This window comes from Diabrotica undecimpunctata, chromosome 1, assembly GCF_040954645.1.
Source record: "Diabrotica undecimpunctata isolate CICGRU chromosome 1, icDiaUnde3, whole genome shotgun sequence".
Classification (NCBI taxonomy): Eukaryota; Metazoa; Arthropoda; class Insecta; order Coleoptera; family Chrysomelidae; genus Diabrotica; species Diabrotica undecimpunctata.
Window position 1 is genome coordinate 139,728,307 of NC_092803.1, and position 228,605 is coordinate 139,956,911.

The 228,605-nt window shown below is 32.6% G+C and overlaps 8 protein-coding genes and 1 long non-coding RNA gene across 14 annotated transcripts; 7 read left to right on the forward strand and 2 right to left on the reverse strand.

Annotated features, from left to right (window-relative positions):
- Positions 1-3,102: 3,102 nt before the first annotated feature.
- Prp3 (pre-mRNA processing factor 3) lies at positions 3,103-58,455 on the forward strand. Its single transcript, XM_072520103.1, has 6 exons — positions 3,103-3,829; positions 12,243-12,472; positions 15,688-15,931; positions 24,091-24,426; positions 27,697-27,868; positions 56,547-58,455. The coding sequence occupies exons 1-6, from the start codon at positions 3,211-3,213 to the stop codon at positions 56,794-56,796; spliced, it is 1,851 nt and encodes a 616-aa protein (XP_072376204.1). The 5' UTR covers positions 3,103-3,210; the 3' UTR covers positions 56,797-58,455.
- A 4,110-nt stretch (positions 58,456-62,565) lies between these two features.
- Positions 62,566-64,894, forward strand: LOC140440420 (uncharacterized). Its single transcript, XR_011950839.1, has 3 exons — positions 62,566-63,579; positions 63,656-64,513; positions 64,666-64,894. It is a non-coding gene; the product is annotated as an uncharacterized lncRNA (long non-coding RNA).
- An 8,112-nt stretch (positions 64,895-73,006) lies between these two features.
- Positions 73,007-106,176, forward strand: LOC140432288 (uncharacterized). 2 transcript variants are annotated; one of them, XM_072520105.1, is made up of 4 exons: positions 73,007-73,258; positions 73,598-73,793; positions 73,850-73,975; positions 102,008-106,176. In XM_072520105.1, the coding sequence occupies exons 2-4, from the start codon at positions 73,691-73,693 to the stop codon at positions 103,327-103,329; spliced, it is 1,551 nt and encodes a 516-aa protein (XP_072376206.1). In that variant the 5' UTR covers positions 73,007-73,258; positions 73,598-73,690; the 3' UTR covers positions 103,330-106,176. The 2 variants fall into 2 exon arrangements, with proteins under 2 accessions (XP_072376206.1, XP_072376205.1); XM_072520104.1 differs by lacking the exon at positions 102,008-106,176 and adding an exon at positions 86,630-88,926.
- Positions 88,994-91,354, forward strand: LOC140432289 (uncharacterized). The gene has a single exon (XM_072520107.1). It carries the CDS (start codon positions 88,994-88,996, stop codon positions 91,256-91,258), a length of 2,265 nt encoding a protein of 754 aa, XP_072376208.1. The 3' UTR covers positions 91,259-91,354.
- On the forward strand, positions 92,615-97,094 carry LOC140442459 (uncharacterized). Its single transcript, XM_072533531.1, has 3 exons — positions 92,615-93,095; positions 93,135-95,566; positions 96,828-97,094. The coding sequence occupies exons 1-3, from the start codon at positions 92,840-92,842 to the stop codon at positions 97,092-97,094; spliced, it is 2,955 nt and encodes a 984-aa protein (XP_072389632.1). The 5' UTR covers positions 92,615-92,839.
- A 5,597-nt stretch (positions 106,177-111,773) lies between the features above and the next one.
- On the forward strand, positions 111,774-115,517 carry LOC140435505 (uncharacterized). The gene has a single exon (XM_072524245.1). The coding sequence runs from the start codon at positions 111,774-111,776 to the stop codon at positions 115,515-115,517; it is 3,744 nt and encodes a 1,247-aa protein (XP_072380346.1).
- A 232-nt stretch (positions 115,518-115,749) lies between these two features.
- LOC140435513 (uncharacterized) lies at positions 115,750-116,604 on the forward strand. Its single transcript, XM_072524256.1, has one exon. It carries the CDS (start codon positions 115,750-115,752, stop codon positions 116,602-116,604), a length of 855 nt encoding a protein of 284 aa, XP_072380357.1.
- A 6,552-nt stretch (positions 116,605-123,156) lies between these two features.
- LOC140432290 (protein SERAC1) lies at positions 123,157-227,326 on the reverse strand. Of its 5 annotated transcripts, none has more exons than XM_072520109.1 (10): positions 227,102-227,326; positions 185,626-185,720; positions 153,420-153,529; positions 150,324-150,517; positions 137,680-137,871; positions 136,598-136,937; positions 133,894-134,021; positions 132,000-132,152; positions 125,042-125,188; positions 123,157-123,572 (listed from the first exon to the last, which is right to left on the reverse strand). In XM_072520109.1, exons 3-10 carry the CDS (start codon positions 153,515-153,517, stop codon positions 123,427-123,429), a joined length of 1,398 nt encoding a protein of 465 aa, XP_072376210.1. In that variant the 5' UTR covers positions 153,518-153,529; positions 185,626-185,720; positions 227,102-227,326; the 3' UTR covers positions 123,157-123,426. The 5 variants fall into 5 exon arrangements, with proteins under 5 accessions (XP_072376210.1, XP_072376209.1, XP_072376211.1 ...); XM_072520108.1 differs by lacking the exon at positions 227,102-227,326 and adding an exon at positions 185,884-186,082; XM_072520110.1 differs by lacking the exon at positions 185,626-185,720.
- LOC140435524 (protein FAM200C-like) lies at positions 213,679-215,076 on the reverse strand. The gene is made up of 3 exons (XM_072524267.1): positions 214,963-215,076; positions 214,687-214,921; positions 213,679-214,247 (listed from the first exon to the last, which is right to left on the reverse strand). Exons 1-3 carry the CDS (start codon positions 215,074-215,076, stop codon positions 213,679-213,681), a joined length of 918 nt encoding a protein of 305 aa, XP_072380368.1.
- Positions 227,327-228,605: the final 1,279 nt, after the last annotated feature.

Consider the following 228,605-nt stretch of genomic DNA (forward strand, 5'->3'; position numbering starts at 1 on the left):
AACGATTTCTACTTAGCGAAACCGAATTCAAATCTTAACCACTGTGTTTCCTAAAATTTGCGAAACAAACAGCTGGATGAATTACTCGGCAAGGGAATCTAAAATTGCATTCCACAAGCCGTTCATCCTAGTCAAAATTCGTAGTGAATTCAGTTTCTCGTACTTCCAACGAAGTAAATAACAAAACAGAATGACGGTATTAGATTTTTGTTTTGATACAGTGCAGCAACAACCGTTGATACGTATTTCCACCTTCTTAAGTCTCTTCAGAACGGTATAGTCACTGCTCTGAACCAAAACAAAAATCTTCCCCGTCCTAGACAATAGTTATTAAAATAACTATATACGGACGTAACTTGCCGAGTAATTCATCCAGCTGTTTGTTTCGCAAATTTTAGGAAACACAGTGGTTAAGATTTGAATTCGGTTTCGCTAAGTAGAAATCGTTTGATTTCTCTTTTTGTTTTTAGATGGCGTAGTTACGTCCGTATATAGTTATTTTAATAACTATTGTCTAGGACGGGGAAGATTTTTGTTTTGGTTCAGAGCAGTGACTATACCGTTCTGAAGAGACTTAAGAAGGTCGAAATACGTATCAACGGTTGTTGCTGCACTGTATCAAAACAAAAATCTAATACCGTCATTCTGTTTTGTTATTTACTTCGTTGGAAGTACGAGAAACTGAATTCACTACGAATTTTGACTAGGATGAACGGCTTGTGGAATGCAATTTTAGATTCCCTTGCCGAGTAATTCATCCAGCTGTTTGTTTCGCAAATTTTAGGAAACACAGTGGTTAAGATTTGAATTCGGTTTCGCTAAGTAGAAATCGTTTGATTTCTCTTTTTGTTTATATATATATATATATATATATATATATATATATATATATATATATATATATATATATATATATATATATATATATATATATATATATATTAATATAAAATTAGTATTTCTTGGGTGTAGGTTCAATAAGTAATAATAAATTTGGTACTAGATTTTATTGTCCATTGAAATTAACGTCTCAGCCTTGCCTTTGTCAAGATTCTAAAATGTATAGGATTAGGAACAAAAAGTTATTCTAAAATATATAAAAAACGTACCAAAACGTAAAACGGGACACTGACATTAATATATTGACTGAAGTAAAATTGATATATAATTTGATATAATTTGATAATTGGTATATAATTATTTTTATATGGGCGTATCGTTGGTGTTTTCGAAAAAGGTAAAGTGGAGATATGTTATGACTTTAAGAGTTTTTTCGGGTGTTATATTTATTATTATTTAAATCAGATTAAAATATATTTTATTTAGGTTCTGTGTATCTTTTCTGTCATTGATTGCGTTGGTATTTCTTTTTATTTCTATTGATTCGTATATCTCCCTCTTCTTTTTGTTTTGTTCGGTTTTTAAAATGTTGATGTTTTCGAAGTCAAATTTAAGCTTTTTCTCATTTTTATGTTTTGTGAGCGCAGTGACGTTGATCTTATCATATTTGTGAGAACAAATTCTGGATTGAAGCAGTTGACTGGCTTGCCCGATATAGACATCTTCACGGTTAATACATGGTATCTCGTAAATAATATTCTATCGATTAAATCCTATCATTTGAAGTACTGTGCGTCACAATTGGGTCAATAAAATCGAAGATATGTAATTAAGGCCCTTTTGACTTGTCCCTGTATTTGATTTCTGGGTCATTGGACTAATAGAAGCGAAAATTCATTTACATTACTAAGGCCCTTTTAACGCGTTGCTGTATTTGAGTTTTCTGTCTCATTGTATTCTGTTGGTTAAATCCTATCATTTTAGGTACTGTACGTCACGATTGGACTAATAGGACCAAAAATACATAACTAAGGCCATTTTGGCATGCATATATATATATATATATATATATATATATATATATATATATATATATATATATATATATATATATATATATATATATATATATATATATATATGGAAGTAACTCAGGTATAGAAAGGAAAAGTCTGAAGTGATTTGGACATCTATAAATGTAAGCCTCGTAAAGTATTTAGAGAAAATAGACGTAAAAGAGAAAGAAATATTGTCCTGAAGTATACACAGGAGGGAGGAGCACAGGAATTTGGAGGAAGACAACGCTCAAGACAGGCAAAGATGGCATTACAGTAACCTCAAAACCAGAAGACACAAAGGCACAAGAAGCAGAGGACGACCACGAAGGAAATGGATTGATGATGTGTAAGAAGACCTACAGATTTTAAGGGTCAAAAGATGGAGGGAAGTTGCCAGGAATCGACAGGAGTGGCGACTTATTTGTGAGCAGGCCAAGATCCACAACGGATTGTCGAGCCACTTATGATGATGATGACATTGGTTGAAATATGATTGAAATATGGTAGTTCATTTTTCTTTCCTAGATGGCGCCGTTAGTTTACTGGATTTACAGTGTGAACTGTCACTGTCATCATAGCCTTTTATATAGATAGGTATAGAGGGTATAGTAAGAAAACAAGATGTCAGGTCAGGATCATACTTTATATTTACTTGGATTTTATGCAAAAGTTTATTATTTTAAAAATTTAATGACTGACTATAGATGACAATTAATTGGATCCCCGTCGCATGCGATGGGCAAAGTTACTAGTATTAAATAAAAATTGGACTACTGTTACTAAGTATTAAATAAAATTTCTGAGAAAATAATATACTTGTGTTTTGACTTCAATATAAAGCATTGACATTAAAAGAAAACGCAAAATCAGAGAATCCCAATCCCAGGGACTTAATTCACGACGTCGGTTAAGGGTTAAACTACTTCTAGGGTAAATATTGCCAACCACTTAATTTTTTTATTGTATTTGAATTTTACGAATACGAGCGGGCAGTGAAAAATATGCATGCATTTATAATTTCTAGTTTTAGTTGTACTACGAATGAAAAATATCTAATGTTAATATATTCAGAAAAACGAAAATATTTTACGTCCTGGATGGGGTGATTTTATTTTTATATCCCCAGTTATTCAGATCACCACACAAAGAGTAAGGTGGATGAGTTCCACTATTTATACAACCATAAAACAAAACGAAGAACTGACAGATGTCAAAAAATAACCTAAATTTTTACGTTTACGAAACGTTTTTGTTATTTGTTGGTATTTTAAGGGTGATTTTGTAACAATTTTATTTTTTAAAAACCGTAGAAATGTCTTATCTATCAAGAAGAGATTTAGATGACCTGAAGCCCTCAATAGAAAAAGCTGTATATAAACTTTTAGGAAGCAGTGATTCCTCAGTGCTTAGGACAGCTACAGATTGTGTATCTAGTGGTTATGACAAGAAAAAGATAAGTGATAAACTCGGAGTTTATTTGGATAGTAAAAAGGCTAATAAGCTAGCTGATAAAATTGCAGATTTAGTGGATGATTTCAAAAGTTCCCATAGATCCAAAAAAAGATCTCATGAAGATGATAGAGACAGAGATTCAAAGCGTTCGAAAAATGGTTCTAGATATGAGAGTAAGGAGCCTGATCGACCAAAATCCAAACCGACAGAAAATTCTAAAAGGGAACTACCACCTCCCAGTAAAAATAATATTAGCATAGGAAACCTCAGTATTCCTACACCTAGTATATATGGTATACCTGTAGGGCTGTTGAATAGAGGAGATGCTGATAAAGCTAGGAAGATAGCGCAGCTCCATGCACAGATTAAGAACAAACTTTCCTCTGGAATTTTGCCCAATATTATTCAAATACCAATAATGCCAAATAAACCAGCTCCCTTAATATTAGATGAAGATGGAAGGACTGTAGATAAATCAGGTAAAGATTTTTAATACTTATCTGCTAAAATTTCTTTATCATTGTATTTAAAATTTAGAATGCTGTTATGGGTATGACAATTAGCAAAAATATTAGGTCCAACATAAACATAGGCCTTGCAACACATAGATAGATAAGTTAAATGCTATAGATTATTCCTAACAATACTATCAGATTAAAATAACTACAGTAGAAAAAAATTAGAAATTTTAGAAATAGTCCAGAAACTTTATAAAAATTAATTATACATGTTTTAGAATGAAAATTTACTATAATTAAGTAAATCATAATGGAGATACTACATCAACTATAATATCCACTTTTAAAAGGTTTGATCTGTTGTGGTGTTTTGGTAGGGGCTGCAAATTCATTCTTTACATTCCTTCTTCTTTAAGTTCTGCTCCTGTCAAAGATTCGAAATCATTCTTGCAATTATAATTTTCTCTCTCCTGCTGTCACCCACAATGTAGCTTCGTAAACTTGGAAAAATTTAAATTATATCATTCATAGAAGTGCTGGATAGCCTACAATTTTGACGAAATGCTCCTGATGATGCTCTGAAAGCGAAAGTACTTGGGTAAGATTTAATAAAAAAATTGAGCTCAATATCTGCCTTTTATTTGATTAATGTTCAATTATAATTTTGTTTGTTATGCGCCTGAATAATTTAATTGAACTGCATTGAAACCATTCACTGAGATTGCGTAGCCATTAGATTTTATATCTTCCTAGGCTTCTTCTGCCTTTAATTTTGCCCTGCATTAGATTCCTTAATAGTTCGTATTTTTCGCCTCTTGTGATGTGCCCAAGTATTCAAACTTTCTGATTTTTATGGAATTTAAAACTTTGCATTGTTTTCCCAGTTGTTCGAGAACTTGTGCATTTGTTTTGCGAACACTCCATAATATTTTTTAGAATATGCCGGTAGCACCACATTTCGAATGCTTCCAGGTTTTTACTGTCCACAGAGTTTGCATAGCCACGAGATTTTATGTCTTCCTACATTTCTTCTTTCTTTGATTTTGCCCTGCATTATATTCCTTAATAGTTCATACTTTTCGCCTCTCATGATGTTCCCCAAGTATTTCAACTTCCTGATTTTTATAGAATTTAAAACTTTGCATTTTTTTTTCCCAGTTAGTCGAGAACTTGTGCATTTGTTTTGTGATGCATCCATGATATCTCCAGAAATATACCACTAACACTGCATTTCGAATGCCTCCAGGTTGTTAATATTAGATTGTTTCAGTATCCAGGCCTCAACCCCATACAAAAGGGTGGAGTAACATCGAAGCATTCTTATTTTAAGCATTAAGCAATATCCTCCTTAGGGAGGATAAACTCAAAAAGGATAATGATTTATTGTTTGATGGAAAATGTTTTCTATATTATTGGTACCAATTATTCATAATAAGAGATTCATTATTGTTCAAAGCTGGTAAGCATTTATTTGAACACACAGGAGCTGAAACGGGGGTTCCAGCAAATGCAGAGTTGGACTAATTCACAGAAAAAATTATTTATAGTTATATAGTTATAGTATAGGTAAAGTTTTGCAAACTTCCTATTACATTTTATCCAGACTGTGGACTGGCTGAGCTGTTTATAACAGTTAAAACAAATTAGGTGTGTTTAAAAGCTGGTTTTTTATCATTATCTACTAAATTTTAAAATATTTAAATATTTACAAAAATACTTATATTTACCATGTATTAGTACCATGCAAATACAAAATTTTTAAAGAATTTGTAAAAACTATTATGGTAATGCTTTGTGGTAATAACTTTATTTGATTGAGCTTTTGCTGTGCAACAACCAGAAGAATCTACTCAACCATAATTTGGAATGTCATGGGTGTCAAACCATGTCTCATCAAAATAAATAATTTTTCTTTCACTTTCTCTGTATTCATGAATTTGAACTAAGAATTCCATCCTTCAGCTCATGGCATTTATCAATCTTTCTTATTTGAAAGAAATTTGTGAAATTTATAAATTTTATTAAATAATGAGTTAAAAATAATCAACAAAAAGGGTTACAATTCAGTTATATTTTTTTAACGCAAAAGGATTAACACACTATTTGTTTTAATTATCACAATCAAATCATTTCATTATATAAAATCAGTGTTACCTGAAAAAATATATTCTAAGTAGCTGATGCAACAAGCAATTAAAGTATAAGCAATTATACCTACTTTAAATCCCCACCTGGACTCTTTAAACTGATATCTCTTGTTGACGGAATTTCACACCTCAGAACAATAGCACTCTGCTGAGGTGAATATTCATGACTCTCTTAGATAGCTTGTTTTACTGTACAGGGTAAGATTCCCTGGTGCTTAATGTATGCTGGTGATGTAGTGTTAGTAGGAAAGACTGAAAGGGATTTAGAACAAAAACTGAAACAGTGTAGACAAGCTTGTAAGGAAACAGGTATAAAACTTAATATTTAATCCAGAAACATAGTATTTGGAATCTTCATTTTAAGATTCAGTTACTGCAAATAAAATGATTACTTTGGATGGTGGAATAATTATGAAAAGTAATAGTTTGAACTAGAATAAAAAATAAAATGGAGAAATAGATTGAGATGCATGCAGTAGAATTAGGGGATATTAGAAATGGAAAGTAGTGAGTGGTGCATTATATGACAGTAGTATTTCAATGAAACTGAAAGGAAATTTTGATAAAACTAACATGACACCAGCTATAATATACGAAACTGAACATGGACAGTTAAAAAGAAAGAGTAACCACAAATTTATGTGGCAGAATGAGAAAGCATAGGTTAAGATGGTTTGGGCATGTTCCATATTGAGACATTGATCACCCAATATGAAGAAGTGCTGATTTGCAAGTTCCTAGAAGAATAAGAGAGAAAGATCAAAGAAAGCCTGGTAGGAGAAGATTAAGCAGGACAGCAAAGATGAGTGATATGAGTATGACCAAGGATAGAAACTGACAGAGAAATGTATGCATCAATAAATAGGTCATTACATACTTTCTTTATAAGTTTCCTGTTTAGATGTTTTTTAATAGTCTATGTTTTATCTTTTATGCATATTATAAAATTATTACAAAACTTCCATTAGAGAGATCACTATAAAAACATAGTTACTTAAAAAATAATGATTATCAAAAAATTAGCCAGGGCATATATATATATATATATATATATATATATATATATATATATATATATATATATATATATATATATATATATATATATATATATATATATATATATATATATATATATATATATATATATATATATATATATATATATATATATATATATATATATATATATATATATAGCAACCTGATTGTTATAAAGTAATTGTTGAAGCTTCCTTTTAAAGAACAACATGGACACTTCCATCCCATTCTTCTTTATGTGCCATCTCTGTGATGGAGGTTGGCAATCATCATGGCTATTCTGATCTTAGATGCTGCTGCTCTGAATAGTTTGATTGATGTGCATCCTTACCATTCCCTCAAGTTATGCAACTGTGAGATTCTTCTCCTTCCTATACTTCTCTTGCCCTGGATTTTCCCTTGTATAAATAATTGAAGTAGGTTGTATCTTTCATTACGCATAACATGCCCCAGGTATTGCAGCTTTCGTGTCTTGATGGTTTCCAATATTTTCATCCTTTTGTTGGCTTTTCTCATGACTTTGTTGTTTGTTACATGCTCAGTCCATGATATTTTCAGGATTCTTCTATACACCCACAATTCAAATGCTTCCAACTTTTTGGTAGTCGACGCGTTAAGTGTCCATGCTTCTATCCCTTAAAGCAGAGTGGAGAAAATATAACACCTTGCCAGCCTAACTCTCAAGTCTAATTTCAGTTCTCTTGCACAAAGTACCTTTCTCATTTTATTGAAGTTTGTCTGTGCTTTCTCTATTCGAACTTTGATTTCTTTGGATTAATTGTTTGTGTGATTGGGTCTTCCTCTTTTCCGTTGACCTATAGGTTAGGGATGGTGGTTTTTGACAAAACACCGGTTTTCGGTTATACTTACCGGTTTTTTTTTGCTTACAGTTTAACCTGGCGGTTATAACTGGCCAAAAAAACCGGTTTTTGCAAAAACCGGTTTTCGGTTTTTTTAATCCAATAGGTTACAAGTTTGCTTGTGTATTTATAAAATAAAATAAAATGTGAATTATAGTTTTGTTTGGAATAATTACTTGAGAATAATAATTATGATTGGGATCCAAAATAATACCGAACCTAATCCTAACCACGCCTAAAAACCTAATAACCGGTTTTTACTTTAAAAATAAAAAACCGGTTATAACCGGGACAAAAAAACAACCGATAAAACCGGTTATTGCGGAGTAAAAAAACCGGTTTTCGCTTAAAACCGGTAGGTTTTTCCCATCCCTACTATAGGTTGCCATTCTACTACTTTTTTGTGGAGTCTTGTTGCTGGCATCCGTTGAACATGCTCATACCATCTTAATTGTTTCTTCTCTATATCTTGAGTTATATTTCCTTCTATTCCCATTCGTTGTTTTATTACATCATTTCTGATTCGGTCTCGTCTGGAAATACCTAAAGATCTTCTCATTGCATCCATCTCTACTGCTTCTATTCGCTTTTTGTTCTTTTCACTAATTCTCCATGTTTCAGCGTCATAAAGAAGTGTAGTTTTAATCATGGTCTCATATATATTAAATTTTCTTCCTTTCGTTATCTCTTTACTCCACAGTATACCATTGAGACATCCTAAGACTTTCTTTGCTTGAGTGATTCGTTTTTCTATTTCCCGTGTATCAGTTCCTGTATTGTCGAAGGCAACACCCAAGTAGTCATAGCTCTGACAGCAGGAAATATGTTGTCCGTTTTCGAGGTCTATGTTATCTGACTCGTTTCCAATACAAAGAGATTTGGTTTTTGTTGTATTGACATTCATTCCCCAGTCGTTATATTCTTCTATCAGTTTTCTAAGCATGTACTGCAGTCGTTATATTCTTCTATCAGTTTTCTAAGCATGTACTGCATGTCTTCCCTGTCGGTCGCTACCACTACCTGGTCATCAGCAAACTGGAGTGTATATATACACTCATTGCTAAGCTCTATACCCATCCTATGCACCTTTCTTTTCCATCTTTCCAATGCCGCTGCAACATATATCTTGAATAAGGTTGGTGAGATACAGCATCCCTGTCGCAAGCCTTTTGTAACCAGGAATTCTTCCGTTAGATATTTTCCTGTTTTTATCTGTGCCTTTGGGTTTTTGATATCCTCATAAATTTTTCTTGATGTTATTAATATACTCAGTTTGCTATTCCCAGTCCGAACTGTCTAGTGAATTTAGTAAATATTTTTTTGTGAAGTTAGTTACTTTTTGACAGACTAAAAGTGGCTGGAAATTACTATACAACCAAGCACACATACTCATAGCCAATATTAATAGTAAACAAACTAAATAGTAAGTAAAATAGAACTTTGCGAATTACCGACAATCAATATTTATTTATCTGCATCATATAATAAATAGTTATGTTAAATTATAACAACTGAAATATATTTTTTAAATATATACTACCCAAAATTTTATGGGTGTAGTATACACTTCCAATATTTAGAATAATTCTTCTTTTTTCAAAGAAAGAAGTATGCAATAGTAGTATACTTGAGCTATTTATACTGAGAAGTAGGAATTGTTGTGTTGTAGGTTTCCGACAATGAATCTGTCAAAATATGCCCGAGCTAAGCGAATGGAGTATAATCCAGATTCTTCTGCATACTCAAATATCTTTTTCTGTAGCTTTTGGAGGTCTTGGAGGTTGTCTGGTATTATGATAGTATTGTCCGCATATCTAATGTTGTTAATTGGTTGTCCATTGACCTTTATTCCTGCTGTTTTTTCCTTAAGAGCTTTTTTCATAATTTCTTCAGTATGCAGACTATGCATTGAATAGTAGTGGTGACAATACACACTCCTGTCGCACTTCTCTTTTAATTTCAAACTCTTTTGATGTGTGTTCATTAATGTGTATGTGTGCCTGCTGTTTATAATATAGATTTTTATAATTCGAAGATCATTGTATTGTAATTGTTTTGCTTTGCGGACGTCCATTAGCTCTTTGTGGCGCACTTTATCGAAAGCCTTGCTGTAATCTATGAAACAGACATACATATCTTGGTTGACATCCAAGCATCTCTGGATTAGTACGTTGAATGCAAAGACAGCTTCACAGGTACCTACGCCTCTATGGAATCCAAATTGGGGTCCTTCAATATCCATATTAAGTATTTGGGAAATGCGTTTATGGATGATCTTTAAAAACGTGTGACACATCAGGCTTATGGTGCGGTGGTCGGTGCATTCTCTAGCATTTTTCTTTTTTGGGAGACAAATAAATGTTGAGGTCAACCATGCAAATTTTGCAATGGATTGTATATTTTATTTTATTATGTTGTATTCTGTGATATTGACGATTTATCTAATTTTAGTAAATTTTAATTGGTATTGTTATTGTTATTACTTATTTTTTTTTATTTTTCTAAGCTTTGTCCATAAAATTGTACAATTTTCAGTGACAATAAAGCATATTTCTATTCTATTCATTGGGTATGTCACCCCACTGATAAATTTCATTAAAGAGTTTTAAGAGGACATCCATGTACTCATTTTCTATTATTTTAAGGATATAATAGGCAGTTGATCTGGCCCCGGGTTTTTTCCGTTTTTGGTGTTCTTTAGTGCATACAATATTTCTTCCTTTGTAATTTCTATACTTGTTTCTCTGTCCTCGAAAGATATGTCTTGTAGGTTTCCTCTTTCGTTGTCGAAGAGCTCTTCCATATATTCTTTCCATCGTTTTAGCTTTTGAGTTGTGTTGTGGTTTCTTTTTTGCAGCCCTACCATTTCTTTAACCTTTTTATGTAGGTTTAATAGGTCGTATTTGTTCTGAAGATCTTCTATTTCTTTACATTTTTCCTCATAGTAAGTTTGTTTTGCCTCTCTTATCATTTTTCTGATTTCATTGTTAATGATTTTGTGATTGTGACTGTCTTTGTTCTTGGCTTCTCTTCTTTGGTCCATCCTGCCGAGTATTTCGTCGGTCATCCAGTTGTCTCTCTTTCTTATCGGTTCTTTTAATATCCCTTTGGATGGAACGAGGAGGTAGTTTTTAATTTTTCCGATTGTTGGTTTATCTCGTAGTTGTTAGTATCTATTTATCTAAGTTTTTGTATATTTTCTGTTGAAGTTTGTTTTTTATATCAGCTTCTTTCAGTTTTTTAACCTCTAATTTTGGAGTTCTTTGGGGATATCTAATACATTTAAGCTTAAGCGTGACATTAGCGATTAGTGGGTTTGTTTTAACTGATTTGATGGTGTTACCATACATATCTCTCTTTAATCATTATATAATTGATTTGGTTTCTTACCACTTTTATCTGCTGGTGAGCGCCATGTATATAACCGTCTCATAGGTAATTTAAAGAACGTGTTTGTGATTATTAGACTTTGTTCTTGGCAGAATTGTATTAGACGATCTCCTCTATCGTTACGTTCCCCTAGCCCTTGATCTCCCATTATTGTTCCAGCTCTTCCCTTGCCGACTTTTGCATTGAAATCGCCCATAACTACCGTGATTTCCCTGTTCTTTGTCATTTTCAGTGCATCTTCAATTTGTTGGTAGAATGTTTCTACTTCATCTTCTGTCGCATCCTTCGTTGGCGCATACACTTGGATCAAATTTAGTTTTGTGTGTGATGTCCTTATTTGTAGTAGCATCACTCTTTCTGAGATTGGGATAAAACCCTCTATTGACTTTTGACATTCAAAAAGTTGATACATGCTTGTGACGTTTCATGTACCTATTTTTGCTTTTGATAATTTTAGTTTGTCTTGTTTCAATGTTTGACAAGGGTTTCGCTTTGGTTACTTTCACTTAGTTAAGCCTGCAGACCAATTTACTTCTTTGACCAGCAATTATTTTCATTGATGCAGTTCTAATGTGATTTTTATTTTGGAAGTTTCATACATGGAATGAGCATTGAATAGCCATAATATAAGAACTAGAATCTGAGGGAGTACTTTGTGTTGCTTTACACAATATTAGTGTAAGATAATTGAGTTTATTGTCTATTTATAAATATTTTATGCAATTAGTTTTTTATAGAGCCTCTTAAGGGCACCCATAGCTCAGCAACCAACATACTGGCCTACTATTTCAGAAAAAAAAGTTTGATTCTTGGCAGCAACAAGAGCATTTTCATTTCTGTAAATGATAACTAGCCAATATTATTATTATTACCATAGAACCTCTTTATCACATGCAACTGAAAGATTCTGTTAGGATTCTCTATTAAATATTTTAAATAGTTCAGTTTCGTATTTATTGTTTAACAGTTTAGAATCTATTAGTACATATTTTTTAGGGAAAACTATTCAGCTTACTCATGTGGCACCCACTTTGAAGGCTAACATGAGAGCTATGAAAAAGGATCATTTTAAAGGATCTGGTCTAGAGCGTCATAATGAAGACAACAGTGAAACAAAATTTATTGACCCTAGGATTGGTATTAAGCCAGCTACGAGAAGTAAAAGGGCTTTGAGGTTCCATGAACCTGGAAAATTTCAACAACTGGCTGAAAGATTAAGGATGAAGGTAAGTTTCAATCTGTGTTAATATATCTTCTTATAGTGCCTATATAATCCAGATATTGGCATTCATCATCAATATTTTACTTAATTTGCCACATACGAGGGTTGCCTTTTTAGTTTTTCATATAGCAATAATAACAAAAAATATATGGTTTTAAAGTACTTTATTGCTTTTCAAAATATGTCTTATCAAGATAAATACATTTTGCATATGTTCAAACCAATTGCTTAGCTACTAATTAAGTTATTCCAGTCTTCAGTTGGCACCTGCAGAATCGCTGGTGCTGGGTAGTGTGAGCACTTGCATTGTCCTGATTTAAGACATAGCTTTGTAGGAGTTTCGTGATAACTTCTGATAAACAAACTGTTACATACCAATAAGAATTAACCGTTCTTTGATGTTCTAAGGCAATTGTTGCCACATGAGCAGATTTTGATACAAAAGTTGCGATTATTTTCTTTGACACACTTCGAGAACAGATTACTTTTGTTGGTTTTTCCTCATCGTGAAACACCCGCACAGCAGATTGACGTTTATTTTCCGGTTCTTAGGAATAAATTTAACAGTCATTGTCACTAACAATACTATAAACGTTTTTTTAGCTTCATGTTGAACCGTTCCAATGTTTTTTGACACCAATTGACGCAAATCGCTTTTTGTTCTTCTGTGAGAAAATGAGGAATCCAACGGGAAACCAACTTCGTAACACCCAGTTCTTCATGTAGGATCCTTTGGATCGAGGTCTGTGAAATGCCCAAAGATGCCTCTATCTCCCGGCGTCCCGTGTAGCATGTTACACGGCGACCATCCTTAATTGGATTACGAACCGCATCAATGTTTTCCTATGTAACTGCTGTTTTGGGTGGACCTGGCCTGAATTCGTCCCTGAGACTGGAGCGACCACGTTGAAATTCGCAATACCAGCATGATATAGTTGACTGGTCTGATGTATTATTCCCAAGCACAGAAACCATTTCAGCGAGGCATTGCTGTTAAGATAATCGTCTCCAAAAATTGTAAAAAATTATTGCTCGAAAATGTTCTGGGCTACGATCCGTTTTTCGACCGGCTTGCTAATTTCAAAAATTCACTGTATCTACACGACTCGTATCGCAATGAAACTCTCGGTTTCTGTCAACAAAAGATTGATGTTACATTTGTGTCAAAAGGTGGCGCCCCCTAAGCGTCTATATGCAAAATTAAAAAAAAACAAACCTTGTAGTAAGTATTTCTGCTAATTCTCAGGTTTTTGTAGTCTATTCAGATTCTATATCATTCTATTTTGATTTCGGTTGGTTAATTGCAGTAAGAATTTCTGCTAATTCTCAGGTCTTAGGAGTCTATTCAGATTCAATATCAGAGCATTATGGAACCTAAATTGTGTTCTTGTTAATTGTTCCTTGCTTTTTGTATTATATTCTTTTGTGTATGACCTTTAAAATGTTTTAAGTAAATCGCTCATTAGGCTTCTATAATCTTCAATTTTTTTTGCAGTGAGTTTTTTTTTTGAAGATTTATAAAAGCTGATTCTAATTTTCTAGAAATTTTCCCTGGAGTATATATAGTGTTAAAGATATTTGTCAGCCATTTTATGCAATTGTCATGTGAAAATTATCAGAGCCGTTTGCTTTACCGTCTTTATAACTTTTACTAGCATACTTTACTTCCTCAATTGTAAATGGTATTCCAGTTTATTAATATAGCAGTTTTTATTTTTTATTTTTAATTTGTTTATTGTTATACATTTGTATATAGCACGCATAATTAGTGCAAAAAGAACAATACGATGTTGTTCTGCTAACAGAGAGAGACCGAATATAGTATGAAATTAGTACCGACATACTAGCTTGTTTTTAACACCCATTAGATTGAATTCTAGTTTTGTCAAAATGACATTCAGTTTTGATAACGGAAACGTCAAATATACGTTTATTTTTTCATTAGTAATAATTTTACCTACGACTAAGCTATGTCATCGTAACCACCATGCCTTCTACGCTTTACATTAGGTAGTTGGACTAACGTCATTAGGCATGTACCTTGAGTTTCAGCTGATTGTTCATAAAATTCAGGAAAAAGCCTTAATTTCGACTCGAATAGTAGGGTTTTGAAATTTACACTTACAGCTAACCTACAAAACAGGAACTTCGCAAAATAATAATAAACACGAATCGTTAACTTACCGTTTCACTTGGTTCCTTTATCGCAGGCTGCAAATATTTTTGTGCGTTATACTCTTTTCCGCTATTTTAAATTTTCTTTTGTTCTAGTACTATCGGTGCCCCTTTTTCTTCTTGCTATATTAGCATTATTTTTATTAGTATTGTCTTCAATCACTCGGTAATGTTAAAATCACAATTTTTTTTTGGGCACTTAGCGTGTTTTTTTCTTATGGTCTTCAATTATCTGGAATAATTAGTTCAACTTATAAATATATTCGATGTAAATCGTGCTTCTTCAATTTCTCTCGCCCTGACTTTTATTTAGTCCCAATTTTAGAGATCTGTGTCCATAAAACGTTTTAGGTTGAACCTTGCTTATTCTCATGCTGCCTATCCATTATGAACGTCAGACACTAATCACACCTTTACAAAATATTTGTATGTAGTGAACACATTTTTAAAACAAGAATAAATAATTTTTTAAAAATCAACTATCAACTTCTTATTTTGACATTGTTGAATGAAAGTTAAGTTCTATAAGAGAAGCACTCACTCATAATTGTTTTTATATAGGTGCTGGTTTAGTTTTAATATGAAAATAAGTTATATGTAAATTTATCAATTAATGTAAATACTATGTGTGTATGCAATCAAATTACGGTACCTGTGAGGTTGATGGATACTTCTTCTTCTTCCTCAGTGCACTGGGCGATTCGGGAACAAAATCTTCTCACAATGTCACGTGGTCAGGGTACTAGTCATACAAATACTGGAGTGTTTAGCGCGACGATTTATACAGGACTATCTCTAAACTAAGATTGAAATATATGCGTGTCGTCCCGTCGCTTGCTCCCTTAAGACTAGGGGGGGCTGTACAGGTCCGTATTAATTTACGATAACAAGACATACACACACGTTAAGTAAAGAATTAAAATATAAAAATAAAATAATAAAAATTATTAATAAAAACTGAGAATATGTGGAGGGACGTAACAATTGTAGATAATTAAATTCTAGATATATTTGTTATAATCATTTATAACTTAATTTTTGTAGGCACAATTGGAAAAGCTTCAAAATGAAATCTCCCAAATAGCGAAAAAAACTGGAATATCATCTGCTACAAAACTAGCTTTAATAGCAAAATCGGAAGGAATTAGCGAAGAAATTCCACAAATGGAATGGTGGGATTCAGTTATACTTATAGATAATTTGGATACTATGGACGGTGATCAAATCGCCATTAAGGATTCTATTATTAATACTTTGGTTGAACATCCTACGCAAATGAGATGTCCAAGTAAGTAGCTGTATATTTTCTTTCCCCATTATTATTAGACAAATTGGTTGGTGTTTATTTCTAGCTAGTAATTGATTAAAAGCAATCTTTTTTAACATCTTTTTGAACAGCAAGGGGTTTTAAAGATTGAACTCTGTAATGAAAATATTTTCATTTATTTGCTACTTCCGGTTATACCGGAAATTGCTTATAACTTCGTTTTTTTTTAATGGGACACCCTTTATATTTCTTAATTTTAGAAATATTCATGTTATTCTGAACATTTTTTGATAATACTTCCCTATACCTACTGTAAACCGTTTTTGAGTTAAAATGGTTTTTATATGAAAATTACACTTTTCTGTCATGTATAATAAAGTTCAATATCCTCTAATGTAATTTGAATAAAAGTTTAAATTCCTTAGGAACTTATTAATCACATACAGCTTTATCGTTTACAGTGTAAAGTTGCCTTTTCATTATAGAGGGTGCTGTCAAAATTCGCATAAAACCGGCATTATAAATTTTAGTTTAATTAAATTAATTAAAAACCCAATTAGTTTTTTCAATTGGGACATCCTATATGCGATTCAATATTTTAGAAGAATACGTTTCTCACTATCGATCTGTATTAGTATTGTCTATACCTGTTTCTTGTAGTTTTCAAATAAATTAACTTTATACATTTTTGTCACAAAAAATTTATCAAGTAGCCTATGGAATATCTGACAAATGTTAATGTTTAATAGTAACCTTGTTGTATGCAGTTGGGTGACAGTAATAATAATAATTTGCCTAATTTTCTTGATAAAATAATAATGGCTTATTTAGGATATACAAATGACGATTTTTTAAAATTAATTATAATTTACTCTATTTACTCTAAATGTAACAGAATAGTATCCGGAACTTGCTGTGTTTTTGCTGAGATATCTTTTTTTGGTTGGGCCTAGAAACCTCGACCAAATCATAAAACGTTTGTTGAACAACTGTTCCCAGTTTGGTCAGAATATTTGTAAAATTAAAAAATCTACAGGGCGTTCCATTAACAAAACGAAGTTATAAACAACTTCCGGTATAATCGGAAGATCTCCTATATGTGTTGGAGCGGCTGTTTCAGTTGGTGCGTATATATTTAATAATGTTAATTAACTTTTTTCCATTTTTAATTTCAGTGTTGCAATCCTTTCATTCATTGGGTTGAATTTAATTATGTTGACTGTGAATTTTTGATTTGGGAAAAACCTTATTCCATTCTTGCTTAGCCTGTCCACTATATATAAATAAAAATTCTACTTTTGCGATTTTCCCTTTTTTTATCTACTCGTATTACCATTGTATCTACATTATACATCTACATTGTATATATATATATATATATATATATATATATATATATATATACATACACACACATATATATATATATATATATATATATATATATATATATATATATATATATATATATATATACTCATGGACAAAAATATCGAATATTTTGGAATTTTCAAATTTTTGTTTTTTCAAAATAAATTCTGGTCAAGCAAGTCGTTTATTGTAAAATAGAGTTTATTTCAACAATGTTTAATGAAAAATTTTAAGTTTTTATGCGGAGAAAATTGTGAAAAAAATAAATGTTTAGTATTAGGTAAATAAGGTTATTTTACTCTAAACTTAAATGATAATTTAAATTGCTTAAACAACTGGTTTAAACTGAAAGAAGTGCATGATCAGTAACGAGTATTCCCCCCTGTAGCTCTTATTACTGCTTGCATATTTCTCAGCATGCTTGCAAGTAAATTTTGGACATATCCTTGGGAAATTGCATTTCATTTATCTTGTGCAGCAAGCCGAAGCTGCTCTATCGTATTTGGAACGGGATTTCTTTGTCGCATGCTGCCTTTTAGGGGATCCCACATGTGCTCTATTGAATTTAAATCCGGACATGTAATTACTCACTATGGCAGCGGCATGTGGTCGGGCATTATCGTGCATTAACGTGAATCTTTCATATCCAATGTAACCAACATATAACAAAACATGATCTTGCAGGATATTTTAAACGTAAGAATCACCAGTCATCCATCTAATCACTTCCACAAGTGCGGTACGTACCTCCCAACTAATACCTTCCTAAAGAATTATGCCATCAACTCCAAAACTAATGGTCTGGGCGAGACTGCAGCTGGCGAATCGTTCTCCAACTCTTCTGTAGACGTAGTTTTGACCATCTGGCTCCCATAATAGTATTCTGGTCTCATCAGTGAAAAGAACGTTTTTCCAGTTGTCGGTATTCCACTAAATATGTGTTCTTGCAAATTTCAAACGACGAGCTTTATGATTTTGGAGAAGACGTGGAACTTTGGCGGGGCGTCTGGGCTTTAAGTTTGCTTCTTTTGATCTTCGTCTAACTGTTTGCGAACTCACATTAACTTGTCTAACATTTAATAGCTCATTTCTGGGGTGCATCGATGTCAATGAATGATTTCGTGTAGAATTAAGAACCAAAAATCGGTCATCAGATGCGGTTGTGCACCTTGGGCGTCCTTGACCAGGCCTTCGTTCAAAATTTCCTGTTTCGCGGTACCTTTTTAGAGTATTTGAAACTATAGATTCAGTTCTGCTGAGACGTCGTGCGATACCTTTTTGTGCATATCCTTCGTCGTACAAGATTACAATATGTGCTACTTGGACTTCATCGCAGTGCCGAATTGGTGGGATACGTGTTTTAAAGTTAGTTAAATCAAAACAATATTTAATTAAACTTAATAAATTAAACTAAAAATAACCGAATTAGTATGATTTTTCCTTTACGTGAGGAAGGATTTTTATGATAAAATGTACGAATGGCATTAACCACTGAATAAACGTCAAAATAAACATCAAAATATTTCAAACCAGTTGAGTACATTAACCTACTATATGAGTATTATCAGTAATCTAAAATTATTTTGAAGTAATAGTGACTGCAACAAAAAAAATTGGAAAATTCCAAAATATTCGATATTTTTGTCCATGAGTTTATATATATGGTTTCAGTTGTTTTCCGGGTTTGACTCCGCGTTAAATATTTTTGGTTTTTACAAAAACCATTTTTTTGGCGACGTTTCGGCAAGGACACACTTGCCATTGTCAAGTCAGATTAGTTCTGCTTCGTCTTGATATTCCAGGCGAACTGATCAGTTCGCATGTATTCGTATATATATATATATATATATATATATATATATATATATATATATATATATATATATATATATATATATATAAGCTCTCTTACTACTTCTGTCTTTCCAATCCTTAATAACAACTTAGGATTCCATGTTGTTATTTTCAATGTACCTTTGTTTCCTATGTATTTTTCCTTTTTTGGTCTCTGGTCATTAGACGCTGTTATTTTTCGTTGTATTTTCCTTGTGATCAACACCAAAACTAATCTTGTCCGTATTCTTTGCCAAATTCGTTACTGCTGACTGAGTTCTCTTTATGTTTGTTTCTAGCTTTTTGGATCCGTATTCTACTGTATCGAGTCTTCCCGTATTTGCTAAGTTTCTGTCCTTTCTGACTCTACATGCATACTGTCCCATCTGATATTAATTTCTTGTATTCTATCTTCACCCGTATGTCTTTGGATTTAACAATTTCTGCTTAGTCTTTATTTACACTTATTTATTTTACATTATCAACAGTATTATAACTTATTTACACGTAATTAATTTAATATATATATATATATATATATATATATATATATATATATATATATCATCATCATCATGTGCAGCTTTATCAACCGTTTCCAATTACGGTGCAGCCTCCCTTATTTCAATGTTATTCTATGTTCTTATTATTATTCGACGATGTCTTAGTTATACGTTGTTCTAATAATTTGCGCTCATTTGCGCCCATATTTTTCTATCTTGTGCTATTCGAGACCACGTTGTTCCTGTTAATTTTCTAATATCATAATCCCATCTGAGATTCGGGCGCCCCTTTGGTCTCTTAGCGTTCCTGGGGTACCACATAGTTGTTCTAGTGGTCCATCTGTTATCTGTTCTTCTTGCCATATGTCCTGCCCATTGCCATTTCAGGGATTTTATTCTTTGGATTACATCAGTCACCTGGGTTTGCCTCCGTATCCATTCAATTCTTTTACGATCCCTCTTTGTTATCCCTAGCATATATCTTTCCATTGCTCTTTGAGTTACTTGGAGTTTCGACGTTATTTCTCTCTTTAATATCCAAGTTTCACATCCATATGTCAAGACGGGTAATATGCATTGATCAAATACTCTCTTCTTGAGGTATAGTGGCATTTTGGACTTGAAGACTATGGAATTTCGTCCGAATGCTGACCACGCTTGTTTTATTCGTCTGTTGATTTCCGGAAGTAGTGATCCCGATTTATGTATGAGCTGTCCCAGGTATATGTATTCATCTACTACTTCTAGCGAGGTTTCATTAATTTTTATTTCCACGTTGGCGATCAGATCATTGCACATTATTTTAGTCTTTGCTAGGTTCATTTTTAGGCCTACCTCATTGCTGGCTGTATTAAGGTCATTAATTTGCAGTTGTAATTCTTCAGGACTTCTAGCAATTAGAATGATGTCATCAGCGAATCTAAGATGGTTTAGGTATTCTCCATCTATACATAGACCTTGGTTGTTCCAGTCTAATTTCCGGAAGATATTTTCTAAGGTTGCAGTGAAGAGCTTAGGGGATATGGTGTCTCCTTGTTGGACTCCTTTCTGAGTGGGAAATTCTGGGGTATTTTCATATATGCTTACTCTAGCTGTGGCCTCTTTGTATATATTTGCTAGCGTTTCGACATATGGTTTATCTACTCCTTGGTCGACAAGAGCTTCTATGACTGCTCTTGGGTATACGGAGTCAAATGCCTTCTCGAAGTCTATGAATGCTAGCGCCAGTGGTAGATCATATTCTTTTGTTCTGCTCATTACTTCCCTTAATGTTTGAATATGATCCATTGTGCTGAAGCCACTTCTAAAGCCTGCTTGCTCTCGGGGTTGTGCAGCGTCAAGTGTGTTCTGTATTCTGTTGTTAATGATTTTGGTGAATACCTTGTATATCACAGGTAGCAAGCTGATCGGTCTATAATTTCTAATGTCTTCCTTGCTACCTTTCTTGTGAATAAGGATTATGTTGGCTGAATTCCACTTTTTTGGAATATGTCTCGATTTTAGGCAGTCTGTGTATATTTTTGCTAGGATTTTCCAAGTTGTTTTACCAGCAATCTTTAGAAGTTCGGCTGTAACACCGTCATTACCAGCTGCCTTGCCGTTCTTCATGCTCTTAAGAGCTGCTTCTACCTCATCCACGAGAACATCTGGTACATCTTCTTGAACCGCAATTTCTTCTTCGCCTATTTCTTGTGCTTCCGGAGCTTTATATAGACCCTCGTAGAATTCGGTTACATGTTTTATTATTTCATTCCTATTTGTGATCCTTCCGTTGTTGTTTCCCAATGCTATTATTTGCTTTCTACCGATTGCCAACTTACTCTTGGTTTTCCTATAGCTCTTACGGTTTTCGATTGTATTTTGTACAAGTCGTTCATTGTAGGTTTTTATATCTTCTGCGATCTTTTTCCGTATTACTTTGCACAGTTCGGTATATTCAATTCTATTAATATTGGAGTTAATTTTCATTTCTCTTCGTTGTTTCAGGAGAGCTGTTGTTTCATCTGAAAGTTTTCTATTGCTGTTGTGTGTTTGTGATCCTCCAACTTCTTTGGCGCAATTTAAGATTGTTTCCATTAAGTGTGTGCTATTCGTTGGGTCTTGTAATTTTTCTTGAATTAAATTTTGATAGCGTTCCGAGTTGTTGCTTAGGTTAGTGATATTTACCCCTGCAGTTGGTTTCTGGAGTAATTTCATTCTTTGTAGTTTAGTGTTTAGAACGACCCGAGATCTAATTAGTCTGTGATCGCTACCTGTTCGGAATTTGTTGAGCACACTTACATCCTTTATGGTTTTCAGCTTATTAGTTAGCATGAAATCTATTTCGTTCTTGGTAGTTGCATTGGGAGCTAACCATGTCCATTTCCTATTGAGGTTCTTCTTAAAATAGGTATTGGCGATTGAGAGGTTCTAGTAATGTGCGTATTGAACCAGTCTCTCTCCCCTTTCATTTCTTTCTCCAATGCCAAAGTTGCCGACACATTGTTCTTGATTTGATTGTTTACCCACTTTGGCATTAAAGTCCCCGACTAGATACTTAAATTGGCTTTTGTTCTTGTTAAGCACCTCAGTTATTTCATTGTAGAATTCCTCTATTTCCTCATCGGAGTGGGATATGGTTGGTGCATATACTTGCACAATTTGGATGGTGTATCTTCTGGATAGTCTTAGACTTAGACTAGCTACTCTGTCTGAGGTGCTTGCTATGTCGACTATTCTATCCTTCCATTTCTTATTAATTAGGAACCCCACTCCACTTGTTCGTCCATTTTTTGTTCCTTTGTGATAGAGGATGTTGCCCGATTCAAGTTCTATTAACTCTTCGTCCTTTCGTCTTACTTCGCTTATTCCGATGACATCCCATTTAATATTGACTGCTTCATTTTCTAACTCTATGAGTCTTGCCTGGTTCGCTAACGACCTGCAGTTATAGGTCGCTACGTATAGTGTTGTTGATCTGGCTGGGTAGTGGTTTAGACTCCGCAGATTCTTAGCACCCTCTGCCCTCCTGATTGGTTCCCGAGAACTACCCATCTCGGGGTCAGTTGGGCCTACGGAGAATGAGGGCCGTGGCTTTCTTTTTCCTTTATTCATAAGGGGTTGCGAGGCATACCTTACCACGCTGCCTCAGGTCGGGTTGGTAAGGGGCAAGTGTTGTCGTACAATGGCTTTTGCCAGTAACCATTGAGTTATATTATATTAATTAGATTTATAGTTCCATCGTTGATTATAATCAGTTTCCCAGACATCGAGGGGAGCATTATCTAAAAAATTGAATGTTTCACATTTTTCATCAAAATTATCATCATTGTTGTTGTATTTTGGATCAAAAGTCGTATTATTCATAAAAACTGTAACAAAATGAGATTTTCTGTTGCTATTTTATCCATTTACTTAACCAAATTTCAAATTTTAATATATATGAGATCTTAACGGAATTTTTCATATATTGTCATTTTGACAGTTTTGTTATATAAATAATCAACTGGATGCATTTTCATAAAAAAGGTACTTTGGGGTATCGTAAACAAACCCACAAACTGACACATATACAAAACGTGATTAAAATGTTCATAAGTAATTGTCAAAAACACTTTAATCCCGGTTCTTATCTTACCGTTGATAATTAGTGTCATTGCGTGATATGTTTTCGACGTGGGAATAATTTCGTCTTCACTTAAATCAGTTGTATTGGAAATAAATTATTTAAACAGATTAGCAATAAAGTTTGTTGCACTACTAATTTCTACATCTGATATACAAACTAAAAGTCACAATGACATTTTTTTTTTATTATTTTATTTATATATATATATATATATATATATATATATATATATATATATATATATATATATATATATATATATATATATATATATGTATATCAAAGGTATTCAACTAGTGAATTCAGAGGTTTAATCGGTCATTCAGGTTGGCAAATAAAAAAAGAAGTCAACTACTTCATTAGTTTATCGAAGACGTTTCGCTTTATATTTCTAAAGCTTCATCAGTTCTAACTCAATATGTAGTATATTATCGATGTTATATAATATGTACTGTAAACTTTACTCAACATTTAAAACTAACTTAACAAAAAAACAAAAAACACACAAACTCTGCAGATAATAATGTTCACATTCGACGATACGAAGATTTAAAAATTTTCAAACGGACATTTGGCTTCATTTAGAGATGGTTTTCCAATGAAGACAAACAAAGCACTGGTGGAGTGGTGGATTATTCTTAATTTTTTAATTCTCTTATTTCTCTAATTTATTGCTTAAACCAGTTAGTTCTTATTTCAATCCCGCATCCCCCATTCTTAGTTCCTTTATTTCTTAACCATATCTATCTTGTCCATAATCAGAACATTATTCGCTTCAGTGATGTACTTGGATACATGGGATTGTCAAATTATTGTTGTAAGATTACTATATTTATCTATAACCAGTTTTTATTTATTTTTTCTAGCTGATCCAATAAAACCTGTATATATGCCCGTGTTCCTTACGAAAAAAGAAAGAAAAAAGCTTCGACGTCAAAACCGGCGAGAGATGTGGAAAGAAGAGCAAGAGAAGATTCGGTTAGGTCTGGAACCTCCTCCGGAGCCTAAGCTACGTATATCAAATCTGATGAGAGCTTTGGGTACAGAAGCAGTACAGGATCCTACCAAAATCGAAGCACACGTTAGAGAGCAGATGGCGAAACGGCAGAAGGCTCACGAAGATGCCAATGCCGCTAGGAAATTGACGAGTGATCAGAAACGCGATAAAAAAATTAAAAAAATCAAGGAAGATACATCTCTAGGTAAGCAGAATACTTTGAGAGTTTTATTTTTTTATTAGAGTACTACATAAAATGATTTAAAAGAAAATTTCGTGTATGTAGAACATTTGTCCATATTTGTTTAAATGTATGCTTTGTGAAAATTTTAATTACACTCGAGCAACATTGCTGTAACGTTATATTTTAATATTTGTCGAGGAAAAGATCAAATCCAGTAAAAATTTATACTTTGCGCCTTTAAGATGCCTTCAAACTCTTTTATGGTTTGTGGTACTTCGAGCCGGATCATTTAATTTGCCAACAGTAAATAAAGACGGGATCTCTTTTCATTTGGGATGTTTCTAGTATTTGAAATTTCTGGATGAGTCCACTCAGCACTGGGCACACTTTGTGCAGTTATGTAATGAGTAATAAGTTGGATCCCGTTTCTGAAAGTGAGTGGGTGTTAAACCTTCATCTGCTACTATGTTATGTTGATCAGTTATCAGAGTTTTTAGAAAGGAAAGTTGGCATTTAATGATAAAGTTAAAAGTATTACTCAAATATCAGGAATAATAAATATGTATATAAAGGGAAAACATAAAAATTAGTTATGGGAGAAATTAAGAAACGTACTAATTTATAGTTCCTTACAAGTACTATCCTTGAGTTTTGGCAACAAATATGAGGCATTTGAAATATGCTTAAAAAGCGCTGAATTTAAACTTTCACATTTCAAAGTATCTCACGTCACGGGAAATTCCTCCACGAAGACGGCATTGGGTGTAATGTGTAGCTGAAGTTGTGTAGTTTCGAAAGACGTACTTGTATAATTGAAAAAAAAAACGTTGTAGACCGTTTGTAATGTGAATGTTTAAATTCCTCGTTTTTTAGTCATATTGCAAATGCCTTGCATTTGTTGCCAATGCATTTGTTTGGTTTTGAAGATTACGCTCTAAAAATGAAAATTTAAAAGGGACCGATCACTGAAATTGATAAATTTTATTCAATCTCACGAGAATAATAAAAAATGGTAAATATCGCGCAACGTTTATTTATTTACCACCTTTATAAAAACTGACTTCATTTGCGGCAAAATACAAAAATTGCTTACAAAAACTACTCTCTTAGCCTTTAAAACGCATTTTGATTTTTGTCAATAGGGTGCTCTGATCAAAAGATATTGAATTTTTACCGTCGAGTTGATGCACGAGAGAACAACAGAGTAGAGTTGAGTTCTATGCACCAGAGAACAACAGTGATACCACCACAAGGAAAAACTTCTATGAACACCTTCAGACTGTAATAAACGAGACCCCAAATGATGAATATATAATCATTATGGGTGATTTTAACGCCCGTGTTGGCAATGATATAGTTTTAGGAATAAAACAGCGATATAATGAAAATATCAGAAATGAAAACGGAGACCTTCTGACGGACCTCTGCAGCACGAACGAAATACGTATTACGAATACATTTTTCCCTCGCAAAGAACAATACAAATACACTTTTGAAAGCAGTAGAGGACACAGATCTATGATAGACTATATTCTGTCAAATAGAGAATTACACACCTCTCAAATCTTGGATGTAAGAGCACTGACATCAGGATAAATAGGAAGCGATCATAAATTGGTATTGTGCAAAATTCGAATGAAAACACTTATATGGGATAACAAAACACCAGAATACACCACAAAGATAAAAGTCAAAAGCTACAGAATAACTCGACAAGCAGAAACACATATATCACAGAAAGTGATGGAGTCGAAGAAAGCTGAGCAAAAATTAAGTCTAATATCTTAGCCTTGGCCAAGAAAGTTCTTGGTGAAAGAAATTTTTTACATAAAAAAGCACTCCACGTATCTAACGTACTTTATATAATTGAAATCGGTTTATTTAGACGGCTTCGGGAATGTTTTAAAATTATAAAGAATTTTTAGGCTTATAAACAAGTAGAATATCTCGGTATGTAATTATTATTAACCTAAATTAAAACGGCATTGGAAAAAAACTTGGCAAGGCGCTTCTTTTAAAAGAAAAAAGTTGAATTATCCGCAGTGGTTCCTGAGATACAACCAGTCAATGCGGTCAATGTTAACCAGCATTTGTGACGAAGTTAAAAACAGTAGGACGGTAATCTTTGAACCATTACCTTCTTCTTCTGGAGCTCTTTCTGGATAAAAATTTTCATATCTTTAAGATATTCATAACATGTTTTATGACTTGAAAAAAAGAAGCTCCGAAAGAAAATGGTAATGGATCAACTATTGTTTATAACTTCGTTGTAAATGCTAGTCAACTTTGACAGATTGTATCTCAGGAACCACTGCTCTCAATTTAACTTTTTTCTTTTAAAAGAAAAGTATTGTTGAGTCTTTTCCAAAGCCGTTTTCTGAATTTAACTTGAACTAATAGTTACCCAGATATTTGTTTTTAAGCTAAAAGCTTGTTTATAATTTTAAAACATTCCTGTGGCCGCCCAAATAATACAATTTTAATACTACATATAAAGTTCGTTAGATAGGTGGAGTGCTTTTTTATATGTAAAAAATTTGCCAAAATTTTATATGGTTTAGTTTTTCTTGTGCAAGAAAAAGTATTTCGTTTAAAAAAAATTAGATTGCAAAGTTAATATTATTTTATTATAAATAGTGTTTTATTGTGTTATAAAGATTTTTTACGCGTTTGTGAAGGTCCTAAGTGCAATCTAAGTGTTTGAAAATTATTAAATAAGGAAAGGCGTGTTTTCCCCCTGTTTTGTATTTATTGCTATTTTGCAGGAAGGGTAACAAATTAAAACATTTTTAACAAGTCGTATTTTATAGGCAATTTAATTATCGCTCAAAATGAATCGTTTTAAAGTTATAAGCAAAGAAAGTAGAAAAAAACTAGGTTTTTAATAAGTTTTAATTTTTTTTTATCAATATTCCCGACCTATTTGAGAGGGAAGATAAGTCAATTATTATTACTGAAGTTATCACACAACTTTTTCTGCAAAAATCCGAATGCCACCTCTCACATCCAAATGTAGTCATTTTTTTCACAGATCCGCCTTGGTCTAATACTTATTTTAACGTTCATCTGTATGTATTTTGAAAATAGTAAAATTAATCAGTAGAAGGGGCGAAAAAGCTACTAACTCTGCTGTATGGGAGATATACAATGCGTTGGATTATCATTGCATTAGCGAAGCATCCTGAATAATGAATGATTTTCGACATGTTATTCCTTTTTCTTTTGACTGGTATAATATAATTCTAACACACCTTACGTCACACAAAAATACTTAGTTTTTTAATATTTCAGGTGTAAATGTATCAGTCTACAGAATTCGTGATTTACAAGGACTAGCATCAAAGAAATTTAAAGTAGAAACGAATGCCAAGCAGCTTTTTATGACAGGATGTGTTGTTATGTATCCAGATTGTTGCGTGGTGGTTGTTGAAGGAGGACCAAAACAACAAAAGAAGTATAAAAGGTAGATATCTGTCTCTAGTTTATTATTATTAATGTTAACTTGATTTCTTTAGTATTATTAGTATAAGTCATACATTTTGTTCGTTTGAAGTTAATTTTAGGTAGATGTTTAATGTTAAATTAGAAAATAAGCTGTCACGTGATAAAATTTAATCGGAGGCTTTCATGTCCAGAGTCAGAATTCACTAATCATCTTTCAAATTTGAATCGTGTCTTTTTGGACGATCCGTATGTGGGTCCATCTCAACATTTCGTTACCTTAATAGGTAGCTCCTTCAGGAGAAGGGGAAGGTAGTTGATCACGGTAACTCAAGTATTCAATTCTCGGAATACATAATTACTCGGAATGGGCTACTTCTCATGTTTCATCTGAAATCCAACTCCGTACTGTACGCCTCAACACGCCAACGGACACAACGCGCGGGCACAGCAAGCCTCACCACCCGAAGAGACATCTAAACAACCCATTCTGTTGCAGAACGGTTTCGTTAGATATAGCAAATAACAAAAGTTACAACTTTGTCTCAGGAGAAATCCGTTATATATCCCAATGATAACCGAGAGAATGAACTCTCGAAACAGGAGTTTCACGCTTAAAATCATCCAAGGCTAAAATTCCAGAGTACAAAACGTCTTAAAAACCACCTGTGCGCTTCGGAAAAATATAAGTCCTTTAACCCAAGAGAAAAAATCTTTAGCTTTATTTACCATACTACAAAATTCTTCATCTTTTATCTTCTTGTTAGGCAATTCTGCCTGTTTCTGTCTCTTGCTATCTTGACTACCCTATCGTCAGTCGTTCTGTCTATATAATCGTTCTATTCTCTCTTCCTTTTCAGCATCCACTTGCCTATATCTTTCACATTGCATGCTGTTCTGATTCCGTCACTTGTTTTTCAAAAATGGTGATAAATTTCTTGACTAGTACTGATAAATTGGGACTGACGCATACAAAAACGGTACCCCACACATAAAAACATACCTAAGTCCAAGGATTAAGTACAGAACCAAGATTTGCTTTCTGTGATTGTGGCGACTGTTCAATTTTTTACATGCGAAAAATCATGTCATTTTTCGCCCTATTAATTACTATCATTCTACCACAATTTTACAATTATTACTCTAGTCCAACCCTTGTAATACTTTCTACTCCCACTTCAACCCCCCTCGATTAGAAATACAGACAGTTGTGAGATAGCAAACGAAAAGGACTCTCTCTTGCCTGGTGACTATCGCTAGCAACAGACGTATTGTCTCTACTGTTGACTGCCGCTAGCAACAGACATTCTCTCCTTACGTAAAGTAAACTACAGACTGTCCCTTCTCGTAAACACATTCTCGCACTTTCCCACCACACATACATAGAAGTTTACATCCTTAAAACCATTCGGGGCGAAAACTTCAGACCCCAACACCTCCACACAACTCTCTGCTCATTTTTCGGTAATGTATTCGTCAACCATTCCAAAAAAAAACTTCAATACCTTTCCACTAAATTGCTGAGCTCTAACAGGAACTCTCTGACGAATACATTGATATACTGAATGAAATTACACTTTTTTATAAAAAAGGAATTCATAAACTAATAATAAAACAAAATCTAAAAAGAACGATTTCTCATATGTCCTGTACTCTGTGTTCATTCTACCTCATCCGCAAAGCACCAGTGGCAAGCAAACCAATGCACACAAGGACCTACACGAATCTACCAAAAAATGAAGAGGGAAAAAATGCCTTAACGGGGTACGAGCAACAAAAACAACAGTCATTCCAGAATGAAGACAGTGATGATTATGTTTTAATGGATTCGCGTTTCATCTCTGGATACTTTGATTTATTTGAGTTACTGTTCGTGAATCCCTCGCCGGGTTGTTGATTATCGGCTCCCAATCAAGTTAGTAAAAAATTAGTAAAAAAATTTAAAGTATATAGACAGGTTTGACAGTTGAAATGTGTAGTACGAGATATTACAAAAATACTCTCACCCAGGGATTCATCATTCTTTAAGTGGAAATATTTTAAAATAACGTCATAACTTCAACCTCATTATTTTGCTTACAACTTAAAGACTTGTCTATTTAGAGATTTGACGTCAACAGACAACTTTTTCAGAAAAATAAGATACATAACTAGTGTAGAACTTGAACTTGAGGATCTTATCGTGTTTGAATTGTGTACAAAAGATGGGCCAGACCCGTTGAATAGTTTTTTCGAAATTTAATTTGACTCAATGGATCTCAGTAATCCTGGACCTATTTTCTTCGTTAAGACGTAAGTTAAAAAATTACATTTATACACACAAAATGATTTAATAATAAATAGCACTTTTTAAGCTTATAAACATTTACAATAATCCCGTAGAATTTAGTTCAAATTAAATGGCAAAAACGTATTCGGAAAGCTGGTTAAAAACACATCTTTTAGAAAAAAAAAGAGGTCCTGCGACCCTTAGGAGAAAAGATAACCCCTTTTTTAATCACCGTTACGTTAATTAATAATTAATAATAAAACATTAAGGACTGAAATTAACCAGTGTTTTATAAGAAAAGTTAAAAGTTTTTAACAAAATTTTTAGCAAACAAAATTATTAAAAATTGTTTAAACAGGAGTGTTGTATACAAAGAGTACTTTGCGTTTCGATTAGAGTAAAAGGAGTGAGGGTAGCAGACTGGAGGGCAAGCCGCGCTCTTCAAAAAATCCGACACAGTTTCAAAATAGAGCGCTCGGGAAAAATGAGATTTGTCGGGATATACTGGACTAAATCTGTTCTTTCGTTTTTTACACTAAGGTAAAACGTTAAAATAATAACATTTATCGTATATTTACTGAAAAATTGTCCAAAACACAGCACCTAATGACTGCGGGATGTACAAATATTTTCTTAAATCACCTTTTTATTGTTTTTACGACGAATTTTTAAAACGAAGCTTCTATACTGGCGTTGTATTACTTTTTTCTCTATAGTTACATCAAAGAATATAGACGCATATATTAACGTCTACATTATGTCTAATATTACCGTCTAAATTGTAACGCCATGTTACCAATCCAACGGTAACTATACCATCTAAATTGTAAATTAGACATAATGTAAACTAATTTTTAAAGGGTTTTTACCCCCATATTTAGTGGCTACATCCATGTATTAACTTGACACTGATGATGGAATACTTATTCCGAAAACGTTTTGTCAATTTAACATAGCCCAACTGGGTTTTTTATATACCTTTTTATAAAGGATTTTATTCAAAAAAATTTTTTAGCAAGAAAAATGAACTGCAATTAATCATTGGCTATTATACAAATGCCTACCATCTGACTTAGTGTAGAGAGTATATTCCTTATCATCCTGGTGTGAGATAACTGCTACCTTCTCGCTTGGTTCCTGCTGAGTAATATTAACTTGCCTATTATTACAAATTAATTAACATTATTAATATTGTTATAAGCAAATTAATATTAGCTAAGAGGTTTTTAAACTATCGACTGTTCTTACCTTTAAAACGTTTATAATTTCTCATATTTTATCTTACTTTTTTTATTTTTTAATAACTCATAACATTTATTTTAACAAACGTCGGTAGTATCATCAGGTTCAACATAAATATATAATGAAAAGAATATTATTTAGTTGAATATACTATGTGTAATTAAACATTAAGTTAACATTTGGCTTCATTTTTAAAACCAATAATTTATTCATTCGTTCATATATGAATAAAAAATCAGTTATGAAGATTTTAGTAAATGTTATAAATTTATAGCTAAAATTTATTTTAATTTTAATTAATGTCATCAGTTTATTTTCAATTCAGTATAAATCAATTTAAGACTATATTTTAATAATTTTACCAATATTTATTCATTGTTAAAATTATATTTTACTAGTAGTTGTTATTTTAAAATAAGATTAAATAGTACTCATACAGCGTAAAAACTTTTAAATAGACTAGTCATTAAAAGTTACTGTTAAATATTTCAAAAATAATTCAGGAAAGCTTTTTGTTGTTATTAAAAGATTATGGATGAAATTAAAGTTTGGAAGTTTTGGCGAAATGGAAAATTTCAAAATTTAGTAAAAAGTTTCATTGAATACTTTTTTGAATAGGACATTTGTTGAACGAAATAATTTCGTAAATAGTCTAAAAGTGTTTAATAAAAAGTCCTTAGAAGATAAAATTTTTGGTTGAATATATTTTGAAAATTTTTTAAAATGTTTCGTAAATTTTTGGTCAGGAAAACGGTATAATAAAAGTTACGTGACGGTTTTTCATAGTGTTGAAACAAAAGTCGGTCAGATAGCCAAGTGGGCTGGGCGACCGGTTCTCATTCGCTTCACTGCGAGTGGTTCAATGGATGTGAGTTCGATCCCCGGCTCGGTGTACAGAAAACAAAAAGGCTAACGCAGCAGTTTAAAATTCTAGATGAATCTGCGGCTTAGCCTAGAATATGCTGGTCTCTGATCGGCCTATGGTGGAGCAGTACGGCAAGAGGTAAGGGCTTGCGGCTCAGTGATACTCCTCCATAGATCCCTACCAGAAGGGCGTGGCGCCTAAATACCGGTATATATATATATATATATATATTATTGTGATATTTCAAGTCTTTCAAAAAATTTTTTTTTGATTAATTAAAATTATTTAAATGATATGATTATTACTCTATCACAATTTTAATTCTTTTATCTCAGGGTTAAATTCGTGCTTCAATATCTATGCTATTACATGTGAAAGATAAGGTCCAGAGAATACCGGAATAATAAAAAACACATATGCTCTAACACTATATATTGAAATAAAAATAATGAAATAATTTACACTCAAAAGTTTTCAATAAACAAATCTCATATAAGGATTCTCAAAATTTTGTTCTCCTTACGTGAACAATCAAAAATTAATGGTACAAACAATATTAATTGAAATCTCAAAATCCCAAACTATTCTAACTCTCCTCATCCAAATATTTATATCCTTTCTAAATTACGTGTAAAAATTGTGTTATCAATAAAAGAAAAAACTGCAGAAAACAAAAATATCTCTCTCTGATGATGAGTGGTCCAAATCCTTGTTCCTTGTTGACTGTATTATCTCCTCTCAACCGCTCCCTATGTAATCAGCAATCTTACAACAGATTGTTGCAAGTATATCGTCCTTAATGATCTCCTTCAAAAGCACAAATCATTTAAATTATGATAGCCTTTCTCCTCTCGATACACTGAATCTCTCGTTGGCCCGAGTGATAAAATGACTCTTGGAATATCTTCTCTTTACGATAAACTGAATCTCTCGTTGGCCTGAACAGTGACTCTTGGAATATAAGTAGAAAAATATGACTTACAATATTTGGCTGCTATAGCTTCTGTCAGATACACTAACTCCACAAAAACTCACTAACATTCAACACTACTGCTTGCTACTTCTTCGGAATCGCCAGAGAACAAACAATGTTCTTCTCAAAGACTTGGAAACCAACTGCCTATATTTTCTCTCTCCTCAATCTAGCTAAACTTTCCTTATCCCACCTTTTTCAATCTCCGCCAATCAAAACTCGTCACAATTCCCCATTTTTTCATTTCGATAACAAACAAATTTTTACCTATAATTATAAAATTTCCTAAAACTTATTTACAAATATTATTTTCTATAATTCTTAAAACTAACAAAAACCTCTTTCTAAAATATCTTCTATTGTCTTTAATCACTGCACTAATGTATTTGTAAAAACCCGTTTCAATTTGTCTTTTGTTTCACTTAAACTTATGCGGGTCAACTGAAGTATTACAAAGAAATAATTTATGTAAAGCTTACTTTTTGTTTAGTACAGATAATCCAAGAATTTAATAACTTTCCTTCTTAGAAATGTTTGTTGGTTATACTTTCTGAATTATTTTAATTTTTTGTTGAACTTTGAAATATTTTAAACAAACCAATATTTTCTTGATTTTACATATCATAACAAATCCCCGCCATTTGATCTGCCGAAAACTCTTTGTTAAATTTTAAAATGACAAAAGTTTTCCAGGATCAAATCATTTCACTATGTTATTAAAATCTATTCATGATATTGATAGATGTCGTGAATGTTAAAAATACCCCGTATATTTCCGGTCTCTATGTGCGCTAATTCATAACTATTCACCCCATTTTCCGTATTGACCCTATATGGACCTTCAAATATCGGCATCAATTTAGCACAAACACCATTTTGTAAATTCGACACCCTCAGTGCCTTCACTAAGACTTTATCTCCTTTCTGGAATTTGATCGGCCTTCTTCTTCGGGTTCTCTCTTGTCTTTGGAGATATTTCTCTCCACTTCGTCTCAATCTTCTTTGAACCAACTCGATCACTTCTTCGTATTGTCTGGGGGCGGTGTCTTCCCACGGTCTTGTAGGCATTGTTCCTTTCATTATATATAAAGGCGTCTCTTTGGTAACCGTATTTGGAGCACAATTCAAATAGGTCTCGATCTCAAACACTTTTCTGTCCCAATGTCGATGATGTTCTTCCGCGGCAATTCGTAGAAATTTTGTGACTTCTTGTATAAAACGCTCCGATGGGTTGCTCTGTGGATGACGGATGCTTATAAATTTTGTATCGATGCCCCTCTCTCTTAATTCCCTTTTAAAACGTTCGTTCCTAAAATATGTCGCATTGTCCAATAAAATATTGTCTGGTCTTCCCACCGTTTCTACAAAATTGTCTATTTTCCTAAGTATTTCAATTCCTTTTGTGGTTCTGCATGCGTACAATTTAACATATTTTGAGAAAAGATCCACCATAACTAATATGTGTTTATTCCGTTGAGTTGTTGGTATCAAATCGCTCAACATATCAATAGCAACAATATCCAGTTTCCTCCGAGCTACGACGTTTTTTGTGACGTTTTCATTTTTAAAGTTCCTACTTTTACACTTTTGGCATGTCACACAATTTCGAGTCACCTCTTTGGCTATTGTATAGTCCTGTCGACAAATGTAGTTCTCCCTGAACATAAGCCACACCTTTCTACTTCCAATATGTCCGTTGTCACAGTGTAACTTTAAAAAAACTTCTTTTGCCATTTGCTCCGTGATTACATAGAGTTCTTTACCATCGACCCTCTTAAAATATAGGTTATTTTCTTGTTCAGCCCTTTGCTTTTCTCTTTCATTCAATTCTTCCTGATTTTCCCTGATTTTGGCCAAAGAAAATAAGCCTGCTTCTTCTCTCATTATGTTCATGCCTACGTGGAGAGTTTTGTGATCCTCTTTGCGGAATTGTTCATCTCTCGTCAATGCATCAGCCAAAATATTGTCCGTTCCTTTGATATATTTAAATTCAAAATCATATTCTTGGAGTAAAAGAATGCCCCTATGAATTCTATTATTTACCAACCTATTTTTCATTATGTGTACCAACGCTGCATGGTCCGTTTCAATGGTGAATCTTGCCCCAAGTAGGTAAAAACGTAATTTGTTTACACAAAATAACACACTGGCAAACTCTAATTCAGTAACGCTGTATTTTCTCTCATACGTTTTGGTTACACGGGAAACAAAACATATTGGCACCTCTATATCGTCTTGTATCTGTGATAACACCCCTGCAAATTTTTTTATGGAAGCATCGGTCCTGAGAATGAAAGGTTGCTCATATCTTGGGTGGTGCACTCTTACAGCTGTGGAAAAAGCTCCTTTTAAATTTTTGAAAGCGATTTCTTGTTCCGTTCCCCATTTCCATCTGACATTTTTCTTAAGTAATGCTATTAGCGGTATTTCTTTTGTACTGAGGTCTGGTATCAGCTTTTTGAAATAGTTTACCATTCCTAAAAATCCCCGTAAAGTTTTTAAATTGGTTGGCCTAGGGTAGTTGTTTATGACTTCGACTCTATCTTCTGCAAGACTAATCCCTTTTGTGTCTAATTTGAATCCTAAATACAATACCTCTTTTTGGAAAAACTGACACTTTTGAATATTTAATTTTAATCCGGCTTGATCAAGTTCTTCGAGAACAGTATGAATATGTCGTAGATGGCTTGTTATATCCAGTGAGAAAATTAATAAATCATCTATGTAATGTACAACAAATTCTCCATGCCTATTTAAAATTGTGTGTAATGCGCGAACCAAAGCAGCGCATGCACTTTGTAGTCCAAATGGTACTACCCTAAATCGGTACACCACTCCGTCGATAGAAAAAGCGGTATAATTTCGACACTTTTCTGCCAAAGGTATTAACCAAAAACTGTGTTTCAAATCGATTTTGGAGAAAATGTGTGATCCTGTGATTCGTCCAAAAATAGCTTCTATGTTCAAAGGCGCTTCGTATTGCGCGATTGTGTGCGAATTAATGTTTCTTGCATCTAAACATAATCGCAAATCACCATTTGATTTTTTTACGCATACTATCGGGTTGATATATGGAGAGTCACATCTTTCGATCACCTTGTCTTTGATCATATTTTCAATTTCCTGTCCGACGCTTTGCCTGTATTTATACGGGATTGGATATGTTTTCGATTTAAAATTTTCTAAGTTTTTAACTTTAAAAGAATGTTCATAATTTTTAGCCACTCGGCTTTCTTCATTAATAAGATCTCCATAATTTTCTAAAATCTTCTCTATTTCCTTCTCCATGTTTTCTCCACATATTATTTTTCTTTCATCCTCAGTTTGTTCACATGTGTTCACTGTCCGTATTACTTCTTCACAAAATTCTGGATTCTCGTCCATAATTGCCATTTCTTCTCTGTCCTCTTCCGTTATTTCTTCTTCTATTTTTTCTTTATCTTTAATTTCTATCTGGTATTCCGAGCACCATGTTTCGGCTCCTTCCATTTTTCTGCTTATAACTTCCTTCTTTTCCTGCTTTCTTTTCGAACTCTTCTTCTTTTTTTTTATTCTCTTTTCCTCTTCGGATTGATTTTTTTCTTGAGCTTTCGATTTATCCTCTACCGTCATATTGATTTCTTTATGTTTTTCTTGTCCATTTATCCTTTCAGAAAATTTTCTCCTATCTGTTTCCTTTTCTTCTTCTATGTTGTCTGGTTCTGCTCTGATTTCCAGTTGATTTTCCGAAAAATTGATGGTGATATGTTTTTCACTCAATTCATCAATTCCCGCTATCATATCATGATTTAGATCTTCGATTACCACACATTGCATAATATAGAATTTGTCTCCCACTCTGATCCGTACTCCTAAACCTTCGTTTACTGTCGTCAATTTTTTATTATTTGCACCCACTAAAGCAACCCTCGGAATCTTATACACAAATCTGTCCATATTTAATTCTTTTACTAGTTTTTTATTGATTAACGAAATTTCCGATCCAGAATCAATCAGAATTTTAATCGCTTTATGTTTTATAAATGCATCTAAAAAAATTAGACTGGAATTAGAATTTTGTTTTTCGATTCCCGCCAACTGTATAAACTCTCTCGGGTGACAAAATATACCGGAGAGTTTTTTACTTTTGTTTAGTGGATGCCTTATTGAAAATCCTGTCTGGATTCATTGAATACTTCTTCTTCCTCCTTTTCTATTGCCACATGATTCATCTCTCTTCTGTTTTGTCGTTGGAATCTCTGATTATTTCTATCGTCCCTTTGTTCGTTCGTATTCCTATTCGGAGGATTTTGTGCATCTCTATTCCTGTTGTGATTTTCATTTGTTCTATTTTGTGTATCATTCCGGTTATCGTAATTTTGTTGTCTATTGTAATTATTGTAATTTCTCGGCCTATATTCGTTTGTTGATCTGGGATGTCGGTTTCTCTGGTCATAATTTGATGAATACCTTCTTTCCGGTCCATTATATTGGTCATGTTGTCTTCTATTTCTCATTTCTTTTCTTTTTGCTTCTTTTAATTGAAGGAATTGGCACAAACTATCAATATCTTGATAATTTCTCAAAATCACGTGGTCTTCCAACGTTTCCTCAAAATGTCTGCTGATCATTTCTACCAGCTGTTCGGTAGAATATTTGTATTCTAGATATTTTGAATTGTTATATATCTGCAAAGCATATCTTTCTTCAGATGTTCCCATTTTTTCGTGATATTTTCCATTCTGTAGCTCTTGGTTGATTTCTCTCTGTTTATTTTTCCCCCAGAAATAGTTGAGAAATTTATTTTCAAAATCTGTCCAATTTTCAAACTCATCTTCCTTGCTTTCATACCATAACGCTGCTCCTTCTTTCAAATGGTTTCTAATTGTTTCTTTGCAATCGTCAAAATATCTATTATGTTGTAATTTGGTTTTCAAATTTTTAACAAACGGTACTGGGTGTGTTTTCCGAATATCCCCGCCAAATTGTATTTTCGCCTCGCTTGTTCCATGGATGATAACTTCTTTTCTCTCTACCCCTCTTAGTTCAATTTCTGCCATTTGTTTTTCATTTTGCTTTAATCTTCTTTCTATTTCCTTTCTGTCTTCTTGTAGCGCCATTTCAAATTTTTCTTCTAACTGTTCTAATTCCTTTTTCTGGACAGTCTTACTATCTTTCATTTTAGTTTCTATTTCTTCTCTCTGCATCTCTAGTTCCTTTCTCTGGCAATTTTGTATCTCCTTCATTGTATTTTGGATATCTTTAATCTCTGTCTCTTGTTTTGCATTCTTTATGGTTATTTCTTCTATCTGTTGTATCAGTTCTTTCTTTATCCCCTCAACACATCCTTTAATTTCTTGTTCATAGTTTTCCAAACGCTTCTCTATATTCCTGTTATTTAGTTCTATTGCTTGCCTTGTTTCCCGTTGGTTTTCTTCCATTGTTTGTTTCGTTTCAATTTGGTTTTTTTCCATTTTTAGTGATGTTTCTTGTTGATTTCTATCCATTTTATCCATTTTCTTTGATGTTTCATTTTGGTTTTTCTCTATTGTTTGTTTTGTTTCTGCCATTGTTTGTGACTGGAGTTGCATTAGTTGTAATATTTTATCTATTCCTGATAGTTCTTTTCTCTCCTCAACTATTGTCACATTTCCTTCATTATCCGATACTTCTTCCAAAATTGTTTCATCTTCTCTGTTATCCTCCTTCCTTTCCTGCATTTTACTTTGTCTCCTTGTGACAGACATGTTGTTACTTTTTGTTATTGTTTTTGTCCCCGCCAAATGTGAAATTTTACAACACTCTATATGTTTCAGAACACGACAATATTTCTCCCCAAATGTATTAAATTTTCACGACAAATATCAAATATGCAATCAGTAAAATTCAAATAATTCAAAATAAATATCAAATGTACGATTGGTAAAGAAAATAAAATCAAATAATTCAATAGCAGTAAATATCCACTAACTACGATCAAACAATAAATCAAATTTATATTCCCTGGAAAAATTGTCAAAATACTTTCAAATTCAAATTCCCTCAATGTTATATGTTTTTATCTCTGGATCACCTGTACTTATTCCAGATCTCTTTCCCTTCCTTCAAATGTAAAGCTGCGATATTTTCAAGCCCCACGTTTTGGAAGCCAGTTATTGTGATATTTCAAGTCTTGGTGCGCCAAGCAATAATTAGCTAATTAATTTTTTTGATTAATTAAAATTATTTAAATGATATGATTATTACTCTATCACAATTTTAATTCTTTTATCTCAGGGTTAAATTCGTGCTTCAATATCTATGCTATTACATGTGAAAGATAAGGTCCAGAGAATACCGGAATAATAAAAAACACATATGATCTAACACTATATATTGAAATAAAAATAATGAAATAATTTACACTCAAAAGTTTTCAATAAACAAATCTCATATAAGGATTCTCAAAATTTTGTTCTCCTTACGTGAACAATCAAAAATTAATGGTACAAACAATATTAATTGAAATCTCAAAATCCCAAACTATTCTAACTCTCCTCATCCAAATATTTATATCCTTTCTAAATTACGTGTAAAAATTGTGTTATCAATAAAAGAAAAAACTGCAGAAAACAAAAATATCTCTCTCTGATGATGAGTGGTCCAAATCCTTGTTCCTTGTTGACTGTATTATCTCCTCTCAACCGCTCCCTATGTAATCAGCAATCTTACAACAGATTGTTGCAAGTATATCGTCCTTAATGATCTCCTTCAAAAGCACAAATCATTTAAATTATGATAGCCTTTCTCCTCTCGATACACTGAATCTCTCGTTGGCCCGAGTGATAAAATGACTCTTGGAATATCTTCTCTTTACGATAAACTGAATCTCTCGTTGGCCTGAACAGTGACTCTTGGAATATAAGTAGAAAAATATGACTTACAATATTTGGCTGCTATAGCTTCTGTCAGATACACTAACTCCACAAAAACTCACTAACATTCAACACTACTGCTTGCTACTTCTTCGGAATCGCCAGAGAACAAACAATGTTCTTCTCAAAGACTTGGAAACCAACTGCCTATATTTTCTCTCTCCTCAATCTAGCTAAACTTTCCTTATCCCACCTTTTTCAATCTCCGCCAATCAAAACTCGTCACAATTCCCCATTTTTTCATTTCGATAACAAACAAATTTTTACCTATAATTATAAAATTTCCTAAAACTTATTTACAAATATTATTTTCTATAATTCTTAAAACTAACAAAAACCTCTTTCTAAAATATCTTCTATTGTCTTTAATCACTGCACTAATGTATTTGTAAAAACCCGTTTCAATTTGTCTTTTGTTTCACTTAAACTTATGCGGGTCAACTGAAGTATTACAAAGAAATAATTTATGTAAAGCTTACTTTTTGTTTAGTACAGATAATCCAAGAATTTAATAACTTTCCTTCTTAGAAATGTTTGTTGGTTATACTTTCTGAATTATTTTAATTTTTTGTTGAACTTTGAAATATTTTAAACAAACCAATATTTTCTTGATTTTACATATCATAACAATATATATATATATATATATATATATATATATATATATATATATATATATATATATATATATATATATTGATACGATTAGGGTTTATAGAAAATAATTTATAAGTTATATACTACATAATATTAGATATTTGGTTGTTTTAAATAAGTTATATACTAGAGAATTTAATAAAAATTATTTATGTGAGGGTATTTTTAAGAAATTATCATATAATAATTGTAAAAAGTTGTATTTTAATGTTGTAAATATATTTAAGTGAGCCATGTGCATAGGCAACCAAAAATACTCTCGAAGTGACAGATAGAAATTAAGAATTATAAGGAATATAAAGTGGGGTTATAATAATAATGTTAGTTTAAAATGTTTAATTTATATATATTTAATGATTTAAGTGTTTATTCTGATCTGAAAAGCCTAAATGTCAACAAAATTATCAATGGAACATTAACGAATTCTCCAGAGTGCAGAGTGTGACCATTGTTTACGGTCGAACATTCTGGAATAATGATTATGTCGGTGGATGGAACAGATATTTTTTCGAGAACATCCATATCGAAGAAATAGAACGAGATCGAACATGGTTTCTTACCAGATGATTCTGGAATATCCAAAAAGATATAAATACCCGTGATTTGGATTCAAAGGGGAGTTTTTAGTCAGAAGTCAGGCCAGTTTATTATGAAAGTTAGTAGAAGATAGACACAATTAATTAGTGAAGTCAATTGTTCACAGTTTTAGTAAGTCAGTCAAGCAGTTTAATAAGAAATATGAAAGTTAGTTGGAGATAGTCCAATTGTTTAATATAGTGAGTTAAATGAAGATTAAAAATTATGCATATATTTAATGCACATTTATAATTATACACAAATAATTATTGAAGATTACAAAAGTATATTAGAAGAATATTGGATGGACATTGGAAGGAATTAAAATTATATTATGATTGGAGATTAGTATAAATCAACTTATAATAATTGGATATTGGTATATTGAAAAGAAGAATAAATATAAATGGTGTTTGCTGGTTTGCTTGGTGGTGTATAAATGCTGGTGAAGAAAACTATATCTTAAATTGGTAGAAGCTGATAATTGAAAAAAGTAATTTCACAAAAACAAGGATAACCGAAGTACGAAGACATTCAGTGGTGATTAGAATATATATAGTGGAAAACAGTTCATTTAGGCATTCAGTGAAAGAAAGGTACAAAATTTTGTTAATATAATTTAGTTAGTGTCATAACAATTTGGCACCCAACGTGGTGGCTCTCTATTTAAAAGAATTAGTTTGGGAAGATAAGTGCTCTCATATAATTAAATTAATTATCAGTAGAAAGAAAAAATTATAGATTTTATTTTTAATTATATTTGAACAAGTAAAGTCTCAAAATGTCTCAAGGAAAGAAAGGTACAAGAAGCAAAAAGAATGAAGAAGATGTGGAAGTAGAAACACAACCTATACAAGAGGAGAGTTTAGTTCAAGTTCCACAAGATACTGCAGAAATGAATCCAGAAAGAGAGGAAAATGTCAATATGGCAGCTTTGATGTCATTAATGATGCAGATGAACAAGACAATGGAAGAGAATTCAAAAGAAATCAAAGAAGACATGAAAAAAATGGAACAGAAAATGGAAGAGAATACGAAAAAAATGGAAGAGAATTCAAAAGAAATCAAAGAAGACATAAAAAAATTGGAAGAGAATTCAAAAGAAGTCAAAGAAGACATGAAAAAAATGGAACAGAAATTGGAAGAGAATTATAGAAAATTAGAAAAGAAAATAGAAGATAATAATAATAAAATTGTAAAACAAATGGATAAAAAACTTGAAGCTGCAGAGAAAAAAGTAGCAAATGAAATAAAAAGTATACGGAATGACTACAAGAAAAGGATAGACAATGAGAGGACAGAAGTAAAGAGGATTATTCAAGATAATAAGATAGATATAGAACAGAAAATAGAGTTACAGAAATGTAACTTAGAAGTAAAAATTAACAAAGACAGGAGAAACACAGAAGAAAAATTAGACGATATACAACAAAATATCCAAATAAATTGTAATCAAACAAGAAATGTGGAACAGAGAATAGATGATATTTCACAAATGAGAGACATAGGGAGACCTTACTTAAATTTAACAAATGAGACTGGGATTAAATTCTCTGGTAATATAAAAAATTTGCATCCTAGAGTATACATAAATAGTTTAAAACATAAATTAAGATTTGTGAATAATATTAATAATATTAAAGATTATATTAGAATGACATTAAATGACAATGCAGCAACTTGGTTTGCTAGTATTGAGAATGATTTAGATAATTTTCAAACATTTGAAAATAAATTTTTAAATTATTATTGGGGTGAATTAGAGCAAGCCAAGTTTAGAGAAATTCTATATTTTGGAAAGTATAATCAAAATTTAAAATCAAATATGGTAGATTATGCATTGAAATTGATAACAGTTGCAAAATATTTAGAACCACCACTTAGAGAGGATGAAACAGTCTTAAATGTATCTAGACATTTTGATGCTGATGTTGTGCAAACCGTAACTGTACAAAATATTCAAACAATAGATAGTTTTATTAATTTTATTCAAAGAATACAAAGAGGCAATATGACAAGTAATAATAACAACAGAAAAAACAATAATAACTTTCAATATAATAAAAATGATAATCAACAATATAGACAATCATATAATAGATATGGTAATAATTTACAAAATTTTAATAATAATAACAGTAATTATAATAGACAACATTTTAATAACAGTACTAATAATAATAGAAGAAATACAGAGCGACCTAACTATAACAGACAGGTAAATTGTGTTCGTAGGAATAGGAGCTGCGAAGACAGGGAACGAAATCGTACAAGGCAAGAAAATGTGAGTAGAAGTCATAGTAGGGAAAGACATAGTACATCAGATCCAAGTGGTCAGATACAATCTGACAATTCTAATAATCAAAATTTTGTGCAGTAAACTTTCTGAATTACAAGTTAGGCCATTGCTATTATGAAAAACCTTCTGAATTTATTTCTTTAGATGAAGATAAAATTATTGAATCTATTAATTTAATTTATATAAATGCTTTGGCCAAAAATAAAATGATTAAGATTATGATAGATACTGGTTCAGAAAGTACTTTAGTCTCGGAGAATTTTATTTTTAATACATTAAAATTATCAGATATAATAAAGATTCCAAAAATTAAAATTGTTGGTGCAAATAATAAGAAGTTGGGTGAAATTGATAAACTAGCCAATTTTAAAATTAATATTCTTAATAAAGAAATTAATATGCAAGGATTTATTGTCAAGGATTTATGTGTTGATATATTAATGGGAAATGATGAATTGGAAAAGAAGAAAGTAAAGATAGATTTTGAAAAAAAAAATGGTAACTTTGGAAGGGCAAATAATTAAATTTATGCAGAAAGATGAGGTGGAAGAAGGAATAAGAGTTGATAGGATATTATTAAAAGAAAATAATGATGTTTATGAAGAAGAAATGTCTTCTGATGATAGGGAAATGTCCCAAAAGAATGTAAAGAATAATGGTAGTGAATATTTAAGGAATGGAAATTTTAAGCAGATGGATGCCTACGAGGCGGAGTGCGTAAAATTGGAAGCAAGGAATAATGAGTACATATTGAAGAATAATGTGATTTGTAAAGAAGAAGATATGATGAAAGTTTTAAATTGCCCTGAAGAATATAAATCAATAGTCATTTCCATATTGCAGCAACACAAGGGACTTGTCAATAAAGAAAATAGAATTGCACAAAATTATATCCATAGTATAAAAGTTAAAGAAGAAAAAGATTTTAAAACAAAATCATACCCAATACCATATAAATACAGAGAAGAAGTAAACAAAACAATTAATAATATGTTAGAAGATGGGATCATTGAGAAGGCAGACACACGTTTTATTAACCCCATAGTAGTAGTACGAAAAAGATCAGGTGAAATCAGGTTATGTTTGGATGCAAGGAATATTAACAAGATTACTGAAAAGCAATTTGAAGGACCAATGAGTATAGATGGAATATTAGGAAGAATTACAGGAATGTCATTTTTCACTAAAATCGATTTACAGCATAGTTTCTGGTTAATACCTCTAGAAAGAAAAAGTAGACAGTATACAGAATTTCAGATAGATGGAGTAGTATATCAATTCAAAGTAGTACCATTTGGACTTCAATCATCTTGCAGTGCTCTATGTAGATGTCTTCATGATATTTTGGATCAATATGAACATTTTGTAATTCACTACATTGATGATATATTAATTTTTTCTAAGACGGCTGAAGATCATGAGAAACACCTAAAAATTATAATAAATAGATTAGACAAAGTTGGACTAAAAATAAATCAAGAAAAATGTACAATTTTTCAAAAAGTAATGATATATCTAGGTTATAAACTTAACACTAACAGCTTACTGATATATCCATTTTATTCAATAGACTTGATTTGTTAAATAGATGGTAGATTTCATTATTTTGAATCAATTTGACATCATATTTATTGTCTGATACATATGGAAATTATTTTGTACCCTAAAAATCATAATTTGGGGTTAGATACAAAATTGATTCTATAAATAAATGTCTTTCTAATATAATAAAGTGAAAAAACTTACCAATTTATATTGATGAAAGTTATTTTGAATGGAAATAATTCCTAGATTTTGTCTATAAATAAACAGAACACCATATCGATTATATTTTTAATTAAGGTTATATTTTATTCTCTGATATCGCATCCATTGCCCCATTTGACATGACAGTTTGACCATAGAATAGCCGAACTGTGCTCCGTTGTTCTCTGCTTTGACATAGACAGCGAACAGGGATGTATTTAACACATTTTAAATAATAAAAAAAAATTGAATTATTAATTTATTAAATTTAATAAGGTATGAGAAAATTAATATTTAAAAAAATAATAAGTAAATTATTTATTTTAAATATTATTTTGGGGTATTGATACGATTAGGGTTTATAGAAAATAATTTATAAGTTATATACTACATAATATTAGATATTTGGTTGTTTTAAATAAGTTATATACTAGAGAATTTAATAAAAATTATTTATGTGAGGGTATTTTTAAGAAATTATCATATAATAATTGTAAAAAGTTGTATTTTAATGTTGTAAATATATTTAAGTGAGCCATGTGCATAGGCAACCAAAAATACTCTCGAAGTGACAGATAGAAATTAAGAATTATAAGGAATATAAAGTGGGGTTATAATAATAATGTTAGTTTAAAATGTTTAATTTATATATATATTTAATGATTTAAGTGTTTATTCTGATCTGAAAAGCCTAAATGTCAACAAAATTATCAATGGAACATTAACGAATTCTCCAGAGTGCAGAGTGTGACCATTGTTTACGGTCGAACATTCTGGAATAATGATTATGTCGGTGGATGGAACAGATATTTTTTCGAGAACATCCATATCGAAGAAATAGAACGAGATCGAACATGGTTTCTTACCAGATGATTCTGGAATATCCAAAAAGATATAAATACCCGTGATTTGGATTCAAAGGGGAGTTTTTAGTCAGAAGTCAGGCCAGTTTATTATGAAAGTTAGTAGAAGATAGACACAATTAATTAGTGAAGTCAATTGTTCACAGTTTTAGTAAGTCAGTCAAACAGTTTAATAAGAAATATGAAAGTTAGTTGGAGATAGTCCAATTGTTTAATATAGTGAGTTAAATGAAGATTAAAAATTATGCATATATTTAATGCACATTTATAATTATACACAAATAATTATTGAAGATTATAAAAGTATATTAGAAGAATATTGGATGGACATTGGAAGGAATTAAAATTATATTATGATTGGAGATTAGTATAAATCAACTTATAATAATTGGATATTGGTATATTGAAAAGAAGAATAAATATAAATGGTGTTTGCTGGTTTGCTTGGTGGTGTATAAATGCTGGTGAAGAAAACTATATCTTAAATTGGTAGAAGCTGATAATTGAAAAAAGTAATTTCACAAAAACAAGGATAACCGAAGTACGAAGACATTTAGTGGTGATTAGAATATATATAGTGGAAAACAGTTCATTTAGGCATTCAGTGAAAGAAAGGTACAAAATTTTGTTAATATAATTTAGTTAGTGTCATAACAATTTGGCACCCAACGTGGTGGCTCTCTATTTAAAAGAATTAGTTTGGGAAGATAAGTGCTCTCATATAATTAAATTAATTATCAGTAGAAAGAAAAAATTATAGATTTTATTTTTAATTATATTTGAACAAGTAAAGTCTCAAAATGTCTCAAGGAAAGAAAGGTACAAGAAGCAAAAAGAATGAAGAAGATGTGGAAGTAGAAACACAACCTATACAAGAGGAGAGTTTAGTTCAAGTTCCACAAGATACTGCAGAAATGAATCCAGAAAGAGAGGAAAATGTCAATATGGCAGCTTTGATGTCATTAATGATGCAGATGAACAAGACAATGGAAGAGAATTCAAAAGAAATCAAAGAAGACATGAAAAAAATGGAACAGAAAATGGAAGAGAATACGAAAAAAATGGAAGAGAATTCAAAAGAAATCAAAGAAGACATAAAAAAATTGGAAGAGAATTCAAAAGAAGTCAAAGAAGACATGAAAAAAATGGAACAGAAATTGGAAGAGAATTATAGAAAATTAGAAAAGAAAATAGAAGATAATAATAATAAAATTGTAAAACAAATGGATAAAAAACTTGAAGCTGCAGAGAAAAAAGTAGCAAATGAAATAAAAAGTATACGGAATGACTACAAGAAAAGGATAGACAATGAGAGGACAGAAGTAAAGAGGATTATTCAAGATAATAAGATAGATATAGAACAGAAAATAGAGTTACAGAAATGTAACTTAGAAGTAAAAATTAACAAAGACAGGAGAAACACAGAAGAAAAATTAGACGATATACAACAAAATATCCAAATAAATTGTAATCAAACAAGAAATGTGGAACAGAGAATAGATGATATTTCACAAATGAGAGACATAGGGAGACCTTACTTAAATTTAACAAATGAGACTGGGATTAAATTCTCTGGTAATATAAAAAATTTGCATCCTAGAGTATACATAAATAGTTTAAAACATAAATTAAGATTTGTGAATAATATTAATGATATTAAAGATTATATTAGAATGACATTAAATGACAATGCAGCAACTTGGTTTGCTAGTATTGAGAATGATTTAGATAATTTTCAAACATTTGAAAATAAATTTTTAAATTATTATTGGGGTGAATTAGAGCAAGCCAAGTTTAGAGAAATTCTATATTTTGGAAAGTATAATCAAAATTTAAAATCAAATATGGTAGATTATGCATTGAAATTGATAACAGTTGCAAAATATTTAGAACCACCACTTAGAGAGGATGAAACAGTCTTAAATGTATCTAGACATTTTGATGCTGATGTTGTGCAAACCGTAACTGTACAAAATATTCAAACAATAGATAGTTTTATTAATTTTATTCAAAGAATACAAAGAGGCAATATGACAAGTAATAATAACAACAGAAAAAACAATAATAACTTTCAATATAATAAAAATGATAATCAACAATATAGACAATCATATAATAGATATGGTAATAATTTACAAAATTTTAATAATAATAACAGTAATTATAATAGACAACATTTTAATAACAGTACTAATAATAATAGAAGAAATACAGAGCGACCTAACTATAACAGACAGGTAAATTGTGTTCGAAGGAATAGGAGCTGCGAAGACAGGGAACGAAATCGTACAAGGCAAGAAAATGTGAGTAGAAGTCATAGTAGGGAAAGACATAGTACATCAGATCCAAGTGGTCAGATACAATCTGACAATTCTAATAATCAAAATTTTGTGCAGTAAACTTTCTGAATTACAAGTTAGGCCATTGCTATTATGAAAAACCTTCTGAATTTATTTCTTTAGATGAAGATAAAATTATTGAATCTATTAATTTAATTTATATAAATGCTTTGGCCAAAAATAAAATGATTAAGATTATGATAGATACTGGTTCAGAAAGTACTTTAGTCTCGGAGAATTTTATTTTTAATACATTAAAATTATCAGATATAATAAAGATTCCACAAATTAAAATTGTTGGTGCAAATAATAAGAAGTTGGGTGAAATTGATAAACTAGCCAATTTTAAAATTAATATTCTTAATAAAGAAATTAATATGCAAGGATTTATTGTCAAGGATTTATGTGTTGATATATTAATGGGAAATGATGAATTGGAAAAGAAGAAAGTAAAGATAGATTTTGAAAAAAAAAATGGTAACTTTGGAAGGGCAAATAATTAAATTTATGCAGAAAGATGAGGTGGAAGAAGGAATAAGAGTTGATAGGATATTATTAAAAGAAAATAATGATGTTTATGAAGAAGAAATGTATTCTGATGATAGGGAAATGTCCCAAAAGAATGTAAAGAATAATGGTAGTGAATATTTAAGGAATGGAAATTTTAAGCAGATGGATGCCTACGAGGCGGAGTGCGTAAAATTGGAAGCAAGGAATAATGAGTACATATTGAAGAATAATGTGATTTGTAAAGAAGAAGATATGATGAAAGTTTTAAATTGCCCTGAAGAATATAAATCAATAGTCATTTCCATATTGCAGCAACACAAGGGACTTGTCAATAAAGAAAATAGAATTGCACAAAATTATATCCATAGTATAAAAGTTAAAGAAGAAAAAGATTTTAAAACAAAATCATACCCAATACCATATAAATACAGAGAAGAAGTAAACACAACAATTAATAATATGTTAGAAGATGGGATCATTGAGAAGGCAGACACACGTTTTATTAACCCCATAGTAGTAGTACGAAAAAGATCAGGTGAAATCAGGTTATGTTTGGATGCAAGGAATATTAACAAGATTATTGAAAAGCAATTTGAAGGACCAATGAGTATAGATGGAATATTAGGAAGAATTACAGGAATGTCATTTTTCACTAAAATCGATTTACAGCATAGTTTCTGGTTAATACTTCTAGAAAGAAAAAGTAGACAGTATACAGAATTTCAGATAGATGGAGTAGTATATCAATTCAAAGTAGTACCATTTGGACTTCAATCATCTTGCAGTGCTCTATGTAGATGTCTTCATGATATTTTGGATCAATATGAACATTTTGTAATTCACTACATTGATGATATATTAATTTTTTCTAAAACGGCTGAAGATCATGAGAAACACCTAAAAATTATAATAAATAGATTAGACAAAGTTGGACTAAAAATAAATCAAGAAAAATGTACAATTTTTCAAAAAGTAATGATATATCTAGGTTATAAACTTAACACTAACAGCTTACTGATATATCCATTTTATTCAATAGACTTGATTTGTTAAATAGATGGTAGATTTCATTATTTTGAATCAATTTGACATCATATTTATTGTCTGATACATATGGAAATTATTTTGTACCCTAAAAATCATAATTTGGGGTTAGATACAAAATTGATTCTATAAATAAATGTCTTTCTAATATAATAAAGTGAAAAAACTTACCAATTTATATTGATGAAAGTTATTTTGAATGGAAATAATTCCTAGATTTTGTCTATAAATAAACAGAACACCATATCGATTATATTTTTAATTAAGGTTATATTTTATTCTCTGATATCGCATCCATTGCCCCATTTGACATGACAGTTTGACCATAGAATAGCCGAACTGTGCTCCGTTGTTCTCTGCTTTGACATAGACAGCGAACAGGGATGTATTTAACACATTTTAAATAATAAAAAAAAATTGAATTATTAATTTATTAAATTTAATAAGGTATGAGAAAATTAATATTTAAAAAAATAATAAGTAAATTATTTATTTTAAATATTATTTTGGGGTATTGATACGATTAGGGTTTATAGAAAATAATTTATAAGTTATATACTACATAATATTAGATATTTGGTTGTTTTAAATAAGTTATATACTAGAGAATTTAATAAAAATTATTTATGTGAGGGTATTTTTAAGAAATTATCATATAATAATTGTAAAAAGTTGTATTTTAATGTTGTAAATATATTTAAGTGAGCCATGTGCATAGGCAACCAAAAATACTCTCGAAGTGACAGATAGAAATTAAGAGTTATAAGGAATATAAAGTGGGGTTATAATAATAATGTTAGTTTAAAATGTTTAATTTATATATATTTAATGATTTAAGTGTTTATTCTGATCTGAAAAGCCTAAATGTCAACAAAATTATCAATGGAACATTAACGAATTCTCCAGAGTGCAGAGTGTGACCATTGTTTACGGTCGAACATTCTGGAATAATGATTATGTCGGTGGATGGAACAGATATTTTTTCGAGAACATCCATATCGAAGAAATAGAACGAGATCGAACATGGTTTCTTACCAGATGATTCTGGAATATCCAAAAAGATATAAATACCCGTGATTTGGATTCAAAGGGGAGTTTTTAGTCAGAAGTCAGGCCAGTTTATTATGAAAGTTAGTAGAAGATAGACACAATTAATTAGTGAAGTCAATTGTTCACAGTTTTAGTAAGTCAGTCAAGCAGTTTAATAAGAAATATGAAAGTTAGTTGGAGATAGTCCAATTGTTTAATATAGTGAGTTAAATGAAGATTAAAAATTATGCATATATTTAATGCACATTTATAATTATACACAAATAATTATTGAAGATTATAAAAGTATATTAGAAGAATATTGGATGGACATTGGAAGGAATTAAAATTATATTATGATTGGAGATTAGTATAAATCAACTTATAATAATTGGATATTGGTATATTGAAAAGAAGAATAAATATAAATGGTGTTTGCTGGTTTGCTTGGTGGTGTATAAATGCTGGTGAAGAAAACTATATCTTAAATTGGTAGAAGCTGATAATTGAAAAAAGTAATTTCACAAAAACAAGGATAACCGAAGTACGAAGACATTCAGTGGTGATTAGAATATATATAGTGGAAAACAGTTCATTTAGGCATTCAGTGAAAGAAAGGTACAAAATTTTGTTAATATAATTTAGTTAGTGTTATAACAATTTCAATTTTGAAGATAGTTTGTTTAAATTTAACATTGTCTATAGAATTTAATTAGTTTTATAAGAACATCAATTTAAAGATAGTTTATTTTAAATTTACATTGGCTAGGTTAGATATATATGTGTGTTTCATAATAGTTATAATAAAGATAGTTTAAAAAAGTACTTACAAGCTAATTCTTTGAGAACCGCGATAAAAACCCTATATATTATATTATTAAAAATACTCATTGCTCATCATTCAAACAAACAACACATCATAACAATATATATATATATATATATATATATATATATATATATATATATATATATATATATATATATATATATATATATGAAAGGAGAATAAAGTTATAATACTAACCCGATGTCTGAAGAAAGTAACATATTGGTACAAAGCGATTTGAAACCTTACTTGAAACAAGAAATAATTCCAAAATGGAAACAAACTTGGAACAACACTCCATCAAGGCTATACGAAGTCAACAAAACATCCACATCTTTGGAAACCGAAAATAAAAGACAGAAGGAGAGCAAGTGATACTTACCCGTCTCCGTATCGGCCATACACGACTTACTCACGGCTATTTATTACAGCGCATAAATAAACCAGTGTGTGAAATGTGCAACAGTGTTCTAACGATAAAACATTTTTTAATACAGTGTCCCAAATATAGGGAGAAGTAGCGTCCCTAGAAGAAACTACAGATACCCAAAAAATATTTTCTTATCTTAAAGACTGTCAACTACTTTAAAAATCTAAAACATACATTGTAATACACATACATATTATTATTGTAAACTTATGTATATACAATAATTGTATCAACTGTCACATTAATCTAAATACGCTAATGACCCTGCGTGGTTGATGCAAGGTTAGCAGATGAAAAAAGAAATTAAAAAAAATTCACAAGGAATCTAAGTTCCTGTAGTTGGCTGTATACCATCAATCACAAAAGTTTATTTAAAATCCTTTATAAAAGGTATATAATTTAAAAACCCAATCAGGCTATATCACAAAACGTTTTCGGAATCCATGTTCCATCATCAGTGCACTAAATATGTGGGTAAAAACCCGTTAAAAATTGTGTGTTTAAATTTAGTTTACATTACATGGTATTAAATATTATGATGTTAAAGTTACCAGTGGATATGGTAACATGGCGACGTATGACTCAACGTGAAGTTGCTGGTCCTGAGACGATGTGTCTACGAGGACCTGATGAGTTGCTTTCATCAGCCCGATATAGCCCGATTGGGTTTTTAAATTATATACCTTTTATAAAGGATTTTTACTAAAAAATTTTTTTAATATTTGTAATATGATATATTTAATAATGAGTATATGGAAAAATTTATTATAAATGACAATCTAATACTGTTTATAAATAATATTTATTTAATTTAATTATATTTTAAATAAAAAAAATAACAATAACAGGCGCCTTAAGCTGCTTTGCTTTGGATAATTTTGCAATGAAAATACGATAAATGTTATTATTTTAACGTTGTACACCAATTTGAAAGAAGAAATAGCAAATTTAGTCCAGTAGAACCCCAGATATATATTTTTTTTCCGAGCGCTCTATTTTGAAACCCTGTTATATTTTTTGGAGAGTGCGGCTGGTCCTTCATTTGGCGACCCCCACTCCTTTTACTCTAGTCGGAAGCAAAGTATTCTTTGTCTACAACATTGCTGTTTAAACAAATTTCAATAATTTTGTTTATTAAAATTTTAGACTTTTCTCATAAAAGATTGGTTAATTTCAGCCCTTAATATTGTTAACGTAACAGTGATTTAAAAAAAAAGGGGGCTTTACTGGCTCCTAAGGGTCGTAGGACCTGTTTCTTATCTAAAAGTTTTTTAAAAACCGGTTAATTTTTATAAGCTTGAAAAGTGTTATTTATTAATAAATAACGAAGGAAATAAGCCCCAGTTTATTGAGATCCGTTCAGTCAAATTATCTCAGCCTTAGAAATTCCTTAGAAATTCAAAAAATCTTATATACAAAAATAATTTCGTAAAAACGATTCAACCGATTTGACTCATCTTTTGCACACAGTTCAAATACGATAAGACACATCAAGTTCATGTACATTTAAACAAATTTTAATAAACAATAAAATAATTGGTAAACATTAGTCAAAAACAGCGATTTTGTTTTTCATTTTGCAATAACTTTTTTTTATTAACCGATTTTAATTTAGCATGTCTCATTTTGTGTCTATTTTTTTTTCTGTTATCTGTTAACGTTAAATCTCGTTATGAGCAAAATAATGAGTCTGGAGTTTTGATAGTTCATTTAAAAATAGTTTTAAATTAACTAAAAAATGTATGAATCGCTAGATAAGAGGGTTTTTGTACTATCTCATACTAAATATTTCAACTGAAACACGTCTATACAGGGTGTTTCAAAAAGGTATGTCATAAATTAAACCACGCATTCAGGGGACAAAAATAAATTGATTGAATCCAACTTACCTTAGTACAAAAGTGTACACAAAAAAAGTTAAAGCTCTTTGAAGTTACAAAATAAAAATTGTTTTTTTGCATTTTCTTCTAAACTACTTGACATTTTGTAATAAAAATGGACACGTTACTTTCTTGTTCTGAAAGCATTTTTCATAAAAAAGAAAGAACAAAATCTAAGCGCACAGAAATTTAAAGGTGTGTGTGCAGCCCTAAATCCCCCCAAAGTTTTGAATACGTTCAAATCAAATGAATTTTGTGGCATCATTAGTTTAACACATTATTTTTAAAAGTTTTTGCCTCATCACTTTTTTCAAAAAACATGAGTTTTATTGAGTTACGGCCCTTTTCATTACCCTTTAAAAAATTACGTGCAACTAAATAAATGCCTTAAATGAATTAACAAGTACAAAAAATGTCTATAACCTCTATAAATATGATATTACAATAAATGTTCAAAATGACCCCCATTTTCTTCACTACGCATTCGGTATTGTTTTAATAAGGAAAACCGAATGCGCTGAAAAATCATATTTTTCTGACGAAATTGATCAATTATTCTAACGCTCAATTGTTGTTCGTCCTCTATTGTTACAGAATACACTTTCTCTTTCATAAACCCCCAAAAGCAAAAGTCCATGGGGTTAAGATCTGGACTTCTGGGTGGCCAAGAAATAGGTGCGTCACGATCCCTTCCAATCCACCGACCAGATACTGCCTGCAAAGGTATTCCCGGACTTAATTACTGTAATGCGGTGGAGCGCCATCTTGTAGAAACCACATATTTTGCCTTATTGCAATATTCACTTCTTCCAAATACTCTTGCGAATCGTTTGCCAAGAACTGCAAATAATTATCACCATTTAAATTGTTGGGAAGAAATACTGGGCCTATTAGATTGTTATCCACAATTCCTGCGCAAACATTAACTTTGAAAGTCCTTTGGTGATGAGTCGTCGGCCCAAATGTGCTCGTTATGATAGTTTGTTATTCCACTTCTACTGAAGGTAACCTCGTCGGTAAAAAAAATATTTCTAATAAAATTATTATAACATTTCGAGTGTTTTCCATTAACAACCAATCGCAAAATCCAATCCTTTTAGGATAATCTTCAACCAATAACTCTTGAACCGTTGTTAAGTAATAGGGTTTAAGCAGCTGATCCTTCAAACGCCTCCAAACCCTTACGTGAGAAACATTTAGTTGAGCAGCTATTACCCTTGTACTTGTTCCAGGGACTTCTTCAATGATTTCTAAAATGTCTTCATAAGTTGCATCCATTATTGGACGGCCACTATTGCCAGCAACTTGCGCTTGGAATGTATCCGTTTCCCGTAAACGACGATCAGTGGTCAGAAATAATCGTCTATCGGGTGTATTTTGATTGGGGTATTTTACTGCATAACGCCTTGCGGCTGCTGCACTATTTTCTTGACATCCACCTACGATATTCCCGATAGTTTATTGAAATCATTATTTAATCTGATCCAACTTACCCAAAGTTAAATGCATAACTGCCATTTCCTGAAATGTGTAGGCCATTGTAATATCAAAATTTTTAATATTAATCTTATTCACACAATAAATGATAGCTCCAAATTATTGACTATTATTGATGGAACTGTTTGTAATTATTGTATCCGTAGAAACTAATTGTAATTTTATGGCCAACTAGGAAAAAACTAGTTTTTCAAAAAAGTGATGAGACAAAAAGGTTTTAAAATAATGTGTTAAACTAATGATGCCACAAAATTCATTTGATTTGCACGTACTCAAAAGTTTGGGGGGATTTAGGGCTGCACACCCCCCTTAAAATTTTTCTGTGCGCTTAGATTTTGTTGTTTCTTTTGTATGAAAAATGTTTTCAGAACAAGAAAGTAACGTGTCCATTTTTATTACAAACTGTCAAGTAGTTTAGGAGATAATGCAAAAAAACAATTTTTATTTTGTAGCTTCAAAGGGCTGTAACTTTTTTTGCGTCCACTTTTGTACTAAGGTAAGTTGGATTCAATCAATTTATTTTTGTTCCCGGAATGCGTGATTTAATTTATGACATACCTTTTTGAAACACCCTGTATAGGTGTGTCGAGTAAAAAACTAACTTAATTGACCTAACAGGTATGTTGAGTACTCGAGTTACCATGGCCGATAATGACGGATAGTTAATTCTGACTCTGGATATTGCATCGGACTCTGCATTGGACACCTCCGATTTCATAGCCAGATCTAATAAATAGTAATTCTAGTGCTTAATTTCAGGTTGATGTTAAACCGAATCAAGTGGGAGGAAGATTTAGTGAAAGACCCGGACGGTAAAGAAATACCTAACAAGTGTAATCTAGTATGGGAAGGTACTGCTAAACAAAGAAATTTTGGAGAACTTAAATTTAAAGTGTGTCCTATGGAAAAAATGGCAAGAGAACATTTTAAAAAACATAAAGTGGAACACTACTGGGATTTGGCGTACAGCGGAGCGGTACTAGAACAATCTAACGATGTTATAGAATAGACTATTATTTTTAAATACAAGATAGAGATGAAATTTTATTATTTACTAATTACGGAAAGTAAAAGTATCAATTTCTACAAAAACAATGTGGTAATACTTATAGACTACAGTCCATCAACCTAAGGAATTGAAGAAAAAACGGCGGGCTGGAAATAACTTCGAGTATAACTTAAAAATATTGTGACAGGCAAATTGTTATTGTCAAAAAATTTTAAAACTCTCGCATTTTCCTTTGGGACGCTGTGTAAAACATCAATTTGACAATAATAAAAAATAGTATGATCAGTGTTAATATTTTTACGTTTGATTGGAAGATAATTTAGTGAAAAAACGAGGAAATTGTTGACAGACAAAAATGTTGGTTCATTAAGCGGACACCCGTAATATATTAGTTTCCCGTTTTTTACTTAAAAATATAATGCTACAGTCTGTCCCAAACCCTTCTTTCAGTGCATCACTAATTTTGACGTCATATAGGATTTTAAGAATGTCGAGAATTATTGCATGACATTTTAGTTAAATCTGACAGTTGCAGGATCGAAATGGGTTAAATGTGAAAAGGTTATTTTTGTTTTAAATATAGAATAAAAACTTTAACAATTCAAAATTGTCTTTTAATTTACATATTAAAGGTCCCGTTCTGTATATAAATTTTTATTGTGCATTATATTGGAAGGGCAGTTTGTCATAATTCCTATTCTATACATTCCAAGGAAAGTGCTTAATTAGCTAAGATTTACCATCTCCAATAATTCAAGTTTCATCATGGTTGTTGAAACACGTATATGCCTTCCTTTTAACCATTCTACTAAAGAGTGTTTAGTCCAACTTGAATTTGGTATTTTTGGTATGAAGAGTAACATGTTGGCCTAAAATAAACAAAAAACAATTTAAAAACGCTATTGATATTTCAGTAGGTTATGGCAAACTATATTTTGATACAAACCTTCAGTAAACATTCTGTATACACGAGTTCTAATAACATGTTCATAGTTATTGGTTAATGAACGGCAGAAGCTGGTAATAAAGTTGTTCCAGCCTCCTTTTCTTCTTCTTGATGTGCCTATCCGTTACGAATGTTGGCGATCATCATGGCAATCTTTATCTTATCTGCAGCAGCGCGGAAAAGCTGCACAGATGTTGTATTAAACCAGATTCTGAGGTTCTTTAACCAAGATGTTCTTCTTCTTCCTGGACCTCGTTTTCCAAATATTTTTCCTTGCAGGATGGCTTGAAGGAGAGTATATCTGGATTCATTTCGCATAATATGTCCGAAGAACTGTAACTTTCGAGATTTGATGGTGGTCAGTACTTCTCGATTCTTATTCATTCTTCTGAGGACCTCGGTCCCGTGGACTCGGTCAGTCAACGGGATCTTAAGCATTCTCCGATATAGCCACATCTCAAATGCTTCCAGTTTTCTGCACATATCTTCGTTCAAGGTCCACGAACACCATAAAAAAGGACAGAGAAGACGTAGCATTGCAGCATTCTTACTTTTGTATGAAGAGAGGTTGTGACTCTTGAAGAAGGCCCCCATCCGATTGAAGGTGGATCTAGCTTTTCCGATGCGTGCTCTAATCTTCTGGCTGTTGGTTCATTCTTCATTTATTATGGTGCCGAGGTAGTTGTAGTGCGTCACTCTTTCTACAGGGGATTGGTTGACGTAGAGTTGACCTTCTGTTATTCTTTTCTTGCTAATTATCATAAGCTTTGTCTTCTTAACGTTTATATTGAGTCCATATTGTTGACTGTAATACGTGATTTTGTTCATAAGAACTTGTAGGTCTTCTAAGTTGTCCTCAAATACTATGGTGTCATCTGCATATCTGATGTTGTTTAGCCGGCAACCATTTAGTAGAATACCTTTTTCAGTTTCGTGCAAAGCTTCGATAAATATTCTTTCAGAGTACAGATTGAAGATTAGAGGAGATAAAATACAGCCTTGCCTCACTCCACGCATGATTTTCACATAGTCAGTGTGTTCACCTTCAACTCTGAGATTTGCTGTCTGATTCCAGTAGAGACTTCTAATTATTTTCAGATCTTGGTTGTTAGTTCCTGTTTCTTTTAGTATTTGCATCATCTTGGCGTGCTGTCGATCAAACGCTTTCTCGTAATCAACCAGACATACGTATACGTCGCAGTTGACGTCTCTGCATCTCTGGAAGACTTGTACTGAGAACAAAGCGTCTCTAGTACCAACAGCATTTGTGAACCCGAACTGGTTGGGTGAAATTTGACTTTCACACAGCTTGTAGATTCTCTTATGAATTATCTTTAGGAACAATTTTAGGAGATGACTCATGAGGCTTATAGTACGGTAATCTTCGCATTTTTTGGCTCCTGGTTTTTTTGGAAGTGCAATAAACTCAGATTTTAGCCATTCTGTTGGTATTTCTCCAGAGTTGTATATGTTGTTGAATATCTTTACGATTATTGCTATTGATTCGTTGTCCATTACTTTGAGTAGTTCTGCTTGTATATTATCAGGGCCTGCCGCTTTGCCATCCTTTAACTGTGTAATTGCGGAGTAAACTTCCAGCTGTAATATTCTTGGTCCATCATTTACCTCTTCTTCTAGCTCAAAGGTGTTATATCTTTGGTCTTCAAATAGTTTTTCTAGATATTTTTTTAACGTTCTTATTTTACTCTGTTTGTCTAAGATGATGTTTCCGTCAGAATCAGTTATATTTCCTTCTGCCTTCGTCTTAGTCCCCCTGTGAGTTCTTTAACTTTCTTATGTACATTGTGACTATCGTACTTTGACTTCAGAGTCTCAATTTCTTCGCATATTTCCCTGGCTTCTTTTTCTTTCGCTTCTCTGATTTTCGTTCTTATTTTCCTTTATTCCTTTTCTAATTGAAAATAATTTAATAATTTTAGTATTAGTCTTTGTTCATTCTCGGTATATCCCGGCATATTTAAAATATTTTTATGACAATAAATACAATATTAAATTTTCACTGTAGGATGTCTCAAAATACTAACCTGGAATGGCAATTATCATTTTATCAGTTGACATTATGAAAGTACTGTATAAATTATATTTATGCGCATCATTGATTGGATATCTATTTAGCGTATTCTAAACTCTAACCAATTATAAATCCGTAAGTAGAATTTGCTTTAATATGCAAATACCCGTGGATGATACATAATTTTCTAAGTTCTATGTATAATAATCACAGACTCGCGTTTTTTCTGTCACTTCTAGCTTAGTGCGTTAGAGAGAATTCGATCAACTATGACGCACTGAAAGAAGGGTTTGGGACGGACTATATTCATAAGTTGATTGACTGCAGAGTATTAGTTATTTAATCAGAAAATATTGAAAAAGTAAAATAATTAATTTAGTAAATTACAAGTGGACCTTAATTGGATCATATGATAATTAAAAATACATTGTTCTTAAAAAACATTTTTATGGCAATTTAATTTTATCAGACATTTATTTGCGAAAAAACTGTAAAATTATAAAATAAATTATTTTCTCCGATTTTTTTTGTTTGTTTAAAAACGCTTTTTATTTTTAATATCAAATTGGTAATTGGAGCCAGAAATTTATGTGCTGAATTATCATAAACTAGTGATTTTGCCCGTCACCATGCGACGGGGGATCCAATCAATTGCATCTACAATCACTCTACTTAATTTTTTTGTCTTTTGTACTTGCATGATAAGGCCGGTCTTTTCACCTCCAGAAAACTATTGTCCTATCTGACAGATAGTTATCTGAAGCATATACCATTTTTCAAAGTAAAAACGTTGCACGGCATAATTTATATAAAGTGACGTCACTTATATTTAAAATTTCCAGAACGTCAACCTTAGAGTTCAAATTTTCCTAACACAGCTAATAATACGAAACCCATACGGAACTACTCGATCTTTTATAGGCGTCAACATGGTATAGTAATCAGAAAAATGTAATCACTATTATATTGGGAATTTTAGAATTATATTGATTAAATAACCAAAAATATTTGTTAATTAATAATATAAATTTTATGAAATAACTCTTTAAGTCTAATATTCCACAAAATAATAATTTTAATTAAATAGATTAGACAATTGTACGCAACTGATACGGGAATACTTCAAATTTTAATGACAGTTCAGCGTGTGGCAAAATTGTATAAAGTGTTGCCGCTTTTTGAGAGTAAGAATTTTGTTTATGTTTTGATTTCTTACACAATTTGATCATAATATATTATATATTTATAACTTGTATTTATAAATACATATTAAATTTAGATTAATAGCTTCAAAAACTAATTATCGTTGTGTATTGTGATTGTGCTATGCCAAAACAACTAAATAGTCTGTAGAAAGCTGATAAGCTTTCATATAAGATAGATTATTTTGAACAAGAAATAATGGCGGGACGTTTTTACTATTAATGCTCTAAAAGAGGTAAAATTTTAGGTTTAAAAAGGTTTAAAATTTAGAATATATAATTTAGTATTAAAATGTTGTCTTATGTATTTTAGTGTGTTGCAGTAGTCTTAAAACTAAGTGTATTTACTGTTAATATAACAGTTTGATAAATAGTTGACATTTTAAAAATTCCTCACTTACCAACTTTTCTGATGTTTTGGCAACGCTGTAGGGTTTTGACGTCGTAAATCTTGAATGACGTGCAATCATTTTTATATGAAAAATTCTATAGACATTTATTTATAAAATAAAATGTACCCGCCTTTTCACGTCAAATTATGTTGCGGATACTTATCTGTAAGATAAATGTAAAATGATTTCGGAACACACCAATATTTAATTAATTGTCAAAGAAATCACTGAAATGTTTTAATATCTCTTTTGATTATAAAATTTGTGGTGACAGAAATAAAGAAAAATTTAATAACGAATAAAAAATAATACATGGTTAAAGACTCTTCTCAGGTTTTTCCATAACACTAAAATATTAATAAAAACACTGATGTAAGGTTAGCTCAAACATTTTCAACTTCAAAAAGTTCAGTAATGTCTTCATTTATCAATTTATCTTCAAAATTGTCTTAATTTTGATCTCCCGCTAGGTTATACTCATAGAATGTTGCTGTAGATTAGAACAGTTGAATCTCTTCAACCTTACAGCCACTTCCACTGGATGACATAGTACCTAAACCTTCTCTTCCATACCTAAAAAGTTATGTTCCATATCTGGTTATAATATGAAATTCATTATAGAAATTGGATTGTTTAGTGGACTTCTTAAAAGTGGCTTTACTTTATAATTAGAATCTCCGTGTAAAAACACATTTCTATTATCTCCATTTAAATTTCATATCCAAGAAATGTCACGAAATTGTCAAAATTTAAAATCAATATTCCGTATATTATATGGAAGATTTCTTGAAAGTTTTGAAAATTTGCTACTACACTCTGGATATTTTTTATACTTACTTTGATTCTTTTTTATATATAATTGAATGTATTTTATAATTATTAAAAGAATCTGATAACCTAAGTACTATGTGCATATTTTTTATTTTGAAATCCGATACTACTATTATTGAATCAATAGCATCAATATCTCTTGAAAAAGGTTAATTAATTCTTTTTTAATTATCAAGATTATGAAAATATTGAATCCCTAAACTAAGTAAATAAAAATATGTATACACCTACATTTATAATCATTTATTAACAACTATTTACAATATTTTCTCAGAATAAGATCACTGTCGGTTTACTTAATCTTAACCTTTTAAAAGTCTTTATCATTACAAAAATTAAAATGTTCAATTCTGCATCAAATATTATATTCTCGCATTAAGTTTATTAACATTAAACATCATACTCTCCGATTTCATTAAATCTTTTAATATTCATGTATCTAATCTACACTAAAGAACAATATTTAGGTTATATTTTTAATTTCGCGATAACCTACAACATATTAACGAACTATAATAACACAATTTATTTTCCAGATAACTTTTTATTCAGTACTTTATTTGGCAAATAAATATTTTATATTTATATGTTATTAATAATAACTAAATGTTTCGTTTCAAAAACAAAATATGATTGAAATGTCAAATGGTGGTAGTTCAGATTTCTTTCCTAGATGGCGTCGTTAGTTTACTGGATAAACAGTGTGACCTGTCATCATAGCCTTTTATATGGATAGATAAGATTTAGTTATTGTGGAAACTAGTGAGATAACGTCTTCTGTTTAATCGCCATTGAGATTTCTCTGTTATTTAACTCATCTCCGCTTTATTATTATGCACTATGGAACATACACAACCCTGAATGCACTAGATTACTGCAGTATTGACCATATTAATTCCCAAAGTATTTCAAATGTCAATTATTAATGAGCAGACTCAGGCTGAAAACCTAGAACGACCTAAACGTACTAGGAAAGAAGACTAGCTGCAGTATGCTATTTAAACCAGGCACCACGCCAACTGGTGGTCAATTCGCAAAACAACCTATGGACCATTAGTTTATTGTTATTCTATTTGCGTTGATACGTAATTTTTGGTATCTTGCTTGTTTTAAGATATCTTTTCTTTAAATAAACACAAAGTCATTAATCACTACTGTTGTGTTCCAAATTATTTCTTGTGGGCGAAGAAAAACCCGGAAATTAGCTTTCATACGTTTCCTGTCGTGGGAAAATATTGGGTGACTGTGGAAACTAAGCTGGGAAACAAAGAATTAGTGGATCGACGCTAAGTTTGGGTAAAGAATTTACGAATTGGAAAAAAGGTTTCCCCTCACATGAGAGTCTGTTCTCCACACTCTCGGAGGACTAATTTCAGAAAGGTATGTAATAATTCAGTTTTATGCGTTAGGTTGTTTTATATTTTGATTTCCTATTACACATTTTTTTTTATTTTAGATCGAATAAAAAGGCGTATTTATTAGAATCTTCCATTGTAATCTGAACCTACAGCAGGAACCTCAGGAAGAAAATAACGGGCTCAAAAAAGCCAGCAAGGAAAAACTTCAAAATCTTCATGTTCAGGTGAATGTGAAGATGTTGATGATTCAGGTATTTCAGCTGCCAAAGACTTGATGCTTTTAATGAATGGAGGTCATACCTCTGATAAAGTGGTTCCTTGTTCCACCTGTGATGCACTAGTACAAGTTAATATGCCAAAAGTTGTGACTGTCTATGGTATGAACTATAGGTACTGACGAAAAATTGAAAAACTTCACAGTTATAAACAATATGGAAATATTCAATTCTGTAGTAACTGTATTTGAAAAGTATCATAAAGACCAAAAAGTGTACAGGTTTAATTGTAGACAAATATAGTGAAGCTGAAGACGTTTTTATCCTACGTTACATTAGCTTCTTTGTTTAATACTACCCCGCTAAGCTGAATGAATCCTAACTGACAAAATCGCTGGATGGTAGCGAAAAGCATTATTTATCTTCCCTTCAAAGCTGAGCTGTCCTATCTGTCATTAAATAGCTGTTCTAAAGTGATGCTTGTTGTCCTAAGTTCAAACTAAAACCTGATTACTAAACATTACGTCCTATCTGATCTGTACAAACCTGGAGTGTCCTCTTGTAACAGATTGGACAGTCAGTATTGCAATATGTAATGCTACCCAAAATTTAGCACGAACTGAAAGGCCCAGATGGAACATATTCAGCATGGCACCTTAAAACAACATAACCTAAAAATCGAATGTGTTTGTTTCCGTTAATGTCAGTTTTTAGTATAGGAAATTTGATTTATACCTCGAAGTAAGTAGGTCACTAAATGTTTTATTATTAATCATTAATAATTAATCATATTTATTAATGATAGTTAATAAATAAAATAGGTAATATTTAATAGTTAATAATAATAGTTGAGTTAATTAATAATAGTTAATAATTATTATTTATTGTTTCAGATAATAGTACCTCCATTACTGTTTTAAGTGCCTCTTATATTTAATTCCGTTTTTATTTTCATTACATTAAACTGTGCTGGAGCTGGAACTTTCTGTAAATTTAACTGCAAAATCTTCAACATACAAAACTCGCTTAAACAGTTTAATAATATAATCCGTAAATGGTTTAGCCCTTTTTAGTGTTTATGAAATTGACTGATGATTGCAGTGGTTAGGTTAGTCAACAATTATTTAGTATCCTATTAAAAGTGTATAAAGTATTGTTTTGTTTTATTCTATTATTACCACCAACGCTTCCACCAGCTGTGACCGTCAAATGGTTAATCTTGTCTTAAATAGAGAATTAAGAGAACGCCTACATGCAAATAAAAAGCTTGTGAATACAAAAAATGTTAACAATGATCCCGACTACGATCCAAAGCAAGACGGTTTCTGTAGCGAGTCCTCGTCTACAGAAGAAGGATGTATCAGTGATGAAAATAACGACTGCCTGTCCCACGTTCCAGCTATATCTGATAATGAAAGTTTAGTCCAAGAAGATGCGTCTATTTATCAATTACTCAAGTCTATGGTTGACTACATGGTCACATCGTCCATAACATTGCTGAAAACAATTACGCTAAGATGTACACCGATAAGGGAACAATTAGAAAGAGAACAAAAATTGAAACAGAACTTGCTGAGAGAAAGAAGCAGAAATTATCATCTGTCGCTAATGACCACAAAATAAAAAATCCTGTAATAAAAACACCTGCATGCTGAAGTTTTCAGAAGTAATCAATGAAGCGAGACGAGATGTTAACAAACAGTATTGGAAACTTAACAAGCAAGCTCAACGTTTGTTTGTGCACGGTATTATTAAACAACTAAACAAAAGAAAAAATACTGTTGGAACTTATTCGCGTCGTAAGAATTCGTACAAATATTATTTACGGGATGCTAACGGATTAGATATGCAAGTATGTAAAACTTTTTTCCTTGCCAGGTTAGGCTATGACAAAAGTAATGATCGTTTTTTGAAAAATATTAGGAACTGACAATAATCAATCGACCACATCAGTAATACATACTGGAACCACACAGGATGCGTTCGAACAGAGAACGGAAACACCAAGTACATCAACATAGAACGAGGAGTGCGCCAAGGGTGCATTTTATCCCCCCTATTATTTAATGTATATGCCGAACATATAATTCTCTTCTTCTGATGCTGATAAGCTTCTCTTGAAGATCGCCGTGAAGGTGCCAGAGCCAATGGAATCATTATTAACAATATAAGATATGACGATGACACCGTAGTATTAGCAGAAACAGAAGACCAACTAAAAATATTGATGAACATATTATCACAAGAAGGTCACAGGCTGGGTTTGGACATTAACTTTTCCAAAGCCAAAATTCTGGTATTCCACAAAATCCGCCATGAACAAGTTATACGCACATACAAATAAATGGTATCACCCGTCAAAAGCTTTATATACCTGGGCAGAGAACTAAATATTCAACTAGACCACTCAAAAGAAATTAGAAGGCGCATTGAAATAGCAAGATCTGGTTTCATGAATATGCGTAAAATGCTCTGTAATCCCAAGCTATCAGCCTCAATAAGATTGAGAACACTAAAGTGTTATGTGTGGTCTCTAGGACTATATGGCTGTGAGACCTGGACATTAAAACAGTATGACGTCAACAAATTAAATTCATTTGAAATGTGGATGTACCACCGAATGCTAAGAATAAGCTGGACCAGCAGAACTACGAATGAAGAAGTACTGAGAGCAATGAACACACGTCCTCATCTGGTCAATACTATCAAAATTAGAAAGACGTCATATTTAGGACACACAATGCGCCATAGGGAATTTCAGCAGCTCCAGGTAATATTAGAAGGCAAGATTGAAGGTAAAAGGGGCATAGTACGGAAGAAAAAATCTTGGCTACGAAATATCAGAGATTGGACCCACACAAGAGGAAATGAATTAACTCATCAAGCCCAGAACAGAGAGAAATTTGCCATATTGATCGCCAACCTCAACAGAGAAGGAGGAGGATAATAATAATGCTATTGTTTCCAAACAAGACTAACGAAGGCACCGACCAGCTCTGAATTTTATTGACAAATAACCGATCGTTGAACATATAAAGTCTTTCGACCTACCGTATCTCATTATCGTCGGGAGCATGCTGCCAATCGTTTATACTTACCATCGGATATTTCAATTACAATGATGTACAATGTCTACAAAATAAAGAATCCTGATTGTTAGGGTAGTTATGAGCTCTATTGTCAGAAAATTGCAAAACTCAACATATCGTTTGCACAAATTGGCTGCGAAGAGTGCTCCCAGTGTGCATAATATCTCAAACCCTCGGTCATTTGATCAATAATTTACTGGTAGTGTGTGGCAGCTTCATCGTTTATGCTCCATTCTCCACTTATAAATTCGAATTTATGAGCAAATTAAATGATTCCTTGGAGAATGTGGTAGGCCAAAAATGGGATAGCAGATCGATCCATTTGGTCATAGTAGAGAGATGGCCTCCATATTTGCTCAATTGGGTTTCGACGGTTTTTTATTGGGCAGAATCGATTACCAAGAGAAGGATTTTAGATTGTCGACAAAACCTGCCGAAGTAGTTTGGAGATCTAGCCAAAATTTAGGAGAAAAAAGTAACATATTTACTGGATCCATGTTCAACGTTTATTCACCGCCCAGAGGCTTCTGTTTTGATTTGTTATGTTCAGACGAGCCAATTATCGACGACAAAAAAACGGGTGTGGCAGTCCATTGGGACTGCCGGTAGAAGTTATACTTCTATACACGCGTTCGTCGTTACAAATTTATATGGGAGTCAATCTGCACAATCGTTACATATGTAATGCTATAGCTAAGAGAGGGCAGAAAGAGAAAAAGAATTAGGTATACAGGTATATGGTGCTTGGTTTGCTGTATATAAACATTTGACCTGTAATAGGAGTATAGTAAATAAATGAAGGATTGAATCAATATTTTAATATAAATATATATTTTTATTTTCATATATGTATAAAAGGAGTTGAATGCAAAAAAAAATTTTTACACATACTTACTCTGCAGTAAAATTCATTGTTAATTTTGTTAATAATATAAAAATACAATACAATACACTGCCACATAATTCAATATTATAATACAATACAAATTAAAATGCAATATTCATAAGTATTTAAAAATGAAAATATACATAACTTACGCATATGTTTAATTTATGATGATAATAATATTAATAAAAAAATAATAGTATTAATAAATATTAAATATGTTTACAAAAGGAACATTTTTATTCTCAAAAGAGAAAGAGAGATAGAATATATCTTCTGTCTCACTCTTACCTACATCTTACATAATATGTAATGATTTTGCCGATATTAATATACTCAATATATATGAATACACACAAATTTCCAACGTCGAACGCGCATATAGAAGTACAATCAAAAACGAAATAAGACCAACAACTCGGATTATGTTGTAAATTTTCATTTTATTTTAAAATTTAGCATTTTTGCGTATATTACATGTATTTAAAAAAAACGTGGGATATTTAAATATTTCAAAAATAAAAAGGGAATTCATATTGGGATTCGAACTCACATACACCAGCGTATGAACCAAACACGTAAAATATTTGCCAATTAGACATGACACAAACGTATTTCAAAATTGACAGTTCTCGGTCATGCAGTGATTTATTGAGATTATTATTTTGAAATACAAAAAATAATTATGAACATTTAATAAATAATACAAAACATATTACATAAATAATAATATTAATAAATATTATATATATATATATATATATATATATATATATATATACTATTAAATATATATACAAAAGGAACATTTTTATTCTCGAGAGATGAAGAGAGAGAAAATATATCTTCTGTCTCTCTCTTACTCATTATCTTACATATGTAATGATTTCACCGATTCACTCCCGTAGAAATTTCTAACGTGGAGCGCGCGTATAAAAGTATAACTTCAAAAAGTCCAGATTACAACGTTGATGAAAGGAAATAATAGAACTCCCATTGTCAGTTCTTATACAAGCACCACCAGTAGGTTCGACCTGAACTGGATCTTCTGGAATTTGAAAATCTGCTACAGAAACACTTTTTCCAGGCTCCAGAGAAACTTTTACATGTTTTTTGCGAGGTGCAGTTGCTTAAATAAATAAAGACTAATTAAGGCCCTGGATGTATCAAGCTTTTAAACATATGCTGTACAAGAGTTACTCTAATCGCTTCTTAATTACTGAATAACTTAGAAGAAAGTATTTGCAGTTGATATCAACCAAAATTGTAAATTCCTTACACATTATGGCAGTAATTAGCACCACAAGAACATAAATAAATAACATTTTACATTTGGCAGTTAGTAGAAATTACCGGAATTATTTTAAACTTTGAAACAAATGTTTATTTAATGCATTTATTATACTACTGCTACTAATAAAAGTTGATAAGTTACTATAAGAAAACAATAATGTATAGTATTACCTATGTAAAATTTGTAAATTACATAAAATTGTACGTGAGGACTTGATGAGAACTCCTGGTTTATTTCGTTTATTTTGAAAGACAGGCAATAGAGAACGCCATTGCTCACTGCATAAAACTGACAACGTCTTGGCGAAATTCCCATAAGGTATCATTGCATATCTTATCCTGTACAGACTAGTGAGTTTGAGACAAAGTATAGTATCAGTTTGCAACAAAGGTCAATGAAATACGCTATGAGCACGTGTACTTGGTTGTATAGTAATTTCCAGTCGCTTGTATTCTGTCAAAAAGTAACTAACTTCACAAAAAAATATTACTAAATTCACTATACAGTTAGGACTGGGTTAGCGAACCGACATAAATATTTGCTGTGTTTGTTATAGTACATCAGCATGAAAACAAAGAAAAAAATATATAATACCATGACAAGAAGTATCCTCACTTATGGGTGTGAAAATTGGACAATAAATAAGAAAACCAAAAACAAAATAAGAGTAACAGAGATGGAATTCCTAAGGAGAAGCTGCAGAGTAACAAGAAGAGATAGAATAAATAACATGGAGATTAAGAGGAGAATGGGAATGAACTCCGACATAATAGACTACATCGAACAGAAGAGGTTGACCTGGTACGGACATGTCAGAAGAGCAGACCAAAATCGGTGGAAAAATAGAATAACAGAGTGGAGCCCGATAGGAAGAAGAAAGAGAGGCAGACCCCGAAGATCTTTCAGAGATGAAGTGGACGAAGCAATGAGTAGAAGAAACCTACAGGAAGGGGACTGGCTAAACAGGAAAAATTGGAGAAAACGGTTGAGTGAAGGAATACAGTGAAAACTGTGGAAATCCTTGTATATATATATATATATATATATATATATATATATATATATATATATATATAGTAGACTCCCTCTATAACGAGAACTGAAATGACAGACTAATTACCTCGTTATAAGCGGATCTCGTTATATCCAACAACAATAATATCAAAGAATATAGACGCTTATAATATTGTGCATACATATGAATATGTAGTTTTCTAAAACATTAACTTTCTGTAGTGAAGCCATTCGGAGCAATATAAGATGCTAATAAATATTGTTTGAATGGCGTTTTTAAAACAAAGTTGTTTACTTTTATTGTCAATGAAATGCATTAAAACAAAAAAGAGTTGTTTACTTTTACTGTCAATGATATACGTTAAAACAAAAAATCTGTATTCTGTAAATATGTATAAAGCGTATAAAGTTATTTTGTCATTTTTGACTGCTTTAAATTGTCCAGTATTCTATCTATCATATTTTCTAAAGATGTGAAACAGTTTTATGCTTCTTCATTTGCGTTTTGTCCTTGGATAAAGTTTGTGACAACCTTTAAAACACGTGTGAATGGTCAACCCAATACAATGACACTTGTGAATCATAAATTTTACATTTCCGACTAAGAATCATAAATTGTAAGAAGTTTATTGCGGGCGGCCCGCAGTTAAAAAGGGTATTTATTTATAGCTACGACCGGGCCAAAACGTAAAAAACACGTTTTTCAATCTTATTTTTTCTCGTTATAAGCAAATTTACCTCGCTATAAAGGGTTATAGTTCAATAGAAATTTCACGGGACATCTAATGTACCTCGTTATAAGCGAAACCTCGTAATAACCGTGTTCGTTATAAAGGGAGTATACTGTATATATATATATATATATATATATATATATATATATATATATATATATATATATATATATATATATATATATATATATATATATATATATATATATATATATATATATATATATATATATATATATATATATATATATATATGTTATAGTAACATGTATTTGCTTTCTTAAATCCTCTTTGCATATTGAAGTATACTTATTTTGAAAGATAAGGTCCATTCACTTAGCTCGGGCATATTTTGACAGATTCATTGTCGGAAACCTACAACACAACAATTCCTACTTCTCAGTATTAATAGCTCAAGTATCCTACTATTGCAGACTTCTTTCTTTGAAAAAAGAAGAATTATTCTAAATAGTGAAAGTGTATACTAAACTCATCAAATTTTGGGTAGTATATATTTAAAAATTATATTTTAGTCGTTATAATGGGAACGACTGTGGAATTTATTTTTTCAATATATATATATATATATATATATATATATATATATATATATATATATATATATATATATATATATATATATATATATATATATATATATATTTATATATATATATATTATTATTATATATATTATATATATATATATATATATATATATATATATATATATATATATATATATATATATATATATTTGTACACTAAATAAGTTTATTATTTTCTAAAATATACATAATATGGTTTATGGTGCAGATAATTAAATATTGATTGTCGGTAATTTGTAAAGTTCTATTTTATTTAAGTTTGTTTACTTTGGCTATGAGTACGTCAGCACCATAGATAAAATTACACCTAGATTGGTAACAGGATAGCCAAGGTCAAATCATGTTCGGATTAGGCGCCCATTCGTTTGATTGGTGGTGGTGGTGCTGCTAGTCTCGTTTCTGCGCGGAGGGAGTGTGCTGTGATCTATAATGCTTGGTTGTATCAAAAAATATAGACGCTAAGCGTCTATATTCTTTGGTTGTATAGACGCTTATAGAAGAATTGTTCACTGTTATTTTTGAAAGTTAGCAAAAAGTGGGACATAGATAAGGAAAAGTGGGACGAGTGGAACGCACGTGTTGCACGTGGTACCACTAAGGAGCGGTCATGTCAGCTGTGGCTCTACCATTGCTTCTAAAATATGAAAGAGTGGGGCAATAAATGCAACTTTAGATATTTTTATATGTAGATGCCGCGTGGTCGTAGAATAGGATTAAATTTTTGCGTTTTATAAAATTTTTTAAAGAAAATAATATTATTTTACCTTTTAATAAATTAATCTTTTTAGAAAAATTATTATGATTCAAAGTTTTAATTGAAATATGTACAAATCTTAAGTATAAATCAGTTTAAGACTATTTTGTAATAATTTCACCAATATTCATTCATTGTGAAAATTATGTTTTAGATACTACTAGTTGTTATTTTAAAACAAGATTAAATAGTACCCATACAGCGTAAAAACTTTCACATATAGGTACTATTCATTAAAATGTACTGTTAAAGTTTATTTTGTTATTTCAAAAATAAATCAGGAATGCTTTTTGTTGTTATTAAAAATTTTTAGATGAAATGGAAGTTTTGGCGAAATGGAAAATTTCATAATTTAGTAAAAAGTTTCATTGAATTTTTTTAAATTGAAATTTTTTAAAAATGTTTCGTTAATTTCTGGGCAGAAAAACAGTATAATAAAAAGTTATGTGACGGTTTCTCGTTGTGTTGGAACAAACCAATTTTTAATTCAAAGTTATACATTTAAAAAAATAAATACTTTGAATATTGTAAATATCATACATTTTTAAGTTTTAAAATTAAAAATTTAACAATTTAATATATTGACAATAAAGATTTTATTGTGAAAAAACAAAAAAAAGTCAACAAAAAAAAAGTTTGCAAATCAATGGCATCGAAATTTGTTTCGGCGTAGATGCAAGTTACCCGTTCGTACTCCTTTCCCACTTCCCCCTAACTACATATTTCATTATGAAATTTTCATGATAGTTTTAAGCCGACGGCCACGGCACCACGCTGTGGGTTTATGCAGCCACCCTCTTAAACCGTAACCAAATCGCCCATTTGAACTGCTCTTCTATAAGCGTCTATATTCTTTGGTAATGGACCGTGGAAGTGATGACGTAGATTTTATTGACATCTGTCAGTTTCACTTTCCAAACAAACCTTGTTTAGTGTGGATAATTTGTATTTTTCGTTATTTTTTCATTTTTTTTTACAGAATATTTCCGCTTTTTGCAATATCTAAGTATTCTAATAGTTACGACAACAATTTTACAAGGTTGTGTAAATAATAAAGCATGTTGTTTTATAAAAATAGCAATAAAATGCATGTATCAATAAAGTAAGGTTAGAATGTCTTTAATTTAAATTTTTAAACTATATTTCATAGAAATAGAACACTGAATTATGATGGTATTATCGTAAAAAACACTATACTTAAAAAAAAGCAGCAGAGGAAGCAAAATGTTAACTTTATAGAATTTAAAAAGTCTTGAGATTGGGCATTTCAACTTTTGTTTGGAAAGTAATTGACAGTTGTGACGTCACACTTCCACCAAAGAATATAGACGCTTCTTCTAGTCTGTCAAAATATAACTACTTCGCAAAAAAACAATTACTAAATTCACTAGACAGTTCGGACAGAGAACAACCCAAAACCCAACACATGTGTCTCTGTTATTCTAGGGTTCGGACAGTTAGTAGTTGACATTATTGGCAAGAAAATTAATTTGTTTTGAATAATTGTTGGAATAATTTTATTTAATATATTTATTAGCTATGGATTTTAAAATTGAAATTAAGAAAGAATTTGTTGAATATACAGATAGTCAGATATGCACATCAATAGATCTTGGAGATTTGAAGAATGAACCTGTGGAAGGTAAGAGAGGTAACAAAAATTAGTTTTAAACAGTTTGATATAATGGTATTTTTTAGCTGCGGAAGAGAAAGTAAAAATTAAGGAAGAGTTTGTTGAATGTGTCCAAAGGAATATAGAGGATCAGCTATCCACATCCATAGATTTTGGAGAATTCAAAAATGATACAGATGAAGATAATTCAGGTGAGAATAAAAATAAGTACATACACAATGTGATATACCTAATCACTTAAATCTTTGTAAGTCAAGTGACATAATATCAATGTTTTTAGAGAAATGAACAATGTTCTTAAAGACTTATTTTTTTCTTTTCTTATTACACATAAGTCCTCAGTTTTACATGTTTCATAATGTTTCTCTTGATATTTTGTACTTGGTTCATTTCATCATACTTAAGTAATTTTCAATTAGGCTATTATTATTTGCTTTGTTGTCTACTATGTACCCTTTTTGTCATCTGTTAGTAGGTACTTTTAATTTGACATTTACATTCTTTTCTGTCTTTCTATGTCATTAGATATAATAGTGTTTATCATGATACTATGACCAAAGAATATAGACGCTTATTAAGCGTCTATATTCTTTGCTATGACTAACAAGATAGGATCGTCCCGTAGCACAAAATCGGTCGTGTTCGCGCATGCCGTCATTGGAGAGCAGAATTTGAATTCTTGTTAAAGTTAAATGGGATTTTTATGCATTCTGTGATAAAATTATTCAATTAGCAAAATAATAATATTAAATAAAGGTTTAATAATTACAGTAATCGTACACAAAAGGATATCTCCAAACTATTTATTAAAGATTATTTATTGACACATACAAAAAATTGACATTACGAACGTGCAAGTCTCCAATTACGTCACGACTTATGCGCAATATCTTATCTTCTTAATCATAGTATCATGAGTGTTTATTGCAAGGACAGTATACTAGCACATTCTCATACATTGTAGATCAGTTCCAAGTTAGCAGAATATGAGAATAGACTACATATCAGTACACTATCCTCCTTATAAAAAACATACCTATTAATCAGTTGTTGTTAATTTGTGAGCCAATTTTCCAATTAAAAAGGAGAAATCAAATGTTGTGCTAGAGTATTAGCAATACATTATAATATAATTATTATATCTTTTAGATTTGACATACTTAAAGTTTGTTCGCCTAACAGAAAAGTAGAATATAAGAGGTTCTGAAGAAGTATCTACTTGTTACAAAATCACTTATACTGTAACTGATTATATACAAAAGCGTATCAAAAGTAACAAGTAATGGCAATCTACACCTCTAAAAAAAGATGCTTAATTTGCAGTTTTAACAGATATGGATTCAGTAATCCTTACGAATCACATTTATGTCTGTTGAATTTAATTATATAAATATAATTTTTACTTTTAATAGCTCTATGTATGTGTGTTGGTATAATTATAGTGTTGGTTTATAATTATAGTGTTATTTAAATAAACTTAGAACTGTGAAAATTTTTAAGGTATTTGCTGTTTTCTATCAACGTAAGTAAGTAAATTTAATATTATTTTGACTCTATTATAATAATTATCTATTATGATGATAAAAGGGTTGCAAGTGTGAGTCCATAATTGAACAGATATATTAAAAAGGTCAATCCATACTCACAATCTAATATTTACTTTCAAAGTGTTACAGAAGTGATCGGTTTTGAAGCTTACAATATTTGCCTCATCCTCAGGCCCAGCAAAGAGTTTGTTTTGTTAAAAAATAATAATATAGATATCACCAATAAGAAGTTTTCTGCTTACATCCAGGGTACTGTCTGTCTTCATCTTTTCCTTATGACACTATCATTGTAGTGAGGTGATATCTTGATCATTATATATGTATGTAAATAGAAGGTCTTACAAGGTAAAAACCTTTAGGTTTTTACCTTGTAAGAACTCGTGACAAAAACAACAAAAAAAAAGGACATCATAGTGCATAATATGTGATTTTCCATCTTCAAACTCTTTGCTATGCCTGAGGATAAGGCAATTATTGTAAGCCTCAAAATCAGTGGCTTCTGTAACACCTTGAAAATAAATACTAGATTGTGAGTATTGACCTTTTTAATATATCTGTTCAATTATCTATTATTTTATTAGAATATTAGCCTGTAAATAATACTTTGCAGGTTTGTATATACAGTCACTAAAACAAATTAATATGTCGAACACGGATTCTGCCGATGAACTAGTAAACATACCTTTAACTATCCTCAAAAAGAGATCGAAAAAAGGCCATTTAGGCATAGATGTTAAAGAAATAATTGTAAACGTGTATAAGCATGAGTTACAAGAAAATCCGGCTTTAATGTTGTCCGCTGTTGAGAAAAGAATAGCTGATAAATTTGGAGTATCGGATAGTTCTGTGTTTAAAGTTATTAGAGAATATAAAACTACACACACATTAGTTGCACCAAAAAAATGTACCACTCGTAAAGGCAAACTCGAATCTGTAGATGATTTTGACAAGGTAGCGATAAGAAGAATAGTGCATCAATTCTTTTTTAGAAATGAAATTCCCACGATAGATAGAGTTCTATCTATCAACAGGTCAACGACGACCCCAATCTACCTGATTTCAAATGTACTACTTTTTACAAGCTTTTGAAAAAAACTTTAATTCAAATTTGTAAAACGTGACAGGAACAGTATTCTTACGGACAGAGATGACCTTGTAATCTGGAGAAGAGAATTTTTAAGGCAGATAAAAGATCATAGGAATGACAATCATAAAATATATTATTTAGATAAGACATGGATTAACGCCGTACATAATAAATCAAAAACATGGATTGATAAGTCAGTCACCTCATCAAGACAAGCATTTTTGGATGCATTCTTGACAGGTCTGAAAAATCCATCAGGTAATATTTTTTGTTGAACATTGAAATGGATAAATAATATTTGAATTTTTAGGTAAAGGAAAGCGACTGAATATTTTTCACATAGGCAGTGAAGACGGATTTGTGCCTGACACTCTATGGAGTTTTGAATCAAAGAAAAGTGGAGATTACCATGAGGAAATGGATGGAAAAGGTTTTGAGAGTTGGTTTGAAAAAATGTTACCCAAATTGGCAACAAATTCTGTGATTGTAATGGACAATGCGTTGTATCATTCCAGAAAATCTAAAAAGATCCCCACCACATCTTCTAGAAAAGCGGATATCCAAGAATGGCTAAATCTAAAAAAGCAACCTCTTTGACGACTCACTTCTCAAAGTGCAACTTTTAGCACTTTTTAATCAACATAAAAAACAGTATGATAAATACATCATCGACGAAATGGCAAAAAGTCAAAATAAAATTGTTTTAAGATTGCCACCATGTCACTGTGAGTTGAATCCCATAGAAGTTTGCTGACATGAAAAATTTATTTGATGTAGCTCTATCCACCATAACTCCGCAAAAATGGAAAAATTGTGTACAGCATGTTATCCTAAAGGTAGAACCAAAAATGTGGGAGTTAGATATTTTAGTAAAATCCAGAGTAGATTTAATTATAATAAACCCTGATGATGATAGTACATCTAGCTCATCAGAATAATATTTTGCACTAAGTTTAAGTATTTGTGGATTAGGCCTACCGGGGCACATAAAAAAACGCACCATTACCACTCTACCTCTATGGTGGTGTGGAAATGAGTCCTCTTCTTCTTGATGTGTCTACCTGTGACAAATGTTGGCGATCATCATGGCAATCTTCACCTTATCTCCCACAGCGCGGAAAAGCTGCATACATGTTGTGTTGAACCAGGTTCTGAGGTTCTTCAACAAGGATGTTCTTCTTCCTGGACCTCGTTTTCCAGATATTTTTCCTAGCAGGATGGCTTGTAGAAGGGCATATCTGGATTCATTTCGCATAATGTGTCCAAAGTATTGTAACTTTCGAGATTTGATGGTGGTCAGTACCTCTTGGTTCTTTTTCATTCTTCTGAGGACCTCCTCATTGGTGACTCCAATATAATATAATCATTACTGATAACATTATTACTTATTTCCAAATATTGGTCTTAAAGCGTAAAATGTATAAAAACAACTTTCTATTTTTAGCCTTTTGATTAATACCACAATTAACTAATGATGTGTGAATGACAGTTTTCAAAAAGTAATATTTAAGTATACTTCTTTGGAAGATTAATCATTGATTACTATTATTTTAACAGTACTCCTAAAAATTATAAATTAATTCATTTTAAATTCAGATGTTATAGACTGCTAGAATCTTAATACAACCCTGTACGATTATATAAACATCAGGTTTCACGTGTTGTGTGTATGTATTTGTTGACACGCTACTTTTTTGTTAAGTGAATTTAGTATAATTATATATATTTTCCTGATATATTGTATTCTTGTCATGAGCTTCTAAACATTTGGAGATGCCAGTATTGATTCTAGACTATCCAACACATGGCTGTCTTGTCTATCTTGCCCAGGCCTGCTTGCCTTATAAGAGATAGTATAGTTTATTTGATGACTCTATCTCCCCTACAAATATCTGTTTAACCTGATATTAGAAGCAATAATAAGGAGGACAAACTTCTTAAACAAAAACATTATTACAGGTCAACTTCAAGAAATAGCATAATGCAGATGATATAGTCGTCATAGCAAAGACAAAGATGAAACTTATATATGCAATTGAGAAGATAGATAAGAAAGCAAAGAAAATAGGGCTAGTGATAAACCAGCACAAAACAAAATACATGACGATAGGGAAGCTCAGCAAAACAACTCAGAAATATCTCATAACATAGAGCCACAAATTTGAAACTGAATCCACCTTTAGCTACTTGAGAGTAGGGAAAACTTCAAAACATAGAATAGAGGAAAGAATTTTGAAATGAAAAAAAAACATATGGAATGAATAGAAACCTGCTAAGAAGTAAGACTCACAGTAAAAGAACAAAGGTGAACCTATGTAAGACCTGTTGTTACATAGGTAAATGCTACCATTATGAAAAACTTGTGAGCCTTCATACTATTGATATGTATCCCAGTTCTAACCTAGCCTGTAGTATCATATATAATTGTTTGTACAGAAGAATTTCATTTCTCTTCTGTAGAAATATGGAATTTCATATGGACTTTGCAATTTATATGACTATTATCCATTTGATTTTATCCTGATTGATCACTTCTTTGGCTGCACCCCACTTTTCCTCAGAACCCCACCCCTCTAGTCCAGTGTGTTGCCTAGTGTCTAGCGGTATCAGTTTTGACTGTTCTACCTAACTCAAGGACAGAGGCAAAAGCTCAATATTTTGGAATAGAAAATGAGTCTGAGACTGGATCAGTTATGTTTTTATTTCTAGAGTCTGAACCGGCACATATTTCTGCACTGTATCTTTTTTCCTTTGCTTCATTTTTCATGTTTGTTCCCATAAGTTGAGAAAAAATGTCAACATTTGGTACACGAGAGTGTACTCTTATGTTAAGGATATAATCCTCCAGAGTTCTTCAGCTCTATAAGTTATCACTTAAGGCAACACTTTTTTCCTTGTATCTATGCATTAGTAGCATAAATCTCATTATAGCTGTAGATATATGTGTAGGTCATATTCCTCATTTTTTTATAACACTGCTGTAATCTTCATCACAAATGTAAAATCTGTATTCCTGTATGGCTATGAAACATAGAAGATATCAACATCCATAGTACCCAATTCTAAGTTATTAAAGTTTGTTTCACGAAAAATGGTTGAGTGCTTAATGGTTACCTGAGTTGATCCTATTGTGTATACAAGAGTCTCTCAATAAACTACCGAAGTACACAGGGTCGCACTTCAGAAAGTTTGTTATTTAATATTATATTTCATTGGTAGCTGTGTAATACACGATTATAAAAATTTATTAAATTATTTCATATGGTATTTTCAGGTTGTTCAAGTGAATATACTTGATAATTGAACAATTTTTAACATGAAGAAAGTAGTTTTTTTGTTCTACGTGAATAATTGTAGTATATGGATCTATATTCAGAAAGGTACTTTCCTTCACACTTTTTACAGGCTTAGGACTGTCAGCAAAAAACTGGCGTGTTTGAAAGTTTTTGCTCTTCCTAATCGGATATCGTTAAAAATCTACAGTAATACTAGTTCTATTTACAGTATATACATACAAACGAATACATAATGTACAAAAATAGATGAATTAAAAAAAATATAGAAAAATATATACAAGTTAATATTTACAAAAAAAATACCCAAAATAACCAAAATATATTTATGAATTCCTAAATACCTAATTCTGTTTCGCTGTCGCTATCCTCTTCAAGAATAATAACAATTGGTTTAATTATGTGATTCAAAGTAACATATGAATTTTCTATGTTCATTACATGGCGTACTGAATTTTTCCAACTTTCTGGGGAGATATCATCAACATATTTCCTTAGTAATTCGACTACACTACCACTTAAAGTCGGAGAAACATTTTGTGACCTAACATTTGACTTTAGTTGGTGCCACATATGCTCTATGGGATGAAATAAACAATAGTAAGGCGGAAGCCGTAACACTGTATGTCCCATGTCCTCGGCCAATGCGTCACAAACATATACTTTTTTAATAGAAAATGATTTTAACACTTCTAACAGTTCATTTTTTAAATAACTTTCTTCAAAATATATATCGTTTTGTAACAGGTAGTTTTGAATTTAAATTTTCGTGTTATTTGCACTTGGAGACTTATGTAATTGACGACTTTGGTAACTTGCATTGTCCATTACTATCACACTATTTTGAGGAAGGTTAGGTATAAGACAATTCTTAAACCGTTGCTCAAAAAGCTCTGCCGTTGTATCCTCATGGTAGTCCACGCAGAAGTCTTTAATGTTCTTTGCAGAAAGCCATAAGGCATTTGGGACCCAACCATTTTCTGATCCTGCATGTAAAATTGTTATTCTTTTCCCTTTGTTTGGTGGAGCTTTTGTTTGACACCTGTTGGAAGAATCGGACCATCCTTTGGATGGTGTTTCATGAGGGTCAAACCATGTCTCGTCAAGATAAATTATTGGTCGATCTTCTGTACGGTACTTTCTTATGGAAGTTATATATTCAGTACGCCACTTTTGTAAACGATGGGACTCCATAAGCACTTGCCTTTTGTCAATTGTACGATATCTGAAGCCCATTTTAGACAAAATCCTCCAAAGACTAATGCGGCTACAGTTTATTTGTGTCATCATTAGTAAGCTGTTGTTTTAAAGCATCTAATGTAGGTATCCGTTGCTCTTCGTACATTGTGTAAATTTTTCGTCTTATTAAGTCCTTATCACTTTCGTCAATACATTTGGTAGAACTGGCATCCTTACGCTTCCTTCTTGACTTAATGGGATTTGATGTAATTCTTTTCACTGTGGGTAGAGGTATTTTTGTTAAATCAGATATTTCACATTGATAGTGAAACTCACTGTTAAAATGTTTACAACTTTATGAAATAAAATGTATTCTAATCGTTTTTATAATTTTATACGATTTTTTAATCGTTTTTATATTACCAGGAATTTATTATACAAACAAGATAACGATACTCCACAGTAGCTTCAATTTTACCTGAATACTTACCTGCTCAACTAATGTTGACTAAGCTGGGTACTTGCGGTCGGGTTTTATTGCAATCATTAAGCACTCAACCATTTTTCGTGAAATAAACTATACCAATAGAGCATTATGAAAATTCTTTATATATTTTGGCTTAATCAAATCTTGAATAAAAATTTATGGATCCAAACCAACGAAGGAAATGTCATAACACTTTTAACATCACATTTATTTACATTCTGTAATAATGATTACAATAAGTAAATTGTTTAGTTAAATTTCAAGAGACTTGCAGGAGACTGTCCAGTGACAATAAACTATTAAATCATAATTTTAGTAGCAACATTATCTTTGACTCTCTCATAAATGTGTATAATAAATTAAAAAATTTTTGAAAATTTTAAAATGTAAAAACTTGTTGGTAGATTGCTTAGTGTCTGGCGCTTTAGCTTTATATTTGCCTGGGGCCTCATAAAGTTCTTCTCTAACTTGTTGATGCGGTTTTGCAGTTGTATATCATATTTTTGGGAGTAGCTGGCAATTTCTTCTTTGACAGTCTTCATTTGAAGATCGCTATTAAAGTATTCATTCGGCATGTACCACGGTGCATTTGGGATAATGTGGAAGGTAATTGAATGGAATCTCTCCAGGATGTTGATATTAGATTTTGACGCAGATCCCCACAGTTGGATTCCGTAGCCCCATATTGGCTTTATCACTGACTCATATACTAGAATTTTATTATACAAATTCAGTTGTGACCTTTTTTTATTAGCCAGTACATTTTACTGAGTTTCAGACCCAACTGTTTTCTCTTCGTGAATATTTTTGGTACTTCCACGCTAATCTTTTTTATAGAAATTTTGCGTCATCCTTTTGTTGTAGTACTTGATTATTTAATGAGACCGTTGGGCATGTAACTTTTCGCTTACTGAACATACTTACTTTACTTTACTTTACTTAATCAGTAGACCCATTTGTACCTTTCGGTGTTGGGCCGTTTACAATACAATTCATTAAATTACAATATTTGACAGTCTTCTGAGGTGTCCTAGCAAAAACTTCAATATTTTGGATATGTTATGCAGGGAAATAAGTGTCAATTTCTGCAAAACTTAATCCAGGGAAAAATTGTACAGGGAAGAATATATCTTGGCTGTGAAATAGAAGAGTTCCATGAAAATCAATCACTATACTGTTGATGCTAATGATTGGAATGTTTTTCTTAAAAAATCATATCTTTTTCTAGAATGTCAGTACCTGGCGTTTTAGTATTTTTTTTACCCTGTAGTTTCTGCATAAACAAATTTATATAGTTTAATTTTTATCAGATCAGAATGAAAATTGAACGTGCATGCACTATAGAATAACAAATAAGTGCAAACCTTGAAGAAACAACAATAAAAATTTATATTTGTAAATGTAAAATTTGTTTTAAGCCATTTAACCAGGCAGATTCTTTGAAACGACATATAGAAACGCACACTACAGAAAAGCTTCACGAATGTGCAGTTAAGCAGTTTGTTCATATGCCTTACGTGTGAAATTTGTTTAAAGCAGTTTTCTAACAAAAGTCCTTTGAATAGACGTGAAAAAGCATACTGGAGAAAAGCTTTACAAGTGTAAAATTTGTTTATAGTTGTTTTCTCGCAAATTTCATTTGAATACACATTTGAGATTGCACACTGGAGAAAAACCTTACAAATGTTGAAGGGGTGCCGGTTTTCAACGCCCCTTCAGGGATAGTCTTGAATGATATCAGTGTCTCTTTCAGCGGTTTGCACTTGCTGTAAGTCCAATGTTTCGCTACCCTTAGAGTGCTCAGTAGAGAAACTTAGATGGACTCTTAAAATGTGCTGTAATCTGGCCTGTTGAATAGGTTGATACAATAAAATAAAACACTTGCTTTTTTAGCTAGAACTGTAATGATCGGCCGATCTTAGGTCAAAAAGGCGGAGAGTAACATTTTCTACGAAACAAGTCAATTCACATTGTGATAAGGAATTTATTTGTGTATCAGAGGGCGCGGAAATATATTTATTAGTTATGAAATAGAATTATGTGGTTGGAGATTATAGTTCTCCAACAAATGTGAAAGACATTTGAAAGTGCACACTGAAGAAAAACTTTACAAATGTTAAATTTGTTTTAAGTGGTTCACGCAGAAAAAGTTATTTTCTTCTATTACTATGGAATTAAGTAGTTTGAAAAGGTTTCTAATAGCATTTTGTGATGCTAACCCTTAAAGTGTAAAATATGTTTTCAACAATTTTCCAAACATTTGAAATTACACATTTGATAAACTTAAATGCAACAAAGATTAATTTTTGGTTTTCTACAATGGAGATTTTTATGAAATAGAGGAGCTTTTTAATAATCTAGAAAAATTAAATTTGGTCAAATTTTTCGAAGTCAGAAAGTAATTCTAGATTTGCACTACTATAAATATACTCACAGACAAAAAAATTGAATATTTCTCCATGCTGTTTTTTTTTTCGATGAACATTTGAAAAATATGCTAATTATATAAAATCACGATTTTTTTCGAAAAGTTACCAAGCTAAGATTTTGATAAGAATTGATTCCTGTTTTCTGTACTCCGGCAGTTATTTATGTATGTTCTCTGTTCAGTGTTACATATGCCGCAGTAAGGTGTATTTTGTGAATTTTTCACGTCGTTGCCTTCTTTCCAGTAGTTAAGGCACTTGTCTCCACCTTTTTTTCCCTACATGTATTTATCGTGTGAACTAAAAAAATCTAACAGTAAATTTATTTCAGCTATTTTACTGAGTGGTATGATTTTTATGTTGTAACATGAATCTGTTAAAGTATTCTTAACATCGGTGAATAGGACATGCCGTATATCTATAGTCCGTCTTACGTTTTATATTCAGTATAAGCTCTTATTAACTATATGCCACTTTTACTATTTTTTGCATTTTTAATTGTTTCTATCCTTATCTATCGTTGCGTTGTTGTCAATTCCATTTTCTGTCAAACGTCTCAATCGGTTGTCATATATCGATACTCGTAACTCCATTTTTTTTTTCAAATATGACTTTATTATTCCAAAGTGTTCAAAAATTATTCTCTTTCAGTCTAAGAAACCATCTGTGTTAGCCGATTGTGTTAACTTTATAACGACTATTATAGAAAAGCTCTTTTATCTAGTATCTATTAATTTGAATTAACAACCCTGGTAACTCCATCAGGTTCTGAGGCGCTCTACCGTATATTTCTTATTAACTAAGTATCAATGTATAGTTTCATAGTAATTCTAGCTGTTAATAAACTTATTAAGGGGGTAGTTCAATGAGTAGCATTAAACTAAACTAACAATTTTACAATCATTTGAGTAGATGGCAGCACGTTTATTGTATTCTAATATTTTAATTTTTCCGAAATTTAATTCTCTGAACAGCGACGTTGTTTATCAGCGATTCTAAGTACTGGAATTTCGGATTGGATCATTCTATATAATTTTTGTATCGTGTTGTTGTTGCTGTTTTGATTTTGAGTGTTGTTTTTTTAGGTTTATAAACATTTTAAATATTGTATACCAGTCTTGTTTCCTAATATTGATTGACTGATGAAGAGCTAATGTAATATAAACTAAATTTTACTAATCTCTCTAATCAATAATAAATACGTTTTTATAATAATGTATGTACCTAAGGGTATATTTTAACTAATAGATACAGAACGTTCATTCATTTGAAAATATTTTAATTGTATTTGAACAAAATTCGGACGGCAATTTTTAATTCTTTACCTGCTTAAAAATATATATTTCAAACTGATAAAGAAATTTGCAATTGTTTGAAATACAAGTAAATAATGCTCAAAAAACAATATTTCTAAGAAATCTAAAATATGTAAGTCAGTTGAAAAGCGGAAAAAAATATGTAGCTTCACTACAATAACAATTTTATTCATATCAAATGTCAACAGGGGAAATTTTTTTCTCAGAAAATTTCACATTTTCATCTCATTTCTAATTATTCATACTCATACTCAGGTAAATTTCAATAATTTTTTTCACTTACGGAATTATTTAAACGTACTGACAAAAATTAATCGATGATTATATAATATTGTTTTATCTATAAAAATTAGTTTGCCATAAATAGAATAACACTGGAATTGTTTTTATATAAGACCCACGTGACATGTTAGAGCTTATGTAATATATGTATTATGTAAAAACTAGTATAATCTCGCAGTAAACATTTTTGGTCTTGTTCGTTTATATAACTTCACGGTGCCAGGGATAAAAATCATATAATTGTATTGTTAATTGTTATTGTGACACTTTGACGTTATACAGTCATGATCAAAGATTATTCCATGGTTACTGCATAACCACAAAACACGTTGTCAATTGTTTTGCAGACTTTTCTTAAAATCGGCAAACGGGCATCTGTCGCCATTTAATACATCCCTGCTATAGTACCTTCTATTAAATGACACGTGAACTTATTTTCCCATGTATTAAGTAACAGCCGAATTAATTTCTCACTACCAAAATGACAACTTGTTACGGTAATATCAACAAAATCTCTAGTTTGCAGATTTTAATCGTAATTTTATCTTTAGGTACAGTTAATTTAAAAATTAGGGCAGTATGGATAATGAACGTTTGATTAAAATAAAGCTTTTTTGATACTTAATCATTTTACGTAGTTACTGTGTACCTAAGTTCAAAAATTGTTACACAATACCAAATTTTAGGTAGGTTACCAAGTAAGTTATGACATGGATTCATTTAAGTACAGATATGAAAAATTTACTGCTTTCTTTGGAAATTTTAACTAGATATCATTAAAATAGAAATAAAAATAAAATAGAAAGTTTACAATTTACGTACATAATCATAAGTTGAAGATTTGCTTTGAAATAATGACGACAACTGTAGCTAAAAAGTATATAAATTTTAACATTGTGACATACCACCTTAACATGAATAAAAAATGACTTGAATTTTTTAAACGTGGAATTACTGAGAGTTTCGTTCTGCATTTTGTACGGCTAGCGAAGTATAGCAATATCCTTTTCCTCTTTCAATTAGGGTAAATTCTTGATATCACTATATTGCTGATGCTAGTCATTGGACTGTTTTGCTTTAAAAAAAGTCATTGAATGTCAGTACCTGGCGTTTTAGTAGGTTTCAGTTTTATTTATTAGGATATTCATTCTTACTTAATTTTATTTATTTTTGTTTTACCCTTTAATGTCTGCATAAACAAATTTTTATAGTTTCATTTTTATTTTAGGTTTTTCTCAGAACAGAATCGAAACCATCAAAACTGAAGTTGCATGCACTACAAAAGGACAAATGAGTGCAAACATTGAAAAAACAACATTAAAAAATTCTATTTGTAAATGTAAAATTTGTTTTAAGCAATTTAATCAGGCAGATTCTTGGAAACGACATATAAAAACGCACACTGGAGACAAGCTTTACATTAAAGCTTGTTTTAAGCAATTTACTTATAAAAGTTGTCTGGATGAACATGCGAAAGTTCACACCGGAGCAAAGCGTTACAAGTGCGAAATATGTTTTAAGCAGTTTACTGGAGCACACCATTTGACGAGACATTTGAGAGTGCACACTGAAGGAAAGACTCACAAGTGTGAAATTTGTTTTAAGCATTTTACTCGAACACATGATTTGAAAAGTCATTTGAAAGTACACAATGGAGAAAAGTCTCACAAGTGTGAAATTTGCTTTAAGCCATTTAGTAGCAAAATTAATTTGAAAAAGCATTTGTTGTTTCACGCCGAAGAAAAGCCTTACAAGTGTGAATTTTGTTTTAAGCAGTTCACTCAAAAAAGTTCTTTGGTTGACCATACGAAAATTCACACAGGAGAAAAGCCTCACAAGTGTGAAATTTGTTTTAAGCAGTTCACTCAAAAAGGTTCTTTGGTTTACCATACGAAAATTCACACTGGAGAAAAGCCTTACAAGTGCGAAATTTGTTTTAAGCCGTTTAGTAGCAAAAGTAATTCGAAAAAGCATTTGATGTTTCACGTCGAAGAAAAGCCTTACAAGTGTGAAATTTGTTTTAAGCAGTTCACTCAAAAAGGTTCTTTGGTTGACCATACGAAAATTCACACTGGAGAAAAGCCTCACAAGTGTGAAATTTGTTTTAAGCAGTTTACTCGAGCATATGTTTTGAATAGTCATTTAAAATTGCACACTGGAGAAATGCCTTACAAGTGTGAAATTTGTTTTAAGCAATTCATTCAAAAAAGTTCTTTAAATAAACATATGCAAGTTCATACTGGAGAAAAGCCTTACAAGTGTGAAATTTGTTTTAAGCAGTTTAGTAGCACAAGTAATTTGAAAAGGCATCTGGTATTTCACACTGGAGAAAAGCCTCACAAGTGTGAAATTTGTGTTAAGCAGTTCGCTCAAAAAGGTTCTTTGGTTTACCATACGAAAGTTCACACTGGAGAAAAGCCTCACAAGTGTGAAATTTGTTTTAAGCAGTTCACTCGAAAAGGTTCTTTGGTTGACCATACGAAAATTCACACTGGAGAAAAGCCTCACAAGTGTGAAATTTGTTTTAAGCAGTTTACTCGAGCATATGTTTTGAATAGTCATTTGAAATTGCACACTGGAGAAATGCCTTACAAGTGTGAAATTTGTTTTAAGCAGTTCACTCAAAAAGGTTCTTTGGATGACCATACGAAAATTCACACTGGAGAAAAGCCTCACAAGTGTGAAATTTGTTTTAAGCAGTTCACTCAAAAAGGTTCTTTGGTTGGCCATAGGAAAATTCACACTGGAGAAAAGCCTCACAAGTGTGAAATTTGCTTTAAGTCGTTTAGTAGCAAAAGTAATTTGAAAAAGCATTTGATGTTTCACGTCGAAGAAAAGCCTTACAAGTGTGAAATTTGTTTTAAGCAGTTCACTCAAAAAGGTTCTTTGGTTGGCCATACGAAAATTCACACTGGAGAAAAGCCTCACAAGTGTGAAATTTGTTTTAAGCAGTTTACTCGAGCATATGATTTGAATAGTCATTTGAAATTGCACACTGGAGAAATGCCTTACAAGTGTGAAATTTGTTTTAGGCAGTTCACTCAAAAACGTTCTTTGGTTGACCATACGAAAATTCACACAGGAGAAAAGCTTCACAAGTGTGAAATTTGTTTTAAGCAGTTCACTCAAAAAGGTTCTTTGGTTTACCATACGAAAATTCACACTGGAGAAAAGCCTTACAAGTGCGAAATTTGCTTTAAGCCGTTTAGTAGCAAAAGTAATTTGAAAAGGCATTTGATGTTTCACGTCGAAGAAAAGCCTTACAAGTGTGAAATTTGTTTTAAGCAGTTTACTCAAAAAGGTTCTTTGGTTTACCATACGAAAATTCACACTGGAGAAAAGCCTTACAAGTGCGAAATTTGCTTTAAGCCATTTAGTAGCAAAAGTAATTTGAAAAGGCATTTGATGTTTCACGTCGAAGAAAAGCCTTACAAGTGTGAAATTTGTTTTAAGCAGTTCACTCAAAAAGGTTCTTTGGTTGACCATACAAAAAATTCACACTGGAGAAAAGCCTCACAAGTGTGAAATTTGTTTTAAGCAGTTTACTCGAGCATATGATTTGAATAGTCATTTGAAATTGCACACTGGAGAAATGCCTTACAAGTGTGAAATTTGTTTTAAGCAGTTTACTCAAAAAAGTTCTTTGGTTGACCATACGAAAATTCACACAGGAGAAAAGCCTCACAAGTGTGAAATTTGTTTTAAGCAGTTCACTCAAAAAGGTTCTTTGGTTTACCATACGAAAATTCACACTGGAGAAAAGCCTTACAAGTGCGAAATTTGCTTTAAGCCGTTTAGTAGCAAAAGTAATTTGAAAAGGCATTTGATGTTTCACGTCGAAGAAAAGCCTTACAAGTGTGAAATTTGTTTTAAGCAGTTTACTCAAAAAGGTTCTTTGGTTTACCATACGAAAATTCACACTGGAGAAAAGCCTCACAAGTGTGAAATTTGTTTTAAGCAGTTCACTCAAAAAGGTTCTTTGGTTTACCATACGAAAATTCACACTGGAGAAAAGCCTCACAAGTGTGAAATTTGTTTTAAGCAGTTCACTCAAAAAGGTTCTTTGGTTTACCATACGAAAATTCACACTGGAGAAAAGCCTCACAAGTGTGAAATTTGTTTTAAGCAGTTCACTCAAAAAGGTTCTTTGGTTTACCATACGAAAATTCACACTGGAGAAAAGCCTTACAAGTGCGAAATTTGCTTTAAGCCGTTTAGTAGCAAAAGTAATTTGAAAAGGCATTTGATGTTTCACGTCGAAGAAAAGCCTTACAAGTGTGAAATTTGTTTTAAGCAGTTTACTCAAAAAGGTTCTTTGGTTGACCATACGAAAATTCACACTGGAGAAAAGCCTCACAAGTGTGAAATTTGTTTTAAGCAGTTCACTCAAAAAGGTTCTTTGGTTTACCATACGAAAATTCACACTGGAGAAAAGCCTCACAAGTGTGAAATTTGTTTTAAGCAGTTCACTCAAAAAGGTTCTTTGGTTTACCATACGAAAATTCACACTGGAGAAAAGCCTTACAAGTGCGAAATTTGTTTTAAGCCGTTTAGTAGCAAAAGTAATTCGAAAAAACATTTGATGTTTCACGTCGAAGAAAAGCCTTACAAGTGTGAAATTTGTTTTAAGCAGTTCACTCAAAAAGGTTCTTTGGTTGACCATACGAAAATTCACACTGGAGAAAAGCCTCACAAGTGTGAAATTTGTTTTAAGCAGTTCACTCAAAAAGGTTCTTTGGTTTACCATACGAAAATTCACACTGGAGAAAAGCCTCACAAGTGTGAAATTTGTTTTAAGCAGTTCACTCAAAAAGGTTCTTTGGTTTACCATACGAAAATTCACACTGGAGAAAAGCCTCACAAGTGTGAAATTTGTTTTAAGCAGTTCACTCAAAAAGGTTCTTTGGTTTACCATACGAAAATTCACACTGGAGAAAAGCCTTACAAGTGCGAAATTTGCTTTAAGCCGTTTAGTAGCAAAAGTAATTTGAAAAGGCATTTGATGTTTCACGTCGAAGAAAAGCCTTACAAGTGTGAAATTTGTTTTAAGCAGTTTACTCAAAAAGGTTCTTTGGTTGACCATACGAAAATTCACACTGGAGAAAAGCCTCACAAGTGTGAAATTTGTTTTAAGCAGTTCACTCAAAAAGGTTCTTTGGTTTACCATACGAAAATTCACACTGGAGAAAAGCCTTACAAGTGCGAAATTTGTTTTAAGCCGTTTAGTAGCAAAAGTAATTCGAAAAAACATTTGATGTTTCACGTCGAAGAAAAGCCTTACAAGTGTGAAATTTGTTTTAAGCAGTTCACTCAAAAAGGTTCTTTGGTTGACCATACGAAAATTCACACTGGAGAAAAGCCTCACAAGTGTGAAATTTGTTTTAAGCAGTTCACTCAAAAAGGTTCTTTGGTTTACCATACGAAAATTCACACTGGAGAAAAGCCTCACAAGTGTGAAATTTGTTTTAAGCAGTTCACTCAAAAAGGTTCTTTGGTTTACCATACGAAAATTCACACTGGAGAAAAGCCTCACAAGTGTGAAATTTGTTTTAAGCAGTTCACTCAAAAAGGTTCTTTGGTTTACCATACGAAAATTCACACTGGAGAAAAGCCTTACAAGTGCGAAATTTGCTTTAAGCCGTTTAGTAGCAAAAGTAATTTGAAAAGGCATTTGATGTTTCACGTCGAAGAAAAGCCTTACAAGTGTGAAATTTGTTTTAAGCAGTTTACTCAAAAAGGTTCTTTGGTTTACCATACGAAATTTCACACAGGAGAAAAGCCTCACAAGTGTGTTCAGCAGTCAACAGTGCAAGAGCCGTCCCTGCACGGACCACAGGGCGCATGCATCGAACACTAGCGACAACGACACCACGCGCGTAGCTGTCAAGCAATAAGAAGACATTCTTTTTTGGTTTTGTTAATTTTAAGTTTTTATAAAATTATTATAATAAAAGTGTTAAAGTCAGAATAAATATTTTTTATACAAGGAATACAGTCCACAATACTTCTGAAGGCTCCGAAATAAAAACTTTATTCATGGTCATTCGAACGGATTTTATCAACAAGCAACAAGTGTTAGTGTATTTTTTATCGGCAAGTGAAAAAGTTAACATGGCATGGTATGTGGTGAGTACACATTTTTCATTCCTATAATACCTATCCTGGAATAAGAGAGATATTAATTTGTGTCACAAGGTTATTATAATTTCGGTTTGTTAGGATTTATTAATAGCAAGCTTTAAACTTTATTGATATTATACATAGTCGATGCAATGGATCAGTTAACAGTTTTAAAAAGAAAGCGTGGTATCTTTAAGGCACAAATTACAAAATTTGATTCATTTATAAGCAGTTTTACTCACGATAAAATAGTAGAATTACAAGTTAGGGTTGACAAATGCAAAGAATGGTGGAATGATTTTGATCAAATACAAAGTGAAATTGACTTATTAGACACATCAGAGGAACAATTACAAGAAAGGTTAGATTTTCAGGATGCATATTTTAAACTAATAGCCTCTGCAGAAATTATATTAAAGAATGAAGTTAATTTAAACGATACTATAGCAAACTCAGGTCACAAAACTAGTTTAGATCGAAATAGCTTAAAAAATGTACGGTTACCACCACTGGAGGTTCCAACTTTTAATGGTTGTTATGAACATTGGTTAGAATTTAGAGATAGTTTTACTAGTATGGTCATAGAAAATTCTGATTTAAATGATGTTGACAAGCTTCACTATTTAAAAAGGGCTTTGATAGGGGATGCCCAGGATGAACTGGAGCAGCTAAAAACTACTAGCAAAAATTTTACTATTGCATGGCAACTTTTATCTGAAACATATGAAAAGAAAAAACTTATTGCACGTGGTCATATTGAAGCTATATATGAATATCCAAAAATAACTCAGGTAAATAGTTTAGAATTAAAGAAATTGTCAGGTTGTATAAAAAGAAATTTAAAGTCACTAGGTATGTTAGGTTATCCAGTTGAACATTGGGATGTTCTTTTACTTTGTACCATAGAGAAAAAGCTTGATTATTACACAAATAAGGAATGGCAAGAAAAGGGTCCAGTTAACGAATTTTCTACGATACAGGAATTCTTAGCATTTATAGATCATAAAGTACAACACTTACAAAATTCAGAAAGGGATAAACAAGATATAGAGCAAATATCAAAGGAAACAAAAAAAGGGTGCAAAAAATGACATTATCAAAGTCATTGATTGCAACGTCCAAACAATGTGCACTTTGTAATTTACCGCACTATTTTTATTCATGTAAAAAATTTCATAATTTATCAGTGTCAGCTAGAAGACAAGAGGTAACAAAATCAAAAGCATGTTGGAACTGTCTAAAGGATGGACACTTAGTACAACATTGTACATGGGGAGGTTGTAAACTTTGTGGAAAACGACACAATACTCTTTTACATATGGATGGTAAATTTATAAACAATTCTCATTTACAAACAAATGCAACTCAACTCAACGGATCAAAGGTTGAATCACAAATTTGTGGTATATCTACCCAGAAAGAAACACACACACAGGGAAATGGCATATCTAATCAGGGAAAGGAAGTACATATTCAGGGACAAGGTGCATTCCATAATAATTCAATGGAAGGTACATCTCAATTAAACTTTTTGGGTCAGACAGGTTTTTTGGAATCACATTCGGGTGATATAGGTCAGACATGTTTTTTAGAATCACATTCGGGTGATATAGGTCAGACATGTTTTTTAGAATCACATTCGGGTGATATAGGTCAGGATTCAATTAATTTTTTAAATCATTCTAAGCAAGGTATATCATACAGATTAAAAACTGATATTTTACTTTCAACGGCCTTAGTATATATGCAAGACAAATATGGAATTTTGCATGAATGTAGAGTTTTATTGGATTCAGGTTCACAGTCAAATTTTATATCACGTTCATTTTTTGAAAAATTAGAATTACGGGCAGATAAGGTACACATTCCGGTTAAAGGTTTAGGTCAAGGTATAACAAACATTTCTCAGGCATTAAATGGGACACTTTTATCAAAGTTTAGCAATTATCAAACAAATGCATTTTTATTGGTAATTGATAAAATTTCTGACAATTTACCAACTTCGGATCTAAACTTGGATTTTATAAATATTCCTAAAAACATTGTACTTGCAGATGAAACATTTGGGGTTTCAAAACAAATTGATGTATTACTGGGAGCATCAGTTTTTTGGCAATTATTATGTGTGGGTCAGATAAAACTTGGCAAAGATCAACCAATTCTCCAAAAAACTAAGTTGGGATGGGTTATTTCAGGGCCAGTTAGTCAATCAATTAAGGTTAGCAACAATTCAGTGGTATGTAATTTTTCGTCTAATGTTTTGGAAAACCAGATTGAAAAATTTTGGTTAATAGAAGAATTTGGTGCAAAAAAGGTTATGTCCAAGGAGGACATTTATTGTCAAGAGTTGTTTGAAGCTAGCACGATTAAAAATGAAAACGGTCATTTTGTTGTTAAATTACCAACAAGGTCAAACATTTCTGACTTAGATTCTTATAGTAATGCACTAAAAAGATTTCAATTATTGGAAAATAAATTAAATAAAAATTTGGAAATGAAAATTAAATACCATGAGTTTATGCAGGAATATATCCAGTTGGGTCACATGTCAAAGGTTGAAAATAAAACTGACTTCAATTCAGAAACACCCAACTACTATCTTCCACATCATGGAGTTTTAAAGGAAACGTCTTTAACTACAAAATTAAGGGTAGTGTTTGATGGGTCAGCTAGAACTGACAGTGGTTTGTCATTAAATGATGTTCTAATGGTCGGACCAAAATTACAAGATGATTTAATGTGCATTCTTCTTCGTTTTCGAAAACATAATGTAGTTATAGCTTCAGACATCCAAAAGATGTATCGACAGGTTTTTGTTTGCAAAACTCAGCAAAAACTACAACAAATATTATGGAGGTTTTCGGATGAGCAACCAGTTGTGACATACAAGCTGAAAACGCTAACATATGGGACCGCTCCAGCAGCATTTTTGGCTATAAGAAGCTTACAACAATTAGCTCATGAGAATCAATTGAACCTGCCTCTAGCTTCCCAGGTGATTTTAAAGGATTTTTATGTTGATGATTTGCTTACAGGCGGGAGTTCAATTGAAGAAGTAAAATCATTAAAGGATGAATTAAATAATATTTTGTGCACAGCAGGATTTTCACTTAGAAAATGGGTATCAAACAAACCTGAAATTTTTGATGAGGATATTCAACTAAAGGGAGACATTGAACATTATCTTGCAGATGATGTTACAACAAAAACATTAGGGCTTTATTGGAACTCAAAGATAGATTCGCTTCAATATAAAATCAATTTTTCTAATTACACAAAGGTTAGCAAAAGAACAGTTCTGTCTTTAGTTTCACAGATATTTGATCCTCTTGGACTAGTAGGGCCAGTTATAATTAAAGCTAAATTAATAATGCAATCACTATGGCAATTAAAATTAAATTGGGATGAGTCTTTACCTTTAGATTTACACACAGCTTGGAACCAGTTTAGGGAATCAATTGCAGATTTGGAGAAAACTCACATTAGCAGGCAAGTTTTGTGTTCTAATCCAATTAATAGACAATTACATTGTTTCAGTGACGCTTCAGAGTCTGCTTATGGCGCAGCACTCTACATTCGGTCACTGGATCAAGGTGGTTCTTGCTTAGTTCATTTATTATGTGCGAAATCAAGGGTAGCACCCTTAAAAACAATATCTTTGCCTAGATTGGAATTGTGTGGTGCTTTATTGGCTGCCAAATTGGCATCGGAGGTTATCGCAAGAATAGGTGTTAGCTTTGATGAGGTACATTTTTGGTCTGATTCAATGATAACTCTTTATTGGATTTTGGGTGAACCGTCACAATGGAAAACCTTCGTTGGAAATAGGGTGTCGGAAATACAAAGGCTTTCTAATGGATATAGCTGGCATCATGTTGACTCTCATGATAACACAGCCGACATAATTACGCGCGGATATGAACCAAAGTTATTAAACACTTCAAAATTGTGGTGGAATGGGCCACCATGGTTAGCTTCTCATAAATTGTCTTGGCCTACTAAGGCTTTGTCAAATTCACACATTTCTATCATACCTGACCAGAAGGTAATTCAAACATTTATGTCAACTGTGCAATTTGCTGAAATTTGGAACCGATTTTCCAGCTTAGCTAAATTGCAGCGTGTTTTTGCATATATACTTCGGTTGGTCACCAATTGTAAATCATCTAATAATAAGACAACGGGTCCTTTTACTGTAGATGAAAAAGAAAGAAGTTTTTTCTGTTTGGTATATATGGCACAAAATGAAGTATTTCATCAGGAAATACAAACAATAAAAAAATCAAAACCAATACATAAATCGAGTAAAATCTTATCATTAAATCCTTTTCTTGATGATAAAGGACTATTACGAGTTGGTGGACGTCTTCAAAAGTCAGAATTGTCTTTTGATCAGAAGCATGCAGTCATACTCCCGAACGGCCATGTATTAACTAAACTTATAGTGATATCGTATCATCATATATACTTGCATGCAGGTCCACAAGCATTGCTATCAATAATTCGTTTAAAATTTTGGTTATTATCTGGACGTAGCACGGTTAGGCACATTGTGCATAAATGTGTTACTTGCTTTCGTGTCAAACCTACATTGCTTGTACCTCTTATGGGAGATTTACCTAAATTTAGACTTCTGCCTACAAGGCCATTTCATAATTGTGGTGTAGATTATGGGGGTCCCTTTGAATTGAAAACAAGCTATTTACGAAATTGTAAAGTAGTTAAATGCTATATATGTATTTTTACATGTTTTACAACAAGGGCGACACATATTGAACTTGTATATGATTTAAGTACTAATTCATTCTTAAATTCATTTAAACGTTTCATTGCTAGAAGAGGTCTATGTAAAAATATGTATTCTGATAATGGAATTAACTTCGTTGGGGCAAATAATCATTTGCAGGAGTTATATTCATTTATGAATGATGCAACGGTAAAATCAAGTTTTTTAGATTATTTTTCGGAACATAAGATTCATTGGCATTTTATTCCAGCTCACTCACCACATTTTGGTGGCATCTGGGAATCAACTGTAAAATCGGTAAAGTTTCATATACGAAGGGTAATGTGTAATAATAAATTTACATATGACGAAATGTATACTTTGTTGACGCAAATTGAGTCTCTCCTAAATTCCCGTCCTTTATTACCTCTGTCGGAAAGTCCAGAAGACCTTGGTGTACTCACCCCTGGACATTTTCTAATTGGAGCACCACTTGTAGCACTGCCACAAGAAGATGTGAAGAACTGAAATAAACCCGAATAAGTTGAAACGGTATCATCACCTGACTCAGATAATTCAGAGTTTTTGGGTACGCTGGTCACGTGAGTACCTCTCTTCACTTCAGCAGCGAACCAAATGGAGAACGGCAGCTGACAACGTGAAAATTGGATCATTGGTTATTATTCAAGAGGATGGTCTTCCTCCTACTAAATGGGAATTGGGTAGAATATTGCAACTACATGCTGGGACAGATAATGTTGTGCGGGTCGTGACTGTGCGTACTTCTAAAGGTGAATTCAAAAGGCCTTGTGTAAAGTTAGCCGTCCTGCCAATGGATGAACAATAATGGTTATGGTTTACAAGAAGCGTTGTTTGAAAGGCATCACTTAAGCCTTTCAAGGGGGGCGGCATGTTCAGCAGTCAACAGTGCAAGAGCCGTCCCTGCACGGATCACAGGGCGCATGCATCGAACACTAGCGACAACGACACCACGCGCGTAGCTGTCAAGCAATAAGAAGACATTCTTTTTTGGTTTTGTTAATTTTAAGTTTTTATAAAATTATTATAATAAAAGTGTTAAAGTCAGAATAAATATTTTTTATACAAGGAATACAGTCCACAATACTTCTGAAGGCTCAGAAATAAAAACTTTATTCATGTGGTCCTTCGAGCGTGAAATTTGTTTTAAGCAGTTCGCTCAAAAAGGTTCTTTGGTTGACCATACAAAAAATTCACAATGGAGAAAAGCCTCACAAGTGTGAAATTTGTTTTAAGCAGTTCACTCAAAAAGGTTCTTTGGTTGGCCATACGAAAATTCACACTGGAGAAAAGCCTCACAAGTGTGAAGTTTGTTTTAAGCAGTTTACTCGAGCATATGATTTGAATAGTCATTTGAAATTGCACACTGGAGAAATGCCTTACAAGTGTGAAATTTGTTTTAAGCAGTTTAGTAGCACAAGTAATTTGAAAGGGCATTTGATATTTCACACTGGAGAAAAGCCTTACAAGTGTGAAATTTGTGTTAAGCAGTTCGCTCAAAAAGGTTCTTTGGTTTACCATACGAAAGTTCATACTGGCGAAAAGCCTTACAAGTTTCAAATTTGATTTAAGCAATTTAACCGCACAAGTGGTTTGAAAAATCATTTTAGAGTACACATTGCAGAAAAAGTTAGTTTCGTCTAATACTATGAATTTAAGTAGTTTGAAACGGTTTTTAATTATACCCTGTGGGGATCAACCTTAAAAGTGTGAAATGTGTTTTAAACAATTTGCCATACATATGAAATTACACACTTGATAAACTTTAATGCAACAAAAATCAATTTTTGGTTATCCATAAGGGATATTTTCATGAAACAGAGAAACTTTTTTAAAATCTAGAAAAATTTGGTCAAATGTAAATCAGAAAGTAATTGTATATTTGCACTACTGATAAATACACTTAGACAAAAAACTGCATATTTTTTCCATGTTGTATTTTTATGTACATTTGAAAAATTATATGCTAATTATATAAAATCACGATTTTTTTTTTTTTCGAAAAGTTACCAAGATAGGATTTTGTTCAGAATGTATTAGTGAAACTAATATAAACTAGTATTTTTTCTACAATACCGAGTTATAATATCTCTCTTAAACTGTTTTATGTACTCCGGACAGTTATTTATGTCTAATCTGTGTTCACTGTTACATATGCCGCGGTAAGGTGTATTTTGTCAATTTTTCACAGTAATTAAGGCATTTATTTTCTATTTCCTTGCATGTGTTTCTTTTGTGTGAATTAAAAAATCTGTATCTGTAACAGTGCCTCTGTTACAGTATTCTTAACATCAGTAAATCGAATATGCAATGTATCTACATATATCGTCATTGTAAATATAGCGATATCATAACTGCATTATTCTGCTTCATTCTAAGAAACCATTGTGTGTCAGCCGATTATGTTAACTTTATAACGACATTTTTACATCAGTTTTCGTTATTGTAAGTGTAAACACTGACAGATTATTTGAAACGACATATAAAAACGCACACTGGAAAAAATCTTCACAGTGATGCTTGTTTTAAGCAGTTTACTTTGGATTAAGTTCTTTCGATAAACATACAAAAGTTCACACCGGAGCAAAGCGTTACAAGTGCGAAATTTGTTTTAAGCAATTTACTGTAGCACACAATTTGAAAAGACATTTTATAGTGAACACTGGACCAAAGCGTTACAAGTGCGAAATTTGTTTTAAGCAATCTACTGGAGCACACAATTTGAAAAGACATTTTATAGTGAAGACCGGACCAAAGCGTTACAAGTGCGAAATTTGTTTTAAGCAATTTACTGGAGCACACAATTTGAAAAAACATTTTATAGTGAACACTGGACCAAAGCGTTACAAGTGCGAAATTTGTTTTAAGCAATTTACTGGAGCACACAATTTGAAAAGACATTTTATAGTGAACACCGGACCAAAGCGTTACAAGTGCGAAATTTGTTTTAAGCAATTTACTGTAGCACACAATTTGAAAAGACATTTTATAGTGAACACTGGACCAAAGCGTTACAAGTGCGAAATTTGTTTTAAGCAATTTACTGGAGCACACAATTTGAAAAGACATTTTATAGTGAACACTGGACCAAAGCGTTACAAGTGCGAAATTTGTTTTAAGCCATTTACTGGAGCACACAATTTGAAAAGACATTTTATAGTGAACACTGGACCAAAGCGTTACAAGTGCGAAATTTGTTTTAAGCAATTTACTGGAGCACACAATTTGAAAAGACATTTTATAGTGAACACTGGACCAAAGCGTTACAAGTGCGAAATTTGTTTTAAGCAATTTACTGGAGCACACAATTTGAAAAGACATTTTATAGTGAACACTGGACCAAAGCGTTACAAGTGCAAAATTTGTTTTAAGCAATTTACTGGAGCACACAATTTGAAAAGACATTTTATAGTGATCACTGGACCAAAGCGTTACAAGTGCGAAATATGTTTTAAGAAGTTTACTGGAGCACACAATTGGAAGAGTCATTTGAGAGTGCATACTGATGCAGTTTACTCGAGTACACAATTTGAAGAGACATTTGAGAGTGCACACTGGAGAAAAGCCTTACAAGTGTGAAATTTGTTTTAAGCAATTTACTGGTGCACACTATTTGAAAATACATTTGAGAGTGCACACTGGAGAAAAGCCTCGCAAGTGTGAAATTTCTTTTAAGCAGTTTAGTCACATAAGTGTAAACACTGCAGAAAAAGTCTTTCGCAAGTAATTTCGTCTAATACTATGAAATTAAGTAGTTTGAAAAGGTTTCTAATTATACTCTGTGGGGATCAATCTTAAAAGTATGAAATTTGTTTTAAACAATTTGATAAACTTTAGTGAAACAAAAATCAATTTTTGCTTGATATTTCTTTTAATATCCTGTGCTGTTTTAATGTTCTATCGACTTTTAATATTCGGTGCCGGTGGGTTTCATTTATGACGTTAGCTGAAGTTAGCATGAAGTTATTGCTGCAATACCGAGTTATATCTTCCTTAAACTGTTTTCTGTACTCCGGATAGTAATCTATGTCGGTTCTGTGTTCAATTTTACATATGCCACACTAAGGTGTATTTTGTCAATTTTCCACATCATTGCCTTCTTTCCAGTAATTAAAGTACTTTCATTATCTTTCTTTACATATATTTCTTTTGTGTGAATTAAAGAAGTCTGTATCTGTAACAGTAAATTTACTTTAGCTATTTTACTGTTAAAGCATTTTAACATCAGTGAATCGAATATGCCATATATCTATAGTCCGTCTTACGATTTATATTCAGTATAGGCTCTCATAACTCTTACTATTCTTTGCATTTTTCAATGTTTCTATCTTTATTTACCGTTGCGTTGTTACCAATTTCATTTTCTGTCAAGCAAATTATGAATGTTCTTTTGAAAAACACATTTTTAAAAAACACAACACTCAAAATAATTTTTTATTTACACTAGCAAAGATTGTAGTTACAATTCAAAATATATTATTCAGACTTCAAATACAAATATACTGTCAGACTTATCAAACTAATGCCAGACTAAAAACGGTGGTTTTACAATGCTTTATTTATAATCATTGCACTTGCTGAATTTGCTGTTTTAGTAAGTCGCAATTGATGTTGCAAGGCTCCGGAATATTCGGTACTGATAGGCGGTAATTTCTTATTTCGCGTGGTAGAATATACTGGATTTTAGCGGTCATTGTACTATAACTAGCATCTCAATCGTTTATAAATGCTTGTCTTCTGTGGTATCAGCTCTTGACTTAACCTAACTATTCTATTATTGTTCTACAAATCATAAAATTTATTTCAACTTCATACCATGAATGTTTAATATATCTTTACATATTCCAGCGATGAAGATAAATTTTCGGTTCGCTGTATGAATATAATGGACCCAAATAAGTTTAGAATGTAAAATTTAAATGGTGTGTCTTTATTTGAATCAACAATATTAGACACAATTCAAGATAGACTGATTGTTGCACTACCAGCCCATGATTCCAGACAGATTCATTTATGAAAAATTTACTGCTTTCTTAGGAAATTTTAACTCTTCTTCTTCAAATGGCGCTACAACCCCTTGTGAGTCTTGGCCTGCTTAACAATGTTCTTCCATTCTGCCCTGTCGGATATTTTCCGTCGCCACTGCCTGATGTTCATGGTTTTAAGATCCCTCTCACGTCGTCTGTCCATCTTTTACGGGGCTTTCCTCTTGTTCTGTTTCCTTGGGGCTTCCATCTCTGGACTACTCTGGAAATTTTAACTAGATATTAAAATATAAATAAAAATAAAATGGAAAGTTATAGTTCACGTACATAATCATAAGTCGAAGATTTGCTTTGAAATAGTGACGGTAACTGTACCTAATAAGTATATAAATTTTAACATTGTGACATACCACCCAATCATGAATAAAAAATGACTTGAATTTTTTAAACGTGGAATTACTGAGTTTCTTTGTGCATTTTGTACGACTAGCGAACTATGGCAATATCCTTTTCCCCTTTCAATTAGGGTAAATTTTTGATATCACTATATTGCTGATGCTAGTCATTGGACTGGATTTTGCTTAAAAAAAAGTCATTGAATGTCAGTACCTGGCGTTTTAGTAGGTTTCAGTTTTATTTATTATAATATTCATTCTTACTAAATTTTATTTATTTTTGTTTTATCCTGTAATTTCTGCATAAACAACAAATGTTTATAGTTTCATTTTTATTTTAGGGTTTTCTCAGAACAGAATGGAAACTATGAAAACTGAAGTTGCATGCCCTACAGAAGAACAAATAAGTGCAAACATTGAAGAAACAACATTAAAAAATTCTATTTATAAATGTAAAATTTGTTTTAAGCAATTTAACCAGTCAGATTCTTTAAAACGACATATAAAAACGCACACTGGAGAAAAGCTTCACATTGAAACTTGTTTTAAGCAATTTACTTATAAAAGTTGTTTGGATGAACATACGAAAGTTCACACGGGAGCAAAGCGTTACAAGTGCGAAATATGTTTTAAGCAGTTTACTAGAGCACACGATTTGAAGAGACATTTGGGAGTGCACACTGGAGAAAAGTCTCACAAGTGTGAAATTTGTTTTAAGCAATTTGCTGGAGCACACAATTTGAAAATACATTTGAGAGTGCACACCGGAGAAATGCCTTACAAGTGCGAAATTTGCTTTAAGCCGTTTAGTAGCAAAAATAATTTGAAAAGGCATTTGATGTTTCACGTTGACGAAAAGCCTTACAAGTGTGAAATTTGTTTTAAGCAGTTTACTCAAAAAGTTTCTTTGGTTTACCATAGGAAAATTCACACTGGAGAAATGCCTTATAAGTGTGAAATTTGCTTTAAGCCGTTTAGTAGCAAAAGTAATTTGAAAAGGCATTTGATGTCTCACGTTGAAGAAAAGCTTTACAAGTGTGAAATTTGTTTTAAGCAGTTCACTCACAAAGGTTCTTTGGTTTACCATACGAAAATTCACACTGGAGAAAAAAAGCCTCAGAAGTGTGAAATTTGTTTTAAGCAATTTACTGAAGCACACGATTTGAAAATACATTTGAGAGTGCACACTGGAGAAAAGCCTCACAAGTGTGAAATTTGTTTTAAGCAGTTCATTCAAAAAGTTTCTTTGGTTTACCATACGAAAACTCACACTGGAGAAATGCCTTACAAGTGTGAAATTTGTTTTAAGCAATTCATTCAAAAAAGTTCTTTAAATAAACATATGAAAGTTCATACTGGAGAAAAGCCTTACAAGTGTGAGATTTGTTTTAAGCAGTTTAGTAGCACAAGTAATTTGAAAAGGCATTTAATGTTTCACACTGGAGAAAAGCCTTACAAGTGTGAAATTTGTGTTAAGCAGTTCGCTCAAAAAGGTTCTTTAGTTTACCATACGAAAGTTCACACTAGGGAAATGCCTTACAAGTGTGAAATTTGTTTTAAGCAGTTTATTCGAAAAAGTTCTTTAGATAAACATATTAAAGTTCATACTGGAGAAAAGCCTTACAAATTTGCTTTACGCAATTTAACCACAGATGTGGTTTGAAAAATCATTTGAGAGTACACACTGCAGAAAAAGTTAGTTTCGTCTAATACAAGGATTTTACGTAGTTTGAAACGGTTTTTAATTTTATACTCTCAACTTTAAAAGTCTAAAATGCGTTTTAAACAATTTGCCATACGTATGAAATTGTACACTTGATAATTTTTAATGCAACAAAAATCAATTTTTGGTTTTCCATAATGGATATTTTCATGAAAGAGAGAAACTTTTTTATAATCTAGAAAAATTTGATCAAATGTAAATCAGAAAGTAATTGTACATTTGCTCTACTGATAAATACACTTAGACAAAAAACTGCGTATTTTTTCCATGATGTTTTTTTATGTACATTTGAAAAATTATGTGCTTATTATAAAAATCACGATTTTTTTCGCAAAGTTACCAAGACACGATTCTGTACAGAATGTATTAGTGAAACGTCGACTTTTTTTACAATGCCGAGTTATATCTTCCTTAAACTGTTTTGTGTACTCCGGACAGTTATTTATGTCCATTCTGTGTTCACTGTTACATGCGAGGTCTGGCTATTAAATAACCGGACTGCTTATGAAACAGAGTTTTAAAAATTATTCTACAATCGAATGCTCTCCTTCAATATATTCCCCTTCCCTCACCACACACCGTTCCATTCGTTTTTTCCATTGGTCAAAGCAATGCTGGAAGTCTTCTTTTGTTAGAGCTTTTAGGAGTTCCGCCGTTTTTTGCTTCACCTCTTCCATCGACTCGAACCGGATTCCTTTTAAGGCAGACTTGATCTTCGGAAACAGGAAAAAGTCACAGGGTGCTAAATCAGGCGAGTACGGCGGGTGTTCGAGCATTGAAATACCTCTAGCGGCTAAATAACACTTCACAGACAGCGCGTTATGGGCAGGTGCGTTGTCCTGGAGCAAGATCCACGGCTTGTTTTTCCACAACTCCGGCTGTTTCTAACGAACTCGCTCTCGCAGCGTTGCCAAAACTTTCAAATAGTAAATTTGGTTTACAGTTAGACCCTCTGGAACCCATTCAGTCATCACGATGCCGTTAATGTTGAAAAAACGATTAGCATGGCTTTAAATTTTGATTTCGACATTTTTGCTTTTTTGATTCTTGGCGGTGCAGGAGTTTTCCAGTGCATGGATTGCCGCTTAGTTTCAACATCGTATTTGAATATCCAGATTTTATCGCAAGTGGTGATGTTTTCCATTAATTCAGGCTCTTCATGTAACCTCTGAAGAAAATCTGAGCAGATCTGTTGACGGACGAGCTTTTGGTCAGGGGTCAAATTTTTTGGGACTAACTTCGCACAGACTTTCTTCATGTTCAATTCGTCATGTAAAATTTTTCTGGCAATTTCTTTATCGTCGTTTACAGTCTCAGCAATCATCCGAATGCTCATACGACTATCTCCGCACACAATTTCATTTTTTTTGTCACTAATTTCACAATAATCCGTTGCTCATGTTTTTCGTCACACATTGTTATCGGCACGAGAAAAATACACGTTCTTTTCTAAGCTCTACAGAAAAAATACTACTACAGCGACAAAAACGTGTTTTCGTAATGGAAGAGTAGACACTTCCAGCTATCCAGTGCTGCATTCGTTTCCCACTCTTCCCCTCTAGGACGCCTTCTGCGCGCGCAGTCTCGTTATTTAATAGCCAGACCTCGTATGCCCCGGTAAGGCGTATTTTGTCAATTTTTCTCAGTAATTAAGGCACTTATCTTCTATTTCCTTACATGTGTTTCTTTTGTTTGAATTAAGAAAGTCTGTATCTGTAACAGTAAATTTACTTAAGCTATTTTACTGAGTGATATGATTTTTATGTCGTAAGAGTGTCTCTGTTAAAGTATTCTCCGCAATCAGTGAATCGAATATGCAATGTATCTATATCGTAATTGTAATTATAGCGATATCATAACTGCATTCTTTTTTAATATGACTAGGTAATATACCAAATTGTTCAAAAATTATTCTCCTTTAGTCTAAGAAACCATCGTGTGTCAGCCGATTATGTTAACTTTATAACGACTATTATAGAAAACCTCTTAACTCGAGTATCTTTTAATTTAAATTGGTAACCCTGGTAACTCCATCAGTTTTCGTTATTATATCAACACGTAATTCTGCGCTTTGATTGCACTACAGAAGAACAAATAAGTGCAAACACTGAAGAAACAACTTTAAAAAATTCTATTTGTACATGTAAAATTTGTTTTAAGCAATTTACTGGAGCACACAATTTGAAAAGACATTTATAGTGAACACTGGAACAAAGCGTTACAAGTGCGAAATATGTTCTAATCAGTTTACTGGAGCACACGATTTGAAAAGTCATTTGAGAGTGCATACTGAAGAAAAGTCTCATAAGTGTGAATTTTGTTTTATGCAGTTTACTCGAGTACACGATTTGAAGAGACATTTGAGAGTGCACACTGAGATACAAGTGCGAAATTTGCTTTAAGCCGTTTGTTAGCAAAAGTAATTTGAAAAGGCATTTGATGTTTCACGTTGAAGAAAAACCTTACAAGTGTAAAATTTGTTTTAAGCAATTTACTGAAGCACACGATTTGAAAAAAGATTTGAGAGTGGACACTGGAGAAAAGCCCCACAAGTGTGAAATTTCTTTTAAGCAGTTTAGTCACACAAGTGATTTGAAAAATCATTTAAAAGTACACACTGCAGAAAAAGTTAATTTCGTCTAATACTATACTATGAAATTAAGTAGTTTGAAAAGGTTTCTAATTATACTCTGTGGGGATCAATTTTAAGTGTGAAATTTGTTTAAACAATTTGATAAACTTTAGTGTAACAAAAATCAATTTTTGCTTGATATTTCTTTTAATATTCTGGGCTGTTTTAATGTTCTATCGACTTTTAATATTATGTGCCGGTGGTTTTTATTTATGACGTTAAAATTATTTCTGCAATACTGAGTTATATTTTTCCTAAACTGTTTTCTGTACCTACTCCGGACAGTAATTTATGTTCGTTCTTTGTTTATTTTTACATATTTACAATTTTTTACATCGTTGCCTTCTTTCCAGTAATTAAGGCACTTGGATTCTCTTTCCTTGCATATATTTCTTTTTTTGTGAATTAAAGAAGTATGTATCTGTAACAGTAAATTTACTTCAGCTATTTTACTTAGTTGTATGATTTTTATGTTGTAACAGTGACTCTGTTATTAAAGTATTCTTAACATCAGTGAATCGAATATGCCATAATATATCTATAGTGCGTCTTACGATTTATATTCAGGTGTAGGCTCTTATGCCTCTTACTATTCTTTGCTTTTTTCAATGTTTCTATATTTACAGTTATGTTGTCAATTTCATTTTCTGTCAAATTATGAATGTTCTTTTGAAAAACACATTTTTAAAATGCACAACACTCAAAATAAACTTTTATTTACACTAGCAAAGATTTTAGTTACAATTCAAAATATATTATTCAGACTTCAAATACAAATATACTGTCAGACTTATGAAACTAATGCCAGACTAAAAACGGTGGTTTTACAATGCTTTATTTATAATCATTACACTTTACATTTCTAGCGGTCATTGTACTATAACTAGCATCTCAATCGTTTATGAATACTTGTGTTCTGTGGTATCAGTTATTCATTTAACCTAACTGTTCTGTCTTTGTTCTAAAAATCACAAAAATTTATTCCAGCTTTATACGATGAATGTTCAATATATCATTACATATTCCAGCGATGAAGATAATTTTCGGTTCGCTGTATGAATATAATGGACCCAAATAAGTTTAGAATGTAAAATTTAAATGGGATGTCTTTATTTGAATCAACAATAATAGACACAATACAAGATAGACTGATTGTTGCACTACCAGCCCGTTCCCTCAGTGCGACAGAGGAAACTGACGCAAAGCGATCCCTGCATCTCTTTTTAATTTGATAGATTTATCGACCACGTAACTTAAATTACCAATGAGAAGATCACGTGGTCGATAAACCTGGCCCATTAGACAGAGATGCAGGGACTGCTTTGCGTCAGTGTTCACTGTCGCACTGGGGAAACGTGATTGTACTGCAGCAGTCCATCCTGTATTATATGTCTATGCCCTATAATACCAAATAACATAGCCTATAATTGAATCGACACAGAAGAGTTTATTTGTGCATTTTGTAAGGTTAGCGGTATTAAGAATATTTCTAGATAGGCCTAGGCTAATTATATAGTAGAAAGAAATAGGCAATTATAGATTCTTACAATCTTGAAGTACCCAACTAGCTGTGAAAATACCTATATTTTTGTAAGCAAATAATACAGTTAAATATGATAACGGTTTTAAGTGTTTTTTTTTTCTTAGTACAAATTTAATGTATCAGTATTTCGAAAATAATTACTCATCAAGGAAGATAACCATTTAAAGAGTTAAAGAATCAGTTAAAGAAACTGTTATCAATATCATTTGAAAAAAGGGAAAATTGCCAAAAACTACACTACTGAAGGAAAAAAACCTCCAAGAAATACATTGAACCTGACTGGAACTCTAAAAGACAGCTTTACTTGTTAAATATAGAAGACTGGTGTCCAAAGAATAAGGTTATTGCACTTGCCCTGTATTTAAATAGCACGTGCTTCTTCTTTAAATTCCATCTTCTATCGAAGGTTGGAAATCATCATCACTATGCGGACCTTATTGACTGCCGCTCTAAATAGTTCTGCATTCAAACCATTCCCTCAAGTTCTTAAGCCACGATATTCTTCGTCTTCTCACATTTCGCTTTCCTCGAATTTTGCCTTGCATAATAAGATGCAATAATGAGTATCTATGTCCTTTCATAACATGGCCCAAGTACTCAAGTTTTATTCTTTTAATAGTCAATATTATTTCAGCTTCATTTCCTATTCTTCTAGTCACTTCTGCGTTTGACATTCTTTGAGTCCATGATATTCGTAGGATTCTTCTGTAACACCAAAATTCAAAGGCGGACAACTTATTTAGATGTACTTGTTTTAATGTCCATACTTCCAAGTCATAAAGGAGAGTAGTGAATACGTAACACCGAAGCATTCTTAGTCGTAGTCCTAATCTTATATCCCGACAACAAAGAAACTTTTTAAGTTAAACGAATGATGCACGTGCTATTTCATTACGTGTCTTAATTTCTTTGGTTTGGTCTACATTTGATTATCCATGTTCCTAAGTATTTTTAGGTATCCACACTCTCAATTACAGTATCCTCAACAATCAATTGGATGTTTGCATCTGCTGATTTAGTCATGATCATGCATTTAGTTTTTTTCAAATTCATCCTTAGTCCGTATTCATGATAGTCATTAAGTCGTTGCATTACGTTCTGTAAATCATTGTTGTTGTCCGTCATTATTACTGTATCGTCTGCAAAACACAAGTTATTCAAAACTTCTCCATTGATAGATATACCTTATATTGAATATGAGAGCTCCCTCTTGCTAGTTGGATAAATTTCAGTAAGAAATGTATCCAAGCGTTGCTACGCCACTGGCATTAAATAGCTAATAATTCTTAAAATCTACCTAGATAAATTCTCCGACTAATTCCCTGTTAGAAAGCGAGAACCGGTTCCCCTCAAACCCCTCAGTAGTAGTTAGGCATGGCAATCGATGAGTATCGTTGTAATATTCAAAGTGTCACGTTGTATACCAGCCAAGCTGGACGCTTTACTTACAAATTTAGTTTAAGACCCAATGGGTCGATTCTTTGTTAGTTTGAGTTCTGTATAACTCCGCTTAGTAATAATTGTAGCATATTACTTGGTTAGCACGGCAGAAATATCCTTGGTTCAAAATAATAAGTAGTATTAGTATAATCTAAATTGTATCAGTGTTCGTGTAGTGTTTATCGGACTAGTGTGGATTGAACAGTGACGGGCGGTTTACATAAAAGAACTTTACATGACAAACCCTTGGCTAGATATCAACTTAGTGTAGTAAAAAATCAATCATTAAATTAAGTATTGTTAACGCTTGTGGTTTTATTTCCCATGTAAAGTGGGTGGTCCTTCAACGTTGGAAATCATTACGATTTAAGATGCTCTAAATGGTAAGAAGATTTATTTCCTAATTGGTTTCATTTTGTTGGTCGTCCGCGAGTGGATGAGGAACCATTTAAACCATAGTATCTGCTATAATCTTCTACCACTAGTAGGTACCCAATAAAGAGAGGGAATGTTGTCTTCAATCAACAAGACGAGATGGTTGGGTTTTAGATTGTTATGAGGTAGAAACCATTTAGGTCGATTTTGAAGTCTATTCGAATAGTTAGATCATTTTTAGACATAGACCATTTTTTCCATAATAGTTGTTGGAGTTTGGACAAATGTTGCCATAAATTTAGTGTATTTTCGGGAATGTGGATCACATCTTTTTAAATCAGAGGAAGCAATGAGGCCGGGAATTGAGCACTAGCTCTACGGCTAGTAAAGCGTTTTAGAGCGAGAAGAAATGTCCATGTAGAGAGGCCGGAAACGACTTCAATATAAACAGCTCGAGTCGACAAGCAAACGAAAGGAGCAATATACGATTTTATTAAAGGAGCCTTGCGAAGGTTGGAAGCCTTTATCTGAAAGGGACCGCCAAAATCTAATCAGACATAAGTGTCCACTATTTGGGACAAAATATTTTGAGGACCTGAGTTTTCTGACATGACATGAAAAGACCACATGTTTTCTGTGGAGAATGAGACCAAATACACGATTTTTTGAGGGAAGGACAAGAGGTATCTTTGATCAAAGATCCAAGGCGGGCTCCCACCCGGAGCATTTCATTCTCGTCTAAACAGAGATTTAGGAGTAAAAGACACTTATTAGATACAGTTGTACCTTTCTTAAGCTCAGAAATCTCACTCGAGAAGTTAGAATACTGCAGCATCTTAATCTCAGCATTTTGACGTTCGCTGACTTCAAGAGTATCAGTTAATATGCGAGAAAGAGGTTTAGCATTATTAACAAATCTAAACATACAGGCTAAAGTTCTTACAAACTTTGAAAAATTGGAGAACCTATCAGAGAGGTCAAAAAATCTGTTTGACATTTCGAGCGTGGAGAATGACTTTCCTTTTTTTGGGCAACTTATAGGTATAACCCTTTGGGTTGTATTTCAATAAATCCAACCGAAGTTGATTTAAAAATGGAGGACCATGAAACCATAAGAAAGAGTTTAATATTTCAGAGGATAGCATTCCTCGGGAGAGTATGTCGGCAGGATTCTGTTTGAATCTTACGTGCCTCCAGTGAGCGTTAGGGGAATTATCTAAAATTTGTGCAACCCTATTTGCTACAAATTGTGTCCAACGAGAAGGATGTGAGAGAAGCCAAGCGAGAACAATTTCTAAATCCGACCACATATTTATAGAATCTAATCGAGATAATTTTTCTTTAATGTCAGCAATATTTTGTGAGTTTTCTACACAATAGCGCACTCATGAGTTCCAATCTTGGGAGGGTCAAGGGTTTTAGCGGAGCAACGCGACTCTTCGATACAAGCAGGAAACAAGACACCTGATCTGATTTATAGGTCACACGTAAATAGATACAAGCTCCATAAAACTTTAAACTTGCATCCGAGAATGAGTGACTCTTATGCATATTACTTGGTTAGCACGGCAGAAATATCCTTGGTTCAAAATAATAAGTAGTATTAGTATAATCTAAATTGTATCAGTGTTCGTGTAGTGTTTATCGGACTAGTGTGGATTGAACAGTGACGGGCGGTTTACATAAAAGAACTTTACATGACAAACCCTTGGCTAGATATCAACTTAGTGTAGTAAAAAATCAATCATTAAATTAAGTATTGTTAACGCTTGTGGTTTTATTTCCCATGTAAAGTGGGTGGTCCTTCAACGTTGGAAATCATTACGATTTAAGATGCTCTAAATGGTAAGAAGATTTACTTCCTAATTGGTTTCATTTTGTTGGTCGTCTGCGAGTGGATGAGGAACCATTTAAACCATAGTATCTGCTATTATCTTCTACCATTTTTGTTGGTCATTCGACCGGATTTTGAACCAATTTATTTGCAAGTGAAATCTCACTTTTATTGAAAAACTTTCGCTAAAAATAAAAAATTTAAATTAGTTGACTTCCGCATTCTAGCCAAAGTTGTGTATCGCCGCTCTAAATATTTAATTTCAGAACTTTTCGTCGAAAAACAATTAAACCGCGTCGGTAGTGATATATGTGAGCCATCAAGTTACGCCATTGAGGAATTCATCTTGTAAGCGCATACCTGTGTATTCTTATCGGACCGAGCAGCGGTGACCTATTGTTCCCAGGAAATTCCAAAGAAGGTCGCAAGTTTACAACATTTATTGTTTTCTATTGGTATCGTTAAATTTATTATTTACAATATTTCATAGAAAATTTTATACTCAAAAGATTTAATCATTTTATTGTTGTCAATTGTACTAATTTGTAAAATTTTCTATAATGACTTCTCAGAATTTAACCAAGCAAATTGGGGGTTTTAAATCTCAATTGACCCGTATTGAAAGCTTTTTGAATACTAATTCAGATGATTTGAATAATAAACAGCTAATACAATTAAAATATGATAGTTTATTTGGAACTTATAGGAAATTACAAGATTTATTAGATCATGCGGAAGAGTTAAGTTCTGATGGTTCAACGACTGATGATACTGTATCATTACAAAACGAAGTTGTGGCATCAGCAATGGAAACTATCGACCGTTTTGAGTTCATTTTGGCCAAATTATTAAATTTAATAAATCACGCTGATGATTCTAGAGTTTCTCAAAATCATTTTTCTAATGTAAAGCTACCAGATATTAATATTAAACCCTTCTCTGGTGAAGCTCAAGAATGGCAATCATTCTTCGATTTGTTCCAAGCACTTGTGTTAAATAATGCCAAATTAAGATCTGATAGCGAAAAATTTTATTATTTAAAAACGCTTCTGAGAGGTCAACCGCTACAATTAATTGAATCTTTATCTGTGACTAATCAAAATTTAGAAATTGCTATATCAACGCTTAAAACTAATTACGAAGACAAAAATAAGCTTTTAATTTCTTTGAATTGTACATTATTCGATCAAAAAACTATGACTAAATGTAATTCTATTGAACTAAGGACGTTTCATATCACATGTAAAAAAACATTAGATTTAATTAGAAACTTAAACTTAACGGCTGAAATTAATTTAGACACATTGCTAGTATTTATCTTAGAAAGAAAACTAGATTATCAGACTAGACGCGCTTTTGAAAACGAACGCAATCCAAACGAACTGCCGTCTACTAATGGGTTTTTTGAATTTGTGCAAAAACGGTATAATGTATTAGATAATTTAAACATATTTGAATCTAACGCAAAACCTAGAAGTAATAATAATAGTAATTTTGATAGGAACACATCTAGAGTATCATTACACACAAACGCCGCTGAATCTCGTCGTGACACAAATTTTTATAGTAAATCAAGTAATTATTGCAAAGAGCGCACTCATCAGATATATAAATGTCAACAATTTTTAAATTTAGTTCCACAGGAAAGACATAAATTTGTTAAAGCCAAATCATTATGTTTTAATTGTTTGAGTAGTTTGCATATCATGTCTTCCTGTAAATCGTTGTCCCGGTGTCAAGTATGCACGAAAAATCATCACTCTTTACTCCATTTAGATAATAACGGTCAGCAGCGATATCAATCGCAAGTTCGAACCTACGCTTCTTCTAATTTTCCACATAGTTCTCATCAACAAAGCGAAAACTTACATAGGCATAATTCTAATCCCAATAGCACTATCCATAATATTGTGTCCAATAATAATACTCCAAATGAAAATTCCCCTATTAATCTTCAGATGGACCCAACCAGGTCTACATCATTGTCTGCTGTGAATCGCAATAATAATCATGTTCTTCTGCCTACTGCACTAGTTAAACTTTATACGCGAGACAACCAACCTTTAATAATTAAGGCTTTGTTGGACTCCGGCAGTATGCAAAGTTTTGTCACAAAAAGTTTGGCCCAAAAATTACAGTACGACACAAGATCTCAAAAGTTAAATATTTCTGGTCTAGGAAATAACATTGTAACCAAAAGTAGTGAAATTATTGATATAGAAATACATTCGCGAGTACACCCTTACAACAAATTTAATGTTTCTTGTTCAATAATAGACCAAATCACAGAAAATTTGCCACAAATTCCGTTAAATCCACAGTCTTTTCAAATTCCACTAGAGTTTAATGGCGATTTAGCGGACCCCTACTTCTGGGAACCTAATAATATTGATTTATTAATTGGCGCGAATTTGTATTTCCAACTTTTAATAGGAGAAATAATCTCGCTAGAGGCTAATCTCCCTACGCTAATGAACACTCAATTAGGATATGTTATTGCGGGCCCACTCACATCAAAGAAATATCTAAGTCATACCAACGCATCCTTTGTAACACAAACTTTCTCCTTTTTATTTCGAGAAAATACGCATTATATTCGAGATAAAGAGGAAGAAAACAACGCAAAAATCGACACAATGCTAGAAAAATTTTGGGAAGTCGAAGAACTTCCATATACGCAGTCTCATATTGATGAAGACAAAATTGCAGAGACTCTTTTCCAAACCACCACGCGGATTTTGGATTCAGGGCGGTATCAAGTGGAAATGCCTCTTCGGCAATTGGAAAATAAAAAATTGGGCAGTTCCTTTGTTACTGCAAAACAAAGATTTTTACGTTTAGAGAAAAAATTTGGAAATGATCAAAATTTTTATAATGAATATAAAAAAGTTATTGAAGAGTATCTAACGCTACAACACGCAAAAGTTATACCTTTAAACTTGTATGATAATGTCACTAACAAAATAAAATATTTTATACCACATCGTGCAGTGATCAGAGAACAGGCAACATCCACGAAACTTCGCATCGTATATGACTTTTCTGCCAAATCTACCTCGGGATATTCGCTGAATGATCTTACACTAAAAGGTTATCAAGTACAGGATAATTTATTTGATATTCTTTGCCGGTTTAGGACTTTTAAATTTATTTTGACTGCGGATATAAAGATGATGTATAGAGAAATTGAAATGTCACCCAAACACCGCTATTTACAAAATATATTGTGGAGAGATTCACCCTCTGAGGATTTTAAATGTATTGAATTGTCCCGTCTCAGTTTTGGACAAAATTGTTCTCCATTTTTAGCCACCCGCGTCATTAAAGATATTGCACAAAATAACCCTCAATTTCCGCTAGCAGCTAGCGCTTTGTTATATCAAACATATATGGATGACATCTTAGGTGGAACCGATCAGTTTTCTGAGCTTGAAGTACTTTATGGAGAATTGAGTCAAATATTGAACCAGCATGGTTTCTCTTTACATAAATGGTCTTCTAATTCGCTTTTTTTTTTAAATAAGATTTCTGATCAAAACGCGGTGGAACTGGATTTGAATTTGGATGATGCACCTTGCAAAATTTTGGGTTTAAAATGGGATTCAAAAACGGATCATTTAAAAATTGATGTAAATAACGCTACTAAATTAGACCGCATTACAAAACGTCAAATTCTTTCATGTATTAGTTCTTGTTTTGACCCTCTAGGTTTGGTAAACCCTTTAATTGTGAAGGGAAAACTCTTAATGCAAGAACTATGGCAGATGAAGGTTTCATGGGACGAACCGATAATTAATTTACGCATAATAGATCAGTGGGAGAAATTTAATGAAAATTTAGCTCAAATCGCTCATATCAAAATTCCGCGGTTCGTCTTTTTTGACTTAGACATTCTTAGCATAGATTTACATGGATTTAGTGATGCAAGTCAAGTTGCATACGGTGCTTGTATCTATATAGTGGCACGATATGCAAATAATTCCTTGTCATCAAATCTTGTTGCCGCAAAATCGCGTGTCGCACCTTTAAAAAGCAAGCTTACCATTCCTAAACTCGAATTAATAGCCATGGAACTCTTAGTCAAATTGATTGAAAAAATTATAACGACCTTTAAAAACCGTGCAAAGATTAATTCTATAAACGCATGGTCAGATTCGCAAATTGCTCTCAGCTGGATTAAACAACCCGCTAATAATTATAATACATTTGTTTCGAATAGAGTGGCCAACATTCAGAATATTGGTAAAAATCTAAAGTGGAGACATATTAAATCCCGCGGATCTCTTGTCCCGCGGTGTATTTAATCAAAAAACATTTTCGTTTTGGTTTCATGGACCTGAGTTTTTGCTAAATCCCAAAATATATTTTGATGAAATTGATACCTTTGAGCAAATTGAGAATTTGCCGGAAGTAAAGAAAATAGCTCTATTAGTTGTTAATCATGCACCAAAGAATTGGATAACTATATTTGAGAGATTTTCAAACTTTTCAAAATTACAAAACGCAGTAGCTTACGTATTTAGGTTTGTGTATAATATGAAACATAGTAATGAAAAAATTAAGGGTACTTTGACACTTAAAGAAATTTCGAACGCTCATGATTTCATCATCAAAACTATTCAGCAACAATATTTTGCAACCGATATAGCCAGCTTATTAGAAAAAGAACTAGTCGTAGACAAAAAATTGCTCCCTCTTAATCTTTTTTTAGACTCCTCTGGAATTGTACGTGTTGGAGGACGCTTGCAATATGCAGATTTGGACTTTAATAATAAATTCCCTATATTGCTGCCAGCAAATGATCATGTTGTTTCTTTGCTCATTAAAAAGGAACATTGTAGACTAGGACACAGTGGTCCTCAAAATGTGTTAGGCAATCTGCGCCTACGATATTGGCCTTTAAGTGGGGTCAAGTATGTTAAACGCATTAGCAAAAAATGCCTTACATGTTATAGATTCAATGCACAAACCGCATCACAACTTATGTCTCCACTCCCATTGGATAGAGTTAGAATCTCGCGCGCTTTCTACACTGTAGGTGTAGATTTTGCAGGTCCTCTGTTTATTAGGGCTTCTAGATTACGAAAGGCGCAAACGCTTAAATGTTATTTTGCAATATTTGTTTGCATGGCTACAAAAGCCATTCATTTAGAATTGGTTAGTGAATTATCTTCTAACGCTTTTTTAGCAACGTTCAAACGATTCATTTCCCGTCGAGGCAATCCTCACACTATCTATAGTGACAACGGGACTAACTTTGTTGGTGCCAATAATCAACTTAAGGAATTAAATAATTTCTTCAGATCAAATTCTGAATTTGACAAAATTAGAGCTTATTTAGCTCAAACCGAGATTCAGTGGAAGTTTATTCCTCCCAGATCACCTCATTGAGGTGGACTCTGGGAGTCAGCAGTAAAAAGTACCAAGTTTCATTTAGTACGTTTAATGAGTAATTCTGTATTGACTTTCGAGGAGTTATATACAGTTTTAACCCAAATAGAAGCTATTTTAAATTCTCGACCGCTTTATGCATTATCTAATGATCCTAATGATTTACAACCATTAACTCCGGGGCATTTAATCGGTACTCCCTTAACCGCATTTCCTGAGATTGAGGTTACAAATACGCCTGTTAACAGACTTTCTATCTGGAAACAAATTTCGAAAATACAGCAATCTTTTTGGAAACGTTGGTCTGCTGACTATTTAAATAATCTACAACATCGCCCAAAATGGCTCCTTCCCAACACAGATATTAAAGTAAATGATCTAGTTCTAATCACAAGTGAAAATACACCTCCGTTACGGTGGCCCCTAGCAAGAGTGATAGAATCAATAAGCAGCAAAGATGGAAAAGTTAGAATTGTCCGTGTTCGAACTGCTGATGGAGAATATATTCGCCCTATCACTAAGCTGATTCCTCTTCCATTGTCGGAAGCCGATAGTCTTCTGTAGCATTGTAGTTGTGCTTAGAAAGTAAGTTTAGGATATTTCTAGCTGAAGTTATACTTCACCTAGCCGCGCGCCCCCCAGTATGGATAAATTTCAGTAAGAAATGTATCCAAGCGTTGCTACGCCACTGGCATTAAATAGCTAATAATTCTTAAAATCTACCTAGATAAATTCTCCGACTAATTCCCTGTTAGAAAGCGAGAACCGGTTCCCCTCAAACCCCTCAGTAGTAGTTAGGCATGGCAATCGATGAGTATCGTTGTAATATTCAAAGTGTCACGTTGTATACCAGCCAAGCTGGACGCTTTACTTACAAATTTAGTTTAAGACCCAATGGGTCGATTCTTTGTTAGTTTGAGTTCTGTATAACTCCGCTTAGTAATAATTGTAGCATATTACTTGATTAGCACGGCAGAAATATCCTTGGTTCAAAATAATAAGTAGTATTAGTATAATCTAAATTGTATCAGTGTTCGTGTAGTGTTTATCGGACTAGTGTGGATTGAACAGTGACGGGCGGTTTACATAAAAGAACTTTACATGACAAACCCTTGGCTAGATATCAACTTAGTGTAGTAAAAAATCAATCATTAACTTAAGTATTGTTAACGCTTGTGGTTTTATTTCCCATGTAAAGTGGGTGGTCCTTCAACGTTGGAAATCATTACGATTTAAGATGCTCTAAATGGTAAGAAGATTTACTTCCTAATTGGTTTCATTTTGTTGGTCGTCTGCGAGTGGATGAGGAACCATTTAAACCATAGTATCTGCTATTATCTTCTACCACTAGTAGGTACCCAATAAAGAGAGGGAATGTTGTCTTCAATCAACAAGACGAGATGGTTGGGTTTTAGATTGTTATGAGGTAGAAACCATTTAGGTCGATTTTGAAGTCTATTCGAATAGTTAGATCATTTTTAGACATAGACCATTTTTTCCAAAATAGTTGTTGGAGTTTGGACAAATGTTGCCATAAATTTAGTGTATTTTCGGGAATGTGGATCACATCTTTTTAAATCAGAGGAAGCAATGAGGCCGGGAATTGAGCACTAGCTCTACGGCTAGTAAAGCGTTTTAGAGCGAGAAGAAATGTCTATGTAGAGAGGCCGGAAACGACTTCAATATAAACACCTCGAGTCGACAAGCAAACGAAAGGAGCAATATACGATTTTATTAAAGGAGCCTTGCGAAGGTTGGAAGCCTTTATCTGAAAGGGACCGCCAAAATCTAATCAGACATAAGTGTCCACTATTTGGGACAAAATATTTTGAGGACCTGAGTTTTCTGACATGACATGAAAAGACCACATGTTTTCTGTGGAGAATGAGACCAAATACACGATTTTTTGAGGGAAGGACAAGAGGTATCTTTGATCAAAGATCCAAGGCGGGCTCCCACCCGGAGCATTTCATTCTCGTCTAAACAGAGATTTAGGAGTAAAAGACACTTATTAGATACAGTTGTACCTTTCTTAAGCTCAGAAATCTCACTCGAGAAGTTAGAATACTGCAGCATCTTAATCTCAGCATTTTGACGTTCGCTGACTTCAAGAGTATCAGTTAATATGCGAGAAAGAGGTTTAGCATTATTAACAAATCTAAACATACAGGCTAAAGTTCTTACAAACTTTGAAAAATTGGAGAACCTATCAGAGAGGTCAAAAAATCTGTTCGACATTTCGAGCGTGGAGAATGACTTTCCTTTTTTTGGGCAACTTATAGGTATAACCCTTTGGGTTGTATTTCAATAAATCCAACCGAAGTTGATTTAAAAATGGAGGACCATGAAACCATAAGAAAGAGTTTAATATTTCAGAGGATAGCATTCCTCGGGAGAGTATGTCGGCAGGATTCTGTTTGAATCTTACGTGCCTCCAGTGAGCGTTAGGGGAATTATCTAAAATTTGTGCAACCCTATTTGCTACAAATTGTGTCCAACGAGAAGGATGTGAGAGAAGCCAAGCGAGAACAATTTCTAAATCCGACCACATATTTATAGAATCTAATCGAGATAATTTTTCTTTAATGTCAGCAATATTTTGTGAGTTTTCTACACAATAGCGCACTCATGAGTTCCAATCTTGGGAGGGTCAAGGGTTTTAGCGGAGCAACGCGACTCTTCGATACAAGCAGGAAACAAGACACCTGATCTGATTTATAGGTCACACGTAAATAGATACAAGCTCCATAAAACTTTAAACTTGCATCCGAGAATGAGTGACTCTTAACACAAGTGATTTCTTGACATAAAAAGAGAGGTATACTTAAGCCCTTAAAATGAGAGAGCCTTCTAACAAAACTTAGCCATCCATGTAACGTATCTGCGTTAATGATATCGTTCCAACTGATTTTGGAAATCCAGATTTTTTGCATTATGAGGTTAGCGACAACTGTAACGGGATTAATAAGACCTTGAGGATAAAATATTTGGGCAATTATTGACAGTACTTCTCTCTTAGTTTATGAGTTGTTTAGGGTCTGGAATCAATCCAATCTAGAAGAGAGATTGAGGAAGTGTCAAGAATAGGATTTCAGCATAAACCTAGAAATATTTTTAGAAACAAGTCCGAGTTAGAACACCATTTATGTAGAGAAATACATGCTATTCCAAGCAAACTAGTTAGTTCCTTGTGATCTTTGAGGAAATTTTGTTCATCATTAGCGCCGTAGAGAATGTCATCAATATAGTAACTATTTTGAAGAGCATCATTGGCCAGGAGATATTCAGTTTGATAAGTATTTGCAGGTTCCATTAAACAGCAAGTACTCTGAAAACTGGCGCTTTTAGTTCCATATGTGAGTGTTTGCAGTTCGAGGCACTCAATATCCTTTTCCGGAGAGTCACGTCAATTGATCATGATTGATTTTAACCTGTCTGTGCATCTTTTGTATATCAGTTGTAAAAATAAAGGAATATAATCGAAAGCGCAGCAAAGTATCAAAAATTTCCGGTTGAAGGGTAGGGCACCTTTGAGTAGGAGATCGTTGAGTGAATAACAACTAGGGCTTTTTATCGAACCATCGAAAACACTCAGTTTTGTTGTTAAGAATTCTTCCTTCAATACACAGTGATGTGTGAGGAAATATTTATTTTCTAAATTTCAATTAGTCAGAGAGAGAGAGAGAGAGAGAGAGAGGAACTATTCAAGCATATTCGAGAAGAAGATATGACTTATATTGAGCGCATGTATTTTCATTTTTTAAGAGCCTATTTTCTAAATTGATAAACTTCTTTAGAGCTATTTTAATAGATTCACCTAATTTTTACGCGCATTTTCGCAGACAAGTGGCAGATTTACTTAAAACGACCCGAGGCTAAAATACGAGTAGCCTTATTAAATATTTGCCAATTTCTCATCGGGGATTAATTTACTAATGTGGAGAACTTCTTCAATTTAGAAAAATTGTTGAATCAATTTGTCTAAATCATTCTCTTCGGATTCGGACTGAACAAAGAGAGAAACATTTGACTGAGAAATAGCCAAGTTTGAACTCCGATGAAAGATATGAGGGGGAAGTGTACCAAAAATAATATAATCCACGTGGGTATTCTGAAGAATGGGAAGATTTTTTACTATTTTGCTTCTATCTAGGGTAGCTTTAGGAAGCCTGCAGGTTATACTATCAAGTACAGCCAAAGAAGTTTTGAAACGTCTATCCTTCTCATTACAGGAAAAAAATTCTATGTTTATCATTTGATTTAACAGTGAGGTGTTTTCAAATAAGGTTGATATCTGTAACTGTTTACAATAAGGGGTGAGGTCTAGATCTAGGAGCGCTCTGGCATGCATGGGCCTGTCATCTTTAGAATAAAAGTGTCACTAAAGCGCTAGCCAACAAGACGACAGTTTTAACTGATAAAGTAGAGAGTCAAGTGGCTGTATGAGAATCTGGAGTTTTGTACTTCTAAAGGAGGTTTGAACGAACGAACAAGGTTTATCTCAAAGGGTCGACAGGCTGGCGTCAGTGGTTATAACCCAACACCCTTATAAGGCACTTATAAGACAAATTTTTTGTAGGTAAGAAGTAATCACATAAGATTCAAGCCAGTATTTGTGAAAACGAAAAATCATCTAACATTACTAATTTGTTTTACAAACAGTAGCTTAATGTCGTATTTTGGGGTGATACTATGTCGAATTTTCTTTAGTCTGAGCCTAATTGTCGAATTAGTGGATTATGGTCCGACTTGATATCGGCTCTTGGGAAATGCTTAACTGATGTTATGCTGTTACGGAATCTTTTATTAATTATAATGTAATCTATTTGATTTCTCACTATGCGGTCTGGATTACTTTGAGGTGATTTCCATGCGTATAATCTTCTGAATGGGAGTTTGAAGTAAGTATTAGGAATCATAAACTTTTGTTCTGCTACAAATTCACCCAATCGATAACCTCTCATTTCTTTGTCCTATGAATTGCCCCTTACCAATATTGGCATTTATCACCCATAATTAAAGTGATATCCGTTTTGGGAAGGCATTTTAAGGTGCTGGATAATTCATTATAAAATACTTTACCTATGTCGTCTAGCTTGTCGGCTATAGGGGCATATACCTGGAAAAAGTTAGTTGCAGTTGGGTAGGTATTAAGTTAAAGGAGGAGCATTCTTTCCGATATGGGTACAAAGTTTTTATCATGTCTGGCAGTTTCTTGATTTAATGTTATACCCACTCCATTTTTGTGTCTTTAGTTGGGGTTTAGAGACGTTTTCCGAGTCCATGAGAGCAGCCCAAAATCGCAAGAGATGGAGAGAATTGACAGCCCGCATTGTAGGAAATCACGATCCTCAGCAATGAGGAAACGACAAGAGAGAGAGATTTGGGGTTACCTGAATAATATATGTGATGATCACTAATTACACATTGCCCAGCGTTTATCTATCTCATTTCGCTTATTATTTTGTATACTGATCGTCTATCCATCTATTTGATTGCATTATGATTCTTACCTGCCTCGTATAATGATATAACATTTCATATGCCTATCGTGAGGTTTAGATTGGCAAGAATTTCGTCTGTTGGCGACTGAAAAGGCCTTGTCGTCCTGTGATTGTCCATTTCTGCCGGAGCTTGATCTCCGAATCTCATGAGCAGTTATATCTTTTCTATGATTTGTCGTAGTCATGCTAATTGTACTATTGGTATTCTCCGAGTCTTTAATGCGGTGGTTTCCCGTGTTGTCATCTGCATCTTTATGCCGTTGACCGTTGCGTCGTTAATATTTTCCTTCGCCTTCGAGACCGACTTATCAATCTTAGAACAAAAAGGTGCCCATCCACTGCTCAGCTCATCTGCCTGGAGCCGTTGGCCAGAGAGGGAATTGCTTATACCAGCAGTTACTCGGACGTCAGAGTCTCGTTTGTTATCTATATTATAGTCAAATGGTTAGGATCAAGATCATGACATGGGCAGGTGAGTTTGACATTTGGATAGGCTATCATTGCGCATCACGATCCCATGCATCGCAATGCAAGGGATGTAATTGCCTTGCTTTCAATCTCAATTTAGCCAAAATATTTTTTGCCGCAGATGGTCGATCTGCACTGAAAGGTCTATAATTTATAAGTAAATATCAGCGTGGAATTGCAAACCAGGATTTAATCGGACCAAAGCCATTCTGCGGTATACCAAAAACCCACATACTGAAGGATGTCCGAAAATAGGAAAAGAAACTTAATGTACCGTACCATATCAAGAAAATATTTCAGACAAATGGCAAGTGAAAAGGTTAACCTTCTTCATGCTACACAAAATACTTTTTGAAATTCAGAAGACGTGTTAAACATATTGTTTGCAACTGTATGGCAATTGATCGCCAATGCCATAAGTACCTGGAACATGTCTTTATAGAGCCCGACCAGGTAAAAATATTTCTCCTAAACGGATAATGCTTCGCAATATAAATTCTACAATCTATATTTAATCAAATCAAAAATTTAAACATATTTTAAAAATAGTATAATGGGGTTAAAAGAAGTGATTAAGTAATTAATAATAACAACATTTCGTTTATTATTTAATACTGTAATTTATACAGATCCTATCACAGCTTCAAATATTAGCATAGCATTTAAATCTTCATTAAAATAAAAAAATAATTATGTATGTCACATATCGAGAAAAACATAGGTAACCAACTTTATTTTACTATATTATTTAAAGAATTTTCCAAAACTCTAATATCACAAGATTTAAAATTAGATAGGTACAGTTGTTTCTCCATTATATTAAAACTAATATCCTATGGGAAGAGCATTTTTATGTTATTTGGGGATAAGGATCATTTTTACTGTATTTTTGAATCATCTTTACTAGTTCCAAATATAAAAAGCAATCCCGTCCGGCTGGTTTGCAGATTTCCCTATGGTCCAGAGGTACATCACATTTAATACCAATATTCGCATCTAAAACAAACAAAATGAACTAATGCTTCAAATATTATTGACAACATATAATGTATGCAAATTAAAAAAAAAAAATGGTGTAATAAGAGTTTTCGATCCAAACATTAAACAGGTCTGTAGTAATACATTATTTTCTGTGCTTTTAGGCCACATTATTTTTTTTTATTTGTAAATTCTTCCTAGCGTTTCGCCTGCTTGTACGACAGACATTAGTCAAGATGATGCGGCAACGATAGGAACTGCCTTCCGCCATATGAGTGCTTTTGGTCTCTGATCTGATATAAATGTGTATGTTACATCCATTGTGGAGTAGTCAGATAGGACACAAGGATTAATCCTTAATTTTGGGTGATCAAATATAAAGAACAGGCCTTGTTAACATACATACTTTATTGTGTTCTCTCTTATTTGGTGCTTATATAGCGGATTGCAGCTTTACTTTTCGTTCAATATGGAATATCATGATTTTTTTGCTAGCGCGACTACCATGGTTTTTTTGATAAACCTTTTCCACTCCTACGTTGGGGTGGTAACTACCCCTCAAGGAAAACACATATGGGTATAAGTTCAATTTTGATCTTTGAGTTATTTTTTTTACTACTAGCAAAATCATTAATTTTTACCGTCGTATCCTGGCATAGACATATAATACAAGACATAGACATATGAGAAGGTTACGTCGTCGATAAATCCGGCCCCATTAGACAGAGATACAGGGACTGCTTTGCACCAGTTTTCTCTGTTGCACTGGGGGAACGCGAGTGTATTGCAGCAGTCAACCTATCTTGTATTATATGTCTAGGTATTCTGGACTAATACTGTTAGGTTAGATTTGGTTAGGTTCAATATGAATGGGTGCTTGACCCCCTTCATAATCGTAGAAACATTCATTAAAAAATCATTGTGTGCGAAAAAAGAACACAATTTCCACGAAATGTATAATCAGATTGACTTTTACATGCTTCAGCATATAAAACTAATTCTAACTTCCCCATTTTATTATGTTGAAGATCTTGGTCAAACTTCTTTCTTACTACTCTTTAAACAGTTTTTTCTTATACTTTTTTCCGAATACACTTTTTCCCTTATCCTCTTCGATATTTTAATTTCGTTTAGCCTCTGATTATAATTTACAGTCAGCCAACATAATATGCTGTTGAATTTCATTAAATATTACCTTGCAGGCCTTACATTTAAGTATATCTTCTTATCTTGTCAAAAATTGATCTAAAACTGATCTTGTCCAGTTCGGTATTTTATTTTCTCTCTTTTGAAACAATGCGAAACATGGAATAAAAACAAATAAAGTACATTATTTATTAAAGCAAAAAAAAAGAGAAATTGTGCGTTTTGTTTTCATTTGTAGTCATATGTTGGAATTCATTGAACACCTGTCAAAAAGGACTCGAACAGGAGTGCGCATTGTTATTCATACACAAGAAACAATAAAATTATTTGTTTATACATACCTGCAGATTCGTATGCTACGATCTTCAGAAAAACAAAACTCATCAAAGTAAAGGATGTTTCTATAAAGCTAAATATATCAATTGTCGGTTTTTGTTGTTTTATAAGTTCTACAAAACGTCTGTGTAGGTCCAATACGAAATCGCAATCTAAGAACAAAAAATATTTTACTAAATGGCACTTTATTTACAGAATTTGTTTTGTTTCAGAAATGTACTGTCTAATAAATAAATGCTGTGGGGCTGAATTCAATTCAATTTACAGTATGTAAGTGTGGGAAAAGTGTCAAAAGGTTTCGAAATGGAGTACAAAGTGCAAAAACCTATCCAACGGCGACGCAGATACGGACCATAATCTATTACTAGCAAACGTCAACATTAAACTCAGAAACCCGGAGAAAAAAGTTAAAACTACCAAAATAAACATCAAAAACCTAAAAGACGACAACTGCCAACAGCAACTAAACGCAGAGATAAACAAATTAACTGAAGGAAGCGTGGAATGGGCAGATATGAAAAAAGCCATACTAAAAGCGGGAAAAGAGGTCCTAGGCGAAGAAGAGAAAACCGCTAAAAAAGACTGGATGACACCGGAAATAGTTAAGCTAATAACTGAAAAAAGAAAATACAAAAATAAAGATGACAATTAATAAAAACATCAAGAATAAAATCAAATATGAAATCAGAAAGGCTAAGGAGGAATGGATGAACAAGGAATGCCAGAAACTGGAAGAACTCAGCAACAAACATGACACCTCAAACTTATATAAAAAAAATGAAAGAACTTACAGGCAACACCAGACAAAGAAGAACACTCATAACAAGAGATAACAATGGAGGAATACTTACTGAAGAGAGCAAAATAAAGGAAATATGGGAACAATATATAATCCATCTGTTCCAAGACGAGAGGGAGAACAAGATATAGGTGAAGAAGAACAATACGTAAAAATTTTACCATCAGAAGTAAAGAATGCCCTACAGAATGCAAAACAAGGAAAAGCACCGGGTCATGATCAAATTCCAGTTGAACTGTTAAAAGCCTTAGATGACGGTAATATAAAGAGACTCACCCGAATTCTCAACCATATATATTTAGAGGGCAACATCCCGGAGGAATGGCTTAAATCAATTTTTTTACCTCTACCAAAAAACAACAATCCCAAATCATGTAATGACTATAGATTGATAAGCCTAATGTGCCACCCTTTAAAGATTCTCTTGAAAATTGTTCAAAACCGAATTTATAAGAAATGTGAGGAGCAGATACATAGGAGGCATGGGTACAAGGGAGGCATTATTTGCGTTGACGGTAGTCTTACAAAAATGTCGGGAATATAACAAGAATGACCTTTGACCGAGTGCAGCATATTAAGTTAATAGATGAATTAAAAAACATCAATTTAGACAAAAAAGACATTATATATATATATATATATATATATATATATATATATATATATATATATATATATATATATATATATATATGTATATATAAATATATATATATATATATATATATATATATATATATATATAGAGTTTATTACTCATATATAGAGAAGATAGAGATTGCGAGAGGGGTCAGGCAAGGACGCGTCTTGTCTCCGACGATTTTCAACGTGTACTCACAAGTCATATTCAGAAAAGCCTTATGGGAAAGAAAAGAGGGAATAAGAATTGGTGGAGAAATCATAAACACCATGAGATTTGCAGATGACACGGTAATTATGGCTGAGAGTATAGAAGAACTACAAACTTTACTAAATGCAATAAATAGTGAATGCATTCAAATGGGACTTGACATCAACACAGATAAGACCAAATTTATGATAGTATCAAGGAGTCCAATAAATAATGAACAACTAACCCTTGGTGGACAGAAAATAGAGAGAGTGACAAAATATAAATAGCTGGGAGCTTACATCAACACAGAATTAGATCCAGACCAAGAGATCAGGGTACTAATAGAAATGGCAAGGGCAGCGTTCTTAAAATTCAAGCAATTGTTCTGTGACCAAAATCTGAATACTGCGCTGAGACTGAGGTTTGTTGAATGTTACGTCCGGTCCCAACTATTGTACGAGGTAGAAACATGGACGTTAAAAGCGCAAATAGTTAAGAAGCTTGAAGCCTTTGAACTTTGGATATACCGGAGAATGTTGAGAATTCCATGGACGGCCAGGGTCACCAATGAGGAAGTGTTGAAAAGGATGGGCCGAGACAAAAAATTGTTGAGAACAATAAAAGTACGCAAGACTGCATACCTTGGACACATACTGAGAAATGATAAATATAGTCTTATGCAAGTCATGGCTGCGAAATATTCGAGACTGGACAAACATGACTCTAGACGAATTATTCCACGTTGCAAAAGACAGAGAACCTTTTAGAAATGTGGTCGCCAACCTCCGTTAATGGAGACGGCATAGACGAAGAAGAAGAAGTGTGGGAAAAATAATATAAATGAATTTTGCGCAGACCTTTTTCTATATGAACAAGCCTATTCTATATATTGTGAGTAGGTCTTCTTCTGACTTCCATGTGATAGCTTTCTCAGTATATTCAGTTTCATGAACTGCATCAATTATGGGTGGCAGAAGGGACCTTCGGATAACTAGTGATTTGAATCGTAGGGCACTGTAGTTTCGTTCATGCATTACACAGTCAATTCAGCATATTCGCCTTCATGATCTGTAGAATTGATGGATATCAGGAGATATATTTCAGCTCGCTATTTGGTACTTACTATCGACTACCTTTATGTTAATTTAAAGCTCCAAAAGCTTTCTTAGTATCTGGCTTTCCCATATATCCCGACAGCTTTTATTCTGTACACATACAGCTCTAAAAGTGTTGCAAAAGAAAAGGTGTATTTCCAGAGTGTCTAAAGACAGCGATTATTATTCCTCTCCATAAGGGTGGTGAAAAATCGAATGCCTACAACTATAGACTTATTGTCTTACTACCGGCACTATCCAAAATTACTGAGAGACTTATAAAAGCTCGACTTATGTTCTTCCTCGTTAAAAACCATATTATCACAAAATTAGATCGTCTTTTTATGTAATAAATGTACCAGTGATGCTGTTTTCTGTACTACATGAGGTTTACCAAGCACTAAACAATAATCTTTACACTGGCACTGTTTTTTGTCACTATGACAAAGCTTTTGATTGTGTAAATCACATTTTAATAAAAAAACTAAATGTCTACAGAGTTCGAGGTATTTTTTTAAATTGGTACCAATCTTATTTGGGGAATAGGAAACAACTAGTTAGAGCAAACTGACTCTAGTCACAAAAGTATTGTATGTGGAGTACCACAAGGTTTAATATTGGGCCCTCTACTTTTCCTTATCTATATAAAATGACATCACTAATTTAAAAATCGATAAGAATTTTTTTATTTTTGTTGATGATACCAGTATCACCTTGAAAAACTCATTTTGCAACTCTTCATGCAACTATAACTTCTGATCTACTTAAAATAAACACCAGGTCTGACTCTAATTTACTCTCTTTTAACGTGGATAAGGCAGTAACATTATCCTATAAAGGAGCTCTTCAACCCTAGCTTCTTAATAACAGCCCGATCAGTATCATTAATTCTGTAAAATTTCTTGGTATTTTTATAGACAGCAACCTTAAATGGTAATTTCATATTGATTTGTTAAGTAAGAAACTAGCCTCAGCCTGCTATGCAATAAGATCTGTCTTGAAGCAAATCAACTAAGCAGCTTCCAAAATAACATTTTTCTTTGTTCGATTCTCTCTGATGTTATTTTTAAATTACAAAAAAGAGCAATACGGTATCTGTTTGGATTCAGAAGAGCAACATAATGCAGAAGCTACTTCAAAAATCACGGGATTTTAACGCTTTTCTCTTTATATATTTTAGAAACTGTTTGCTTAATTCGTAAACACCTAGAAGTTTTTCTAGCAAGACCGAATCATGACTACTCCACCAGAAATTTAATCTTTGATGTTTATTTACCGATCACGTCCACTAAGTTAGTAAAGAAATCTGTATTATATTCAGCAAAAAAACTATACAACCATCTCCCTTTATAACTTAAATCTGCAACATATTTCCCCAAGTTCCGTAAACTGACAAAAGCCTATCTATCTGAAAGACCATATTATTCAGTAGAAGAGTTTTTTAACAAATGACTAAGAAATTACAGCAGCTTTATTTTATGTACAAGTAAGTATTTATTTTTATCTATATTTGGGTATCAAATAACTTCAACGTATTAGTTCATATGGTTTTATTATGCAATTTGCAATTTATTTAAATTTTGCAATTGACTGTTTATTTTATAATCTTTTATTTTGTGATATTGATGATTTATGTAATTTCAGTAAATTTTAATTTTTCTTGTTATTTTTTTGACTTTTTGTAAGTTTTGTCCATAAAATTGTACAATTTAGTAACATTAAGGCATATTTCTATTCTATTCTATACATTTTTTTGTGGTCATGTTTCTACATGAACAAAAAATAAGAAGGGCTGTTCGGGAAGTTTTTAGTAATAGGCCAGTTCTTGCCTTGATAATAGAATCAAAAACACCAACTCAATTTTCAGTCTTCCAGCAATTAAAAAGCATTCTGTAAGTTGTTACGAATCTTAAATTATAAAATTAATCAATCAACCAATAAAAAAAGGCTTGGATATAAAGTTTTTGTTAAAAAAGTTGAATGAAGTTAAAAAATCTGGTTCAATACTATTTGTATCTTTGAAATTAGATATATTGCAAACAAAAAATTTTGGCTTTCTCACTATACCTGTCCGTGGCGACATATAGGCTATGCACTACCTGTACATTTGTTTTAAAAATGCCACACACACACACAATTGTACACTTACGCCCAGACACAAAATACACATGCGACATGCACACTGACTCATTATAATATGTTAAGATGTGTCGCGACTACTGCGTTCCCAAATACTGAGCTGTAGCAGATTTAGCTGTGTCCAGCTTCAGAAAAACTTATTATTGCAATGTCGCCTTATACAAGACCTCTGGGTCAAATAAAGTTTATCTTTCGTATCTTTTTTTCAAATTTCTTTATAAATATAAGTGTCTTAAATTCAGTTGTATGACGAGGAAGCGAGAAGCCATAACGTCGCTAACATCAGCCTTTTTAAAAAATTTAGTGTGCAACTGAAAATCTACCACAGTCTAATACCTACTCTTCTGTTTAATTTTACTTTATTATGGAGGTAAGCTTATTAGAAGCTAAGGTATTTACCATTAAAATAATTTATGTAAAGACAACATACAGTGTGTCCGTAAAGTATGGAATAAATTCGATATTTCCTAAATGAAAAGCCTTTTTAAAAAAATCTAAGACACATCGATTTTTAAATTTAATCTTCTACATTTTACAATAAAATTTCATTATACAAGGTGATACACATTACAGTGATGACGTCGTCGGCTCTTTTTTTAAATGTAACACCCTGTATTTTAGGACATTTTTAGATCGATAAAAATTAGCTGATTTCAAAAAAATATAATACTAGTGTCTAATGGATATAATTTGAAAGATATGCTCTTAGAAAATAAATTATTTATTATCAATTGCAAAAAAGGAGCCTACTTCTAGTATTTGGTAAACTGTAATTATTTTTAGTATCGTTCAATAACAATTAAGTGGTACAATAATTGAATTAATTCGTGAATGTTCTGTATTATTGCTTAGAATTAATTTTAAGTAGAAATGAATTTAAGTGTAAAGCAAAGAATTGAAATACTCATGATAATTGGGTATGGAGACAAATCGCGAACTCAGATGGAAATGTGTAATTTATTTAATGATAAATATCCAGAAATAACCATCACGCAGTCAACAGTAAGATTAAAAAGAAATATCGAGAAACTGGTAGAGTTGTAAATGTACGCAAATCAGGTTGTCCCTCTGTAAATTATGTTACAATATTACATGTTCTACTTGCTTTTGAAGAAGATGTGCACACTTCTGTTCGTAAGGTTAGTAGTGATCTCGATGTTTGCAAAACAACGGTACACAAAGTACGGAAAAGTAAGTAAAATGCACAGTTGTATAGGAATTACACGAGGATGATCCAGATAAAAGAATACAATTTTGCGAAATAATGATGGATAAAAGCCACCGAAACCCTCTCTTTTAAACTAAAAACAAGAATTCGTATAGAAATAAACAAAATTTCTCAGGAAAGAATAAACAAGATTCTACAAGAATTTGTACAACGTTTGGGTTAATGTCAAATACAGCAAGGGCTACAATTCGAACATTTAAGATTATGTCATGTATTAATTACTGGATTACTTTCAAGTTATTTATTATAATTTATTAATATTATAAATCAATAAAAATTAATTTTCTACGCGCATATCTTTCAAATTATATCCGTTAGACCTTCTTCTTCTTCAGTGCCTTATCCGGTCCGGATGTTGGCGATCATCAAGGCTATCATGGTTTTGTTGACTGCTCTGCGAAACAGCTCCGCTGAGGTCATCCCAAACCATTGTCGGAGATTTTTCAACCACGAGATACGTCGGCGTCCCGGTCCTCTTCTGCCAAATACTTTACCCTGCATAACAAGTTGAAGAATTCGATATTTTTCTTCGTTCTGCATCACGTGGCCGAGGTACTCAAGCTTACGTTGTTTAATTAAATTAAGCACTTCTTTTTCTTTTGTCATGCGCTGTAGGACCTCAACGTTGGTGACATGGTCCACATAAGATATTTTTAGTATCCTTCTGTATTATCCGTTAGACCGCCAGTATTATACTTTTTTGCAATCAGCTCATTTTTATCGATCTAAAAATGTCCTAAAATACAGGGTATTACATTTTGAAACAAGAGCCGATGACAGGCTTTTCATGTAGGAAATATCGAATTTATTCCATACTTTACGGACACACTATATATACACTCGGTTGATTAATTTATCAATGCATACTTACTTCTTTGCACTTCAAGTAACTCGACACTTCTTCGTAACAAGGGCAAAGTAAAATCGGCTAAGGTAGACCCTTTATGCGGTACGCTGTACCACATTATTGCTTTAGATTGGTTAAATATGTCATTAATTTCACTGGTCTCGGCGCTGTTAAAAGCTAAAAACATAATTATATTATTAAAACAGTTTCATATTAATACATTACTTGTCTTTCAGGTAGACAAAATTTGCACTTTCACATAACTAGCTGATCTATACGGCTATATATATAAAATATAGATAGACGGCTTGTGTGTGGTGTGTGTGTGCGTGTGTGTGCGTGTCTGTGTGTGTGTGTGTGTGCGAGTGTGTGTGAGTGTATTTGTGCGTGTGTGTGCGTGTGTGTGCAAGTGTGTGCGGGTGTGTGTGTGCGCGTGTGTGCGTTTGTGTGTGCGTGTATGTGTGTGTGTGTGTGTGTGTGTGTGTGTGTGTGTGTGTGTGTGTGTGTGTGTGTGTGTGTGTGTGTGTGTGTGTGTGTGTGTGTGTGTGTGTTACAGTGGTCGGATTTTTGACATTTAAACATCATGCTTGTCTTGCATATTGGTGAGTATTCAAATTTATTCTCACGAGTAGCTGAGAATCTTTGGTTGATCCTTGTAGAGTCCCGCGTACAGGAACAACGATAATATTTAATGGATTTCACCCAGTGTCCCAAGAGCATCGTTAGCGGCTACGTGACGTGCGACCATTCAGTTTTTAGCACGATAGCATCCACCTTAACTTACAGATTTTTTGCATCTGGTTTTTCTCCAAATTCTTGTTGCGTCGTATGGGAGGGAAGGAAGCTGTAGATATGAATTTTATGGGGAATTCCTTTCTGCCCCGGAGAGAAAGGAATTTAGGGGTAAAACCATGAGCTCACGAGGGCAGGTTTGCTATTCCTGAAGTAGATCTGTCCTCCGCCGGGATCGCAGAGGAGTATCTGCCCACTACCCGTAGTACCAGATCACTATAGTATTTGATTATTTAGTTTCCAATTAGCTAGTTTCATTTTCGCGCTATTATTGGCTTTTTTCGCTGCTTGCATTAATTTTTTATAAAAAAGTTTGCAAAATAGGCAAATATTGTATCAAAGCTTAATTGGCTACTATAATGCTAGACTACTAGTAAAAACTAGATCAACAAATGGAAAATGTGAACCGAATAGAAACAAAAGTAATACATTAATTCAATTAAAATGCACTGATAGCGTTCAATCCGAAACATTGTGACAGCCATAAATCAACGAAAGGACGTATTTATATCTAGTCTCCTTTACAAGTCCCGTCTGATGAGAGTAAAAGCTCGAAATACATATAACGGGATGGCAAATGGAATGAGATACGAATATTTCTGTACATGTATTCGTTGCAAATATATGAAATACTACTACCACATGTCGGTTTATAACGTTCTCCGCCGTTTTCCGACTTCCTATCCCCACTTCTTCCGGTCCTTCCATATGTCCCCTTCTATTCTTCTTTCTCTCCAACTTGTTCCCGGTCTATCTCATTTTCTCTTGCCTTGTGGTTGCCATTTTAGTATTTCCTTTGGTATTCATTGTTCATTCTTTTTTTGTATATGTCCGAACCAGAGAAGTTCTTTCTTTTGATAAGTCATCTGTGATTGTTCATTTAATTCCCAATATTTCTCTAATACGTTCGTTGTTAATCCTTTATCTTCTAGATCTTCCTACCGCTCTTCTCCAAAAATCCATTTCCGTTATAAAAAGGAGGAAACAATTCCAAAAATAAAAGAAATACAACAAAGAAAAATCTGCTCCTAATATAGAAAAGGAAACTTAACGAGTACCTAAAAGAAGTCAGAATAAAAAATATCTTTAAATAGTTATACTTTGTACATATTAACATTTTACTTACTAGTAAGCATCATCTGTTTTATGTAGAGTCCTCCTTTGGAGTGTCCAACCCATACAATAGGATGTTTTCCTACACCGATTTTAACTAATTCCTCTATCATTTCATTACTTCGTTCGATCAAATTGGTTCTAAAACAAAAATGGTTGATTAGTATCATAACAATGTGATTTTTATTGATTAAGAACTTAAAATTTGCATCAAAAATAAAAATACTTGATGCCTTACGTCGATTTATTTGATATGATCAATCCTAAACTCAACGACGATTTAATTTTTATTTCCTTTACCCTGTGGGCATCTACTTTCCCGTGCGGATATTATGTTGCATGATGGTTTGAGAATCTCTTAAAAGATCATAAAAATAATCTTTTTAAGTTATGGTTTGTCGCATGAATATTTTTTCAATGAGAAATATAATTCAAAGTGTTGTATTCAACTATTTTAGCACAATAAAAGGTGTCCTTGTATCGATATTTGACAATGGATGAAGCGTGGATGCACCACTTCACATTTAAGTCAACTTGGCAGTAAGGTGAATGATCAGCAGCAGAAGAAAACGGAAGTTTATGTCGGTAGAAGAAAAGCAGATTGTCTGTAGAGTGTATGAAAATTGAAAAAATACACTTGGTACAATGGAAGCTGTAGTTCAGTGTTCATTTTTAACGGGAGTATCCGTGTCGACAATTAAACGAATTGTACGTGAAAAAAAAGTGACTAGGATTGTGCAAGTTCCAAAAGTACATTTTCGTGGTAGAAAAAAATTTGAATTGGACGAATACCAGAACAATTTTGTACGCACTACTATTCATTCTTTCTTTTTTTTTATTAGGACAAAGGTAATGGAGAATGATCTCATTCCAAAAATGAGCAAAGAGACGTTAAGGATAATAATAAAAGATATAAAATTTATATATGCCCAACGATCTCGTAAATCTGTCTTAATAGAAAGAGAAGATTTAGTCTGATGGCGACAAAGATATCTTAGCTCTATTAGAGAGGTTCGTTCTGCGCACAAAAAGATTTATTATCTGAACGAAACGTGGGTGAATGCTGTCTAACTAAGATACATACTATCTAAGATCTGACAAGATACTACTGTAACGAGTTATCGTTAAGCATTTGTGGGCGGTTTATCAACAGGGTTACGAGGAACAACCGGTAAATTGCAACGACTAATTGTTGCCCATATAGGTAGTGAGAGTGGCTTTGTAGACGATTTTTTTAATCCAAAAAACGGGGGATTATTACGAAGAAATGGGCGCCCAACAATTTGAAAAAGTGTTACCAATAAATCCATTTACCAGTTTAGGTTTCAGATCCATGGAATCCAATTAACCAACAACAGGTCACTTCCACATCCAATAAAATAAAACCTAAAAACCTACATTAAAATGAAAACATGAAATCCTACATTCTACCATCCAGCAACCCTACATAGAAATGCATGGTAAGTTAAGTGTTTCATTGGGAAATGTTTCTTAAATATTCAGGCCCTCAGCCACTTTTTTATTTTTTCTTGTTTAGTCATTTTTTTAACTTTATGGAGGACTTGCTGTAACATAGAGGTAAGTATCTTTCTTTATTAAGAAAATGTTTGTGTTAAGCTTTGATCTCCCTTGTGATCGTTATTGACATCAATATTTATCTTAGGGATTAACCGAACTATCACTGAGAAGAGCTAGCCAAGGTAGTGATCTTCATGATTGTCTTTGTAGTGGTGAAGAGGAGATACTTTAGCTAAAGTTGACCTCCTTATGATACTAAGTCAATCGTGGATTTAAAAATGGTACAACTCACGTGGTTAGAAACTTACACATTGACAATTAGTTTGGGGCACATTATCAAATATATACAAATCTATCATCATCGGCATTATCATCAAATTTTACATTACTTTAAGGTTCAATATGTAAATTTTAAGTCACATAATGCAGATACGTATATTATGTGGCTACACATGAAATACATGCTTTTATCTGGGTTCACTGATAATGCTTTGATACATGTACAAGGTTCAAGCGTATCACTAGTCACTAGTTGGTTCAACTCTTCCTTTAAAATAGCAAATACTCGGAAAAGAGAGCCATTCATGAATTGTGCAAAGGGGTCTCTTGAATGGATAAGTAACACTCGAGGACATAAACACGCTAAACATGTCGTCGAAGAATACACGATCAAATTTACAGCAGACTTACTGAACATCCGTCGTAGATTTGTTAGGATGATAGTTGGTCTGTTGACCGGCCTCTGTAAGCTGAAATATTTTAGTAGTATAAGCTTGATAGAGAGGATGTTTCTCAGTTCTGTCTAAAAGATGATGCTGCGCTATATATTTTTGCCATTTTGTAGGCCTTACAAGACTCAGCTTTCTAGTACTCGGCAAATAAAAACCAAAACGCCAGGTCATATGAAAAGCCACCAGAAAGGCTGTTGAATTTTACCAAAAGCATAAGGCTTTATCACGTATTTTAAATAATAGAAACAAACAAAATGGATCTGTAAAAGGTCGCACTGTAACAGACTGTAAACCGCCCTAAATTATAAGCTCTAATCTATCATATTTATTTTTACTATTTTCACATATTCAGCGGAAATTTCTTTATTGTTTAACGTTCACACCAAAATCTCTTGACGTACTCTATACTCATATACTTTCTCAATATCAGTGAAACCAATTATTGTGTAAATATAAAAAAAATCATACCTTTTTCGCTTTTTCATCCACGTAGGACACCATAGTACATCCGTAGTGTAGTTCAACGCTATAACTCTAGCATTTGGACAATCCTTTGGTATCCAATCTCTAGGCCAACAATCACTATAATCCTCAATCTTCTTCGTTTCATCTTCTTCGTTATATTCTTTATTTTCTTCACTTGATTCATTTTCTTCCCTTCTGGCCACTTTGTTCGGTATTTTGGAATAAATACTTGAAAGCGTTCTTTTTAAAGTATGGTCTTTGGTTGGAACATACATATCGCCTGTCGATAACCTTCTCACAGGCGATTGTTTGTTGAGCTTGTGAGAGCTTGTTCTCCAAACTCCTAAAAAGCAAGATAATTACTGAGTAAAGTAATAATTATTAATAAAGTAATTTAATTAAGTAAATAATATTCACAGCTGACACGTTTTGTATATTTGATAGTATAAATTAATTATTAAGGCCACGAGATGCGTGAACCTAAGAATAATAAAAAGAAGCAGAAGCTATGTAAGTCTATTGGCGTTAACTAAATTTAAAATTGTGACAAAACTGAATTTCTAGATAGAACCTAAATATTGAACATAAATCATCTAAAATATCTTTTAAATATTTTTCTAAATTCAAGCCTATTATCAATAAAGACAGTTAATCAGATATAGTTTATAAAATAAATTGTAAGGACTGTACTTCAACATATATTGAAGAGACGCATCAGTATTTACATAGACGAATTATTGTACATAAAAACAGTATAGAAAGAATATAACAAAAACTAGATGTTAAAAATCTACAATTTTTTTACAACCAGTCCGTATTAATAATAAAATTGCTCTCTTCATCAAAAACCTCTCCAATATATATTATAATTTAATTAATTATTAATCGATGAAACCCTTAGTAACGACACTGGCACACCAAACATTTAGACAGCATTATTTGCATAAAGTGTTTTATTAATTTCAAACTTTTATTTATTTTATTTGTTTTATTAATTTTCAAAACCGAGAAACCAAGGAAATTCATACACAAGTACTATTTACAAATAACAATATATAGGCCCTATTAAGTGTGAATATTCTTACCTTGTTTCCATGTTTTATTGATTCCCCCGTGAAGCCCATGTAAAAATATAACGTCTATTTCGATATCTTCTGGTTCAAATAAAACCAAACAATCAACCGATTTTTCTGGCGTTTCGGATTCAGTATCTTCATTAGTGTCGCTAATCACAGCTCTGTCACATCCATCTGGACCCCGGGTTATTCTTAAAGTTACTGAAAATCAATATAAATGAATTTAACCGTAATCCATAAAAAATGGTTTCTTAAAGCATACAGCAAGATTCTAAAGAGAATATCCACCGTAGAAATCCTGCTTTAGTAGCAAAATGTTTATTCTAGTGAATTTATTTATATTTGTATAAGTCCCCAATGTTTTTTACAAAATTAGCCACTCTTACATTTAACCCTCTATTGCACACACCATTTTAGACAGCAGCAAAAAAAATTTTAAGGTAAATATGGGAAAGTAAGGTAATTTAGACTAGTTTTAGGTAGTTATTTATTTTTAAAAGTTTTTATTTCTTTGAAAAAAAAGTGTATATTCAGATATACATTGTGCATATATTATTAAAAAAAAAATGCAATATACCTTAGTCAATACAGATTTTTCATAGACGGTTCTTACGATAATATAAAGAAAAACAGGCACAATATCTACAAATAATCTACTAATAATAAAAAATATTAAAACTATTGATGAAAATCTAGGAAACAGTTTCTGTCTGGAACAAAACATAGGAAACAGTTACATTTAGTGCATTTTACTTTTGTTATTTTTTGGCATTTTTTATTCTTACATCTTCCTGACTTTTTTTCATAGTGGGGCCAATGATCCATTCTATTAGCAATACAGTCTGCGTTTGCGGAGACACAAGTTTTTAACGAGGCGACCTCTTTTTGCTAACTTACTAGCCCAACATAAACTCTGAGCAACATCTGCCTTGAAGTCATATAAAGACAGCTGTTGTTTTTTAGGAATTCCATAGTCATCGCTAGCTCGCCTATACATAAGCCAAGCAATTATGACGCTCATGTCCATTAGATGAAAAAATATTCTAAGATAATATTTTCTGGACCGAATCTTTGTTCGGTAAAGTGCCAAGAGAGAATCTATCAAATCCACTCCCCCCATAAATTTATTATATAAAATAATAATACTGGGGTATTTTATTGTTATACTTTCCTTTTTTTACGGTCGTACCTCTGGACAGTCGTTTCAGGAGAAGCACTGGCAAATGTACTTAGCAATGTCACTGCCTTATTGTCATACCATTTGACTACTCTGAGTGTTGTGCTGTTATGGACAGCAACCTTTTCCATACAACTCCCTCTACCTTGCTTCATTAGCACTTTATCTACTGGCAGCTTGTTTTCGGGAACCCTGTTTGTACGAACTGTACCCAAACTCTGGATGCCATTTTCAGATAATTTTATTTGCAACTCAGGACTGCAAAACCAATTGTCATAAAATAGCAAAAAGTTTTGGTTTTTTGGTATGCGTTCAGCTAAGCGAATAACAACATTACTGCTGGCACTTATATCTGGTAAATCATCTGGTTGCTTCTGAGGTCCACAATAAACCTCAAAATCATATACTATGCCGCTCGCACCTGCAAGACAAAATAATTTGTAACCCCATTTCTTTGGCTTTTTGGGATTATATTGCTTTAGTCCGCTACGTCCTTTATAGGGAATAATTTGTTCGTCGACAGATAAATGTTGCTCTATTGGTATGGACTTCATATTGTGCCTTATGATTTTAATCACGTTTCTTATTTTGAACAAACGATCTGGCGGATTTGATGGTAGTTGATGATTATCAGCAAAATGTAAATTTTTTTTATTTGCTCAAATCTTCGTAACGGCATTACATCAGCGACTTGAGAAATTCTACAAGCATTACTCCAATACCTTCTAGTACCTGGTACCGATATTAGTGACATATAGAAACATGCTCCTAAAAACTGTTTCAGATCTTTTAAATCCATAGAAAAGTTTCCAGATATATCTGTTTGTGTAGCATTACAAATTTGATTTCTCCACTATATAATCTAACAAAGCTTTATCAACTAATTTATAAAAATATTGGACGGGAGTTTTCACTTCTGTTTCATCATGTAGGTGGGCACCCCAATGAGGCGTTTGAGCTGCCTCATTCTTTGAATTTGTCCATTTCAAAACTATTTTCTTTTTTCCATAATTTGAACAAATGGGAATTTGATTATTTGTTAGGTCTGATAGAGGTAGCGGTCGGTCTTCATCATCAGATGAATTCAGTAAAGACACATTTCAATTTTGGACGGTATCTTTCTTACTGAAACATTTGGTTTGGTTGATAATTTTGCAACAGATATTCAAAGTTAGCCCTGGTCACTATAGTCCATGGTTCCAATTGTTTTTAAATGACGTCTTCATTTAAAAATGTTCTGTTAGTATTCAATAAATTAGCAGAAACTATTTGATGCCATAACTTGTAGCTACGATTAAACTCATGAGATTATACAGGATGTTTGACTTCTACCGATAAGTTGTCTTTGACTATAATCCTACTTCTTCTTATTATTATTATTATTATTATGTAGACATGACGCTGTCTGTTTTTCAATATGCCTCCAGTAAGTTGTCGCTCCGCCTCGTCGGCAAAAGGACGAAGAAACATGAAGATTGGTAATATATTGACGAAGGGCGTTAAAACAGCATAAGTGGTGACACGTTGAAGGTACGGCTACTGAATGCCGGCGCAGGGAAAGAACTCTAGGAGAAAGATAAGAAAATCTTTGTAACACAGACTTGCCGCTTAAATTATGAGTTCCCGATCACACAGCAGTATTTTAACGTTAACGGCTATTACAACAAAACTAATAATGAATCGAAATAAGGGCGTTTGTGTGTTTTATACCCTTTTTTCCAGCCAACTTCACAACGATCATATCAACATTTTTATTAGGTACATGAGGTACATAGATTAATTAGTTTGATGAGCCATGTACTTAAAGTACTCCTTACTATCCTTCACTCGCTCATATACACCAAATTAGAACACCTGAGTGAAGTTCAATTTGGATTCAGAGCAGGACTCGGAACGAGGGAAGCACTTTTTAGTTTGTAAGTTCTAATACAGAGAGCCAGGGATGTCAACTGCGATGTGTATGCAGTTTTATTGATTTCGAGAAGATATTTGATAAAGTCCCACATGGGAAACTAACCGATATCCTACAAACATCAGGACTACAAAAAGAAAGTAGAGAGGGTTGCCTATTGTCACCGGCATTATTTAACATATACTCTGAAAACATTTTTAGTGAGGCCTTGGACAAATCAGAAGTTGGGATTGCTGTAAATGGCTAACTTATAAACAATATTAGATATGCAGACGATACACTGTTGCTGGCAGATAGTGCGCAGGGGCTACAAAGGATGATGGATAATGTTGTAGAAACATGTAACAAATACGGCCTAAAACTAAATTACAAGAAGACAAAAATAAAGATCATTAGTAAGAACACCAACATAAACGCCCAAATTACAATAGGCGATACACCGTTAGAAAGAGTGGAAAAAATATGCTATTTGGGCTGCAATATTAAGGATACTTGGGATCACAGCTACGAAATAAAAACTCGTATTGAAAAAACCAGAAGCTCTTTTAACAGCCTTAGGAAGATTCTCTGCAACCTATCCTTAAGTATCAATATACGCTTAAGAATTCTTAGATGTTACGTCTCTAGTGTCCTCCTCTATGGAGTAGAAAGCTGGAGCCTTACAGAAGATGCCATAAAACGAGTAGAGGCATTTGAAATGTGTTGCTACCGACTTATGTTGAGGTTTTCATATATACACCACACAAGTAATATAACTATTCTCCAGAGGCTAAGAAAAGACAAAGAAATTATTAACACCAGAAAAAAATAGAAAATTGACTTACTTCGACCACATCATGAGTAATGATAAATACCGACTTCTACAGTTGATTCTACAAGGCAAGATTGAGGGTAAGAGAGGCCCCTGGACGTAGACGTATATCCTGGCTGGCTAATCTTAGAAAGTGGACTGGTCTAACGTCAACTGATTTATTTAGAGCTGCTGTGAATAGAATAAGATGGATCAATGTGGTCGCCAACATCTTTAGAAGATAGGCACATTTAGAAGAAGACTTGGGGTAAAGAGAGTGTAATCTGCGTCTATAATAAGCAGTTTGTTTCGTGAGAAAAATTACAAACTTCTAACGTAATAACATCCAGACAAAATTCATAACATGGGAATTGAAGTACGGCGTACTTGGACGTAGGAAAAAATAGTCTACGAAATGTAATATGTACAGTGCGAACCAACATTTTAAAATGCTAGAAAAAGGAAGCGCTACACAATGAAATATTAAACTAGCACTTGCGGAGTATAAAGGTCTAAAGAATTGCAAATTGCTCTGGTCTTATTGAATTAGATACGCCCTGATAGATCACATTAGGCTGATCTGGCAAGATGTGGACCTAGCGAAGCAGGCTGTAAATGATACCTAAGATACTCAAATAAAAAAGCAGTTCCAGAATAAACCAAGAAAAGCCTCCGAACATAAAAATAAGAATAGGGAACCAAAGATCCCATCTTAAAAAAAGAAAAGGGAGGGAATAAATTACACCATCACAGAAACATGTAAAAAGGAAACCTGGAAAAGGCGGATACAAATACCACCGTCCATATTTGTACAAAATACTATTTTTCTGTTCAAATTATTTTAGCTTGTTATCATCAAGTGTGCCAACACAAACAGTTATTTTATTTCATTTCTAGCAATGCCATTTACTGCCGGGCCTAAACCTTTTCGCATTTACAAAACAGTTTGATTTTATTTCTAATACTGCTATTTACTGCTGGACGTAAACCTTTTCACATTTTTAAAACAGTTTTATTTTATTTCTGGCACTGCCATTTATTGCTGGACCTAAACCTATTCACATTTTCCTCGCAATTTTTAATATTATAGTACCTATGTATTTTCATTTCTTAAAGATTTTTAATTATATTACTGCCTACATAAAGGCATCCTTAAACAAATATTGTAGGTATTCTTTTGCGTAACTAGTTAAAAGATTTAAATTACATCATCAACTCGTGTTGAGAAGCCACTCAAGTCAGGAAACGGAATTTAAGTATATTTTTGTAAATGCATAAAAAGTATATTTTTGTAAATGCATAAAAAGTATAAACTTATCGCAATCCGTTTGGAAATAATACCTACCAAGTATATTAACGCTACTATTGTCAAACTCAGTATTTAGGTATATTTCTCTTAAGTTTATATATTTTGTAGAAAGCAAATTTCCAAATCTATATTCAAAACAAAATTATAAGTTATAAATAAAGGTTAATAAGTACATACTATATAGTTGGTAGTGTTGGTCAAAATCGGTCTTGGTCTTGCAGTCTTGGTCTTGTTCTTGCGTTTTCGCAGGACCAAGACCAAGACCGCCTAATTTTAGCAAGACCAAGACTGACCGTGCAAGATTTACGCAAGAACAAGACTAAGCCTGCGAGACTCTTGCGTCTTGCAGTTAGGACGGAGTGTCGTTTTAGCGAGTATTGTAGTTCGGGTATATGCTTAAATACTCTATGAGACGCAAAAAAATATGTAATAAAAATTTAAAAAACTGGACTTTACGAACAATACCATAAACATACATCAAAATCATCAATCAAAATATTTATTAAAAACAACACATTTGACACGTGCTCAGAGATCATAATTACAATGTAAAAATAAAATATTTTGTACATTCTTTTCCAGCATACGACTTCTTCGCTCTGAAATTAATTGTCCAGATTTATAGTCGCCCTCTAATCATAAAATAATCTTGCATTGATACGTCGACAGTAATATCGTATCGAAATTTTTTAAAAATATGTCACCTTAGCTAATAAAAAATATAACACTTATTATTACGGGCACTCACTTAATAATTCAATTTTTTTCCCATTATAATTTAGTTAGGAGGAATCTAAATAAACAAATCTTATCGGCCTAAGACTAAACATTGTTTCTGCTGAGTGTGCGATGAGATCATTCGGTTAAACCAAATTTGCTGAAAGAGCACGATAATATTCAAAAGTTTATTAATAACAGATAATGTAGCTTACCGTGTAAACAAAATACCGAAATATGTAGAATAACGAAGTAACGATATATAATTCTCGGTTTGTTATTAGATACTTAGGGTATTGAATAGTAACGGACATTTATAGTAAGTAGGTACTTTTTCGACATCACTAAACTTCATTTGACAAGTTTACAATTTGACATGGGGGACAAAGATTCAAATAGTTTTAAAATAGTCGGAGTAGTGAGCGTTGGAATTATAGATATAAAAGACCTATAAGCAAATTTGATGAGTTTTTCGAAATAATTTATGCATCCCAAATTGCTTTGTTTGAATTGTGCCTACATAGAAAGGTTAAAATGAAAATGAAAAACAGAAACACTTCAAGTTTAAGGAAGCATCTAATATCTTTTCACAAAAAAGAATTACAAATATTTCTTCCTGAAAAACCAAAATTCTGGTTCCTAAAAAAATATTCCTACTACTTTATTTTGGTAAAGTAGATATCTCCTTAATTTAAAATAACTTCTTTTGATTATCATTGCTTTCTTACCTATTCTTTATTTTTTCAAGTTAGTTTTTTATATAAAAGTAGAGCTAAGATTGTTAGTAACATTTATGTTGCTTTAATAAGTGGATTATAGTTTGTTATCTTATCACCTAAAGAATATGTGCCCTTGATACCTGTATTTGGATTTTTGCCACGTACCAATCTTTTTTAAGATTTCTATTTCATATATGGTGAAGGCCCATCAATACTTTTCTTAGACAGAAAATGTTCTTTAAAATACAGTCAAGTTTATGTCATTAATTTGGTTTTTTTGTGTTTTAACCATGTTTGATTGACTTTCATGGGGCATGGTAGATAGCTGGGTTAGTTAGAGTATAGGCACGGATCGCTTAGATCTAGGCTTCAAACTTCCCCAGTAACGTTTAATAAATAGCAATAGGTTAATGGGTAACTGCAAGACTTGCAAGACTCTTGCTGCAAGACCAAGACCAAGACCGGGAGTGCAATACCAAGACCAAGACCAAGACCAGGTGGATTGGCGCAAGACCAAGACCAAGACTGTCTAAGTCTCGTCTTGTTCTTGCATTTGGGCAACACTAATAGTTGGTGTAAATACACAATGTATTGGGCTGTGTGGGAATAGGGGTTCTACGTAGGCGGTCCAATAAGTACTTAGCCTCACTGCCAGATGGCGCCACTATCTCAAGAGAAATCTACTATCGTGTAATAATACATTCTCGTAGACGGCTAATATCAAAATTTCAGCCGAATAGGACTCGTAGTTTTATCACCGAACAACGATGTTCGAGCAGCGAAATCAAAGAGAGCTTGGATGCCATGTACGGTGACTCTTCCCCTTCGATGGCAACCCTCAAAAATTGGTTTTACGAGTTTTAACGTGGTCGCACGTCGGTTTTTGATGAGCCACGCCCAGGTACTCCGAAATCGACTACCACGGAGGATAACGTGACAAAAATCCACGATTTTATATTGGCAGAACGCCGACTGAAGGTACGCGAGATAGCTGAGAAAGTAGGTATGTCAAAAGACCGAGTATGTCATATCCTGAGTGAAATTTTGGGCATGAGCAAGCTGTCGGCCAATCTATTGGTACACATCAGGGATCAAGAAACAATTGAAACAGTATCGGCACTCGTCGAACGTGCTCCCGTCGATTCACAAGGGGTGATCTACGTCGACTACCTGGAGAATGGCCAAATGGGTACGGGGCTCTATTATGTCGAATTATTGGGCTGATTTGACGCCAAATTTCAGAAAAAATGACCCCCGTTTAGCGAAGAAAAAGTGCTCCTCCACCATGGCAACGGACCAGCTCACACCTCCACCGTCGACACGGCAAACTTGATCGAATTGGGCTACAAACTTTTGCCCCATCCTTCATATTCTCTAGATTTGGCTCCGTGTGACTTCTTTTTGTTTGAAAACTTGAAAAAGGCACTTGCCAGGCAGAAATGTATGTCACATCAGGAGGTCATCGTCGCCACGGAAGCCTAATTTGAAGACCCCGAGGAAACGTATTTTTCAGACGGGTTAAAGAAGCTGGAGCATCGCTGGGTCAAGTGTATCGAGCTAAAAGTAGACTATGTTGAGAAATAAATGTTCAATTTTCCAAAATTTTCATTTTTCGATAGTATATATAGTTAACGTAAATACACAATGTAATTGAGTGTGGGGGAAATAAAGGTTCTGTAATATGAACGATCTTAATAACGTATTAATATATGGAACTTTTATTTATGGATCGCCCTATATATTTAAAATAACCTAAGTAAATCTAAATATTTTTTGTAATATTCCTACTCGTGATTGAACCTTATTCTCTAGATACCATTATTGAAAATGGCTTCCAATATCCTTGGCAATATCTTTTTTTCAAAAGTACTAATAAAGTTTATATATTGTTTCTGGGCCATATTGGTCGTAGTATGGTTTTATATATTTTGAATTTTAGTTCTCTATGGATGTCTTTGGATAACTGAAGGATATATTCATCACATTCCTCGATTATGAAAAAACGTTTGACACCGTAAAACACAACACAATGATAAATACTACACAACGCTGGGATTGATGAAAAAATATATAAGAGTTATCCAGAATCCAGAAGTCAACCAACACAGAAAAATTTGAAATGTTAAGAGGGGTATGACAGGGGCATATTTTATCTCCTCTTCTGTTCAACCTCTATGTGAAGAATGTTTTGCTGAGGCACTTTAAGGCTTTGAGTGTAGTATGAAGGTCAACGGGTACCGGATACATAATATTCATTGAACTGACGACACCGGAATAATCCCAGATAGAGCTTGTGGATTTTCTAAAAGGTTATGACCTTGAAAATATCTGTGCAGCGGGTCGTATAAAATTATTAAAATTTATACAGTCGAAGCGTAAACTTATACTTTGCGCATGCATGAGTCATGGCTGTTTAGATAATCGACTACCTCTAACGAACGTGAGATGCAGTTCCTAAATAAAATAAATAATGTAGGAAAAATATAGGGTTTGAAGATAAATGTAGGAAAAACTAAATGCAATAAGAAACACGCACTTTCAAGAGCACAACTGAAAATAGATAATTACTCCAATCGAGCAAGTGAGAACATTTAAATACTTGGGAAGTACCTGCGCTTTTGTGTGTCATTGTGGCTTGAACTAAATTTACCAATTTTCTTGTTATACCAAATTCTCGCATAATTAAATATATTTGAACTCTGCTTATGTTGTCGTAGGCTTCTCGAAAATCTACGAAGATATTGTGCTCCCAAAATTTAGATAAATATTTGTTTTACGTTGAATAGCTGGTCAATAGTAGACCGTCCCGGCCTGGTATTCTCCTATGATTTGTTCTGTGAAGTGACTTAATCTCCTGTTTAGGACCCATGTAAATACGTTATAGCTCACACAGTGTAAGAATATATGCCTCTGTTGTTTTTGCAGCTTAGTTTGTCTCCTTTCTTGAAGTTTCTTGAAAGTTGACGTTATGTCTTCTCAAGAAATGGAAAATTTACTTGCCCTCGGCGTCATTGGTAACAGCCATGCATAGCTGGAAAGACATGAGGGTGGTTTTTGTACCCTATGGACTAAAATTCTAATTATTATGTGTGCCTCTGCATTATTTGTATGTGCCTAAACATTTGTGTGTGGGTGAGCGTTCATGTATTGTATTTGTGTGTTGCATGTGTATTGTTTATGATTGAAGACGATGTGTCTCGGTGTTTATTAATCCGCTATTGTTGGTATATTCTTGTTGTTGATATTTTTTTTGAGTATTTTTAACCAAAGCCTGCTACATTGGGTTTACTACACATTTTTCTTCATGTAGGATGAGGGCTGCTTATTTGATTTTTCTCTTTTTCATGTCTGTTTATTACGTGATTATTGATGCATATTTCCATTGTACTCTGTGTTCATTATCCCAGGCATGTTTGCATATCTGTGATCTGTTGAAGTCCCGGTTTTTAATGTATATTTCATGCTTGTTTATCTTGACACTTAGTGGTCTTGCGGTTTCTCCCACATAGAAATTGTTGCATTCACAGGGTATTTTATAGATACAGTTCTTCGAGCTCTCTTGTATGTTGTTAGATTTGGTTTTGTTGTATTTAATTCCTACCCATTTTAACCCCTTAACGTACGTGCCCGTCTCAGACACGGGCGCGCCTTACTGGTAATTTTGTACGCGCTCGTCTGGGACACGGACGGGCGCCGGTTAAAATTTATCCATAAAATTTTTCAAGCCTTGCAAAGCGGATATTTGTATAAAGAGACATATGTAAGCATATATCTAAATTATTTTTCTATTATAAAATAGATGACTCAGTCAGTATTGAGTTACTTTAAAATATATTTATTATCTCATAACTTGCAATTTGCAATCATCATCATTTATAACCGATATTATTGTCGAACTTTTGTTTTGATACAAGCCTTCTGTCTTGCCGGTGTAAAGTCGTCTGAAGTCGATATTTATTGTTTTTTGCATTTGAACTAATTTGTGCCTTATTTTCAACATATTATTATATTGTTTGGTAAGTAAATTTTGCATATAATATTCGGTAGGTTAGAGTAATGTGTATATTTTTTGTTTTACTAAATTTCATTATAATTCATCTAAAATACAATATTGTGTGTGTGTGTGTGTGTTAATAAAATATATTTGTATTGTTCATATAAATCATACTACTATTTACCTATTCAAAGTATTTCGTCTGAACAAAATTTTTAAATTTCAACGGATTTGCATACCCCCCCCCCCCCACGAGAAAAGTAAAGGTTTTACGCCACTGAAAATATTTTTTTTATTCAATTATAACCAAAACAAAACATTTTTACTAAAAAAAAAAATTCGATCATTTTTTGACCATAACTTCAAAATTAATGTGTACGTTAAGGGGTTAATTTTACTGAGAAACTCTTTCGGATTCTGGATTGTTAGTGGTGTTTTCTTTTTTTTATCTTGTGGAATTCCTTGTTAATAAATAACAATGAGATAGAGGAGGTTACATACTAAGATAGAGGAGGTTATATATATATATATATATATATATATATATATATATATATATATATATATATATATATATATATATATATATATATATATATATTTTAATATTACTTATTATTTTTATTATATATATATATATATATATATATATATATATATATATATATATATATAGAGAGAGAGAGAGAGAGAGAGAGAAGAGGAGTACGACCGTCAATCCAATATAAAGTAAGGTTCACTCGAAGAGTGGGGGGGGGGGGTATTTTGGTTAAAAGGTGGAGAGAAAAAAGACAAACAAGGTGGCTGCTTCATCTATTTATTGAAGACGTTTCGTTTTCTAATCAGAAAGCATCATCAGTTCATCTAAAAAGAACAATATGAACAACCAAACATCTATAGAAAAGTTATTATAACTGTGTTACCTTAAAAAGACATGTAGCAGTCAATGATATTAAATATGTAAAGAAGCTTACGCCAATGGACATTATAAGATTATGTATACACAATTAATTGAAACTAAATACAGTTTATAAATTGACTCAAACTTAGCACAGCAAAAGACCATGTGGTAATTGTACATGTATATAAAAATTATGTAAAAAAGCTTAAGTAAAAAACGTTAATTTGCAGAGAACTAACAAGATCATAAGATGCACTTCCAACAGTATATTATTAGTTAAATTTAATTTTAACTTTAGGTAACATTATTAAATCGATTAAGATTGAATTATAGTAATATTTAAAAATACATATAATGAGGTTATATAGGCTAAGAGTGGTAAGGTAGTGGCAAAGATAGGCTAAGGTTTGTCAGAGGGATTTGACCATATCGAGGGACACAGCGATAGAGACGAGACATCGGGATGTGCACATCTCCAGTTTAACGTGGACGCGTCCTTCCCTCCCGTCACGATGCGTAGACGCCGATTTTCTACTCACCAATGGGCTTGGCGCTAATTATAACGTACCAATTAACACATTTTAAAAAATGGTAAGTGATTTCTTTGTACAGATAAACATTTAATAAGTTGCGCCAGATATTTTTGCTATTTTCAATCAATGGCTTATTTTATCCACAATCACATATTGCATTTTTTAGTTATTATTCTAATTATTAAACTAGCGATATTAGTACGTCTTACATAAACAGTACCTTTCTTTCAAATATGTACATGCCGTTTACACATTTTTGAGTCAATATCACATCCAAGTTTCACATCCATAGCTCACTGTCGATCGGATTACGGCCTTGTAGATTCGAATCTTAGTCATTTGATGTACGTTTCGTGATTTAAGCTCATATTATTTTCAACTTATATTTCTCAGATATATATCGGACACCAGAAGATCTCAATACAAATACCATACGAAGAGCCATGTTGCATAATCCGTACAAAACAAATTTTTGAAAACTATTGTGTTTGCCGTTCTTGAAATATTGCAAACATTGGCCCTACATTGTACAGCTTACTACATAAACATATTAATAGATAATATTCCTACAGCCCATTATATAAATCAATAAGCAACTTACCTGGTAATGTTATATTTTGGACGGATGCTAATGACCCAGATATATTATTAACTAAAAATGCTACTACTGCTGGGAAAATTTGGTATCTTACATTCTGAATAACCACTTGAGGATTTCTAAAGACTGTGTAACAAATTGTTGAAATTGGTGGAACGATCGATCTGGCTACTAAGTCTATAAAAATCCATAATTTGCTAAAACAAATTATTTACATTATTATTTTGGATCATATCAATGAGTTTCACAAGGATACCTTTGAACTGAAGTGCCGCAGAAAACAAAGGATATCTGATACTTTATTCTTTTAATGGAAAACGTTTCTATGAATCCATGCAAAATCCATACATATATTGTTCTGATGCTATTTTCTTGTGACATCTTAATGTAATTTACTATTTTTCTTGGGAGTAAGCCACAATTTTATTTTAAAATAAGTTTATTTGACGTTTCGATTTCCATTTCGGAAATCGTTCTTAAAATACAAAACATTAAATTAATGTTTTGTATTTTAAATTTTAAATTGTAATTTTAAAGTAAAATTGTGGTTTCTTCCAAAGACAAATAGTTAAATCCATACATGAGAAAAAATAGAACCACGTATCTACATTTAAAAAATGTTATAAAACTTTGTCCACACACTTTTCAAGTGCAGATAGTTATATTTAAATTTTTATATTTTAAGAAATTTTCGTTGATCTCCACAATGTCATCAATGTCAGAAACAACAGACACAGTGCCATAAGTTGAATAGATGATAGTTTATTTCTTATTGCATTTCCTAGCATATCGATTAAGTGTGTCTTAAGTGTGTGTTAAGATTTTGTGTGTCTTTAACTTAAGTAGAGGGTTCTGTGTTTTTCAGTAAGTACTCTGTCAATATGTGTCTCTATAATCGGTTTAAATTTTCTAACGAATTAGACTAATTTTAAAAAATTGCCATTAATTCTATCGTGTAATTTATCCAATGATCCACGAAAAGCCAAATTTTCTCTCAAAAATTTTATTATTTTTATCAATATTAATTCCATGTTTCCTCTTCATATGCGCTATAATTTGTTCTTGATAATCAATAGTAGTAGTAAATATCACAACTAATGAAAAAAAAAATAGAATTTAAAGATTGGGAATATGTTAACCATGTTCTTCAGACAATCTCCCCATTTTCCATTTTAAAGTTAGACACTTACAAACGACGATAGACACACTTATTTTGACAACGGATTTGTGCTCAGCGTGCATAAATAGGTGCATCGAAAGGTGAAGGAAATAGCTGGAAAGTTCCGAAAACGCAACAGCGGAAAAATAACAAATGATGAAGGCAATCTTCCCATAACTAAAGAAGATAAAAAGAAAGTATGGGAAGAGTACTTGGAGAAACTTTTCCATGATCTTCTTCTTCTTCTTGTGCCACTCCTATCGAGGATTGGAAATCATCAAGGCTATCCTGACCTTGTTTACAGCTGACCTAGAGAGTTCATTAGTGGTACAGTCAAACCACTCTCTCAAATTACGCAGCCATGAGATTCTTCTACGGCCTGGATTCCGTTTTCCTTCTATTTTTTTTTTCATGACCTTAAAACAATACAAGAGCCCACCATTGAAGAAAATTCAGGTCCCGAAATCCCACCAGAAGAAATAACGGCAGCCGTCAGACAAATGAAGGATGAAAAGGCACCAGGACTTGATGAAATGCCTGCAGAATTGTTGAAGCTATTAGATGCAGAACAAATAAAAATAATAACTGAAATATTTAATGAAATATACAAGGCAGGAAAAATATCAGCAGAGTGGCTCAAATCGAAGTTCGTACCATTGCCCAAAAAACCAGAACTAAACGTTTGTGAAGATTATAGGACCATACGCCTAATGAGCCATCTGCTGAAGCTGTTTTCAAAAGTCATCCTCAAAAGACTTTCACTAGAGATATCAGCTGTAATGCTTTTGCACGCCTGATTGAATACAAGAAGAATTTTGAGAGTCATAGAGTCAGGCATGAACAAATGATGGAAGTGCTGAAGAGGACAGGAATTGACGGAAAAGACTTAAAAATAATAGCTAACCTGCATTGGAATCCAATCAGCGGTGCTCCGAATAGATAGAGAATATACAGAGCAGGTCAAAATCTTAAGGGGAGTGAGACAGGGGTACATAATTTCACCACTGATATTCAATCTGTACTCGGAACACATTTTTGAAGAGGCTCTAAAAGATATTGATGAATATATCTCAATAAATGGAGTCAAGCTCAATAACCTGCGGTATGCAGATGATACAATAGTGTTTTCCAATACCATAGAAGGGCTGCAAAACTTAATGAACAAAATAACGGAAACAAGTAGAAAATATTGACTGGATATAAACACCAGCAAAACCAAGCTAATGATCATCAGCAAGGAAAACATAACTGGAGCAAATATGTATGTGAAGCAAATGAGAATTGAAAGTGTCTCACAGTGCAACTACTTGGGAACTATAAATGCTATAATCAATGAGTCGTGAAACAATACCCAAGAGATTAAATGTCGCATCGGAAGGGCAAAAAGTGCATTCTTGACTATGAGCTCTGTGTTCAAGAGCCATGACCTCACCCTAGAAACAAAAATAAGGCTCCTTGAATGTTACGTATACTCAGTGCTTCTGTACGGAGTAGAAACGTGGACATTAAAGGCGGAAATTCTATCAAAACTTCAGGCTTTTGAGCTATGTTGAACTTAAGTTAATTGTACCTTAATATTTACAGAAGCAATAGTGTGACGAAATATGGCCGTACAATGTAGTTTAAATATAAAGTAATATATGGTTGAATGCTCGAATATATGAACTTTACAAATAAAAGACAGCTATCGAGCACAGTTTTAAGTACTTTCGCTCTCACAGCATCTTCAGGATCATCTGAGACAAGCCAAGAAACACTTTTTTCAAGTAAGGGAAAATTAGTAAACTTCGAGAACAAGTTATGAAAGCTATATATATATATATATATATATATATATATATATATATATATATATATATATATATATATATATATATATATATATATATATATATATATTTGTTGCTAATATCAAATCGATATTTTATATATAAACTCACCTTGCAGGAATAACTGGATATGGTGCTTTACTATCAAACTGAACATTTACTTCAGGATGTAAAATACTTTGATCGCACATTATATCTTCTACCTCCATGTTGGTTTATTCCTGAAAATAAAGTTCGTAGTGTAGTAACTATACAAAATATTTACGTAGAAAAAAAAATAACACAGTATGTAGAAAATGTATTGTTTAGTTCTAGGACTCGATAATTATTTAAAGATAAGCGAAACGATAATGGTAAAGTAAGTAATGACTTTTAATATTGATAGTGATAGCTTTTCTAAACCCAATTACATTAATGAAAATATCATTAAACCATTTTATAGTTAATCATTCAAAATGTCTTCAAAAACCGCGAAAGCCGACGACTAATAAGAAACGGGAATATTCTTCTCCTATCTCACCATCTTCAAAGTTACCTTTAGTAGTAAAAATCACCTGTAGTCCAGTCGGGATAGCATTTGAGACCTTGCATGGCAAGCTGCCTTAAATTTTATACTTGTAACCTTTAGATTAGACACCATCTTGATTTTAAAGGAGAACCGTAATGCCCAAAATACTGAAATTATTTCAAATGTGATTTCCTACAATTTCTTTTTTATAAATCTTTTCGTGCGTTCGAAATTTTCCCAGTGAAGGAAAAAAATAGTGGAAGGGGGGGGAGGAAGTATATTTATCGAATTATCTCGTTTATTATTAACTTTCTTTTTCATTTTAAAATTCAAGTGGAATGCAGTCGCGATTTTAAAGTTACACTACTACTGACCCCACCCTAAAGGTTAGAATAATAAAATTTGGGGCAGGTCGCCATGCAAGGTTATGCCTTTTTTTAGTCTAACCTGGACTACTTACTAGTGTGGAAATAAAATCATGTAGACAAGAGCATCAAAGAAAAAATGATTAATCAAGTATCTAATTTTGCAAGTTAATAGTATACCACCTAAAACTATAATTCAAAATAAGATCAAACATTAGATAGAATCCAATCAGTATATGTAGACGACGGTAATAGATCAGAACACAAACTACAAAAATATTAATTAAAAATCAATTAAAAATTTTGCAGTGGCATTGTCGGTTTTTAAAATCAAATCAACCAAGTTTCTTAAATTTCATTTCTTACACCAACATTTGATATAATAGTATTATCTGAAATATGACTGAGTACACTGATAAACACTTTATTAAAAATGTTCATAAAGTTGTAATAGTTATGGAGGAATCGGTATAACTATTTCTAAAGGTCTTGTTTACAAATAAGTTCATGTTGTGAATGTCCCTTTCCTCCATAATAAGACACGAACCAGTTGATTGTTAAAGATCCCAGATCAATTAATCTTTGTCAAATCAAGGTATTGTCATTCGATGTTTAAGAAATGTTGCAGACAGTGAGTTTAACTATTTTTATTTGATTCTAGTACAGTTAATTTTACAAAATCTTTTATTTTACAATTTGTCTTGAAAATAACTGAGTTTAAATGACCACTTTGCTATGTTGAGTGTATACGTTTAATACGTAGAGAGACATATATATATATATATATATATATATATATATATATATATATATATATATATATATATATATATATATATATATATATATATATATACGTTCAAATTATCGGGTAAAGTGGTCTGTAATAAAAATCTTTCTTTTTTGTAAATTACTCAATATTTCGCCATTTATTTAAAAGCTTCCTCAGGAGTAAACTAAAAACAATTTGAACATTACAAAAAATGGCGTACAAATACATTTTAAAACACTCACAGTGTAGCAGTCACAACTGCTAACATATAATTAATTAATATAATTTATTATTGAAATCCTAAAACCCCTCAGAATCCCGTTTATGAAACGTTCATGGGCAATAGACGGTACGATGCGCGAACTACAGGTCAAGAGGAGCTCGCTAAAGTCAGTTTTGGCCAACAACTCACGCAGAGAGGTGTATTTCTCCAAGCCTTAACCGGCATTTTATTTTTTTTTGTCTTTAAATCGGGTAGAAAATCTGGGATTGGATTTAATATTTTCCCCGAACATCAAGGGAGAAATTAGAACAGATGATAAAGAATCTTGATTGAAAAACCGACTTCCAAATCTATAGAAATGAATATTTAAGACCCGGCTTCCAAATCTACTGAAATAATTATTTAAAACCCAGGTGAGCAATTAAATCATTTAGTTTTATAGGCCTATCATTTTATTGATATTTTCATTGTCTTTTGAAATATTAAAAGTGTAAAATCCGAGTTTTCCCATATGTATCATGTGGACTTGAGCCTAGATCGTTAATTTATCGGACACCTAATTAGTTTTTCTGTTTTTTTGTATACCTACTCGGTATAAAAAGTTTCATGCCTGATTTACTAGATATTCTTTAAATGCGCAGACGCAATAAATAGACAGGATGACAGTCAGCTGATAAAATAAAATGTTTGTTTGTTGTGGTAATTCGATGTAAGAGTATGTGTTGACAGTCATCTTTGGGTGCCTTGATGTTTCTCTAAATGTTATTTTTTGTAGATTTCACCCGATTAGGATAACGTTTAATACTAGAATTAGTTTAACCAAACACCTAATTCAACCCATTGGAAACCAGGAACCGATTGTCTCCAGAACCACAGCGTTCCTCTTCATTCGTTTTTTTTTCGGAGCCTCAAGGATCGTCAGAGTCTTAAGGGGACTTATCCAGGACCGCTGTAGTGTTGTGACAGACAGTAACAACTAGTTTCTCAGGGTTAAGGTTTTTCTTGTAATTTACAACTTTGTATATGCATATACCAAGGTTAGTACTTATTACAGTTTTTGTAACATCTATAAAAGTTAGGTAAATAGCTATTAATTAATTAAATTAGATTCATTGTTAGGGAAGGGGTTCATGATTTTTGTATAGCGGTTTTTAAAAGGGAAGGGAAGAAATTTATGTATCAGTTTTTTTAAAAATTATATATATATCTTTCCGAGTCTGTTGGCCATACTCATCACACTTGATCACTTTAGATATCTCCCAGCATCTGTGTGTAAGCATAACACTTACACATAGATCTGGTGTTTAGCTGCTTCGACACATATTAGTTGTATATTTGTTAGGTAAGGTAGTTTCTTTTGTATAACCGTCACGGTTTTTTTTTAGTATTTATATTCCCTACCTTACCTATCTAGGATTTAACTTTCGTAACTAACCTTAGTGTTAAGATCTCGCTTCTCCCATGGACTTAGATTATAGATTTACTAATACACCTTTTCGTTTGGCCCAGTAGTGGGGATATCTAATTTTGTCGTGGCTTTTTGGTCCTCGCATACCGTAGCCCCACTACTGTAATTATATTTTCTCTATATATATATATATATATATATATATATATATATATATATATATATATATATATATATATATATACAGTGTGACCCATTTAGATTGGAAACACCTCTATAAAATTTGAAGTTGTTAACCGATTTTAGTCAAATTTTTTTTTAATGTCATGTAATAATAGGTCTATTGCGGGACAAAATATGAAATATTTAGTTAAATTTTCAGGGCATTCTCCGATACTTTTTCTTCGCCGAAAATGGAGAATTTGTATTAGCGATTTTTTTATTAGAAAAATTTCTACGTCACTGGATTTAGAGTGGCTTCAAATAATTATGACAAAAATTTCATTAAAATATATTTATTAATAACGAAGTTATGACAACTTAAAATTTTAAAACTCACTAAGCTACGAGTCAAAAAAGAACACCCTGTATCAACAGATAACCATAAAACTAATTATTTTTTGAAATAATTTTAATAATAAACCAGTACTAGCCAAAAAAATGTTTAAAATAGCATAAAAATTTAATGCAAGTAACGCACTTATATTATTATTAACCTTATATGCTACAACTTAAATCTCAGTTGCCATGACAACGATATTACTGTTTGACATTATTTGTGTCATACAAATTTCAGTGCTAGCATAAATGTGTGCATAATATCTGCAACAATATTTACTTCAAATTATTTTAATAATATTTTGTGTCATGGCTGCAAGATTACGTTTGAGAGAAAAAATTGAAATTATACGTCTTTTGGGAGATAACGATAGAAGTGCCAGGGAAGTTTGTACAATATTTAATGACAGACATGTGGATCGTCCTAATATTAGCTGCGGTACGGTAAACAAAATAAATAGAATATTTAATGAATATGGTGCAGTATCAAAACTAATTTTAAAAAATAACCCGTTACAAAGAAGAAGAGGAAATGATCAAATCATTTTAGATCATTTCAGAAATAACCCTAATGCCAGTTTAAGGAATGCCAGTTTATATTTGAATGTGCCTCGAGAGAGTATTCGGCGATGTCTTAAGGTAAATAATATTAAACCTTTCAAACCAAAATTCTTACACACATTACAAGAAGGCGACGAAGCAAAACGTTTAGAATATTGTTTATGGGCCCAAGGGGAATATTTAAACAATATAAATTTTCTAAAAAACGTGTTGTTTACCGACAAAGCCACTTTCACTACAAATGGAGTAGTATCATCACAGAATTGTCGCTATTGGACAGCAGATAATCCCCATTGGGTAATAAACTGTAAAAGCCAGTATTCTCAAAAAATCAATTTCTGGTGTGGTATACTGAACGAGCGAGTTATTGGTCCTTTCTGTTTTGAAGAAAACTTGAACTCACAGAACTTTTTAGAATTTTTAAACACCGACTTGTGGGATGCTATTCATGAGCTCCCAATTAATGAACGATTAAATTTGTATATTCAGTTAAATGGTTGTTCTGTTCATTACGCCAGAACCGTGAAGCACTGGCTAAATAAAAATTTTCCGAACCGTTGGATAGGCCGGGGTAGTCCGTTGATAGATTGGCCACCCAGATCTCCAGATCTCACAATTTTAGACTTCTTTCTCTGGGGAGTTATCAAACAAAAAGTTTACCAAACCCGTCCAAGAGACGTAAACGAACTTCGTGCAAGAATTCGACAGGCATGTGCAGAAATTACTCCCCAACAACTAAGAAATGTAATTAGAAATATTCATAAACGCTACGACAAATGTATCCAATTAGATGGTGGATTGGTAGAGGCAACTAGGATTTAAACTAAAATTATGTTTCCATGTTTCTGTTAATACAGAGTGTTTTTTTTTTAACGTTAATACAGAGTGTTTTTTTCTTAGTGAGGTTTAAAATTTTAAGTTGTCATAAGTTTGTTATTAATTAATATATCTTAATGAAATTTTTGTAATAGCTATTTGAAGCTACTCTAAATCCAGTGGCGTAGAAATTTTTTTAATAAAAAAATCGCTAATACAAATTCTCCATTTTCGACGAAGAAAAAGTATCGTAGAATGCCCTGAAAATTTAACTAAATATTTCATATTTTGTCCCGCAATAGACATTTTATTACATGACATTAAAACAAAATTTGATTAAAATCAGTTAACAACTTCAAATTTTATAGAGGTGTTTCCAATCTAAATGGGTCACACTGTATATATATATAGGTGAGTTTTGTTAGTTGTTAATATTATAAATATATTTGTTACAAGTAGTTTTGCTTTTATTTCAGTTCCTGCTTACAATTATAATATAGCAGAACAAGGTCAATAGTGTCCTTTCGGTTTTTAAACATTATTACAGGGTATTAAATCAATAGTACTTTATTCCTTGTTGTTCATAACTTCATTTATTTTTTTTTTGTTAATTTCCTTCAGAAATTAGCTGGCGCCCATTTTAGTATTTTCCTAGGAATCTCCGTATATTCTCTTATCTTACCCCTTTTATAGTTCCAGATTTTCCGGTGCATTATTATATTGTATTCTTTTGGTTAAAAGATCTCTTTTCCCCTTATCTCAAAGCCAAATTCTAGTGTAGTGAGGCTAGCCCGAATTCGTGCTTGAGGTTTTGTGTCTCTGTGTTCTTTTGAGCTAAGCCATTCTTTTTATTATAACTTCTTTGCTAGTTCTTCTCTAATTGATCATCTCCTTCTCCATATACCACCCCTAAATTTTATTTAGGTTTCAATTGACGCTTTTGCGTTTGCAATTTGGTTAGGTTTCAATTGGCGCTTTTGCGTTTGCAACTTGAGTTGTTTCAACAGAATTTAAAAGATTTCGCAAATAAAAACTGTCATTGAAGTATTTGAAATATTGAATGTCAAGATTAAATTGTCTTAAGCACGTTCGTTACAGCTATACGATAAAAAATTAAAATTATTTCAAATGTAAAAATAAAAATAACAATAAAAGAAAAGTTAGAAAAATAATATTTATTTGATGAATTATTAAGGTTAGTTGTTATTAAGATGAATGTTGGCTATTTTTAATATTTATAAATTTTGTTCAATATGTTACAATATATATATTACTTAACTGTCCAGTGTCCGTTTTATAATTTAAAGTGTTTTTATTTTTGTTAATGTAATACATTTCAAGAAATAATCTACTTTTGTAGTTATCAGTCTGTGCCAAAATATGAGCTTTGTTATAGTCTAGCATATGACCAGTGTTTTCATAGTGCTCGACCACTGCGCAAGTATTTTTTCTCAAGCGGCAATCACTTTTATGTTGTGTGATGCGTTGTTTTAGCCATTGTGATGTTTGACCAATATAGCTATTTTGACATCCTAAACACGGTATTTCATAAACGACATTACTTTTATATAAGGTTGGTACTGGGTCTTTGATTTTTGAAAATAGTTGTTTGCTGTTCATGGTATTATATTTAGCTATACTAATATTAGGAACATATTTGAATATGGATATGACAGAATGAGTTAGACCATTAATAAAGGGAAGTTTTTTATATTTGATTGATTTGTTATTAGAATCATGGACGGGACCGTCATAGAAATTAGTGCTGTAAATCAGTTTTTTTAAAATTTGTTTAGGATATCCGTTGTTACGAAAAATTTTGTATATTATGTTCAGATTTTTTTGTAAAAAGTTGTCATCAACAATGGACATTATCCTGTTTTTCATACCTAGTACGGTATTATATTTTTGACGGGTGGTATGGTTTGAATAGTAATTTATATACCTGCCTGATGCTGTCGGCTTTTGAGGCAGATGTATTGTAGGCATGAAAGAGGGCCGATTTTGGTTTACGGGAAATTTCACGAAGAGTTGAAGCTAGTCCAGCAACGGTGTTAAGAGTATGGAGGAGGTGGTCCAATGATAATATTTATCAGCGTCGTGGAGGATCTGGGCGTCCTAAAATATTGTAAAGCCGTGATTTGTACCATCTTACACATCTTGCTCTTAGAAACAGACGGGACAGTGTACATAAAATAAGAGATGATTTAGTTGCAGCTACAGGAACGGTAGTCTCAAGAAGAACCAAAGATTACTTGGAATAGGACTGAGAGCATACCGTCCGCTCTTGGTGTTACTTTTGACACCACAGCATAAGGCTCGACGCTTAGAATGGTGCAGATCTTGGCAAAACTGGAATGGCCAATCAAGTTTTGTCTGCTTTTCTAGGTTTGGTTTGGGTGGCTCTGATGGGCGCATAACGGTAAGACGTTTTCGAGGTGAGAAACGAAATTTATAGATTATTGAACGTCATACAGCAAGACAACCAAGCATTATGGTATTGGGTGCTATATGTTTGGGAAGCCGATCACCTCTAGTTCTTATGAACGGCAATCTGACAACTCGACTAATTATTGGTGAAGTACTCCAACCGGTTTTACATCCCTAGCTACAAACCATTCCAAATGCGACCTTTCAACAAAGTATAACACAAGACCCCATATTGTCTGTGAAACCATGAAGTTCATACAAGAATCTGGTGTAGAGATTTTGGAGTGGTCATCATGATCAGCTGATTTGTCACCCATCGAACATGGATGAGTATTCCGCAATATAATGTAGACCACTTAATTCGATCAATGCCCCATAGAATAACTGAGTGTATAGAAAATCAAGGAGGAGCCATTCATTATGAATTTTTTGACGAAAATGACGTTGCAAATTTGTTTATAATGTTATCAAATAATAAGAATATTATAATGTATACTTTCATAAATAAATATCTAATAAAATATTTGTTCTAGGTATTGCATTTTTTGGCCATCATTATATAAGTTGATTTATATAAACGTGGACATTTAAGAAAAGTACTTGCTATTATATTTATGAGCAAATGGAAGGATTGCGCGATTATTAAATAATAATTTTGTTCATTAAAACTTGAAACATTTATTTTTAATGAAAGTTATGGACAATTGTTAATGTATAATAAATTGTTTCTATGAGTATTGACAATATTCAAACCGTAACGAATGAGTTAAGGATACATAGCTTATTACATACAAAATAGTTAAAAAAATATTTTCAGGGGAAATTTGACCATTGTAAAAGCTTATTATCTTGTAAAATATATTTTTGATATTATACATGATGGAGTATTTTAAACTCCTCCTAAAAAAAATACTCCTGTTTAAAATACTCACCAAAGTCATAACTACTCGACTAACAAGGTTTTAGAAAAGGCTATTCAACTTCCGATCACCTGTTAACCACAAAAATATTAATAGAAAAATGTAACGAATACAAGTTTCCAGTTTTCCTAGCATTTGTAGACTACGAAAAAGCTTTCGATACCATAGAACACACGGCCGTAATAAACGCAATGCAAAATTGTAGAATAGACAGCAGATATATTAACTTAATAAAAGAAACTATGAACCAAGCTACAGCTACATACTACCTAAATGAAAATGAACACACGAACCCTGTACCATTAAACAGGGGAGTCAAACAGGGAGATACTTTATCACCCAAACTGTTCACCTTAGTTTTAGAGGACGTTTTTAAAAACCTAAATTGGAAATATAAGGGAATAAACATCAATGGCCGCTACCTCAGTAATCTACGATTTGCAGATGACATAATCCTGATAGCTACTGACCTACAAGAAATGCAAACCATGCTTTTAGAACTACATACCGAATCTTCTAAAATAGGACTGAAAATGAATTTAAACAAAACAAAAGTCATGCACTCCGAAGACACCGTGACAATAATAAACGATAAAGTTATAGAAAAAGTTGAAGAATATATATACTTAGGACAAAAAATAATACTAAATAGGGAAATTCAAACTGAAGAAATAAAAAGAAGAAGAAAGTTAGCTTGGGCAGCATTCGGTAAACTGAACTATATACTCAGAAATCAACAAATTCAATTACATTTTAGATCTAAAGTTTTTGATGCATGCATTATTCCGATATTAACTTATGCGGCACAAACATGGACAATCACAAAAAAGAATATGAATATACTTAGAGTCACTCAACACGCGATGGAAAAAGCAATGCTAGGTATAGCACTTAAGGACAAGAAAACAAACACATAGATAAGACAGAAAACCAAAGTCACCGATGTGGTGCAAAAATCATTAAAGTTGAAATGGGAATACGCTGGACATGTAGCTAGGAGCGATCTAAACAAATGGCACAGATCAATTTTAACCTGGAGACCATACCAACACAAAAGACCCAGAGGCAGACCTCCTATGAGATGGACAGATGATCTGAAAAGGACTGCCGGGAAAAATTGGCTACAAGTAGCGTACAATAAAAAACAATGGAAAGGAAGACTTGAAGAGGCTTATGTTCAGATGTGGACGTGAATGGCTAGACGAAGAAGACATGATGGAGGTTATAGAGTATTTTAAGTACAAACATATGCCTAAGCTACTTGAAACTATGTCAGTACAGGGTAACCATAATCAAAGGAGATATGGGAATTCGTCCTATCTTTTAAATTACCCATTTAATAAAGAAATATGTTAGGGTCGTATTATGACATGTTGCACGCTTTAGCAGTTCATATTCAAAACTATTATGATACTGATATAGAAGTTGAAATCAATAATCCTGAACTTATATCGTGGATTTTAGCCGACTCGATATTCTCTACGCCCATAGTGCTTAGGTCTCCTGGTATATTATCTCGCCACCTTAGACGAGGGCGTCCGCGTGGTCTCCTTACAGTTGGGACTTCCTCCCACACCAGTCTTACTGTTCGTTCGTCAGAATGTCTTCTGAGGTGTCCTACCCATTGGAGTCTTCTGGACTTTATTTCTTTTATGATGTTGGCGTCTGGGTAAAGTTCTTCGAGCTCTTTGTTAGTTCTTATCCTATATTGTCCTGATGCTTCATCCAGCACAGGGCCAAAGATCTTCTTTAGGATTTTCTTTCCCAAACACATAGTCTCTCTTCGTTTGCCTTTGTTATCGTCCACGTTTCGCTTCCATACATCACAACGGATCGTATGATTGTTTTATAGACCTGTATCTTCGTACGTCTTGTTAGTTCTTTCGATTTTATAAGGTTTTGGAGAGCAAAAAGACATCTGTTGCCGGCCTGGATCCTGTTGTTTATTTCTTGTGATCCGTTATTGTCGTCAGTTATCCTTTGTAATAGGCAATCCCAATCTTCTAGGAACAGGTAACTTCCATAAAATATTTAGGAGCAAATATCAACAGCCAGTGTAACTCAAAAAAGGAAATTCTATCAAGAATAGAACAAGCGAGGAAAACACTCATGAACATGAAACCATTTTTTACAAGATCGGACCTTAGTCTAGAACTCAGAATTCGAATTATCAGATTTTACGTTTTCTCTGTTTTGCTGTATGGCTGTGAAAGTTGGACAATGGACTCTGAAACAGAAAAAAGAATAGATGTCTTGGAAATGTATGTATACAGACGGACTCCATGGGCCCAAAAAGTTACCAACGGTGAGATACTTCAGCGTATCAGTAAACAAAAAGAATTACTCAGCATAACCAAAGAGAGAAAAATACAATACTTGGGTCATGTGTTGAGGGGTGAAAGATATGAATTACTCCAAATCATATTGAAAAGGTAAAGTGCAGGGCAAAAGTTCAGTTGAGCATCAGGAAGACGCCAGAACTCGTGGCTGAAAGCCTTGAGGAGATGGTTTGACCGCTCGTCAGGCAGAAATCTTTCGTGCAGAAGTTTCCAAAGCTACAATTACCATTTGGATCGCCAGCCTTCGACAGAAGACGGTGCAATAAGTAGAAAAATTCTTCTTAAATCTTCTCAGCAGGATTGGGAAAATCCATTACAAGTTTAAGATGCATTACTTCCTAATAAGGTTTTGTTGATAGAATAAATATTATTCGATTTGCATCTTGACAATAATCTTAAGCATTCGATAAAGTACGACATGAACATTTAATGAATGTCCTGAAATCAAAGAAGATTGACTACAACGACCTCAGGATCATATCAAATTTATACTATAAACAGCGAGCAAAAGTACGTGTTAACGAACAGCTGTCAGAAGAAATTGAAATTAGATGTGGAGTAAGACAGGGATGCGTATTGTCGCCAATTCTTTTCAACGCCTACTCCGAAGAGGTCCTGAAAAAAGCTCTTGAGGGTGAAACAGCTGGAATAAAGGTAAATGGAGTTCCCATTAACAACATTAGATATGCGGACGACACTGTGATTTTAGCCGAAAACATTGAAGATCTTCAGAGACTGGTGACCAGAATAGCAGAGTATGGAAAAGAGTATGGTCTAACAATGAATGTCAAGAAGACGAAATTTATGAGAATATCAAAAACTCAAAGAAATAACGAGAGTCTTCTAATAAACGAAACCAACGTCGAACAAGTGGACAAATATGCATACCTGGGAACAATGATTAACTCCACAAATGATTACAATCAGGAGATAAAAATAAGAATAGAAAAGGCTAGAGCAAATTTCAACAAAATGAGAAGAGTTCTATGTACCAGGGATTTAAAACTGGAACTAAGAGTTAGGTTGGCGAGGTGCTATGTTTTTTCGACCTTATTTTATGAAATGGAATCTTGGACCTTGAATGCTACATCAATGAAAAAACTGGAATCATTTGAGCTGTGGGTGTACAGAAGAATTCTGAAAATATCATGGACAGAACACGTCACAAACAAAGAGGTTCTGAGAAGGATGAACAAAGAAATGGAAATTTTAAATTCAATAAAAACAAAAAAATTGGAATATCTCGGACATATTACACGTGGAGAGAAATACACCTTGCTCCAACTGATCATGCAGGGAAAGATCCAAGGAAAGAGAAGCATAGGGAGGCGTAGAATGTCATGGCTGCGCAACCTGAGAGAGTGGTACGGATGTACATCAAATGAACTTTTCAGAGCAGCCGTCTCAAAAGTCCGAATAGCTATGATGATTGCCGACCTCCGCCGCGGAGATGGCACTTGAAGAAGAAGAATAATCTTCGGAAAAATCAAAATATTTTTTTAAATTTAAAATAAATTGTTTTAATTTAACATTTTTTACGCAGTTATTTAATTTTAAAATCAATATTTGATAGATAATATGTCGGCGGATGTCGGGACTCTTTGAACACCCTCGGCTACGTCACTGGGCAAACAACGTTGTCTCAAATATTTTTACGTCAAATTTTTTTCGTAATAATTATATGGTCACATATGATACCATGATGGACGAGACGTTAACATTTTGAGAATTTTCAGTGTTTCGCGTATTTAATGAAGGTTTGCCGCTGACCAATACCTACAGGTTTGCTGGTTTACCTCCCTCTTTACTATGAAAGTTGACTCATCTGGAAAAATAATGTTTACTAAAGCTCTCATTTCTGTCCAGTTTATTCATCAATCTTTCATAGAACTCCGTTGTATGATCGGTGTCATCTTCTAATAGCTCCAGAGCAAAAGCTATTTTATACGGATAGAGTTTATCTTTATTAAGACATGTCAGGACTGTTCACCTGACGTACTTTCTAAAAAAACACTACTACATTACTCACTACAAAAGTATCTAAGTATAATGAAAAGAAAATTTTCATATGTACTTATACGACGTGCAGTTTTCTTTTTCATGGTTTGACGTTTTCTGACTTGTGCATGAATTGTCAGTACGCTTAGGTAATTGTAAAATATTAAACAGTCAAACAAGTTTTTCATTTCCACCTGACTTCTGCGTTTATCTCCATAATCGATCATCATTAAAATTTCACTGTTTCAATATTTTATACATATTTTATTACAGTTCATTGTATTTTATTCCTATGTATAAAATATTTAGTGAAAAACATGCTACAAGAAAATAGATTCAGAACCATATTAAAATTTCAGTTCCATGGATTTTTATCTCTAATAATGATTTAAATAATTCATTATTAGTTTAGTACAAATAAGTTTTCAATTGGAAATTTAATACAGTATTGCCCCAAATAAACAGTATTGAAACTGAAACATAGATGTGTCTTTGTGTGCGCTGTAATATTCAAATAAACTAGTATAGACATATCAAGTACGTAATCCTTAAACAATTAATTATTAAGGCCTAATTGTAAATGTGGCCTATTGGCCACACACACAAATTGGCCTATTAAGGCCAATTAGGCCTTAATTAATATTAAGGCCTAATTGTGTTAAGTACAGAGGAGAAAGTGTGTCTTGTGGAGCATTATTTTCGCTCATACGGAATCGGCCGACATAATAGTGCAAGTCTGCAATACGTGTCTGCAATTCACACAACGGTTTAATAAAGGTTCTCCAAGAAATTCTCTAATTTTGAAGGTCGTTGAAAAGTTTAGAAATACGGGTAATGTATTGTGACAACTAAAAGAAAACTCAGGCCGTCCCATGACAGTTAACAACAACGATAACCATGAACGTGTTTTAGAGTGAATCTTGGAAAATCCGAAAGCCAACCAGATTAGAACAACGTTGCATCTTGGCTTAAAACGAACTTCCTTTCAAAGAATCCTGAAGGAGCTGGGTGCATTTTCGTATGTGATTCAGGTACATCAACAATTACATACCAGGTATTATCACAGTAGAGTGGAATATTGAGCCGGAATTTTTGCATTACAGTATGAAAATCCTGAATTTTTGAAAAATATATAGTTTTCAGACGAAGCACATTTTCATTTGTCAGGCCATGTAAATCATCACACAAATCGATTTCTGGGCTTAGCCAGACCAGATGAAGTTCAAGAACTTCCTTTACATAGCGCAAAAGTGAGTGCCTGATGTGCAATTTCGGGACACGGAATCATTGGTCCATATTTTATCGAAGAAAATGGTAGGCAAGTCACAATTAATCAACAGAGGAACATACAAATTTTAACACGCTTTATTCCTGATCTACGTCAATTTTGTCGTGCACGTAATTTGGCATTTCGAGACCAATTTTTCCAGCAGGATGGGGTAACTTGCCATACTGCTGTCGCAGTTCGTCCATTTCTTCAGGGACATTTTCCAAACAAATTCATTTCACGACTTACTAACTTCCTCTATTCTGCACATTCTGCAGACTTAATATCTCCAGACGCATACATTTGGGGCATGGCTAAAACTGCCGTTTTTAAATGGGCACCACAAACCATCAATGAGTTAAAGATTCCGGATTCGCTGACTTAAACAAGTTCAGTACTCTTTATTTTGGGCTATACTGTATTTCAATTTCAAATGTCAGAAAAACAATAATTTTATTAGTAACAGAATTGTTAGATAACAATATTTGTCGATTTGTTTTAATTGTTGTCGTTGTCTAAGTAAATTTTGGTCTATAGGTAAAATCAGTTGGCAACAGGTGGCCAGGAACGTATAAGGTTTTATTTATATCTTGAATTTACTCTAATTTTACTTAGATGAAACTGCATATTTACAGCATAATAATTTACTTTGTTTTATTTATACAAACCATAAATTAATGTTACAGTTCGTTGATGCCAGCTCATTAGAGAGCTTTAAAAAAAATTATATAGGATGTCCACTGGCAAAGATGACTCACTAGAGACAAATGCTAGATTCACGTAAGTCATCCCTTGTAGCCATATTTTTATACAATTAAGTTCTAATGTTTAAATATAGGAACATTTTATAGCCGATTAACCCAGCCTAAGAAAATTTTGACAGAATCGTCGGAAACATATACATCATGAAAATTCCGAAAATTCCTTTATATCGAAACCCAAGGTAACTAGACGACGAGGTGCACCGGACGTATCAGAAGTTCCGCCAACCAATCTGTCCAGACTATAATCAATTCAACAATTATTTCAACAATTTTCGATATGATTCACAAAAGAATACATTTCTCAGCTACGCTTTCAATATAAATGGAAAAACCAGGCTACTCCGCTTGCTGTTGGTACACTAGTAATAATCAAAAATGATCAACAACCCCCAGGCAAGTGGCCAATGGGAAGAATTCTACGTTTATTTCCTGGAAAGTGAGTCTTGCGAGTGACAGAAATAAACACAGTGTCAACTGTGATCCGTTCCGTCAACAGTGAATTATCCTAGTGTTAAATTTATACAATTCCTTTTTTCTTTTATATTAGTATTTTGTATTTTCTTTTTTATTACCTAATATTTTTGTATGTTTATTTTGAAGTACCTTTAAAGGGGAGAGTTATATTCAGTATATTTTAGTTTTGTAGTGCACCTGATTAAATTTGTATTGTGGCAACGCTGACATAGTTCAGGTGTACGACAGGTGCTCTAAGGTACCTCTCAGTCGTTCACTGTCCTTTAAAGAACATTGTATAAAACAATAAAAGTAAAGTAACAATCGAGTCCATTTCTTCTCAAGAATACCTGCATCATAATTTAAAACAAGATTCACCATCATATACACAAGTTTACAAACACCCTGAACCGCTATTTTGTTTCGTGGCGCTATTTCCGTGACGCTCGCCTTAGTATTTCACTACAGCGAAAAAGTAATACAACAACAGTATACAAGCTTTGCTTTAAAAACTCCCTACTTTTTACTAAATCACCCCAGAATTACTTTTTTGTTGTTTAAATTAGGTAGTATAAAAATTAGCACTTTTTCACATATAACTACTGTACTGCACGTGCCACTGTAGACAAATGCAAATATTACCATGTTTTCTGTATTTTTAAATTTTAAATGGTATTTTTAAAATTAAATAAAGTAATTTTATTATTAGTGAAAGGAAAAAGACAGTTAAGATTTATTTTCACGTATAGTGCGTCTGTATATCCGCTTATACGTATTTCACCCTAAAAGGAATCATCAGAACGGCTATTCACAGACGCTCTGAACGTGAAAATAAATCTTTCCTGCCTTGGTAGAAGCAACTCTAACATGGCTTACGCTTACGCTTTGCGTATGGACGCAAATAGCGAGATCTGATAATAAATCCGTACACTAATGTTTCGAAACCAAATTGAGATTTCTGCTTTAATCTGTGCCTTCTAAGAATTGCAAGACAAAACAGACGTTGATAAAGATGTTATTAGAGACATGGGGAATCTAAAATTGCATTCCACAACATATCTCCTCAACTAAGCAAAAATCCTTAGCAAATTGGTTTCTAGTACTCATACAGAGTATACCGCAATAAAAGGAGAAAGACAGTTAAGATTTTATTTCACGTATAGTGCGTCTGTATATCCGCTTATACGTATTTCATCCTAAAAGGGATTATCAGAACGGCTATTCACAGACGCTCTGAACGTGAAAATATCGAATGAATAGCCGTTCTGATGATCCCTTTTAGGGTGAAATACGTATAAGCGGATATACAGACGCACTATACGTGAAATCAAATCTTAACTGTCTTTTTCTTTTATTCCGGTATACTCTTTATGAGTACTCTTCTTCTTCTTCTTCTAATGGCGCTACAACCATTTGTGAGTCTTGGCCTGCTTAACAATGTTCTTCCATTCTGCCCTGTCGGATACTTTCCTTCGCCACTGCCTGATGTTCATGGTTTTAAGATCCCTCTCTACGTCGTCTATCCATCTTTTACGGGGCCTTCCTCTTGTTCTGTTTCCTTGGGGTTTACTCTTTATGAGTACTAGAATCCAATATATTTACGAATGACATACTCGTTATAATTATTTTAATAAAATTGGAAAAGTTTATATGTTGAATAATGAACTCCCCTTTATAGATATAAACGCCTTGACACATTGTTTTAACACAAGCATCTGGTCCAGAATTCTTGCGTTTCTATTTTCTTGAATTCAACTCGGGGCTATTCTTTTCGCTCTCATTTATAACAGTTCGCAGATAGATGAAGTTCCGTACTTATTCTAATTCTAATGAGTATAGTAAACAATACAATATTTTATAAGCCTATATGCATTATTTATAATTACTATGCAAACATGTTTACAAAATAAACATATTTGTTTAATTATTTAGCTTATGTGCTTAATTATTTAGTACAAAAGTAATGCGAATTTATTTATTATTAACGTAATAACTTTCCGTTTAAAATGACATAATGATAAGTAATGAGTTAGAACGTACGTGCACTTTTTTACGGTTCAAAAAATATATCCCATTAAAAAATAAACAAATATAGTATGAACATAATTCCAATTGTTTAATTAATTTTAACACTTTCTTCAGCTTCTGGAAGAATTGTTTCATTTTAATGAAATGTTACGTCTTAACTCTATTTATTAATCATTGCTATCGTTGATTAAGAGTTTCTAGATATTTATATTTATGAATTTTCTTTATAATCTGATAGTTTAATGTTAGCTGTATGTTGTGGTTAGGTTTTTTGGTAAAGATCAAAAATTTTGTCTTGTTAAGGTTCACATTTAAACCATAATAGCTACTAGTTTCATAAACTTTTTGAACCGATCTTTGTAGGTCATTTATACTTTCTGCTAGCAGTACGGTGTCATTGACATATATCGCATATTGCTAATAAGAACGCTATTAACTACTACTTCAGCTGTTACATTGTGTAATACTTCTCTCATGATAACTTCTAAATACTTATTGAACAGTACCTAGAGGTGAAAGCATACAACCTTGTCGTACTAAATGTTTGAACTTAATATTTTTTGTATAGGTACTGATAATCTATCTTGACGTTGGTCGTATGGTCGTAACAATTTCAGTGTATGACTCATTAAGCTTATAGTTTTATAATATATAAATAATCATCGTCAGTTTTATTAAAAATGGTTATCAAGGTTGATATTAACCAGTAGGTATTGCTTGGACTTGTCCAGATCGACTTGACTAGATCGCATTTAAATGTTCAGTAGGATGTTTAATAGTCCAGTAATTTGGGCGGAAAGTAGAACCTTACATTTCAATTCTGTCGAACTGCATAGATTTAGCAGAAAATTTGTATTTAAGCTTGTCTTACCCTCCTTTGAAAAAGTTATGTATGGGCGAAATGTGCTTTTTATTTTTAAGGGGTTAAAACTACCTAAAAAGAAAAAATAGACAAATGGGTATTTAAGTGTTTTATGCATTAAAATTTGATTAAATTAAGTAAAATAAACATATTTCATGATAATTTGTACTTTTATACAAATTTTCAACCCTAAAACTAGCGTTTATGATGTAAATAACGTTAAAAAATAATTTTTTACGATGTAAAATGCTTGACTTATGAATTAAAATCAATAACAATTTGGTTGAGAAAGGAGGAGAGTGAATATTTGAGACGTTGCAGTAGCTATGATAAGTGGCTTGTCATTAAATACCAAGCATTGCCCAAGTTGACATACGTCAATAACGGGATGGGTGAAGGTGAATCTCCAGCGCCTTAAATCTGGAACTCCTAGGCTAAGATATGGTAACCCTAATAGAAGAGTCTCTGGTCCTCCAGGTTGAGGGTTGGTTGCAGTGTTAACACTCTCATTTATACTCAAGGGGGATATAAGATCGCTGTATACGTCAGGGGCCTTATACTTGTTGATCCTTACTGACAATTTAGAACTATAATTGCGATATACCTAATTGTACTTCAGGAAATGAGATGGTTTGCAAATAAAATATTTGAGAAAAAGAATTTTACGATATATAAGAATGAACTTCAAAGCCAATAAAACAGTAATGTACCTTTCAGCCTATCAACAAAAGGACGTCATGTTAACACTTAGAAGAACTCGGATGAAGAAAATACGAATACCTTTTACGAACAACTGTACATATACAAGACAACATACATATACAAGACTGTCCTAGAAATGGACAAATAGTAAAGGTTTTACTAGGAGATTGCAAAGATAGGCAAGGAGAAGAAATACGCGCCAACCATTGGAAATTGCAGTTTATATGAAGAATCGAACAACAATTGAACTCACCTGGTACATTTAGCTGTATGAATCAACATGGTAATTGATAGCACATGCTTTATGCGCATATATAGATAAAGGAACATAAATACGCCCTGATGGGAATACAGTTAATCAAATCAACCATGTAGTAGTCGACGCAAGACACTTCATATGTGATAGACGTATGTGCAAGACGTGGGATACGCATAGACTCGAACCATAACCTAGTCCAAACGAAAATAAGAGCTAGACTCTCCAATACAAAGTCAGACGAGTTTGATGGAAAGAGAAAAGGTTTAACGTAGAAGCGTTAAAAACCCTGAGATAGCTAAGAGATTAAAAAAAAGTAAGCTAGAGGACTGTACGGATGGTATAGTTGAAGATGTTTAAAATCATATTGGAAGAGAAGGCAACTGAAGGGATTGGAAGGCAAGAGCATGAAAAAATACGGTCGGACTGGTACGATGAGGAATGTGCACAAACAACACAAAGAAAAAATCAGGCATATATAAGACTTACTTTAAGGGCGAATAACGAGACAAGTAAAAGAAGAATATAGGCAGCTGGTACGAGACGAAAAACAAATACTAAAAGAAAGTAGAAGGAGAATATAGAAAACTCATTGAAAGAACTAGAGAAATTTAATACACAACGCGAAAATCTTACCAGGGTAAACCAATTAAAAACAGAACAGGAGAGATTATTGATGATCTGCACCAGATACCTACTATAAATATGGGAAGAAAACTTTTAGGAGAGACGAAGAAATGAGATAGTGTTCCAAGAAGCAGAAATCGAGCTCGAAGACATTGAATATGAAAAAAAAAAGGTAACATCCCAACAGAAAAAGAAGTCATCACAGCAATAAAATATTTAAAGAAATCAAAGCTCCCGGAACAGATGGCATTCCTTCTGAGCTTTTAAAACATCTGACGCATCTGAACATCTGACCTGGCGCAAAAATCTGACGTTTTTATATATGTAGGTTAGTAGAACTGATTTAGAAAACTATAAGAAGACTGAAACGTAGGTGGAATTATACTTATTGACAAAAAAAAGAGATCAAATAATCTATTAACACTACAGAGGAATTAATCTCCTAAACGTGTCATACAAAAAATTCTTTACGATCGGCATACATTCTTCACGATCGACTATCGGAATATTGTAAAAACGTAATAGGCAAATAACAGTGTGGGTTTCGCAAAGAAAAATCAAAGATCCGTAAAATATTCCTTAAGACAAGTTTTGGAAAAAACTTGTCAGTATGGAATTGATACTCACCATCTGTTTGTAGATTTTAGATCTGTAGATCCTTATGATAGTGTTAACATTGTTTTAGAAAAATATATTAAAGAATCTGGAATAACAACAGAAGGAACCATTATTAATAGGAGTGTACAAATACTAGCATATTCTGATGACATTGACATCATTGCAAGAAGAAAGGCGGACCTGATCCAATGATTCACGGTAGTAGAGGCAGCAACAAAGGAAATGAAGCTACTGATTAATACCACTAAAACGAAGTATATGAAAGGTACCTTAACACAACCCGAAGATGTAACGATTGGAACATATACTTTCAAACGTAAGAGAGTTCATATATCTAGGTTCACAAATCAACCAGCATAATGCAGTAAGTGCAGAAATTAATGGACCAACATATCTGACAAGTAGAGCATATTTTGGATTAAAGAGAATTTTATCCAAAAAGCGGATAAGATTGTTTTTGAACGTAAAATTGTCAGACATATTTATAAAGGCGTGTAGAAAAACGGATTATGGCGTAGGTGCTATAATTTTGAGCATTACCCGTTTATAGTGAACCTAGTATTGGTAGGTCGATCAAGATAAAGATATTTGTAAATGGTAAAGTAATAAAATACAGGTGATGCATTTAAAAATACTCAACAAATAATAAATTTGTGTTTTAACTTACCCTGTATTAGATTTAACAAGTATTAGCAAAATCAATCATTTTTTTAATTTTCACAATAATTAAAAAACTATGACTACAACAGATTGTTGCTTTCGTACCTCTTTTCAATTATTATACAGAACTTTCTCCGATTTCCATTGAAATTTGGTTATTACTTTTGACGTGACAACGTCTTAAATTAGGTTGTGGCTCGGAGTCACTCATGAAAAAGTGTAACGCCCGCTCACGTCTGTTACGATGAGTCACCAAACGAGAGAGAGGCCCGCCGGACCGGCGAATGCCTTCCGTCTCTCTCCCACGCAAACATGATCGGTCCGCTGCGCGCGCAGCACTAGAGAATTAGGCGCGTTGAATCGGTGCGTGCTTGTGTCTCTGTCTTTCTCGAGCGTTCTTGGCGTTGGAAAACCGAGAAAGCGTTATAATACAAGTTCACACGTGTGGTTAAAGTATCGTCAGCTGTGTCTGTAGTGAAAATGTGGAGTGCTTAGATTCGTCATTTACAACAACTACAACAATAAAGGTAAATAATTGTACACTAATATTTCATTATCGTAAACTATGATTGATTGATTAATTGTTAGATTGACACAAAAGTTGAGAAACTGAGTTTATAGGTTATGTCATACTATTGACAAATGTTGATAGTGTTAAGTAAATTATTAATGTCATTCAATTCCTTGTTCCTATTGTGCAATTTAATAATATTCATATCAATAAATCTTCTATTGAGAAAAAGACGTTGTCACGTAAAATCTTCGCCCGTAAAACCGACTTTACAGGCAACCGATTTTTTTTTTAATAGTAAAATGGAAAATCTTTATTATCCATAAAGAAAATTAGCCCTAGACGAATCTATGATTTTATGGAGAGAAAGACTTAGTTTTCGTCAATTTCTCAAGGGCAAACGACACAAATATGGTGTCAGACTGTATACTTTTGCAGAATGTACAGGGATGAGTTCAACGCATATTAGTTCATAGTGGAGCTACTGTCCTCGTAGTTAAAGGACGTAATCATACGGAAAAAGTAGTGCTAAATTTGATGGATTCGAAACTAAATGTTGGTCACTCCTTATATATGATTAATATTTATAATAGTGTTCCATTGTGTAAAAAACTACTTTCGGTTAAAACTTATCGTATAGAAACATTGAGAACAGGAAGAGCGGAAAATCCACACGAAGTTGTTTCTCGAAAGTTAAAACAAAATGAACTGATGAGTGCTTACAATAATAAAGGGATATGTGTGTCTAAATGGAAAGATCAGCGAGATATTTTAATGATCTCTTCCGAATTTGGTCATGAAATGGTTCCAACAATATCTAGGAAAGGGATTGATTATGAAGAGCCCCGTTTAGTCGCTAAATATAACAAAAACAAAGATGGCATTGACTTAAGCGACCAGATGTTAAATTATTATAGTTGCGAACACAAAAGTATGAAGTGGTACAAAAAATAGGCATACATATTTTTCAAATTATGCTAATGAACGCATACTATTTCTATAATAATTCTAATACAAAAATGTCATTGTACGACTTTCGATTGTCGGTGATTCCTAGTCTTTTGGGACCAAACCCAAAAATCCCTCAAGTCAAGAAAAATTTGACGTTTCATTTGCCATCCCATTGCCCTAAATCAGCTAATGGTATTACAAAACGACGACGGTGTAAATACTGCTGGCAAACTAAAAAAGAAAGAAAGGACTCATTGTTTTATTGTGCGGAGTGCCCTGAACATCCGGGATTGTGCTTAAAAAATTGTTTTAGACGTTTTCATGAAGAAATTGAAAATTAGGTAATTAATTTGTTTTCTTGATGTTATTGCCATTTAATAATTACTTATGTTAGTTATCTAGGTTCATAATTCTATTTTTTCTCAATCAGATTATTATTTTTTTTAAGTTCAACCGACACATTTTCTGCCCTGTGGCCACCAACGCTACTCACGCGGTGAGTTTGTTTTAAATACCCTGTATAACACAAAACAACTTTCTTTCTTGTAACGAGAAGTGAAGCGGAGGCTTTATAAAAAAAAAACAATTCTTTGATGCGGTACAGTGTTGTGGAAGACCCTGTATATTTGTAACTAATTTTAAAATGTGAAGCTGACAGTTATAACAAATTTTTGTAAATAACTTTTTTTGGTATCTCCAAAGAATATAGATTCTTTGGTATCTTCTATAGTAACCGAGATAAAGGATTTTCTTGAGAATATTTTTCCCATTTTCTGCTTTACAAAAAAAGTGGCATTTGCTATTAATTTGTTTGTAAAATAATTCTAACCAAATTTCCGTTGCTTCACATATTCGTTCATTTATCATGATTTCCAAACGTTTGAAAGTTTATTGGCCTATTTTTCATTTAGTACGCGAACGTTTGAAAGTTTATTGGCCTATTTTTCATTTAGTACGCGTAGGTACCCAACAACAAACTCTCGGATCATATACAATATCCATGTCAGATGCGAAATACAAAAGTACATTACGTGATTTATACCAAGCATAAGTAAACATTACATATTATCATTACATATCTAAGCAGGAAATGACACACATCAACATTTTATTGTCACGGTCTGCTTGGCCACTTTGTTAATAATAAAGGAAAATATATTTGAGAATAAATTTTGAAGATTTCAGGATCACTACTTGATGAGTGAAATTATCATAAAAGAATAAAACCTTTTCTATGGATATATATATATATATATATATATATATATATATATATATATATATATATATATATATATACAAAACTCAAATATTTGGGTGTGCAGCGGAAGATAGGACAAAGAAGTACTCTTTTTAGTAAACCAAGCTTTCGCAAATCTTTATTTGCATCATCAGAGTGCTACAATAAACAAAATTAGTACAAAATACAGAAAAGGAATTTTTTTTTTTTTGCATCTTACACTAATTGAGGTTGGTTGTCGTGATGTTTATCAAATGAAATAAGCAACTCATTTGACCCCTACAAATGATGGTGAAAACTATCCAAAATTGTTTTTTAAAAAACGTTCTTTAACAAATACATATTTAAAACACTTTAAAACACATATACATGAACACTTAAATAAAATTTGTTAAAATAATTAAGAACATGTCATAAAATAAAATTTAGGTTATAAAAATTCTTATCAGAAACAAAGAATTGGTTGTGAATTCGTTACTGCCAACTTAAAACGATAGAACGTTAGATCTTAATGATAACAATGTAAAGGTAATAGTATACCTGATAGATGCTGAACTTGAAACAGAAAATGTAAAAAGACTTATTTTAGAAGAAGTAGTAGAGGTATTGTATATCTCATATATAATTAAACTTATATTGTTGATGATGAATTGTCTGTATTAGTAGATTCATGTTTATCCAAAGTTAACAATAATGAATATAAGTTGCTTAAATTATTGGTATCTGTCTTTTTGTTAATAGTTTCTTTTTCTTGAAAAATGAAAGCCATCTCGAGAAACAATCTTTTTAAATAATTGGTCTCCGTGGATAGGATTTTTACATTTGGAAAATCGAAAGAGTGTCCTGTTGTGTTAGCATGTGTGGCTAGAGAACATCTATCAGGGTGTAACCTAATGTCACTCTTGTGAAGAGTCAAGCGGCTAGAAACTTTTTGGGAGGTGTGACCTAAAAAGCGTTAAACGCTTGTCATCAACGCTGATCAAATAGAATACAAAACTCTAATATTTGGGTGTGCAGCGGAAGATAGGACAAAGAAGTACTCTTTTTAGTAAACCAAGCTTTCGCAAATCTTTATTTGCATCATCAGGGTGCTACAATAAACAAAATTAGTACAAATACAGAAAAGGAATTTTTTTTTTTTTTTTTTTTTTTTTGCATCTTATTGAGGTTGGTTGTCGTGATGTTTATCAAATGAAATAAGCAACTCATTGATGGTGAAAACTATCCAAAATTGTTTTTTAAAAAACGTTCTTTAACAAATACATATTTAAAACACTTTAAAACACATATACATGAACACTTAAATAAAATTTGTTAAAATAATTAAGAACATGTCATAAAATAAAATTTAGGTTATAAACATTCTTATCAGAAACAAAGAATTGGTTGTGAATTCGTTACTGCCAACTTAAAACGATAGAACGTTAGATCTTAATGATAACAATGTAAAGGTAAAGGTTTTTCAGTATATATATATATATATATATATATATATATATATATATATATATATATATATATATATATATATATATATATATCGAGAAAAGGAGTACGACCGTCAATCCAAAATAAGCTAAGGTACACTCGAAGAGTGGTGGGTTTTTCGGTCAAAGTGGAGAAATAAAAGACAAAGAAGGTGGCTACTTCATCTATTTATTGAAGACGTTTCGCTTTCTGTTTAGAAAGCATTATCAGTTCATCTAAAAAGAACAATGTGAAAAAACCAGACATCCAAAGAGAAGTTAAAACATGTTGTGTGTTACCTCAAAAAGACACGTAGCAGTCAACGATATTAAATTTGTAAAAAAGCTTCCAATAATGGAACATTCAGAGATAAAGTTGTATAAACAATTAATTGAAACTAGGTACAGTTTACAAATTAACAAACTTAGCACAGCAAAAGAACATGTGATAATAATACCTACATGTATATAAAAATTTTTTTATAAAAACTTAAGGAAAAAACATTAAAATTTTACACATCAAAATCATTTTGTATCATCATCTTGTATTTTTCCATATATTATCTTTCCAAACAATCTCGCGAAAGTAGGTAGGACACTTAATCTTCTGTAGCAGGAAGGATTATCCTCTGAGGATCTTTCCCATTACCATTTTGTAAGATGGACACTTGGTGAGCGGTTTTCCATTCAGATGGTACTTTAATTTGTTGGCAGCATTGATTCGGTAGAAAAGTTATTCGTTCTATTAGGAGTTGACCTCCTGTTTTAAGTAACTCTACAGCTATATTGCCAGGTCCTGGAGATCGCGCGTTTTTCATTTTAATTAACCCAGTACGAACCTCGTTGTTAGTAGTATTAATGTTACTATTTGTTTGTCTCTCCATACTGTATTCCTCTCCCATATATTCCAATCTTCTGTTATATCTGGTATATGTTTCGATCCAACATTTTTTACCATTTTTAGGTGTTTTTCGTCTTTACCTGGTGGTGGTGTTGCTTTTGACTCGTATACTGTTTGATAGAGTAGTTTTATATCATGGTGGGTATTTTTTGAACTTTGATAATTTCCTTATTTTGATCATTAATTAGTTTTATAATTAGATTTCTACCTAAGCTTGTTTTCTTTTTTCAGTCTCGTATGCATTTCTTTTCTTGTAGTACTTCATTTAACTGTATTATTTTGTACTTCCTTATGCCTCCCTATGCCTCTCCTTATGCCTTGAGTGTACGGTCTTGCACAAGTTGTCCCTTTTTTATTAAATCTTGTGTTTCCTTGCTGAATTTTTAAACTTTATTTGATTTATTATGGATCGATTCTTCTGCTACTGATATTACAGTATTCGTTAAATTTTTATTTAGGATTTCAAGGTTTGAATTTTTATCTATTAGTGCAATATGTTCTGTCAGTTTTTGTTCGTATTCGATTTTTCTGTTTTAGTTCGTCTATATTTATTGTTTTTTGCCTGGCGTTTATAAATTCTTATAATCTTCTTTCTGTCTTGGTGTTAATTATTATTCGTGTTCTTAGCATTATGTGATCGCTACCTATGTTCATCGTGTTTAACACTACTGTATCTAATATTACAATCTGTCGTTGCATAATCTATAGTCTATTTCATTCCTTGCTGTCCCATTTGGGCTTTGCCATGTTCATATTCTCTTTTCTGGTATTTTATAGAACGTATTGGTTATATATGTTGTTTTCTTTTGCATAGTTTACAAGAATTTCTCATTATTTCTTTCTCTTCATCCATAGGATCCTATTAAAATTTCATTCTGGTTAACTTCTTTTAGTATTTTTGCGTTGAAATCGCTTAGTAAGATTATATACCTTTCTTTGTTTGTCATCATTGCTTCATTAATTTCTTTATTGAATTGCTCCACTTCCTCATCTTCGTGATCTGAACTCGAGGCATAGGTCTGAATAATTTTACATGCATAACGTTGGTTAATATGGATGTCTATTGATATTACTCTTTTCGATATAGCCTTATACTATGTGATGTTGGATGTCACTTTTTTATTAATAAGTAAGCCTACACCTCACACTGCTTGATTTTCATCTCCTTTGTAGAATAGTTGGTGACCACTTTTTAGTTCGATACATAGCTCTCCTTTTAGTCGTACTTCTGCCAATCCTATCACTGTCCACTTTATTTTCTTAATTCTTCTTCTAATTCTAGGAGCTTTTCTTCCGAACTTCTGTGCGTATGTACCATTCAGTTTTGTGATGTTTTTGTGGATTTTTATGTGTCTGTTTCTGTTATTTCTTATCGAATTTCTGTCTCCCCCCAGAATCCACGGGACGGTCTGAAGTTTCAGTGTGAGATTCTGAGACATTATTTCTACTTGCCTGAGGTTGGTTGTATACCATAGTTAAAAAAACTTACAATGAAGTAAAAACTTCTGTTTGTACAATTGTATAAAATTTTATTTTTATAATTTATTAAAAATTATCCAAAATGGATTTATAAATTTTTCAGAACATTTTTGATCCTATCAGATCATCCTCATTGAAAAACGTGTATATAGTATTTGGAACTAGCCACATGATGAGGTCAGATGACCCTTAAATTACATAATTTTAGTAATTAACATTATAATTAATAAGACAAATTAAGTCAGTGTGTCAGTAATATGTATTAATATATTAATAATAAATTAATACACATTAATTACATATATAATTATTAATACGATTATTTTTTTCGCAACATTGTCAAAAATATTGATTGCTGTAATTTTAAGGTAAGATTTATTTCGGCAAAATATTTAAAGCTTTATGTTAGTTTATATTAATTTATTTAGTTTACATGCAAGAAGTTTCATAACGCTCGTTTTTGTACGCAGATTAATTTCATAAGACGACTTTTATTTTTTTAGTAATTTTTTAACTTTTTTATAACAAGTGTCGGATTGATTTGGCTAATTTTGATTTTAAAATATTGTTATAAAATAAAATATTACTAAATTAATAAAATAAAATTTAATTAAATTAAATTGAATAAAATTAAAAACACTGGCTCCGTGCGTAGACGATAAGAAAGCTATGCTTCCACCCATAGAGAACAACATATCATTTTTGGATTTTTTAAAACCATTGTAATAAAAATTACTTAAATCTATAAACAAAATTTTTAAATAAAAAAATTAAGATTTTTTAAATTTTAAAGAACTTAAATGTGTAGTGTTATTATAAAAAATATTAACAGTCTATCTACATAAAAGGCTAGGACGACAACTCACACCTTTTGTTCGGTACGCTAACTCCTAGAGCCACCTAGGAAATAAATCTAAACTTTGATTCATTGCTAATCATTCTACAAATTAATGATTCAAATATCCCTACTCGGAAATTTTACTAAACCCTATTCATTCTACAAATTCCCACTCGTCAACATAACCACGTGTAAGCCAAACAGGGTCGTACTGATGTACGACCTATGTATCATATGATTTTTAAAAATATTTACTTTTGAAACTGTTAGTGTAAGAATTTCTTGAAATTTAATCATTATATCACAATTACACTAAACTCTAAAAAATAACACGACCGGTAAATAACTTAACAATAACTATAACGTAAATATAACACAATATAATTAACTTAAAAATCAACACGATACAATTTGAATTTAAAATGATGGCAAGTTAGGATCTGTAACATGAGAATATGTCTCGCTTACGGTAATAAATTAATTTTTATAGCCTCTTGACGAATGAGACGGCGAATATCAACACGTGCTCATGTTTACTGATGGGAATTTGGTAAACGAATATACTTTACTTCACCAGTAATTAGTTTTTTCGCAAAATTGCTAACAATCTAGGTTAATGTAATTGTAATGTAAGATTTTTATTAAGCAAAATATCTTATTGAGCGTTTTGTGGTGTAAATACAGTAGTTAGTCGAATCGTGACGTATGATACATCTGATTCGAAAGGAGAGGGGATAGCAAATATGATGAAACAAAAAACACACATGACGGCATTGCCAAAAGGACATTACATCATATCTAAGTGATTATTGATCCGATTGGAGCGTGTGATGCGTTAAATGAAAGGGGAGGAGATAACGAATATATTAAGATAGAAAAAACAAATAAGGCCACTACCAAACGGGCACTAAACAGTATCTTCATTATTAATGAACGTATAGTTACACAAGAGATATCCTAGGGCACTATGGATAAAAATAGTTAAACTAAAAGACAAATTTTGATTTATTGACTTAAAGAAGGCCTCTGGCTGAGTATAAAATAAACAACTGCTCGAATCCTAACACGCGACATGAAAGGGGAGAATATAAAGAATATATTAGGGAAGAAAAAATAAACAAGGCTACTAACAAAAGAGCATTACAAAGTATCTTCGTTATTAATGAACATATAGCGACATACGATATATTAAATTACACTATGGATGATAATAGATACGCAATAAAGTGTAAATTTGCTTTATTGACCTGAAGAAGGCCTCTGTCCATCATCATCATTCTAGATTTACAACCCTGCGTGTGTCCTAGCCTCTTCAAAAATTTCTCTCCAGTCGTCCCTATCCATCGCCTTTCTCCGCCAAGCACGTATTCCCATATTTCTCATGTCTTCATCGATGTTATCAAGGAACCTTGTTCTGGGCCTTCTTCTCTGACCAATGGGTCTATCAAGGAGCGTTGTTCTAGCTGGGTCATTTTGTTCCATCCGCATTACATATCCTATCCACCTCAGACGTCCTATCTTAATATGTTTTACAATATCATGTTCCTGGTATATTCTATTAAGTTCGAAGTTGTATCGTCTTCTCCACACTCCATTGTCATTCACTGCTCCATAGATTCGCCTTATTATTTTTCTTTTGAAACATCCTAACATGTTTTCATTATTTTTTGTAGAGTCCAGGTCTCTGAACCATATGTTAGGACTGGGCGTATTATTGTTTTGTAGAGTTTTATTTTTGTATTTCTCGATATAATTGTGGATTTAAGGAGGAAATTGAGCCCACAATAGCATCTGTTGGCCGTGCAAATTCTGCGGTTTATCTCTGCGGTAGTATTATTTTCAGTGTTAAGGAGCGTTCCCAGGTATAAAAATTCGTTCACTGCTTCGATGACGTCGTTTTCTATAAGAGTGGTCGTAGGATTTGTGGTTGTGCTTATTTTCATATAGTTCGTTTTGTTGGTGTTTATTATTAAACCAATTTTTGTGGCTGATTCTTTTAATGCTACATACGCCTCTTGTACAGCGTTTTCCGTTATCCCAAGAATATTGATAAAGCGTAGGCCAGGATTTGCACTGATTTATTATATATTGAACCAGTGGTTGTGATTTGTAACAAACGTATTACTTTTTTTAGAGCCAGATTGAACAGTATAGGGAGGGTCTCCCTGACGCAGCCCATTATTTGTTTTAAAAGGTTCAGACAGTTCCCCCTGAATTCGTACTCTACATTCAACCTTTTCAAGAGATAGTTTTGTTAAATTTACCAACTGATTTAGTATTCCTAGCTCTTTCATTGCTTTGAACATTTCTCTTCTATTCGTAGGCTGCTTTGTAGTATATGAATATGTGATGAGTATCAATGCCATATCCCAATGTTTTTTCCAAAATTTGTTTCAGGGTTGCAATCTGATGAATTGTCGATTTACCACCTCTGAAACCAGCCTGGTATTTTCCTACTATCCGTTCTGTACATGATGCCATACGGTGACATAGTACTGTGGAAAATAAAAACGCTGCATTTAGAAGCGTAATTCGATATCTCCTTTTTCGTATATGGTGCAAAGTATTCCAATATTCCAATCATTGGGGAAGGATTTATGTGTCCATATTTCTTTTATAAGCTGCTGTAATGCCATAATGGTATCATGACCACCTTCTTTATATAGTTCAGCTGGGAGATTATCTATTCCGGGTGATTTGTTCCTGGTTAGCTTTTGAATTGCATCTTTACGTCAAGAATCGTTGGTGGTTCCGCTTCCCTCTCGTCTGCTCCCCTTAGCTCATCTTTTTCGTCTCTCAGGTTTTCTTCTTCTTCCTCCATATTAAGTGCCTGGTTAAAGCATTCCACCCATCTATTCATCTATTTAATACATCTTTCCTTGTTGTTAATAGGTCGCCATTCTGACCTCTGCATTGTCTTGTGGTTGCCTTGAATACTTTTCTGTTTATGTTAACTTTCTTATAGAATGCTCTGAATTCTTTCTCTCTGTTAAGGTTTTCTATATATTTAAGTTCCGTATTTAGGTGGTTTCGTTTTTTTTGTATCCTGCTTTTGCACAATGTAGTGTGACGATTTTTTAAATTTAAGACCATGTTAAGCCACATTTAAAAAAAAAACTTAATTTTCTTTATAAATATGTGTTGTTTTCTGTAAAATAATAAATGCTAATAAGTTTTCATGATTAACACAATCAAATAACAAGAGTTAGGGTTTTCTAAACTTTAATCAACATTTTTAAGATTTTTTAAAACTTTAAATTTTAATATCTTAGTTTTCTTATTTTGTGGCTTACTGTTGCAATAAGGTCTTCAATTATATTTTATCCAATCTATTGTTTAGGACACAATAGAATTAGTGTGTCCATTGTGACTACATTAGCATAGTTTAAAATAGTAAGTATCCATATGCAGCTATTTATAGGAAGTCAATGGTTAACAAATCTTCCCACTATCAATTTAAATAAATACCTTTATCATAAAACTTGACGAATACTGAGTAACTCAAACGATCAGTGTCAATCAGCGGGAACTAATAATAGATCCGTTTAATGGAATTGGCATTAATTAGGGGGTCTCTTTGGAAAATTATCTTTTTATAATATTTTTATTTTAGAGAATTAGTTCTAATTTAAAATTAACCACAAAAGCGGGTGTTTCTTTTTGACTAAACAATTACCCGCTTATTATCTCTAGAAATAAAAGGTTTCTGGCAAAAGAGAATGTCCTATGCGGACTCTTGAGCATCCAAGACATACCTTGTGAGAAAGATTTAATATAAATAAAAGTAATAACATACCTTAAATATATCAAATAAAAACTACCAGTTACATCTTCCAAATTGCTCTAATATTAAGTTTTGAATGCTGAAGTACGCCAAGCTTAGACCAATACCTAAAAAAATCCACGGTTAGAAAAGTAATGAATTCAAAAAAAGGTGTCATATCATTTTACACCATACGCCAATGAATAAAAAAAACGCAATAGTGTGTCGAATTAGTAGCACTTATACAAAGTTTTTTAACTAATAAAAAAATTCCAATCGAGTTATGCTTACATTGTTTGTTTCATATAATCCATCTCTGAATATTAATTATAAAATCAGAGATATCTAACTAACTGCATTTCATCCTTAATGTTTTTCGTTTTTTGTTACTTTTTTGAGATTTTTTTTGGTACAGAGTAGGTACAGATTTTTCTAAAATGTTATCATCTCGAACGGTAATTTTGAAATTAGGTTACAATGACACTGACAAAATTAAGACAAATTGTCATCTATGTAACTATAATACTGATGTATAGTATGGCTTAATCTGTAATTTTTTGAGCTGATGTAGATTTAGTCCAGTGGTCGTATTTTCGAATTCAATCGAATTTTTTCGAATACGAGTTAACTCGAATGAAAAATTTCGTATACGAATTTGAATCTGTATTTTTGAACGTCCTTCGAAATTTTATACGTATACTAAAAGAATTTGCACCGGCAACACTGCAAATTCGAACAACCAAAACTTAAATAATAAAAAAAGAAGAATAATTGGCAGTTTTACTTAACCTAGTTTATGGTGAATTTGTTATCTAAAACAAGAAGTAAAAAAGGGCATGAAATATGGTGGTTCAGTGTCGGCCGAACAAAAAAAAGCCATTCTATCAACTCCATTCTGAGGGGCCTTGTTAATCTGTACAATTTTTGAAATTGTACATCCGAATAGTCCTCTAGATGGTTAAGAATGGGTTGGTAAACTTGCCTCTTCGTTCCGCTAATATTATTCCGCTAATATTATCGCCTCGGCAAGGGCGTTAACTATTTCTTTCTATTAAAAAATTATTTAAACCACCCATTAAAAACAAAGTTTAATGTAAAAATATGGTAGGTATTAATGTAAATTTTATTCTATTGTTCAATCTAAAACAACGATTAAAAACTATCAGCTGAAATTTTATCTGACGTACACTTCCCGTCATATAAAACTGGTACACTTTTTTTTCCCAATGTAAACCTGGGTTCAGACTGGATACAGTGGTTCGTGAATTAATTCGCTGTTGCCATCACAGATAACGGAATTGCACTAAATCTAATTAAAAAAAAATAAAGTTATTATTAGATAGGTATTATTTTTATCATTAACAACAAAAAACCGTATTTAATAAATTTAATAACCAGAGATAGGGTTCAGCTAATATCCAAAATATTTGAAGGATCTTTAAACCTAGATTATTGGCACAGGGAACATTGGAATGCATCTACTGTACCTAATTTTTTACTTTAATTACCTACCGAACACGAACTGTATTTTGTATCAATAAGTTTAGTCACAGGCCAACTACCAAGATTAATTTATTATTTATTATATGAACGATAACATTAACAAAAACTAACATTATACTTTATCCAACGTAGATTATAAAGTGACAGATACAATCCAATACCTCACTGTAATGTTTTATTATAATAATTTAAAGTTATGTCTAGATTGATTTTATCTATCACTATATTTGAATTGCAATATTTTCATAAATTATATTAAAACACAAATCAAGGTATGAGTACTTAATTGAGATAATGAAAAATTACAAAATTAATATGAGAATTTTTTAGGATGCATGTTTAAACAAATTTAATGTGACTGACTGATCGAGAATGCTCGATGTTTTAGTTTTTAGAATACTCAAAACTGGCGGTCTGTCACACAGCCCTGCTTTTAGCTGATTTCATATAATATTTTCGTTGAACTGGCAACAGTGCCCTAGAAATTAGAATGACACATGTGACAAGATCAACTTACACAACTTGAAAAACATGATTTTCGGTAATAAGAGTTGTACCAGTTTTTTATGACGCGAACGGTACAAGGGCCCAGTGACAACTGAAATGACAAAAATTACTTTGGTCGTATACTAGCATCGAAATTCGAATGGTTCATACCCATTCGTGTCGTCGTATACGAAAAAATTCGTATACGCACTATTCAAAAATATAAAAAACTGGATTTCGAGCGAATTTCTTCTAATTTCGTATGCGAAATATGCTCGAACGAATTCGAAAATACGACCCCAGTCGTCAGAGATTTGACCTCTAAAAATAATACGAATAAGCTGAATTTTGCAGAGTATATCAATTTTGAGACCCAACAAAAGATGCAAAAAAGTTTACTACTTTTACCCCAAGGCCTATCCCCTCTCGTAGAAGGAGAAAACGGAAAAAAAATCAATTTACTAAGAATATGTATGCCGTAAAAAAAAATATTTCAAATAAGAGAAATAGCTAAGATAATTTTCAACAGAAATGTTTATTTGCACTTTTTCTGTAGAATGAACCGTTCTCTTAGAAACACCGCCTGAAGCAACCGGTGATTTTCAATGTCAGGCAAGCGCGCGAAATTAATGTTCAATAAAATTTGTATGAGTTCGGGAGTAAAAATTCGATATGTTTTGATTCAAGTGACCTATCGACAGAAATCAAGATGCGTTTTAAAGTTAAACAGTTTAGCTTTCGTATGAAGTTTTTGTATTTTGTCGCAAATAAACTCAGATTTTATACAGGTGTTAAATAATATCAATAAAATTTATCACTTTCATTGACCGGTCACTAGGGAATTTTAATTATTAGAACCCAATCTTCATAACTTATAGACTAAAATTTCGGTTTTGAGTTTTGGCACCATATGTGAAGCATTTGAAACATGCCCAAAAACGCTGAATTCACATCACAAACGAACTCACCTAATGGGAAATGCTTCCACGAAAACGCTATGAGGTGGAATTTGTAGCTAAAATTTAAATTTAGGCATATTTAAAATGCCTCACATTTGTTGCCAAAACCGAAATTTGAGGCTAGTTTTTGAAGATTCGGCTCTAATAATGAAAATTTCATAGCGACCGATCAATGGAAATAATAAATGTTATTGGTCTCATGAGAATCGTAAAAATGGTAAGAATCACTAAACGTTTATTTATTTAACACTTTTATAGAAACTGACTTGATTTGTGGCAAAATGCAAAAATTGTATACGAAAGCTGCTCTCTTCATTTTTAACGCATTTTGATTTTTGTCGATTGGGGCACTTGATGAAAAGATTTTATTTTTATTTGTACATGACGCTGATAATCACCGGTCGCTTCAAGCGTTGTTTCTAAGAGAAAGGTTCATCTACAGAAAAATAAACTTAATAAACATATTTTTGTTCAAAATTATTTCAGCTACATTTTTTATTTGAAATATTTTTTCTACGGCATACAGATTCTTGGTAAATCGATTGTTTCCGCCCCCCGCCGGTTTTAAGTGGAAGTCGGGGGGAAATGTGGTAACTTTTTTTCATCTTTTTTGGGGTTCCATAATTGACATTTTCAGCAAAATTCAGCTTGTTCGTATAATACAGTATAGCCCAAAATAAACAGTACTAAACTTGTAATTATTTCAGTGTTTTAAAAAATACATATTATTGACACTTTACAACATGTTCTAAATGAGCTCCTCCTCTCTCAAGACAGATTTCAAATCGATATTCCAGATTTCTCGTAATGTTGGAATAAAGGTTGTCTCAAGTCCGCGAAGAACGGCATCCTTTAACTCATTGATGGTTTGTGGTGCCCGTTTAAAAACGGCAGTTTTAGTCATGCCCCGAATGTATGCGTCTGGAGATGTTAGGTCTGGAGAATGTGCAGGACAGGGGAAGTCAGTAATTCGTGAAATGAATTTATTTGGAAAATGTCCCTGAAGAAATTGACGAACTGCGACAGCTGTATGACAAGTTCCCCCATCCTGCTGGAAAAATTGGTCTCGAAATGCCAAATTACGTGCACGATAAAATTGACGAGATCAGGGATAAAGCGTGTTAAAATTTGTATGAACCTCTATTGATTAAGTGTGACTTCCCTACCATTTTCTTCTATAAAGTATGGAATAATGATTCCGTGTCCCGCAACTGCACAGCAGACACTCACTTTTGCGCTATGTAAAGGAACTTCTTGAACTTCATCTGGTCTGGCAATGCCCAGAAATCGATTTGTGCGACGATTTACATGGCCTGACAAATGAAAATGTGCTCCGTCTGAAAACCATACATTTTTCATAACTTCGGGATTTTCATACTGTAATGCAAGAATTCTGGCACAATATTCCACTCTACTATGATAATCCCTCGTATGTAATTGTTGATGTACCTGAATCACATACGAAAATGCACCTAGCTCCTTCAGGATTCTTTGTAAGGAAGTTCGTTTTAAGCCGGATTGCAACGCTGTTCTTGTCTGGCTGGCTTTCGGATTTTCCAAGATTCACGTTCACGCTCAAAAACACGTTCATGCTTATCGCTGTTGTTATTTGTCCTGGGGCGCCCTGAGTGTCCTTTTCGTTGGCACAATACATTACCCGTATTTCTAAACTTTTCATCATCATTATCATCATCCAGCCTTCATTTATCACGTCCACTGCTGAACATAGACCTCCCTTAAGCTCATCCATTCTTTGCGATTTTGTGCTCTTTGTTGACAATTTTTCGTGATACGCTTGATATCGTCAGCCCAACGTGTAGGTGGTCTTCCTCTATTACGTTTGTCTGTTCTTGGCTTCCAATGTGTAACTTTGCTCATCCAAACTTTTCAACGACCATTAAAATTATAGAATTACTTGGAGAACGTTTATTAAACCGTTGTGTGAATTGATCACACACGTATTGCAGACTTGCACTATTACGTCGGCCGATTCCGTATGAGCGAAAATAATGCTCCACAAGAAACACTTTCACCTCTGTACTTAACACCATTTTTAACAATTAGGCCTTAATAATTAATTGTTTAATGATTACTTGACAGGTCTATACTAGCTAATTTGAATACGACAGCCCGCACAAGGAGACATCTATATCTCAATTTCAGTACTGTTTATTCTGGACAATACTGTATTTAGAGGTTAAGTAACATTTTCGTTTCTGACTGGAGTAATTGTAAACAAATCAAATGAGTAATACTAAAAAATTACTAAAGTAATTTATTATTATTAATAATCAGTTACAAACTTTTTAAAACATTTCTTATAGTGATTATTTGATTCTGAAGTTATTTTCTTGTAATGTACTGTTCATTATTATATTTTTTGAGGTTAATCAGATTATATTCAACCATCGAGTTAGAATCTATGGAGAGGGCATCACGTGACTAAAAACGACCTCACTTCGGCCATATTGTTTTGACACTTTTGACAGATCGTATATGCTTATTTACGTTTGTTGGTTTTCGAATATTTTTAGTTTTATAATACTTTTATAGAAACTGTAATAATATATTGTGATAGTGCATAATAATGGTTTCTTGTTCTCAACGTAGTTACAGTGGCAGAAGCAATGTTAATAAAAAATCTTCAGGAATACCGTTCTACAGGTTAGTATACAAATATGTAAACAAAGTAATGGCCCGTACTTCAGAGAATAAATTAATAGTATTTGATTGTATTAATTTATCTTTATGCATAATATATCGTGTTTTTAGTGTTTACCGCGGGATAAATAAATCATAGTTTATTAAAAATGTATTGCACTTTGTAGATTATGATTAAATCTTCTGAATAACTAGTCATATTTTTATAGTAGTTTTAATATTATTGAGTCCGGCCATGATCCCACCGCCATATTGGTATCACCGTTAGCCACGCCTACCCACGCCGTTTTTAATATACACGTTAATATGCTCATAGCTTCTCCATAGATTCTAACTCGATGTATTCAACATATAAATAATTTAATTTAACGTTCAGACTTTCAGCAATGAAGTAGTTTTCAAAATATGAATTTATGAAAAATTAAACAAATTACATTATCATTATTATCATCAACAATAATCTCTGATTTGTCAATTGTTGAATATAGACCTCCTCTAGATATTTCTGTTTTGTACCTTTGCTATCCAATTGGTAAATATGCTTTTGAGGTCGTCGATCCATTGCGTTGGGGGCCTTTCTCGGCTTCGTTTGTCGCCCGTGGTCGCAATTTTTTTATCCACCTGTCGTCTTTCATTCTTGTAACATGTCCCTCCCAACTCAATTTTTGCCTTGTAATATGTTCGGTAATGTCATCCATTCCGGTTCGTCTAAGAACTTCCTCGATTCTTAGTCTATTTCTCAAGTTTATACCAAGCATTGATCTCTCCATATTACGTTGTGTCGTTCTCAAATTTTCCGATGTATTTTTGTGAGAGTTAAGGTTTGTGCTCCATATGTGGGGACTGGTAGAACGCACTAGGAAGTTTTTTTTTGTTTTAATGGCATAGGCAAGTGCCATACAGCCAGTCACAACATGAAAATTTTCTACCCAGAAAGAAAGATTGTGTAGTACAATATAAAAAGATAATATAAATTTCAAACTTAAGTAGCATTACAAATTTTTAAGCATTAAAATTATTATTAAGGATAGGATAGAGATAAAACATGGACACTCGTTTCTCGTCTAGGGACCCATCAAGACATTGCTTTTAAGACAAACTAAATTGGGTCACGGATAAAAGGTAATAACAAATTGGGTAAAACAGAGATTCTAATGGATTCTAATTGCAGTTAAATATTAAGCTTACTTTTGCAAATAAATTCCATCAAACATTCATTTACAACTCTTATATTTAGAGATAGCAGATAGCACATATTGTACGGAGGAAAAATTTTGATGTTGACTAAATTTTTTATTAGATCTTCAGTTTGTTTTGTGTATTTTTTACATTCGAAGAAAATGTGATCTAGATCACATTCGTTTTGACAGTCTGGACATAAATTTGAATTTACGATTTTTAGTTTGGACAGATGACTAGGATAGCAGGCGTGTCCAAATTTTATTCTAATTATGGATGTTATATACCACTAGGAAGTTGTAAACTTTCCTTTTTAAATGGATTGGCACATTGGTTTTAAACACGTGTTTTTTCCGAATGCAGCCCAACCTAAACTTACTCTTATTAACTTACACGTTTGGTTGTCTAGCCTTAATCTTATTTTGTTGCCCAAATACACATATACCTTTCCACAACTTCCATGGCTATTTCTTGATTTCTAAAAGCTTGATTAGTTCATTGGGGACGAGATTCGTCATCATTTTTATTTTCCCATAGTTTATCTTTAAACCGACTCGTGAGTTACTTGCTGTAGTTATTGTATCATAACTCTTGCTTCTCCTATGTTGTCTGTTATGAGAACAACGTCATCGACATATCAGAGATGATTTAGTTTCTGTCCGTCAGTGTTAATACCAATTACACCAGTTTATCTGTGAAAAAATCATTGGTTTCACGAAAAAATCTTATACAGATATTTAAAGGTTCTAAATGGCTGTAAATTAGGGGTAGCTAACGAAAAAGGAAGACGTACAGTTAATTTTGCTTTGTTTTTTTTATTAAAAAATCGTAAAAAGTGAAAAAAAAAATAGTTTTTGCGTATAAAACGTTTCTTATACATTTTAGAGAAAAATGGTTTAAATAAAAGTTGAAGATCATAAAAAGTTTGTTTGTATTGAGACTTTCAAAATTAAAATACATAAGCAATTAACCGAGACAATTTAAAAAAAAACCCTATTTTTGCATCAATATAACTTTGTTTTTGCATAATGACATGAAATATAACGATTCAAAATTGTGGCAGTTAATGTGTTATTTAAGTGTGCTAAATTTCAAACGGATTGACCAAATAGTTTATAAGTTATTCAAATTTATAATCGCGGAGAGCGATTATTTAAACTACTGTACTTGCCCAAACAGTCACTTTCACTCTAGAGGTATTTTGTAAATCGAAATCGATTCTTTGAGACTTCATTGTTAAGGTATTCTACAAAAAGGCTTAAGATTTTAATAAATTTGTTATTAAAAAACAGTTTGAAAAGAGGCTGATTTTAGAATATAAGGCCCAAAAATTAGTTTTTTAATTTTTATAATTTATTTTTCTTTTTATTTAACAGAAAAATGTAATACTCATAATTATTGCGTAAACGTATCCAAATTATATCGAATCGTTGATTGATAAAGTGGACAAGTATGGACGCGCGTTCCCGTGCTGATCCATCCATACCCGCGAGTGTCGATGTGTGTAAATATGGTCTAAATAGCCTCGCGGCTATCGTGTCTTTACTATACACGTGTTTAAAAAGTCAAAAGTAGCTATTTAAAAAAATGTCCTCTGTACGTTACGTGTTGCATCTTATGTAACTTTGATTGAAAAGTTCGCAATTAACACTTGTACCTAGACTTGATTGCAAATAGATTATTTTGGATTCAGAGTTAATACTTTCTGGAATTCATAAATTAAAAACGTTAGTTTTTTAGAAAAGTATTACATTATTTAATTAAAATAATATATACTATAGCACATAATTTGCTCAAACTCCAAAAATACCACTTGTATCCTAAACTATTTTGCAAAAAGACCAGCAGGAAAAACCAAGCAATTTCTATTATGAAGATGAAACAAAAGGAGAAAATATAAATTTAAAATCACCTTAAAGTAATGATGAAACTAAGAGTTTTGTAAACGATATTTTATTATGGCCAGAATACTTAACAGACGCCATGCGAGGGTATTATATAAAAAATCCACCAAAATCAATAAATGGACTTTGGAATCATCTTCTATTCGACGCAATGAATGATCAAAACAAATTACAAGAAAATTAAAGAAATTTGCATGAAAAATGAAAATTTGCACAATATCGTTCAGGAAGTGTAACGTATTTTTTGGTTCTACTCATAGGTGGAATGTTTACAAAAATTCAAAAAATACAAAGTTAATATTTTTGTTGTTGTATACGATTTTCTACTGATCGTATAAAGATCTGAGGAATATAAAATAATTAACAATAAATTGAAAACAATTTTTCATAATAGTGATGTTAGTGACCCTTCAATAGAGGAATTAAAATGATGTGTACAAGATTTAAACCTAGCAGAACTGAAAAATGAAGTATTACAATTTAAGACTTTTATTAGTAAAGAAAATATTATTTAGCCTGTATCTATGTAGTCATTTTTTCAGGAAAATGTTATTATTGCAACATCCCAAATTTAAACAAAATTCTGATAATTTATTCAACCCTTGAAATAAGCAACACATGCAGTGAAAGATTATTCTCAGTAAAGGACAGAATAAAAAAATTTTTAAGATCCACATTGAGCCAACAAAAATTAATTAGTTTATTATTACTTTATGTAGAAAGAGTTATTAAATAACTATATCAATTACTAATTGACGAATTTGCAGAATTAAAAGTGAGAAGAAAGGCAATATAACTAATCAATCTGGGTATATTTGCTTAAGTATTATTGTTTATTTTAATAAACTATGTGTATTATATTTAATTTTGGTACATGTATATTATTATTTTTTTTTTGGAATCCAAGAATTAAATAGAACTTTGAAACCAAACTAAAAAACGCAAAATATGTGTCATGACTGAAAAATAGGCCCGGAATTACAATGTTGCCTAGGGCCCGCTCTAGAATTATTCCGCCACTGATTTATAATAACTTAAACATTTTTATGTCACACGCTTGTACATAAGCACACTCAATGAAAAGCTGGTGAAAAAACACACTTTTCAAAAGAAAACAGAATTTTTTAAGACCAATAGGAAACAAGATAGCATTTTTTTTCTTAAAATAATATTTTTATTATTTATTAACATTAAGAGCTGAATATTGAACAGGTTGGCTATTGATTATATACTTTAGAAATGAACTACAACGTTAAAGGAGTTTTATTGTTTCATAAGGTCAATGGACCCCCAAATATGAAAAAATCGCCGAGTGCTAACATTTAAAAGGGCGTTTTATTGAGTAAGGGGTGAATTAGACTCTATGCACTAGGGTGCATTTGGGTGAATTTTATGAATTCTAACAAACAACAAATTTTGTACCATTTGAAGAGATTTTGCCTTACCTATATTTAGTGGCTTGACTCATGTACACCTGTTGAGTATTTAACCACATTGTTTTTTAAGCTTAGTTAAAATCTTTCATACGTCTTTCTTTTATACATCTTCGTATAAAATCTTTACGTTTGCATTCAAGTGGTAATACTTATTCCAGGTAAATACACTGATGATGGATTTTTTAGTTCGAAAACGTTCTGCTGCGATGTAGCCTGAGGGGGTCGGTTAATTATATACCTTTTATAAACAATTTTTACATAAAACTGCCTTTTGCGGGAGTTTTATTTTCCTTGTGGAGGAAGGGATTAAATAAATATTAATATCAAAACACGAACTTTTAATTGCCACATGGTTATACGGCGAGGAGGTCAGACGTCAAGTTAACGTATCTTGGATTCGAAGGATTCGTTGAAATTAAATATGGGAAAATTCACGATATGTTGATTCGAGTGTTCGAAAGCTGGTGGTTAATTTTTACGGAGAAAGGGACAAAAAAGAAAATTTAGGCCATGACTTGCGATGAATGACTGTTTACTTTTTTTATTTCTCCTTGACTGATAACCTCAATTGAAGTGAGATTTTTATCTCACTTAATTTATATATGTAAATCTACATAGTCTTACTTCTTACTATAATATATACATAAGACCCAATACGACGACATACCTTAAGTTAAGTTAAGTCAACCTTGAAGTTACAATTAGTAAATGGGTATCTAGTGAGACTAAAATTAAGAAACGAATTGGACAAATTAAGCAAGTGACAAAAAAACTAAATTGCATGCTGTGGAACACATAAATTAGACGACACCAAAATCATAATCTACAGACCATAGTCGAAAGCAGCACAACTTATGGAGCTGAGGTCTGGCAAATGACAGAATGTTTAAAAAACTTTAAGACAAAAATAATAAATGTCGAGATAGGAAAAAGAAAGGGTATTGAGCCAGCAACGATCGACACCATTGAAGCCAAGAGCTTGAGATGATACTGACATGTAAGCCGTATGAATAGAGACAGATGGCCAAAGAAAATAGTGGTCAAAAGACCAGTGCAAAGAAGAAGAAGAGGACGCCCGAAAAACAAGCAATGCAAAGATATATCATCTGGTCCGACTTAGAGTACATACATATACCTATATACACATATTTTGCACTTCTTGGTCAAGTCAAGATTTCGCGGGGCATTATCCTACCACTCATTCTTACAATTTCTACCAGATTTGTTTTCATTTTTATACCAGCATTTCCATTACTAGTGTTTCTTTTCTCTATATATCACAATTTGCATCTTTTACGCAGTTTTTCATCCTTTTTTCTTCCCACTTCATTTATTTGATGCAAGCAACTCGAACTCTTATTTTTATTTACTTATTTACTTATTTTTAGCGCATCGTTACTCGGATATCTGAATAAGAGTTCTTTTTGCTTAAGAGATTCCATCATTAGAGAGTTTTGTTATTTTAGTGAAAGTATTTTCAGTCTAAAGGCCGTTTCTATTAGTATCATGTTCAATACTATTTTGCCAACATCCTGTCAATGCAACCGAAGGACAGTATTATCCCGAATGCGAATTCTCTTAAGTTTTTGTGTAGTCAAGATATCTAGCCTTAGTTGTTTCATATAAGATATAAAATAGTATCTAATAGGATCATATCGTTTAGAACAAACCATAAATTTAAGTTACAGCAAATAACCTGCACATAAAATGCAGTAACTACATCAAATAACTTACTTCCTTATTTAAGTTTACAAAGTAGTTACAATTTTTTATACAAAACAAAAAATTAAACCTTGAACAAAATTAATCAAATATTTAATCGACATAGATTAACAAAAAATTAAAATAACAATTTTTTGTATATTCTCTATTGATCACCAAAATAAATTACTGCTCAACGTCGAGAAAATAATTTATTTTCCTGATCAATTGTTATGGCAAATTGACCTCTTTCGACCATATTGTGACCCAGATAGTATAATAGTTTTTATTAAACTCTTAAAAATATAAGATAAAAGGGTAAAATTAATTATAGTGATAACCAACTTCGGCGAGATATTATAATAGTTTTTATTAAACTTCTAAAAATATAAGATAAAAGGGTAAAAATAATTATAGTGAACCAATTTCGGTGCGATACGGATAAGATCTATAGACGAATTTACGCATGAACTCGTTTGTTTAATGGTCACTGAAGTAAATTCAAGAATATCGAATAACAATTATTGAAGTCTTAAAAATTAAAAAGTTTTAAATGGGTTTGGAATTTAAAAATATACCATGCGGTCCATATGTATGGAATAAATTCATTTTTAGCGTTATTACGTACTGAAATTATTAAGTATTATTATGAGAAAAAAACCTGAAACAGGTTGATTTTTATTCTTAAATTGACAATTTAAGGTATGAAAATATTATACCCCTTCAGCACCCCCTTTGAATTATAAGCACCCCCTCGAAAATTCTAAAGAACAAAGGGAGTCGTATGGCACCTTGTTAGAAAGGGATTTTAGTCCTCTGTTCAGTAATATAAAGTTTTTTAAGTTTGGTGCAATCATAATTAAGAAAATTGAGTTTTAAGATGTAAAATTTTGATAAATATCACAAAACTTTAGGTTGAATGAAGATAATAATGTCACATAATATTTAAAATGTATTTTTCAATGTACTTTACAATTAAATTAAATGTTCAAAATGACCACCATTCACTTCTTGACAATAACCAAGGCGATGTTGGAATTCTCATACAACATTTTGTACGACAACCGGGGTTATTTTGTTAATTTTTTCCGTTATCCTAACTATTAAATCAGCAACTGTTTGGTCTATCAAAATATACTTAAGATTTTAAATAACCCCGAAAGAAGTAATCAAGAGGAGTCAAATCAGGGATCTAGCCGGCTATTCCATCGTTCCACGTCTTCGAATCCACCTATTTGGAAAAACCTTGTTCAAATAATTTCTAACTGTACGTGCAAAATGCGGCTTAGCTCCGTCTTGTTGGTAGTAAATAGATCGATTTATCTCATTTGGATGATTAACATCAGGAAAAAATCTTCGTAATGTAGGCGCTAAAAAGTGAATTCAAAAATCTAGGTAAACCTCACCATCAACTGTGCCCTCAAAAAAATAAGGACCAATAATTTTATTATTAATGATACCAGCCCAAACGTTAACTTTTTTAGGATATTACGTGTGAGTCTCACACACCCAGTGAGGATTTTCTCTGCTCCAATATCTACAGTTCTGTTTGTTAACCGTTCCGTTTAAATGAAACGGAACTTCATCAGAAAAAACTATTTTGTTTATGAACTGCAAATCTGCGTTCATTCTGTCCATCATCATTTCACAGAATTCTTGGCTTCTATCAGGATCATCTTCATTTAACTCCTGAACCAACTGAAATTTGTAAGGGTGGTATTTTTCTTTATGCAAAACTCTCAAAATAGATGATTTACTTACATCATTGACGGCGGCAAGTTTTTGAGTTGTCTTATGCGGATTTTCCTCAATCTCTAGAAGTACATCTAACTTTTTTTCATCAGTAAATTTAACATTTCTACCTGGTTTTTCAATATTTATTACATGTCCAGTATAACGAAAGTTCTTTTCAATTTTGCTAACTGTCGACTGCGAAACTTGTTGACCAGGGTATTTTTATTAAACATTTCACAAACCTCCTTTTGAGTTCTTGTTTTATTACAACAACCAATCATAATTAAAATGTCTATTCTTTGAGTCTCTGACGTCTTTTAGTAACTTTAAATACCTAAATGACAGCAGCCTACTAGATTCATATCAATTGTTTATTTAAAATCTGACCGAATTAAGTCAAATAAACATATTCAATGATAATTTGTACTTTAATACAAGTTTTCAACCCTTAGAAATCACCGCTTGTGACGTAAATAACGTTAAAAAATAATTTTTTACATGTAAAATGCTTAACTTATAAATTCAAATCAATTACAATTCATTCATCGCTTGTGAAATGATGTTTCATTGGTTTCAAGTTTTAACCCCTAAAAAGCATCCCTTTATGCAATGATACTGAGTTTAAAATGTTTTAATTTTGCATTTAGATAACTAAAAATTCATTCCTCGCTTATAAAACGATACTTCTTTAGTTTAAACTATTTCCCTAAAAATCATCCCTAAAGACGACTACAACATTAAAAATAGTTTTGTTTATTGCATTTGCTTATCCCAGGGGGTAGTAATAGCTATTAGGTTAATTATACTGCCTTTTGTTTCTTAAAATATTCTAAGAGACCATCTATTACGTGCTGTAACTTACTCAGTTTATATGCAAATATCTTTTTGTAGTGCTCATTTCAAAAGTCTTTTCGTGGACTAAAAAAAATGTTGATATCTATACCCACGAAAAGTCAACAATTTTCTTAGAATTTAATGTTAAATACATAATGTTAAATTCTTTCTATTTAGTGGCCATTGCGTATACCTACCTAAAATTCCGTAGAAAAGAGTTATAGAACAATTTTTGTGAAAAAATAGTAAAAATGGCCCAAAAATGGTGTGGGTGGCGAACTTTGAAAAATGGTATCTCGGATACTGTAAATCTTAGTCTTCTACCAAATGTCATTTTAAAGGCGAAAGATAATTTTTTTCTGTTAAGCAATGCCTATATCTATACGTGTGTTCCTGTTTTTTTTTTTGTTTCCTTTTTTGATATATTTTTGTCAAAAAAAATAATTTTTAAATTTAAAAAGTGACTTTTTGATAGGAAATTTAATTTTGAACATTTTTTCTTCTATAGATGTATATGTATGAAAACTTAATAGAATTCACCCAAATGCACACTAGTGCATAGGGACAAATTCACCCCTTTCCCGAAAACGCACCCCTTTAAATAGTAGCACTCCACGTTTTTGTCATATTTGTGGGACCATTGACGATATGAAACAATAAAATCCCTTTAACGTTGTAGTTGCTTCCTCTTCTCTTCTTCTTATTTTTATGTAGATATAACTCTGTCTGTTTTTCAATGTGCCTCCAGTAAGTTGTCGTTCCATCGTTTTCGTGGTCTTCCTACTGATCGTCTTCCTATTAGAGAATCGTCTCTTGCCGTCTTTACTACTCTATTTATTGTCATTCGGCTTATACGATCATTCTATTCTACTCTTCTATTTCTTACTCAGTTTTTGATGTTCTCCACCTTGCATCTATGTCGTATATCTGTGCTTCTAGCTCTGTCCCATAGTATTAATTGTTTTAAGAGTTTTCGTCTCCGCTGTTTCTAACATCCTTTTTGTCCTCTCTGTGTCAGGTCGTGTTTCTGCCGCGTATGTCATTCTGATGACTGTTTTGTAAATTCTGCCTTTAATTTATTTCCCGATATTTTTATTTCTCCATATTGTTTTATTCAGGCAGCCTGCGTCTCTGTTTGCTCTATTCACTTGATCTTCCACTTCAGTTTCGAGCTTTCCGTAGCTAGATAATGTTATTTATATACCTGGATATTTAAACTCCATCACTTGTTCTATAATCTGACCTTCCAGCTCCAATTTCCAGCTAAATAAACATGTTAAATTTCTGGCGGTTATATTAAATTGGTGCAGCATACATTGTAAATCGTCATCACTTTGAGAGAGTAGTATTGCGTCGTCTGCATAGTTTCCTAAGTTCCTTCCTAAAGTATATGGTCACTGGTCTACAGGTTTTCAACCATTGTACCGCGGCACACTGGTGCGTCGCGAAATTTTACCGTCTTTTTCACTAGTATTTAATTTTTTAATTTGCCGTGATAATAACTTTACCGACTATTTTTCATTGAATAAAACTTCTGTTCTGCGCTTTTCAATAGTTTAATAGTTTCAATAGTTCAACACTCGACCAACAGAATGCGGTAGCAGACGTGAGTTAGTTCAACATATAAAGGCGCGTTTTCATGGTACACTTTGGATGAATTATCGATTACATGGATCACCAACACGAAGTTGTACGTGCTGGAATTGGCAAAATAAGCGAGTATCTTTTAAATGAACTTGAAAAACAGAAGATTAAAAAAAAGGTTGGTGCAAAAAGCAAAGCACAACCATGAGAAAATCTCTTCATCCGAGACTGAAATTTCAAATTGTACTAAGATATCTTGCAGCTGGAGATTGCTGTTCAACACTCGAAGCTTTGTATCGTGTACCTAAATGATCCATTTCCTATTTTCTGTCGTTCACTAGTAACTGCCGATGAATAACAGCAATAATTGTATGTTTACATGGTTGACTTTGGATGATTCATCCGCGATGCATCCTCTAAAGTGAACAAATGTAGAACTCTGTTCAACTTCGTTCAATATTCATTTTGGATGATCATTTTCGATGATTAATAGTTTACATGATTTATTTATTTTTCACTTTGGATGATTCATCCGGGATGATCATCCAAAGTGTATCGTGAAAACGCGCCTTTAGAGAGTTTTTGTGCAAGCAAATACGTATACGTGACGTATCTTTTTGACCTATAAGCATGCGCATTAATGGTTGAACTAACGTATCTAGATACGTATTATATAAGGTAACGGGCTGATACGTTACGTTCATACGCATCCCTATCGAGCCGAAAGTAACCGAATGCACAAGGGGATCTTACCCAATTACCAAGATATCAACATTGAACATCCACATTTCATCAGCACACGTGACACGATTTTTTTCACATTTGTGTTTAAGTATATTTGTTTTGATTTTTATAAATAATGGATAGCAGTAGAAAACGACTTCACTTCAATGAAGATGATTTGTTTTTGTTGAAGGAAGTCGTAGGCCAGAACCCTTACGATCATCAGAAAGGTGAAATTTAATTCAAAAGCGAACAAGATTTTTACATTGTATATCAGACATGATATCTAAATGAAAGAGGCCGTATAGTCGTGCAAAATGTGGAGAAGAAGCGCATTTTCTATGTCCTCGTCTTCTTCATCATCAATAAAGGCACATACATTCATTATTGTATACGTCCATCTCCACAATTAAAAATTGTTCAAAAAAATATTTGTTATTTATTTTGAATATCAAAAATAGGGTTAAGTGACAAGGACAAGACTGACACTGACAACTTATTAGTTTATCATTAATTCGATGAGGGCAACACCATGATAAGTGCAGAACTTTAAATCTCAATTTAACGTTCATCTTTTTCGTTATAACGTCGATACGTTAGTTTTTACGTAAAGGGAGATACGTTACGTTAGGTAGTTACAAAAACTCCCTTTTATCGCTTGTGACGATAGCGTTTGCTATGAATGGTTACCATCGACTAGACATCGGAACCACACCATCGATGGCAATACCACATCGAGTCTAAACATCGATGTTTTCCAACACCATTGTTGACATTGAACTCAATACAACAGTCAATAGAATCAAAATTATGTCAAAATATTATTATGTATACAATGTCAAAATTTCTTGGACCTAACCTCACAAAAACAAATAAAATGGTTTATTTATTCCTTTACTTATTCCTTTATTAAAATTTCTGTAGTTATAAATTTCTCTAATAGAGGGTTATGATCGCAGGTTTTCTTGCACACTGTCAGTGTTGATCGCTACTGTTGATCGTAAAATTTACGATGCTCTTCTCTACTCACATCTCACTCAGAAAGTCGTTGGTCAAACGTCAAACTATCAAGTCCCGTATGATTGAATTTCTTTGCACGTTGTAGTCAGAGTTAGGCTACCTCTCGATCGCCTTTAAAATGGATCGATTTCTAATTAATAGTGAATTACCTAGTGCTAGTGCGAGTATCAGTTCAAGTGAACGCAATGAAAATCTGACTGATGATGAAAACATTTCGGAGTGTATACCAGCGAAATGCAAACATATTGCCAATAGTAATTGTGTAAATGTAAAGGGAATTGTTTGTCAGTACCATGAAAACTATTTATCTTTCAGCTTCACGTCATCTGGTGGTGAACAGCCTAAACCTTAATACTTGATATGTGGCGAACAGCTGTCCAACGAAGCCATGGTGCCGAGTAAATTAAAATGACACCTACTTACAAAGCGGCTGAAAAACCTATTGAATATTTTAAAAGACTCTTGTCAAATCAGTCTACTCAGGCTTCCACTCTTAAAAAACTTTCATGTGTGTCGGATAAAGTACAAGAAGCCAGTTACGCTGTGGCTGAGTTGATTGCTGAGTTGAAAAAATATGAAATCCCATACAACTGCCATACAACGGATTGCCTATAGTAATTGTGTAAATGTAAAGGGAATTGTTCATCAGTACCATGAAAACTATTTATCTTTCAGCTTCACGTCATCTGGTGGTGAACAGCCTAAACCTTAATACTTGATATGTGGCGAACGGCTGTCCAACGAAGCCATGATGCCGAGTAAATTAAAATGACACCTACTCACAAAGCATTCATTTGCGGCTGAAAAACCTATTGAATATTTTAAAAGACTCTTGTCAAATCAGTCTACTCAGGCTTCAACTTTTAAAACACTTTCATCTGTGTCGGATAAAGTACAAGAAGCCAGTTACGCTGTGGCTGAGTTGATTGCTGAATTGAAAAAATATGAAATCCCATACAACTGCCGAGACGACTATTTTACCAGCATGCTGGTAATTGTTAAAATTATGTTTGGTGAAGAATGTGAGTAAGAGGTTAAGAAAATACCATTATCTAATAATATGATTAAAAGGAGTATCGAGGATATTGAAAACCAAATAAATGAAAAACTCAAAACAGCTAATTTTTTGCGCTTCAAGTGGACGAATCCACAGATATCACCGGGAAACCCCAAGTTATTGCTTTTCGTTAGATTTATCTGCGAATCTAACGTAATTGAACAGTTTTTATTTTGTAAAGACTTCCCTGAAAATACAACAGGACTAGACATTTTTCAATTAGTGAACAGGTTATTTTATCACTGCTGGTTTGTCTTGGCTGTCTTGTTTGAGTGTTTGCACAGACGATTGCCCTGCGATGGTAGGACACACTAGCAAGGTTTCTGGCTTTAGTCCAAAAGAAAAATCCAGATATTATTTTCACACATTGTTTTTTACAGAGAGAAGCACTTGTTGCTAAGTCATTGATGCCTGAACTGAATGACGTTTTGCAAGCTGTTTGTTCCAGAAATGAACATATCATTTAAAATATAAAATAAAAATATAGTTCTTTACACTTTTCTTAGTGTAGAATAAGTAAAATATTCACTAATATCAAGTTTGCTCGGGATAGCCGACTCAATGGCACCACAGCCTCTTAAATAGTTTTCACACCTAAATACAAGAGGCGTAATCTACACTTTTACGCATCAAGTAGTATTTTATTAGTTCGTTCTCACACACCGCCCTTGAGGCATGTGCATTTTAAAACACTCTCAATTCATATATAAATATCTCTCTACGCCGAAACGCGGGCATTTTTCTCATAAATACGGTTTTCTCTTTTACGTGTGATAAAGAAAGAATTATTTGATACTGTATAGTCAGCTAGAGCCGTGTTGAGGCTTCTCTACTCTAAAAATAAGTTAATTATAAGTCGATAAACTAAAGGTGATTTTATTTCTCTGGAGTTATATTTGCTCACATTAACAATCCTTATCCTTCAACGGTCACTGAAGAACCAAACCTATGGAGATACATCCACTCACAAGTCCTTTGAAGTAAGGGTTGGAATCAAAAGATTTCCAACCCTCTCATATAGGGAGCCAGTTACAAGGCTCCCCCTCACTGTTATAAAAATGGTGAACTACATCAAAAGTAAGCCTTTAAAAGCGAGATTATTTAAAACTTTATGTTCTGCTATGGATTCTACGCATACGCAGATATTGTTGCATACAGAAATAAGATGGTTATCTCGCGGACGTGTCTTCAAAGATTCTATAAACTTAAAGAGGAGCTGTTAGTATTTTTTACTTGTGAACAGTCTGAATATGCCAATTTCCTTAGTGATGACACCTGGTGCACCAAAGATGCGTTTTTGGCAGATATTTTGGGAGATTGTATGTTTTAAATTAGGGCATGCAGGAAAGACAAGAAAACATCCTCACCTCTACTAATAAAATCAGTTCCTTTCAGCAAAAACTTTTACTGTGGATAAAGAAAGTTCAAAATCAAGCCACGTGAGACATGTTTCAGTTAGCAAACCTTGAGACCTTTTTTTGAAAAGTCTTAGTAAACTGAATGACAATATCAAAAAGTATTTTCCCTCTCTCGATACGTCATCAATGGATTGGATACACAATCCATATATCGAGTCGGCTTATGACACGGCCTTGTTCACTACTGATAAAGAGGGTGAACTGATAGATATAAAAACGATAAGCTTAAGTACAGTAAACTAGTTAAAAAAGCAGAAGCTCAGTCAAAACTGAAGAAAATCAAAGTTAATGTAGATGCATCATTTTGGATTCTCCTCTTCAATGAATATCCACTGGTCACAAAGGAAGCTATGAATGCAATAATACCGTTTTCAACTTCTTATATATGTGAATCTGCTTTCTTGTCGAAGAACGCCATCAAGAACAAAAATCGTTCATATCTAAAATCTTTTAGAGGACAAACTTGAGGGTGTGCTTGTCTACAATACGTCCTAGAAAGGATTTAATAATGAATGGTCAGCAAATACAAATATCGCATTAGATATGGTGTCACTATTTTTAATTAGACGGACATCTTGTTTTATACTCCATTATTTTTTATTATCACCTCATCTCTCTTAACACAAAATTTATGTTTGTAAGTGCATTAAAATTTTGTTTTCTTAATTTTCCTAATTAGTTTCCATAATGAGCACAGCATTAACTCAATGAATTATGTTTTAAATTATATTTTTAAAGAAAGTAACATAGTAAAAAAATCACATAACAATACATTATGATTATACTCATTAAAGATATTACACACAACGCAAAAGTCTAAGGATATTTTAATAATTTGACAATACCAATGACAGAAATTTCATGACCATATAAATTTGCTTGTATCATAATTGTTGATACAGACACTTACTTCTTATAAAAAAAAATTGTAAAACTGATAGCAATACGTGTTTTAGAATGTTTTTTATAAGGAACAAAAAAATCGACATTTTTATGTTTTGTTTATTTTTAATTTTAGTCACTTTATACCATTCTTGCTTAATTGGTGAGTTAACGATATTATCCTTTTACTATGCAACGACAATATTTAACGTTGGACGAGATGAATAGAGCCGTGGGCCTCCTTCAAGCTGGTATGCGATAAACTTAAGTTGCTGATCAGCTGGGTGTCTCCCAAAGCGTCGTAAATCGTTTGTGGCGTCGGTTTAGAGACACTGGGAGTCCAGCCGAGTAACATCCAGGACGTGGTCGCTCTACAACCTTCGCTCAAGACCGATCTTTAATTTTGAATGCCAGAAGGCAGCCAACAATCACAGCACCCAAACTGGTGAATGAATTACAGCTTGCACATAATGTAATAATTAGCAGCAGTACTGGGAGGAATCGTCTCCGTAAAGCTAATCTTCGTAGTCGGCGACCACTGAGATGTTCACCTCTATCTAGAGGCAATCGCGCTGCAAGATTAACCTGGTGTCAAGAGTTTTAGAATTGGACTGACAATGACTGGGCCACAGTTTTGTTTAGTGACGAATCTAGATATGGATTTTATCCAGATTCTCGTCGGACAAGATCTTGGAGACGACCCGGAAATGGAGAACGATTACGACATCTTCAAGAAGTGTATGCATACAGTTGTGGTACATTAATGGTATGGGGCGGAATCATGATTGACGAAAGAACTGACCTGATTTTCCCACATGGCTTTCTCATAAGTCAGCAATATTTGGACACTATTCTTGAACCTGTTGTGTGCCCGTTTGCTGCTGCTGTTGGAGGAAATTTTTACTTTTTGCATGGTAACGCTCGACCATACGTTGCGTATATTGTAACAAACTGGTTGGATAACGAGGGTATTGATGTATTGCCGTGGCAAGCACAATCACTGGACTTGAATCCCATTGAGCATGTATGGGACATGCTCCAACGAGGAATCACTCCACATATGGGCAATATCTACAATGAGTTTCAATTAAAAGAGCTTCTGAGATAACAATGGACACAACTACCTCAAGCAGACATTAACAATGTGATTCGGAGCATAAACAGTAGATGTAGAGCTGTGATAAATCAACGTGGTGGTTATACTTTATTTTAAGTTTATATTTCGTATTTTTGATATTTTATGGAGGTATGTAAAACATGGGTGATTTGCAATATTTTTTTTTCTGCTCCAATTTTCTGTTTTATTTTGCAATTTATGATTTTTGACATATTAAACAACACTTTAAACTACAAATTTTGTATTACTTTTTTTAAGTCGATTACAGATAAACAAAATACATCTATTTATAAAAATATCCCTAGACTTTTGCGTTGTGTATATTTACCCAAGTGTGCCGTGGCTGAACGAGTTTTCAAGTTAGTGTGCCTCAAGCTAAAAAAGGTTGGTAAACGTTGCTAGTCATAAATAAAACCTATAAATTTTTGTGCAAATCGGTACAGGCTCGGAAAATTATACAATTCCGCTGTATTTTACCTTCATTGACTGGAGCATTAACATTTGTGTAGTGTAGACTATAATTTTTTTTTGTAGTTTTTTTTTTATTTTATTACTACTATTATAAACTATGATAAAAACGTTTGGGAATTAAATAATCATTTTTTTCCGAAATATTTTTATTAGGTATATAAAAATCGAGCACATTTTTTTCAATTTTGTTTATTTATTTTCCAATCATTATTATTATACTGTGGTGTTAATTAGTGATAATTTCAGTATCAGATAGACAAAACAGACTTTTTACGTTAAAAACCAAAGTTATAAATAACAGGGATTGAAATTAACATATTAAATTAACATATGCAAGTTTATACTCGCAATAATTTGGAATTAGGCTTATCTTACCTCCCTCTTCAAAAGTTATATATGCGATAGGTGAGCTTTTTATTTTTAAGGGGTGAAATCACCCCTTATTGAAAATAATGAAAAAAATTTATATTAAAGCATTTTATGGATTTAAATCGTGTTAAATTAGGTCATTGAAATATTGTCAATTATATTAATGGATATTGTGTACATTCTCAACCCTTAAATAATCTTAAAAACCACCCCTTTTAATAAAAATAATTGTAAAAAATCGTTTAACAGGTTCAAACGCTTTTGCAGTGCATTTATATCATCTACAATGTAATTCTCTGCTTATATAAAATAATTTTGGTTGATTGCAACACTTCAACCCTTAAAAACTACCCCCTATGTCAAAATATATAAAAAAATCTTTTTAAACAACTTCAAAAGTTTTTAATGTACATTTATATTCAAAAATTCCTTTCTTATCAATAAAATATTTTTTGATTTGTTGCTTATTTTCAACCCTTAAAAACCACCTCTATGCTCACGAAACAAATTCCCCTTTGGTAAATGTTTAAATAAAAAAATTAAGTATACTCATGCTGTTTTTATTGTAAAAAATTATGCATGAAAATACTTTACATTAGAAAGTATACAAAATATATTTACAAAAATAAAAATTATTTACAATATATCAAATTATTAATTGTCTGAAGCGTCATTCTCGTCGTGTTCTAACTCCACCTCTTCATGTATTGCAGGACAGTTTTGACAATATTGTCGCCAGAGCATGTAGCATTGCAAAATAGACCTAGTGTACGACAGCCACACGCTGAGCCGCAACCCTTTTTGCAATTGCAAAAAATCAGTTTCAATAGTTCTTCTGGTGCAGGTGAACTTGTCATTTTTATTGGTTGTAAAATATCATCACTCTTGAACCATCCCCAATCCGTTATATCAATCTCTTTGTTTCCAAGAAATATCTGAGTTTGTAAATAAACTCTTTTGATATGCTCATTCAGGGCACTTACAGTTGGTACAAGAGATGATAATTTAACTGCACTATTTTTAGTTGTGGCTTTAATAAACGATTCGTATCGCATTTGTTCAAGTAATGATGAATAATCTTCGACCTTATTCATTTTGTTCATGTGGGTGTCTTTGGCAAGGCCATACAGCAAAATTGTACAGTATCTCCCAGCTTCTAAAATGTCTTCGAGATCTGAAGTACTCCTGTCATTGGCACTCATTGGCGGCTTGCCCACGCAACTTCAAAGGAGTGTCGGTTCTCTGTGTTCGTTAGTTCTCTGAAGCAAATGTTCAGTTTAGAGGTGCCTATATTATATACATAACATATATATGTATGTATGTATTATATACATATTTGTGTGAGTGTTAGTGTGTCTGTTACCAGTTTTTCGAATATACTTGAATAAAGCATTTATACATACAGAAAATAAGTTGATGCTCCAAAATATAAATAACATGCTCCAAAATTTTTTTAGAATAACTCCGTTAATTTTTAAGCTACAGTGTCCATTAAAAAAATATTTTGAAGGTAATTTCAAAAGCTACAAGACTAAGTAGATTAAAATATGTTAAAATTCTTTCTTTTTAAATAGTAAAGGGCCAAAGTGCTGATTACAGGTGTGTCAGCCGCTGTATCTCAAACTTCAATTGGCTATATCTCTATTATTTTTCGAGCTACAACAAAAATAAAAAAATCAAAATTTTTGTTAAGAAAAAAACTACATTTTGGTATAGAACCATTTTTCACGTATCTCTTATATTTTTAGATTTATTTTGAAAAAATGTAAATTTTTAGATAATTAAAAAAAAAGATTTTTTAATTTAAACATGATTTTTTCAAAAAATACGCATTTTAAACAGGCTAAACTTTTAAAACTTATAAATAACACTACAATAAAATGAATTGTAGAAGATATACGTTTAATTTCAATTCTGATCGAAATAGTGTTACTTACACTGCTCGTTTTTTTTTTAAACGCTAGAGTAATTCAAATTATTTCCTTCGTATTTCGCTTTGTTTTAATCGAAATGGCTTTTAACATAGCTCATTTTAAAGGTTTTTTTCTAGCTCTTTAAAAAGTGTTGTATGAATTTTTATCAAAAAAGATGTCCATTTTCCGATATTTGATGTTAAATGCATCGATTATAGTATCCCAAAAACAAAAAGTCATCTTCAAACAATTATAAATCGCTTAGTATTGTACTTATAAAACTTAATAAAAAATCGGTTGCCTGTAAAGTCGGTTTTACGGGCGAAGATTTTACGTGACAACGTCTTTTTCTCGGTAGAATATTTATTGATATGAATATTATTAAATTGTACAATAGGAACAAGGAATTGAATGAAAATAAGAATTGCACAAATTTTAACTATAGAAATATATTTTGTTTACTAAAACATTGTACATGTAAACTTAAACTTAACTAATTTCTATTTCAGTGATTTTGTTGAGGATAGGACGATGATAGGAGAAATAGCATCGCACCAGCGGACCGATCATGTTTGAGTGGGAGAGAGACGCAAGGCATTCGCCGGTCCGGCGGGCCTCTCTCTCGTTTGGTGACTCATCGTAACAGACGTGAGCGGGCGTTACACTTTTTCATGAGTGACTCCGAGCCACAACCTAATTTAAGACGTCACGTCAAAAAACATTCTCTTTGTTTTTTTATAAGCTTTTTTTTTGCTCATTATAGATTTTTCAATAAAACGCTTTGTTTTTGAGTTATTCGTACAAAATCATTGGAAAACATGTTCTTTTTTGCGAAAAGTTTACTTTTTCAAGTGCGTATAACTCAAAACGTATTAATTTAGCGAAAAAAATTTATATGACATTTTTTGTTTAAAATTTGATTCTATATCAATTCCCGGGGTTATTTTGAGTGTAAAAAGTTCAACCTCCTAGATGGGGTGCCAACCACCCCAGGGGTAGAAGCACACATCGACACCATATAACTTATGTTTTTTGAGTAATTTACTACCCACTGTAAAAATTTCAGATAAATCGGTGCAGTTATAAAAAATTTAAAGGGAAAATGCCACAGTAACTGGACTATTAGTGGTCTTATATAATATGTCGCCGCCTTGTTGCTAACTTTCCGCAAGCTTTGTCTTGTGGTTCTAGTGTTAAATTCATGAGAAAAGTATCAGTTTACGCACTTATGTTACGCATAAATTAGTATTTACATTATTTAAAAATAAATAATTTTTAATTTTTCAATTTTCTTAAACCAACACTATCAGACTAAATATAGAAATTATTTAATCAAAAACATATTATTAGTAATATGTGATTTATAACATAGTGTTGATGCCAAAAAATGTTAAGAAATATTCTTTATGACAAGCTCATTATCAAGCTGTGCCATGACTTCGCTATTACATAATTTGTTTCGCTTTCATTTTCTATTCACGTAATAGCAAATTTAAAATTTTAAAGCGAATGTGATCTACATTCTGAATTTGTTGAAAGAGAATTGGAAAATTGTTTTAATTACACCATGTGTATTAGGCACAATTTACTCCAATACAATTATTACTTATTAGCATTATAATACACTGCCCCGCAAAATTAACCGGACACTAAGTTTATTTTAAGTACAATTAAAAAGTATTAGAAAAACTTAAATTCTAATAAATTATGTGTTATTGTATGTTCAATAACCGACCATAAAATAAAAAACACGTTTCAAAATATTGATTAATAATAATTTAACAACAGATAAACATTGACAATTTTTTTTTATTCCGGAGTAAGATATTTTTCAAACCGAAATCACAAAATAATTCTAAAATATGGATAATAAAATTCTTAGCTTGTACCCTTTCTGTCATAGACTAGATCAAAGCAGTAAACTCGTTTTGCAATATTTGTTTTCACTCCAGCGCCTGTTTTAAGGCAACTGCAGTTTCAAACTCTCCATAATTTTCGTCTCACTACTTTTCCCAAGTTGTTCCACAAATGCTCTATAGAGTTAAGGTCGACTTCGAGTAGGCCAAGCTAATACCCGAATACTAATATCTGTAAGGTATTGTATTGTTACCCTGACTATGTGCATCCGAGCACTATCCTGCTTTAGCAGAAAATACATATTACACGCTCTTATTACACGCTACATATTACCTAACCACACGCGCTCCCAGGCAGTTCCTAATGTAGCTATCAGCATTACGGCCACCTTCCCCTAGCATAACAAGATATGTATGTGTTTCCAGAGAAATACCATACCATTAGTCCTCCACCATCAAACTGTACTTTAGGAGAGAAACAACAATGGACATAGCCTGCTCCATGAATTCTCCACACTCTTTGGCGACTGTGGGGTAAATATCTTGTAAAACGAGACTTCTCCAATCTTCCATATCCCAATTTGCATGAGTACGAGAGAATTCCAGGCATTGTCTTCGATCAGTTGCGTCAAATAAAAGGTTTTAGCAGGTTCATAAGATGAAAACTTTTGTTCGCTTAATCTTCTGCTTATGGTATCACGTCAAACTATGATACCATAAACATCTGCCAGTCTTTGATTTCAGTTGAATGCTGTAGCAGTATCTGTCAGGTCTCGAAGCACTTTAAGTCTAAGGAACCGATCTTTCACGGCGTTTGTTGCCTTTGGTTTTCCTATACAGGTCTTCTTGAGTAAGAACTAAGACCTCGAAATCTTTGTTAAGCATCGGATATTGTACTTCGCTGAACCCAAAGCATTTCTTCGGTATACCTAATGCAGCGGTCGGGGAACATTTTTAATCATTACCCCAAAATATTTTTGTGTAAGTTGATATTACCCCACGGCGAAGAGCAAGAAAAAACGAAATCGCCTCTTTTTAGCATCTTTCATGTTATAGCCCCCATTATAATTTTGAAAAAAAAACAATAATTAAAAATTTAATTTAAACATCATTTATTCAATTTATCAATGTAATACCTAGTAATCCATAACTTTCGCCCCCGCAGAAAATATAAGTAAATGATAATTTCTTGTTATTTTGTCATACAAGAAAAATATCATATGAATTACAAAATAACGAGAAATTATCATTTGCTTATATTTTCTGTGGGGGTGAATTTTCATGGGAGAGGTTTCATGTTCGATACAATTGCTTCAAAATTGGGACTTGGTGTAAGAGCGATTTGAACACAGTCTTCAGCGTTTAATCGATTTCTGTTCTTCGTTTTTATGTTCATTAGAGTGGAAAAGCCTTGTTCGCATAAATATGTTGTTCCAAATGGCAACAATTTTTTAATCGCATCTTCATGTACAATTTTAAAAGCCTTTGCAGCTTTTGACATCCAAAAAGATAACAGATTTGGTTTACTCTCAAATTGAATATTAGATCGAAGTTCAAGAATTGTCTCTGCTAAACCTGAAGGTTCTTCTGGTATCATAGCAATTTCACATGTAAAAGGATCTGCAATACAACTGAGAGTAAGTGTATCAAGATCTGGAAAGTAATCTGAAAACCGCTTTCTGAGTTTGATAAGATGTCTTACAATTGTATCCTTGATGTCAGCAAAAGTAATATTTTCGCAATCTTCCAAAAACAAAGCTAACCTTGAAAAAGTAGCTGTCTTGTTCGATTCTACTTTCTGTCTCCAATATTGCAGCTTTAACCCAAACGATGACACTATTTCTCTCGCTGAAATGATATTAATATTCTTTCCTTGCAATTCTTTGTTTAATATATTTATACTCTCAAAAATGCCCGCTAAATATGCGAGATATGCAACCCAGGAAAAGTTTTTAACTTATCTGCGAGAATATTTTTTTAATCAAACATAAAAATTTCGACTTCAGTTTTGAGAGTCCATACTCGATTTAGTACATTTCCGCGAGAAAGCCACCTTACTTCTGTATAATAAAGTAGGTCCGTATATTGAGCTTCACCGTCCTGACATAATTCACGAAATAGCCGCGTGTTTAGTGCATGTCCCTTGATAAAATTTACAATCTTGATGACATCATGCATGACAGCTTCCAGTGTAGGTTCTAAATATTTGACCATAAGGGCCTGGCGATGGACCATACAGTGAGTAACTTCAATATTAGGGTTATTGTTTTTACAAAAGCCGAAAAACCATTAATATGATCCAGCATAGCTGGAGCTCCATGCAAAGATTCAGAAATACAGTTTTCCCATTTTAAACTTTGCGCATTGAAATATTCATTTACTTTATTGTAGACATCAATTCCACGAGATCTCAACTCGAGAGGAGAACAAAACAGCAATTCCTCTTCAAAATTATCTACACCTATGTAGCGAACATATACCATTAGCTGTGAATTGCTACGAAAATCAGTTGTCTCGTCAAGCTGAATAGCAAAATATTTAGCCCGTTTAATAAGAAAATAACCTGTTCCTTTACATTTTCTGTTAATATAGAAATTTGTTCTTTCAGAATTTTCGCAGACAAGGGCACTGAATTCAGTTTCTTTGCTTCTTTTTGACCACACATAATCTCTGCCATTTTTACAGCAGCTGGTTTAACCAAATCTTCACCAATAGTGTATAGTTTCTTATTTCGTGCAATCAATTAGGCTACTTCAGAGCTAGCCCTTGATGCTGGACGCCGATCAAATGTACCAAACAAGTTGCTATTCAATATTTGTCTTTTAACAGGTATTTCTAAATTTGCAAAGTATTCTCGCGGTTTGGAAGACAGGTGTGAATGCAAATTATCTAAATTGTAAATGTTTCTTCAATTGACTTTTTTTGAAAGATTCTGAAGTCAGTACCTTCACACATACAACACACTCTGGTTTCATTGTACCATTGTCTTCTATTTATGTAAAGCCGTAATTAAGGAATTCGTCTTGGTATGTTCTTTTTCTATTTGCTTCCATCTTAAGGGAGACAGAAAATAATAGTTGTAAAATACTTGAATTAAATTTTTAAATTGCGGCTTACCTTGATCGATATATCGATGATTAATGATTAAATGGTGATCTTGTCAGCAACTAATTAGTAAAAACTCGCTCTCTGACTCGTCAATGTATTTGTGTCTTGACGGCATAGCACGAACTGAGCAGGTAGTCGGGGCCGGGACTGTGCTTTACTACGCAAAGATATAACTCGAGAACACTCTAGTGGTGGAGAGTAAGATGGCGTGGCCTGTATATGTCGCTAAATTGTTTAAGTTGAAAAAATACTAACAGGTTTATAAAATAGCAAATTAAGAATATATACTTTTTACTCACAAAAGTTTCATTTTTACCCCCAAAAATTTAATTTTTACCCCATTTGGGGTAATTTACCCCGGTTCCCCGACCGCTGACCTAATGGAACGCCCATCATTAGCCGCAATCGCAATAGCAACAGCTTGCGCCACTTGATCTGGCCTAATTGTAAATTATTCTTTGGTACCAAGAACACTTCCCCGAAAAAGCAGCCAACAATAAATCAAAATGGAATACAAAAAATAAACAATTTAACAAGCATTATTTTATAAATAAATATTCGATTTATGGAGAGCACCTCAACTTTCTTTCAGTCGCAAAACATGACAAACTTATAAAAAACGAATGAATCAAGGCAACTTATATTTTAATATATATTTAATTATTATACAGGACACTTCAACATAACTAGAAGGAGAAAACTTTGCAATTTCACGTGTCCGGTTAATTTTGCGGGGCAGTGTATATTCTGTAAGTACTTTAATCCAGTCGAAGTATCCAAAACCTGTTGACAATTTTTGGTAATTCATAACAGATGTCATTAAAATTAAATCATTGTTTAGTAAACAATGGTTTAATTAAAAAAAAAAACGCAAAAATTGTAAATTTTTGAGGTAATTCTGCGATATTTGACTAAAAGTTTCAAAGTTTCTTTTCAGTGTAAAGATGGTTAATTGGAGACCTAATAAATTGAAATTAATACCGTAAACCGAGGTTAGTTTGCCCCATTACGAAAAAATGTTCATTTTAATTAACTAACCCTACAACTCTGTATATTATAGTCCTTTCAACAGCGGAGAAAAGATCAACTCGAAAATTCATTGTAATTTTAAGTCGAAAAATTTGGTGTTTAGGAAGATTTCGTTTTATATCTTACAATAAATTATTGCTAAGTTGGTGGTGAATTGTTTTTATTATTGCTGTTTACCTAAAAAATATTCTAAAAGCCTAAATGTTAGTTAACACAGGTATAATACCTTGTTTTGCAAAATTTGAACAATTTTGAGGTTAATTTTCCCCGGCGCAAAGTACCCGAAACATCTCGTTAGGGTCTACTTTGCTTCAAGGTAACTAACTCCAAAATATGTGTGAATTTTCTTTGTTAATAATTTATCAGCTTTTGAGTAAATTTGTATGGATACTAATATTTTAAAATAAAAATATTAATGAATAAAATCAATATATTAGAAAGTAATCTTATGTTTTGTTTCAGACTTGCTCACGCTCACATACTATATTAGATAGCCTGGATCAAGAAGATATGCAGACTACACTGCAGAGACATTTCAGGAGTGTTTTTAAATGCACTAAAAGCGTGAGAAATCAAAGAGTCACACCGAAAAGCGTAGAAGTACAATATATCAAGAACAATTTTAAACAAACTTAGAGCAAGATACTTAAGGAAAGCTGGAAAACACCCCATATTTTCTTTACAAGATTTTGTTCAATGTATTGTTGCTTTGGGACAGTTTGACTTTCCAGTAGATACAACAGAATTGCGTCACATCATATTGTAACCTCGGAAACCTTTTTTGGATGGTGCTAGAAAGGTCACTAATGGAGACACTGCGGACGGCAGCCAGATGGTTGGTGGAGAGCGAGTCGTGGGTTCGAAACTAGCTTTTGAAACCAGGAATGGGTCCAACGGACGAAATAAGTAAAGATACGATAGGAGATATTGGAAAAGATACAGAAATGAACAAAAAGATAGATGGGTAAAATTACCAAAGATAAGATAAGATAGGGAACAGGGCGCCACTTAATTTTTTGGGGTTTAAGGAGAAAATTAAGAAACCTTAGAAAAGAAAAGAGATAAGGAAAGATGTTTAGGTTCTGAGACCAAACCCAAGAACAGATATCACAGTTAATTATTGAATAAATTTGGTCAACACTCTACATAAACAAAAAATAAATATATAAGGTATTACACTTACTTACCTACGAAACTTAATAAGCCTGATCTTTCTACTGGTCAAAGGTATAGTTATATTTAAAGGTAAAAAGCAAATATATCAGGGAACTTTGTTAGGAGTCGACAAATAAAATACATACATAAAACAATAACAATATATTAAACAACAACACAATTACGACGCTGCTGAATGCAACACAAGTAATAAAAATACACCAACAACTATAAAATGGTGGTATACATATAAAAATAGGCAGAAATATAATTAGAAAATATCTTTACAAAGATATAAGTATAACACAAGCATGCACAAATAAAGTTTTGGCGTATCTCGAGATATTATAGCAAATAGAATTGAATACAAATTATAACAAACACAAAAGATAACATAAATTAATAAAATTTAAATTTACAAAAATACAAAAAAGTTTACTGACGTGAAAACATAAAAATTTAACCAAACCGCACTTGGTTAAGTCGATTATTTGGTTCGTAACAAAAAAAAATATAGAATGTTCTTTAATTGACTGCAAAATTCAGTAGCTACTCTCAAATACATTTGAAGACATGTATGATCGTTCGATACGTCCAGATAATGGGAGATGATATGATGCTATACCATGTTACTTGCCCAGATAGGTGGACATATTAAAATTATGTCACTTACAGTAATTATTCCTGAAGGCTGCTGCTTTAATCCACTGAAGTTAATACTGTACTGGTATTAAACACTGAATTTATTTACCCTTGAAGGTGCTTTACAACTATACTTAAACTAATATAGTGTAAGATAAAAAAAACTCTAATAAGCAAGTGTATACACACTTATAAAGAAAATGCACAGAGACGGTAAGGTAGCAGATACGATATTGTGAACTAAGCGTCTTAACTCGACGGTTGCCCACCGATAAGTTGTTTTCTCTACGAGTGCCCACCGAGAAGTAACTTGGTTCCTCTAAAATTTTACCAAGCTACCCAAGAAAAGGTGAGGGTATCTTCCCCCCAAAAATGATAGGCCAGCTATATGTATTTCTGAGAAGGTAAAAAGTTCTAATTAACATTGAATATAACGGTATACTTCTACCTACAAACGTGATGGAATATGAAATCTCGAGATTGGGTCTTTACAGAAAAATTACTATACGAACCTTCGGAATATTTACAAATCTATCATAAAAGACCCGGATTAAGACGGAAAGGATTAAAAACCTTTCGGACGAAAGGAAATTCCGGCATTCAATAAAATTTTGAAGACGGTAAACCGAACATAAGCGTATCATCACGGGGGTAAAAGGAATAAAAATAATTAATATTTTAATTATATAAAAAAATGTTACAATATGGGCATATGGTAGGGAAGTTAAGATTTTCCAGAATAATTTGTCTGGTGTGAAATGGTTCAATTCGTTTATTACCAGACATCCAGGTATATCTGGACGCTTCGCTGAGAATGTCCAGCGTACTAGAGCCGCAGTAAATGAGATAACCTAAGGATGATCCAGGAAAAAAGAAGGTACTCATGAAGAAAGATTGCAAGTATCCTGATTTAAAAAGGAAAAAGACAGTTAAGATTTGATTTCACGTATAGTGCGCTGTGTATCCGCCTTATACGTATTTCGCCCTAATAGAGCTCTTCAGAAACGGCTATTCACAGTCGCTCTAAACGTGAAAATAAATATTTTCTGTCCTAGGAAGCAATTCTAACATGGCTTCGTATAGACGCAAATAGCGACATCTGATATTAAAATCCGTAAACTAATTTTCGAAACCAAATTCAGATTTATGCTTTAATCTGTGCCTTCTAAGAATTGCAAGGCAAAACAGACGTTGATAAGGATGTTATTAGAGACATGGGGAATCTAAAAATTGCATTCCACAACATATCTCCTCAACTAAGCAAAAATCCTCAACGAATTGGTTTCTAGTACTCGTGCAGAGTATATCGGAATAAAAACGAAAAAGGCAGTTAAGATTTGATTTCACGTACAGTGCGTCTGTATATCCGCCTTATACGTATTTCGCACTAATAGGGCTCTTCAGAGACGGTCAGAAAAGATTTATTTAGAGCGACTGTGAATAGTTGTCTCTGAAGAGCCCTATTAGGGCGAAATACGTATAAGGCGGATACACAGACGCACTGTACGTGAAATCAAATCTTAACTGCCTTTTTCGTTTTTATTCCGATATACTCTGCACGAGTACTAGAAACCAATTCGTTAAGGATTTTTGCTTAGTTCAGGAGATATGTTGTGGAATGCAATTTTTAGATTCCCCATGTCTCTAATAACATCCTTATCAACGTCTGTTTTGCCTTGCAATTCTTAGAAGGCACAGATTAAAGCATAAATCTGAATTTGGTTTCTAAAATTAGTTTACGGATTTTAATATCCTGATTTAATTCGAAATACATCGAAGATATCCATTTCCGTCATGTTTGCAGGAAATGGGACTGGAGAACTGTTGCCTCCATATATTGTTTACTGAGCCAACAAGATGTGGACTACGTGGACGGAAAATGAGCCAAAAGGATGTCGCTCTAACGCTAGTTCTTCTCGGTGGTTTGATAGCAATATATTTACTGATTGGCTGGAGCTTCAAATGATACCTAAGCTAAGAAAATTAGAAGGAAAGAAAATCCTAATATGCGACAACCTTTCTTCCTATTTGGGAGTTCATTCACACAACTTATATTGAGAAAACCAAGTAAGCCTAATTTGTTTACCCCCAATAGCACACACACGGCCACTCGGCCACGTGATACGGAACGAAGAAAAATATCGAATTCTTCAACTCTTTATGCAGGGTAAAGTATTTGGCAGAAGAGGACCGGGACGCCGTCGTATCTCGTGGTTGAAAAATCTCCGACAATGGTTTGGGATGACCTCAGCGGAGCTGTTTCGCAGAGCAGTCAACAAAACCATGATAGCCTTGATGATCGCCAACATCCGGAGCGGATAAGGCACTGAATCAGAAGAAGAAGCACACACATAACTCAGCCTCTGGACGAGGCATTTTTTGGCTCAGTTAAAATAGCATGAAAAAAGTGCTATCAAACTCGAATAATACCGAAGAGGGCATTATTGATGTAAATTATTGCACCAACCATCAAAGAAGACTGCTGGTTTTCGCAAACGTGGGATATTTTCTTTGAATGTTGAGGAAGTTTTGACCCGCATACCTCGAAGTTCAAACAATACAGATGTTGTAGAATCTGCGTTTCTTTAAATACTAGAAATAAGAAGATCTTTGTCAACTAACACTACAAATAATCGCAGAAAGAAAATCAGCATTCCTCCTGGAAAAAGTGTGGAGGTTTGCGATCACTACATCAAAATGTTCTCTCTTTTGTGTCACTCTTAGTAATTTTTGAACATTCATGTCCGTCCAAGTTCTGATATTGCAAAGCCATGACATGGCTCTTCTGTCCATTCCTCTTCGGCCCTCTATCTTTCCTTTAATTATTAATCGTAGCAGGTCATATTTGTCATTTCTCATTATGTGGCCTAGGTACGTCTTTCTTTTCTTTGCTCTTCTTAAAGATTTTTTAGGGCCTTTAAAAATAAAGCAAAGTAACCCCGGTTGACGGTAGGTTACTTAAAAGCATTAATAATATATTGACTTAACATTTTCAGGAAACTTGTGTCTCATTATCTTTTAAGTTATCACAAAAATGTTAGTAAAAAACATTAATTTGTTTACAAGATCTTAAATCTGTTTATTCATAAGATCTATAATGTAACATACAATTTGGCTCAGTTCCCGTCATCGTATAATCCTCATCGGGATCTTATTTTTTTGTCGAGACCTAAATTTTATATATTTATTCCGGGTATATCGATTTTTTCTTAAACTCCTTACTTCCTCTTAAATATTATGCGTGCTAGTCCAACTACAGTACGACATTTTTTGATGCATTTGTTTATTTATACATTAGAAATAGTTAAAAACTTATACTTTGCAATTCTATTAAAAAAAATTACCAAATTATCAAATTTAACTGAAAAGCGTGGAAGTGCAAAAAGTGACAAAATGTCACTTGATTCTTACTTGAATCATGTTGCCGCCCACTCAAGGCAGTTTTTGCGTCGTAGTCGTGAGCATAAATTTTCTGGTTGAATTTTCCACGGAATTCAAAACTTTTAAAATATTTTGATCTTGAAGTTTTCGCATTCATGAAAGCCACTAAATATATAGTTCCAAAAATGTTTTATTAGTTTACCATTTCAATAGTACCTGAGTATTAAAACTAACTGCGATTTTTTGACCACGTTGGTATGTTAATTCTTCAGCTATAATATCTACAAACGAAAACTCTTAAACTTTGTCTAAAGTTGCAGTTACTTAACTTATTACGTTTAAGATGCTGCGTAAAATGTAATTTTTAATATATTTAGATAATCCTTTAAGGGTATGAGACAGGGCTGAATACTCTACCTATGCTGTTTAACATTTTTATGAAGAAAAGATCTTTTAGAATAAAAAAGTATCAAAATTAATTGAATTCCCTTAATTAGTTTGCGATATGCTGATAATACAGCTATCATAGCAGACAACATAGAAAAATTACAAGAGATAGTAAATAATATTAATGCAGCGGGAGAGTAATATTAATAATCAAGCACAGTTGAAAATACACAACCAACTTATAGACATAGTTGAGAAATTTAAATATCTTGGATTTACCTTAAGCAGTATGTGAGACTTCGACAAAGAAGTGAAGATACGAGTATCAATAGCTATTTAGAAATAGTTTTACGAAACTCAATAACTTCCGTCTAATCCTACAGAAAAGTTTATTAGGTCGAAAAATTGCAGGATTGTCAATTTTTCCGTCTCATCATGTCTTCTAAGTGCTAATTCAAAAATGCCATCATATGGGAACAAAAAAGATTGCAGAATTGTAACCAACAGTTCAAAAAAAAATTCAGGACAACTGCCTAACACAGGGATGGGGAAACTGTTTTTTTCGCGTCCCAATATTTACTAAAGAAATATACGGCGAGCCAAGTTGTTGCATTTTTGGTTATGTTGTTAGCTGAAATAAAAATACATATTGATTGTTCAGAAACACTTTATTGTGCAATATTACAAAATAAACGATTGGAATACAAAAGTAATCGTAGGTAACTATATTAAATTTTATGTTAGCTGTGAAGTAGAAGGTAGAGAAGAAATAGACTTTGTGGGGATATGTGACATGTAAACTGTTTTTTGCATTATTTCGTCATAATTCAGCTGCATTTGTGAGGGTGAAATTTTTGGTAATCCAACAGCCTATTACGAATACAATGTTTTCTTAGTTTCATTATTGAAAATGTTCTTTCGCACAAATAACTTGTATCAAACATAGTCATTATTTTTTGGGCGTGGCAACTGTATTTGGGTATTGTATTCTAGATATTTATGACCTTATAAGATTACCATTTGCTGCTATTAAGAAAAAAAGTTAAGCGACTACTCAGTTTCCTTAAAATCGAGAAATTTCTTCACAACTACCTCGTGCAGTTTCTGTAGTTGTTGAGCGGACCTTTGTTAGTTTTCTTGTGAGACAGATGTCGTACTGCGAATTTTGGGAAAGTGGGCTAGTTCATTTTTTTCTGTCCTTGATTCTAAGACATCTAAGAATTGATTCTTGCCTTGAAACTTCCTATTTAATTTATTTAGGTATGACAGCAAATCTGTAAAAAATGCGAATTCAGAAAGCCAATTTTCGTCAAACATGACCTTAAAGTCGCCCCATTTGTCTTGCTCGGTCAAAAAGTCCTGAATCTCCTTTCTTAAATTCCTTATTCTAATCAATTCCTCTAATAGAAATCAAAAAATCAGAAACTGAGTTTTCAAAGTATTGAAAGTATTCAAAGGTTTTTAATTCGATCATTTATCGTCCTTCTTGATAAAGCTAAAGACTGAAACTCGTTACTTTTTCCTGGACAAATAATGTTGCTTACAGATACCATTCCTTCTTTTACGAATTTTTCATCCTATAATGTTTTCTAACTTTTAGCAATTTTGTAAGCTACAACATAACTTGCCAGTGTTGCAGCCTTGTGAGTATCAGATTGCTTCATAAACATATCTTGTTACTTACGTAACTTCTCTATTTGCCTCTCAACCAAAGACGTTCTCTCTACCTCTGTCATAGCCGAGGTCGTATGCCGAAAGGTAGGAAGACCAGAGCCACGACTGTGTTGCACATCCCTCAGGGGGCGGACAAGGCAGTCGCGAACATACCAGATTCATGCATCTGTCATATGCTTATATTTTGTATTTGCATGTTTTTTAGAGAAGTGTCGAGACAAATTAAAATCTTTAAAAACTGCAACTGATTCATTTCAAATGAGCCACACTGGTTTGTCTTTAAATTCTGTGAAAAAATATTTCCATGGCCTTCTTTCTTAAAAACTCGACACTCAGAATCAACTTCGTCAATTTTTCGTCATTTTGCTGCTGTAACAAAACAACAAACCAATATCAATACATCGCTCAAACAAACGAATATTAATTTTATTTTCATGCGATTTACTATAGTGTGCCAAATTTCAGCTTAATCCGTTAAAGATATCAGCTTCAAAATTGAGTTGCAACATTTTACCTCTAGTTTCGAAAGTAAAATAAAACTTCGAATGACGCTAGCAACGTAGCAGCATGAGAGCGGGCGGACAGTGGCATTAGCGACGACACGACACGCACCATCCGAAGCGCGCGGTCATTCAAACACATCCACACACTACTCAGAGCCGGATTTTAAGCCGATAATCAAACCGATACTTACTCGATTGGAGTATTTTACTGCATAACGCCTTGCGGCTGCTGCACTATTTCCTTGACATTCACCTACGATATTCCCGATAGTTTATTGAAATCATAATTTAATGTGATCCAACTTACCCAAAGTTAAATGCATATCTGCCATTTTCTGAAATGTGTAGGCCATTGTAATATCAAAATTTTTAATATTAATCTTATTCACACAATAAATGATAGCTTCAAATTATTGACTATTATTGATGGAACTGTTTGTAATTTTTGTATCCGTAGAAACTAATTGTAATTTTATGGCCAACTAGGAAAAAACTAGTTTTTCGAAAGAAAAAGTGATAGGAGGCAAAACAGTTTTAAAAATAATGTGTTAAACTAATGATGCTACAAAATTCATTTGATTTGAACGTACTCAAAAGTTTGGGGGAATTTAGGGCTGCACGCCCCCCTTAAAATTTTTCAAAATAGATTTTGTTGTTTCTTTTGTATGAAAAATGCTTTCAGAACAAGAAAGTAAGAAAGTAACGTATTCATTTTTATTACAAAATGTCAAGTAGTTTAGGAGATAATGCAAAAAAACAATTTTTATATTGTAACTTCAAAGGGCTGTAACTTTTTTTGTGTACACTTTTGTAATAAGGTAAGTTGGATTCAATCAATTTATTTTTGTCCCCGGAATGCGTGATTTAATTTATGACATACCTTTTTGAAACACCCTGTATATGTATATATTATTATATTATGTACTAATTCTAATTATTGTAAAATTCTTGACATTTACTTTTACAATTATTAATTTGTTTACTAAATTTAAATTTTACTATAATGTATATCGAAACAAAAACGTGTTTTTCTATCATTTAAATCATTATATTTCTTTGTCAACCGATTCTTGTGAATAAAGCGAATATAAACCGAATTTATCTCTTTTTTTTTAAGTTTACTACTTTTGACATATTATATAAACTTTTTTATTTGTCTACCCTATAAAAATTGAAATTTAGAATTTAAATCTATACGGAAAAGCCAATAAAATGTTTAAATTTAATATAAATCAATAACCTGTAAAAAAAACTGTATAATAAATGTATTATAGCGAGAGTTAGTTAGTTTTTGTTGAGCGGTGTAAACGTGGGAAAAGTGATAAAATAGGGAGAGGAACGTTTAGAGTGCGTGTGTGTGCCATTCACGTGATCATTCCATCTTCTCAGCGACCAAACTAGTTGTATGTGGTGCGATTGATCATCGTGCAGGCACAGTATATTGCGTAAAAAGAATTCTTTTTAAGCAATATACTGTGGTGCAGGTGTGTGTATGTGTGCGTATGTATTATGCTCAATCAACAAATCTACAGCTATAGCTACATCACCTATATCACGTTTCCACTTGATCCCTGGGTGTAGCTAAGTGAGGGATACTACTAAAAGCTTCTAAGATTTCATTGGAGACTTGTTTAACTGCTAGAATTTCTTGATTTTATTGCTTTTAATTTATAGCAACAAAATGAATCTTTAGTACAAATGAGCATAGAATAATAACTAGGAAAATACAGAACGAAATTTGGGAAGTTAATTAGGGAAGATAATTGTATAGTTTTTACTTCGAGTAAACGATTTACTTCGAGTGTTTTGATATAAATTAATTTAATTATTTTAAGTGCTTTGTTCTTTAACTCATGATGTCAAAAGAGATGACTATTGTGACGTCAAATTAATATAATCTTTTTTTTTTAATTAAAACTTTTTAAAAAACTTAAAATACGAAAATTGTTTTATTGTTCAAATATACTGCATTGGTTTAATTTTATAGTGGGGAGGAATATTACCATAAAAAGTGGGATAAATTTCCGACACCAGTGGGAGCTTTTTTGTACCATGCATCCATGTCCATGCTCCATGCAGGACATCACTGACTCACTGTTCACAGTGTTCACTACCTCTACTTTCCACATCGTGATCACTGATCACTGCCTTGCCTGTGTCTGTGTCCACTCTGTCCACTGTGTCACAGTATATTGCTTTAAAAAGAATACTGTGACTGTGTCGTGTTTGGTCGTGTGTCACAGTTCACACATTCACGGTGTCACTCACTAGTCTAAGTCTAGTCTCCACTCTCCACAGTCTCTGAGCTGACTCAGACCGGCACATATATGGCATACTTACATTACTATCTATCTTGTTTGCACTCACTCTTCCTCTTTATTTTGGCTGTAAAAACCTTCTAATTTTCTATTTTGATCCCTACTCCTCTTAATGAAATTTATTGTCAAATCTCATGGAGCAAATATTTATATATCAAGGATAATAAATTAGTGCAAAATATTTGCGTATTAGTGATCTATTCTATGATCTATGATATATCTATAGGTAATACTGACTTCCGAGAATAGTGACATGTGTACATTAAAACATCAAATGTAAACAGTTTAACGATAATTTTACCTTAATATTGAATGTCAAATATAATTTTCAATTTGTTTTTCTGTATTCTGTATTTTATTAACTACCTATATTGAAATACAAAATAAACATTACAAAAAATCTTTAAAAAGAGATGTTTAGGCTAATTATTTATATCAGCCAATTTCTTCGATTTTATCCTATGAAAAATCCAAAACAATCTACTCATGATTTTATCTCACTTACCTGTCTGTATAAGATTAATTCACATAAAACAAGCAAATGTCTGCTATTGTATATCACATTATATTATTGATTAATAAAGTCACGGCAACATAACGCATTTAAACTCCACTGACACACAAACGAATACAACAAACAAGGGAATGTTGCAATTTGTTTATTATTTTTTAAACCACTTACGTTTCGAACTTCCTCAAGTCTATCAACCAACTGAGAACTCGACTAAATTGGATCGTGGGTTTTTCTCTAGAACGTGTTGCGTATTTGAACTTTAAAAATAGAAGTAGAATTATTACAAAAGTTCAGTGTAAGTTTCGGAGCTATTTTATCTAGTTATATGGGCAATCTTTTGCATGGTCCAATATTGTGAACTACTAACCAGTAGGCCAGGTGTTCGTCATCGAATTTAATTATATTAAGTCAGACAATAACTCGGAATAGGTATACCCGTAATCGTCCGTAATTTATTCAAAAAGAGACGTTTTTTCACAAATTGAAAAGTTGAAAACACACACGCAATGCAATTAAGACGGCAAGTCCAACAAAAATTAAGTGTTGTGTTGTAGTACACCCATATTCTACTACAATTGAATAACGGTATAGTAATTAAAAAATTGCAAAAAATCCTGAAATAAAATCAATATAATAACGTATTTTACATCTCAGTTTAATTTTTCAATGTGTTTAGTTTAATAAAAACACAATTGGTTGGTTCACTAATATGAATAGGACTTTTTTACCTACTAACTTCGCATTAGGCATAGTCTAAGTACTTATCAACTGAATGATTTATAATATTTCGAGTAAATCTAATTTTTACGTTTTTGTTGACTTTAGTTTTGTTGAAAACTGGTTGAATTCATTGTCTTCGGTAATTAAATGATTTTCATATTTTTTAATTGATTTTACCATGGACAAAGCTGGCTCTGTGTTCCCTTATCTGTTTTTATTGTCTGACTTATGTTTACTATTTCAGCTTGTTGTGTATTTAATGAAGCACAGACGAACAAAACATAACTATTTATTTATTTATAAAATGGATACATATAATTCAATGAATCATAGCAGCGTGGACATCCGGAGCTGCTTATCGAAATAACATAACCTTAACCAAGCCTGTCTAATTTTTCCGAAGTTTCTACTGTTTCAATGCAGGATTAATATAGAACCGAGTTCACACCATAAATTATCTTCTATACTCCTAAATTTAGAATTCTTATTATTTCGAATCTTCTTTTCGAATTATTATATCACATAACATCTCCTCCCTCGTTAGAGATCAAGCTTAATGAAAGCTTTTACTTAATCTTCCAGAGCGCGTTATAATATTGTAATCCGTGGATGTTTCATCTCTAGGTAGAGATGGGCTTGTTTCTTCTTGTGATTAACTTGAGATGGATTTCTTTGGTTCTAATTCCGATACACGAATAAACCGATTCGTGTCTCGAATTTGGATTCACTGTGGGTTCAATTGTAACACTGTCACCTAACACTGGCATAATACCAC

What these genes read in the sequence shown, in the direction of transcription:
- Prp3 (XM_072520103.1), top strand. Translation starts at nt 3,211, where the DNA reads ATGTCTTATCTATCAAGAAGAGATTTAGATGACCTGAAGCCCTCAATA. An exon ending in AAGGACTGTAGATAAATCAG is followed by an intron (nt 3,830 to 12,242) that starts GTAAAGATTTTT and finishes CATATTTTTTAG; the next exon opens with GGAAAACTATTCAGCTTACT. An exon ending in CAACAAAAGAAGTATAAAAG is followed by an intron (nt 27,869 to 56,546) that starts GTAGATATCTGT and finishes GCTTAATTTCAG; the next exon opens with GTTGATGTTAAACCGAATCA.
- LOC140432288 (XM_072520104.1), top strand. Translation starts at nt 73,691, where the DNA reads ATGGATTTTAAAATTGAAATTAAGAAAGAATTTGTTGAATATACAGAT. An exon ending in GAAGAATGAACCTGTGGAAG is followed by an intron (nt 73,794 to 73,849) that starts GTAAGAGAGGTA and finishes GGTATTTTTTAG; the next exon opens with CTGCGGAAGAGAAAGTAAAA. An exon ending in TACAGATGAAGATAATTCAG is followed by an intron (nt 73,976 to 86,629) that starts GTGAGAATAAAA and finishes TTTTTATTTTAG; the next exon opens with GTTTTTCTCAGAACAGAATC.
- LOC140432289 (XM_072520107.1), top strand. Translation starts at nt 88,994, where the DNA reads ATGCCTTACAAGTGTGAAATTTGTTTTAAGCAGTTTACTCAAAAAAGT.
- LOC140442459 (XM_072533531.1), top strand. Translation starts at nt 92,840, where the DNA reads ATGGATGGTAAATTTATAAACAATTCTCATTTACAAACAAATGCAACT. An exon ending in ATCACATTCGGGTGATATAG is followed by an intron (nt 93,096 to 93,134) that starts GTCAGACATGTT and finishes CGGGTGATATAG; the next exon opens with GTCAGACATGTTTTTTAGAA. An exon ending in CTATCATACCTGACCAGAAG is followed by an intron (nt 95,567 to 96,827) that starts GTAATTCAAACA and finishes CAGATAATTCAG; the next exon opens with AGTTTTTGGGTACGCTGGTC.
- LOC140435505 (XM_072524245.1), top strand. Translation starts at nt 111,774, where the DNA reads ATGACTTCTCAGAATTTAACCAAGCAAATTGGGGGTTTTAAATCTCAA.
- LOC140435513 (XM_072524256.1), top strand. Translation starts at nt 115,750, where the DNA reads ATGAAACATAGTAATGAAAAAATTAAGGGTACTTTGACACTTAAAGAA.
- LOC140432290 (XM_072520110.1), bottom strand. Translation starts at nt 153,517, where the DNA reads ATGGAGGTAGAAGATATAATGTGCGATCAAAGTATTTTACATCCTGAA. An exon ending in TATCCAGTTATTCCTGCAAG is followed by an intron (nt 150,518 to 153,419) that starts GTGAGTTTATAT and finishes AATTTGTTTTAG; the next exon opens with CAAATTATGGATTTTTATAG. An exon ending in CAATAAAACATGGAAACAAG is followed by an intron (nt 136,938 to 137,679) that starts GTAAGAATATTC and finishes CTTGCTTTTTAG; the next exon opens with GAGTTTGGAGAACAAGCTCT.
- LOC140435524 (XM_072524267.1), bottom strand. Translation starts at nt 215,076, where the DNA reads ATGGCAGAGATTATGTGTGGTCAAAAAGAAGCAAAGAAACTGAATTCA. An exon ending in CAGAAAATGTAAAGGAACAG is followed by an intron (nt 214,922 to 214,962) that starts GTTATTTTCTTA and finishes TTTGCTATTCAG; the next exon opens with CTTGACGAGACAACTGATTT. An exon ending in TATGCTGGATCATATTAATG is followed by an intron (nt 214,248 to 214,686) that starts GTTTTTCGGCTT and finishes ATATCATTTCAG; the next exon opens with CGAGAGAAATAGTGTCATCG.